This window comes from Pararge aegeria, chromosome 4 (assembly GCF_905163445.1).
Source record: "Pararge aegeria chromosome 4, ilParAegt1.1, whole genome shotgun sequence".
Lineage (NCBI taxonomy): Eukaryota > Metazoa > Arthropoda > Insecta > Lepidoptera > Nymphalidae > Pararge > Pararge aegeria.
This window is the reverse complement of record NC_053183.1, coordinates 7,426,206-7,714,563: the sequence shown is the minus strand read 5'-3', so window position 1 is coordinate 7,714,563 and position 288,358 is coordinate 7,426,206. Positions and strand designations below refer to the sequence as shown.

At 35.4% G+C, this 288,358-nt stretch overlaps 8 protein-coding genes across 9 annotated transcripts in view; 4 read left to right on the top strand and 4 right to left on the bottom strand.

Moving 5' to 3' along the window:
* The window catches only part of LOC120623262 (cytochrome P450 6k1-like), a 6,245-nt gene extending 4,482 nt beyond the window's left edge, over window positions 1–1,763 (top strand). The window contains exons 7-8 of the mRNA XM_039889182.1: window positions 1–36; window positions 755–1,763. The exon at window positions 1–36 is cut by the window's left edge and continues 213 nt beyond it. Coding sequence (XP_039745116.1) covers window positions 1–36; window positions 755–912 — 194 coding nt within the window. The 3' untranslated portion in view covers window positions 913–1,763. The remainder of the gene's footprint in view (window positions 37–754) is intronic.
* An 18,621-nt stretch (window positions 1,764–20,384) lies between these two features.
* Window positions 20,385–117,640, bottom strand: LOC120637847 (nose resistant to fluoxetine protein 6-like). The gene is made up of 13 exons (XM_039909882.1): window positions 117,483–117,640; window positions 82,370–82,697; window positions 43,537–43,718; window positions 32,406–32,605; window positions 30,871–30,997; window positions 30,306–30,378; window positions 29,052–29,160; window positions 28,739–28,894; window positions 28,146–28,655; window positions 25,608–25,777; window positions 23,797–23,973; window positions 23,117–23,313; window positions 20,385–20,971 (listed from the first exon to the last, which is right to left on the bottom strand). Exons 2-13 carry the CDS (start codon window positions 82,602–82,604, stop codon window positions 20,837–20,839), a joined length of 2,271 nt encoding a protein of 756 aa, XP_039765816.1. The 5' UTR covers window positions 82,605–82,697; window positions 117,483–117,640; the 3' UTR covers window positions 20,385–20,836.
* Window positions 117,641–138,348: 20,708 nt separating this feature from the next.
* LOC120637659 (formin-binding protein 1-like) lies at window positions 138,349–229,785 on the bottom strand. Of its 2 annotated transcripts, XM_039909582.1 has the most exons (15): window positions 229,604–229,785; window positions 161,672–161,787; window positions 158,920–158,970; window positions 157,024–157,168; window positions 156,165–156,316; window positions 154,511–154,667; window positions 152,509–152,646; window positions 151,739–151,942; window positions 148,045–148,071; window positions 146,019–146,117; window positions 144,227–144,320; window positions 143,259–143,412; window positions 141,877–142,187; window positions 140,789–140,961; window positions 138,349–139,403 (listed from the first exon to the last, which is right to left on the bottom strand). In XM_039909582.1, exons 1-14 carry the CDS (start codon window positions 229,625–229,627, stop codon window positions 140,792–140,794), a joined length of 1,842 nt encoding a protein of 613 aa, XP_039765516.1. In that variant the 5' UTR covers window positions 229,628–229,785; the 3' UTR covers window positions 138,349–139,403; window positions 140,789–140,791. The 2 variants fall into 2 exon arrangements, with proteins under 2 accessions (XP_039765516.1, XP_039765517.1); XM_039909583.1 differs by lacking the exon at window positions 148,045–148,071.
* A 195-nt stretch (window positions 229,786–229,980) lies between these two features.
* Window positions 229,981–233,708, bottom strand: LOC120623312 (dynein regulatory complex subunit 5). Its single transcript, XM_039889271.1, has 11 exons — window positions 233,543–233,708; window positions 233,208–233,458; window positions 232,447–232,624; window positions 232,186–232,363; window positions 231,893–232,080; window positions 231,393–231,540; window positions 231,146–231,323; window positions 230,858–231,071; window positions 230,607–230,740; window positions 230,401–230,490; window positions 229,981–230,100 (listed from the first exon to the last, which is right to left on the bottom strand). The coding sequence occupies exons 1-11, from the start codon at window positions 233,706–233,708 to the stop codon at window positions 229,981–229,983; spliced, it is 1,845 nt and encodes a 614-aa protein (XP_039745205.1).
* A 395-nt stretch (window positions 233,709–234,103) lies between these two features.
* LOC120623276 (myotubularin-related protein 2) lies at window positions 234,104–249,343 on the top strand. The gene is made up of 13 exons (XM_039889218.1): window positions 234,104–234,365; window positions 234,762–234,950; window positions 235,755–235,829; window positions 236,824–237,009; window positions 237,544–237,759; window positions 238,720–238,856; window positions 239,775–239,900; window positions 240,797–240,878; window positions 242,024–242,194; window positions 243,717–243,924; window positions 245,104–245,321; window positions 247,419–247,594; window positions 249,119–249,343. The coding sequence occupies exons 1-12, from the start codon at window positions 234,240–234,242 to the stop codon at window positions 247,563–247,565; spliced, it is 1,881 nt and encodes a 626-aa protein (XP_039745152.1). The 5' UTR covers window positions 234,104–234,239; the 3' UTR covers window positions 247,566–247,594; window positions 249,119–249,343.
* Window positions 249,344–251,592: 2,249 nt separating this feature from the next.
* Window positions 251,593–266,767, top strand: LOC120637893 (sarcosine dehydrogenase, mitochondrial). The gene is made up of 16 exons (XM_039909950.1): window positions 251,593–251,992; window positions 252,919–253,029; window positions 254,304–254,446; window positions 255,330–255,542; window positions 256,103–256,226; window positions 256,398–256,606; window positions 257,012–257,195; window positions 257,367–257,457; window positions 258,856–259,108; window positions 260,443–260,562; window positions 261,589–261,731; window positions 263,368–263,473; window positions 264,413–264,561; window positions 265,329–265,603; window positions 265,823–265,989; window positions 266,406–266,767. Exons 1-16 carry the CDS (start codon window positions 251,863–251,865, stop codon window positions 266,730–266,732), a joined length of 2,745 nt encoding a protein of 914 aa, XP_039765884.1. The 5' UTR covers window positions 251,593–251,862; the 3' UTR covers window positions 266,733–266,767.
* A 1,288-nt stretch (window positions 266,768–268,055) lies between these two features.
* LOC120637862 (peptidyl-prolyl cis-trans isomerase-like 3) lies at window positions 268,056–271,154 on the top strand. The gene is made up of 4 exons (XM_039909903.1): window positions 268,056–268,274; window positions 269,450–269,548; window positions 270,297–270,415; window positions 271,002–271,154. Exons 1-4 carry the CDS (start codon window positions 268,134–268,136, stop codon window positions 271,126–271,128), a joined length of 486 nt encoding a protein of 161 aa, XP_039765837.1. The 5' UTR covers window positions 268,056–268,133; the 3' UTR covers window positions 271,129–271,154.
* Window positions 271,147–273,994, bottom strand: LOC120637861 (endothelial zinc finger protein induced by tumor necrosis factor alpha-like). Its single transcript, XM_039909902.1, has 2 exons — window positions 273,412–273,994; window positions 271,147–273,327 (listed from the first exon to the last, which is right to left on the bottom strand). Exons 1-2 carry the CDS (start codon window positions 273,559–273,561, stop codon window positions 271,750–271,752), a joined length of 1,728 nt encoding a protein of 575 aa, XP_039765836.1. The 5' UTR covers window positions 273,562–273,994; the 3' UTR covers window positions 271,147–271,749.
* Between the last annotated feature and the right edge of the window lie 14,364 nt (window positions 273,995–288,358).

Below are 288,358 nucleotides of genomic sequence, written 5' to 3'. Positions count from 1 at the left end.
TTCTTCCCTTTGGCGAAGGACCTAGATTTTGTATAGGTAATATTTTCACCTCAAATTCGAAATTTAAATTAAAATTATTTCAAGTAAGCCTATTTTATAAGCACTATTAACGATAAATTAAATAAATTAAGACTCTACCAACGGTTCGGTAGGCAAATTCTATACTTGCTCTTTTCTAATATCAACAATTGAATAATGATTTTTCATCTTGTCAGAGATGAAAGCTTTTTGTTTCCTAAGATTCTTTTTTAAGGCATCGACTATCAATCCTACAACGAGTCAGTAACGCTATGAAAATTAAGCTTTATTTCCTATGAGAAGCACAGGAATCTGTATGGTGTAATTTATAATTTCTTCAATCTTTATACTCCACACCAAACAGATCTTCGGCAATGTACTCACCACGCACGTTTCGCTCAGACACCGGAACATCCTCAGAAGAAGTTTACTTTACAATAAACAAACCTCCTCCTCCTTCTAGTATATCATGAAATTCCGCAAAGTAGCGTTTTCAAGGCTGCTTGGAAGCAGGCCGCTCCGATCTCATTTCTTACAAGATAGAAAAAATGAAAATATTGTTAAACTGTAAAATGATGTTTAAAAATGCAAACTGCTCCTTGCCGCGTCTTCTCGGTAGCATCATCTGTCTTTCGACCCGGTGGTAGAGTCACTACAAACCTGACGTCACAAAAGTGCTTATAAACTCGGTCTACTGGAAATAAAGAAATTTTATAACGCAAATTATTGTTTTCAGGTAAACGATACGGCATGATGCAAATGCGAGCAGCACTCGCTCAAGTGATACTGAACTATAAAGTAGAGCCAGCAGTGCCATATGCAGTGAGATCTGATCCATTCGCTGTTATATTGGCTCCTAAAAATAAATTAAGTGTAAAATTTATTAAACGTTAGAGAAAAGTGTTTGGGTAATGCAATGATTAATTATCAGGAAGTGCCAAATTCGATATCAAAACGTTGCAAACTAAATGCGTGGCTGCTCTTTACACACTTTCATTTTAAATTTTTGCAGTTTTAGTTGCCAAAATAAATTTATAAATAACCAAAATTATAGAGTTACGAAGTATTTCTGTCGAGAAAATTTACTAGAACATCAGATATCTACAACTATTTCATCAGAATTACGGCCATCACATCGCTTTGAACTTCATAAATTTAACAATAGTTGATGAGGTTTGAACCTATATTTGGAATAGGTACTCACTTTAGAAGTTATAGTTTCCTGAAAAACACTGTCATAAAACAGACATTTAATTTTATTTATTTAGATAAAGATTAATGCAAGGCCACCACAGCGAGGCATAGTCTCTAAGATGCTGGCAGCATAAGATATTTACACAGAATTAAGAGCATACAGAAACCGTGTACTAGTTGTGTACACGATTGAAGCTTCAAAAACCACACCACTTGAGTATGGTTTCTCGAACCAACGGCTCGTCGCTTCACACCATTTAGCAGTTGAAAGTTATTTTACCCCTAATTTTATTTCAAAACGTTTCATCATAAAAGGGGAAAAATTTTACATTCCGCGGGTGTAAAGTGAAACGTGTGCGACGCGTTTTCACTATTTTTGAACACTCATTGCATACAAAAATGGCTGAATGAGGATTCTGTATTTTCTTAATTCAATGGATATTTACGAACTGAAAAAACTGTGAAAGAAAACTAACAAATGGGTGTCGGAATAAATGTACAACCTTACCTAGATAAAATAGTATGGCATATAAATAAATATGTCTGAAACACTGATAGTTTTATTTTACTGACCTCCATGTACCTGAATTAGTAACATATTAAATCAATGTTCGATACAAAAAAAATACCTTTAAATAGCCGAATTGTACTATCAAAGTAGCAAACAGATTCTACAGAATTGGATCTTTAGGTCCAGACTAGGTTCACTGTGCCGCAGGTCAAACATTACAGTTCTAATGACATGTCTGGGATATTTAAAGTAGACGAAATCAAAGTGACATCACACCCCTACATTTTTTCCTTAGGGGCAATGTAAAGTCCAAACTCCAAAGTAAATAAGGATAAGCCGCGTACGATTAATCAACTGGAAGCCAACTTTACCTACTCGCGTTATGCGCCAAATACCAGGCGAAATATTCGGACGCGTTATTGAAAATTGGAACTGCAGAATAAACCATGTTATCCGAAATTACGGAAAACATTTGAAAGAAACAAATGTCAAGAATGGGTCTTTTGTATGAAAATAAAGATAGCCCAATAAATTTGATGCTTTTTATTTGTTTTTAATTTTGTAAGAAGTACCTCGAAAATGTTCACATATTCTGGTCCAAATGGCAGCACAGCACTACTTGTAGTGGCATGCATACAGGGTATGCACAGGGTATGCAGACGATATAAAATGAAGAAAATCTCCAGTACGAGTTATAAAAAACTTAAGGGTAAGCATTGTAAGAGTTATAAAAAGCCTACCCTCAAGTATTTATAACTCATACTGGAGATTTTTTTCATTTGATATCATCTGCATACCCTGGGCATACCCTCTATGCACACCACTGACTACTTGGTGGTGATTTTACGCTACCGGTGATGCAAGACTGTAGTGTCAAAACGGACAAATGAGTACCGAAACGATGTCGATAATTACATTCGCAAAACTTAAAACTAAAGCTTCCAAATGCCCACAGGAAATTTAACCTAGACTAAGCGTAAATAATCTACCAAATGGTGAAAATATATCATTGAACATCTCGTGAAATGCGTGTATTCGTCTCGACCTTGAGGTTGCGGCAAAGACACGCGTCCATTGTCCACATTGTTGATCTAGAACAAGAAGGACGGACCTAAACAGTTCTTCCACTTTTCTATACTGAGTGTTCTCGCTATGCAACTAATAAAGCGAGGACATAATAGGAGCAAGACAGCAAGAGGTATACAGGATCGTAACCTATAATCACAACCAATCTGCCAAGAGTGGACTTAAGATTAAATGTTATTTAGTATGTAGGTATTTGTGGTGGTGTTCTGATCTCAAGCTTGTAGCTATCTTCTGGTGAACTCTATGACACTGAAACCAATATTTGTATTTAATTTTTTATAGTATATTATTATATATTTGTATTTAATTGAATATCATGGAAACATAACTATATTAATCCTATTTTCTCATTGAATAAATCAAAATTAATTCCACTAGATTTTATTTATTTAGGTCGGTTGCGTAAACTCAATCATTTGTTATTGAATAAACATTCAAAATAATGACATTTGCATGAACAACGCGTGAACGTAAAAAAATAATTGAATATTTATTCTCGTTATCGGAAACCATACTACCGATACTTTTTCTCCATTTATATTCATAAAAGATATTTTAAAAAAGCTTCATAACGAAATCCCAGCGAGAGTAAAGCAAAAAGTACTTAGCGGTAAGGATGATTTACGGGATTTAAAATAATAGTTTATCTGTAAATGTGTAATGTTTACTACCAAATATATAAAATTAATGACTAAAGGTTAGTACAGATCTATAATAGCACGTGTCTTTCTGTAATCTGTACTTGTGTTTGTATTTGTCCAACAATATTCCTTGGTTTTGATTAGGCCTCACCGTGGAGATCTTAGAGATAATCTACAAAAGGTCCGCCATATTAAATTGGCGCCAACGTGATCCCCGTTTTCTTACGTCATTCGAACGTGGTATCACTTAACGACTCCTAGAGTGGAAATAACTCTTAAGATTAATAATCTTGTAATAATATAAGTGGGTTTATATTAGAAGTAAGATGGTCAGTGCTTTACGATTCCCGGACGACCATCGCAATCCGCAGAAGCGGATATATGCTTTATGTTTACTAGATATACTGTAATAGTGTAGTTTCGTGGTTATATAATGCAACCTCGTTCGGCTCTTAATCTCCGTTTATATATATGGCTTGGGTTGTATTAATGCAACAACATTGCAAAATAGCTCCGCAAATGGATCAATTACGTTAGGGATTAGTACACTACGTTTATAATTAGACCGAATTATCCTAAGTTTTTAACGAAACTGAACGAAATTAATTATTATTATTATACACTATAGCTAGGTGATCTATCATCTAGGTGATCTATCATCTCTTGGTGAATATATTAACTTTCCATAAAAAACTAAGCCGGTCCTGCCCTTGCTGCGCTAAGATCTTTTAAACTACGCAACGGATTTTAATGCAGTTATCAACAATAGAATGATGATGATCCAGGAGAAGGTTTGCATGTAGTATACATGCACATTATAGAAGAGAAAAGCCAAGAAATTTAAATATTTGTCATTACAAATATTTTAATTTCTTGGCTTTTTAATGTAATGGCTTTAATTATATTATTATTATTATCTAATTCTTTTTAATGGCTTTTTTAATGTCGTAAAAAATCCATTTTTGTGCGCTTACATTGCAACCGCTCGCTAAACCTCACGCGATCAATCTAAGAGACACGAGTAATTAATTGTATATCTTTTAAGATATACAAAGAGATCAATAAAAAAAGTCCGCGACGGTATATGTTTCTCTCCAAACGATAACCCACAGTATCCATTTTTATCTTTTACTTTTTACAAAAATATTTTATAAATGGGCTTTTTACCAAGCTTAAATCAAGTTCAATCAAAGTTAAATCAAGTTTGGGCGTGAAGGAAGAACAAAATTTTCGCACGTAGAATATGAGTAACTAAGGTATGAGACGCAAGCGTGCCCCGCAGAGCCCGCGCGGCGGCATCAGCCTGGACACGGAGCGCTGGGCGTCAATCCTTATTTAATAAAATACATCAGATGCGTTGTTTTTTACAGCATATTATTAAACTGAATATCTCAGAGACAGAACAGACATTTCAATTGCGGCGACAGAGCGACTGGCTGGCACAACATTTAAACTCCAGTACAATTACATACATACTTACATATATTGCATCCGTGCGATTCCGAGGCAGGTCGCTAGTATTTTTATATAACAACAAACTCGCCGTATCTGCCGCAGACATGTTTAGGGGTAATTTCGAGGTTCATCGAACATTACAAATCTGATCATATATTACGATTAGGAGCCGCTAACAGAAAATAGACTGTTTTAACAAAGCCATCGGCAGAAGTGGGATTATTTTTCTGAGCCGACGAATTATACAGTTGGGACTTTTATTTCAAGCTGAGCTCTATTGCTTTATGTCATCCTCCGTGAAAGTTTTTTTTATTATTGTGAAACGATAGTACAATGTTTATTATATAGGTGCAATTACCAAAGATTGATGGATTTTAAAAGTTGAAGCGAGTTGCAAATGGAAAATTAAAAGCGTCGCCAGTCCTCGGCGATAGCTAATCTTTTTGAATTTGAAAAGTTATAAGATCACTTCGTATAAGAAGGAAACTAATTTCCAAACGAATGCCACAGACTGCTAAATATCCGACATACATTTTTAATACTGGATTAAAAATAACGCAAAATTTCCTTAATAAAAAATAAAATGCAAAAAAAAATTAAGCCGATAGACCTACTACCTGCTTAATTTTTTTTTGCAAAACTTAGGTTAGTTTATAGTTAAGTTTAATGACATTGAAGTTTTATGTCTATGTTTGTGTCTATTGTGTTGTTTGTTTTATGTGTTTCATTTTAATTGATGTTTTAATTGTATACTACATGTAGACTAGAAGAGGGATTTAGAGTTGCAGCGCTACGCCATTTTTATGCAGGATGGTGGCCGATAATATTATTTTAGTACATTTATTATGAAATTACATGAACACGCGTAATAAACAGGATTATGTCAACTCGATAAGTTCACAACAATTTATTAGCAGGCAGAACAAAGGCCGTACACATTAAGTTGATGGTGCGAAATTGCGGATTAATTGGTACGTGTCAAGTGGTAGAGTGGATACCTCAAACAATATATTCCGTGAATTAAGGCAGGAGAGAGCGACGATGAATTTTCATAATTATATTAAAGCGATCCAACGAAAATGTACCACAATTAATTACAGTGACGGAGTATTATGAATAATCCTCACGTATGTAATATATTATATATTTAATATCCAAAACATAAACTCTATAGCGGTTTTAAAGTAATTACTTACTAGAGCCGTAATTTCGTTTGCGTAGAATTCCTGAAATCCCATTTGATTAAGAAATTTTCCCGCGGTGCCCATGCAGTCAAGAGAAAACAAACGGGCAATGCCTTAAATACCAAAATCGACATCACTTAAAAATTAAGGGCTTTTATACAAGCTTCCATTCGTTCGGTGAGGGGTAGGTACTCTTTAAAAAAAAGGATGAAACAAATATTTTTTAATTTTTAACGTAAAGCCTAATTTCCTCTTTTCATAAATATTACCATTTTAAGGTCACAATCAAAAAAAAATCCCTTAGCCATTTAGGATCTAGGTTAAAATATACCCACCTACTTTCTATGTAAGCACTTGTACCTACTGAATTCGGTTCAACATCGCGAATATCTAAAATGCCTATCATTATCCACTGATTCCATTAGTGTTCGAAGCCAAAAACTAATCGGGGAATCTGATATTCCATTCTTCAGTAACAAGCACTTTCCAGAAATATTCTCTTTGTTTTTACTGTTATTAAATCACAATTTTTGATTTAGTGGAAATCTGGATGACGTCGTCGGCGAAGTGGTGAGCAATGCGGTCTTATAAAAGGGAGGTTCCGAGATGGTTTCCCGGGCAATATGGGAGTTGTGAAATTTGAAATTTGCCAAGTTGGTCTCGTGGGATGCTTCACTAGTTACTACCGAGATATCGGTCGCCAAGTCATTAAGGTACTTATAGAAATCGGTTGGCCCGTTACTACCTTAGACTACGTCATCACTAGCCATTAGGGGCCAAAGTCTGTTGTATCTATTGTGGTCGATCAAGTACATAAAGTCCTAATGAAAAAAAGATGTAACTAATATATATATTAAATAATATATCATATATATATTTAATAATATATATATATATATTAAAATAAGGTGCACTGTTTGCAACACTTTTAATATGAATAAATTTATTTTCTTTATGAAGGCGACTTTAGCAAGCAAGCCCAAGCTAAAATGTGTGTATGTTAAAAGTGCTTAGCTTGTAAGGAAATGTTTGTTAGCAGGTAAAGTATATTGTATATTTTTATTTTTAAATATTCTTATTTTGCTTCTTAGCAAGTACGTAAAAGCTACAAGGTCTATTTTAGGTACCACATTTTATTTACTGTCAAATTGCTTAAGGTTGTATTAATTATTTTTGAAATTGATCGACCACTTCCACACAATCGTAATAGCAGATTTGGGTTCCAGATGAGATTGCAGTCAATAACAAAAAAACATCGCTTTGGAAAAACCTTAAAAGAAAAGAAATATTAGTTATTACTCTTAGCTATTTTATTTCTAGCTTCGTAGCGGTTTTATGTTCAAGTCCTCGGAGTGCTATAACCATTTTACACGGTAACATGCACGCGGCGTAATGGAATTACTTCAGTATGTATACAAAGTACAGGGATATGGCACAGGAATGAACTTGTTAACTGAATGAAATTTAAAAATAGCTTATTACCGTAAGTTACGCCCGTTTTCACTGACGACGAACAAGGCAATGCCTTAATAAGTAACTCCTAATCTAAGGAGATTCCTAGGCAAATCTACCTAAGAGTTGCTGAAAGGTTTTTTTTCTATAGACATCACTTAAATCATTAGGCATTCGATTCATAGTTTTATTTTTCAGATTGTTTGTAGGTGATACCTATTGATATTGAGGTTACCTAATGATTTAAACCGCGTAACGCGGGCTTCTTAGCGTTCCTTAAAATTAGGCTCTGCTAGAAAGAGTTTGAGCCTTGGGCTCGAAGAAGCAATGGGATCGTCAGCATAAGGGCGCCGTGAGGCCGAACCTAGGCTCAGGTGACGATTAGAGTGAAGGGGTTTAGTTAAAACGGGCATTAGTATCTTTAGTAGTGGTAATGCTTTTTGTGAGAGATACCGTCCGGAAAAGAAGAACCTACCCTATGCTCCTTTGGCCATTGTTGTGTTTCGATCTGAAAAGCCAGTTTAATCACAGGCACATGAGCTTAGCACCTTCGTTTTAGGTTGGCGGATACAGGGTGGCTATTTTGCTTGTAGCCTTGCGAAATGCCTAACGATGGTTTTCCACTTACAATCACGTGGGCTTGCTCCGTCAATTATTACTAAAAAACGTGCTTAAATACTTTGAAGGCAAGGCCAAAAAAAAAACGCGTATCACGCGTCTGAGCAGGCGTGCCATGTACAACTAACTAATCATAAGACTCTTTGTTAAAATACCAACATTTTATTTTTGAGATCTGCTGAATTAATGTATGTTAGCCGCGTCGCGCAATGCTCGCCCGTCGACACTACCCGTGTGCCGTGGTATTTCCATACATTTGTTATAGTCACTAGGCGCCTCGCCGGGCGTAGTAGCGCACGGCGTGAATGTCTCAATACTCATAATTCAAGCAGCAACTTTTGACAGTAACGTACTGGCCACAATATAATAATAATAATCTTTATTTATAGATATTACATTAATTACCTAATAAGAAAAATATATAAAATACAAATTAAAATAATTAAAAATTGTATTAGTTAAAAAATGATTTATAAGCTATCTTAGTACGTTATTTGACATACGTTCCTTTACAGGGCACTGAGAATACACATGCAGGCCAACCCAGTGCTGCATAAATGGATTTTCTTGCTATTCTGAAAGCGTATTCAGAATTTTTCTTTTTCTCATAATACCATAGAAATCATCGGTTCAAGCTTCAGCAATCATCGGAGACGCGATACTTACCGAAACGAGGCAACCCCATCAACACTCTGAACCCATCATTGCACTGGACGCACAACTCATTTTAGGCGCTTTACAGATAAGTCACCCACCGGCTACACGTATGAAAAGCACAATATACATGGTCCTTTACACTTCATGTTATAAAAACGCCTTTGTCAATATTTGCGTGATGCTTTTTAGATTATGGGCATCTATAAGTAACACGCAAAAACAGCGGAGAAATAAGTGTACTAATAAAATTGTATTAATTATAATTCCACCTTTTTCCTGCTTCAAAATAAAGCTAAGTTTTGATGCCTAACTTATATAGATTAGTGACGAGGCGATATTATTCATCAGATTCCAATTATTTTATTACATAAAGGACTATCTGTTAGAAACTTTTGCGACAGTGTTCTTGTTCAAACTAAACTTTAGACATATCCAATTAAAACTTAACCTAACCCTTCAGAATGCCCCTTTAACTTCTAAGCTAATCTTATAGAAATAAATTAACAGTTAGTTTTAAAAACTATAGTTTATCAATTGACCAATAAACTATTCCAAAACATAGATACGTTAGTCAAATGTAAAATTTATCGAATTTAAAATGATAATCGGTTATTGACCGATAATCAAATTTTATCACGGATTACCGTATCCGAAACTGGCCTTAAAGGAAATAACTAATTGCTTACTCAAATACTAGGAGAGTGTATTTATTGTGGCGATTACCAATCGTGAAAACGACTACTTGAAAATACCAGTTACTAGTTATTTGACGGCCTATTGGCGCAGTTTGCAGCGACCCTGCTTTCTGAGTCAAAGGCCGTGGGTTCGATTCCCGCCACTGGAAAATGTTTGTGTGATGAGCATGAATGTTTTTCAGTTTCTGGGTATTTATATGTATATTGCTATTTATTTATGTATATTATTTATAAAAATATTCATCAGTCATCTTAATACCCATAACACAAGCTACGCTTACTTTGGGGCTAGGTGGCGATGTGTGTGTTGTCGTTATTCATTACGAAAGTAGACGGTAGAGGTTCAAATGTTCTGACCTATCCTCACCTAACAATAAATATGAATAGTGTAGGCCAAAAATAGAAATTGACTTTTTTGAATCTATTTATTTATTACATTGGCTGATTGTATTGCTCACTTAATATATAATTCGCCAACCCTGTATTTCCATTCACCGGCTTTAATATTTATGTTGCTCAGTATGTTTTGAATTATTATCAATATTTCAGATAAATCGTTTCACACTTTAAGCATATCACGTTTTATAAATTTTTATACAATAAGTGTGACTCCTTTTTACTGTTCCGTTAACAGTATTACAGTACAGTACAGTACAGTATCTCGGTGGCGGTTATTCACCCACCGCGTTGGGCGTCAACCAACGCTGTGCTTAATGGTGCGGAAACGCAATTCCAGCACCTTCGGACTCTGGAATCCATCAGTACTTGGAGTTTTAGTAATAAGTGTTATTAAAGTTTTGAGAAATGTGTTCTCGATCAAAAACTTTTACTTGGAAACTTCTGGAAATATTTCAGGTGTTAGGTACGTTAACTTCGATAAAAATTTCTTTAAATAAAATCTCTGTGAAGAAAAAGAAACCGGCAAAATAGTGGGACTAAGAGCAGACCCAAAGAATTGGATAAAATTTTTTGAACAAGAGTGTGGTACTGTACACAGAGGAAAGGAAAGCTGGCAGCGAAACACTCGAAATTTTGCGAATTCCAAGACCGCCATACCCTATCGAAAGTGAGGCATGGGTCCATGCCTGATTACTTATGGGACAATTTAAAATATTAACAAGAATATTTTTTATACAAGTATCCAATTTTTCCATTAAAAAATTAAATTTCCAGAGAGGTGAGCATCTAAGAAAATACGTAAATTTTGGAACAAATAAACAAAAGCGAATAATGGTTAGAGCCATATGTGGATTAATTTCGAATAGACGATCGGAAGTGTTGCTAAATTTGGAAATTAAATCGTCAATAAACTGTGGGACTGACGTTTCCAGTATAGGTGCCCCTAGGAGACGAAGTGATTTATCATTTAAAACTTTGATGCCGGGAGCCAAGTTATTAAATTGTTCTAAAATGTACAGAAAAAAAATTAAAAAAAAAATTTTATAGCAAAATTCGACCAAATCATCCTTTCTAAATTCTTAATAAATGCGATATTTTCGCATTTCGGATCGCTCGTACCAGGATGTCCTGCAGGATTTGTGTAACTGACCTTTCGTTAAAACTAAAGAACAACGTATCGTCTAAAGAACAAGAATAATAAACAATGGTAATGTCTTTCCGACTCCGTAAACTCACATTTTGCTAGTTCTCCAATTTACGAAAGGAAAGTTTATAAGTGTCAATTTTGAAACCTACTACCTACTGAATACCTACTTGTCAAAACATACTTGTCCGTGTGGACAAGTTGAATCGAGGACAAGACGATGTCTTGTGCGTCCGTAGGTAAGTGTTTCCACCTGAATGCGATGAAGGGAAGACTCAAACGAACCCGTAATCCTTTAGAGATGTCTCTTAAAAAGTTCAGTTTGTATTAAACGTAAGCTTATAGAAAAGTCCTATTATAGTCTAAAGGGCTACGTAATAGATAAAAAAGCTTGGGTGTGAATTATAGCTCTAACCAGGATGCTCTTCTAATAATTTTAAATGAGATTGTGAGATGGTGATAACAAAAAAAAAACCCGGCTAAGTTTATTGCGGGCTTCTTCTTAGACCAGGACGCGATGGATCCCTCGTAGCTTTAGTTTTAAGTTTACGAATGTGGTTATCGCCACCGTGCCACCTATGGGCCTACTTGAATAAAGATATTTTTGACTTTGACTTTGACTTTTGACTTTATCAGAGTGTTACGCCTGAATTGTTACCTCTAGAAACATTAGCAATTGAAGAACAAAATGTTTTTCCTGTCATCCTGTGTAACTTCGACTTATTGCGTTCTGTTACTCGTTGTTGTGAGATTAAATAATGTTGCAAAGTAGCCTAGACCCATTTACAGGATGCAAAGTATGTGTGTTTTAAATTTCGTTAAGATCGTTTTAGTAGTGGTGCTCACTACAGCAAATATAAGAATGTACGAATTATGTTTTGCTACTACTACCAACGTGCTTAATTTCATGAGCATAACGGATCACAAACTTCTTCTACTTTACCAGCAAAATTGTGGCGTGTAAAAATATATTATTCGCTGTATATTTAGCACGTAAAATACGAGCCTGCCTGCGATAGGCTGTACTCGCGTCGAGTGAAGCTAAAAATAGACTGGATATTGTGTCGAAATCTACTCGAACGTGTACCTGAGGTAAGAGGGAACGAGCGTCTGATATTACCAAATAGAATAGATTCGGGACGGATACATGATTGCTACGTAGCAATAAGACCGCCAGATTGTTTACGCTGTGTTAGGCTTGTTTTTCTGTTTCTTGTGACTCTCAGTCGAGGTAACAATACAATACAAAGTATAGAGTAAAGTTAGTACTTAGTGGTAGAGCTTATTGAAACGGAGCAGAGGCAAAGTTTCTACTACTGCTATGCTTATTTCTGTTGTGTTTCGGTCTGGAGGGCGTTGCCGATGTAATTACAAACATATGAGCTTTAACACCAGCACCTCAGGTTGATAAGCACATGGCTTTCCACTTAACATCAGCCCATCTGAATGGTCCGTCAACTATTAGGTATTTTAAAAGAAAATTATTAAAAGTTACTTAAGTTTTCTAAATTAGTGTACCTGAAAATTTTTACCTGAAATTGGATAATCGAGCCGTTCTTTGTACTTGCACGAATGATCACTCTCCCAACCGAAGAAGTCAAAGGGAGTAATCTTAAAGCAACGGCCACACCGACGCCGCGCCCCACCAACGAGCTTAGTGGCGTTGAAGCTCTACGATCGCTCGCTCTGAGTTCGACCAATCACAATTTACGACACTCTTGCTTGTAAACGCGCTTCTTGTGATTTCTTGTTTGCTGTTCGGTTAAACGTCGGTTCGATCTAGCTTTAAGACCGTCGTACTCGAGACTGCTGCAGCAGTATTCATAGTATTAGAAAGGTCGTTCATACAATGAAAATCTGCAAAATCTGCAGGTAACAATCGTTATTTTCCACACAAAAAAGATCAATCGACCGACAGAATAATCAGAATGAACAATTGGCAAATCAACATCACACAGCTGATTGTATGGTTAACATCTCCCGAGGATGAGCATGTTGAAGGGAATTTTGTATAGTAATTATAAAGTCATGCATCATTTTGGTTTTCACGGATTATAGCAAATTAAGCTTAATGTTGATTGTATATTATGAAATTCAGCTTTGTAACGCCTTCTATCAAATAACTCGTGTGCCCTATTATTAATAGCATCCCAATGCATAAAAAATGTAATCATACCTAACCGTAGCTGTAAAATACTACCGCGCTATATTAATTTTGGCTTTTTTTTCTCCATCACAGAAAGTTCTATGGGCCTCATAAGAAGGCTCAGAATCACTCAGCGCGCGATGGAGAGAGATATGCTAGTGTCTCTACGTGAACAAATCATAAATAAGGAGATCCGTAGAAAAACTAAAGTTAACATCGCGAATTTGAAGTAGCAATGGGCGATGGTTGTAGAACGGATGGACTTTAAGGTCTTATGGTGCTTAAATGGCTATCCCGCACCGGTAAAAGTATCATAGGTCGGCCCCCAACGAGGTGGACGACGACATCAGGCGGGTTGCTGGAAGCCCGCCTGATCCCACCCTTATGACCAGCAGTGGACGTCAATCGGTTGAATTAAAGATGATATAAATTATTGTAGATGTGAAATCATCTAAGAGTGTTATAGACCCTTGGCGATGTTACTTCAAATATAACGTTTAATATCACAAAATAGCTTCTTTCCTCGAGGGCATTCCACACATTTGTTCCACGGGAACAATTTGACTCCACTAAATGAGTCAAATAGAACATAACGAAGAAGTATGGTACTGGAAAGCAGTTTTCTTTTACGACGATTCTCAAAATTTAATTTTAGTTTCAGCAATGCTGCTTTAAATTCGCTAAGGTCGCTCGAATACGAATCACCTTGTTAAAGTTAACGCCTCGTAACAGCTCCTAAATGGGGTAGTGATCAAATAAACTGAGAAATCTAATAGAATATTATAATGAGAGTTTATTTTAGTGTTCATTCCAAACTAGCAAATCTGAAATTACTTAAGTACCTATCCGGTTTCATACGGATATAAATCTCTAAAACAGTTATCATTGTTTTTGTTTAAAATAATACAAATTTGTCTAGTGGTTAGTAGCTTCGACTAAGATTTGCGAGATCCTGATTTCGATTCCGGGTTGGGGTTTGGCTCCTCTTCGTAATCCTAGATGTTTGTGTAAAGTTACCTATTCAATCACGGGCTTTAATGAAAGTTGCCAGTCAGGTAGATACAACGCCGTATACAGTCAATAATAACATTGTTAAAATTTCATTTCACCCTTTTTTACTGTACAGCTTACGAAGTATGTACAATGATATGAACTTTTTGTCTAGATTATTTATTATCTTAGTAAAATAATACTTGTGTAATATGTAGGTATCAATAACTTATTATATATATGATCGAGTAGAAAGGTAAACTAAATAAATGATTATATTTACGGCATAATTATATTTAAATTGGACCAAAGCTCGTGCACAGCTTAGGTCCATTAACTGTCTACCCCAGTTTTATCATTAATTAGGCAGATTTATTACCGCCCGCTGTTAACTGGAATAATTGAATTGAATATGATTTATGAAAAACTCATTTTCTCGGAATTCAAAATACTTACTAATAAATATTATAAGAGAAATTATTTTGAAACCCTATTTAAGTAACTTAACCCTTCCCGTGCAGGGCAACTGAAGCTTAAAAAGTTGTATATTGGCCATACTGTCAGCAAACGGACGTCCTTCCACCATTGGACGTGTAGGCAATTTGTAGAGATTCCCATATAACTTGGGATTGTGTCGCTTGTGCAGAGTATCGACGCTGTATTTTCAGCTGTCTAAAATAAACTTTCATTTCCGGGGGACAAGAGAGGAAGAAATTATTTATTAATTCACATAAAGGGTCCAGATTCACTATGATATCGGAGTCGTAGACACACTGTCCAGTACAGGTACACAGATATAGCTTGTATTCTGGACACAGCACAGTATGTGGGTACTTATCTAGAGAAATATATATCCTTAAGTGCCCTCGGAAAAATAATATGAAATAATATATAATACCTACCATAGACAAGTAGTTTAAAAAAATTTAAATTTGCTTAAAATACTGACATAGAGTTTGGTGACAAAACTTGAGAGCGGTAGGTAGAGCGGCTTAGCCATGCATTACTAACAAAGGTTAGTTTTTAAGCTCGCGGGAACGACTCCTGGCTTCTTCTCCGCAATAAAAAGTATTTCATTGTTATATCTGTACCAAACATCAAGATCAATGTAGCAGTTCACATGTAAAATATTCTTACTAATATTCTATTGCCAAAAAGATCGCGCAGAACGAACGCAAATAATAAACGGCCATACATACAGTTTCAAGACGATCGTATTATTCGCCGTTGCCGTGACTGAACTCAGGAGGTAGGAGCTGTAAACGGTAAAAAGAGTAAAAAGTGTGTATAAATGCGAAAGTGTGTCATTTTGTTTGTTTATTACCTAGGTTCGGCTCAAAAACTGCACCGATCTTGATGAATTTTGCACAGGTTTATTTATTCCCGTCCACTGGAAGTCAAATAATTAAATAAAACATGTTTTAGAAGCTATCATTTTCAATAGAATTTGAAATAGTGGTAATAATCGAGGTAAAATCTTTGAAAATAATGAAACTATAAGCACCTTAACACTATTTTTCTGATTGCTTTTGCAAAGTTACTTTTTACCTCCCTTCCAAAATACAGCAACATTATTTTAGTAGATAGGTAGTACGTGATGAGGCAAACACGAATATAAATCTGCTATCGCGTAAAAAATATCTGAAATTCAGAAAACACATTATTAACGCAGTATGAAACCACGTTGAGAAGGTACTCCTCACAAAGGACCCGAAAGCCTACTTTATCTTTGTGGGCATGGGTTTGCATAATGCATTCCTAACGAGATACATGAATTTGCATAATGAGCGTCGCCATGTTTTGTAAATAGTTCCCATCTGATAGAGGTTTATGCATGTTTCATTTTGTTGATTTAAAGCTCCCTGAATTAATGATCAAAGAGAGTTACATTATTCAAGTTGTAAATATTAATAAATTCTAAATGAAATAAAAGTAAATTAATCAAATTGTTTATGATTTTTTTAAAGTTATAAATAGATAAATAAATAAATATACTAGGACAATACACACATCGCCATCTAGCCCCAAAGTAAGCGTAGCTTGTGTTATGGGTACTAAGATAGCTGATGAATATTTTTATGAATATAATACACATAAATACTTATAATATAAAGATAAACACCCGGACACTGAAAAACATTCATTTTCATCACACAAGCATTTTTCCAGTTGTGGGAATCGAACCCACGGCCTTGGACTCAGAAAGCAGGGTCGCTGCCCACTGCGCCAATTGGATGTCAAATTAACTTAAAGGTGATATTTTTTCACATGCGAAAATATTATAGAAATGTAGCGGGCAGCGTATACAGTATTTTTAAAACTGGGTGGGCCACTGGGTGTTAGTGTTTATATAACCGCTAAAATATGGTCATTTCTATAACTAGTAAAGTTATTTCGAAGAGGCCGAAATGGAAGAACTAAAGACATGGTTTGGTTATATTTTACGGGAAAATTTTATTCGTATAACTAACTAGCAGTTTTTTTTAATTAGCAATACATAATAATATTATTGTATTCTTTGGTTCTTGTAAGTCCTTCTTGAGGTACTGCCAAATCAAGATTATTATAGATATATTGCCTTTACTTTTTTATCTCACGAACTCCGGCGGGCAGATGCTTATAAATTTTTATAGAAATTTTATAAGTGCCGTGAAGTTTCATGAAATCAGCAGTTCCAATTTATTACCGCCTCTGCGAGCGCTTTATTATACAAAAGAAAACGTAATTTTGGTGACGCGAAAATGGATTTTTCTTGAATCTTGAATCACACCGCGTCATTATCATGTTAGACGGACTTCTAAAAGTTGAAAACTTTTCTCATAAAGCGGCATACAAATATTGAAATTAAATTATTCTTATCTTTTCAATATTTCATAAAGTTTTTTTATTCTCACAGAATTACGCTAAAATATTTTTTGAGGCGAATTAACTGCTAAAGCTTTTATAGGTAGACAATAAAAAGAAAAATAATTAACGACTAGAAATTCAAATGAATTTATTTTCAAGTATAATATTTACAATGTAGGTACAGTTACCTAGTGAGGTATGTACATTCGAATAGTATGCTTACTTATTTAAAAAAAAATTAAGAGTTAAACATTAGTCATGGATGTGTTACGGACTAAGTGATTCACGATGTCCTTAATAACATTTTTTTTGTAACGCTCTTAACCTTTTAGTCCAATTTATTAAACTACGTGGTTGTTTGAGTATTATGTATACCACACAGAATCACCTTGTTTTATATTGAACAAATGAGCAAAAACAATATTTAATTAAATGTTTTGAAGAAATGTGATTAAGTACAAATTTGCAATTTAAACTAATCACTTTGTCCGTAAAAAATATATTATAAGTTTACAAATTAATGAAATTTCGGCCACCTTGTCCGCTTTGTTTAGGTTAGGTTTTTTTCGATTATAAAAAAGTAACCTTCCATTACTGCAAGGAAATTTATTAACAGGTTTGCACTACTATTAATAGGTATTGCCAATGTAGTTTAAAACAATAATAGCCATTTTCATGAGATAGTTAAAGTACTTTATTTAATTTAGATTACATTTACTATTACAATAGTAATATGAGTAATATAAAATATCAAAATGGAGTCGATGGCCGCTCGCCTGAGCTGTTCAAAGCGTTCGTAACACATAATATTTGATAGTACTTATGTTCTATTAATTTAAAATTCACAGAATATTTACATACAGTAAAAAACCAAGTTTGCTTAATTGTATAACATTCAAACTAAATAATGCTACAATCATGCTACAGATTCAAAAGATTTGCAATCTTATCACTGATGGGTAACTTTTGTTATTTGGTATTCTTTATGAATGGTGATAATCTAGTCTTGTAGTTTACAAAACAGTTAATATTGGTGCATTTTAGGAAGATTTATTTATTACTAAAACTGTAATTTTTGTTATTATTGTCTTTAGTGAACTTACAAACTTTACGCTTATTGCGTATATATTCCATACAAATAAACACAGTTTATACAGTCACATATATTAATGAATAAATAATAAGCAATTTATTTATATAATTGGATTCTAATGTACAAAAGCTATTACCGTTTAAGTAAGTTTTTGTATTAAGCAAAAACGTTATCAAAATTGAACCCAATAGGTCAAACACAGGTTTTTCCATATTGTGTATCTACATTGACAGTTACAGTGTAGTTACATTGTATGGGAAAAAGTAAAATTGAAGCTTTCATTTCAGAACTTTACAATATGTGGGTACTTTTTTAGCTTGCCTCGATGAGCCCTTTTGTTATAGTTATACCGCAATGTATACCTACGCTGTGGTTCTCTCGATAACGATATTGGTAGCTAAAGCATCGTAAAGCAAATATTTTAGTTATTGTTTGTAGAAGAAGGGGCCTTAAAGTAAATACCTATTAAATTACTGCTTCGTTTGACATGAATGGCCATTATTGAAAATTTATTGTTTTAGTTTTACCTTATCTCTTTGTTTAAAATACAATTACTGGTATTTTTAATAATCATTTTCAATAAAAAAATTTATGACACCGAAAAACAGTTTGTGACGTAAATTTTTGACACATCTTCATATTGATAGGGCGTTACGATTTAAATGGCATAGAGATCAAAGGTCCTAATCAAATTGCCAACAATATGTCATATTACTGTGACATAACAGGCAAAGTAGGACTTTTTACAGATATTCGAATTGACCAGACCCCTAGTGATTTGCTGAATACTTCGTTTTTACCTTTATAGATACTTATATGCATAATAATTTTAATAGTTATAAGAATTAAAAATAAACTTTTTTTACTCTGCATCTTCTTTACTTTGTCATAAAGCCAGTTTTGGTAACTTCTTACATAACGTACTAATGTTATTATATATTTACATGTAAATATTTATATGTATTTCACTTATAACTACATATGATAACAGTTTAACAACTAAAATGTATCTAAAACAGGAGCTCGCCTTACCCGCTGTATTTAAATTATTACTAAAACTAAATAAAGCTCTTTTGAAGAGGCAACATTGTATAAAGGAAATGCTTCCCGCATTCTTCCCCTAAACATACCACATTTAGCTATCGCTAAATAAAGAGTATATACAGTGACTTTTTATGGATCTTAAGTTTATCTAGATAATATTCTAAATCTGTGTCAACAATAATGAGAAAAAATGGTATGCAGTTTTAAAACAACTAGTTGAATAAAATATCTCAAATTTGCATATGTGAACGACGGAAACAACAATGCTGTATACCGCTGACGTGCCGTGTGGATCACACTCGTTTTAAGGTATTTTATATGCACCGATCAATATTTTTTTCGTTAAGTAATGATCTTTTTTTTTCATGCTACATTATATATTAAACCGTTTGTTTTCTATTTGATTTTTGCAATAAAGACTTTATTTAACTATGTAACTCATTTAAATTTTTCACATCAAAAATATACATTCGGACAGATTCAGAGATGTACAGTTTGTTTGTACAGACCTCTAAACTAAAATAAATTGTCAGATATCACCTACATTTTTTTTCGTTTGAAGAGATTTAGTTTAAATTTAGGTTAATTGGGTTAGCGCCAATGATCATGTTAACTGACTCACTTTTAATATTATAAACTTAGAGATTTTTAGAAGGGTATTCGCCTTAATAAGAAATCTTAAGAAATAATAGATGGCGTGTAAACCAGGGCCCTGAATGTGGATGACACTAGAGTTGCAAATAAACTTAAATGTAATAAAGTTTTGACATATCTTCATAATATGATAAAAATGAAACGACGCATATAATAGTCTGAGTAGTAATGTTAAGACGAAACAATGATTAGGTTAGAACAAAAAACACATAAGTCACCTTTTTACAGACAGTTCGAATCTTTGTAAAGTTTATGGTAGTTACCACGTCGTACATAAATAGTAGATTTTAATGTCATAGACAATATTAGTCCCTGGTTTTAATTTTACCTGGTGATAATCAGTAACTAGAATACTAATAAAATATTATTACTATATTTTCTTAAGTGTTTAATAATGTAAACAATCTTTTCGTTACTTTTAGGTTTAAATTGTTAGGACAATAATAGAATACACGTACATAAAGATAATCTATTTATATTTTGTTTCTTTTTATTTCTTTTATCATGCTTTTTTACATTTACAAAAAATACTTGAAAAGATTTTTTACATCAGAAGACAAATAAAAAATACTGGATTGTACCTACGTATATTTATAAATAGAAATTAAGTCACATGCAGTCATCTTTGAAACTCTTAGGCGACTACTACAAGCACAAAAATCCACACCACGATTTCTCGTGTTTTACACGAGTAGTATCGTAATGTACCCATAATAAAATTTGTAAGCCCCAAGTCGGAAAGTCATTTTCAAGTACCGATATACCGATCACTGTTACGATATAGTAAAATGTAAGTAACATTACCGGCCTTATTTTAAAGCTTAGATTCACTTCTTCTAACAAAGGTCTCCATAGGCTGTTACATGACAATCAGACCTACTAGGGAAAATGTGACTCTCACAAAAGTGTTATTGGGCCTATTTTGTTTTGAGGTTTTCAGATTTTCGATAGTGGTGTTCTTTTACTAGATAACATTACGTTGCGGGATATATTTATCCCGCAACGGCTCTACTTAGTAGATTTTTGACCCTTATTGCCCCCGCTGAAGATCTTGATGAGCCTCACAGCCGGCGCCTCAAATGCCAGCGAGATAGCGAACGATGCCAGGAATGCCATCACTGCATACCCCGCGTATATCACGAGCTGAAATCATACGATAACAAAATTTAGCAAGTACACACATTTAATATAAATAATAAGTAAATAAATATACTACGACAATACCGTATTCATAACAATATATCTAAATACCGATTTCAAAAAGCCACAACATTTTTTAATTCAAAATTCTAAAATTGAAAAAAAATTCAGTGGTGATGCATTCTCAGATGGCGAACTAGTGGCCGTTATAAGCCAATACCCCTAATCGTTTTAAACGGTTGTAGGGTGGTAACTAGCCACTGTCTAAGAACCTTCCGGAAATTATTAAGTCCCAAATTCCGCCCGCTTGGGATGAAACCTGGGGCCTCCTCTTACACTACGTATCAAAATCGTCATTATAAACTTATGTTTAAATATAAATAAATAGATAATATATTACAACAATGCTTATAAGGGTACTTAGATAACTGATGAATATTTATGAATAATATACAATATACATAAATATATGGATAAACACCCAGACACTAAAAAATAATCATGTTCATCGCACAAGCATTTTACTATCGTGGGAATCGAACCCACAGCCTTGAACTCAGAAAGCAGGGTCACTGCACAGTGCACACTACGCCAATCTGCGGTCAAAAAATATCTCACGAAAACGGATGGTCTAAAAATTTACAGATATATTTTCAATCAATCAATCCTGACCGTATTCGGCCACAGATACTGTTTCGGATTCCGGTTGAGAGCGTCGCTGGTGAGTTTAGATGAATCGCATAACCTGATATCGTGCTAAACGTGCGGTTGCATTCATATGTATTTCATCTACAATAATAGTAAATATACCAGAGTACTTTTACATATATAGAGTCTTATTAAATAACGTAGCATAGCATCGGAATTGGTATATACAACGTGTAATGGAATTACGAAGTACTTTTGAAGGGTGCATAACTATATTTCATAAGGAATCTCCCGGTTAAAATATTAGATTCAACCATATTTATTTTCCATACAAACTAATTAAAATCATTCTAAGTGTTAACTTATGACAACCCTATTAAATATAAAAGACCGATACACGCATAGTACTTACGCTACGCGACGCGCGCCAAATAAAGTAATAGAAATTTCACTTCTGCATGTGACAAGTAAAAACTGTGGCAATCAATGTTTTACTCAAAAACTATTAGCGTTCCGCTTTCACAAATAAGTTGAAAATAATGAAAAACCTCTAATACCTCTGAATAATTATTTCGGTTTTCATTTAAACGTTGTATAGTACCTACGTAGTGAAAGAATAATAAAAAGAACTTTTCTCAGTCAAATAACTATTCCTAAATAACAATCCTGAATAGAATTAATTATCTCTCTACCTAAATATTTTCTAAAAAAGATACGTGTTTGAATTTAAATAACTTCGAGCTAAGAAATGAAAATTCTTTTATGAAAGTAGCACTTTGTATTTTCGATCCTCGCGTTTAGCGCCTGAAAATGGTTTTTTCCGAGCTCGAAGGGTTTTATAACTGGCAATCGAGAGCCTTTACGAGACTGAGAATTAAAAGTTTAGGTCCAATTAATTTTATGTTTTAAACAGTTTTATCGAGCATTTACTTGCATATTTAAAAAAGATGTTAGCATTTGAAACCAATTGACCAATTAGCCTTGCCAGACAGATGTTAAACCACGAAACTTTTAATCCAAAGTTACGGATTAATCAAAAACAAGATATTTAGCTATCGAAAACCTAATTTTCGTAAGTATCGTATAAAATGTAAGTTCGGCTTCAAGCCAACTATGCGTCACGACGCTACAAGCCAGTTCATATCAGATGTTTGACATCAAAATTACATAGATATTGAATAAAACATGAGCGTTATTGCACCTACTTATAAACTACGAGATATTGTATTTCGACCAGACCTAGAAAAATGAACTTATCTCAGAATTTAGAGAAAACTTATTTTAACGGTTGCGTTCGTACAGCTTTCGCATTAACAAGTTATTATTTCAGAACCTTTTGGACAAAATCCACTAAGCAGTTACTTTGTATGAGCGTTGACTGGGTTGATTGACCGCTCTTGTTCGATCTCCCAATTTGTGGAGGGGCGTAGGTGGGGCGCGCAAACGTTCATGAGTGTATAACAATACATAAAGTCAGTTTTAGAAAATCAATTTACTTACAACCATAGAGTTTTGCAGGTGCAGAGGTCCATCAAGAAGGAACGACGTGTACATCATAATGGTCGGGTGCACGAGGTACGCGCAATAGGTGAGCCGACTGAGAGGCAGCAGGCCGCGGTACGAGAGGGCCGAATTTATGAGGCCTCCGTAGCCGCAGCAACACGCTATTGCTATCCACGCCAACGCTACGGCCCATGCTAGAATACGAAACAAAAGCTTAAAATATGTATAGTGAATTCAAACTAATCAAGGCTAAAGCACAGTCCGAAAGCGTTCCCGCGATTTGGTGAGTGGAAAACCGTGGGGTTTTAGTTGGTAGAAGTCCGACATAATCACTGCTGCTTTTGATATACAGGAGGAGTACTGCCTCCGTTCAGGAACTCTAAAGGCGCACTTATGCTAATGTGTATGAATATATTACCATAATAATACACCGTAGGCCATCTGTTGAAGGACATAAATTAACAGTAAACCCTCTTTCAATACCCTTTTCAGAAAAATTGGCAAATCTTATAGCAACAGGCTATTTTAACAGACAAATGATGAGTGAGTACGAGTAGCAATAGTCGATGATATTGAAGATGCATATAATAAGTGAAGGAAGGAAGATATTAAAAGCATGAGGTCCAGTTTTATGCTAGGAAAACAATTATTTACTACGCAGGGAAATCTAAAATTACCTGTATGCCCAATGCTGACATAAAAGGCTGTGGGCCAAACTTCAAAGTAACCGTCTACCATGCCGAAGATGAGACTGGTAATAATGACAAGTGATGCAGGCCACCCAATTGCTACAACCCAGTAAGGGATACGGATCTGACATCTGGTTTTATACAAGTACCACCCCACCATCATTCCTGAAAAATAAAGTATAAAACATTTGATTATTCAAATAAATTTGATAGTTTTACTTAACTAGAAAGAAACAATGACTTAGACATTTTTCATGACAGTTACATTGAATTTAGACGAAAAGTTATAGATATTTGTTTTACTTATTAACCTGACTTACATTTTAGTTAAGTTTAAGTTTAATTTTATTTATTATTTTTAAGACATCAATATTAATTATTTTAATCCGATTTAATTCATTTTTGTTTTGTTTCCTAATAATTGATTAAGTTAAATTATTCATTGTAACTTAGGTTTAAATATTTATACTTTTAAAGGTTTATATTAACTGACTTATAATTAATTGTAAATAATTTATAGGAATGACTTTTTAAATTTTAATGCATGCTGTGATTAAATAGTTAAACATTTACTATGTGACTCATTCCAAAAAAAGAGCAAGTTTTAATGTATCTACTCCTGGTTGTCCATTATAAATAAACAAATAAAGAAACAACTGTCATTCCAGTAATATCAAAATACTAATATTTGAGGGACAATATATTACAATTCTCGAAAAAAAATCGAGGCAGTTAAGTACCCCTAGAATTTAGGAACATGATATGTTTTCACACTGTAGCGATTTCCGCGATATCAAACTAGATGGCGCCACAAGAAGTTACGTCGCGCTATCGAAGTTTTCACACTTGAGCGCACATCTATAACCAGCTTGGTGGAAGATCTTCCTATTGCTACATTCAAGCGCATCAGCGTACATACAAAAATGGTGAAAATCAAATCTGTTTCAAGAAAAATGTTTTTCTTTGTTATTTATTGATTTCTCTCCCTGTTTCGCTGAAAAATTACACTTTTATTATGATTATTTTAAATACTGACGTAATTAAGGTTATCTTTTCGTTTCAGAGCGACCCAAGTAAACACACGAACGAAGTAGTGTCTACTTTTAAAGTTAGAGTTTCTAGTCGACTTTGTTTACTTTCGTATCTCGTTTCGTTCTTGGCAGAGCATCGTTGTCACTTCAGTACTTCAGCATTGTGACACACATAACTATCCTTTCCATTAAAGAATAGAAATAGAATAGCGAGATCTCTACTCGTAATATGTACACGCTTATTCTTTCGTTCAATTTCAATCTGAATTTGGAGAACATAACATCGCAAAATTATTATTGTTATATATTGTCATATCCAGTCTTGTATTTCTTATGATGCGGTTTGTATTAGGATAGCGGAAGAAAATGGTGAAAGTTTTCCCGAAGAAAAATAAAAAGGCTAGGAAGTGTTAAGATATAAAAATCAAACAAAAATTTTTACAAAAGAGCTAGCAGCCATTTTTTTTCTCATTGCGTACGAATTATTTGTGCTTTGATATAGATAGCGTGGATGTATAGATGTATGGAAGTTTGTTACTCTTTTACGCAAAAACTTGGAATCGAGATAGATTATACCAGATCAATACGTTATATATACGAAGAAAAAAAGTCCTGTACGATTTGTGATAAACTAAATTTTACGTCAATGCGCTGTAACTTTAGAAACTAAAGCTATATTGTAATATTGTGGTTATAGCTTCTAAACTGATTTTCACTAAATATGACAATATATATGATTTATTTCAATCTGCAAATATAAATACTTACCGACTAGATAAGGACCGATTCGTGACCATGGCTTGTCATAAAGGGGGTCGAACATTTCGAAGGGCTCTTGTATCCGAGCTTTGTATTGGTGCCACACCGACACGTAGATAGTGGTTGCCCATGAACTCACCATTACCAGAATTAGAGTCACCATTGCGAGCCTCATGTGTCTGAAAAATACCAAATTATCATCGAACGCCCCGATATTCATAGATAAATAAATAATCAATGTAATCCACAAACAGATTTATAATTTGAATTTTATATATACTACGACAACGCACACATCGCCATCTAGCCCTAAAGTAAGCGTAGCTTGTGGTAGATGACTGATGAATATTTTTATGTATAATATACATGCATACTTATAATATACATATAAACACCCAGACACTGAAAAACATTCATGCTCATCACACAAACATTTTCCAGTTGTGGGAATCGATCGGCCTTGGACTCAAAAAGCAGGGTCGCTGCAAACTGCGCCGATTGGCCGAATCCAAAAACAGATCAAATAGTATATATAAAAAAAAATAATCAAAGGGGAACATTGAGAAAGGAGCACAAATATATTTAATCTTCGATAGGTTTTCTATTAGACTAACATCGAAAATAATTCACTCATTGAGAACCCACGTTCCGTCCCGCATACTCGTTGGTAATGGCAAGTCAGGTCAAAGTCAAAGTTAAATAGATATTTACCGATTTTTCTATTAGTTAGATGATAATTCAGTGATAAGCCGCATCCCGCGTTTTTACTTATTAAAATAAAACAGTGGCCTTACTGTTGAATATTACCACAATAGATACTTACACAGAAATTAAAAGCAAAGGTTTAGTGAACTGCCAGCGAATCTAATGTTACAGTAAATTTATAAAGTGGGTATCCCACTTCTGACTGATGAAAGACTAAGACACCGGAAGGTATCTTTGCATCGTTCGAGTCCATGTAGGACGGCGGTGCATCGATAATGCAGTCGTATTTATATCAAAATACCCACCAACTCAATGTCATGAACATAAATATCTGGCAGATATGAATTTATAGTTATCAATAGTTTAATTATTTACCCACTTTATTAATTTACTGTAACATTAAATTGAAAGCCGTAAAGTAAAAGATTTAATAAAAAATGAATTTATCTGATTATTTTTCCGACCCAAATATCGACCAATAGAATTGCACCATTCGACGTCACGTGGTACAACATACATGGTATTATACTGATAATTTTTTGAAAATTTTCTCTGGTTGCTATATATATTTTGCTATATTTATTCATTATGAAATTCTTATTTGTTAACTGTATATTTCGTCTCATGGTGCAATTCTATTGGCCGACATTTGGGACGGAAAAATAATCCCCCGAATACCACACGAGCTTCCAAATTATCTGGCATTTCTCTCAACAAAACATTCTTGCATTTCTCTAACAAATAAAGTCGTCAAGTTTTTCAGGAAAACTGACCTGACCTTTTTTAACCTGAAAAACTTGAATCCTTCATTTGTTTGCAACGAACCTATCGGGAAATACCCGATAATTTTGAAGCTCTTGTGGTATTATAAGTGAGTATTCAACTACCTGAAAATTGTATTCTCGTGCTAATTGGTAAGCCACATCTATTTATAAAATTGTAAGCAAAGTGCGTTACAACTTAATTTAATTCTTCACGAAGTGGATCCTGACAGCCAAATGGTTCCCGACCGCTGGTGTAATTGCCTTTGGGGTTGCCAAAACGAAAAGCAAATTATTTTGCTTAATGCTTAAGGCTTTAAGGCCTTAGTAAAAAAACTGTATGAAATCAAAAGTGCTTGTGCCTATTTACCCAGAACTTTAACTAGCCCCAAAAATAATGGTAATGTTGCTCGCTAGCCTAGAGTATGAAAATATGTTGGGTTCGATTCCCGAGTCAGTCTAAAAATAGTTTTCAGTATCAGCCCTTAGAACACGTTAACTCGTACTCGTAACTCGAAGTTATAATAGCTAAAGCCATTAACCTACGTTTGGCATCGGAGGGGGGCAATGGCAAATTCGATAATTGCACTTCTATATAGTCTGGTAGAGAGGAGACCTATACCTCGTATTAATACGCCGAGGATTTTCGTTATCATTTGACAGTATATTAATCCATATTTAAGATGCGAAAGTGTGTTTGTTTGTCCTTACTTTACGCCCTAAACAAGGAACCAATCGACATGATTCTGGGCATAGAGTTAGTTAAAAGAACGGAGGGTGACATAGGCAACTTTTTATCCCATGAAAACAAACGGTTCCCTCGTTGTGTGTAAACAATCTTAGTAAACGCGGACGAAGAACGCGGAACATAGCATTAGCATTAATAACTTCGCAGAGCATGCAAGGAACAAATCCTACAAACAGCCGCCCTGAGGTGAAAATTTTTAGCCTCACGTTTTCAGCAGAAGGAATAAGCATGGCAAGAGCCCAGGACAATTCTATCACAACTTTCACAAAAATCTCTACTATTATTATCATATACTATCAATCATGTAAAAAATACATTCATCTGGATACTCACTTTACTGATATCAATAGTAATATTATACCGACGACGTAGAATTGCGTGTCATTCGCCATATACCACGACCATACCATACACATGTCTTTTTGCGGGAACAGATTGTTTATGTACAGCACGTTTCGCCACCAGTATTTGGCACACGTGATGTGGTCGAAAATCGCCGGTTCAAATACCGTGTGATCGTAAGTGTAACGCAAGACCAGCTCGTTTAGGCCGATAACAAAGGCATAAGCCGGGGTCAGTCTCACAACACGATAGGAAAACATGACGAAGAAAGACCTTGTCATTCGTACGATTTCCTGCTTCGAGTAACCCTTCGTTGTCGGCTTATCGAGCATATCCTCGTAAAAAGACTCCTGGCTTATGACAGACACCGATAATGCAGAATTCGTGTACCCGTTTACATTTTTATTCATTTCTTTGTCGACTCGTTCCGGCATTTTAGCATTTTTTCTCTTAGCCTTTTTTTCTTCGCTCCTCAAGAATAGTACAGTTACGAGCAATCCACTGAAATATGTAACCTCGGATGAGTAATTTTTCATAATGTTTGAGAAATATATTGCATTGTCGTAAACAGTGAAAAGGTTTACCTGATGAAAAAGAAGGTGTCGACGCAGTAGGAGGCGTTGCCAACGGATTGGTAGAGGAAATTGCGTTCCGTCACAACCCTCATCGTTTTGTTGTCCGCGATGAAGAAAATGGTCAAGTACGTATGTACCATTATCACCCATAATACAGACATGAACCTAAAACATTGGCACGTATTACTTTCTTGGAGGCATGAAACTGTGGGGAGTTGTTATTATCAATAAACACATTTTACACACAAAGTTCTGAGGTGGAAGCTCGGAATCTCGAGACTCGCTCTGCAATATTTTATTGTAAGCTAAAATGTTTAAGTACCTCATGCCATGTAGACAGGTTAGTGCACCGTCGCTAGGTCGTTGGGTACCAAGAATCGCTCGACCGTTCGATAGTATAGAGAACGATAATAAGATTTCTGACCACATCCCTGTAATGAAGATAATTATGGAATAAGTTAATATTACAGATTAATGATTGATCTTCGCTATGCTTTTACTAGATACCGCCCTGGTGCTTGTAAAATGCGGCATTAAATAGTTCGTCGAAGTCGGCGTATTCGAATCAATAATTATTCGTAATATGTAACTACGCAACATTCAGTGCAGGTGCTTGGCATAAAATGGTAAAATTCCCCTCCAATACGAGTTATATTGAAAAAAATATGGGTATGCAGTGCTTTTGCGCATGTATGAAGTACACGCCACTGGCAACATTCATATCAGTATAGCTAATGTTAAAGGAACTACCACTTAGGTTAACTAGGAATACCCTTGTTTAAAGCAGCACTGTGTCCTGAAGATTAGAATTCTCAAACATAACGCCAAAAATATGAGAATGACACTGCTGTTAGCGATAATAAATATTCCCTGTAAAAATATTTCTGAAAGCATTGTTGAAAATAACCAATATTGACGGTATCAAGTTGTCGCATTCAAGCTCAAGGAGCTATTGTACTTAGACAGAGCGGTATCTAGTTGGACCAGAGTCCAATGTAAACATCCTTAGTATTTATTCCATGTCACCACTAAAAATATACTGCGATACGCTACGGAAATTGCGAAATAAACTCGACCGCTTTTACGGAATTGAATGTATAGTTAAATCTTAATATATATAAATCTCCTGTCACGATGTTTGTCCGCGATGGACTCCTAAACTACTTAACCGATTTTAAATTAAATTGGCACACCGTGAGCAGTCTGGTCCAACTTAAGAGATAGGATAGCTTAGGTCTTTAATTATAAAATTCAAAATTCATTTATTTCAAGTAGGCCTAATATAAGCACTTTATAGTCGCAATTTTATTTTATTGCAAAATATTTGTCTATGATTAATTGACAGTCACAACTCACATGTTATATATAAATACTACTATACTCATTTAAGGCTTAGCGATACTGAATACTTTAAAAACAAAATCAAACGCAGACGAAGTCGCGGGCAACAGCTAGTTTTATAGTAAGAATCAGAGATCGTGAGAATATTAAACCAATGAATCGGTACTATTCATTCAGAACACCTCTTTTGGGGTTTTTTTTTAATAATTTTATTAAAAAATTATCCTACTCTTACCACAAGGTTCCCGTCGAATATCACGATCTCTAAGGTCTTCCTCTGAACTTTCAGTGGACTGCTGAGTATTGGGCTGTAATGTTTAATACAAATCAAATTAAAATTCCATTCGAAAATCAAAATAAATAAATTAGGCTTATTATAACAAAGTACTTTGAAACGTCACTGTAGAGTATACTACTCTGCATCCTCAAATTCAGCATTTGCCTTTTCTACGCAATTTAACAAAGGGATATAGAGATAAGTCGCCTTGACGTGTTATCCACACACAGGGAAAAACTTTAGTTTCAACTGATACTGAATTTTTTTTACCTGAAAAAGTCAATCTTTATATTTCCGGCCCCATCTAGGATCCGTAAAAACATGGTTAACTTTAGACGAATGAAGCAGTCAAAAATATTTTTATAAGCGTTTATTAAAACAGTCGCGTCGCGTCGCGTTTTTTCTTATTGCAACGATCTACGGAAGTCTACGCCACGGCTACGAGAACCTTTCCGCCAAGACTTCTTTAATATGCAATACAAATAAAAGCAGAGATACGGGTATGTTAAAATATTATACCAACAGTTGGCTTGTGGTTGTTGTTGGCCACTTCGAGATCTTTTTGCTCCTTGTATTGATAGCGACGTTCCAAGTATCCTTCGTAAATAGAGGCTGCCAGCATCCATATCGAAACTATTAACATTGCAGTTCTGAAAATAAACGCAATATTACTTGAAGTTTAACTAAAGTGCCGGCGTCGAAGAACAAACGTCCTCCGATATTAAAAGTAGTTTTGGGTAAGTACCATATGTATTTCACGTCGTATTTTTATAGGACGTCTAATCGGTAGATAAATACCGTATAATTTGAAAATTTCGGGTCCCTTTTCGCATCATTTTGCACGATATTACAAATCACTCACGTACGGGTCGTAATATTAGATTCCGTCGTGTTACGAGTCACGACTAAAGAAAACGAAATATGTGGAATTCTAGAGATAAAGCTCATGCATAAAGCTAATTTAAACTGTCACGTCCTAACGCCAACATTAAATTAAAAAAGCAACGCCAACGTTAAATTAAGAAAGCAACGCTCATTTTAAATTAGATTACGATGAATTATATAATTGAAGGTTACATAGATAAAACAACCGCGTAATTGTTTTGCAGCGCCCATAAAGCTTATAAACAAATCATAATAGGTTATATTTTCTTCTAAGCTTAAAAAAATATGTTCTGCTGGTAGGTATACAACTGGTAAGGCCTTGGTACGATGGAGGCCGGCAAATACTGCACACTTCTACATGTATGTCTTATGCGTTTCTAATCAAACAGTTATCTTGTCACCGTTGCTCTCTTTACTTAATTTATTGTTGGATTTCATAACAAAAGTAATTAATATTTTAATTAAACAGTTCCATTTTAACGAACTAGTTGATAGGTACTAACTTATTCTGAGAATCAATAGATTATAGAGATATAGGTTTACAAACTGCCACTGCTCTGGCAGGTTAACAAGGTTTTAAATTCCATCTATGGTTGTTCCCATACTTACCGATGCGGAATCAGCTTAAGCCGGTCCAAGAAAGCTTTATGGAGACATAAACCTTTTCCGGACCGGCTCAATTCGTTTCCACGTCGAATAATATAGACCCTTACGCTACATTATCACTTACCAGCAATATGAGGAGCAATCGCAGTCAAATTGTTATGAATTAAAAAAAATATAGCAGATATTTTTGTCATGGGCGCTTAATGAGCTCGACAGGGGTGGAGCCCAACGTCTCCAATTGTTATTCAAGTGTCGGTAACTTACAAAGTCGCGTGCTTTGTTAAATGGTGCCAGCAGCGTCTCACCTAATCCATCTTTAACACAAATTTTTACCAATTTGGTATGTTATGAGCCGTAGTGGTGCTTAGGTTGATTTTGGATCGCACTATTATATTAAGACAAATCCGGACCACGATTGCAATCAACTTTGAACTTTTCGACGCGCTGTTAGAAAGTTGAAATTTGCCTAAAGCTTCTCATCAAGTGTATTAACGAAGTGAATCTTCTGTTCTACGAAGTACTATAAAGATGTATATATGGTAAAAGTGAGTCAAACACTTTACTTACCCAAGTATATGTAGCTTTGGATCGCTGAGTAAACTGTATGAGCCTGGAACAGGTCGGACGTAGAGGGTGTTAAATGTGGCGTCGATCCCGGCGATAGCAGCTCGGTTTGATACAATTAATTCGGCTGCGTCCAGGATTGCTTTGACCGCATCCTTGTTGCATGCGGCTGGCACGCATTGGCCAACCAACATCAACCGAGCCTGGCAAAAAAAGACTTTATTAGGCAAAACAAGTACTTAAGTACAGTATACAAATAAATAAATTAAAGTGACAGATTGTGAACTAAAAATAACTGCACTTATTTTTACCTCCTCAAGCTGTAGGTTGTAAGTTTACGTCGATGAGTATGTTGATTTTTAACTAAAATATTATATATATACATATTACAATGACGGTGATAGACTAGTGGTTAGAGCTTCAGCTACCCTTTCGCGGTGGCCGAGTTCGATCGATCCCCGTTACTCCTAACTTTTCAGAGTTATGTGCATTTTTAATTTAAGGAAACAATATCACTTGCTTTACGATAAATGAAAACATCGTGAAGGAATGCAAGCCTGACCAGTATAACTTAGCAGGGGGGCAGACTACGGTATAAACTCTCCTCATTCTCTTCATACGTAAACCACGGGGAACGAGTTGTCTTAGATAAACATAATATGGGGTATACCCAGTAAACTTACAGTTCCGCGAGAAAACATTAAGGAATTTAGTATTGTACTTTAACAATCACATATTTCCAGAACGTAATTACACACTCAACTAGGGTGGAAAAATAATAATTACTCTGGCGATTAAGAGCCAAAATGGCTGTCGGTAAACTCGTAAATAAGGTTATTAAGACAACGAATAGCACGTCTTTCGTAAGTTACAAGTCATAACCACTAGGTACTGTAAGGGCAGTGTCGTAAAAAGTTAATCTAGTTACAAATAATTATTTCGCTTTTTTTAGGTAAAACATGTACAACAGGAATTCCACTTTTTACTTGAACCAGATTTTTTATGAAATCTTAATTGCTAGTTCTGAATGTTTGCTGAATTGAAAAAGTGAAGATGAAATATTTTTAATTACATACCCGGAATTAGCATTAACCCGGAAATATAAAGAGACCCTACGGTATAATAAAAAAAACGAAACAATCGCGGACGAAGTTGCGGGCAACAGCAAGACAATGCAAATAAATAAAATCCATCTGTTAGTATGGCATAGTATGTAATATTCCTTAGCAAAATGTTACAAAACCCTCCGTCTATATTGCTCCGAAGAAAATGTCAATTTATTGCACCAGAGTGGAACGAAGCGATTTTTCGATAAACTGAAATCAAAAAGCAATAAGAATTGTGTTTACAAACAGGGTACATTGCTTGCATTTCGCTTCCTAAGTGACATTCACATTGGAAACTTGTATGTTATTTCAGTTTTCTGCAAAGTAACATGTGGCAAACGGCACGGTAATGCACATTCAAGGAAAAAGAATTTCATATTTAATATGAAAATTCCGCGACCCGAGTTAGATGCTCCAAAGTCACAATGGAATTCGTTTTGTTAAATATATACTGCAAAACCATGCAAAACGGTTACTGTTTGTATAAAGGTAGCTAGCATAATACCAACTTATTATACGATTTAAGATTAGATAATAATTAAATCGAAATAAATTCACAAAGTACATATCCCTATCCCTATCCCTATCCCTAATATATATCCCTATCTGTTGAAGATTCACGATACCTAAATTGATTAAGTAAATTAACAAATACTTTTGCGAGACCTTGTATCAAACAGTTGATTATTATAATAAGGAAGTTATGTTTTAATAGTTGATAAGGTAGATATATTGGTTATTTGTATGAAAAATATAAGTTAGTTGCGAGACCTAATCTCCGATAAGTCTATTTAGAGTATATTTTATTAGTAATAAATATAGACGATTTATAGCTGTAAAATTAAACATAAGATTTATTTAAATTAAGCGGTCGATGCTTCCCCGTCACCAACCATACTGAAGCTGACCAAATTGTAAACAACCGCTTCACTCTTTATGTATCACTATCTCTGTCTACTAATATTGCTATCTCTTTTACCTGTATTTGCATCCTTGTCTCATACTCTAATAAAGATACCGATATGCGCGCGCTTCTGTGAGCATAAAACCCCGCCTCACGCGGTCAAATCACGCACTTCACTCGCTGACTCTGAAGCGAACGCATCTCCGGTAAAACGACTACACCTTGTTGTTTTATTTCACTACTGTGGATTGGACTCGTCTACGATCCTCCACAGTGCATGGTCCTTCGAGCCGGATCCAAGAAACCGGCAAACTAAGAAAAGGAGACGAGCTCAAGTCAGTGAACATTTCTGCGAAGCAAGACTGAAAGGAATCAACCTATCGCTGCGGAACGGGTTCCGCGGGCTTGGAAGATCGTTCAAGTCAGGCTGCAGACCGAAGTCAACGTACAAGAAGTCTGTCTAGCAACGGAAAAGGCATCAACCCTTCGCTGCGGGTGCATTGAGGCGAAGCTCTGCATAGCTGCCGAAGACCGCGAAGCCTGTGGGGAAGATCGTTTCTCGCGCTACAGACACAAGAAGTCCCACCTACAACGCATTGGCAAAAAGGAATCCACCATCGCTGCGGGTGCATTGAAGCGAAGCTCTGGAGTAGCTGCTGAAGACCGCGAGGCTGTTGGGAAGATCGTTTTGCCGCGCTGCAGAGAAGACCTACAAGAAGTCTTACCTTCAACATACGAAGAGGAATCCACCATCGCTGCGGGTGCATTGAGGCGAAGCTCTGCATAGCTGCCGAAGACCGCGAGGCCTGTTGGGAAGATCGCTTCGCAACGTAGAAGAGAAGACTCAAAGCGGTTTACCGCGCCTCATCTGTTCACCACCTAACGGTGTCAAACGGTGAACAGTGAGTTAACGCCTAACGGCGGGAGCAGTATACCAGACGGTACTGCCAGCTTGCCTTAACGGGCAGTAAGTCTGTAACAGTCTGATCGCGCCGGTACGGTTCGCGTGGGATAGCGCCCTCCTGGAAGGCACGCACGACGGTATCGGGCGTTCCCCCCGGTACCCGAGCGCGCGATTCTCACGCGTTACCCTCTGTCGGGCGATTCCTCACCACCCTACCTTTATTTCCATCCCTGTCAGAGTGTGTTCTTCCTTTGGGACCCTCTGCCAGGACTGATAGGGCGTTAGGGCTGTTAGGGTCAAGAAGACTGAAGACCTGCGCCAAGATGAGTACCATCGAAACGCGAAGCAAGAAGTCACAACCGAAGGAAAAGGAAGTCGGAAGCGACGAATCGGGAGATTCGTCACGAACAGGCGAAACGTCAGGTACAGAGCGAACCACCTGTACAGAACAAACAACTAGCACCAATCAAACTACGACCACAACAGACTCAAGCAGCACAGCGAAAAACACACCACAAGACGTGCATAGAAAAGCGACGGGATCACGGACATCGCAGAGCAAACGTGCAGAACTAGAAGCCCGTTTAGAACTCCAGCACAGAGAAAAAGAACAGGCGGACGCCGCAGCTGCACTCGCTCGTACTAAATTGGAGCTATTGCAACTAGCACAGAACTCCGACCAAGAACCGGACGCTGAAAACGACCTAGTCAACGATTCGATAGACAAAACTCCGCCGCCACAAGATACCGAATTTAACCGCAGTATGAACATCCTATCAAACCTAGTAGCAAAGGCAGTTCAACAAACCAACAGTAGTCACGAACACAGAACGGATACCGCACCAAAGAAACCACCAATATATATTAACGATCTTTACCTATTTGACGGAGATCCCATCAACTGGATACCATTCATCAGCCACTACAAGGACACGGCATCATTTTTTAGTGACATCGAAAACACCGCTCGCATCAGGAAGTCCCTCAAAGGACTTGCAAGACAAACAGTAAAATCTCTTCTATACACCAGCACGAACCCAGAAATAATATTAACAGAATTAGAAAGAAGATTCGGACAACCTTCATATATAATAAAAAGCGAAATCGCAGAACTCGACAAATTGCCCAAAATGACTGAAGACATTAAGGGCATAGGCACATTTGCTAGCGCAGTATTTAACAGCGTAAATACAATAAAACAATTAGACCGAAAGGAATATCTTTACTCTACCGATATATCGGATAGAATCGTGGGAAAAATGAGCACCATAGTAAGATTTCGATGGCAAGAATACAAATGCCACCGGACAAAGGAACCCATACTCAGTGTGCTGTCTGAGTTTTTAAATATGATATCGGATCAATTTGATGAGCCCGGTTTACGTCTCAAACAGAAGGTTAAAATAGAAAATAACAAATCACGACCAATAAGAAGAGCCAGAGTTAATACGGCAAATCACGAATCAACCTACGAAAGTGACGAAGATTCAAACTACGACAGCGAGTTCGAAGAAGAAATGAGAATCGTCCTTACCGCCTCGGCAATAGAAGAAGAAAGATGTCCCCTATGCGAACAATCACACGATATTATCAAATGCGACAAATTCACAAAGGAACCCACCAAAGAACGTTGGGAAATAGTCAAAAGACTAAAGATGTGTTTCAAATGTCTCAAAACGAATCACAGACACTTTCAATGCAAAACTCAACCTTGTGGCAAGGATGGTTGCATCAGAAAGCATCATGAGCTACTGCATCAAGAAAGATTAAAACCAGACTCTAATAAGATAGTTTCAGTAAATCACATAGGCACTTCAAAAGCCTACTTAAAAATAGTACCTGTAGAGCTGTGCGGACCAAATGGCACTGAGACCGTCATGGCCTTACTAGATGAGGGGTCAACAGTCACTCTGCTGGTAGACAAAGTCGCCCACCACATAGGAGCCTCCGGACCTGCAAAGAGCCTAGTTATCGAAGGCATAAGCGGTCATCAAATGAAAACGGAAGAATCAAGACATATTAAAATTCGTATCAATGGTTTATTCTCAAGGACATATGAAGATCTTCAGGCACATACAATCGGACAACTCAACCTTATAGCACAATCCGTAAAGAAAGAAGACATAGAAGATTGCCCCCATCTTAAAGATATAGAAGATCAGCTGATATACGATGGAACGCCACCATCACTGTTAATAGGCCAAGACAACTGGCACTTAATAGTTACAAGAGACTTGAAGACTGGTAGCGCATCAAAGCCCGTGGCATCCCTAACCAGCCTAGGATGGATACTTCACGGCTTGAAGACTGAAACCTCAAAACCCGTCCTCTTCATAAATCACATTCATGAAAAAGAAACTGAAGACATAGATAAACTAATTAAAAACCATTTCAGTCTCGACTCGTTGGGAATAACAGAAAGAAAACCACTAAAAGATCCCGAACAACGAGCCATGGCAATTTTAGAAAAAACAACTCATAGATTGCCCGAAGGAAGATTCGAATGCGGATTACTATGGAAATCCGACGATGAAACTATGCCACAAAATAGAAACAGTGCCTTACGCCGCCTACAAGGCATAGAAAGAAAACTAAATAAAAATGAAGACTTCAAATTAAAATATACTCACCAAATACAAAATCTAATATCCAATGGATATGCCGAACTAGCCACCACAAAACCCACCTCGCCAAAAACCTGGTACCTGCCACATTTCGCAGTAATACATCCACAAAAGGAAAAATTAAGAGTCGTGTTCGACGCCGCCGAACGCACAAATGGCAAAAGTCTAAACGATGCCTTACTATCCGGTCCTGATTTACTACAATCCCTCTTCGGCGTGCTGATAAGGTTCCGCCAAGGCCCGGTAGCCGTCGCAGCCGACATCAAGGAAATGTTTCTCAGAATCGTAATACGAGAAGAAGACAGAGACAGCTTACGATTCCTCTGGAAAGAGAACGAAACAGACGCAGAACCTAAAGAATACAGAATGAAGTCGCTAATATTCGGAGCAACGTCATCACCCTGTTCAGCTATATACGTTAAGAATCGAAATGCTCAAGACTTCCAAGAAAAATATCCCGAGGCTGTGAATGCCATTCAACGTTGTCATTATATGGACGACTATTTACAAAGCTTCCCAACAGTCGAAGAAGCAAAAAGAACAAGTAAAGAAGTGGACCTCATACACAAAAGTGGAGGTTTCGAACTAAGAGGATGGACATCGAATTATCCATCCACTATTAACACAATGGAAATCAACCATCCCGACCACATTAATTTGGGAGACCACGATAAATATGGGAAGACATTGGGCATGATATGGCAAACCAACAACGACGCATTACGATTTACTGTCAGCCTTCGCAACACGCCCGATGACGTCACTAAAGAAACGAGACCACCAACTAAACGCGAAGTCGCAAGCGCTGTCATGTCAGTATTCGACCCGCTAGGTTTAGCCACTCCAGTTTTAATACAAGGAAAAACACTTATACAGCAACTATGGCGCACCGGAATAAATTGGGACGACCACATACCCGACACGCTTAGAGACCATTGGTCAAAATGGCTCAACAACCTAGCATGTCTAAAGGATCTCAACGTTCCACGATGTACAGATTCCTGTAACGAGGGGGAACTACATACCTTCGTAGACGCCAGTGAAACCATCTATGCCGCTGCAACATACTGGAAAACTACTATGAACAACCAGGTCAGCATAAAACTAATAGCAGCAAAAGCCAAGGTGGCCCCACTCAAACCTACCTCTATACCACGATTAGAATTACAAGCCGCAGTGCTTGGCTGCCGTCTAGCAAACAGCATTCACCAAGAAATGGGCACCAATATTAAGAAGAAGTATTACTGGTCAGACTCTCGAACGGTATTAACATGGATCAAATCCGACCCACGCACGTTCAAAACCTTCGTCGCACACAGACTAGCTGAAATAGAAGAACTCTCAAAAACATCAGAATGGAGATACGTACCCACTAAACAAAACGTAGCTGACGACGCAACTAGATCGGCACCCCGAAATTTCGACAGCAACCATCGATGGTTCAACGGTCCAGAATTCCTAAAACTTGACTGCAACGAATGGCCTCAAGATCACAGTGATCGCTCACTACAAGTTACGGGCGAAGAAAAAACACAGACAGTAGCCACGGCGCGTCTCGTTCAACCACCTATACCAGACGTCAGTCGTTTCTCATCATGGACACGTTACCTACGAGCCTCAGCACGCTTCATACAAAGCGTCGAAGTTTTTAAAACATTACTAAATAAACCCGACAAAGTCACCGCCACTAAACGAATCGTCAAGGATAAAGCCTGGAAACCGTATAAAAAACAGATGACTCAACAAACACCCACGAATCAAGAACCAACTATAAAAACCGTGAACAAACTAATACCATTATCAAGAAAATACATCAAGCAAGCTGAAACAATGTTGATACAACGAATTCAAAATGACAGTTTTAAGAATGAAATTCAAAACCTTAAAGATCACAAGAAGTTCGCCAAAGGATCCCGCCTAAGAAGACTCACCGCCGTTATAGAAGATGATATAATGCATCTCGAAACTCGCCTATCCGCTGCCAACAACATAGCGATTTCCTACAAAAAACCCATAATACTCGATGGAAAACACCCGATTACACGACTAATCGTGAACCATTACCATCAAGAATACAATCACGGTAATCACAACACGATTATGAACGAGATTCGACAGAAATACTATGTGATATCCCTTCGAAACACCGTCAAAAGTATAGCAAGAGAATGCCAATGGTGTAGAATACACAAAGCCGTTCCTATCACAACACCTTTGGGAGACTTACCGGTGGAACGCCTGCAACACAAACAATACCCGTTCACCTGCACTGCTGTAGATTATTTCGGACCAATAACCATAAAAATTGGCAGAAAAACAGATAAACGCTGGGTGGCTTTATATACATGCCTCACAACGCGAGCAGTTCATCTGGAGATTGCTACATCCTTGTCAGCAGATAACATGATACTCACACTGCGAAGAATGATAGCACGTCGAGGGACACCTAAAACGATGTTTAGCGACAATGGAACAAATTTCATCGGAGCAAATAAAGAAATCAAGACAGCGTTTGAAAAAATGATAGATAAATCCAAAGAAAAAGGAATTCAATGGAAATTCATACCTCCAGGAGCTCCACACATGGGAGGAGCATGGGAGAGACTAGTGCGATCAGTTAAAATCGCACTAACCGCAACCCTTAATACACGACATCCTCAAGAAGAAATATTACATACATTACTTCTAGAAGCAGAACACCTCATAAATTCAAGACCTATAACAGAGGTATCCCTAGATCCAGATGACCAAGAAGGTTTAACTCCAAACCACTTTCTGATTGGAAGATCAAGCGGGCACCTTCGCATGGGAGATTTCACGGACGACGAACTCATCGGCCCCCCAACATGGAAAACATTACAACGCCTCACCGATCACTTCTGGAAACGCTGGCTCAATGAATATCTACCCACGATAACACCGCGATACAACAACAATCAAAATGGATTCATTAACCCAACCATCGGCGACATTGTAATAATAATCGATAATTCTCTTCCCCGAGGCACCTGGCCAAGAGGTGAAATCATCAAAACCTACCCCGGACCAGACGGAAAAACACGTATAGTAGACGTGCGCACTACCGCCGGAATACTAAAGCGACCGGTTTCCCGCCTAGTGAAAATCGCGCAATCTTCTTCCTCAACATGAAGTGCTCCAGATGTCATCTTCGCACGGAGGGGAGACTGTTGAAGATTCACGATACCTAAATTGATTAAGTAAATTAACAAATACTTTTGCGAGACCTTGTATCAAACAGTTGATTATTATAATAAGGAAGTTATGTTTTAATAGTTGATAAGGTAGATATATTGATTATTTGTATGAAAAATATAAGTTAGTTGCGAGACCTAATCTCCGATAAGTCTATTTAGAGTATATTTTATTAGTAATAAATATAGACGATTTATAGCTGTAAAATTAAACATAAGATTTATTTAAATTAAGCGGTCGATGCTTCCCCGTCACCAACCATACTGAAGCTGACCAATTTGTAAACAACCGCTTCACTCTTTATGTATCACTATCTCTGTCTACTAATATTGCTATCTCTTTTACCTGTATTTGCATCCTTGTCTCATACTCTAATAAAGATACCGATATGCGCGCGCTTCTGTGAGCATAAAACCCCGCCTCACGCGGTCAAATCACGCACTTCACTCGCTGACTCTGAAGCGAACGCATCTCCGGTAAAACGACTACACCTTGTTGTTTTATTTCACTACTGTGGATTGGACTCGTCTACGATCCTCCACAGTGCTTATAATATGAGGTTAAACTGTGGTTGGAGATAGAGGACAGAACTCCTCAGCGGACAGCACCGAACCCCTCATTCAAGGCTTAGCGATACTGTGTACTTTAAATTTTTTTAGAACTACAACTAAGTTTAATGCCACATCAAAAAACAAAATCAAACGCAGACAAAGTCGCGGGCAACAGCTAGTAAAGTATAAATCGCTTATACATTATCATATTCACGGCTGCACACGTCTGCAAAATTTAAAAGCAGCACTCTGCATATTAACTGGGCCTTACACATAAACGTAGCATTACGTCGGAATAGCTATGAAGTGTTTTGTAACAATTCAACTGAAAGCACCTTTCAAATGACACAGTATGACTATAACCTGCATAAAAATTCCAAAGCTATGCCTCATATATCTTATAGTTGACAAATTTAGCCCATCGTGTTCGTTTAGTATTTTTAGTCCCGTATCGGGGATAAGAATAGGTAGAGTGTGGAAATATCCACGCAAGATCTGGCAGTGAACGTTCATCGGTTGAATGATGATTATAAGTGGTATTGCATCAACCGTCTTTCGTGCGCATTTTGCTTATCGGCCACGAAAGTCTGCCTTTATATAAAAGTTCCATAGCACATACTTGGCGTTATAATTTTTACTAGCTGTTGCCCTGAAATATGTTCGCGTTTGTTACGGTTTTAAAACGTTTTACGGAATTTATTTTCCCGGACTTATAGGTATCGTAGATTTTTCGGTCCGAGGATACAAAAATTTCGTTAAGATTGGTAAGCTGTTGACCTTTGTTATGTATCCAAAGTTGTTTTTTCTCTTTAAATCTCATGGGAAACGTTTTTAACCGGGATAAAAGTATCTTTTTTTTTAATCACGGGGAAACTGTTGGGATTCCGGAATATACAAGTATTAATTTGTCAATCTCCAAAATACGAGCATATAAAGTATAATTATATGCAAAATCTTAGTAAGATCAGATCAGCTAATGAGCCTAGTATGAAAAACACTTTTGCATTGATAATATTATAATGGATACTTTAACAAAGGCCTATAAAGTCAAGCTTTAATTTGCCAAGAAACGAGTAGCTGTTTTTGAAAAGAGGAGCACAACTTTTATTCCGTGTTTTGTGTAAAGCAGAATTGGCAATGACAAGAAGGAATTTATTCGTTTTTTGTTTTGCATCGAGCAGAAGCTTTTACATAAAGAACTTTCAATGGCAGTGTCATCTTATAGCGGGAACTTTTAATACAAAAGTTTCGTAACATGACCAACTCTGTCAAGAGGGTTATTCTACACGTTGACTTTCACAAAAAATGCTTAAGCTATAGCTTTAAAGCTTCAATATATTATTTGGATAAGTGTCTACTATTTTTGAACTACGCGAACTTTTTCCAACGTTATTTATCAATGTATTTTGTATTTGTTTCACGAATTGGATTTGTCATAACATCTTACCTGCTGCCAATATGCTTACCTAAGATATATGTTTATATTTTGATATATACGACAGCTCGCATCTTGATATGGGTTTTGGCAGACTTGCTTGGCATAGAAGTAAAAAACTAGTACCTATGTTTCATATATTCAAAGTAATTTAAACTAATATGTGGCTTTATTTTAAATTTTGGCATAGTGCAACCATATCAAAATACGAAACGATATTTCAGCATTTCCGTAAATGAAATAACCAAGACCAGCCGGTAAATTGTGTCATGACCAGCCGTCCATGACATATCCTGCGTGTCCTAGCTCAATTTTAATGTAACTTTAATAGTATGGACTAATTCACGAGGAAACGTTTTCATGCTGTCTAAACGATTTTAAAATTGGTCAATAATACCTGTGGTATGTGGTCTCTATCGACGGTCAAGTTTATCTTGGCTACGTGGAAGGTAGTGGGGAAGGGGGGCGTTTGCGCGTAGTACTGCTTGAGTTGTAGATCGTGGCACGCATTGATCGACCCCATCCAGTATTCGTTGCCAAACAGAATGTTTGGACTGTATTGACCCGATGCGTCGTAAACTGAAAGAAACAATATAAAGTTCAGAAATGATAAAAACCCCCATCTATCAAATATCTGTGATGTGAGCCCTGACTATATTTAATTTAGAAAGTTAAGATAATGAATGACAATTCTTTTTGCCGCGTTCATAACCGAAATATGTTGTTTCTATGACTATTTCACTTCGAAGTTAGATTGTTACTATATGAAGAGGTGTCTAATTGACGTTGTTTAAGCTTTATAGCAAAGTCGTCAATTCTGAATGAGAAATTAACTAAGAATGTATGAACTAAGAATATTTGACGACTTTTGAGATAATTTTTGTGAAAGCTTACGTCACGAATTACGAAATACAAAATTATGTACCAACATTTTATTTTATTTGGAACAGCTACAATGACACTTAAGTTATGGCATTGGTCAAAGATAATATTAAAACAGGTACGCTCAGATGTTCGGGTGCTCGGGAGAATATAAATCCTGAGTGAAGCGGTGGGGTTTAGGGGCGTCCAGAACAAAGGCAGCCCTTGCGTGGAATAGGTAGGTACTCTACTTGACACACCTCGCAAGACAATAAAGTCCAATGCATTGAATTGGACTTAAAAACATGACAATAATGTCCAATACAATGCAATACATTGAGCTGCATTTACTACAACCGCTTACTACTGCCATAATGCAATACATTGTCCGCATTTACTACTACGGCCCGCCTTTAACATACAATTGTTCCATGAAAACGAATGTGTGTGGGTGTGTGTTTGTGTGCGTGGGCATTTTCGTGTATGCATGATAATTTCAGTCATAAATTTGAATGTCATTGAGAATAAACCCAGATGTATTTGTGATGTTATAAAATCAAACGTAAAAGCGAAAAGCAGTCAACGATAAAAACAAATAAACTATAAAGTAAATTCACGTAAAATTTGGGCAACATGTTAATTTGTGACCCACATCAAACTTTGTGTTTGAAATTGCAAATGAAATATTCAAACACACACTATCGGATCGGTATTCGCAAACAGTGTCTGAAAGCTACGCAAAATTTTCAACATGTTCAGCAACTTTTCCATCACTGCTTCCATTCGGTAAATGTCGATCAACTAAAAACGCTTCAGCAAAATCAAGTATGGTCCGAGTTGTAAATAACTAAACTAAAATTTGTAACTAATAATTATTGTCAGGCCTATTTCACTACGCATTTTACACTCATGCAAGGGACCTCCCACGGAAAATTTGATCTGATCGGTCCATCGAATGGTTGACCTACCGTGCGCTCTAGTGCCTTCTACCCTGCACTACAAGGCATTTTATATAGTTCTTGTCTTTCCGGGACACATGACCGAAGAACTTCAATATGCGGCTGTGCACTAATATTTAATATAACGCGGTTTAATATGAAGGTATGCACGAAGCATGCTTGCGAGCAATTTCCAAATTATCGCCCTGCCCTTAAAGTATCTTTCACCATAAAACAGTATTCACCAAACCTTAAGGAAATCTTCAATACTCTTAGGGTTTACTACGCAGTGTTTTGTAAAATTCTGACATTTAAAAGGCGCAGTCAGTTGAAAAACTGCTTAGCTATATTTTGAAGTTATGCCACATTTATACAGCCCGGACCTATTTATCTATTCTGCGCTTGAAATAAGAACTAAAAAGAGACAGGTTCTTGCCTAATTGGGCCTTAGAGCTCTTTAAATAAGCATGCTTTTTATTTTTCACGTCTCCTAGTAAAATTTTTAGTCTACGAGACTTTTTTTATGTTATACCTACCCGAACCATTTCGTTTAAGTGCGAACACTGCTGAAGGTTATAAAATTGCGATTAAGGCTGCGTATTATCATAAAATACAACGGTCCATAAAGTACGACTACGGGCAGTACATTGTAAAGCGTTACGTTGGTTATTGTTTAAAATTTGCATGTGATGATTTAACGATTACATTTTTGCGGTGAGATACTCGTAAATCTGTTCTTAACAGGTGTTAACGTGTATAAAATATTATCTTTATGGGATTTAAATTTCTCTTTACAGTAATACCCAAGACTCTAGTTTTGGGTATTAATCTAAATAGACAGGGGTAATGTCTGTTTAAAGTAGTGTTTTTTCCTAGAACATCGGAAACGTTACCTATGTTACTGAGACTTGCGATTATCATCAAAACTTTCTCTCTAATCTACGATAATCTATGTTTATTACTTTTGCTTTGAAAGTGCGAGAACTGCACAGTTTTCATATTATTCGAGGCGGGAGTACAAATAACAAATCCAGCGGGTCGGCTTCAGTAATAAGTTAAGAATTGGTTGTCTTCATACAGACCGTCGCAAATTTTACAGCTGCAGTGGTATACATGGTCCACCATGGTAACCGGTAAGCGTCATGGCGATAACCATATTCGCTAACTTAAAACTAAAGCTACGGGGGTTTCAAACGCATCCTGGTCTAAGAAGAAGCCTACAACAAACTTAGCCGGGTGTTTTTTTTTTACTATCGCCATCTCACGTTGTGATTTAAAATGAATAAAAGAGCAACCTGGTTAGAGCAATAATTCACACTTTTTCTATAAGCTTACGTATAATTTTAACTTTTTAAGAGACATATCAAAGACATCAATGGGTAGTTTATTGTAGAATCGTATGCAATTTCCTCTAATGTTTAAATTATTGCAGTCATATGTTTCCTTAATTTTAGATTTATTTTATGAACGTACATTAAATTTTGGAATATTCACTGTCATTATTTAAAAAAAAAAAAATATCTCTCAATGACTCCCTTGGTACCCATTTTGTAGATCGAACGAACAGCCCTCTTCTGCAGCACGAAAATAGCTAATACCAGTAGCAATACCCAACAGTAAAAATTCATATGACATAATGCTATGAAAGTAACTAAAATAGACCAGCCTAGCAGTTTGTTTGTCGGTCATATGGCGTATCTTCTTTACCGTACCGTTTTTAATTATTATCAGGGCAAATTAATTTTTTCCCACTTTGTAGTTAGCTAGTTTAGTTTCGTTCTCGCAAACAATCGCTTGCTGATTGATTAAGTATGTACTTTAATTGTCTCATTGGCGTATAATAGGACGTGGGATAGGAGCATAGTAGTTTTGTTTTTTAAAAAGGGTGACAAAACACTCCTCAAGAACTACCGTCCTATCTCGCTCCTAAGCCACATCTATAAGTTGTTTGCAGGGGTTATCACGAACCAACCGTTAGTCACGGAGGCTTAAAGATTTCCAGCCGCCGGAGCAGGCAGGGTTTCGGAGTGGATACAGTACTCTAGACCACATACACACGTTTAGGCACATTAAGTATGTACATACTTTACTTGTCTCATTAGCGGTTTATTTAAAAAAAAAATCTTGTTCCAGGCCTTAGGTATTGGGATAATAAAATTATTGGTAAGTCCATAAATGCCTGGCCAAGTGACATGCAATTATTATAGGTATTTTATTACCAACTATATACCTTAATATATTTCTAAATATAAAAAAATAATCTTTCATAAAAGCTATATTCACAATGTCAAAAACTATATTCAGTTACACAGGAAGTCTATTTGGAAATTAACGAAATATTCGAAACTCTATTGAAAAATTGGCGCGTCCGCGCCAGTTATTTGTTGTTTACCGGTGCCTATAAAACTAGCTCGTGCGGGAATTTTGCGAATTCAAAAAGTTATATTTATTATTCTAAAACTAGGGATTAAATTGAATGTCCCAACGTCCCAAAATTTAAAAAATACTTTTTCAACCCCGAAACAATATTTTTAAGGTGCCCTTGTTACTTGCCGTTGAATTAATATTATTATATTAGTGATATTTTAATACAAAATATCACTACCTAATATGCGAACTAAAAGTTTTTAGTTCTTGTTTGAAGAGGTAAAGAACTATGCGTTTTCGTAAATCGTTACGATATTAATAATATTATTACAATCCTTACATATTGTTTATGAGAGGTTTGTTTAATAGGAAAAAAGTGTTTGGACCCGCCACACTACAACACTTTAATTCTAGTTGATAATTACTAAAATCGACGGCCACAGTTGCTGGTAACAAAAAATCCTCTGTTTTATCCAGTTAACTACTCGTTAAGTTAAATATCACTAAAATATATAAACAATCATTAAAATAGCGGTTGAACTCAGGGTAGGCTTGCACTCAGCTGTAGGTCGTAGGCTGACGATGAAGATAATAATAATAATAATAATGAGTTTATTTCAATTAACAGTTACACAGTAAATTAAAAATATTACAAAATAAGGCAAACATATTAATGGTATCATGAAACCCAAATTCGATAATACTGCTATAGTGCAAGACTGAGTCGCAGTTATTATCGCCCATCTCTGGAGCGAGAACCATACACTTAAATTAAATCTAGTGAGATGAATAAAAATAGAAAACTAAAAACCTTTTGAATTAAATTCAATTGAAAGCATTGATAAACTCATTTTTTTTTCTTTTTCTACATTTACATAAGTACATCCATAAGTTTTTTTTAAATATAATTAATGGGTGGTAATATAAAAATGGTGAGTGTGGGTGTGGGTGAGGGTGTGGGTGAGGGTGAGGGTGTGATTGTATGTATTATTGAATAAGGTTTTCAGACTCATCATAAGTTAGGTTAAGAAGCCAATTCGTTAATTCAATTTTACATTTTCGTGATGTTAATGAGTAAAGATGTTGATAAACTAAGACACATTGCCCTCCATTATCAACTCAATCAACATATTCAGTAATTGCTGGTCGCTGGTCACAGGATTCATGATACTCCAGTCTTTCCTTTAATTATTACGGTTTATCTTTCGTATTATGTGGTAGTGTTATAATTAATAACATACCCATCTGAATGATTTATTACACAAACACCTATTCATGAGCGAGTCTGAGATCAAACATCGTAATCACTTATTTAGGTTACATAATAAAATGTACCTAAATAGGTAAAGAAGAAAGTATACTTCATTGTACACTAAAATACATATTTACATTTTATTAGCAAAAAAACGTCATATCGAATATTATAGTTTTTAAATTTGTCTCTTTATCGCTAAAAGCAATCTCTGTTGGCGTCCAAATGGAGATATGTATGATGGAAGACCTACAGGTTATGGGTATATCGACAAAATATTTTTTTTTTTACTTACATTAGGGATCGCAGCAGTGTGCAGAACACAAAAGAGTTTACTCTAATATAAATCTATAAGACTCAGAGTTACATAAGAATATGTGAATAAAACTGATCAACTATTCTTGGCCGATTAGTGACACGAGCTCTCTAAACTAGGTCCTATTAATAATCTTTCGTCAAAAGATATCGACTTAAATATAGTCGTTAGAGTCCAGTACACCGACGTAACAGCTTAAAGGTTACGTTCAAGTTAGGTCGGCATCAGCTGACGCTTTTTATTTAAGACGCATTCTATTCCTATCCCATAGGTGCCTCCGTGAATGTACTGTACCCTGTGCATGCCCTCTATGCACGCCACTGATGACTATACCATAATAATTATTGTTACCAAGGCAAGTTAACTTCGCCTTTATGACATTTAGCTTCGCCTGTATGACTGCTATGTGGTGACGGCAGATCAGAATACAGTCACCACCCCTCTTCTTCCCGCGGATGTCGTACGAGGCGACTAAGGGATTACGGAGAGCGGGCAGCAGCGTCCTCTGTGCTTCTACTACCATCTACTGTGGTCACCAACCCGCCTGCACAGCGTGGTGGTTACGGGCAAACCCTTCAGTTAGCAGAGGCCTTTAGTCCAGCAGTGGACTGTGATAGGCGGTGGGAACACACAGGAAAAGCAACATTAAGGAGTATACAGTAAAGAATGTAGACATGCAAAGGCGGCCTTATTGCTGCAAGCAATCTCTTACAGGCAACCTTTGTAGAAAGGACTTAAAGCAAGAGAACGGGATACTGCCAAGAGTGTTTTAATATTTACATAAATACCAAAAATGTATAATTGTTGATTATCGGGTTCTGTTTCAAAGTCAAACCTTTATCCTCTATTGACGGCCGATTGGCACAGTTTGCAGCGACTCTGCTTGAATGTTTTTCAGTGTCTGGGTGTTTATATGTATGCTATTTATTTATTTATGTACTTATATATTTCATAAAATTATTCATCAGTCATCTTTGTACCCATAACGCAAGCTACGCTTACTTTGGGGATAGGTGGCAATGTGTGTATTGTCGTAGTATATTTATTTTATTTATCCAGTTAGTTTCTTTTAACTGGATCAACTTGTTTTACTAGCTCTACCAACGTATATGGCTAGTCGCACCTATATACTTAGACACCATCTACCTCTGAAAGATATTTATAAAATAAATTGTAATCAAAATTTATTTACTTACCTAATACCCACTTATACAATACGGAACGTTTCAATGGGTTTCGAACATTTTTAAATGGAAGCTGGTAGTATGTTCATAGTCAGACATGTTATAAGTATATTTTTATAAATTGCCATTGTGCGTATATCTTTACCTTCAAATATATCGGTAACTCACTCAGTTTGGGGAACTATGTTACTTGATATTGTTTGCCTGTGTACTTTTCGAAAAATACTCAAAATGGCGGCGGGTCACTACAGATCGGTTAAATCCATTTTTTTATTTAGTACCATATTAATCAAGGGTAAAATTAAAAATTACTACTCCTTTAAACAGAAGCTTCATTATTAATTACACCCATATAGAATGTCGTGTCTTCGCGTTTAATAAAATTTGCCTCGTCTTTAATATTTCACAGAGATTCATGACGGTGAAACGACGATGTTATGAGCGGAGCGTCGGGTACACTGATTACCGTAATATCTGCAATATTACCTACCACGCCATATTCATTAAGGCTTATACAAATAAATCTAGTTATAGTATCATAAAATGTGTTTTTAAAGATCGTGCTGTAGATTTTTTTTTTCTTAAAGTTTTTGTTATGTACACTACTTAAACGCAGTTGGTAAGTTGGATGCTTTTTGTGATAAAGCTCCTCCGGGGAAGTATTATCACAATGCTTATTATTGCCCCCAAGCAGTATGGCTGTGTCTCGTTCTGAATAATGTTGTGTAAAAGATGATAACCAGTTGACATTTGGCTATCTATTTATTTTTATCTATCTATATATATATAAAAGAGAAAGTGTGTGGTTATGTTCCGTATAGGCTCCGAAACGGTAAGACGAAGAGGTATTTCAATGAAACTTTCAGGGAATTTCCGGATTGACCTGGCGAGTAATCCTGTAAAGTTTGGTGACAATCGGAGCACTCCTATTTTTGAACTGTCAAACTGTCAAATACAGCTTTTATTTATTTTTTTATTTATATTTTTTTTACTATGATGATATTCTATTGTTGGGTGTACATGGGTGTAGATAATGATCTTCACCCGCTCGAGAAGAGAATGGAAGAGAATGAATGCGGAGAGAAATAAATGATTAAATATATTATGAGACTTAAATTAAAAAATTAATGTAAGTTTATTGATTAAATAAAATAAAGCAAAATCTAGCCCACCGTAGCGGGCTGAGTACGCTAGTAATATAATTTTGTGTTATGCATGCTAAGTTAGCCTATAAGTGGGGTGTACAGCATTATACAACAATTGTTAAATGTGTCCATATAAGTATTAAGATAGGTTGTATTCACGTTGGCTTCCTAATAAATAAATATAAAAATAAGACAATTTTCCATGTAATTATTTCTTGCTCTTCCAAAACCCTGATCAGTGCTAAATCAATGGTAAAGTGATCACTCAGTTTGTGAAGAGTTTGTCAACGTGGCTGTGGTACTCATTAATTGATCACTTTTCTTACCAACAATAACATCATTTACAGCCCAAGTGGAAGCGGCGGAGTTATAGGAGTGAGTGATATTGAGTCATTCGATCAAAAACAGTTTGGCAGCTAAGTAACTATATTAGATAACTGCGCTTTCTGAAACTGGGGGGTAAGTTTCGAAAAGCTGCTAAGTTAGGAAAGACTACTCAAATTAAATAACGCTAACGGGGTCTTATTTCGTCAACCTACATTTTATCCTTTTTGTAATTTAATAGCGCATTATTATTTCGCCAAGTTTCAAAGTTTATTCAACAGTTTCGTGATAAATGTTGGTACACAATTTACAGTATCAAATACAAACTTCGACGCTATACTACGGAGTTTTTCTGAAAAAGATCCCGTATTAGGATAAGTTCTATTGGAACCAGTCTTTGAAAATGTTTCTTTAGTTTAGTATTGATTTTTGTATAGGTACAATAAAGATTTTCTTTTATTTATGGAGACTTTGTTTATTTTGTATATTATATCTTTTTGAGGGTTCTTTGATTTTTATATATTTATTTGATTAATATATTTCTTTTATGCATTTATAGAACAAAAGATTTATAGAGAAAGATTATTATAGAGTATTTGTATGTTTTATGTTTGTATGGATGGAACATATATTATATCAAATCTTTTATGGGTTGTTTAATACGTAGTATTTTATATATATTTATTTATATTAATAGCGGGCAAACGAGCAAGTGGGTCACCTGATGATAAGTGATCAGCGCCGCCCATAAATATCTGCAGCACCAGAGGCGCCACCGATGCGTTGCCGGCTTTTAAGGAATTTGTTTATATGTTTATTTTATGTTTTTTTAGTTAAATCATAATATTTTACTGATAAATATATGTTGTACCACCTACACATTACCTATAGCATTTTCTCGCATGCCTTTGGTTGCCTCGAAGAGATCGCTATATAGCGATAAGGCCGCCAAATTGTACCTTTTACCTTATTGTGCTATTGTATCTATATCTCTGTGAATTTTCTCTGTGATGTACAATAAAAATGTATTCATTCAATTATTTTATATTGTTACCCGTGTTAAATAAACTGAGCACGTAAAAGAAATTTGATGTTTTTCCAAAAGTAGCCTATGTTATTATGCGGCCTTTCACTTTGCTTGGCGGCTAGAAATAAGCATGGCGGTACCTACTGCCCTGGACGAGCTTTGCCACAAAAAGCAATACAACTACCAACTTACCGATTTAAATTTAAGTCAAATCAACAACATCGTCCGTTTATGAGAAACAAAGCTACATTAGTATAGCTCATAGTTTTTCCTGAAAGAGATCGCATCTTAGCGGTAAGATCTTTTGTAAGCAGTCTTTGTCAGTGTTTCTTTGTTTAAGATCTTATTCTTCCATGCAATAAGGATAACTTAGTTTTCTTTATGAAGCCTTACGGCCTGTTTTTACAATAAATTAAACATCCATTGGTTACCACAGTACATAAAGTCTATCTATGAATATTATTGCGCTCAGCTCAGTCCTCAGTTGGACTAAAGGTCAGGAAACTTTGCATATAATCACCACGCTGGGCACACCAGTTAGTGATCACAGTAGCAGTAGCAGTAGCACAGTGAAAAGAACACACACAAAAAAGTGGCCTCGCAGTGTATTCTGACCAGCCGTCATAAATAAATAAAAAAATAAATATAGTAATAAATATACTACTACGACAATTCACACATCGCCATCTAGCCCCAAAGTAAGCGTAGCTTGTGTTATGGGTACTAAGATAGCTGATGAATATTTTTATGAATATAAAATATTCATCAGCTAGCTTAGTACCCATAACAGAAGTATGGGTACTAAGATATAGAATATTTTTTTTAAAATATACTACACTAAAATACTTGTTAAATACAGATAAACACCCAGACACTGAAAAACTTTCATGTTCATCACACAAACATTTTTTTCCAGTTGTGGAAAGCGAACCCACGGCCTTTGACGCAGAAAGCAGGGTCGCTGCCAAATGCGCCAACCGGCTGTCCAAACATGGCAAATAGGTTAATAAATTATAACTTTTGATGATAATTGCTGCGTTGTCAACGAACTCAGGCAGACGTTGGGTTAGACATTGGTACCAAATTACAAGTAACAAATAAAAGCTTTATCTAACGACTAACATTTAATTACAAAATAATATTAAATAACTTTATTTTAAATTATTTCAGTTTAAAATAATAACGTTAAGAGTGTCCTATATGGCAGCGAAAATTGGAAGCACTCTGTCAAACTGGTCAATAAGTTGCAAGTATTCATATACACAAGTGCCTGCGCAACTTTTTTGGTATCTTTTGGACTGAAACAATTTCCAATACAGATCTCTGGGCCCTTGCAATGAAAACCCTATCCTTGACCACATACAGCGTAGAAAATGGAACTGGATAGGTGACTTTTAGGCCGAACATCCAGTGTCTAGAAGAATTTTAATGTCAGCCTGTAGGAGGCAAACGAAGACGTGGAAGGCCAAAGGCAACATATAAGCGGTCTCTGGAAGCGGGAATGAAGGCTTCAAACTTATCTTGGAACACGATTAAGTCTGCAGCTCGGGATAGGTCGGGATGGATGAAAGTAGTCAAATATCGTGTCTCAGCAATAAGAGCTATTGACTTTTTAAATGCTACTTTATCTAAACACTGGTTTGGGTAACATAAGATTACTTTGGTTTTTTTAGCGGGCTAACCTGATAGGGAGTACGACAGTTTTAGTAAACCCATACTCTTAATCGGTTTCCACGCGACATCGTTTAGCGGCACGTCTTTGTCAGCCGTGGCCAGTTTCTAGTACCCTGGTAACTAGCCACGGCCGAAGCTTCCCACCAAACAAAACCAGAGAAAATCCAGAATTTATAATATCCTAAACTGCCCCTTCCCGTAATCGAACCTGGCACTTCCAACTTAAAAACACAGGGATCACCGCTGCATCAGGGAGGTAGTTAAAATAACAGTATTTTTTTAGAGTCAAGTATGTTTTTAATCGGCTATCTAACTGTGGCACAACAGAAACATCTATATACAATCATGTACCCACAACGGAGAATTTAATAAAGGTTCTCTTAGTAAAAACCTTTGTGTGGACAGAGGAATAACAGTGCGTAAACAGGGATGCCAAAACAAAAATTCTTTGAACCAATAATGTGAGGTATTTAAAAGCTTTTGTGATATGTGAGTATACTTCTTTGTCTCAAATACTTAGGTCCCTTTGAGAACTGCGAGCGCTTTAGTCTGTGTAGTGTATGTAAGCGGAAGGTTCCAGGTTCGATCTCCGGCAGGATAATTTGAGAATATATTAATTTCTGAAAGATAACGCTTCGGCCGCAGCCAGTTACCACGCTACCGATAAAGACGTGCCGTCAAGCATTCATCCGTATGTACTCATATTCATTTAATTATACCATTTTATCCACCTCACTGAATTCAAATATCTGCCTCTATTCAAACATTTGCTTCAATATTAGATACTTATTAGATATTAGATAACTCTTAGAGTTTTAGCCTGTAAAAAAATTTTGTAAAAATATATACAGCCTACATAATATAAGGCCAGTCTAGTGAACAGGATCTTGCACTACTATAGTTCGGTGCTGAATAAATTGAATCACATTTTCGGCTAAATAAAGTGAAAAGAAATCTTTCACCTCATTTTTCAAGTCGAGCACTAACACGATATTTAAGAGCCTATAAGAGCCTTTGTACACGGCGCGGCGTAACACAGATGACGCGCGGTAACGTATTTCCAGCGTGTCTCGCAGGTACAGCTGACGTCACGGAACTTAGACAAGATTTAGTGTCGGTGTGAACGCCCCGAGGGTTCAACGCATATTCTTACGGACAACGGACTTCTCACGAGATCTTTAATAAATAATAGCTTTTTACGAGCGTTAGTATCCCTACAAATGAAAAAATCTGCCTTTTGGTCGCGCTATAAAAGCGTATAACTGCTAAAAGCGTCGTATGTGTGTAGATAGTACGCCATGTCCATAGGCCGAGAAGAAAAGAGAAATGACAATAAACTATTATTATTCCTTACTGTAGAAAAGTTCTACTAGAAAAAAATCACAGGCAATGATTAAAATCAACCATAAATAAATGTCGAAAATCCCATGGTTATTGAGTATACCTACCGTCGTACCGCTGACGTAAATCCGTGCGGTTCTAGTCGTCACACCTGTTTAGTCCCCCCTTAAAAGGAAAACATCCACATTTATCATTTATATGATACAACCGAGTAACGTAGCACATATTTTACACACCCTTGTCAATGTCCGACCGGTAAGTGATGTTGGTAAAATCGTAGCTTTTATGAAAACTTCGTGTATTTGTGTATTTGTCGACAATATTTATGTACTGCAACGCCTGTCCATTCATTCATAGATCATCCCTTATCAGTCATCATGTACACACGTAAAATATAGTGAAATACAAAGAATTCATGTACAATTTATGGATTCTGATGATTTTTGTAGATGTTACCGCCACAGCTCAGCGAGACGTGAAGTAGGAGTAGCAATGGGCGAAGCACACATAGCTCGGAGGACCGATGGACGTTGGGGTCTAAAGGTGATGGAATATCGACCGGTAAATGCAGCGTTCGTCGGCCCCCAACGAGGTGGACAGCCGACATCAAGCGAGTCGCCGAGAGCCGCTGGAAACAAGCAGCCCAGGACTGTGGTTTTTTGAACTTCCTACTAAAGGCCCAGCAGTGGACAACAATCAGTTGAAGTGATGATGATGATTTTCAATACACTTAAAAAAAGGGAATCAATTCGGTTTATTTTTATATTTATATGTATTTCAAATAGCTATTGGCTGAAAATTTCTGCTTTTTATTTGCAGTTTTTATTTTTAATCCCAACCATTTGTTTTCCCGAGATAAATCCCTATGTCCGCCTCCAGTAAGATGCGCGCTACGAGATAATTATGTCTACCCATTTTATAGTGTTATCTCATATAAATAGGGCTAAAACACGGTCGGCGATAGAACGGCCATAAGTCGGGCACGCAAGCTGCACCAGAAAGGTCGTAGTTTTGTAATAGCCAAATACCTACAATTTATTATGTGGCCACTGCACAACCACGCTACGTTGTATTCAGTCATGGCCGGTCGACGTCCTACTTCGCGGTCAACACTTTTTATCTATTATTTTATAATGCAAAACTTGGGCATACTTTTAAAAATAAAAGCTCGAATGGTATGTTTTATGTGAATTAGAAACGAGGAAGCAAAGCGCGTGGTACATATCATGGGATAGAAAGTCATTTAATAGACCAATCAGATTGCCCAAATGATGGTTAGTAGAAAACCTCATATAAATAGAGCAATGCGGGCAGGGCATGCAAGAAATGCATCGAACATAGTGAAAATCAACTTAAGGGATAGGTTTTAAGTGACTGTAATTACACCGACAAGAGCGGAAAAAAAAGCTCTACTCCTACCAAAAATAACTGTTTACGGATCCTAACAAGTTCCTCGAAGTTGGGTGGTACTTATTTTTTAGCTTTTTTCCTTTTAACTGCAAGGAACAAACTGTAAGAAATGATTTTCTTTTATATAAAATAATAATATAATTATTTCTACGATTAAATTGTAATAAAGTATTTCGCTTCACTTTATTATTTATATAATCTGTGGTAACATTATGAGAATAATGTGAGAGTTGCTATAAATTATGTATTTTAGAAATTGACATGTGCATTCAGCAAATGAGAAAACATCGATGCTTAGAAATAGAGGTAATAAACAACCATATTTTCTAGTATAAATAATTACCACGCAATGAAATACGAATGGTTTATAATAATCGGGAGCGTCCTTGGTAAACCTAAGTTCTTAGAGTTCCATTCAATTAATCCTTATAGTTTTGCCATATCCGTCTGTACGACTGCGTGTATGCCTGTCCGTCCGGGGCTTGGCTCAAATGCTTTTAGTTTTACAAAATCAAGCTGACAAATAGGAGAAATAAAATGATGAAATCAGATGATGATATTATCAGGAATATAACACGTTTTTTACACGGAAAGTTGGGATGGTTTTTTTCTTGTCGAAAGATATAAATTTTACCTGCCATCCATATATATGGTTGATTTTTGATATATTAGTAGGTGTATATTATTATAAAGAAAACTAAGTAGGCTTTACAAGTTATCAACTTATAAAGTGTAGGTACTTGGTGTCTAAATAATAGACTACTTTTTTTTTTCAATTTTTTTCCTGTGATGTTTATAACAAAATACGTGGTGGTAAATGGTGTCAACCATAAATGTAAACACAGCTGATGAGCTTTCATGGCAACAGAAAAGATTTAGATCTTAGATAATATCGAAACAATATTTCATGTGTAAATAATGTTATGTTACACGTTTTTACAATAATTATATACACTTGTCTTATGGTTGTCTTACGTTTTTCCGAATCATCTGTTATTGTAATCGTTTCCATCGTGTATATTAGTTGTAACGTTAATATTATTATATAATTCCTCCTTAATTCACTGATAATAGCATATATATATAGCGAAAATTATATTAACTACACGAATATTATATGTTTACTGAGTAAATTGACAAAGGGATCCAAACTAGCGATATAATCAAATCACTATTAAACAATTCCATTACTCTGCTAGATTGATCATTAAATTCACAAACAGACTGAGTTGTTGCGTTAAATTGGATTAAGCCAGATGTATAATTATTATTTTATTACATAATAATCTGTATTCTATTTAACCTCAGGCAAGTTATGTCCCACTGGTGGTACAAGGCTCCTCTCGATCGGGAGTGGAATATAAGATATTTTACGGTGTTTCTCCGAAACTGGTTGGAGAGCCTTAACGATAAATAAGTTAGTTACATTAACCGAGATCAATGATGGTTGAACAGCACCAAATTCCAAACTCCAGACTAGTACTGGAAATTTGAGAAAAAGACAATATCTGATAGTTTTTAGGCCTGACCATGGAAACTCGCGACCCTTGTTGTTGTGTGTTAAAATTTTTACCTGATTAGACTATAGAGGCAGTATATTATAAGATAACAATTTTAAATACTTTATGTCTGTACAGACAGGTACTGTAAGGCTGTTGAGCTGGGATATTCTTTGGTACATATGAACCAATTTTAAAAAGGGCGAATTTACAAGGAGTAAAGATGCTGGCAAATTCTAGAAATTAATTTCTTACATATTGTGATAGATATGGGCATTCAAATCTAGAAAGTGTAATTTAGTATATGTGATAATAGCAGTACAATACGTACTCATTAATGCGTAATCTGATGGCTTTACACATTAATATGTATTTAGATAAACTATAAAAAATATTACGCAATGTTCGTAGAGAGTATTACAGAAATTCGTGAAATTATTTGCTCTGTTTATTTAATTACCATAATGACGGACTAATCGTTAAGTAATTGAGATTTAGATCTTGGTCGCTATCGCCTGAAATAAATTATCAATCATTATTTTTAGACAATAGATTGAATTTATTGATTACTTAGAAGTTCTATTCTCTAGTAATACTTAGTAAGTCCTTAGTAATTCAATATGCTTAATAAATTTTAGTTTAGATCGGGCGTATAGATGTATAAGTAAACATATATATATTTTTTTATGAGTATATAGACAAGTGCTTGACTGCAATCAAACTGTTGGTAAGTGATGATGCAGCCTAAGATGAAGCGCGCTTGCCTAGAAGATGCCTATTCACTCTTGATTTGAAGGAAGACGGAAGATGTGAGGGCATTCCAGGCCTTTGCGGTGCGGATCAGAAAGGAAGAAGCAAAACGCTTCGTACGTTTTGATGGTATTTCAACCACGTAACGGTGATCATTTCGGTACCTCGCAGTTCGATGGTAGAAAGGAGATGGTTTAACTAAATCGAATAGCTCCTGAGCACACTCTCCGAAATTTTTCTTGTAGAATACAGCTAGACAGGCAACCTTGCGCCGGTGTTCAAGGCTTTGAAGTCTACTGACTACCAGGACGTTGCCAATGAGTCTCCTAGCACGACGATCCACCGAATCCAAAGCATCGAGCTGGTACTACATCACATAAAATAGGTGTTAATATGTTTTTAAATTAAAAGATTATCAATAATTATTATTACCATTTTACTTTCTCCGATAAAAAGTATTTCGCAATCTAACTTCTTTGGCGAAGCATTAATGAAGCCATTCAGAGATTAATCGGAGATTGAATTTGGATATTCGCGGATATTTTAATAGAATATTTTATTTTCACTTTCGTGCCCAGATTATTTTTGTAATTTATTTAATAGCTTAGTTATTCAGCATTTTACACAGTATTATTTCAAGAAATAAAGATATAATATACATAGCAAGTTATGGAACGTAGGTAGGTATATAGATGATAAATGTCATAATCAAGAGCCTTATAACCATCTCTGGGCTTCTTTATGTTAAATAGGTCGGCACATAATCTCACAGTTCTGGCCAGTAATCAAAACCATGACCTCGAGATACGCGGTGTAGTTAGAGATACCTAATCGATATAATGCATTAGCATATGATTTAATAGGTATTAAGTATTTCACTTTGTAGGAAGTCGTGACATACTTTACATTCCAATTAAAAAGACTTATTCCGGTATTCCAATTAATTAATTAAACACGTTACGTAAATATTTAACATTAATTTGTTTAAAGTGAGTGAAAATTTTTATTAGAAAAAATACGTTGCGGAAAATCTTGTCAAACGAGCATGGGCGTGCGTATGTGCGAGTGAAGAAATGAATCGCTCACTTTCACGGATTACTTATGAAATTCGCGATTTACATTATGTGGTTGCTTTGCGCAAGAACCGGCTTGCACAGACGCGGACGCCCGTGTTACGTCACTTTAGGGCTGCCTACGTCAAATATTGAAAGCATGATGCGACAGTGAAACTAAGACGGGCTGATGCTAGTTGTCATAACAAATCTTATATCTTTAAACGAGCAAGATTGTAATCTCGGAATCAGCTCCAACGATTTTCATAAAGTTTAGTATGCAGGGGGTTTCGGGGGCGATAAATCGATCTAGCTAGGATTCATCTATATTGGAATCTCGGAATCATTTATATTGGACAAACGACTATTTTTAATTCGACTCTATCGCGGACGAAGTCGCGCGGGTCCGCTAGTAATAATTTAAAGGAACACTGTCCCACCCTATAAAATATCCTTTGAAACTCACTGTATGCATCTAAAGTGCCATATGTGGACCCATTAGAATAAAGAGACTTTAATTTTAGTATATTTTCTAACAGGTTGCTTATAGGTCGTATTCATTTGACAGCACCGATTTTACTCCCATCGCAAGTTTTGTTATGGCAATTACCGGTTTCACAACTTTCAGATACGTTACAAAATCTGGTAAATGATTTAGTGCCAATGAAAACATTGCATTTGATACCTATCAACTGTTTTAAATTTTCCATAAATTGTGTCATACTTATTATTAAAATATCCTTATAATAAAAAACGAGTTATAGAAATCTAAACGGTTGACAACCCTAGGTCACACTCCACTGCGAGTACATTGCCCAACGAGTACTTTAACCACCTGCTAAGGTACATCTCTATCAAACCTTTATTTTATTTAATCATCTTGCGCAACTGGGTTATCTCAACGAAAGTTTATTACGCTCTAAATTATATTCGCGTCACCGATTTTAGAGCTCGTTACGCTATGTTATCCGTGACGATAAGACTTATGGTTATTTCATTCATTATTTTGTCGACCTAGTAAGTATGTTACTTATAAGTCACACATCACACTGGACCTCATACTGGACCGACGTAGGTCAAATTTGGAACAGAGACAGCTTCCAACCTGAATTAGCACATTAGTTAAATTTCATGCCAGAAAATTTAAATGTAACCGGAGGAATAACTGCAATCTAAGCAAACGAAATCGCGGCAATAAACTAGGTTTTTTTTTACGAAAACAAAGAATAAAATAGGTTTTTATTTACGAAAACAAAGAATAAAAATAGTCAGTCACGCGATGACAATCAGAGATCGGTGAATGCTAATATTTTGTAAAATTAAAGGTAATTTCTCCGATTCATTGCGGTTATCGGCAATACATTCCGAGCCTCGTTTTATATTGATCGTAATGTGAAATGAGATACGTATCGTTTTTGCGGAGATTTACGGGATCTACGTACCTACCTAGCCATTTTATAACCTGCTTGATAATAATATACACTAGGGATTTTTACTAGGTGCTTTTATAAGGCAGTTTGCAAAAAAATATCCTATTTTTTATCACATACTTTGAAAATAAATTTAAGTTTTAGTTTATCTAAGCTATAGTGCAATAACTGCAAGTAATTTGCAGTTTTACGTTCAGCTGTTTTGTGCATGGTAACAATAACTGCTGACTCTAAGATATCTTTATAAAAAAGAAGGTATAAGAAAAGATTTCATTAGATAAAACAAATATGGAATCAATTTAGTCGCGTCGTTCAGTAGCTAAGCGGAAAACGAAAATATCTACGAAACATCGCATAGCCTGAGGCTTTCTAAATATTTTATCTCAAGCTAGGAAAAAAGCTGGTATCTTTAATATTTGAACTGTGCGAAGGTCAAAAGTCACAACGGCATACGAGCATAACCAACGAACGGCCTTTTGAGAGGCCTATGACAATAAAAATGGCGCTTTGATAAGCTCCGCACCGTCCAAAGTTCACAATATGACGTCTCATCAAAAAGTCAGCTATGTTTTATAGGGGTCTCGGTACTTTTATGTTTCCTATGAATATTCTATAACAAACATGTAGGTATGTTTACTACCGCATAGTGGCAGGCAGGCTCTGAATCGGTTTTAATTTATCAGTAAATTTTGGTCTGTGTTACGTTATTGTTCTTTTTTTCAGCGGCTAATTGAACGACCAATTTCTAAGGAACCGAAACGATAAAGCTTTTAACCTCATTTAAACGAATTGAAAGGGAATCACTAGAACTTGATTTAGAATGGCGTGGTTGAAAATCAAGTAACTTGCTTTAGTTTTTGAACAAAATAACAGTACGGTCAATGCTCTAGCGATGATTTTAATATTAACTATCAGTCCGTTTTGTAGTTACCGTACTTAATTTTCTATTTGTAAATTATGTAGTATTAGTATGTAAAGTATATGTATTGTATATCAATTATTCACATGCTTCATTAACCAAAGGTTGTCTGGAGGAGATCGCTTCAAGCGATAAGGCCGCCTTTGCGCATATATATTTATTTACCTTTTGTCTTGTTCTATTTGTTTTAATTTCTGTATGTGCAATAAAGACTTTCTATCTATCTATCTAATTTTCGCAATGCATTTAGTACTATCGTTTTTGAGATTATCTTAGCAGTCCGGACTGCGAAAAAATTAACGGTATCAAATGCATTCGATTTGTGATTTGGAGCAGCTGTGGTTAGGTTACCATAGTTCCAAACCACAAATCGATTCGAAGTACCACTTTTAAAAAAAACCTGCACAATGAAATAAGGCTGTATTTAATAATATTAAGTATCTACCTGTGTTGAAAAATAAAATGTACAAAGTTATAAAGAACAACAATCTTCAAAGTGATAGTGTTTCGTTTTTTTTTTCAAATAAAAAGTATTACATTTTGCAGCAGCAAAATTATGCTGTAAAATGAAATAATAAAAGCTCCGTGTTTGAGGCGCGCTTGCGATGCGCAGGCACGGAACCTCACTCTGTCTGCCCAGGATTGTGGTCTCCACTCACTGCACAGGAACGACTGAGACCTGAGAAGCCGTTCTCAAGTCTTTTATGAATTAGGTGGTACTTTATGATGAAGCGTAAGGTAGTAGCGGGCTAATTAATATCTATACCTAATACTAACGGGTCACAGATGAGCATGGTAGTCCGTATTCCACCACGCTGGCAGTGGCGTGCACTTCATACATGCGCAAAAGCTCTGCCTACCCTAAAAAATTTGTGTCTTATAAATGCGAAGGATTTTTCAATCTTCCTTCTTTATGCATACCCTGGTAAAAACTCTGTGCACGCCACTGCACACTGGCCGAGTGCGGATTGCTAGACTTCACACACAGCTTTACTTGGCTTTGAGAGCATTATGGAGAACTCTCAGACTCCCTCACGATTTTTTATTTCAGCGTTAAATCAAGTGATATTTAATTACTTAAAACGCACATAACTTCGAAAATAAGGTGCGTACCAGGGAACGAACTCGATCTCGCCAAAAAGAAGGTTAAAATTCTAACCACTAGGCTATATACTCTCTCCATCTTAGCTGACTAAGATAACGAGAACTATGAGTTACTGACATAAATTAAAAAACATTGTTCAAGTGCAACGTGTTCAAAATAAAATTATTGCGTCTATACAGTGGCTGATAACTTTAACGAAGCATGATCTCGTCCCATCAACGTCAATTTCCCTACTTAAATCTGGGTCGGCGATTGCATATTATTTCATTCACAACTAAAACAGGTTTTTAATCAGTAGGGGTGATGTAATATAACTACGAGTATCAGCGAGGCTCCCCTCGAAAGCGTTTTAGAAAACGTTGTTATATTGTCAAAAACGCTAAATATGTTAAATGGTGGACATTTGATATAAAGGAAATATTCAGGTTTTTTGCATTTTTTCATTGACGGCATGTCGGTTATATTCAGATATGTGATAGTAATCTAGAGTTGGTAGAATTATTTAAAACAAGTGTTAGGTTTTGTTTTGCGTTATAATATTAAAAGCAATCCAGCTTTGTTTATTTTATAATTTAAAATGAAAAGTGGGTAGCTGAATAACAAAAGTGAAAAAGTCAGTTCGAGTCAGCGCGGGCATCAAGAACGGGGTGTGTCGTGGTTACGAAAAAGAAAAGGAATTAAAAGATTGAATGGTGGATGCAATAAAACAACGGAGTTTTATTGATCCAGAGGTTTTCTTTACACAAGTAAGATACCAGGTTCGATAGGTTGACCTAACAATTATTCATTGTAAAGTCAACATCTACTGAGGATGCTCCGGTTTCGGAGCGAAACGTGCGTAGAGCGTACATTGCCGAGGATCTGTTTGGTGTGGAGTATACGGATTGAAGAAATTATAAATTACACCATATAGATTCTCCTGCTGTTCGTGGAGTATAGCAAATTAAGCTTAATTTTCATAATAGGTTGGCCCACTTGAGATTGGTTGTCATTAAGACACTGTTAAAGCAATAATAGTCTTAATTCCTATGCAAACCGAACAAAACGTTTTTCATCATCATCATCATATCAACCCATTACCGGCCCACTACAGGGCACGACTCTCCTCCCACAATGAGAAGGGGTTAAAACTGTAGTCCACCACGCTGGCCCAGTGCGGATTGGTGGACTTCATACACCTTTGAGAACATGGAGAACTCTCAGGTATGCAGGTTTCCTCACGATGTTCTCCTTCACCGTTGAAGCAAGTATTATTTTAATTGCTTAAAACGCACATAACTAGGAAAAAAGAACTCGCCTCCCCAAAAGTGAAGTCGAAGTCCTACCCAATGCGCAATCCCCGCTTAAATGTTTTAAATAAAAAAAAATGTTTGGTACTTTGTAACAAACTCGTGTGCAATAAAAAGTATCTATCTATTTATCAAAGGCATCTAGTGAGTCTGCCTCACTAACTTACACACCTCACTAAATTGAGCGCAGTGGGTCAGTACAAACGAAGTGAACACACAATAGATTTTAGAGACCATTTAGTAGTTACTCCGTACTGAGTAGGTAGAAGGAACTGTATTGTAGTTCTACTAACGAAAACTACTGGAACCATAATAGTCTGTGTATGACAGCACCTTTAGGCAGAAACTATGAAAACTTTAAAGTTGTAATTATGATCCATTATACGATCTTATTATTGCTCTTAAAGATTCAATAACATTTTATTAGATTAATAAGCTTTGGAATGCCTTGCCATTAGAGAGGCAAAATCTATCCAAATCTTTAAAAAACTTGTGAAAGATCACTTTATGTCTCAATCAACTGATGACCCGGGATAGTTCACTGCTCTTCACTTTTATTCATTTTTTATTATTTTTATTGAGGATAATTATTTATTTTATGTATTTTGTTTCATATTTAATCTTTTATATTATCTTTAAGTAAATATTATTTTTATATATTTTATATATAATTGTTGTTACTTATTTATTTATTTGTCTTTAGTTACAAATATTGTTTTTTTTATATATTATATGTATATATTTTAGAAATGAAATATGTATTTTATGGGTATATGTATGTATGCACCACCTTACTATTTTCTGTAACTGTTTTTTACCTTCGCCATTGGTTGCCTGGAAGAAATCGCTATGTAGCGATAAGGCCGCCAAATTGTATACGTCGTTCTGTTATAGGTAAAAGTATATTCATTCATTCATTTCAAGATTCAAAAACAAGATTCCATGTTATTGCCTGGTTATTCAACATATTTAGCTTTAGCTTTAGCATTCTAGCTTCCGATGAAAACAGACATGACCATTAGGAAACCATAAAGGTTAACAGTAGGTACTCGTATCTAATTGCTGAATCCAGTTCATATCAGATTGTTCATTGCTTAATCCATAAATCAGGTCTCAATGTTCGTGGAATTGCTTTTAACCAAAGCCTTATATACTAATATGATAGGATGGATTAAAACACGTGTTCACATTAAAAATATTTTTCAAAATCATTGGACTGTAGAAACTGTCTGAAGACTGAAAGATTCATTAAATCACCTAAGGTTTAATTAACGACTAATCCCATTTTAGCATAGTTTATAATGTTATTTAAAAGTATCAATCATGATTTGGTAAACACCGTTGCGCAAACATTTCTCATCAAAATTCTCTTTCCAAATATTTTAAATCCTTCATATTGCAGTTCTGACACGTTTTAGAACAGCTATTTGATATAACAAATTTTGTGTTTTCCGTATAAGGTGCCTCCGTGTTGTGGTTTTACATTGCGGAATAGCTTCGATCAGTTAATAAATTAAATGAGAACGAAACCTCTAAACCCCTAATGCATAAGAGATATTTTAATTGCAACTTGATTTTCTAGTGATTAGCGCGTACGGTCGATAAAAAACTCATCAGCTTTATTATTACTTTTTAGACATAGATTATTAGGTTATTCAAAGCAGAAGGTAGGCACTACTCATATTCAGCGCTGTACATAACAAATACTATGAAATAAGTAAATATGTGCGTGTTGATTGCATTTAACGCACTAATTGATTTCAAATGTGTGCAAGAAACACCTATTAATGATTCCATTGTACTAACGCGTAACAATAGTTTACTAATAAATTAACCAAATTGATTACACGTTTGTTCAGTGATCAATATGAGATGTGTGATAAGTCATGATCATCATCATCATCATCATCATCATCTTCATCATCATCACCATCACTGCGCTGCGCACAGGCCTCCTCTCTCTTAAGAGAGAGGTAATCAGAGCAGTGACCCATCATACAACCCAATGCGGGTCTGCGGGCGTTAACGGTTTTTATCAGGTGTTAGTAATAACATCCGAGACCGACAGCTTCACCGTCAATTTATTTTCTCGGGGTTAACAGAAAAATACAATTTTCAAAAAATTACATATAGTTCTTACGTCTTGGTAAATTAACTTCGTAATGATCACGAGACAACTTTGACAAGAATGTATACACGAAGAAGAATGATCAGAAGACGCAGTATTGTTATAGCACTACTTGGAAAAATAAATCAAGTTGCAGAACTTAACTAACTTTACTACTTAGTTAATCAAAATCTTCGTGAAAAACCACGATGATGGCAGGTGCTTATGTGCAGCTCTGATGTTTTTAGCTCAAAATAAGCTAATACCAATGTGACATACTTAAGACTATAAATTATGTATGCATATTAACGTTTGCCTCACTCAAGCAATCTTAAATTGCAACACGAAATGCGATTATAAACTTTATATCTGTAATGTCTACTAAATTGCTAAAATTTGTTATAAAGTTAAGTATTCGATTTGCAATAAAAGATCAAAATGCTTAGGCTGAGTAATTTGCCCATACCCTAAACTCCGTAAATACTCAGTCAAATTATCTTATGACCGACAAGAATGTTTGATTTATATGTCAAGAAATTACTTGTGCTAGACCTTAGTTAGGAAATTGGCTTTGTCCAGCTTCTTTCTTCAGTCTTTGCGGGATGTTAACCCTGTGTTAATTATTAGTAAAAGCCTACCAACTCGCATTGGAGCAACGTGGTAACAGGCCTACACCAAACAATAGGATTCTAGGCTACAGTTGCTGCTAATGACTTATATACCACGTTTTAGTGCTCGGCGCTTGCGTTTGAAACTTGGAACCATGGTAAGCGGTGGTAATGTGTTCTTATCATCCTGTCAATGATTATCCAAGAACTAGAGCTTATTTAGTCAATTTTGCCAGTCAAGTTTGCCTAGAAGCGACTATCTGGATAGCGTATTTTCGAGAAGAATTTTCTCACGTACTGTAAAATATTTTCATCGTATTAACTATTTAGTTTTTAATATAAGGCCTGAAATAGATAAAAAAGTTAAGCGTATCTATTTACAAACATTTCAACATTTTGCATTCTGAAATGTTTATCAGTCATTGCAAGCATAAATTATATTAAACCTTTAAAAAAAAATCACAGCAACTGCGTCATAAGTCTAGTGGCATGTTGGCTGCGACGATGACGATGATATTGGATGGAAGCAGGCGTTACTTTGCGGAATTCCATGATGTATTATGAAAATTAAGCTTAATTTGCTATAGGTACTCCGCGAAAAGCAGGAGAATCTGTATGGTGTTATTTATAGTTTCTTCAATCTATATACTCCACACCAAACAGATCTGATGACGATGACGGTCTTCTTGGCTCGATTTGGGAACCCAGGTCGGACCAAAAAGTTGGTTATGGCCATTTTTAGCAAGAAATTCTCATTACAAGCCCGGAGTTATATTGTCGTCGTACACCCTTTGTGAAAACGTTCTGGAAAAACGTTAGCCTCATTCTTATCACTAACATACACGATAACAATAATTGTAAAAGTTCACCAGCCATATGCTCTTAATCGATCCTATGTGATATGAACTCTTGTCTCATAATAAGTGGAATTTAATGTAGCGAACATAATATTATGTTCAATAATTTCGGCTGACCAATAATTAATTTATGGCAATAGGTATTTTTATGCACGTAAATATTTGGAATCATTGGTATAAAATATGGTATTTAGAATAAAACAAACATCTAAAATGTAATAAAGTATGTTAATAAGAATGGAGATTGATATAAAAAGGGTAACAGTTGTAAAAAGTACATTAACGATGCATAATTTTCTGAAATTTTCTTACAATGAATATTTAATAAGCCAACTCAAGAACAAAGACATTATAAGAATAAAAACGGGCAGTTCCCAGTTAAATGCCAGACGAGTCTTAATAACTCTACTGGTGCTTTCAATTAATATACTTAATTTTTAAAATTCTACGACGTTGACATTATTGGGTGTCAACTGTGATATTATTATTTGAGTCGAAGTCCTATTTATGATGCCTCGTTATTAATAATATTGACTGTAATAATGCATCTAACTTTATTGAGTTCAGATGTTGTTAAGGAATTAAGGATATGTAATTGATTTAAGGCTTTTAAACTGCTCCTTCTCTTTGACCTGATTATTTTCTCCTCCTTTCCACTTTTTGTCCTACTACACTTTATATCTAAGTAAATAACGTAGTTAAGTTACAGTTTTATTGCAAAAATATTTATTAATAAAGGATATATATCAATGTTGGTAAATTTCAATAAAATTTGTTAAGCCGTTTTTGTGTGATGTATAAAATGCATTTTACATTATCATTTAATTTTTGAAAAAAATTGTGCTTATGTATCCAGTAAAAAAGTATCTATTTTATTAACTTCACAAAACTATGCTTAATCCTTATAAGTATGTCTATGTAAGTACCTTATTTCTAGAATAAATAGAAGAACTTACATATCAGTACATATTCTATATTTTCTAACAGATAAGTAAAGACGTTTGTTTTGTTAAACTTTTATTTTTTTATGTACTTTTTGTGGTGTGCAATAAAAGTATATGCATTCATTCATTCATTTAAGATCTAACTAAATCTATGTGTTGCCTGACGGCTTCTCCTAGGTGGTCTGGCGTGTTATCAGATAAAGATCAGATCAGAGTAGAGTAACTTGTGCTCCGGAGCGTAGCCTACACTAGCAAGATATACTCTGCACTACTAGTGGGCTCAGATCGAAATCCTCCTCTGCTCTGGCCTCCCCCATAGTTGCCACCACCGCTGTGTAAGTTTAGACAGACCCACGCAATAAAAAGGTGTGGCAAAATCTAAAAGGACGATATCAGCATAGGGGTCCATATTTTTGAACTTGCGAAATAAATCGAAGCCTTTATTTGCAGGCTGGTTATAAAAATACTTTCTGTGGCTTTCCCTTATTTTCACATAAAAAAAAACAAAGCAAAAAAATAGATTAGACGAGTCGGCTTATTTTTCTTGAAACAGGAGACGGGGTTGACATTTAAATAAATTACAGTGAAGTATCGCAGCCGGTCGTTGTCACCCGGGCAGGGCTATATTTTACAATTTTCAGAGTTAATAGCTTGCCTTCTTGTATTTTTAAAATAAACTGACTAAGCGCAGCTGTATTTTAAAAGAATATTTGAGAACATTATAAAACTTTATTTAAAAAAATTTACTTACTTTCTTAATGTCTGTCTGTCTGTCTGTCCGGGCATCACGTGAAAACTACTGAACGGATTTAAATAAAATTTGGTGCAGTGGTAGCTGATATCCCGGGTCAACATATAGGATACTTTTTATCCCGATAAACAATAAGTTTCCTCCGGGATATGGGATGATATTTTTTATCAATTTTACTTCATATCTCCGTTAAATTTGCACCGATTTTAATCATTCTGTTTTCATTTGACAGTGTGTACTACCAAGCATGTATTTTCTAATTTTAATAAAGATCTGATTAATATTATCGGAGATAAAGGACATAATTCTTCACAGATAACAGCAAGTCGCAAGGCATATGGGACAACGATCGAATGTATGCGTGCCATCCTACTAAAAATAAATAACAGTGATTATAAATGCGAAAGTATGTGAGAATAGATGTATGGATGGATGGATGTATGTATGGATGGATGTTTGATACGCTTTAACGCCACAACAAATGAACCGATTTGGCTAAAATTTGGCAGAGATACCTACAATATAGTCTGGCATAGTTCCTAGGCTTCTTTTTATCCCGGAAAAGCGAACAGCTTCTACAGGATGGCTTCGCAATTTTTTCCCCATTTGTCTTTTAATATCCGCGCAACGGAGTTTTAGACGACGTGATGTGGTTTTTTGGATAGGCATAATTGACGTGTTTTTTTTTAAGTCGACTTATTCGCGGACGAAGTCGCAGGGGTCTGTTGGTAATAATAAAATTAAATATAAATTAGGGTACAGAACCGCCACGCTGCTCTAGGGCGTGTTGGTGGGATTTAATCACTATTTATTACCTTATGTTAGTGTTGATAATAATAGTGCCGACACGGCTTTATGCTTTTTATTGACTTACTTGTTTACTTGTTTTATTGTAGCCTTGGTAGGTACAAAGTCTGAGTAAACTGTGTTGAAAAATTTACATTAGCTTCAATGTTTAGAGTTCTCATACAGAGCTTTTCGGATTTCAGGCAGAACTTTTCCAAACTATACAGAGTAAGGATAGCGTCAAATATTTTCTCAGTAAACACCTAGAACTTTTCGTATTGTTCTATTGCATACACAGAGTTAGTTTGAATGTTACTTTGCTACTATGTTTTAAAAGTGCATGGGGTATAATATATAGTAATAAAATAGTAAGCATCAGTTTTTTTAAAAATTGTCTTAGATGTGTGTGTATAATAAATAATAATAAATATACTACGACAATACACACATCGTCATCTAGCCCCAAAGTAAGCGTAGCTTGTGTTATGGGTACTAAGATAGCTGTTGAATATTTTTATGAATATAATACACATAAATACTTATAATATACAGATAAACACCCAGACACTGGAAAACATCATGTCTGAAAATCATCAATAACAATCATGTTCATCACACAAACATCTTCCAGTAATAATACAACCACGCCCTTCAGGCCGGAACACAGTATTGCAACAAGCTACTTTGCAAAAATAAGTATAGCGGTATCACTTCGCCGGACGAACTCAGTCACGAAAAGCTGTACTCATAATATCAACCAATTAACGGCCCACTACAGATCACGGAATTCATACTACAATGAGAAGGGGTTAAGGCTGTAGTTCCCTATGCTGAACCAGTGTGGATCGGTGGTGGAAAAGCTCTATTACAACTAGACAAAAGACCGAACAAACAATAGGCCCCAGAGGCTTATATATTATCGTTACTGTTCTCCCTAATGGAGGACACATCTGTTCGCGATGAATACGTAAATTGCCTTATCGGATCCAATAATTTAATTTCAGTAGACTGAAACAGAGTAAAGGATGAAATTGAAAGACTGTGCCAAATTCATTAATATTTAATGGCATATTTTATCTATCTATAGATAGATATTTTATATATATATAAAAGTGTGTTGGTATGTTCCGTATAGGCTCCGAAACGGTTGGACCGATTTCAACTGTGTGTGATGTTTTATTTCGTCGTTGCAGCAAGTGATATTTTGATTGCATAAAACGCACATTACTTAGAAAAGTTAGTGGTGCGTGCTGGTATTCGAACTCGGACCCCCGAAAATGAAACCGAAGTCCTAACCACTAGGCCATCACTGCCTGACTATATCTTACTTGTAACTATTTATAAGAAAAGTTCAAGGTAAAAAATAGTTACTCATTTAAGTTAATAGACTAGATTGTAATAACCCGAATTAGAACAGCGTGGTGAACGCCAAACGTTTCCTGCCTCTGTTTCCTATAAAAGACGACGTTTTTGCAGTTAAAAATCTTAAATAATTGTACGTAAAAATTACTTCCACTTGCTTAAACTTTAAAGTTCAAGAAGCGTTACTAAAATTCCTACTTTTTATCTGGAACGTAAAATATTCTATTCAGGACTTTAACTATGAAAAGGCGGGCCGGATCGCGAATTCGCCCGGGCGAATGAAAAAGACTAAAGACTTACTTTTGCATCGCTTATGTGCCTTCGCTTACTTGAGTGAATATAATGAAAGTGTAACAGTAACAAGAGCGGTATTTAATTAATTATTAAATACCGCTCTTGTTACTGTTGCTAACATTTCTATCCTCCATCGGAAATCAATAGCGAGAAGGTGATGTTAAGTGAGCATCCCAACCTATGAAGTTCACAGTACTTGTGGAACTGTCATTGTATTTCTGTACAGGTTTAGAACTTCATTTTGTTGATAATAGAAAATACAGTGAGTTGAGTTCTTTTACACCTTACTTTTGTAAAAAAGTACCATTAGGATCAGCTTTCAATTCTTTTCAAGCATCTCTTTATATTAACCTTTCCCTCCGATCACAATATGTCGAAAATTTACCCGTCACTTGCAAAATTATGTACTATGTCAAACTATATTTATTCACATGTGATTCACTTGTAACCCCCGACGCAAAAAACGACAGGTTGTTCGCGCGTGTTTGTGTGTGCGTGTGTGTGTGTACTGGCAGTGTGTCAGTGGCATCGTAGCTTTGCTTGGCACGGACTTTATTTTTTTGTTTGAAAGGTGTATTAGCCGGAAGTGTTCCTAGCTATGTTCGATGCAAATCGGTCCAAAATGCCCGACAAAATAGTGGATGGCAATTTCGTTGATAACTCTAGTGTCAGGAATGTTAATTTTTTTTAATTAACTTTATATTTAACTTTATTTTTACTTATCAACCATCGATACGCGCTACTCGTTGTATTTTTCAACATAATACTATATTCAGTCTTCTTCTCCGCTTCGCAATGGATTTCGTATGTTGCTTAAAAACTCATAAATTATGAGAATTACATGTCTCTGTAAATTATCAAATGAATTCTGAAAACATGACGCCAGTCTCTCATCTTAGGCGAGGCAAGGAACAGAGATACCTATACTTTCCTATTCTGTTATCCTTTCGAAGTAACGTGAAAGTTCATTTGAGGTTAGGTAATTAATATTCAATAATAGTCTTCTATAAGAAATCAAGATCTTTTTGAACATAAAACTCAATAACTATGCTATGGCCTAAACGAAAATAAAATGCAATATTTCTAATTTTTTAATAATAAATGTTGGATATTATCACTAACATCAACTTGATCACAAGTTGATTGCATTATTAACTCGTTTTAAATTCATTTGTTTACTTAACACAAAAACGACGAGGGTTCCAAGCATGAGACATTTGTGAATAGTTTGCTCGTTTAAGAACTTATTAACTTTTTTAATTGTAAGAAAATAAATATAGACATACATAAAGGTTTAATGTTTATGTATTATATCAGCTTAGATAGAGAGTTTGTAACATTGACGTAGTTGGAAGATTTAGAGAGTCTTCAAAAATGTAAAGTATGTACTTATCTACTGCCAGTGGAGATTTCGTTTCGAACTTTTAATTATAAACTTTGTTTACGGCAGACCTACTGCCTCTTTATTAACTACGTCCCTGAATTATTTTGCTCGCGACGCCATGTTTTTGTTTTGGGACATCGGAAACTCAAGGTTACATCCATAAATAGTTAAGAAAAACCTAATGATATCTCATTACTTTACATTTGTTAAATATTGTATATTAAAAATAATATATTAAAATACAATCCTGTCCTAAATAGAATCGATAGAATTAAGTAGTGCTCTCCTTTTTTATTGACACTTGTTGACACTCTACTTTTAATTATTACTTAGAAAGATGTCAACTAGATATTTCTTACATGGTTACATGGCATACAATATACACACGATAATAAATGCAATAAACCATAGCATATAGATGATGGATACATACGCATTTATAAATATAAAAAAAATGTTTTAGTTACAAAGAAAAGCTTCATATGGAAAAAAGGAAAGTTCAAATGCCTTATAATAAATAAATCTCTGATGTTTGGTGAACAAACTATGTCAATTCAACGTGGGAATTATAAAAGGCATGTAATGATAAATGGTATTTACAATAGGCGTGCGTACTTAAATCTCTTTTCAATGGAGCTGATAAGTTACTAAAAGCATTTTTATATTATTAAGCTGGTCTATGTTCGATACACTTTTGTTTGTGATTTATTAATAATTAAATTAAGTAAGATACCCATATTTTTTTCTGGATATTTTTGGAATGAGATATTATGTTATACATTGCCGCATATTTTCTAATATCACATACGTAAACGTTTAAACGTTTACTTAAATTATGATATGAATATTAAATAATCTATTACAAACCCTATCGGTTCCGAAATTTATTGAATTTTTATTTTTATTCCCATGTGGGAATTATAATTTAAAAAACTAGCATCTTAAGTAATTTTTTTTACCTAGTTTTCTATAAAATCCACGTATTTCATAATGAACATTTCCAGTAGTTTATTAAATTACCTACGCAGTATTATTACAAAAAGCTCTGTTTATTTATTAGTATCTACTTAGGAAGGTTATTATTTAATGCCCTTTCATTAAAAAATAGGTAAGAGCATTACTAAATGTGCGACGCAAAGTATATAGAAGTATAAGGTAGAACATTTTCACTGAAGGATTTTACGAAAATAAAATGTTTCAATCGGAAAATTTTATACCGTCTCACAAAACGGAATTCTTTAAATTCATGCAGTGAATATACACGGATGTGTAAGAATTTGAATAGGTACTAAATTTTTCAAATAGAATTTGTCGCAAAACCATTCGAATTAAATTTGGAACCATTCCATATAGGATCGAAACGAACGAACGGTAGGTTCGTTCGTTTCGATCCTATACCATATTTTCAGTTTCGATGTTACGTACCTAATGTTTTACCCGATACTTTTCCCCATTTTTAGTTTCACAAGTTTTAACAATTTAGATCGCTTAAAGCATGCTTTTCTTGATCTAAAGTACTGATAATAATGAATGAAAAATTATTATAAAGTGAAAATAGCCCTCAATATTGTTAATTAAAAGGAAATTGAAGCAATTTTTCTTTAGACATTGAATGGACTATAAAATCATTTAAGATCCTTATATACACATTTCAAGACCTATTTACACATTTCGTGATCTAACAAATGTCATGAATCTCTGAAACTTTTACATGTACTTTAAACTTTGTCAAGTCTGAAGTAATGACACTTTTTACTGAAATTAGCTTCTCATATTTCCATCTGTTGCCTGTTAGGCGGTAATAACACTCGCGCATTAACAATAACACAAAGTTGTGACATTGACAAATTGGTTTATAATCCACAGCAATGAGGATACAAACACTAATCCAAAGTATAAATTCTCAGCGTTCAGCGCACACCGATCAATCTCCTCGCGGTTTCTCTATTTACGTGACATTGGCAAGTGATCTGTGCCCAGTCTGCACAAATAAAAGCAAAAAAAATATACTAATTAAATGTGAATTCTTATATCACATAAAAATGCAGTTTTAAACTTGCCCATTTATTGTGTTATTCAAATGTTTATAAATTTGACAAGATCTTCACCTTAATAACTTTCATGTTCTGCAGTGTAAAATTTAAAGCTGATGGTGGTAAAATCAGTACAAGCTTTAAAAATAGCAAGACATCAACAAATTAAAAACGTCCACGAAGAGACGTTACTTTAGCTGACTATACCTTTATTTATTCATTGCGTAGGTAAACGAGTTTAAGCAAACTAAAGTGACCAAAGTTTATTCATACTTATGTTAAAAGAGCGAAGACAAAGCATGTATGTATATATTTACAAATTAAACATTCTTTGACTAAAGTAATCCAAGTAGGTTTACAAATTAGGTAATACAAAAAAAAAAAACAAATAAGTTTTTTGTAAGCACATATTTAGTTAAATGAATTAAACATCCTTTGACTCTGACCTATAATGAACGCAGCACACAATTAAGCAATTGTTTAAGTGGTGCAACCCCAAAACGTGGCCTAACAATTTATTTCAACTTCAAAATATTTTAATGATTATATATTATGAATCTAAAGAGTTTGTTTGATTGAAGGCTAATCTCAGTAACTTCTAGGTCGAACTAGAAACATCTTTTTTTGTTAGATAGTTCATTTATCGAGGAAGGTCCAATTAGAGCGAAGGATCAATGAAAAATGTTGCAAAATATTCAATAGAAAAACAATCTTTTTAAGAGTTACCGATTCGTGCAATACGTAAACGGTTAAGTTACAAAAAATAATGTATTACGGAGTTGTTCCTCTTCAAAAGTAAAAAAAAAAATCTCATACGCGGACGAAGGCGCGGGGGACCGCTAGTATTTAATCTTCATATAAGTACGTACCTTACTTCTTATATTTAAACTGCATATATTAACGGCTTTATTAATCTCTTATGCTTCACCGCGACTTCGTCAACGTAAATATTGGTCGCATACAAACTTTCATTCTAAAACCCACAGCGTCATACCACCCAACAGTTTTTCTACTCGTAAGTGACGTAGAGTAACGGTAAATAGTCTGAAATCTTTCTGAATAATTGTAGGAACTATCAAATGAAAACATCTTTATGAACGCCTATAGCAGTGGCTAGCTACTAATTTAGCGTTCCGGTACGATACCACATAGACAGCTACCTCTAACAGGTTAGCCTAAGACTGCATTATTCATTTACCATTAGCTTAGTCTAGGGCTAACTTCTAGTTCTAAGCAATAGTAGAGCTTTTTCTGACAGAGCTTGTCGGGACTACCAGCATTAATATTTCTGCCACTATCAACTGTTTTACTGTCTGAAGGGTCAATGGTTGCCGGTATAATTACAGACACATGACCTTCACACCAACTCCTTGGATGATGGACAACGGCGGCACTTTGTAAGTAGTGCTTGTTTCTCGCATGCCATGCGTAGTGTTGCTCAATTATAGGCGAGGTTTTTTACTTACCATCATCATACACCATATCTTGGTCTGTCACTTCATTATCGTGGCCATCATTATCGACCCATTACCGCCTTCTGGACATGGGTTTCTTCTCATAATGTGAAGGGAGGCCACCACGCTGGCCTAGTGCGGTTCGGTAGACTTCATACGCCTTTGAAAACTCTAAGTCGTCACGGAGGTTTTGTCACGCTGATTGTCCTCACCGTTAAAGCAAGTGATATAAAATCGTTTAAAATAAAAATGCACTAAAAATTAGAGGTGTGTACTGGGGATCGAACACGCCCTCCACCTCCCCAAATGGAGCCCTATTACAGGACTAGGGCACTAGCTTCTTCAGCTATCACCGTGACATGAAAAAAACCGCTTTAGTGTGGTCCTAGCCTAAGTGGTTGGCGACACTCCTTCTGCGGGCGACTTTTTTCTTAACCGCGCACGTGACTCGTTCACAGTTACATAATAAGTCATGGAAAGGCATTTACTACGCGCTTTTGAATTCAGGTCAACAATCTTTACACTTTGTCTTACCTACTTAAGATTTGTCTTTTTTTATTTACACGGAGTAACAGTGTTTGTTTGTAAGTATGTACCACTGACCTTAAAAACTAACGGGTCTATGCAGATTTTAAATTATTTCAAAATGTTTGGAATGTATCCCTGGGAAAACCGTAAAAAGTAAGATTTTACGCTTGCCTTGGGTCTTTTCAGCGTAGGTACGTATATTTCTTTTAAACGATCTTTTGCACAAATATAGAGTAAAAATTATACTTTAAAAAAAATTTATGCCTGGAAATTCATATTGGAGCAGCGGCGTATTTGACCTAAGCGATAAAATCATATCTTAAAAAATTCAGTGGCGAACAATTAGGCAGATATTCATTTACAATTTGAATTAAACATTTCTGCATATAATTCTGAGTATAACTTAAGAATCAATAATAATTTTATGGAAAGTATGAATTTCGCAAGTAGGATAGTCAATATTTTTTATGCAAGTTTTGTAAATAAATACAGATGCAGTTTAGAATTCAAACTTCGTTAAAAAACACGAAACAATCATTAAATAAATACTTCGTTAATTAGTTTGTGATTATCATTAGCGTAACAAACAACAATCAAAGTGTTAGGCTGTAGGCATTAAGTAGAAGCGGATATACACATCCTAGGCATAAAATAAAACGCCGGTGCACAGCCTTCTACCGGCGGTACTTAAGCCAGACTTGTTCGCGCCGATTACATAATTAGACATGGAGAGGCATTTACTATGCGCAATTACAAAGTAAACGGGGTCAATGACCTTTTAAACCTATTTCATTGCGTAATTATTCTTCATAAAGTTTTAATTTACACTGAACCTTCGTTGGGGACTAAGGAATTTTTTAACGATTGTTTAAACTTCAGCGTTGCATAAACAACCTTATTCACGTAGTATATAAGCTACAGATTACAAAAACTTTAAATAACGCACAGTAATGTTGTTTATTATTCTAATAAAAAGGTCTTGAATACAGCGTTGATGCTTTTCAGTTCACGCTTTATACAAATACTGCTAACATTGGCAATGTTGGTGGAGAGATATTTAATATTAAAATACGAGAAAAATATAAAAAGTTTGGTTGTAATTTTACTTTCTGGAAACTGCTATTAAAAAGCAGTTTCCCGCAACGTGTTCTGTGTGAAATTTCGTTTTCTCGCGATAACATTACGCATAGTGTATTATCTAAGCTTGACATGTCCATAGTTTACAACATATATGTAACACGCCATACAATAAACTCAAGAGGAAGACCAATAGAAGAGCTTAATAAAAAATCCAAACTTTTATTGAACGGAATACGAAAAGGTCGTGCGAAAACTTTGGTAAGTATTCTACAAATTCCAACTTACAGCACTGTTTTTTTAATTACGTCAAACTTTTCAGAAGATCCATGAAAGAAAACCAAAGCTTTTGAACTCAACTCATATCATATTTCCATGCATTTTATTCAGTCACTAGACGCTAATGGCCAGCACATGATTAAAATATACCTATTCACTCGACCATTGGAGCTGGCAACGTTCCCAGAATGCTGGTGGAAGTACCGATCACCTGTGGAGTCAGATAAGCTTCCAACCCTCGACCAACTCGGTTTTAGTTACAAAACGAAGTAGGTACAAAACTATGCTCTATATAACCAGAGAAGAGATTTGTATTTAAGTTATCGTTTGGTGACTGTCTGTGCCTGAGTGGGTTGCATGTTTGATTACGGATCGCAAGGTTTGATTTCCGAGTCGGACATACATTTATATTTGTTGAGTTTTTCTGTCAAGAAATTCTCAGTAGTTAACAGTACAACGCATAAAGTTGGTGTTGTTCACCTCCATTCCTCGGAAGGAGTTAAACCGTCGGTCCTTGTAACCCTCACTAAATATTTCATCATCATCTTCATAAGCCTATTAACGTTCCACTGCATCCAAAATGATTCGCTCATACACCAGAGCATTCTCAGAAGATGTTGACTATACAATGTTTTTTTAATTATTAAGGCAACAATTATTCATAGTGAAACGTCTCCTGAGGATGCTTCGACGTCGACGTGAAATGTGCGTAGAGAGTAAATTGCCATATCTTTGGTGTGGAGTAGAGATTAAAGAAATTATACATTACACCATACAGAATCTTTTGCTTTTCGCGGAGTATAGCAATTTAAGCAAAGTTTCATAACATATCATGGGATGGTGCAAAGAAACGCCTGCTTCCAATATTTTAAGTTCAAATGTTTCGGCTTCAATAGAAATAACGACAGTCTATAGATATACAAAGATGCGGTCTAGTTACTCGCATAGGCACATTAGAATATTATGTTATCGCCGGAACACTCTTAGGCGACTCGACCCGAAATATGATATTATTAAGACATACCTGTTACATCGCTAATCCTAAATGTAACTGTATATGACTTAACCAGCTGTTAAGCCTTAGCTTAAGCTTAAGCACGCGACTTCGTCTGCGTTTGGTTTTGTTTTTTAAGCATATTTTAAGTAGAGTAAAAATATCGGCTGTAGTTTTAAATTGTTTGTTCAATTAAGTCCTTACATTTTATAAACTCGCGATAACTTCTACATTAAACATCTGTTTGGAATTTGATAAAAAGTTTTGACTATTGATAAAACTATTTATTTAAATAAGAATTAATACTGAGATATTAATGTAACCCAGTTTTGTTCCTAACTGAGATCTAACAGAACACAAAAGTTGCTATTGCGACTTAGCTGTCACTCACAGAAAAATAAGGTTCTGCAAATGTTTTAGAAAATCACGTGAAAACCCTTACATTTCCCGGTAGAAAACCTAGATATCCTATAGTCGTCGTTAGTACCCAGGACCTGGTGATCCGTAGTTGCACAGGCTAACCACTAGACCAAAGAGGCAGTTTTTTTGTAATTGTTTTACCTATTCATATTAGTCGATTAAACTAATTTGCAATTCATTTATAATAGGTACTTACTTGTAAGTTATGTGAGGTTATCTAGGCTGTCTAAATACGACTTGGTAAACACGCAATTAAATGTTTAGGTATACCAACTAGAAATCCTTAACCTAAATATTTACAAATATATAAAATCATTTGTGATTGATTTAAGATAGTAAGAGTTGGCTATCTAGAGGCATCTAGAGGTCGTTTCTATTACATCTAGTGAGATCGTTGACCGTGCGAGGTCTCTGCATTTAAGGGAGAACGTAATAGGACGAAAGGAAAGGTCCCTCATGGAGCACAAAATCTTCATTTGTTTAACTTACATTCGATAACCGCTACCATTCCTCTATTGGAATAGTAAGAACTGTGTTGTCTCCAAAATGTGTTCAAAGCTGATATTTATATAGGTACAAATTAATGCAACCCCTCTAATTGGCTGAAATTTGCGACCAATCACGGAGCCTGTTTTATCTTATATCTTTAAACGAGCAATTCTTGTATATATATAATTGGAATCTCGGAATCGGCTCCAACGATTTTCATGGAATTATATTTTTATTGGTATACAGAGGGTTTCGGGGGCGATAAAACGATCTAGCTTACATACACATTAATTTTTAGAAAATGTAATTTTATTCGTGTTTTCCGGTAATAACCGATTTGGTGCAGACGAAGTTGCACGGGTCAGCTAGTTTGTAATTAAGACTCAAATCTAGTAGGAAGCTTTCCTTTTCATAGAATTATGCATACTCTTTTTGTGCTTTATTGTTTATACTGACAAAAAATATTATTAAACGAAACTATTTTAAACTTACATGAAAACAAAAGATATTAAACAGAGAATAAGTCCCGCAACTAAGTAAGTACATCATAAGATCGGCAACCCGTGTAAAGTATTAAACGATGTATGGGTCATTGGTCTTTATCTTTATTATTTAGATCGTACTACTAATATATCTACTAATAAAAGCGAAAGTGTGTTTGTTTTTTTTGGCACATATATATCTTGTATCCTAGAGATGGGCGTATGTTTTTTTTACGCCGGAGAAGATATACAGTCTATTTTTTAACCCACAATTTAATAAATAGTAAACCATTTATGCAAAATAACTATGGTAATGGACGTCACTTTGAGGTGACATTTTTTTCTGTTAACCATAGAAATCTTAATAACAAGGCACTGCTATTAATATTACTATGGGAATAAACATTTAGTTCTCAGCATCTTAACAAGGTAACGAGGTGTTAATTCCTGAATCAATAGTTACAGATTCATTGTTCTTAGTACAGAATTAATACTTACTTTTTGAAGCCCACAGCGAACCCTCGTTCAGAGCAGTAATGTACTGCCTCAAATCAGACTCGCACTCCCGAGGCACTGTATGGTTTCCATCCAGTATCTCCATCCAATCGTGGTGGTCCAACAGACCTTTCATCCACGCCATCCGGGAACTTGTCACATCGGTGCTGTTCACTTTCCCACATACAACATACACCAGCACAAATAATGTCACTACAAACATGTTTGTTTTAAACATCGTGCACGTTTCTCAATTATTAATGCATTGCCAATTTGTTCCAATAAGCTATAATCCGTGAAGGCTGTTACGATTTCACACACATCGCAATATCTGAAACAAAAATGGAAACACCTTTTAAGTATGAGCTTGTTGAAGTTGTTTATTACAGTAATTAAAAATATATTGACTGTGAACTATTGAGTAATACAATTAAGAGCTGATTTTTCAATTGTAGAATAAAAAAAGGTTAAAGAGGTTTTTTATAATTTAATATGTTATGCAGTATGCTTATGATTATTAGGTAAGAATCGTAGGATTTCTTATTTTATTAAAAATTATACAGTAAGACTTAATTAACATAATATAATCTAAACTTATTATTTTACAAGTTATGCCCGTTTGGAATGGTGCCAAGAATGCTGGCTGCGTTTCCGCGTTAAACAGACAGGCTAATCCTTTGCGCAAAAAAGAGCCAAACCTTCTAAATTTTTAGAGGAGACCCGTGCACAGGGCACGGGTCGGTAATTGGTTAATATGGTGATAATTGTTGACTTTGATATAAGGGCCGGTATAAAGGTATGTCATAATATAAATTATAACAAAAGAAGCTTGTCAAAAAATAATCTTTATTTAATTATTTAGGTTACTACTCATTTTGGGCAACATCGTCCGCATGAAACTTCAGTATTCCCGTGATTTTCAAATATTTTCCCGTAATTTGAATATCTCTTTTATACATGTTCATTAAATGGTAACAAGCTATATATGTGAATTGAATTTCAACTGCAGGTTTTCCAGTGTCCAGCATGTTACGATTTTCCTAGCCTAACAAATAAAAGCTATTCTAAAGTTAAACCTCGCTATCTTTGGTTTCGTTATTATGAGCACTTTTGCCGAAATATCAAAAAATACGACTAGGCATGTAAACTAATATCTCAGTTCTTTTTTTTTTAACAAAAGCTTTCAAATAAGACGAAATATTTGTCACGTTCCTTAAGAAAAAAATAACTGTACAGTGTACATATTCAGCATGCAAATACGAGTTTTCACTTGAAGACCGACTTTTAAATGAGCTTTTTGGCATTCTTATGCGGTGAATTTTCCTGTACTTGTTCTAGACGTTGTGAAGGCTTATGACTACAAAAATGCTACTGAGCGTTATAGCTAACTACCCCTTCACACAGACAGATACGCACCATAAAATATAATTATTTACATACAAACTTAGATCGCCATCAAACAAAAGTTTCGTATACCTATATTTTGCAAGAAGAGATATCATCATCAGTTTATTAACGCCATACTTTTGGACACCGCCATCGTCTCTCATAGTAGAAACGCGACAGTTTCAACGACTTAATAAAATAGACCAACCAAGCTGCGGGTTGATAGGTTGTCACGATCACACTTCTTTGTTATAACTGACATCGGTTTCGCGTTCACTCCAAGGCACGTTCTATCAATTTCCTAAATCTAAGTTTTTATCCAAATTAAACTATGCCACACTGTTAAACTTAATAAATCGATTGCATTGGTTAAGCGACTTGGAGCAAACGTCAGTGTATCTAGGCTACCGACATTGGACTTGGAAGTCTACAGAGGTTTGCTTTTCGCCTCCTCAAGTAATTTGAGCCTACGGTCATCATCACTAACTCCTCATAATAATCGTTGCTCAAATAAATACCGAGGTCGTGGTCGAAGCACGCCAGCCCAAGCCAAGCAGCTTAAGCTCAAGATCATAGATCTTCTCTCCTCTGACAGTAGAAGTCTATGTGCTCAATAGTGGGACATAAAAATTTACGTCTTGGAGATGCATTCCAAGAGTACTAGACTCTACATCCTTAACTCCTTTAACAAAGGAGGCCTTTGCACAGCAGTGAGACAGGCTGTTTTATTATGTATTGTTGTTAATTAATTGTCTGGTGGGAGGCTACGGCTGTGGCTAATTACCACCTTACCGACAAAGACGTGCCGCTAAGAGAAAGAAATCGATCAGGGGTTTGTTTTAAATATAACTGCTATACTCCCTTACAGGTTAGCCCGTTACCATCTCATCATCTCTTCCCACCAGGTGGCTTACTAGTAGTGCAATAAAAAAAAAATGGTATTCATACAGTGGACTGGTGCTTCGTGAATAGACAACATTACATACTTGCATTTACAGTAATAAAAGTGTGAGTCAATGCCACACGAAAAATCTAATAACGAGTTTTACGTCAGTCTACGATCAGCTTAAAATATTTTCGCACTAATTATTATGTAACTAATTTTAATACATATGTAATATCTACTAAGTGTATACATTGCCAAATAGACAGACTACAGCGCTTGTGTGATTTCTCTCAGAATTAGATTTATTGACAACAGTCGTTATACGATATTATGTTAAGCACACTTTTATACGTTATGTAAACGGTTCAAACAAATGCTTTTCTCTGAAAACCGGTCTGTTTAATTTTGCACTTGGCTCTAATTTAGATGAGGATGATGAACTAATCAATCTTATTTCCCCTTTATCTTTTTACCACAGAGCGGTGAGCAGTGACGTCATTATGCGGTTGGTAGTACCTAAATAGACTCGAACGTAACTTTTTATATCCACATTTCTGAGACGATTTATCTAATTAAGTTTAAGGCTAAAACTTCTATTAAAGGACCTAATTAAGACTTGTCCACGTACATATGTTTAATATACTATCATCCATTATGCAGTGAATCGTTATTAAGTATGGTTTGTACCTTAAATGGCTGCTTTGATTACATTTTGTATACTTGCATCTAAAATGATACTGGGGCTACAACAAAAATGACATAAAAAAAGGTTGAAAAGGTTCGTAAAAAGGTTATAAACACTAACGTTTATAAACAATACACTGTAATGTCACAGCAAAATGTACGTAATGTATGTGGTTCAAGGTATTTAAGTTTTACTTTATTCTGATATTATAGAGAATAAATAATAGAAATCGCGAACACCAACCTTCGTTGAAAATAACTTGAAGCTATCTGGTGTTAGTGCTTAGTGCTAACGATAGCTACATCTTATGGCATTGGAATGTGACCTTAATGTTATGTTATATAAAGAACCATGTCAATATTTTTCTGTCAGTAGCACAATGTGTCAAAATAACACTTCATGTTTGATGCCATAATATAACCTCAAATTTCAACGCCATCATTATAATCCAGTCGGGTCGGTGTTGCTTTGATATGGTATGTTAAGATGTAAAGGTCTATAGGTGAGGTGCCTCCGATGTTCGGAAGGAAGGCTATAATGATGAACAAACATAGTTGATTTAACGAAACATAGGCTGCATAGATCAATTTATAAAAACAACTCTGGGAATTTGAGGAAGAAGATCGACCGCGATGGAGACACTCCGTAAACAAAAAAGTATCTGACTTTGAAGTTAAAAGGCGCGCATAGCAAGATGCTAGGCGTAATGAGATAAAGGCCAGATTGTCCCCGGCCTTATATTAAAATATAATTGGTGCGGTCGGATACGGATATATATACAGAAATAAATTGTAGAATTCATAATCAAGTTACAATTGACGACATTTCTTTACACTACGCATGTTTTTTGTTCTAATGAGGAAATTTTAACGCTCATAAAAAGCTCGAGTAGAATGAAAGCGCTTTAACGTAGTGGAAAAATAGTCTGAGCATTGATATGCAACAAAGCGCTTATTTAGCCATTAAACACAGATAAAATCTACCTACAATTCTAAGATTCCGGACTTTCCACTAATTTTTATAAAAGCTAATACGTTTTATGAATCCTTAATGTAGTGCATTTCATTGTACCGACAGAATAACTGAAAATAAAAGATTTATTTCGCGATCGATTTACTTATTTAATGACAAAGGTACCGATAGCTTTACCAGGATTAAAAGTACGTATCCTTTCACCGATCCATCTGTCCAACGTGGTGAATATGGGTAAACCCTCCCGTAGAGAATACTTTAGTTCAGCAGACATATTTTGAAAGGATATTCAACATAGAATAAGAACGCCAGTTATAGAAATGGCAAATAGACAGGGATAACAAACAACTTAAACGTAATCACGTATAGACAAAATATAGCCCTGAAAACTCTCGCCGCCTCCAATAACAGCACCCTAAGGTGGATCATCGGACACAACGGGAATCCAGGTAATGTAGCAGCAGATACGCATAGCCACAACGCTGAAGATGTTAGGGCCAGAACCAATCACACCCTTCGTTAGTATAAAACATGGTTAGACGCACTAACTCTAAAGGAGCATTCCCAACCATGGGCTAATGCAACTGACTGTCGACAGAGGGAAACATTTCCAAACTTAGAGTAACACCTATCAAACAAACTACTGCGCCTTGATAAAGGCAAATTCAGGTAGGTGGTGGGACTAACAACAGGGTGGTTAAACAGACATCTTTCCATCATAGATTGCACTGGTTACTGGATGGCGTGGCAGAACAACGCGAGGTCTATCTTGGATCCCCAGCCACTTACCCGGAAGTCATTGGCAAGCTGGGCGGCCTACTAGACTTCTGGAACTAGTTGAGTTGGCTGGAGTAGCGAGCGACAAAAACGGGGAAGTTCGAGATTCAACAAGCGAAGCGCAAATGTGTGGAAAACGGTTCAGTGGAAGAAGAAGTAGAACTAAAATATATATACTAATACGTAACATACGTACTCTATACGTATGTTACGTATTAGTATATATATGCAATATTATCTATATGTTTCCAACGTATTAAAATTATTGTTACGGGCGAAACCGAAAGCAAAAGTCCTAGAGACCGATTATCAACGAGAGCGGCTGACCCGTCGAAAGAGTCCACTTCGTGCAGATACTCTACCATTGCCAAAATAGCCGCCAACAGAAGCCAACGGAGATAACTCCTACAGTTTAAGCAGAGATCTCACCATGAACACGATTTTCAGTAATGAAGGAACGACCGTAGTATCTATTGTTCCATGGCAGTACTTACTTAAAAACCTTGTTTGACTTAATAAATCTAATAAACTTGAAGTAGCTATCTCTTTGTTAAATATAATATCAGTAAGTATTATCTTTATAGTACGAGTATAAGCAAAAAATACTCAAACATTATATTCCCTTTGTACGTTATAGCCTCTTTCTTTTTATAACAGTGAATATAAGAGATATACTCGTATTTGTAAGATGAACTTGATAACATGTTTCTTTTGTAAACGAAGATTGTGCACAATTCCTTATGAAAATAATAAGAAAGTGAACAAAAGAAAATAATTATAAAGCCAGTGCCATTTTGACCTCTGTTGATTATTAGATACTGACAAAGGCAATTTTGCCGGCTTTGGGGAGGCGTAAACTAAGGACGGTTCTTCAATACCCGCGACTCCCAGTAATCCGCCAAGAATTTCTTTTTTCCAATTTCATACATTATTAAGTAGCCTAAAGTAATGCGAAATTCTGATATATAAATGAGATCAGTTAAGTCTTCATGCGTTGTTATGTGAAGTAGCCTAAAACACTTCGCAAATTTCTCTTCCTGACTAAACCGAAAACGTTCGGAATCTCTTCTGAAATTAAAAGTCGCTCAGCTATCCAAAGTAGTCCAGCTAGAGAGTAATAATGTACTATTTGACTGTTGAGAGGCCTCAGCCGTGCATAGTTACCACCCTAACGACAAAGCCATGACACAAAGCAACTCCACCGGAACGCTATTCTGGTACGATGCCGCGGACAAACTGACCAGGGATATAGAATAGAATAGAATAGAAAAACTTTATTGCAATACAACACACTAGGAAAAGCACAAAGAAAACCGTTATGTTACTTAGTGCTAGGATGCAAAGGCGGCCTTATCACTAAAAGGTCTAAATTTGTCTAATATAACTGTAATACCCCTATATGGTAGCTCCGGTACCATCTTAGACTGAAGCAACACTAACTATGAGGTGAGTTAACAGCTAAGGGCTAACTTGTAGTGGAATAAAAAATCGCTGATAACTGCTAGAAATTAGTAAATACTTAAGCCCTTTTGTAGATACGAATTTCGCTTTTGCCATCCTCCTGCGCCTCGGAAAGCACCTTATGCCGAGAGTTCGGTCATTATCACTAATAGATGGTAATAATCGTTACCAAAGTAGGAGTACGTTATTTAAATCTAGCCTACCCACATTGATGCTGGAACGGTAACCTTGCTTGTAACGGTAGCATTTGTTAAGAGTAGGTACCTACCGACGTAGGTATCCCAACGAGTCACGAAGATGAAGTAAGAATGGGCAGCGCACTTAGGCTGGATGACAATTCTGCATCGTAAAACGTAGCTTTGATCGACCCCCAACGAGGTAGGAAAAGACAGACGATATCAAACGAGTCAATGGGAACCGCTGGGAACAAGGGCCTTAAGTCCTAGAACTCTGGAACTTTCTACAAAATACGTATGCCCAGCTGTGGACTTCAACCTGTTCATATGATAACCATGATGACATAAGTTAAGAGGCACAAGATATTATTCATACCCACAAAATTCTCCTGAAACTTAACCTATTTTAAATATTATAATTTAATATATTAGAAATATCTCTTTCATTAAAAACAGCGAAAGTATTAAGATGGGTAGTTTATTATTGCTCCTTCTTAGATCTTTAGAGTGCTGTAAAAACATAAAAACTCCGTCTAACTATGTCGTAATAAGAAACTTACTCGGCTAGAGCTTGGAAGTTTCCATTAATTTTAATCCTCGAACCGTGGCCTCAAAACTGTTTTTACACAATAATTACGCTAAAACTAGATCAACAATATTTCTTTGTTGGAATTTCACAATATCTTTTGAATACTTAGATAGTTACTATTAGTACTTATTATTAGTAGTGCAGTTTTGCCTAAAAATGCTACTTTGAACACCCAAAATTTCATAATTCCTTAGTTACATTGTTTAATCAATTTTGTAAGATAAGAATTAACCAATCAACCGAAACTAGAAGCTAACCACTCGGTTACTGTTTCGGTTTTGCCTGAATGTGATGCTTCATTTGCGTATAAGTAATCGTCATCATTATCAACCTATCAATGGCCCCCAGCACGGCTACAATGGTCGGGATCTAATATTATATGGTTCGGGGAAAGGATTCAAATTTAGCTTCACCCATTAGCAGCAATACTAACTCACCGTGGAAATAATATCCAATTAATAAACGTGTAATAATAACCGGGGATAAACTCCTATATATATGCCTGCCGCAGCAACAGGTGTTGTGCTTTGGCAGGTTGACACGTTATTTTATCCCTTGTCAGGGGATATAATTTTTGTCTCATGCCAATGCTAGCTATGCTGCTCCCGGTTCCCACATCCTGGCTCTCATATTGGGGAGAGATAGAGATGAGCAGGAGACCTGGCCTGACCCTACGTTCTTGAGGCTCAGGCGTCCATCGACTTTGCGACACTTCAGGTTTCTAACGGGAAATTAACTCAGCTTAACGGGTGTTTAAATAAAGTTTATATTGAGTTTTTATGAAGCTTTAAAATCGCCCAACGAGTTTATATTTAAGATTTCGAGATTGTTCGTTAAACTCAAAACGTGTCAAACATTTTAAATAGTGTCAATATTTTAAGCACATAAAGCGGAGAGGATCATCTAATTTTTAAGCCTACAGACCGAGAATGTCTGTTGTATTTTCTCTCGCCTTTCCTCCAAGCCGGGATTAATTGTGAAGGGATGTGTAACATTCAAAGAGTGACAACCGTCGCGTTTACCTACATCATGTAATTAGTGACTGTAATCCATCCGCCCGTAAGGTACAAACATTTGTTAATGAGTAAAGGCATTTGTTTGAAACAAAATTTGGAAAAGCGGTAGGTTCTAAGAGAAAAAATAATAACGTACACACGCAATTAAACTACTCTGATAAAAACTAAACGGACAGCTTAGAATTTTGAAAAACCTTAAGTTCTCTAATTATGTACTCCTTTAACATATTTAAGCATAATTTAAGCGTTCAATTTTGTTGTCACGTCGAAATTTCAAAAACTCTTGAAATAAATATAAAACTATGTACCTATTCAAATTGAGTCTGAGTTAAAAACAACAGAGAAACGAACTACGTTTCTACGTTTTGTAGACCTCGGCAGAGATTGTGGTCAACACAGTTACATGATGTAAAATGTTTGCTTCGAAACTAAATGAAGGAACGAGTAAAAAATGTATTGTTCTTCGAAAAAACAATACTCCTAAATAAGCTCAAATTAAATTCAAAATCTGCTCGTGAGATAAATATTCGATCTAACAATTTTTTATTTCGCACTTTTCTTTTGATGTAGTTAAGTACCTACTCTAGAATAAGTAATACTTTTCTCTTCAAAGAAAGCAGCCTCACGAGGCGTTTGGTATTCACACGTTTCTAATATACATACATTAGCACGTCAGAAGATTTGTCACGTAAAATGAACAAAATATAAAATATTTATATCAATTTTTATTTAAACATTTATTCAACTATGTATAGAAAGCTTGTATATGGGGCTTTAACTGGTTTGAATATTTTTCAATATAGCTCATAATAATCCGCTAGAACATTTCGTTACCGCTAGTAAAAACCTCACTAAAAATATAAGCATATCGCATCAGACGCACACAGACATATATATAATATATATATATGGCGATAGCCTAGCAGGTAAGGCTTGGGCTTTTGACGTGACAACGTCTTATAATTCGATGGAGCCGGCTGCACGCACGAAAAAACATGACGTATGCGGCGTTGCCTCGCTCTGAGGCGTTCCATTAAAGGCTTGAAGTGCAAGCGAGAGCACGGAACGAGCGACAAAGAGGCACAGTCGGCCTCCGCGTTCTACATCTGTCTCTCTCCTACTTGAGTGAGCGATGCGTCCGAGTGGACAGCTTCTATACAATAATACATTTACATGTTTTCCATTTGACCCTTGTCCTGTAGTGCGCCTTTTAAAAGATTAGATTTTAAGATATAAACACCATCTTGTGGAATTCAAACAGGTTTAGAAACTATTTATTCACCTAAAACAAATTCTCTTTCAGGGATTAATTCAGCAAGCTATAGTTAAGCTTAGTTAATTGGGGAATCACGAATCACAACCTACTCGTATCTAACACCAACAATCAGTGGATAAATTGTGTGGAAATGCGGTAGTTCGTGAAAACGTGCTAACTGGCTTTATTTTGTTTAACCTTAATTTAATATTCAGGGTGAGCTTTTGAGAAGGGCATTGCATGGTAACTTTACCTTTACCTGTATACAGTGTAAATTAAATCTAAACATGTATAATTTATAGACTTCTCTTTTTTTTACTACTTCACATTGTACACCCAAAGGGCAATAAAACGTAGCTTACTTTGAGATAAATGGAAGGGAATGTGAAGGGGCGTATTGCTTATACCTACTACAAGGTTAAAGTCAGTAGTTGGTATAAGCAAGGTATAACAAATGGTCACATAATTACATAATTTTATTCTTTTATATATACAATTTATTCTTTAATTTATTCTTTTATATATACAAAACAGATACAGATTACTGAACTTATAATATTGCAGTTCGTTGAAACAGATAATATTTTCATCCAGTTTCGTTCATTCATTAAATTCCAATTGCAAAATGTCAACGTTGATTAGCTTTCATTTGAGCATCGGCTTTGGTAAAGTGTATTTTGCAGTATATATCAAAATACAATTAGACGCTTTTGGAGAGAAAATGCAATGCAATAATGCGTTGAAAATAGAGTAAAAAATGTACAGTAAGCGGCAATCTCATACATATTTTGTAATATTTATTGAGTTACTTAAAAATTGCAGTTATTTATGTATCATCCTATCTTAAAAATAGCGGTCTAACAGGTACAGGTACCCCGGTACCTACTAAAAAAATAATGTGGATTCATAATGATTTTTTCTTACATAAATTTCGGGCAAACGAGCAAGCGGGCCACCTGATGTTAAGTAACTACCGTCGTCCATGAACATATTATATTGTAACACCAGAGGAGCCACCGAGTTACCGGCTTTCAAGAAATTTGTTTATCAGCTCCTTGAACAATCTCAAATAGTATCTTTGGAAGAACGCCGTAGATGATTGTTACTCATAGTTCCACGATTCGATTTAATTTGGCACGGTTTCTTTATATAGCTTCGAGTAAGCCCTCAACTCACATCTTTTGACAGTGAAATGGTGGCGGGGAAAACTGTTGATATGAAAATTAAAGTCATGCTCTTAATCATATTGTACGCGGCATCGTACCATAATGCAAAATAGTTTGGCTTGATTTTGGAATGCAAGATAGATTAAACCCTGGATTAACACATATTATCCCGGGATTCGTGAAAAAACCAAAAAACCGCGTACGAAGTCGTGGGCAACGGCTGGTTCAAAATAATCACACTTCTTATTTGTCTGTACATTTTGCCGGAGACTATTTCGGATTTCCGTCCCTATCTGCAAATCTTTCACGTACCCAACAAACGAGAAGCGGGAACTTTGATTAGCTTTTATCGTGAGCGTCGGCGTTCGTTAGTATGACAATGGGTGTCTTAATCGAACGCCAATTAAACTCTATTAGTGTGATTCAGCAACGGCTTGCTGGAGAGAATACGAAATCAGGTGTAAACAGTGAAAGCTTATAGTGCAATAATGAATGTGCTCAAACTATAAGCGCAGTACAATAGGCAGCTACATTTATCACACGAAACTAAGTTAGTCTTGCGATTCTATTTTTTATTCCACTACAAGTTAGCCCTTGGCTGCTATATCACCTGATGGTAAGTGATGATACAGTCTAAGATGGTAGCGAACTAACCTGTTAGAGAGTACCCATGAACGTTTTCTACGAGACATCGCACCGGAACACTTAATCGATGAGCGGCACGTCTTTGTTCGTAGCGTGGTTTTATTTGATATGGAGCGGTGAAGTGGCACATAGCGGTGATAGCCTAGGGAGAGGGAATAGCCTAGTGGTTAAGGCTACAGCTTTCCTTGCAGGGGACCGAGTTCATTCCTCAGACTAACTTTTCAGAGTTATGTGCGGTTTTAACCCCCGGGGCAAACACGACGAGGTGTTTTAAGTTTGACGCGTCTATGTGTGTTCGTATTTGTGTTTGTGGCATCGTATTGTCATTATTGGTTATACCTTATTTCACACAGCAATCAACGAATCTACGTGATATTTTACCTACATATATAGCCCGAGAGCGACATTCTATTTTCCCAGAAAACAAATCCCTGCACAAAAAAGTTGAAAGCAAAAGCTGGTGATTCAAAATCGAATAAAACAAAGAAAAGAACGCGCATCTGCTTTATTATGTACATCTATGCATTTCTCACTGTTATCTAGAAATGTTTTACAAAACCGACGAGAACTTTGATTAGCTTTTGTTGTGAACATCGGCATTGGTTAGCATGACAATGGAGGTCTTAATTGAACGTCAGTTCAACGTTATTGGGGAGTTTAGCAGCGCAATATTGCGTTACAGCTGGCTTAAGTTGACAGAAACGTTTTAAAACGTTAGGAATTTAATATATGAAATAAGTAACACTAACTAAAATACGGCGCGTAGTTACCAAATATTTACTCACACAAAAAAAAGAAACGACATTGTAAAATTAATTGCAAAATAGTAAACAGAAAAGCTAAATCTTATCATCTTTGCCCTTACGTCTTTTCAACTCTTTTTTTTTTCTTGTAGCCGCAGTCCGAAGCACATGTCCTCGAAGTCAGTATAATTTTCATGCATCCAGAGATTACAAATATTACAATTAAGCCAATCTTCGACGAGTTACATCTTATGATAATTTTCAAAATAGCCTCTACAGTCATCTTCTTTTTTGCCAACACCCGCATAACGATAAAATTTGTACATGCACCACGTATCGAATTAAGATAGAATGGTCTCAAATTGTTTTTAAAAGAATAACGAGTAGTACATGAGCCTCTTAAATTGTCCTTCTGCAATTTGCTCGTACCGATCTAATGGTCGAAAGAGTATTATAGTAACTGCTTAAAACAATTCAAGATTTAAAATTTCTAAATGGTTTCAAGAAATAAGCTGGTACAATAACAAGGGTCGTGTAGGACTTGAATACAATATTTTAATTTATTAAACCAGTTCAAAAGTAGTAAAAACTTTGCAGCTATAAACTATAGTAGCACGCTTGAAATACAAGTTACACTATGCATTATTTCATATCAGCTCATCATCATCATCATCAACGCATTATCGGCACGGAACGGACTCTCAGAATGAGAAGGAATTATGCCGTAGTCAATGCCGCTGGCCATGTATGGATTGGTAGACCGCACATGCCGTTGAGAACATTACGTAGACCTCTCAGGCATGCAGGTTTCTTCACAACGTTATCAAACAAGCAAGAGATAATTAAATTGCTTTTATTAAAATATCACAAAAATCTGAAAAGTCAGTGGTGAATGCCGGGGCTCGAACTCGGTCTCCACGAAAGGAAAGCCACAGCCGCAGATAGCTAAGCCAAAACCGGTTTGTTTATTTTATAACACACGATCTTAACAACTTACAAGGCGATTTAAAGAAGGCGTTTGACAGAGTGTCTCGTAAATACATATGGCAAACTATTCGAATCCAATGCATTGAAGAGCACTGCCCCTTGCTAAGATATTATGTATTACCCAATTATTAGATCAGTGAGAGTCTGCTTGACATAAGTTATGTTCCTTAAGATAAGTTCAACCAAGGGACAACTCTCACTCCATTCCCGTTTAATTTGGTCATACAAAGATATCGAGCAATCTAGTGTTTGATGTATGCTGATAAAATTGCTTTTGTTTGTGTTCTTTATTCACATCGTTTTAACATGGTAATAGGTGGTTTATCATATTTTACGACTATGAATACCGCGACCAAAACCTCAAATCTGTATAAACAACGTAACTATTTTAAATAACAATGCTATTTATTTGGTCGGTAATGATATTTTGTTGAATACCGCGGTTTGTTGCAGTCACTAGGCATAACATTAAAATGTTAGTCGTACAGCTGTAACGACACGACACCGTGAAGATGATAACACCGCAGACGTGAAAGAAATATGAATACAATTTTATAAAACTTAAGCTTGTCACTTTACGATACGATAACGACACAGTCTGTGTAACAAAATTTATTGCATTTCAAAGCAAGTGGCGTACGCACGTACATTTGTGTGCGTAACGAAGTTTTCACTTACTCCTGAAAATTCGCGGTGCGGGGAAGCCTAGTGGGTAACGCTGCGGCTTTCCTTTCGTGAAGTCCGAGTTCGAGCCCCGGCACGCACCACTGACTTTTCGTAGCTAAGTGCGTTATTAATTTCAGCAATTTAAATATCACTTGCTTTAAACTATATCGCTGTTTTTTTTTTTGCAGCGTGGTAGCCTACGGCCTTAACCCTTCTCACTCTGATAGGAGACCCGTGCCCTGTATTGGGCTGGTAATAATATAATAAATAAATAAATAAATATACTACGACAATACACACATCGCCATCTAGCCCCAAAGTAAGCATAGCTTGTGTTATGGGTACTAAGATAGCTGTTGAATATTTTTATCAATATAATACATAAATACTTATAATATACATATAAACACCCAGACACTGAAAAACATTCATGCCCATCACATAAACATTCCAGTTGTGTGAATCGAACCCACGGCCTTGGACTTACAAAGCATGGTCGCTGCAAACTGCGCTAATCAGCCGTCAATGATGATGATGATGACTGAAAAATCGAATGGTATCTTCCTTAAACTTAACTTAAACAACTATCTAAATAGAAATATATCAAGCGTGCCCCAGGTAGCGTTTAAATAAAAGTACCGGTCGAATGTCAAGACTTACACAGAAAAACGCTAATGCAATCTTCATCCACAACTATGAAGGTACCCTTTATAAATACAGAAATCTGAAAGAAGTATAAAAATGATAACTTTCTGCGCGATACACAGAAATTAAGTATCGAGATTGGAAAGGATTAATTAATGAGAACACTTTGCCTGTACCTACCTAAAGACGTAAACAAAAATACGTAAACTTATTTAATACAATAGAGCAAGTAAGGCAAAAGCACAGAATTTAAATTAGGAGTATTTATTGATCCACTTTATTGCACAACCAACAAAAACAGTTTACAAAAGGTGGGCTTAATGCTAAAGCATTTTCTACCGGCCAACCTTAGGATGTGTGAGAAAAACGAGTGAGGGTGTGGCCAATAAACATACATAATAACTAAAAATAAGGAAAAGAGCAACTACTGAGTTTCTTGCCGGCTCTTCTCGGTAGAATCTGCTTTCGGAACCGGTGGTAGAGTCACACAAACATACATACTTGACGTTTCAAAAGTGCTTATAAAGTAGGCCTACTTGAAATAAATGAATTTGAATTTGAATTTAATTTTGAATTTGACATAATAACTAAAAGTACAAGTTTATTTGGTGGGCCTACATTTAGCGATAATAATTCTTACTCATTACTTAATTCGCTCACTGGTGCATTCCAAACCAATTTATGTAAATTTTAACATCTTGTCGTGGTCGTATCGTCATCGTGTAAACAGTCGATGTGACATAATTATAAATTCATTTACAGTAGGAGCGACAGACGGTTGCCGCCGCCCGCAAGTACCACAACACCTCTAGCATTTGCATTAATGTCACATCAGGGATGCTTTTGTCGGGAAAATTTGATAGGCATATGTGGAGTTTAAATATCTAAATACACTAGTGCAATATGCGGAGATTTGCGGTAGCTTTTAATGTATTAAATATGCCATATATTAACTTAATCCATAGGGATGGTTTTAATTATCAATATCGAAATATGAGCTAAATACGAATGATGGAAGATGGCTTAGTAGTAGTAGAGCAAATAAGACACATATTTTTGTGACAAAGCTCATCCTGCGAAAGACTACCGCCATTTATCTGCCGCTAAGCAGCATTGATGTGTTCAGGTCTGATTGTAATTACAGCCTTACAGGCATATGAGGCTTGTCACCTCAGTACACCCCTAGTTGATGGACACAGGGGATGTGTTCCTTGCATGCCCTATTGTAAAAACATACAAACGGAAAGAATTGACCAAGACCATGATGGGACATCTTTTTCTGGCGCAGTCTAGAGTCTAGAGCTTTAGTTTTTTTTAAGTGGGAGGCACCGGGTCCGACCTCAGCCATGGGCAATTTAGATTGGTCTGGCGAGGTTACTTAGGTTGCGGGAACCGTTCAGGATAGTTATGGATCAAAGTTTAGTATCAAAAACCTAACCTATTTTATACATATCGGTTGACAATTTTTTGCATAGAGAAAGCATGCACCTGGCGATGAATATAGATTAAGTATTATCTTTTTAGACAAAGAAAACAAAAAAGTGCTAGCGTTATTTTTAAGAAACAACTAGAAGTAAAGGCTGGTAAGAAAACAGTTATTGATCTATTAATATCACATAAGAGAAAAAACCACTTTGGACCCTTTACGAAACTAGGTCAACCAAAATGCCAAACGGAAAGTAATAAAACAAAAACATCTAAAGAAACGGACTACAAGTTAGATATAGCTTTCGTTACCTTCTTGAACATCGATGACGGGCTTTTGCCTCGTATCCCCTTTTTTATGACGAAACTTTATAACATTTCCAATACACTTATTTGCTTTCACAATTCGACATTGAAAGGCATATTTGCTGTAACTAAATAATACTTATAAAACTTTTTCTATTATATAATATATTTCATAATAATCCTAAACCTATTCTGGTTCTACTGCTGGGGATAGCCCGTCTCTCACATAGAATCCCGCCACCTGATCTAACCCACCACGCAGCTCCAATCATGGCTTTTGCCTCGTATCCCCTTTTTTTATGACGAAACTTTATGACATTTCCAATACACTTATTTGCTTTCACAATTCACCAGACAATTCAACATTTAAAGGCATATTTGCTGTAACTAAATAATACTTATCAAACTTTTTCTATTATATAATACATTTCATAATAATCCTACACCTATTCTGGTTCTGCTGCTGGGGATAGCCCACCTCTCACATAGAATCCCGCCACCTGATCTAATCCACCACGCAGCTCCATCACAGTGGTGATGAGAGATTATTAGTGCTAGTCACAATAGCCAGTCTATTGTGACTAGTGTGTGATTAGACCGTTATTAGTAAAAAGTTGTTTGAGCTCTGAAGCATGAAATTCGGGGATAAAAATAAAAATATTTATACAAAATTGGGTCTAAAATTCTGTGTAAGTATTAATAAAATTATATATATATCTTCTTAGAGTACTGGAGACAAACGGAAAATCAGAAATTCCAACAAAAGTTAAGGTGATCAGCTAGTCACTTACATCTTTTATGAGATACGACGTTTAAATAACCTCATATATTCTGAAGAACCTTTAAGGTTTATGAAATAACTATTTTTATGGAAGATATCAATTTGCATGGAAAATATTTTTCGGCACCTCCATAACGAATATTAATAGCAGTTAATTACAGCATTTACACGATATCAACATAATATCTTTCTCTTTACGATCCAGTCATCCTTGGAAATTACTAAATGAATAAATTATTATGAAACGGAAAGCTGGACCGGGTTGGCGCAACGAAAGTAGGGTTCTCACAAAAGGACAAACTTTTACGAAGAAAAATATAAAAAATAAACAAAAATATTAAACCTCCGACTTTCAATATAGTGTAGGTGCATTAATGTACTAGTAAAGCCCTTACATTTGTTATATTAAAAATAAAATTTAATCCGCAATGAATAATTGTTAACATTACACCAGATAACAGATTTTCCTGCTTTTCGTGGAACAAAATAAGCATAATTGTATAGCAAATTAAGGTTAATTTTCATAACGTATAAGAATAGTTAAATATTACAATTTATTCGTCGTGGAATAACAAACTACACCATTCAAATAGTTTCAGGAACGATGAATGGCGGATTACGACGGCGTTGATTTAAATTTTTATTCGAGTAATAGATTTTTACCGAATTTAATATATTTACAACAAGAATATAAAGGAGTATTTAAGTTTATTGATATAAACAAATCAAATAATCGAAAGAAATAACAAATTATCAGATATAAATGAAATATATTTTTTTTATTATTACATTACGAGTTTTGGACTACTAGGCTTGTTTTATTTTCTGTTTTTATGTGAATAATCTTTCATCATATCAACCAGACAGAGAGCATCAATCCTACAGTAAGATTGGGCTAGGCCGTAGTCCACCACGCTAGGTCAGTGCGGATTGGTGGATTCCACAAACCATTGAGAAGATTATGGAAAACTCTAAAGCATGCAGGTCTCCTTTTCCTTTATTATAAGCACTCGGATTTGATTTTGTTAATTTACATTTCTTAATGTAACTTTATCCAAATAATTCTTTAAACCATATAAAAAGGTATCAACCCTAATCGAAATAAAACTCGTAACACCAGTGCATATAAATGGTAAAGTTATTCTCATTTGAATTTTTTTACTCATTTTTCCTATACCTACCTACTGCTTTTATTCGGAATGTCATTACATCATATGGAACTGGGCTAAAAGTCTCGATCTGTTTCTTGGATTTTTTAAAGTACGCGCAAATGAAAACAATTCGAGAAAGCCGGATATCGACAGGTCTGTTTTGAAAGAGTGCAAAAATTACAATATAGAAATGTCATTTTTCAAGACTGTCGGAATTAGTAACATATTAATCAATGGACGGAATCCTTTATTGCTTTAAGACAAAAATTTACTGACACGACATTGACTTAACTATCGTAGTAATTTTTGTTGTTGTACCTACCTACTTTTAACTTTTATAAGGTCCACGTATCCTATATCCATGTTTGTATTCAGAACACGTAGAAATACAAACGGCCTTTCTTTTGAATATCTATAAAAAGATCGCACATCGCCGCATAAGTTGCTAGCGTCAAAACGCAACTTATTTTAAACCAAAATCATAAAATAAAATAAAATAAATAAATAAATATACTACGCGAATACACACATCGCTATCTTAGCCCTTAAGTAAGACAGATAAATATTTTTATGAATAATGTACATAAATAATTATAGTATAAATAGAAACACCCAGGCACTGGAAAACATTCATGTCCATCAGACAAACATTTTCCAGTTGTGGCAATCGAACCCACGGCCTTGGACTCAGAAAGCAGGTTCGCTGCCCACTGCGCCAGTCGGCCGTCAAATGTTAAGAAAACATCCGTTAAACTCTAGGATAGGTCTGGAAAATCTCGTACATTAAAAGCAAACCCTTAATCAAATAATTTTTACAGCAATACTCTTATAACTGTATTTTAAAGTATTTATATTTCATCACAACTACTTATGTATTATTACTCAATGACAACCATCTATACATAAATATTTTTAAACTTTTTTTTATTTATTTGCAATAGTGTCAGAACGCCCACTTGCCAACAAGCAACGTTGAAGTGCATTTTTGCATTTAAATATAAAAGTAAATAAATAACACTTATAGATTTTGATTTTTTTGTAGGTACTTTTACATGGTTAAATAGAATCTTGAAGTTTTTCACCAAGGTAGGTAGGTAAAACTTGAACTACATTATTAAGGTATCGTTAATTTTTATATCTTCAAATAATAACGTAGGCGGTTAGCTGGCCACTTGCGGTTTCTGATGCAATGTGAGACAAATTTATCAAACATTTTACATAATTTTAATGACTTTGGACGTTTGCATATTCTAAAAGCATTTAAATTACAGTGACGTCAAACAGAAACCATTATAACTCAAATCTCTTTGTAATAAATGAATTTTTCATGAACGTCTCGGAATAATACACAAACTTTTGACTGCACGGTCTACAGTATTGTATTGTACAAGCTGATACTCGCGATTTCTCCGAAAATTAATTTCTGATTTCCCGTTGAAGAATATTGAAAAAAATTACAAGTTAAAAGTTTCAAGTATGCCTTCCATCCACGAAATATTATTTTACTCTTTAAGGCAAGATTTTCTGAAAGAACGGAACTGCTGAGTGTTCTGTATATACTTAAAAATTAATGAAAGGATCAACATACATGTTTTTAAACCCCACACACACTTCGGAATGCATTTGCAAGAAATCCCACCTCTACAATAAGGATTACCGAGGTACAAAATATGTTCAGCATATTTTGTGCCATAAATAATAGACCAAAACAAAACAAGGCAGTTCGTTTAAGTTTATTTATAACTAGACTTGCTAGTAATTATTACCAATAAAACAATTTGAACTGGAACTATTGGCCAAATGCAATAAGTCAAATAGATTTACTTTGTAGATTTGTTCTTATTTGGACGGTATTACATTCCAGATAGCTATAATTTATTTGATAGAATCTGGCATTACTTTGCGGAATTCCACGATATAAATATTATGAAAACTAGGATTAATTTGCTTTACTCCGCGAAAAGCAGGAGAATCTTTCATCCTTATACTCCACACCAAACAGAACTTAACAATTATCATTGTAAAGCAAACATCACCTGAGGATGCTCCGGTTCCAGAGCGAAACGTGCGTAAAGGGTATATTGCCGAAGATCTGTTTTGTGTGGAGTATAAGGATTGAAGAAATTATAAATTAAACCATAAAGATTCTCCTGCTTTTCGCGGAGTATGGCAAATTAAGCTTTATTTTCATACTAGCTATAATTTAAAAACATTATTTTATATCAGCTGTTGACAGCGACTTCGTCTATATTTGTTTCGGTAATTTGAACAGCACAAGAACCCTGACTATGTCCGTCTCCAGGTTGATATATTTTATATACTTTATTTTTTACAAGCTATTGCCCTCGTTCTTCGTTCGCGTTTGTTACAGTTTTTTATAGCTCCCGTGGGAATCGATTGTTTTTCAAGATAAAAAACGTAGCCTTTATTACTCTCTCCGTTCTTTCCAACAACTCACGCTAAAACCAATTGATTCGTTGATTAGTTATAGCATAAAACAAGGACAATTTTGACAGACGGTTGGCGCAGTGGGCAGCGACCCTGTTTTCTGACGAGGCCAAGTCCAAGGCTAGACTGGATTTTTTTTTTGTATGATGAGCATAAATGTTTTTCAGGGTCTGGGTGTTTATCTGTATATTATAAGTATGTATGTGTATTGTATTCATAAAAATATTCATCAGCTATCTTAGTACCCATAACAAAAGCTACGCTTACTTTGGGGCTAGATGGGGATGTGTCATATTATGTATGGTCATATTATATTTATTTATTTAATTAAACAAACAAACACACTTTTACATTTATAATGTTAGTAAGGATAGCGATGTATGCCGTTTGTTGTTCCATATTGTATAGCTATAAAATATCGATACATCCAACCAGTCCACCCGTACAGAAATACAAACGAATGAGGGTAATAAAAGTAGGTACGTCGTACCTAATCTAAATTTTATGAAAAAAGTTACATACAGCCGCGTTAGGCTTGTTTTTATTATAATGCAAATAAAACGAATAAAAAGTTAGATCCTAAAGTACAAAAGTACAAAAAACTATTGGTATAGTTAGGTACATATATCCACTGCTGGATTAGGTATCTATACTACTATATATCTATAATATCTCACTATAAGTAAGCGGTGATAGCACAGTGATTAGGACCTCGACTCACTTTCGGGGACCCAGTTCAAAACCAGACTCACATCTAACTTTTCAAAGATAATATGTGCGTTTATATACCTACTAAGTAGGTACTAACTACAAAAATTCGCGCAGGTATATATTAGTACGTAGCCGACCGTTAAAAAAAATCATTATTCCATCTCCGGAATGAGATGAGATGAGATGATGAGAAGAGATAGATTATCTATATACTAAATTTGCGTTAAGATTGCTTCAGTGGTTAAGCCAGCAAGCATAGGTAACGTATAAAAAATAATTGTTATTTTGAATCCCATTCTTATTTTATTATTAATCCATTCTCATTCCATTTTTCATTATTATTTTCTTTATTTTCCCCGACAAAAAACAGTAATGCCTGTGCCAAAAATCATTAAGATCGGCACAACGATTGAGCCAAATATAAGGTAAAAGATAAACCAAACCGACACACTTTCTCATGTTTTGTCACAATAAGATGAGTTTAGGCCGTAATATTATGGAGAACTCTCACAGGCATTCAGGTTTCCTCACGATGTTTTCCTTCGCCTTTGAAGCAAGTGATATTTAAATAACTTAAAAAGCACATATAACTTAGAAAAGTTAGAGGTGCGTTGTGCGGGATACGAACTCGGCCCCCCGAAAGTGAAGTCGAGCTCCTACCGAATGCTCTATCGCCGCTAATATGCTAATTATGTGACTTCCGTGAAAAATATATGATGCGGTAAAAATGAACATCTAATCAGCGTTAGGGACGATCACCCCAAGAGCTTTTGTACCTACTGAAAAATTTGCGAGAGTTTTGTTCCTTTGGGAAATAAGAGGAGTTATGTTAAATGAAGCGAGAGACAACGGCTCCCCAGGCATTCCCGGTGTATTGTTAACTAATAGCTGAATGTACATGTTGAGAGTACACGTGTTTTGACATACTTTTATATTCAAATTCAGAATTCATCAATTTTAAGTAGGCCTGCTTTAAGAAGTTTTCAGGCACACTGGTTCAGAAATAAGATAATAAGAGAGAGAAAAAAACTTACCAATTACTGTATTTCCAACATTATTTTAAAATTCAATAAGATTTTTCTATAAGAAACCGGTTATTTTTCTGTTCTTTTATTTAACTTTTGATTTAAAAAAACATTACATTTGTAGTAACCTAACATAATATTTCAACCACTCTTGTTTAACCGGGTACCCAAACCGTCTACTCATATTATGACACAGAAAGGATAATATTATCACTGATTAATTATTTTCTAAAGCTATCATCATGAGGAACTTTATTACCAAGCGAGGAACTATGTACCCGCTTATGCATTTACCATTTTTATTCGTAGCTGATATTATCCACCCATTGGGCCAGCGTGGTGGACTGTGAACAAAAAGCCTTCTCATTATTGAAGGAGACCCGTGGCTTGTAGTGGGCTGGTTATGGATTAATATGATGATCTAGTCTCTATATCTAGTCTCTATATCTAGTTAGTCGATTATTTAAATCATCTTAATAATAAATTATTTAAAAGAGATATATCTAGTGATTCTATTGCGAATAAATACAAACGTTTAGTCTCTAAAGTAGAAATGAGGAAGATTAAACAAAAAGTGCTGAATGTGCAGAAATGTACGATCAATCGACAACAGGCTCCTTTAGTGTTGCCACTGAACAATTAATAAATTCCCATACTTTTCTTTTCTTCGAAAAGCCTAAAATGTTATCTTTTATCATAACTTCTTAACACCTAAGGCAGATAAGAATACAGTTTTCCCCACCCCTCACACTCCCACATCATCCTCTGTGCTTCTACCACTATCTAGTTAGATCACTAACCCGTTTTGCTCTGGGCGGTGATTGTGGGCTTTTCTTCTTTCAATTAACCTGTCTTTAATCTATATCAATCCACTGGTGGACTAAAGACTTAACCTGTCTTTAGTCCACCAGTGGATTGATATAGATTATCGATAATACACATAAAATAATTGTCATCTAAACTAAATTACACAGTTAACAGGAGGGAGTAAAATTTTATTTACAAGATTTGAACCAAACCTACCTGTTACAAGGAAAGATAAATGAAACTGTCGAATTTGTAAAAAAAATCGTAGCAATATGCAATGGATGGCCCTAAGTTAACGCTTGGTAAGAGAGCATCCAACTTGCCCCCTCAGCAAAATCCCACAGTGCTCTCCCCTGAACCTGAGAGCACATCAAGAAAACCCAAACATTGAAGTAATTTTTACTCAATATTGAGAAAGTTTTTTAAAACTGGCATCACTGGTAATGATGGTATTCACTGTGACTTGGAACAGAGGACTGAGGGTAAGAACATACAATTGCCAGTTAATAGCGTCCATCATTCACTGTAAAACTGTTCACCCCGCCCCGATTTCTTACATGCGGAAGATATACGTACAGTGGAATTTAATGTAATCGGAAGTTGGAAAGCTTTGCTCTATGTTTATACATTGTAATAGCCGGAGTTAGTTAAATGGGAAAGAAAATTAAAGTTCTACAGATCGACCTTTTTTAAAATGTAAATAATATTTTTATTTATATTACACAAGATGACCTACACTGCTATCCTAAGAAGGATATACCCTTTACAGGGAATGGACCAAATCTACCTATATCCTTATTTCTTATTATTTATTAATAGTGATGCAATCTTAGATGATAACGGTCTAACCTGTCGGGGTATAGCAGTCAGTGGTGTGCATAGAGGGTATGCACAGGGTATGCAGATAATATAAAATGAAGAAAATCCCCAGTACGAGCTATAAATACTTAAGGGTAGGGTTTTTATTACTCTTACAATGACTATCCTTAAGTACTTTATCTCTCTCTGTATACCCTGTGCGTACCCTCTAAGCACGCCACTGATAGCAGTTATATTAAACTTATACCCCTTATCGGTTCTTACGCGACATCGTACACGAACGCTAAATCACTTAGCGGTACATCTTTGTCGGTAAGGTGGTAACGGCCGAAGTCTCCCACCAGACCAGATGAGGGAAAATTTAACAATATTAATTCCGCAATGGGGCGTATCTAACCCAGGACCTCCCACTAAAACCACAGCGCTCAGCGCTGTGCCAGGGAGGTCGTCGACCTCCTACTCCTCACAGTTCCTCCAACAGTTTCATCTACTCTCCAAACCTGTGCCCCAGTTAGGCTAGCACAGGCAGGAAACAAAAATTATATCCCCTGATTATCTCCTCTAACTAGGGATATAATGACTACTGAAACACAGTTTATACTAGTTCAGTAGTCAATGAACAATTGGATTGTTTTATAATTACACATAGGTATTTGGGATGTAAATGTACCTACGTAATAACTATAACCTATAAATATTAACATCTAAATAATTTGTGAAGTTTTTAAAATTTTGTATTTTATAGTTGCTATGTGTGCAATATGTAATTAAATAAATAAATTAATATATTATCCACATAATAAACATTATTATTATCCACATAATAAACATTATTATATCCTAAAAATCTAAAAAGTAGTATCTTGTTTATGCTAGCCATGCTGCTAGAAAATTGGCCTCATTTTCACATTTATGATATCGCTTGTGTAAATATAACTCACCTCTAGTGACACCGATGATGTAACAAGCCGTGACACTCTGTTAACAAACGGTGAAAGTTCAACTAAAAGTCCGGTATGCGTATTTTCGAAGAATACCAATCTAGGGCTTTGTAGCCAAAGGTTAATCGCATCGGTTTGCAGTGGAAGGTAGGTACCTATATTGTATTTATTTACGAGCAGTCCCTCGCCACTTCATCCGCGTATAAGTCAATCTTAAAAGATAAACTGTGGCCGACTTCTTTTATAACTTTTGAAGGCAACTTGATAAAATCATGCATGACAAAGTTGTTTTGACGGCCGACTGGCGCAGTGGGTAGCGACCCTGCTTTCTGAGTCCAAGTCCGTGGGTTCGATTCCCACTACTGGTAAATGTTTGTGTGATGAGCATGAATGTTTTTCAGTGTCTGGGTGTTTATATGTATATTCTAAGTATTTATGTATATTATTCATAAAAATATTCATCAGTCATCTTAGTACCCATAAAACAAGCTACGCTTACTTTGGGGCTAGATGGCGATGTGTGTATTGTCCTAGTATATTATTTATTTATTTATCGAAACTTTAACCGTTTATGCAGAGCACGCGGCGAAAGCTCTCGAAAGGATTTTAAAACATTCTTCATTGATGCCATGCACTTATTGGTCTGAGCGTGATGATATATAGCCTACAGCCTTCCTCGACAAATGGGCAATCAAAAACTAAAAGAATTTTTCAAATCGGACCAGAAGTTCCTGAGATCATCGCGTGCAAGTAAACAAACAAACAAACAAACTCTTTTATGTATTAAACTTTTATACTATTTAAACCGTTGGTGTGAAGAAGTGCTGGGAGGTGCCCTACGTGATGGCCCAGCGGTGACATTACCGTGTGCTGCGCGCGGTACTGGACAGTACTTGGACTTGACTACATTACTTTATTTTTCCAATTTTTTTTTATTTTTTATATATAAACATAGCCTAAGTTGCTCCTTATTATATCAGCTACCTGCCAATAAAAGTCCCGTCAAAATCGGTCCAGCCATTTCAGAGATTAGCCGGAGCAAACAACCAGACAGACAGACATAAATTTAAAAAAATATAGTTATGGTGTATGTACCGTACGTATTCATATACCTACATAAATATTATCGAAATTAAGCTTAAATTGCTATACTCCGCGAAAAGCAGGAGAATCTGTGTGGTGCAATTTATAATTTCTTCAAAACTAATTCATAAATTAATACTAATTTATTGTACAACGCAGATAAAAAATATATCAGAAAACAAGAATCCATAGGCAAGTTAGATATAGGATAGAATTTGACGGCCTTATCGCTACATAGCGATCTCTTTCACGTAACCAAAGGCGTAAAAGAACATACTCGTAGTTGTATGTTTAATTTTTGTACGTGCTTGGTTATCGGATCGAAATGATGTTTAAAGGGTACCTAGTGTCATCATAATATTCATATTTTGCGGCCACACACACACGGCCTCCTTTCTCATGCCAAAGGAGTTCAGAACTTAGACCTTTCGTACTTGTTAAATACAGGTTGGCGAGCTTTAATAATTGTTGTCAAAAAGCATTGATAATAAACTGGATCGATGTTCTACAAGAGAGACGGCACCGGTAATTTCCTAACTCTTGGCTGGAGTCGTACTGAGATGAATTTAATGCCTTACAATTTTTGGCCTGAACTGGGCATCGCACTCTGTACCTCGTGGGCCGAAATTTAACATGCAAACCTTTTAAATCACCAGAATACCGAGGAGGTTGCACAAGAACAATGAAACAAGTATATGCAATAATACGAATTGCAGAAGTTCTGAAAAAAGAAATTATAGATTTTTTGGAGGTGGCCATCTTGGATTAAATTTTCATCAGAATTTAAGGTTACACACCTAATAAATAATTTATCTGTCAACAGGAAGGGGTAATATATAATCAACAAAATTTTGCCCAAACAAATAACAAACAGGGCAAGAAGCTACGTAAAACCGTTTTAAAAAGTTAAGTAAGAGGCTCAAAACTATTTTGTAATATACGGAAACCAATGTATACTTATTAAGAATAATAAATATTAATAAAAAAAACTGTTTATAGTGCGATTAGAGTGCCAGTGCATAATCGTTTCTAGGGTTTCGTAACTTAAAATGAAAAAAAGAAAGCCTTGTAGGATCACTTCGTCGTACGTCTTGCTGTCTTTTATGACTCTTTCTCCGCAGCGCGTTGAGAAAAACACTAACTTCTACGTCAACGCAATAAAAAAATAAACGGCTGTTTCTGCTGCATATATTTCCACTCGCAAGAGAATCTACAAGCATCCACGAAAGCAATGTCTACCATAAAAAAAATATATCGCTCGTTTTAAGAGAGGACTTCTTCATTTTATGTCATTTGCCATCATTAGGCCTACCTCGGTTAAATTCCAGCTAACCTAGAATTTTGCAAGAATCATACCATTTGCCCAGAAACTTTTTTACTCGTGCTTTATAGCACAAGTAAGAAAAACCATATACCGCTCATTTCTATCAACACAGATATATAGCAAAAAACAACAAATAAATAATCATTTGACGGCCGATTGGCGCAGTTTGCAGCGACCCTGCTTTCTGAGTCAAAGGCCGTGGGTTCGATTCCCACTACTGGAAAGTGTTTGTGTGATGAGCATGAATGTTTTTCAGTGTCTGGGTATATGTTTATTGCAAATATTCATCAGTCATCTTAGTACCCATAACACAAGCTACGCTTACTTTGGGGCTAGGTGACGATGTGTGTATTGTCGTAGTATATTTATTTATTTATTTAATTATATGTACGGAACCATGATTGCGCGACTCTCACTTGCACTTGGCCGTTTTTTATTCTAAGCTATACGCTTTTTTGGGTCCTTTAGAAATATAGGTTAAAATGTCATCTTGTGAAATCATGAAACGTAACGCCGATTACACGCGCTATAATTAAACAATAAATAATCATTATGTGCTTTAGACGAGGCAATTATTTCGAAATCAGAAAAAAGATAGTCGCTTCAATTTGATTTATTTGTTATTTGGTAGTAGATACTCACAAGACAGTTATTCGTGATGCGTGATGTAAGCTCATAGTAAAATCATGTTATAACTTAAATGATTTCATATAAAAAAGCTTACGAATGGTACAAGGTATTCGTTTATAAAAATTTGTAATATGTGTAAATAAATAGACAATTTTATTTTTACCACCGTTATTTTATCACTATATGAACAACATAAGTGCCTCCTAGATACATTCTATTTAAATAAAGGCTAACTTTGACTTTGTATTGGAACCGATCAGAACCATACATTTTTTATGAAAACCGTAAACTATCTCAGGGTCAACTAAACCGTTATATGTTCCTAATTCTAAGGTTGCCAGGCAGAGATCGCTTCTAACCGATAAGGCCGCCTTCTGTATGCTACTTCCATCTTGTATTTTTATTCCTTTTATTTCCCTAACTTAATAACAATTTTTACACTAAAAATAAAGAGTCTAATAAAAATAAATAAAACTATCGTGACGGAGTGATGTGAAGTGGCCAAGCGTATATATATAAAATGGCTGCATTGAACCTCTTGGTTCAAGGCCAAAAACGAACTTTCTTTATTAAAATAGGCCTCAATTATGTAAATTTACTTCAGGTGCTGAGTACCGCTAAATTAGGTAAAAACAAATTAAATTATTAATAAATAATATGAGAAGTTCTACACAGCGATAAAAAGATGAGTTATTCTTGAAAATATTTCTGGTTCACTCGATTCGGTGAAATTTTCAACATAAAATAAAAAAGTCTAAGTCAAATATTTATTTTTTCAAGTATGCACAAAAAAAATACTTATATACTTAGATAGTACTTAAAACTAAAGCTAATTATAATATTTTGGTTACAAATTTAAATTTTTTTCGTTGCTAATTGGTATTTCTTCAAGTAAAAGCTCGAAAAAAATTGCAAGTTATGCGGTCTTGTCAAGCTATACATAGTTATAAATAACACTCATATAGTATGATATTTTGTATTTGTTTTCTTCGCCATTGGTTGCCTGGAAGAAATCGCTATGAAGCGATAAGGCCGCTAAATTGTATACGTTATTTTGTTATACTTTTCTTTTTGGTGTGCAATAAAAGTATATTCATTCATTCATTCATATTTTTAATTTAGTTGTGTACAATAGAGAGTTTCTCCACCTATCTATCTATAATATGAATACGACCTAGTCCTGTCAAAATATGTTAGGACTACATCTCTAGAATTATCTCTATGGGCAAGCGTTCGCTTTCTGATGTATTTCCAGTTTGTTGTCATACCCGAAGTGTACAAACATATCGCCTGAAATGGAGCGGCAAGTTAATAGGAGCCAGTTCTTTTTGCCTCACTTACGCAATGTAGACGATGCAATATCTTTACCTCGATTCCGGTGTTGATTAATTCGGTTATGATATTATTGCTCGTTTTTAGAGTTCCATGCATTATAAAGGAGAAATTAAACCCTATCTATAAGGATTTCATTTCTCTCTCTCGCGTGTCTGTTTGCTTGTCCATCTGTCGGAGCCTATTTTCGCCGAATTTAATTTACAGAAGGTATATAGATAGTAAAAAGTGAAAGTTTAAATTGGAAACTAATTTTAGTGTCAAGTTTAAAAGCTATCAAGAGAATTATCATCATCATCTACCCTGTACCCTGTCTACCAACCTCCACTTGTCCAGCGTGGTGGACTACGGCCTAAACCCTTCTCCAGTGCCCTGTGTACAATCCACCCACTGTGTACAGCCCACTATAGGGCACTGTTCTCCTCTCAGAATGAGAAGAGTTTAGGCCGTAGTCCACCACGCTGGACAAAAGCTGTTTGGTAGACTTCACACGCTCTCGAGAACATTATGGAAAACTCTCCTCCGTTTCCTCACGAATACTGAACATAACTTTTTTAATAAATTACGGAATATCACACGGAAGGCCTCGCAAGAAAATTGTAGCGAAGTGTTTAATTTCCCCGAGGAACTGGAATAATGATTTATGTACGGAATCCACGCAAAGCAGACTCACACTTGACAGGTTTTTTTTAAATGGAACAGTGAATAAGATTGAGAGCAATCTAAATAAAACGCAAGAATGGGTTGCCAAAATAATCTAACCAACAAAATATTTAGATACATTTTGAATAGCGATTCTCATAAATTTATTGTTTGTTTTTGATAAATTACATTTATATGGGTACATTTTATACATAAACCAATCAGATAGTAAAATAGTATAAACGAATAAAACAGTTACTATTTTAAAGAACAAAAACAGGGGGATCAGGCAGTAAAACGATTTAAATAAGTGCCGTTAAAGTTTGTTAGTATAACTAACTATAGCACACTACTAAAGAAGAAAAAACAAACAACTTTTGTTATTCATTTATGAGGGGTTTTACAAGCTTTTATTTACTTTCTCAGGTTTAAGTGAACCACATCCTGGTTCCCTAAAAACAATTTTACATGCAATTTTTGATGTTCTGCATAATGCATGTAGCAAAGGTGAACGTTGTGATGTAAGTAGGACAATTTAGGAATTTATAATTTCGGATTTTTTTCAGATCTCGCCTGGTACGCTAAATTGCTACCGCTAAGAGGTTATGGTAACTACCATTGTTATATGGTTTAAAATATCCCTAACAGGTTAGCCAGCTACGATTTTAGACTGTGTCATCACTTGAGATTGCAGTCAAGGGCTTGTAATGTTATGAAATAAAATGCATCTGAAAATAGGATGAAATATTATTATGTCCAGAAGCCGATTTGATCTGTTATAAAACCACTCGAGTTTGGAGTCATTAGTTTCATCTTGGCAAGGTCTAGAGTCTGATGATTAAAGAAAAATCTATTTATTTTACCTATATATCATATCGACAAAATTTATTAATTTTTTAACATCAGGAGTTTGGCTTTAACTTTTAGTTCTTCTGTTAATAGTTGGAAAATATGTTGGGTTTGGTACTTCTTATACCATACTTTTTAAGCAACGTGCTACTTTACCGAAGATCGTGCAACCGACGGATGACCGATGAAGTTTGGCTATGCTAGTCACATCCGTGCTCACAAAAGACGATAAAGCCAAGGTTTCCCGACGTTTTCATTACCTACACCCACATTAGAGCAACGTGGGAGGTCTAAGCTCTATTTTGAAGTAGAACATTAATTAGACATGATAAATAGATAATAGGATTTAGAAAAAAACCCTGTGTTACCCTTCTTCTTACAAAAATAAGTATACTGTTAAATTGTTACATGTCAATTGCGATTGTTAAGTCACTCTATTTTATTTGAAATATAAAAGATTTTTAATTTGATATGGTTGATCATTGTATACGTTACCTTTGAACATTATTATATCTAGGTACCTATCTAGATATAGAGTTAAATAGGTAAGTAGATCTTGTTTATAACTTTTAAAGTCATAACCCATGTGACACCAATGCGAACTTCTTGATATGATGCAATCTAGTTAAGGCACATTCGATTTGAAGCAATACAGAAGTGTTTCGTCATAAAAGTACTGTTAAAATTAATTACGCACATAATCAGAATTGTTTAGTTTTATTATGCTCTTATTATTCTGATGCACTCAATTCGCTGTTATATAAACACTATGGAAAAATTATGATAGATACTTCTAACGACTAGGTGCTTACAGCAATATTATTTTAATATTGTTGACACTCTTGTTTCGCTAAGGCGACGTTTTTCTGCTCATCGTGTTAATCCCAAGATTGTTTGGAGCGCTTCTATACAATAAGCAGTCTTTTGTATTATGTTATTTTGTTTTCTGTTCTTCTTTTCGTTCCTTATTTGTAGCGGTGTAAATTAATCGTTTTAATAAATAAAGTCATCACTAGAGATGTTGCTTATCAGTAAAAATTCAAATTCTCTATTCATGTCATATTACAGACACTTATGAAGCGTCATACACATGTGTATGCGTAATTGTGAGGTGATTGTGATAACTACTTTCGCCAACTTAAACTAAACGAGGGTTCCACACGCGCCCTGGTCTAAGAAGAGCCCACAACAAACTTAACCTTATAATTTATTTTTTGGTATCACCATCACACGGTTAATTAATATTGAGCTATGCTATATATTTTAAGTTAGAGCAATTCTTTTATCGTTTCGACAGAGCTTTTTTATCCTTCTAGTAATCCTAATAGGATTATTTTAAGGCTTATTTTTTATAAAAACTTTGAACATATTAAAAGACATTTTAAAGATTCCATTTAGTAATTTGTTACACAATAATAAACAATTTCCTTTGTATGAATTACCAATTTTATGTAGCAAACTGCACAACAAGTTTATTTCTACTTCTAATATTAATATTTTTACAGAAGGTAATATAGTAGGTCAAAATCGATTTGCAAGAGTTGACCTAAACTCACAATGTACATAAACTAAACAAAGCCTTAGCATTAAATGACATACAAACATGCCGTCAAAACCTTGTTCTAATGAAATACAATGTGGCTCGCTAAATACAATACGTATCGCTATTATATTTATAAGGTTGTTTGCCTTTCGAATGTAAAAGCGGTGTTTAAATGTAGGTTTTCGCAACACGATGATCATTTTAAGTGACGGCGCTATATTGCTGTAAGCTGTAAATAAGCATTACGCAGCAAATGGCCCGAGCGCGACATTTGATTACGAAATGTTTGCAGACACGCTAGCCCCGCTTTCTTTAAAGAAAGAGATGGCCTTGAATTAACCGAATATCAATGAAGCAGGATTACTACCACTCTACAATACAAAATTGCAAAATTGCTACCACGATTACAAAATAAAATGGCATTTTTTCACATTAACCTACTTGTAAGTTGTAACCACTTAATTTTTATGCGTTGTCAACGTATTCATCGAGATTCATCGGTGATAAATGTTTTTTTAAATAATTAATATCATATCAACCGACAGACGTCTACTGCTGGACATAGGTCTCTTGTAGGGAGTTCCAAATTTCACGGGACCCCAACGTCCATCCTTTCTCCGAACTATGTACCCGGCCTATTGCCACTTAAGCTATAATAAATATGCAACGACAATACACATCGCCATGTAGCCCCAAAGCAAGTGTAGCTTGTGTTATGGGTACTAAGATATGTGATGAATACACATAAATACTTATAAAATATACAGATAAATGTTTGTGAAAACATTTTCAAGTTGTGGGAATCAAACCCAACACTTCTTTTGGGCTCGGAAAGAAGGGCCGCTACCCACTGCGCCAATAAGCCATCAAAAAGGCCTTTTAAAGGAAATGTTGTAAATTTGAAAACAGACCTGTTCCATGTTGTGCTGCTTTTAATATTAACGAAAGATAGCTGCATCAGAATTCACACTTAAAAACCCTTTCATACTAAAATCCCTTTTTAATTAATAATAACAACGGTTAATCTCTTAAGAAAGCTTATAGTGGATTAATCTAGTGGGAGAAAGTGGGGCTCCTCGGAGTATTAAATTATGATCTAACTTATGAGTCTAAATCGAATTACAGCTCGATTAGTTTTGTTGTTAAAGTCACATTTTGCTATGAACTTAGTTTAAATGAACACCTCTCAGAGTACTGAAGGACGTTGGACGACTTATGGAATAAGAGAACTTTCACAATTTAGGTAACCCACATCGCATCACCCGTCTGCCTTTTCATCTCGTTTGCTAAGCTCCTTTATGAAAAGCTTATTACAACCTTTCTCAATAATTTACCTTTCTTACGAAAATAAAACAAGCAAACAATAAAACAAACTCTACCAACTTGAAATTTGGGTTCCTTTACGGACGTAGATATTAATTACAGCGTTAAATTATTAAAATCTTTATAAATTATTTTGAAAAATCCCCCCTCAAGGGTGGTAAAATAGGTGGTGACAGTTTGTGCTGTTTTTTTAATGTTTAGTGTTAGTCTATAAACATGAAATTTAAAAAGTACGTTACATTTAAAGCAAAGACATAAGATGAGAAAATATTTTTTGAAAAACTACCCCAAAAGGGGTAAATTGTAAGTTTGTAAGAAAGTCCTATTTTTCGAGGTCAGAGACAAGGATATATGCTAATCATTAAGGCTAGTAATTATAAATAAAAAACACTTATATTAACGTTTTTTTAGATATTACTTTTTAGGGATATGGTTTTCATTAATATTATGAATAAATGGGCTAATAAGTCAGAGATACACGTACAACAGAATGCAACGCTGATGAAGTTGCGGGCATTCGCTTAAGTCTGTCTCAAGTGCACACTACTAATATTCTTTTTTATTTGCTTTTATAAATCAGATGTAGATAATATAAACTTGAGAGTATGTATTTCTAATTTATTGTGACCTGATTTGATTACGTATAAATCATGAAACTGTATTTTGTGGTTCCGCTGAAGATAGGCGTAGGCGGTCTCGGGTTTTCTTCTAATTGAAGGGCAAATCAAAATTTTAACGCAGACGAAGTCGCGGGCAACAGCTATTATTAATACAGGTATAGATTAGCATAGACTCGATACGGTAATATACTGGAAAAGAAAAGCGGGACATTGCTTTTTTTCTTGCACAACGCTGTCTCAATGCGTCTTAGCGGTTAGGAAGTGTTGTATTCGAAAAACAAATGTAAACCAAATTCTAGACCACGCTAGAGTTGAAGCAACATCATCATATCAACCCATTGCCGGCCCACTACAGAGCACGGGTCACCTGCCACAATGAGAAGATGTTAAAGGCCGTAGTCCATCAGCGGCCTTTAACAGTGCGGATTGGTGGACTTCACACTCCTTTGAGAACATTATGAATTCTCAGGTAAACAGGTTTCCTCACGATGTTTTACTTCACCGTGGAACCAAGTGATATTTAAATTGCTTAAAAAATACTCTTTTAGGAAGTTTAAGCATGATGCATGAAATAACTTTTGGAGATAGAATTTTATTTTAAGATTAATACTAACAGTTTGTAGCCATATTTTCTGCGGAAAATCCTAATATTTTGCAGTCAAGTTGAGAAATGTTTCAACACATGTAGAGTTTACTCGTACATTTTTCACTTTAATAATAAGACCAGCTATTTGCTAGATTGATACGGAAAGCTGAGTAAATAGGAAGCTATCCTTTATTGCTTTATTTTTTTAAATATTTCTTACTTCCAGCTACTTTTTTAAACAAGACAGCTTTATTAAAAATAAGTAGGTTAATCAGCAAAAAGTACTTATAGCCATAGGAAGAGTAGTGTGCGCAGACTAATATTTTAAAATATTATGTTTTATTTAACGGTTTTCGAAAGTAATTATTATTCACAAAAAATAAATTAAAGAACCTATTAAACCTATACGTAAAAGAAAATATATCAACAACTTAAAATACTTATATTTATTTCAAACTTTAGTTTTCGGTAATAAGTTTTCTGTATGGAAGAACGGAAACCTACCTCATGCCCGTTCTAGCACGCACTTGTACATTTATTTAAATGTCTAAAATCTATATCTAATTTAATCATTGTTAATGTTAAACAAAGTTATTTAAATAGAGAATATACCAATATTTTATGCATTTACTTAATACGCTTTAACAAAAATAGCATGCTAATACTTGGCCGTTTATTAATTAACACTTAATTAATTACATAAAACTTCACCTACCTTAAAATGATCGTCCAATTACGTAAAATAGGTATCGATTAACACGCGAACAAACACTTCCTTGTAAACTGGGCAAGTTAGAAAATGCTTCGCGAAAATCAACGAATCGGATGAGCGATCACTGGGCACTGAATGCGCAAGCGCCGGCATGTACTGCAACCACCACCACACTTCACCCAGTCTATACCGGTATGAAAGTGTGGCCACAGCGGCCACAACAAATTAATTCCATACACTCTGCTAACATTGCCACCCATTATGACGACTTTGAGAACAAGATATCGTACGTGTCCGGTCTGAAATAAAACAATTGATGGCCGTTTAATATTGAAACAAAACGATTTTGCTATTTCAGCCGAGACTTTTCAGTGGGGCCGTTTCATTTGCTTGAATAAAAATTTGTTAGCTCAAAAATAACTGTTTTTCTTAAGTGGCAACAATACATGGAGCACTAAATTAGAAATAATAAAAACAAATGTGGGTCATGGGTCAAATGATCGAGCAAAATAATAGGAGCAAATATGTTATGTGATATTTGTATGCATTTTACACCGAGTGACTTGTAGTGCCAAAACAGCACACGCTCAGAATCTCAGCAGATTATAAAACTAATGAATAACACTTACTAAAGACTCCACACTTTTTTTTAATAAGTGTAGTTCAATATTTGTGTAATGTTTATTTTTTCACAATCACTTTTGTGGATCTTCCAAGTACAGGTGACATTGGCGAAATACAACGATTTGGCACACCTGAAAGCCAAAAAAAGCAAAAGAAGAAGAAGAAAACGACTGAATCAGAATATATATTGGACATGACAGCCATAAATGATAGTCATGTCCTTTGGATTGGCATATACAGACCTACTTTCTTAGAAAGCTGCCATTTTTCTAATACTTTTACAGATTATTAGTTTTAATTTTTATTTTACACCTGGCCAGGACTAGAACACTCCCTTAAACTAATTTTAATTATCTTCTTAAAAATAGTCTGGTCTCACCACCCTGGGCAAGATGGGTGATCGCAGCATGTGGCAGTAGTAACGCAGAGAACACTGCTGCCCGGTATCCGTTATATTCCCTAGTCACCTCGTATGTGATATGTCCATAGTTAAATAGAATCGAGAGATGTCTAATCTTCCAAACGAGGTCCACTGTTGTACAGACGACTAAAAGTAAGAATGCTAAGGATTTTTGCGACCTAATGCCAAAGGGAATGTATGGTTCCCCATACAAGAAACGTGTTTTGTGGTGTTTAATAATTTTAACGTTACATTACTGTTTCATAATTATGCACCTTACTTAGAAACCCTTCTGGGTCAAGCTACGCTTATTGTTTTTAACTATTGAAATGCAGGAAATCGAATTGCTTTTATACACATTTTAAAATGATTTCACGAACACTGAACATAGGTAACTGAAGGAACATATAACTGTTATCTTGTAGACTTATAATGTTTTCACGCTTCTCAGTAATGATAGCCAAGTGGAAGGAATTTTAATGAAATTAAAGCATTTAAAGTCAACAGACCAAGCAGATGGTGTACAGAATGTTAAGTGTAAAACCTTATAAACGGAGCAGGGCATGCAAAGAAAACGTCCTTCAAACGTGCCGTGTCCATATACCTGTCGCGTAGGTTAAGCCTCCGGTGTCCGTGATTACACCGGCAACCACGCCCTTCAGACCGGAACGCAACAATGCTGCTTGCCGGCAAAAATATGCATGACGGTTGTACTTTACCGGCTGTCTTAAAAAGCTCTACTACTGCTTTAAGAAATAAATAAATCTTTAATCATTAATTAAATAATAAAATAATATAATTTTTGTAGGTACTTATAATGTTAGCATTGATTTATTATGACTTGGGTATCATAAATACATTTTCATGTTATGGTTTTTTTTTTGCACTCCTATTAGGCAGAATACGTTTAGCTATTATTTAACTTTTATATCTTTGTATGAATGTACCACTTTCTAACAAAACAGGAATTTGAATTTGAATTTAAAATAATGTTAGATTCACATTTTACTCGCTGTTAGTTAACTTTTACTAAAAGTAGGTGTCTACTGAATTATTTATTTAAGCCTTAACCAAAGAACAGTATTCGTTTCGTTTATTCTAGATCTAAAAATGTTTGTAATGCTATTTGTAACCCATGGTTCGGTAGAAGGTGGAATTGCCTTCTTAAATTAATAGAAAGTGGTACGGAAATAGAAGATGTCCTCACAGGCTCTCACGGTAAAATGACTTCAAACGTAATACGTTACGGCATATTGAGATATATCCCATTCGCTGTTACCGGTTTTGAGAAAAAGACCGACTTGTTTGACGTATGTTGTAGAAAGTAACATGGAAATGTGAAAGACATCCCACGGTAACAAAAAGCCAACGTTGTGACGTTTTATATGATAATTTTACTGTTACCAAATGATCATATACAGGTGTTTTCACACTTGATTTCATTTGCTTTTGACAACGTCCCTCGCGCATCGGTGAACGGTGTGGATTTAAGTGGTTGATGCTGGAGTTCCCGGGTTTGAGATTCTGCGTATTTATAATTTAAGAATTTTCTCTGGTCTGGTCTTGTGGGAGGCTTCGATCATTGCTAGTAACCACCCAACCGTGCTATATAAAAAGACGTGCTATTGGGCTAACTACCCGTCACTACACAAGCCTCACTACAGTCTGAGGGGGGGTTCAAGCTGTCCTGATCCCCTCCTCGTTAGGGCGGAAGCCCCAAAAATCGGTTGTGGTGGTTGGTAGACGTCCGGGATGTATACAACTGGTTCTCCGGGCGTCTAACAAAGGCAACAAGAGAGAAAAAGTCCAATTTTGAGAAAGAGGTGAACCGCCGAATCCAACTCGAATGGGCAGCGTTGGGAAAACTTCGTGACATCTTTTCGTCCAAAATCACTCAGTGCCTGAAGACCAAAGTCTTTGAATAGTGCGTGTTGCCAGTGATGTTACAGGATCTGTAACGTGGTCGCTAACTATGGGCCTCATAAGAAGGCACAGAGTCACTCAGCGGAAAAAACTAAGATGGTAGTATCTCTACGATCTCCTCAACGAAATGAGGGGTTTAAGAGAATCGATGGACATTGGTCTCCCAAAGTGTTGAAATGGCATCCCCGCACCGGTAAACGCAGCGTCGGTCGACCCCCAACCAGGTGGACGGACGACATCAAGCAATTCGCAAGGAGCCGCTGGAAACAAGCAGCCCAGAATCGTGGCGTTTCGAACGCCCTACAAAAGATCTATGTCCATCAGTGGAAGTCAATCGGTTCGCTTTTGTCTTCGCTTTAAAGATGTTAGAGAGTTTATCTAAATAGCTATGTTCATTGATAATTAATAGGTTCGCGCTGGACCACTGAGTACCTAGCACACATGATATCGAATGCCATGCTATAAATGCCACTATGAAATTATTAGATATAGTAGTAATCTTATCCTATATTGGTATCGCGTTTATTGGTCCAGGAATTCTCAGTAACCGGCCGGAATTAGAAGATTATGCTACCATCATTTGTGGGATTGAATACATCCTTTAAAATGTGATTGCTAAGGTAAGTTTCTTTGTTTTTAATATGTTAAAACAGATTTTTTACAGCGAGGTTACTACATATTATTATACCTACTAAGTTTTTAAGATAACTAAGACCTTTAACTAGGTTAATATAATTATTAGTCAACAGTAAGTTGATATTATCTACAAGTAAGTATGTATATCAAGCCCATAAATCAGTCGGTTGAACCCATGTTCAAGTCTCAAGGTCATCTTAAAGAAGCCATACAAATTCCTTTATTTTTTTAATGACAAAATTGAGGTTAAACCGCAATCTCTAAAAATGGATATAAAGCCCGCTGCGATTGCCCTTCTCTATGCCTAAAGCCGACTCAACAAGATAGGTAAATAAATGCACTTTTATTGTACACCAAACAAAAGAATTGTTACTGAGATAAACACAATTAGGTGGAGGTGTTTAGTTTAGTTTAGTTTTGAGGTTTTTTATCAGTTTGTTTGTCTGGGTCTAGGAATGCTTAAAAGTAAGACCCATTTGAATGAATAATCGTTTGTGTTAGGTAGGTACAACACGTAAAGATGAGTGGAAAGTTCGGTGTTGATAAAAAACACGAACAGATTTAAAACCCATTTTATTATTCAAATAAGCTATTGTCGCATCTTCATTCTTGATTGATTTGGTTATCGAAATCGGGCTAAAAATATCACCAGGCTGCAAAGTATCTTCAGGAACAGTTCAGGTGCTTTTCCGGGATAATAATTATCTTTTCCATGATTTTTTTAATTATTTTTTAATGTTTTTTTTATTTGAATTTTTCCCTTATTCAACTCAGCTATTTTACTTATTGCAATATAATATACCAGTACCTAGGTTCGGTAAATAAAAACGTATTTATTTATTACTTAACATTAATAAAAAAAATACAAATGTTTTAATTTCTGTACTATCTAGTAATTATTATTACTTATAACTTAAAGTCTGATTTGAATTATAATTTATTGGTGTTTGTACTTAAGTAGGTATTCCATAAAATAACTTGTAACTAATATTATGAATAAAAAAATACTTAGAGTATGTTATGTTAGGCATATACTGTGGCTTGGGTTAGTTCTGATGGAAAAAGGTTTAATAAAGCTAAGGTTTTTATTTATACATACTTAGGTACTCACTAAAGCGAGACTTTATTGAGGGGTGCGAGCAAGAGACGCGTACAAGAAAAACATCACAAATAGGATCGAATCACTTTAGAAAAGCTTGAAAGTAAAATAATACATCGTTTTACTACTAGCTTTGAAGAAAACCTTTAATTTATAATAATACATCGTTTTACTACTCGCTTTATAAACCGACCAAGCAGATGCCCCACCTGATTGTAAGCAGAATAACAATCGCCCATAAACAGGGTAACACGTCCCAAAAAGAACTCACAAATGCTGCTCGAATGAAGAATTAATAAACGGGGCGGTAGTAGGTACCATTCCGGACGAGTTCTTACACAAAAGGTTTCTAACAAAGTGCACTCTTTATGCAATAAAGGCACGATATACCTTTTCACATGAAGACACAGTTATTCTATTGTATTGACTTTAGCTTCTATCGGAAAAATAAAATAAATAAAAATTGACCTCACGTGAAACCATACAAATATTTTTAGGATGACTTATTGTGCGCAGCCTACAAAGAGTTAGTACTACGCCATAACAACTTGTAGCTTAACATGTGTATAACTAGATGGCGCCACTCGTTCTTTACATCGCGCTATCGGTGTGTTCAACCGCTAAGGTATAACGCGGAGCAAGTCCACCGTTCGTTATCCGTCAATTATTACTATTATATTTTTTAATGGGCCTTGTAGTGATACAAATCCATCTATACTTTCCGAGTAATTACTTTATATTCACTCCCGCTGTGTGTATATTTTATACTTTACATCGGTTTTAATGCCGTTCTCAGTAATAGAGATTTAAGTGATTCAAGGGGAAGGTTGGCAGCGGGCTAGGCCGAGCGCTACATTCGTAACAATTGCAGCGTCCTCCAAAGATACCTTGTAGTATAGACTTGTCATAATACGTATTATTAATCCCTCTTAAACTGCCCCACAGTATTATCAATAATGAATTATTAACTTAAAGGCATACCCACTAGGATATCATCGCTTCTATTGAATATATATATAAAAAGTACTATTTCTATTTGGTTTAATTTTCCTTATTTACCGAAAATAGTTGCCTAACTATGCTTTTCCATGTTTAATATAATTAGGTTATTATTAGTAGTGGTTGTATAAATAAAAATTCCAAGACAATTATATCCCCGGGGAAAGGGTAAAACTGTATCTTCTCCCACAGCTTTATCAACACTCAGAGCACTGGCGCACAAGTAGAAATAATATATTAGACGGCCGATTGGCGCAGTGGGCAGCGACCCTGCTTTCTGAGTCCAAGGCCGTGGGTTCGATTCCCACAACTGGAAAATGTTTGTGTGATGAACATGATTGTTTTTCAGTGTCTGGGTATTTATCTGTATATTATAAGTATTTATATGTATTATATTCATAAAGATATTCAACAGCTATCTTAGTACCCAAGCTACGCTTACTTTGGGGCTAGATGGTGATGTGTATATTGTCGTAGTATATTTATTTATTATTTATTTATTATTTAATATCCAAATAATATATGTGTATTAATAAACGAGGGCTATGTTATCCTATTCCATGTTCCTGTGCTTTAGCAGGAGGACACGTTCATTATATTCCTTGTTAGGGGGTATAATCGGGGGATATCATTTTTATCTCCCGCCCTGTAGGTGGGACATGCTGGTAGGTGCAAGGTTCCAATTATAAAAGTAATTCTGGGGTTTATTTTACCTAAGCTTTGTACTTATGTCATATGTATATGTACTTTGTGCTAAATAAATTATTTATATTATAGAAGCAAATCCCGTGTGGTTTAAATTTCGGTGTTGACACTCGTTTAATTAGAATTCAGGGAAAGTAAAATACGTATTATGGATACGTAGTACAGGCTGTCGAACAAAAGGTCTTCATGACTTTCCACTTAGCCTGTTTACGTTCTCTGCTAGGCACAAATCCTGTGTCATAGGAGAGAGGGTTTTTGAGCAAAGACACACCGCTAAACTGATGCGATTATTATCACAATTTAGTGATAGTAACCGGGGTTAAAGTCCGGATTCAATTACAGAAGGTATGCAACGTTGCAATTTACATTTTTGTTACATTATTGGATGCTTTCTAGGAGTCGTTCAGTTCATCATTAAATAGATATTTTTAATATATTTTTTCAATGTTTTTGTAACCTGCACTTATAATAAATTAGTAATTCAAGAACATTTTGAACAATCGAAAAACTCAGTACACAAATAACTTACACAAGTTTTTTTTTATCCTGAGAGAAAATATTAATGAAAATATGATAGAAAATATATATAGTTTCTTTCGTGATTATTTCGCTGTAAAGTTACGCACTCACACTTACATGAATTGTATATGCATTCGTTAAGGTTCTTTATTTTAGTTGGTAAGAGGCAAGTGATTAATTCAATCACAAATACGATAACATACCTTGGTGTAAGACATCTCTGCTGCTTACGAGCCTGTGGTCTCGGTGAGAGAATATTCTAGGAACTTACTGATAACGCCACATCTTAACTCAACGAATGCTTAAAGTCGTAGTTCTAGCTCTCTTGAACACTACGTTAGTCCGGACTGCAATCTCACATTGTCATAAGCGATGACGCAGTCTAATATGGCACTGGGCTAGCCTGTTAGGGGTATGGCAGATGACTCCTGTCTGTCTGTCAGTGTGTCAATGCGTTCTTGAAAGAAAAAATAATATAAATAATATATGAGTAACTACCTATTATTTTATGACTTTAGAGGAAGTCGAATAATATTGAAAAATAAATAATTATATTACATTTCTCGGATACTGACTCTTATATCTACCATTTTCACCTAGCAATAACATATTGCTTTTATACATTTTAACGATTATTTAACATTTGTACCAATCTATACAACGGCCTTGGAACCTTCGTATATAAATATACGGGACGGCATAATGTGTCTGAAGTCTTAGATTGCAGACAAACTTTGATAAATAATTTTACTGAATACTTGCTTGAACTTTGCTAACTAAGGTATTTATTTTACCTACAGTTTGAGGACTTTAACTTTAGTGTTGGCTGTAATTTCAGAATCTTGTACAGTGTGATGAAACGCTTGGCAGTTGCTTTATCTATATAACAAAAAAAAAAGACTTTTTCAGGTGGTAACAACGAGTAATTACCTAGGTATATTAAAATATTACATACTTATAAGCAAAACAATGACGAATAATTTGATTTGGTATTTTTTTGTTTTAAATATTTTACCTAACCTGATATTTTGAAAAAAAAATGTAAAATGTCTGATTCGGTTTCAAGAGGAATATAGAGAAGATAAACTCAGCTAAAACCTCTCTAAACAGTTCATATCCTATCTTAACCCGTCATAATTTTTACGATAATATCAAAGAATTCCATCATCAGAGTTGAGAAGTGTGACCTGTAAATATATGTCTACCCAATTTAGCCATTCATGCCAGCTCGAAATCTTGAATTTTTCTACTTCCCGACTCAGTTATATAGCCAGCAACCAGTCTAGGTCTACTTTTCAAAAATCTTACAATTTTGTACGGAGATGATAAGTCGCCGTCGCCGCATGAGAGGTCGCCACCGTTTAGCAAATGTCAGAACAGTTACAAAATAAACACTGGTAGATCACCCTTGCATTATACTGCAGGTGATGTATTATTGGTGCTAACTCGTTTATATACAAATAAGTTTGGCGTAGTAGTAAGTAAATATACAACTTCATTTTCAAACAATAAACAATGGAAATTACATGATTACGCACATTTACATAACACATAGTTCACCTTTGCAGATGATTTCTAAAAAACTTCACCTACAGGTAGGTACATAGTGTATTTCGTTTTATGTAACTACTAACTCTACGCGCAAAACATTTGATCAAAGGATATGTAACCTACATGAGAATGTTGAAATTTAGAAAATTTGCAATAATTTTTTACCGGAACGCACGGAATTAATAATGTAGGTATATAGATACATAACTATTAGTCAATTTGTTAATTCGTTGTACATAATATTGAGAGATCGATCTACTATACAGTCTCTTTCGAGTCATAATATGCAAAACAAGCATTTAAAATATTCTTTTGCGGAAATCCTCACGGATAGCTTACGAGAAGTCAAAGACATAATATCCGAATTCAACAGACCAAAAGGAGATTTAGTTTACAAATTTAATGCAGCACTTCTTGTTTGAGTGCCACTAAACGTGCTTTTTATGTGACTCGAGTTACAAATTTTCGGTAAATCCGGTTATCGTCAAATTTCAGAAGCGAGGATCAGGCCATCTTGCAGTTAGTATTAAGAGCACTCAGTTTTCGTCTTTGGAAACTTTACTTCGGTAGGTACCTATCGCCATTGGACAGCTATACAGTTAAAAGATATGAGTCCCTTTTGAAAAGCTTGTTTTAGTTTATATGGCAGAAATTAATAAAATGATTTTAACATAATGATGGAAGTGTTCAGGACTTCGGGCTTACGGTGGAACAAAGTAAGAACTCTGGTATCGACCTCTAACTAAAACTTAACGTAACTTTTCGCTTCGTGCTTTTCATTCATCATCATCATCACATCAACCAATAGACGTCCACTGCTGGACATAGGTCTTTTGTAGGGAGTTCCAAGTTCCACGATTCTGAGCCGCTTGGATCCATCGGCTACCTGCGACGCGCTTAATGTCGTCTGTCCACCTCGTTGGGGGTCGACCAACGCTGCGCTTACCAAGTCGGGGTTGCCATTCCAGCACCTTGGGACCCCAACGTCCATCCTTTCTCCGAACTATGTGCCCGGCCAATTGCCACACACTTTCATTATGTGCGTTTAAACATATCAATAATGTTCTCAATTCTCAATACTGTCTACCATTCTGCAGTTGGCCAGTGAACTACGGCCTTAACCCTTGTCATTATAAGATTAGACCCGTGTTCTTGATGGGCCGATAATGGCTTGATAATGTTAATGATGATAGGCGATTTGTTGTAATTATATGATTCTAGTTATAACAAAAGCTGTGATTTGATGGAACTTTATAGTCTACTAGTGTTGCCCGTTTTCTTCCGGCCTTTATTACGGTTTTTTTTTTACATAACCTAAGCGATCGTTTATTTTCCTGAGATAAAAAGTAGCCTATGTCACCTCCCTTTTTAATAATTTTGCCAAAAATCAAATTCATTAATTGCTTAGATAGGCTGTAAAGGAAGGACTAACAAACAAAATCTTTCACATTAATATATAAGTATTAAGGGTACTCGTAGACTTGAAACTACATTCAAACATGGCCGCTAACTGGACCTGTTAGGAAAGCTCGGAGTGACACAGCGAGCGATGAAGATACGTAAATTTGAAGTATCTCCAGTCATCCAATTAGAAATGAGTGAATGTGATCCGAATCCGAATGAATAATCCGATAAGAAGATTTACGGCATGGGTCAAGGAGTTGCAAAACTATGACAGTGGGTGAGGCGCATTGTTCGGAGAACCGATGGACGTTGGATTCCCAAGGTGAAGGACTGGAGACCACGCTTTGGTAAACGCACAAAAGACTGGAGTTTTGAAATCCCTATAAAATACCTTCGTGGATGGACGAAGGGAGTGATTGTATATCGGTAGATATAAAAGCGGGCAAACCTGCAGCTAACTGATTATAGCCGCTCATGAACAGCACCAAAGTATTAACTAATGTGTTGCCGGCCTTTGAAGAACTTAGTTATCCGCCTCTTGAATAACTCCAAATTATTGTTTTACGGAATACAGTAGAATGTTTCACAATTTCCAAGTGCAAGGCAGAAATTATTTTACGCATGATAGATGTTCTATTAGACAAATAATTATATGATTTATTATTCGTACCATAATTTTAATTATAGAAATTATTATAAAGGACATTTATTGGTTTTTAATTGTTAAACTTTCAATATTTTTACTTTCAATTTTTTTTGTACAACATTGCATGCTGTAAGGCGATATTTGGCTGTGCTTTTCAGCAGTGGCGTGCATACAGGGTATGCACAAAGCGGGCAGATGACATAAAATTAAAAAATCTCCAGCACAAGTTATAAAAAACTTAAGAATAGGCATTGTAGTTATAAAAAGCCTACCCTTTAGATTTTATAACTTCTACTACAAATTTTATTCACGTTATATAATCTGCATACCTTGTGCATACCTTCTATGCACGCCACTGCTTATCAGTGCTTTTCCTTTATTCATCTGTATACAAACCACCCTAATTCGCATCAAAAAATTTTGAATTTAAATTTTAAAATGATACAAATGATGTGGAATAAATATATTTCTACGGCGTGATGTTCGATAATCAAAATGATAATAATGATGATGATGTAAGCTCTTAACGTTGGATCGGGCGCCGCTCTATAAGCAATTGTTAACAATATAGGTACTGTAGCTAATAACGCAAAGTTATAAAACAACAATGTTCCTCGTGTGACAGAAAACCTTGTTCTCAATTATCTAGCACAGCAATCTCAGGCTGTGACCTGCAGGGGCAATATAAAGGCTTCAATGCCGAAGTTTCCATTACAATTTGTTACGTCTTGACATTGTTTATTGCATTTATGCATCAACCTACGTAAAACCCCTAAAGGCTTACTAGTGATTCTATTTTATCCAGGTTAACGTTAACTGAAAGTGAAACTTTAAAAATATAAATTTACCTCCAGGATGAATAAGTAGGTACCACTAATGCTCGTTAGCAGTATATTGGCCACTACCAAAGACTTCTTTCTTTTATCACGCGTGAATTGTTTATTATTTCCTGCTAAATGACGTCTTTACAATTTCAGAGTAGTAAGAAGGCTGGTGCACAAGACATCGTTCGCGTTTATGTCGGTGTGAATTAACCGTTTATTTGTTCGGGGATCTACGTCTTCCTTCAGGATATATGTAAAATTTGTTTAGAACTTTTATATTATTAGTTATAACACTAGCAAGTTTTACAGCCTCATTCGATAAACAGGCTACGTAATAAAAAATAATATATCGAAAAAGTATCTTAAAATAGTCATACAAAATCTTTTCAACAATTATCTTTTCAACAAATATAATATACCACGGGTATTATTTGATTTAGTTAGGAATCTTATACCTATTTACCTTACTAGGAAAGAATTGTCCTAAAAATTCAAACATTCGACTTTTCGCTATATCATTTTTTTTATCAAGTAAATTGTATTGTTGTTCATAACCGCTTAGTCAGCAGCAATAGATAGTTCGAGAATAACACATTTTTTCACCAAAAGATTATTAAAATTTGCACTATAAACTATAGTGCTTAACTTGAAATATTCAACGCCTTAACTCTGCGCTGCAGAAAAGGAAATAATATAGATCCAAGGCAGCGATGATTTGTATGAGCTATCCGAAGACATAGTATCTAACATTACTTTAAAGTTGTGCAAAGTGCAGAGCAGGTACGTGGAAAATAACTTTATTGCTTCCACTTCATCTCGTGTATCGTGGACAAACTTACTGCTCCTCAGTAATAACTGAGGAGCTAATTAGAACTATTGGAGAAACTTTGCAATATCAATTAACAAGTAAGTAAAAGCGCGAATGTGCAACTTTTACATCGCAGCCTAGGTTGTAACTTAAATAATACTAGCTGACCCGTGCAACTTCGTCTGCACCAAATCGGTTATTACTGGAAAACACAGATGACATTTTCTAAAAACGAATCCAAGCTAGATCGATTTATCGCCCTCGAAACCCCCTGTATACTAAAATTTATGAAAATCGTTGGAGCCGATTCCGAGATTCCAATTATATCTATATATACAAGAATTGCTCGTTTAAAGATATAAGATCTATACCTCATGTTATTTTATACTACGAAATTTGTATGTTTAGGCGTTATTTCAAAGAAGCTACCTGAAATTTAAAATTCAATTATTACAAGAAGACAGTCTAGGACTTGTGAAACGTTAAGTATGTCTGTTTGTAGGTTTGTAGAGCCTTGGCGCCGGTGACACGGAAGGCAGACTCTACCGAAAAAAAGCTGGCAAGAAACGTCAGCAGTTGCTCTTCTAGGTTACGCTGTTATTGGTTGAGGAGTTAAATCATTCATCTCTCCAAATATCTAAGACCATTGCCAAATGAAAATAGTAGGTACTGAGTAGGCCACTTACAATTTAAACAAAGCACCAAAATATATTTTAATGTAGATTGACATTACAAAAAGAAAACATCCAAAGTCAAACGAAGTCAACTTCCTTTGGAAGACGGTTGAAAAATAATGATCAATGAATAAGAATTATCAATAAATCACAATTTATGGTACATAAATAATAAATAAAAATAATAATAAATAAATAAGAATGGCAAGTGCGATTAAAATCTTAACAATGTTCTAGGGTTGGCTTGGCGAGCATACTTGCCAAATTTTCAGAGAAATATTTTATATGACTTATAACGTGCCAACGAACGAAGTGATAAATATGAATAGATGGGAAAAATCCGATTATTTAAAGTTTCTAGAGCATTCAAGTTTTTAGAGAATAGGACCAGGAACTGCTTCAATGGTCGGCGGGTTTTAATGATGCATATCACGCATAATGTATGACAGCTTAACATGCTCTCACACGGGAGAGGAAGTAACAACGCCATTATTTTACTTTGGGATAGTACTAGAATTACTTGGAATCACGAAATTTTACACAGAGATGACTAAAATGTCGTCAACCTTTCATAGGTTACTGTGAGATTTTAAAGCAAACCGAAATAAACATAAATTGCGTACAAATTAATTTAATGAAATGTTTATCTATAAATAAGTTGGCCGTAGTTTAGCAAAAAGTACTCTTATAAAACTAATAGAAAGAAATACAAACCAGTAAATAAATACAAATGCAAATGTAGTTTGGTTCCAACTTCCCAGTTATAAAGAGATATGTTTCCTTTTTTTATTTTTAAATCTTTTTTTGCAGAATGAAAGTCCTTGGTTTTGGTACCAGTACGGTAATGCGGGTTAAGTAAATCCTTCCTAATTTTTGGGAAGAATTTGTGACATACCATTATATGTAGGCAAAAGTACCCCAAAAGGATCTTCGTTTGTTCAACGTTCATGTTTAATGCGAAGTTTATTGTTCAAGTGTTGTTCCGCACTCCCACGGTATCGGCAAAGAAATTAATGGATAATTAATCGAACTTACTTACACACTAATTGTTGCGTATTGGAGTTACATAAGTGGTTTATACATCTTTAGCGCTAGAACTTCTTGCAATTTTTAAGACGGATGGCTGGAGCTTTATTTTGTGCCTAGGTACTACCTAGTATCTCATGCCAATAGGATTTTTTTTATTCAACAAACAAAACAGATTTTGGCATAACTGAAACGTAATTACAACGACCAATAAAATAACTAGTCAGTCTCGACTACTTACATGCGACTACAAATGCGGCTAAAAAATTTAACTTTTGCCTAAAATAAAATAAAATGAATTGAAATAAAATGAAAATTTATTTTATCACATAATAACAATAGCAGATAAGGCGGAGAACTTCTGTTAAGTTTAAAACCTGTTCCAGAAGATCTCGCTCTTCCCTTATAAAACACATATTAGGTACATATTGTGTATAAAAGAAATGCAGTGTAAGAGACTACGCAAGTTATAAAAATAATATAGGTATGGGGTTTGACCAATACGCTGCTCCATGTCGAGTTGACTACGAATTCTAATAACGGACGGGATCGATGGCTAATGTGCTGTCCGAGACACGGAGGAAATGTAAAGGCTACATTCGCAATTCCAGTCTCGTCCAGTCTCACTTTGGGAAAAATTATTTTGCAAATTTTTAAACAATAATCCACACAGACGTTCACACGCTCACGCTATACAGGTATATATAATTTATACATTTTTATGTGATATTAATTAATTACAACTAGTTTGAGTTGACCATTTTTAGGTTAGGTACTTTTATATATGAATACTAAGACATGTAAGTATACCGTTATACGTAGTATTTAGTTACTTTATTTTTTATTAATGATTTCTCGAGATTCGAGATTCTGAACCTGTGACTGCGGGTCCAAGAAATTTTCCAATAACGAAGTTCCTCTTTTTTATTTTCCATGGAAACGAGCTCCAGGCGAATCCAGCTCGCACTTCACCGCTTTCAATCACAAGTCTTTTGATATTATATATATCAGTGACTACTTAAGTAACATAAAGTGCTTAAAATAACTACAGAATTCTGCAAATTATGCAATGAGCACAACACTGCCAAAGCAGGAAAACCATTTATATTTGCGCAAGAACCGACCTCGGGTTGGAGTAAGTACAGTACAGTTCCCGCAAAACTCGTTTTATCTTGGGAGCTTGGACTCCACGGCTCGTACAACTGCTTTAAACAAGTGTTTAAGCTAATGAATTCCGTCAAACGTCATCCATTGAGGAGTTTATTTTGAATTTTAATTTACACGTATAAAATATCCTATCGATGTATGTGCACTGCTCGGTTTGATGGCAGTTGCGGTCTGTTACACAACTGTTGCGTGGCTCGACGCGGAAGGCAGCAGTCGGCCAATGGAGCACTGCGCAATACAAGCACGTCTCATACAAACTTACGCGATAACGAGGAATTATTTTTCATTAACCTCTGCCAATTTGCGGTTACTTGCGATTAAATTATGTAATTTTAAATATGCAAGTGTATTGTTTTGTGTATTGATATGTTAGGCACTTTGTTACGATATTACCCGATGATTGACAAATGACGAAACAATCTTTAGATGAAATAAGATAGGCTAGCCAGTAAGGGATTTATCAAATAATCATATCTTCCTCTCCCTTTTACAAAAAATGGACCCGCCGACAGATTATAAATAATAACCAAGACATACCCGACAGGTTACCGTGCTCTGTGTAGCAGGAAAATAGACACCGCCAATTTCCTAACTCCTCGTACTGTGATATATTTCACAGCAATATCCAACACCTAACCGATTCTTGGTCCGACCAGATACCTCGTGAACCACTAGACCATTACTAGACACAATGCTACTTTGTACAAGTCCCTGATATACAATAATTTGCTTTGCCTGAAATACTGCAATCTGTGAATTATGTACCTACCTAGGTACATAATTCACAGATTGCAGTATTTAAGCTAGACTTGACAAGTCACCTCAATTGGATTCTAATTTTCAACTTGCAATTTTTAGCGTTCGGCGTTTATTTCAGTTTCTCCGTTTTATAGGCTTAAAGACTAAATAAATCTAGCATTTCAAAAGGGACACTTGGAATACCCTTAAAGCTTAAACTTAACAAACTCAATTAAACCCTGCAATTTCGGGTCTTACCTATCTGTGAAAGTGGGACTTTCAAAATTGAATTCAAAATTGATTCAGCTAGTTAAAAGGCAAGGATTTTTTAAATACGGACAATGCATAATGAATAGATAACGAATGTATAGGTACTTAAGCGTTTGTCAAAATACTTTGGTGGAATAGAAAAGAAAAAAGTTAAAGTTAAAAATCACAACGAACTGGTCTCTCGAAAACTACTACTGAATTCGTGCCCTATATTTGCTTCACAAAGCTGTGATAGCCTGAATGTCCCCGGAATTAATGTACCTACCTATCACTGCTGGCAACAGACCTCCACTCGAATAGTAGAGAAATATTAAGAGGTTACACACTGTACACTGCTCCAATATAAGTTAGGACTTTTTAATGTTTTTTTTTGTGTTAGTTATAAATAATTTACAAAAGTGATAATTTCTCGACAGAAAACAATACCTAACTGTTTGATGCCGATGCGGGATCGAAGGCAGGGCCTTGTAATCCGTAGTCAAGTGGACTCTTTTGAGAACATTCTTCTTTCACCGTTAAATCAATAGGTATATATTTTAATTGATTAAATTGAAAAAAAACGCACAAAACTCCGGAAAGTTATAGGGGCCGAAGCCCTAACCACTGCTAGCTTTTAAGCTATCTCAGCTAAAATTTTTTTGTAGTGGAATGAGAGAATAAAACCTTTTTGCGCAGTTTCATTCATAAAGGATTCATATCGAACAATTAAGGAAGGCCTAATTGTGCAGTTCACATCAAAGGCTGTCTTGAGTAGTCTCATTATTTTTCCATGTAAGTGAACTTATTTGAAAGGCATGTGTTTCATCATTCTCTGAAAGTGGGGTAATAATCCAAGGCCCGGCGAGAAGTACTTGACCCTAATGATCAGGCAAACAAATCCTTTCGTTGCACTGTCACATAAGCTCAACGATGTCTTTAGCTAGTTGGAACATTTAGACATAGACAATGCGCTACAAAGATCTTGAATCTTTAAACAAGTTCTCTATAGGTTACTTGAAATTTCTCTAATCGTAAAATTTGTGTTGTGTGGGAATTACCGAACGGAATTCAGATGTGTTGTGGCCTCTAAGGGTACTTATATAACAGAACGTGCAGAAGCTTTTTCTGCTACTACAACCATCTACTGCGATCACGAACCCTTCTGCCCAAGATGGGTATCGAAGTCAAGGTCAAATATTTTTTTATTCAAATGGGCAAAAAGATGATACTTTTGATGCGTTCATCACATACAATATCATATGAACATAGGAGTGAAATGCTGGCGATAACTACTTACATTCATAAACTTAAAACTAAAACTACGAGGGTTCTAAACGCGCCGTGTCTAAGAAGAGTCCCACATAGCCGGGTGTTTATAGGCAACCCCTCATATCGGGAGAGATCTTCAGTCCTACAGTAACACTGTTAATAGGCTATTGCTGTTATACCTAGGCTATCGATGACTCGTAAAATAACCTAAGGTACCAAGTTAAGTAAAACTGTCTCACGTTTTCGAAGCTTTTATATTTATAGGGCGTTACTTTATCACATTTGTAAGAAAGCACTCACGATTGCATTAAAAAAATATTGCACCGGTGGACTTGTTTACCAACATGCCACATTTGCAAAATAAATAACTATAATTGACTACTATTACTAGCATATTCATAAAAGAAACTAAGTTACATCCGTGAAATTGCGTGGAATGATTTCCTTCACGCTAAAATTTATTATTTACGATCTTATGTCACATAGTTTCGCCGCCGGTTTAATCATTTAAAAGACCATTTTCCAAAAATAGCTCAACAAGGTATTTTCTTTTGCATGCCGCGTGTTGACAGCAGACCAAAATTCAGTTGTCACCACCCCTGTTCTTCCCGCGGGTCTCGTACTTGTCGACTAAGATTATATAACGAAATACGTGCAGCAGCGTCCTCTGTGCTATTAGTACCGTCTAGCGACAACAAACCTCCAACCTGCGTCTGCCTGGCGTGGTGATTATGAACAAACTCTCCAGCAGTGCACTATTTTAATGGGTGTATGAAGGTATACAGAATGAGGTGTTCGAATATAGTAGGTACTTAATATTATTATATCTATGCTTCGAATCCAAAGCTAAAACTGCTGGCAAAAAACTTGGCGTCCTCGACAAAGTTGAGCTCTACTTTACTCCGGAACAGCTTCTAACCCTGTACCAAGCTCAAGTTCGGTCGTGCATGGTACTACAGTCATTTATGGGATGGCTCTGCCAAATACCAGCTTGATGCTTTGGATTCGGTGGATCGTCGTGCTAGGAGACTCATTGGCAACGACCTTGTAGTCACTAGACTTCAAAGTCTTGAACACCGGCACAAGGTTGCCTGTTTAGCTGTATTCTACAAGATACATTTCGTTTTGCTTCTTCCTTTCTGATCCGCACCGCAAAGGCCTGGAATGCCCTTCCATCTTCCGTCTTCCCCGACTACCTAACCTAACTATAATCTGAGTACATTCAAATCAAGAGTGAATAGGCATCTTCAAGGCAAGCGCGCTCCATCTCAGGCTGCATCATTACTTACCATCAGGTGTAATTGCAGTCAAGCACTTTTCTATATAGTAAAAAAAAATAAAAAACTATGAAGTTCTCCAAACAAGATATGTTTTCTTGACCATATTTCTGACTTATATTTTTTGCAATGTGTAATAAAAATCTAAATTACCTTTAAAGCAAATTTGCAATCAGAATTTCTTAAAACCTCCGGATGAAATAAAAAAATACTATCTTTACTATTCTCTATCTTTATATATATATATTTCTTGTGTGCGTGTGTATGTCGCTGAACTCCTCGTAAACGGCTGGACCGATTTGAATGATTTTTTTGTTAGCGTTTGGGTGGCACCCTGAATGGTTTAGATTCACAAATCAGCTCTACAGATGGCGCTGGGATCCGCTAGTATATTATATTTTTGTGTGACAGGAGTCACACCTGTCATTTTTTTGTTAGGTACGCGTCGCGTAGCGTAGTTGCTATGCACATGTCGGTCCTTATTATCCTCTTATCTTCAATAGGGTTGTCATAAGTAACACCTAGTAAATAATATAGAGATTTTGAATTCATTTTGGACTTAGTTTGTATATTGAATTAGTACGAATGGAAAATTGGCTTCTTTTGATGTATAATCTATGGAAGTCAAAAAAAGATATCGACATTTTTCTACAACCCTAGTTTAGATCGTCTGTCGGTCGGTCAAAGTCCATCTACGCGACAGTTTTACAGGAACAAATATAAAACACAATGTATATTATGTCATCATATAGTTTTATTTTATATAAAAATCAAATGCACTCCATCCATACCTCATTTCACTATATATAAATACAATAGAGTTCTTGCATACAGCAAATATTCAGAAAATAGCATTGGCTAATCATATTTAGCTAGCATTTTAAACTACATAAGATTCATTTAACATAAGCATTTTTTTTTATAATACATTATGTGATACATTTATTTCATAACTCAGTTAATATTTAAAGTTAAATTGAATTTATTACTTTTTTTTCAAACAGTTTTTAAAGTTTACATATATTACACGTCATAAGAAGCCAGTCACACACACAGCTGTAACTTTTATTAATATATTTTTCTATCACAGCTAACGTCTGTGAAAGGCTTAAGGACTACCTGCACTTTCCTCACCTAAGGGGATTCAATCGGTTAGACTCGGAAAGTGTAGATAGTACATTATTAAATCTATTTTTGCTATAATTTCGAATACTCAATGGCTGAATCACATAAAAGCAGTAACAACTATTATAATAAGTACGAAAAACCTTAACACGTAAAGAGCTGGCACAACGAAGATCTAAATGTGTTAATATTATAATTAAATATAAAACTATAATAAAGTTACGCGACTGTACATGAAAATATGTACGCACATAACCGACAATATACACAATAAATAAGATCATGGAATGTTATTATTACCTCATTTATATTTCTGACCGCGGGACTTTCGGTATGGGTTAATGCACGCTGGGACGTAGTACGTCGAATGTAGATAAGGAGTCAACAACTAAACGTTACCAATCAAGGAAGTGTTACTATTAGAATGTAATACAGTATGATAAGAATGACTTTTTTTGCGAACATATCTTGGTTTTTAACGCGCGCATAAATCAACATATTTTGATTTAGGCTCAGGACGTACACTTAATGAGTCAGTTCAGACAAACAGAAGATTATGTCCGTTCTATCCAAACTGACCCCGCGTATATTGTTTTCCCCGAGGTTCATGTAAAACCAATTTCATCGAATTTAAAATGTACAAAAGTCAAGTACATATCACGTCAAGGAGGTACGTACTTATACGTACTTATTCATGCCAAACCAAATCGAGCCTATCAACATCTCACATCTGTGCTCGGCACAGATGGAACTATAATATAAATAATTTAAAATTTAAAAAGTTGTATCGATAGCATATGAATGGGATACGCGTCGTTATTGTCGCAGGGTGCATTAACCCTAAGGTACACAATTAAAAAAATAAATTTAATTTCAATAAGGATAAATTATAGCAAAAATACTTGTAAATATTTTGTGTGTTACTTTGGCAGAGGTCAGAAAAAAGAAAACTTGATCCGCAATCACAAACATTTATGTGAATTCTCATAAGTGCATTCAAGTCGTAATATCGTCACTTATTGGTGGAACCTACACAGTGCGTTCGGATTCTCCTAGAGTTTTCATACCAATTTATAGTAAAGTATTACCAGTGGCGTGCATCGAGGGTATGCACAGGGCATGCAGATTATATAAAATGAAGAAAATTTCCAGTACGAGTTATAAATACTTAAGAGTAGGATTTTTATAACTCTTACAATGCCTTAAGATTTTTTTTCATTTTATATCATCTGCATACCCTGTGCGTACCCTCTATGCACGCCACTGAGTATTACTAGTACAACTACTATTCGAGATTCAAAACAATATACACAGCTAGTCTTATTTTCGGTAAAAATGTATTTCAATTTAAAACGTAATACAGATAGATTTACGATTCTCTCTTTTCTCTGGAATCAACGCCCGTATGTCTCACACCACATTACTTATTAGTTTCACACGCGTTTTCACAAATCATCATTCCTTAACAACAACGCAGGATCCTGTGTTCCGCAATTGTTTAAGTTAATAAATAAAGTTCAAACATTTCATTAACTTAGTGGTATATACCACATTTCATTAACTCACTATCCTAACCCTCAGAAAAACATTTTTACACCTACAATTTAATTATTTTTATACTATTTCATAAATACTGATTACCTATTAATGGTTACCACGGTTTAAACAATTTGTAAATTAAGGCAAATAAATATATAAAAATAAAATCCCAAACTCTAATCTGTTCTCCTGTGATGTTGCGAAATTGCCGACCCTATGTTGCTGGTAGGGTTTCGTGAATAAAATATACTATTTAGTATTGCAGTACATACTATGACAGTATAGGTTCCATTATTATATATAAAACATTATATCATGTTACAATAATCTGTAAACTAGAACCTACACTGTTCTATCGTATGCATAGAATAACCAAGAATACTCTTACAAATGACGGTCGATGTCGTGCCATCTCTTTCACATTGGTGTCACGTCCGTATATTGTGGGAAAGAGATAGCACGATATCGACTGCCTTCTGTAAAGCTTATCTTCAATGGCAAAGGAAATAGAATATTGTGGGTTTTTAAGATTTCCTTACACTGACCTCTGCCGAAATAACAATGTATAGGCCACAAAGAACATTCAATATGCGCGTGCGCCGCAAATGATTGCACAAGTCCGTAGTGGCTTAGTCCTCGAGCACTAAACTGTTTCACACTCAACGCGTAAAGTAACCACCACAGTTAAACAGCAGTCGGAGCACACCTGAGTGGTCAAACATCTGAAACAATTATATCAGAATTATTTTCTGAATTTCGTCTGAGAGCCTAGCTTACGATTTCCCACCTATACAATGCATTTGTATGGAATCTAAAGAACGACATCTAGTGACAATACTAGGAAACAGTAACTGCATATTACTCTGGGTTGGTGCGTAGTTAAACTAAACCCATCGATCGGTTTAGCTAAAGGCAAAATTGCTTGAAGTCTTTGTCGGGTGGTAAATAAGCACGGCCAAAGACCACAGAAAATTCAGTAAATACAAATCCCAAATTGCCCCTTAACTGGATCATCAAATCGGAAACTTTACTATATTACAGCATAAAGGTAGTGTAACAGTCTCTATGCCTTATTTACTATGATTATGTACACTGTGATTACACTTAATTATCCCCATGCGTGATCTACATTACGAAATCAACATTCGCGTGTAGCATTCGTTACGTATTCATGTTTCGTTGATTCCTTGTATTGAACAATAAAGTATTTTAATTGCTACAATGTTTATACAAAAGTGTATCAAGGTTGGAAAACAACAAAATACATATGGAACAATGAACTCTAACGTGCCAACTTCCTCTTTTAATTGCAAGCATATATTTTAGTTGTAACTCTCAATGGAGTTTCAGGACACACGTCACCTATGTATACCTAATTATGATTGAAAAAAAAAAAAAAAAAAAAAACGCTAAGATGACGATGATGATGTTCTAAATTTTACAAGGAAATGTTTATTATTGTAGTTTGTGATTGTCAACTGATTGAATATCCATCGGTTTAAATCATGATTATTTAAATATATATAATCTATATATATAAAAGCGAAAGTGTGTCGGTATGTTCCGTATAGGCTCCGAAACGGCTGGACCGATTTCAATGAAACTTTCAGGGAATCTCCGGATGGACCTGGCGAGTAATCCTGTAAAGTTTGGTCACGATCGGAGCACTCCTATTTTTGAACTGTCAAACTGTCAAATACAGCTTTTATTTACTATGATGGTATTCTATTGTTGGGTGTACATGGGTGTAGATAATGATCTTCACCCGCTCGAGAAGAGAATAGAAGAGAATGAATACGGAGATTTAATATATTATGAGACTTAAATTAAAAATATAATGATTTAAGTTTATTGTTAAAATAAAATAAAACAAAATCTATCCCGGCGAAGCAGGCTGGGTACGCTAGTATTATACAAATATTTCTAACAGACTACTTTTTTCCCAAATATTCTTAAAAATTTAAAGTGTCAATATTTTTCTACAGGTTCATAACATCTGCATGTCATTGGTTACTAAACAACGTTTTGTTGGTAAACATTCCCATATTGAATCTGGCTTATGTAAAGGTCCCGGATGCACAGTTACGCAAGTAATATAACTTCTCACCGGCTAGTGGTGTGCGTCCGCGTAGAGCGTGGTCACGATGTAAGTGGTGGGCACGAAGCCCTCCTCGCTGGTGTTGCTGCGTCGGACGCGCGTCCAGCCGTCGCCTGCGTCCGTCTCCAGTACCAGAAGTTGTTCGCCGCATTCCATGCGCATTGTTGAGCCCGTGCCGTTCGCTGATAAAAAAAAAAAAATTAAACAATCATTAGCAGTTAGCACCAAGCCCGTTTCCACTAACGACGAACATTGGCATTGCCTAAGTAAGTAATGTCTAAAGTTTAGACGTTACTTACTTAGGCAATGCCAATGTCCAATGTTTAGACTCTAAACGGAGATTCCCAGGCACCTTTCACCAATCGATTTTCACTAGGCAACTCATAAAGCTTAAATTAAAGTCGTATTTTTTATTAGACGAAGCCAACTGACAGTAGCTAATGTCACTTTGTAAAATAAGGAGCTATATATTCTTGCTATAAGGTGTGGTATTTTTTGTCTGTGTTATAATATTTTTCATTCTGTAATGAAAATAGGGTTATTTATAAAAATCAGGATGTCGAGTTACGTGCCAGTTTACGATTTTCCTAAAAATGTCGCACCGCCGAATCCGTGTCGTAACATTAGATAGCGCCTAACGTCTTTAGCTATCTTCTAAGAGTTAGAGAAACCTTTCGTTCTGTAAGAGTCACCTAAGTCATTAGGAATCCGACTCAAGCGTTTCCGATAAGGTTAAGGCCGCAGTCCACCACGCTGGCCAATTGCGAATAGATAATCTCCGTTAAGGCAAGTTAAATTTTAAATGCTTATTCATTACTTTTCATTCATTACTTATACTTTGAAAAGTTAGAGGTGCTGGGGACTTATCTCGGTCCGCACGAAAGGGTGGCCGAAACCCTAACCACTACGATTAGCTTCGCTACGATAGCTTCTGATGTTCCTTCATAACTCATACAAATTATAAGAAAATAATCTTTCAATGACAATTGCTACTTCAGATTACTTTGAATAGATGTCGTTTCTTAGGTTGTAAAAATTTTTTCGTATGGATTTATAATATTAGAAAGAAGAAAGCTTTACTGATGTTTCGAAATTACCTTCAAAAGCGTAAAGCGCCTTGCAGTATCCCAGCGGCTGTAGATCCGCTTCATAATAGTAATCTCCGTAAAAGTCATGGTCAGGGTCGTGGTCGTGGTCGTTCTCGTCGTGGTCACCATTTGTGTGGTCTGTATGTGCCGCGGCCAGCTCTCCTCCTAAGCCGGACTCCGGGGAGCCCCCGGCGGCCCGGCCACCGGTACAGGAGCCGCCACCGACGCCCGGGCCGGTCCCGGTGCCTATGCACCCGGTTCCGGTACTGACAGACGATTCCGACGCCGACCGTGAGAGAGATTCGCTGTTTGATCCAATACTGCGGAAATATCATAATGTATATTATAATGTACCTGTATTTTATATGACTTTTGAGATGATTTTATGTATATATTGTACATTACATATTACAGTGGCGTGGAGATCATAGATGTATAAAAGCACTACCCTATTTTTTCCAGCCGACAATAGGCTACTAATCTTTACAGCAAGATTTTCCAATTTATTGACTAAAACCTTGATATGACGTTATAAATACTAAACATTATATGTCTGTAGGAATTACTGATTATTTTATTCAGACAACGTAAATATTGCAAAAAAAATAAAAGTAGAAATTGAAAATTGCTCGTAACGGCACCGTAGCATTTAAGGTCGCGTTTTAGTTTGCAGCGGAAATCGAATCTAGTCATGTCACGCTCCCTCGGCTTAGTGTTCTTTACGATTGGCGAATTGGCACCAATGTTAAAAATGAAAAAAGTGTTATTTTCATTTTTTTTTCAATAGTTATAATTTACGGATGAAGCAGATTGACCAACGAATGGTAAACTGATAATCATCAGCAGTGGCGTGCATAGAGGTTATGCACAGGGTATGCAGATGATATAAAATTAAGAAAATCTCTAGTAAGAGATATAAAAAACTTAAGGATAGGCATTGCAAGAGTTATAAAAAAAGCCTACCCTTAAGTAATATTCAAATTCAAAAATGTCTTATTCATGTGGACCTTATTACAGGCACTTATGAAGCGTTCATACATTTAACATGTTACACTAACGTTAGTGATGGTGATAACTACATTCGTTTACTTAAAACTAAAGCTAGGAGGGTTCCAAACGCGCCCTGGTCTAAGAAGAGCCCACAACAAATTTTTGACTGTTGTAGGTCGGTACTCAAATATGCTACATGGATTGCATTCTGGTTGTACTTTTTCTTTTTTTTTTTTTTGTATGCAACTTCTACATTGTGCAGAGTTTACAACCGGGTACCTACTACAAAATCTTAACTATTAAGACCTTAGATAAAAAAAAATATTTATCAAATACGTTAAGCTTTATTTTTATTTTATTTTTTTTCGGTTTATTTTTTTATTATTTTATTATTTTTTTACCTAGTAGCTTGTGTAGGCGCGGCGCCATTAGTCCGTGCGGTGGGATGTATCGGCGGCGCGCACACCTGATTGTTCGCCTCCGTCAGTAGATCCTCGTATTTACGCAACTGTGTGCGCAGCTTCTTCAACTTATCGCAACACTCGTTAAGTTGACCTGCAACAACATGGCGCGTTATTATACCTCTGATCAACGCTAGGGTCAACCAGTGAGATTATAAGAAAGACGACGTGATAAAATGGATTTGAATAACTGACGAGACTGTTCAGTGAAATGCCAATCCTGGCTTGCCATTTCAGGGAGCAGTAACGAAATTTACAGAAATATATTTAATACTAGCTGTTGCCCGCGACTTCGTCTGCGTTTGATTTTGTTTTTAAAGTATTCAGTATCGCTAAGCTTTAAATGAGTATAGTAGTATATATATATAACATGTGACTGCCAATTAATTATAGACAAATAATTTGAAATAAAATAAAATTGCGACTATAATTAAAGATCTAAGCTATCCTATCTCTTAAGTTGGACCAGACTGCTCACGGTGTACCAATTTAATTTTAAATCGGTTGAGTAGTTTAGGAGTCCATCGCGGACAAACATCGTGACAGGAGATTTATATATATTAAGATTATATAATAGTACATTTTGATGAAAGTGCGGAAGTATTTATTACATTTGTTATGTGAGAATGACAGTTTCGCGGGTGCGTAAATAGTTTTTGTTTTTTTTTTAGTGAATTTGTATAAAAGTTCGTATTATGAAATTTGAATATCATATAACAATTCAAGTATTTAGTGTTTTGAATATAATTAAACGACATAATCAGTAAGTAAAATAAAAATTACAAAAGCACTAGTGCGAAATTCCAGCTTTTCGCACGATGTACCGGTATAAAAGTACCGCATTTTGAGCAACTGCATTTTAATATTACTTTTTAGTGAATGTATTAGAGAAGTGGACACAAGCAAACCTTCTACAGTCATCGGATCGCCTAAGGTGGGATTTGTCTCGTAGACACCTTTCATTTTCATAAGACCTTCCATGGCAGCTTGCTCCTGGCCAACCTGTGAACAATTACTTACAATCAAACGTTGTCGTAGTATATTTATTTATTATTTATTTATCTCTACTCAATATTATACATGCGAAAGTGCGGTTCTTAGTTATACGTTGTGCTGGAGGGGACCTGTATCCTGTAACCTGCTTTTTTCTTCTTCTTTCTTCTTCTTTGTCATAACACTCTTGCCGTGGTCATCACGGTGGGACATTGTTTGTGGTAGTTGTTACTCGTCTCACAATCATTAGCCACTTCTCCCTATTTGCAGATAGTCTGGGACACACATGCAAGAGACCTCCCACTGAAGATTTGATCTGATCGGTTCATCGCATTGGTGACCTACCGCGCGCTCTAGTGCCTTCTACCTTGCCCTGCTACCTTATTTTTTTTTTTTTTAAATATATAGACAAGTGCTTGACTGCAATCACACCTGATGGTAAATGATGATGCAGCCTAAGATGAAGCGCGCTTGCCTAGAAGATGCCTATTCACTCTTGATTTGAAGGTACCCAGATTATAGGTATCAGGGAAGACGGAAGATGGGAGGGCATTCCAGGCCTTTGCGGTGCGGATCAGAAAGGAAGAAGCAAAACGCTTCGTACGTGTTGATGGTATTTCAACCACGTAACGGTGCAGATTCTTTCAGTGCCTCGCAGTTCGATGGTAGAAAGGAGATGGTTTGACCAAATCGAATAGCTCCTGAGCACACTCTCCGAAATGTATCTTGTAGAAAACAGCCAGACAAGCAACCTTGCGCCGGTGTTCAAGGCTTTGAAGTCTACTGACTACAAGGTCGTTGCCAATGAGCCTCCTAGCACGACGATCCACCGAATCCAAAGCATCGAGCTGGTACTTGGCAGAGCCATCCCATAAATGGCTGCAGTACTCCATGCACGACCGAACTTGAGCTTGGTACAGGGTTAGAAGCTGTTCTGGCGGAAGTAGCGCTTAACTTTGTTGAGGATGCCAAGTTTTTTGCCAGCAGTTTTAGCTTTGGACTCGATGCATTGTCCAAAGCCTAGATTGGACGAAATGCTGATACCTAGGAGCTCAATATTATAAAATTCTGTTTCATCGTATTTTGAATCAATAGATATAGTTTTTGACGGCCGATTGGGGCAGTTTGCAGCGACCCTGCTTTCTGAGTCCAAGGCCGTGGGTTCGATTCCCACTACCGGAAAATGTTTGTGTGATGAGCATGAATGTTTTTAGTGTCTGGGTGTGTATATGTATATTCTAAGTATTTATGTATATTATTCATATAAATATTCATCAGTCATCTTAGTACCCATAACACAAGCTACGCTTACTTTGGGGCTAAATGGCGATGTGTGTACTGTCTTAGTATATTTATTTATTATTTATTTATTTAGTTTTGACATGCTATAGTCAAAGTGCTTACACGCACAATATTAAGAAGAGATACAGCAGTATGAAGCGTTCAATCTCATGGTAGATGCCGACATCTTCCAGACAGAGGGATGGACTCTAACTGTCCTTCTTTGTCAGGGTCCTTGCATTTACTGCAGAATCGCTGTCTATTTTAACAGGAATATTAATGTTAGATTAACAGATGGCCCACCGGATGGTACGTCTAGACGGCTTCATCGGACTCCTGTATGCATCTACAGGAGTACTTACTATGTGATATTAATGTGAAAACCTTTGATGTATGATTAACGAGTACAGTAAAATGAATAGATACCTGTTTTGTCAGCTCGTGTACTTTTGCTTGAAGTTTCTTTTTCTTCTGGTTCGGTGGCAAATCTGAATAATCCTCCTTCCCATCCATCGACATGTTATTCTGCAATACAAAATTAATATTAGGACAAAATTAATTAGTTACGTTTATACTATCACTCTTAAATTTGTCCAAGTAAGTCGATCGTAATGTGTAATGTTCATTTACATACAGGGTTTATATTTATCTCTGTAAGTTTAGCATCACTAAGTCACTGTATTAAACAAGTTCCTCTAGTTTTCTACAATATAAAAAGTCTGCAACTGACACACGCAGTCTCAATGCAAAACACGTCCTTCCCAAACTGCTACAATAGTGAAAATGGTATTATCTTGTTAATACATAATTTGTAATCCATCGAAAAACAGCAAAACTTTCAAGCTCAGAACGTTGCTTATTACTAGCAATCGTCAATATATGGTAAAGTAGTAAACAAAGAAACAAAAAAAATATATATTTTTAGCATTTTGGTCTGGGCACACTTGATCTACGACAAACCACGAATTCAAATCATTTCATTGAACTCATTGGCGCAGGGAACGATTTAGACAAATTACAATATAAGAATTACATAATTTCGCTTATTGTTGATATAATACGTAAGTTGAATGTTTATTACACTTAAAAAACATTTCCTTACTAATATAATTTTTTCGATATGGGACTATCAACAACAGTTTCACAGCTTTTGTAAAGTCTATTTAGAAAACAAAATAACACCTTTTATAACACAGATTATAATACAGGTAAAAAAAGAGGTATTAAGGTATCTGTCTAGAGAATTAATAGTATTTAGTACGTGTTTAATAATTAATACTGTCAATAATTATAAAATCCCATTACCTCCTATATACCGAGCAAAACTTAGTTTATTTACAAGGTGCACAACAAGAGTGAAAAAGGGCAAACACGTCATTAAACAATTCAAAAACGAACTGAATTGTGCTCTTTTGTCATAATTACCTTTACCCAGGTTTTGGTTAAAATTGCTTTAGACTTAAGCAAAGCTAGAAAAAGTGACAATTATTAATTATTATATTACTTGACACACATTAACTCGACAATATAATCAATCTAACACACTAGTGCAAAATAACGCACACTGTTTTATCATTCAAAACATATCATTAGACTCATAATTATTATTCATCATCATCATCATCAACATCATCACCCGCAGCCTATTAACGTCCCACTATTAACGACCCACCACGCTGCTATAATTATAATACATGTAATACCCTTTTCATGCGATTTGGTAACTGTGTGCAAATATAAGCAATGGCAAGCTTGTTACCGAATAACGACGGTTCCTAAGAATACGCAAATAAACAATTTAATAGGAAATAAGGTTGCCAGTTCATATCATCGTCATCAAAGACAGCGTCCATATAATGTGCATAACATAAAATATTAATGATGCAGTCTAAAATGGTAGCGGGCTAACCTGAACCCAAATCCCTAATCGGGTTTTACTGTCTTTGTCGGTGCTAATTAGTTACGACCGAATCCTCCCAACGGACCAAATATTATATTACGTAATTTTTTAACAGGAATTTGACAAAATACAAACGTTGTGGTGTCTATAGTGTCTCACAACATTCAGTTATGCCAGAACTGTTAATATAAATGTTTAATGGCACGACACATAATAGAAACATTTTGTTTACTGCGAGTTACCTCTTAACTGCAATCTCACCTTATGGTCAAGTTATGATGCAGTTTAAGATGGTAGCGGACTTAGCTTTCACCGCTTATATCCAAATTTCGGGCTGGTACTCATTAGCCCGACCCAGGATCGAACCCATGACCACGTGATCTCCGGTTGAACATGCTAACCAATAGATCAACGAGGCAGTTACCAGTAACTACTTAACTTATTCTATTCTATACTACAACCTTAAAAATGTAGGCAATCAAAGTGCAACAAAAAATACGAGACAAACGTGACTGGTGCTCAATTCCCAGACTAACTAACACACAGACTAACCTTAAACGAGTTGCACGCCTCAATAATCTTCTGCCAAAGCATAAGTCAGCGAGCGCGAAACGAGGAAGCAAACAATAAAACATTAAACCAAGAATAAATAAAAAATAAGAAACAATTAAACCATTACACAGATAAGAAAACGTTGAAAAAATCAATGACTAAGAAATATTAAATTTTAAAAATAAATATTTTAATTTTTCGTTGGACAGAAGTGGGATACTTTAAGGAATTTCATGATATACAACATTAAGCTTTGAACATTAAGCTAAATTTGCTATAACCCCCGAAAACCAGGCAAACCAGGCGAATCTGCATGGTGCTAACAATTATAAATTGTATAGTCAACTTATTCTGAGTATGCTCCGATGCCGGAGCGAAGCGTGATTCGAAAGGGCATTTCGGAAGATTTGTGCAGTGTGATCTGTTACAATTGAAGAAATTATGAATTGCACCTTGCAGATTTTGCCAAGTTCTCGCGGATTAAAGAAAATTATGCTTAATATTAATACGATTGTTAGGGATACTAATTAATGACCTTGAAATAAAAATAGTCAAAAGGCAAACAGCGTATTTCTCAGGTTATATGACATTAAAAAAAAACTTTAAAGATATACAAATATATATAATGATAAAAAATGTGTTTACTTTGTAGTCATTATCTATATATGTGCAATTTATGGATCCGAATCTTCCAGCTTAGTATAGATAGGATGAGTGAAAGGGTGTAGTATAAAAAGGAAAAAAAACATTTATTAGCTTTCAAAAAGATGTAACAGCTCCATTTATTCCCTTATCGAATAACATTCAGCCCAGTATTTTTAAGGTGAGCCTAGCCAGGCCAGTGGCTACTTCAGGCAAATGGAATCGCCAGAAATTACACTTCTTATTGTTTTTAATCGCAAACTAGGTTATATAACGCTTTATCCTGACGTGTTTAATAAACAGCGTCCCTTTTTTAATGGATTCAGTTTGAAAAAGACAGCAATTCTTTTAGACCAGCCAATTTAGTTTTGTTTAGAGATAAGTAAGTATACAACAGAATAGGTAGCACTTTCTACCAATATATTTCAATCTAAACAATATAAATGAACGAATAATAGTTTTATAATTTGGCCAAAATTTTAAATTAATACTGAAATGTTTGAATTGTAAATTACCCCAAAAAATACAATTTTTTTTTTGTATTTTAGATTAAGTTGTAGTTAATGCAAGTAGATAGTAATAAAGCTTAGTTTAGGTTAAAGATTGTTATTGTAGCGAAATGATATACGATAACTTTTGTATGTAAGATGCGCCCGCGCAGGATCATCTTATATCATAATGATTAATATAAAATTAATAATGTTATATTAATCATTATGATATAAGATACATTAATAATGTTATATTAATCATTATGAACTTAATTATTAATCAACCTTAGAAGGGTGAAAAAGTACCCTGGGTAAAGAAATTCCAGGATTAAAACCAGGAAAGGATAAAACCAAACAAAGAATGAAATCAGTATGATGAATTGTTACAAAGTGTTTTATAATTATTTCATGAGGAAATACTTTTGGATGAAGTATCATGCATAAACTTACGCGGGTCAACTTACATTTTCCACGTTATGCGGCCGCCGCCAATAATTTGAATGGATGTTATGTGAACCCGAGTTAGGTAGGGATCGAGGGATAACAGATAAAAAAAAAATTAGTACCTCCATAAAAAAAAATAGTTTTACAGCCACAGACATCATATCTAATGACACGTAATTGTGATGATATTTTTTGTATGTTGCACGCCATGCCTTTTATAGTCTACTAGCTATTGCCCGCGGTCTTCGTCTTTGTTTAATACGTTTTTTTACAAATCCCGTAGGAACCGTTTGTTTTCCTGGGATAATAGCTTATGTTATGCCAAAAATTGTGTCGATTGATTGCGTAGTTAGGGCGTCAAGTAAAGTCAAAGAAACACTTTCGTAATTATAATCAGTAGTAGGGTATGGAATAATCTATAATAATATTCTTCTTTAATCTTTCTTAAAATGTTGCCTTATTATTTATATTTTACGTAGTTCATCCATCACTTATGTTCCATTATGGACTTTGTATTAAAGATCTTATTTAGTTTGAGTACTAAGCGTATTGAGGAACATGACGCCGACCAAATTATATGACACTTTAATTTAAACGTTAAATAAGTTTATAGAAAAATATTGATCTTAAACAAAAGTGCCGAATTGAAGAAAGCACAATTTAAAATCAGTTAAACAATCACGCCGACATACTTATGCATTTTACCGATTCGACTCGACGATTCGATCGATGATTTATTTTAACATTGCGTACATACATTGTGCTGATTTTTAAACACAATCTGACTTTTTTTAGAAAATAACGTGTCTGCCAGAAATGCATGTAGATGTAAAACTACCATAATACATAAATAAACATCAAACATAATAAAAAAAATAAACATAACTTTTCATAAACCATAATATTATATTCACCATATTTCCAATAAATAAAAGCAAACTAAGTTAAATATAATTTAAAAGCATGTAAGCCCATTTTTTTTTTTGCACAGCACCATCAGCCTGGTTTAACATTATATGCTAAAAATGAAACAAATTTTACATTCTTAAAACCTATATACATATAATAATTACTAAAAAGGCTATAGGCTAAAATATTTAATTAATGTGATAATTCAAGATGTCTACTTAATAAAAATAAGAGCGAATAGATTTATATTAATAAAGATAAATAAAAGATTTAAAACTAAATACATAATATGGCCTTTGCACGTAATTAATTTTGCTCGGAGTAGAAACTTGTGTTGAGATACTCTTTACTTATAAACATATAAAAAAGTAATAAATTACATTACAACTTACATTACTTACATGCTTAGTTAGCGTTAATGGAGTTCAAGTACCGAAACATTGTATGCCAGGGTAAAATGCACATAATGGCACTTGGTTTAAAGTAGTATATACCATCCTAGCAATTAGTATTACACAAAGTATCCTGACTAATAGAGTTATGGCCGAACTTGAGCCGTAAAACTAGATGGATTAAGTATATTTTACTCTGATGCTACAGTCTTATGATATATTGCCAGGTCGGCAATCTCGCTTTAAAACCTATTAGTTTCATCGCGTTCGCAACTCGTTTAAGTTGCGTCCGAAACTCAAAATAAGAGCTAGTACACACGGGGCGTTGCGTTTGGCGTTTGTAGCCTGAGCGTTTATCAGAGCGTTCAGATTTATGCTGCGCAGAGGCGAGTTTACTTGATATAGTGTAGTTCAATTTCATTTAACTGTTGTTACGTAAACATGTTTTCTGTCTAATACGATATATCTAATTTCTGTGTAAAGTAAAAATAAAATATACAAACAAGATTTTTATTTCATTAAGAATATTTATAAAAGATATTTAAAAAAAAAAAAAGTTAAATAAGTACAGGCTTTTAAGAAATCGACTATCCAAGACCTAGCTAAACAGCGGCGCATGTATCTCAAAGCACCAACACAACGAGTGTACCCAATAAAATCTTAAAGCGCTACGCCAAAAGCGAGCGTTTAAGTGTATACACTGCAAGTTATTGCAACGCGCGATTTTTTAACGCGCCTTATGTGTACTAAGCTCTAAGCTGTCATAATCAAAATATTCGTAAATTTTATTTATATGACCAAGTTTAAAAGTGTCACCTTATTAGAGCTGAATATGGAGAGGAGGCCGCCTCGCTTCTTGATCCGGTTACCGGAAACGGTGCCCCGCGCCGCCGTGAGGTGGTTGTGTGTTGCGTGCGTGGTCGCAGAGTCGGTTGCGTCCGCACCGGTCGCTGCCTCGAAACGGAAATCTTCCGGTGGTACGAAACCCGACTTATACCTTTCTATTACTAGCTGTGTATCCTGGAACACGTTTAAGTTATTCTTAATTAGTCACCTTTTTATATTTCTACTAGTTTATTTTTTATTCCATTATAAGTCAGCCCATAATGATCTCACCGGAGTGCTTAGAGTGGGATAGGGAGACTATTAATATTCGATTGCGTGAAAGTTAACTCAGATTTGTATGAAATCTAAAGTTTTGAATGCTCTTCCGGCGTCGGTGTTTCCTGATTCCTACAAGTTGAAGTTGCTTTCAAGGCAAGAGTGAATAGACATTTTCTAGGCAAGCGCGCCCCATCATAGACCGCATCATTGCTTTTACATCAGGCATTATAGTTGTTAAGCGCAAGTCTATCAAGTATATATCTATAAAAATGAAATCGAAAGAGCGCAATCTAGTTACGATACTGCAAAACAATATTGGCACTAGATCGTTTTTCACACATTAACTGACAGTAATGGCGCTGTTTCGATTCCAGCGGCTTACGAAATTTTATAATTTAACATTAGGGTTACAGTACACTATTTGCATTCTGCAGATGTACGATTCTCTTTTTAAAAACACACCGTTTATTATATTGACTTACCTCTTTTTCGTTAATACTTTTGGCTGCGTGCTCCATTCCGTCGAGGCACTGAATTATAATCGGAAACACCTTTCTTTCGACATCCACTGAACTCAACATGAAATTCTTGATATTCTTTATCCTTTTCTCATCTAAGTCCTGAAACAATTAATTTGAAACTTAAATATTTAACTAACTACATTTTTGTTAAAAGCACAACGATTCTACGTTAGTTCGCGATCCCATTCTAGCAAAGTTCAATTTATTTAGTCGTATGGCATTTTCTACGAACAAGCGGTTTATTTTATTCATATTATCTACAAATTAATAAGTTACAAGTCAATGTCCAGATTCTCCAACCATGTGACGGTCCGAGCAGGAAGATAAAAAAGTTCGTTGGGCAATCCCTGGTATGAAACGATGGGGCAGCGCTGGATTATGTGCTCCATCATCTGATCTTCTTCGCCACGGGCCCATGTAGCAGATGGTTTCCAACCCAACTTGTGCAAAAGATAGTTAGTTGCAGCGTCCATGCCCTTCCTTTTTAGCCGGTTCAGACGACACCACAGGTTACGAGGCAGATTGAAACCCTTGGGTTTCATTGTGGGATCGTTGCCGGTCCCAGGGTAGCTTTCCATTCTTCTCTCCAGCTATTCTCTAGGTTAAATTGCCTTATTTCATGAGCCTCGGAACAAACGGGACGACGAGATTTAAGTCGATTTGGTGGTGGGTTTTTTAAAGACTTGTTGACATGAAGCTGGGGATTTGAGCAGATCTTTTCGACTTCCCTTCGCAAAGCATGTTTTCTTCGTAAGCAAAGTTCAATAAAGAGCCATAAAACTAAACCGTACAAGCTTCGTCTCTTATGTACATCAACATCATCAGGTATATTAATAAAATGAACGTTTTGCAACTGTTATTTTCTTTACTTGTTACCTATGCCCGGCGCATAGATGACACATAGATAGCTTGCATTTCTGAGACATAAGAACATACTTTTTATTCCGGAATAATTAAGCATATCGATTGCCGATTGGCGCAGTGGGCAGCGACCCTGATTTGTGAGTCCAAAACTGTGGGTTCCCACAAGTGGAAAATACTTGTGTGAGGCACATGAATGTTTTTCAGAGTCTGGGTGTTTATCTGTATATACTAAGTATTTATCTTTATTTTTCATAAAAATGGTCATCAGTCATCACGGTACCCATAACACAAGCTACGCTTACTTTGGGGCTAGACGGCGATCTGAGTATTGTAAATATATATATATATATATATATAAATAACCAATTATCAGTAGTGACTGGTTCGGTCAAGAGAATTCCAAAATGTTATAGTAATTTTCCAAGAAGGGCATTTGAAACGTCAGGTATGTCTGTTAGTGACTCTACCACCGGTTCGGAAGGCAGTGGTTACGTGGGTGAGAAGTCAGAAATTAAGTAAATACACAAGGGTTAAATGTAGACGAAGCGGGAACCTCTAGTTTGTAATTATTTTGGTGTAACAAGTTTTCTTTATTAGCATGACTACGGAATCCAACCCTACGAACGTACTGGCATGCACTTGACCACATTTTCAATGTAATATGGAAACCCCACGTGACCCCGTTGGCTCCGCGCCAGTTTAGGCCCGCAGGCGCTTGCACTCAGCGACTTCACATTTCACAGAATTGTGTCAAAGTTTAAATTACTTCCTATTATTAAACATCATTGTGTAAGCATAGGGCTCGAGCCAAATGGGCCGTCGAATGGAAATCCTCGATTTCGTTATACTTTTGTTAAGCCGTAAATTAGGGCTTTGGATAACTTGCACACTTATTTGAAGAAAAAGCGATTATATCCTAGTGGGTTAAGACCCCGACCCCTTCAGTTTCCGATTCCGTTTTAAATCCCCGGTAAATGAAATTTTAATTTTTGCTTTTGCTTTGTAGCTTATGAGTCTATTTGCAAGACCCCATCCAATTTCAAATACTAACATACGAAAAAAACACATTGTTTAAGAAAAGCATGTATTAGAGAAATACCTGAAGTTGTTTGAAAACGTGTGGTAGCCGTTGCTCGTAATGCTGTCTTTGCGCTTCATTTGTTTTCCGGAGCTGGTCCATATATTCCTGTTTCGCCTCCTCGCACGCTTGACTTCTGAGTTTCATATTCATTTTCTGTTTTTCTACCTCCGCTCGACTGGAAATTTGAATAACAGCATTAAAGTTTAATAACTAAAGCCTAATTAACAAATACCATAGGTAATGGCCTGTATTATGAAAAAATAATCATACGTCTATACAATAAAACGCCAGCAAACTCGATTTAGTAGAACGGTTATGTATCAAATTACGTATAAAAGTAGCTTTTAATGTAATGGTTGTCACCGTGTGATTTAATTAAAACGGTGTACAGTTATTTCTCTAAAAGTATATTTATTGATTCCAGGAAAATGTTTGGAGGAGCAAGTTTTTCATTATAATGAATACCGTTATATCAAATCGGCGTTATACCCCGTTTCCAAAAAGTATTTATTATAAATGTACCGATGGGCGTCCACTGCTAGTCTTTTGTAAGATTTTGTATGGATCCGGTGTAGGACTCAATTGCAACTGGTTCGATGTGATCGGTCGCCCAGTGGAAAGTCTGTCTACCAAAGCAAAGTTCGCTCGCCAAGAAGCCCTTCTAGTATATAGGGGTGTTATAACACTCATTGCCAATTTAGCTTCGCAATTCTTTGAGCTATTTCATTGAGCTCTGAGCCCCATGTTGTCGATCAATGAAATTAGTCCGGTCTCGCTCTTTCCCGCACTAACTAAAGTTCGTAACAATATTTGATATTGCTAATAGACGTAAACCACTCCCGTACGACCCGCAGTTTTAAATTTCCTTATCTTCTTAACTTTGCGGATATTAGCTTTGGAATGGTGAAAGAATTATTAAAATTGCAGTAGTTTTAAAGTTTAACGTTTCCCTTGTGTGTATTTATCGGTTACTCTATAAACAAAACAAACAACCAAAAATTGTCTCTTCATTACATTGCTATAGATTAACAAAAAGTCAAATATTAAGTATGAAGGCGTATGCTTTTTTTATAAGCAATTTTTTTGTGAAGTAATTTCGAGAACAATTTATAGTAAATAATTTTATTTAAGAAAAAAAACGTGCACTGCTCTTCGGGAACATGCTTCAAACTTCTTTAAAGCAAAACAGGTGTTTGTAATCTTAACAACTAAGTTCTTGTGATCTTAAGATTGCATTTGCACCAAAGTTTCACTAAGCTACACTAGCTTAAAAGGTCCTACTTTTAAGTCTTATAAGTCTATATAAATAAACCTGTTGCTCTTATTTTACATTGTTTAATCGTTTTCAGTAATTATCTCTATTTACAGTATTAAATTACATAACTAATTATAAACTCAAACATAAAGCTATTCCGACTATAAATTAATCTTCCGCACACTTCTTCTTTTAATTCTTTCAATTATGAAAAAGGCAAATGTATATCATCTTACAGCCTTTTCTGTAGACTTCAGTACATTCGCGCCATTTTTATAACATTCTTCTTTAAACAAGGACCCATCATTGTGAATTCCCACTCCAACTTATATCGATCACATAATATATGCATAATTTTTATTTTTAATTATGCTCACTTAAGGAAAGTATTCATACACACAAAGTTATTATTTTTACCTTAGGTTAAAGTCAGCTTCTGCCTTCTGATACACGTCTAGCGCCCGCTCGGACTCCCTCGCCGCACGCTCGTACGACCTCCGCGCTCTCTCCAGCGAACCGACGGCTGTTCCGAGCAACGCCATTTGTTTCGAACCTTCGTTTAAATGTTGCTGAAAACAATCAAAAACGTTAATTGTACTTATTGTTTTTATTGGACAGACGATATCAATGGACAGACCATATCAAACGACTCGCTGGATCACATAGCCCAGGAACGTAGCCTTGTGAGCTCCCTTCAAAAGACTTACTCGGTTGACGATGATGATGATTATGACTAGTGGTACCCCGCGACTTCTTCCGCGTGTAAATTGTGATAAATTACTCACACAAACTCTCTTCCTCTATTCTTCAAAATTACCTTGGCCCTGACCTATCGCGTCGATTAGCCCGCCTTAGCTATAACTATGATCGTTTGGCTCGAAGAGTCGCAGCTTTTTATAAATACCCTTTCTCGAGAGTCGGACTATCAAATGCTGCTTATAAATAAAAGTACTGCTTACCCTGAACTTTTTATACAAGTCGCTCAAGAGGAGGATTTATGCCAGCTTTCTGCTTTACGCCGACCCTGGTTGTAAACGCTTTGCAACCAGCGTAAAACCACTGCAAAGTAGGCGTGAATGAAAAAAGAACAAACAAACTTACCCATTTATTAAACTTATCGTTAGGATTAGCTACGTTTCGTTACGGATCCTTACAATAAATTGCAAGATAGTGAAAAGTAATGTCACCTATAATATTACTTTTAATATTTTTTTAGGTTTTTGTCTTCTAGGATAGGCGAGCTGTATCAAGAATATGAATGTTAGTTTCGGCTTACCTTCCTCTCCTCGCGTAATTCCTTGGCGAGTAGATGCAACTCCCGAACTACATTGGACTGTAAGTTTTCCGCTACAACTTCGCGCTGACCCGCGAAGTCGCCTAACTCTTGAAGAAGTTGTCTGAACGCTTTACAGGCTGTGTATCTGGAAGGATATAAATGTTTTCAAATTTTTAAACTAGACGAAAATACTACATCTTTGTACGAAGTACTCGTGTTCTGATTATGAAGAATTTCCTGTATATAATAGACAGGACTCTCAACAGTCTAGAGATCAATCAATCAGAAGGTGAAAAAATCGATTATTTGCGCAAAACCTAGATCGAATGAAAAGCAGCGGTTAAAGGGAAACTCAAAAAGATTTCTTATTCCTTTCTTATTTTCTTTTTTCTTCAATCAAAATCTATTTTACTGAGTAATTAATACCTATTAATTATAATGAGATACATAAAGTTTGTTTATTCGAAATTTTTAAGTTAATTTATTTTTGTGTATCTCTCTTTTATAAAACGAAAGTCTCAACAATTAAATCAGATGATCAGATTGACTGCCTTATTTCTCATTAACCCACTTTTTTTTCGCAAAAAAATATTGTTTCCCTACAACATAAATACACACTGATATCTGGAATATAATGATCTGAAGTAGATTTAAGATAAAAATTTCAAGTAGAATAAGGCTTTGTGAAGCTTAGTTGTAACTTTACTCAGTAAGCGATCCTTATTTGAATACGGAACACTCATCTATTTAATTTATCTATGTAAATAGTTTTAAATTTAATTGTTGAGACTTTCGTTTTATAAAAGAGAGATACACAAAAATAAATTAACTTAAAAATTTCGAATAAACAAACTTTATGGTTGGTTTGTCAAATATGGAGAGAATAATGTATAATAAATATCGCATAAGCTTTATATAACACATTCAAATCTGTACAAATCAAAGGTCAGTAGGTGCTTGTTTGATACGCAATTTGTAAAGAAGTTAAAGGTCATAATGTCAATGATACTATAAAATCGAGTGTGCGAAACATCGAAAGCGGCAAATGAATGACAACATACTAATATGATAAGACACAATAAAAACAACAGCCACAAACAGACTTAAAAAACAAAACAAAAAATCTTCGCTTGCTTTTACGGTGAAGATAATCCATAATGTTCTCAAGACGGCCGATTGGCGCAGTTTGCAGCGACACTGATTTCTGAGTCCAAGGCCAGAGGCCAAGGGTTCGATTCCCACTACCGGAAAATTTATGTGTGATGAGCATGAATGTTTTTCAGTGTCTGAGTGTTTATATGTATGTTCTAAGTATTTATGTACCTACATTATTCATAAAAATATTCATCAGTCATCTTAGAACCCAAAACACAAGCTATGCTTACTTTGGGGCTAGATGGGAATGTGTGTATTGTCGTAGTATATTTATTCATTTATTATTATTAAAGACATGCGAATGCGAAGTCGTTCAAAATACATTTTTGAAAAAAGTGGTCCCTTTTCAATTATTAATTTTGTCCTTAGGTACTATTATAGCTAATAGTCTATTTCATAGGTAATGAGTAATTACTTTTACCTCTCCTAGGCCTGCTTACGTGTAATTAGATTCAAATAGAAAACTTTATTTTTTATTGCTCTAACTGTGTACATAGATTCCTTAAAAGTTTACAAAAAATTTAATATCATCAATTTGTAAAATATTAAAGGCATGAATTTTTTTTACATGAGCTCACTTACAGGTATGTAAATAATAAATAAATAGGAACATGTCAAATAAAAAGATCGTGTGGACATCATGTGTGATTGAGAGCATAAACAACCTAATAAGTTTGCAATAAATGGCAATGAAAATATATCAGTCGGGAAGGCCAAAGAAATAATATAAAGTGGACTCACTGGTATTCATCTTCCTCTTTTCTTTTAGGTTGATAATTTTTTACGAGTCTCCTGAAATAAACAGTATTATAAGGATTATTAATTATCAATGAAGAAAAACATAGTCACTAAATTGTCCCCCTATCGTCGTAGGAGAAAAAAAACACATTTTTATTACATTAGCTGCTGCTGTTAGTTGCGCATTTGTCGGCATTTGTTTCTTTTTATTTTCTTTATAAATCACGCAGGAAACATTTATTTGTCTGGCTAAACTCTTTTGGCCCGACTCCAGGATACAGGACCTATCTCTATGCAAATATTTTCAAGATCTCTATCATAGGTAACAAGGGATTTATTTTAAATCCCGCAGGAACGTTCCCGGGTCCTTTTAAGAATCCAAGGCATTTATGTGCTAAACTTTGGCAGACTCGTTTCAGTTACGTACATAAGTAATAAATAAACTGACAGACACACTTACGCATTTATAATATTAGAATGAGTGTTCTGAAAATTCTATGACAAACATGGTGAAAACGAAATGTAATTAGACAACAAGGAACGAAGTCCGAGGGTTTGTATTATTGCTGATACGAGCATATTATAGCATACGCGTAACTGTAGAAGGCTCGGGAAGAAATATCCAATCCGGTGGTCAGTCCAAGCCATAGAAGACGGCAACTTAAACTAAACTAAAACGACTAAACTTCTACAACTACTACTAAGAAGTAAGTACCACAGAATTATAAACCTTGATAGTTGTGATTACGATCCTTAGTCATAAAAGGCCGGACGAAGAGAGATAGAGAAAGAGAGAGCGAGAGTTTCAAAGGTAAAAGAATGGTAAAAAAACACATCTTTTAAAAAGAAAGATATTTCTATTTAGTAAGGACTTCTTTATTAATCTTTATTTGAGAATAATAAAATGAATAGCTTTGAGAGAAAGGAGATGGCTGTTATTAACTTTTTAGTAATAAACTTCGACGCGGATGATAATGTAAAACTTATAATCGAAATACATTCTAATGGAATAGAATATTTAATTAATTTGCAGTCATACACATATCATAGAATTCAGAGCATCAAGTTTGTAATAATTGCTATTTCCTATAGATGAATGCTGATGTTATTCTCTTTTTAACACAATCAATTTAGTTTGAGACCAGATATTTAAACCGGTCAGTAACGATCGTTTACTTAGCTCTCTATTATAATTCAATTTTCTGTTTTCCATAGACTTTCTTGTAAAGTTGGCCGGTGCCTTTAATTCTGTGTCTTTCAGATTCGCATCAGTTCATTGGAAGATAATTGAGAAACGACCTTCTTATATTTACTTTACCATATTTAGAACTTTGTAAACGATTCAAAGCTAAATACTAATAGCCGGCAATGTGGTCGTAGTTTATTTATTTATTAATTTATGAATTTCACTTCAATTAGCTTCACATCCTGCAGAAGAACAAATACAACTTTTCATCCTGAATTCACCCCGGAGGATTTAAAAAATAACATTCGTTATAATATGCTTGCACGGCTGCATTTAAGCAAAGAGATAGTAAGTACCCTTTAGGTACCTACCCAAGAAATTTAACGTTTTTCAGGGGATTTTTTAAAAACCGAAACAGTCGCGGACTAAGCCGTAGCCATCATTTCTGAAATAAGCGTACCAATTATTAAACTAGAAAAAATAGGCTGGGACAGAATCCATTTGCCATAGCGAAATAAAAGACGTCTGTTCTTCTATTATGAAGCATGAGACCCTTATATCAACTATACTGGGTCGCAATTTTGTCAGTAACAAAAATGTTGATGAATAAGGAAGCTAGCTTTCAAAGGCCATATAAGTAATCCGATTAAATCAACTTGATTAGGTAAACGTATGCCCAGCTCGAAAACTTTTTTTAGCGTTTGGCTGTAGCGACTATTTTCGATGGTTAGCGAGGAACTAAATAAAATAGTTCTCAATCACACTCTCCAAAATGTATCTTCTAGAATACCGATAGACAAGTGACCTTGAGACGATGCTTCAAACGTTGGAAGTTTTTTTTTACACGTTATGTTCGCAAAACAGACAAGAATAAATAGCTTGTGCTATATTATTCTTTTTTTTAGATTAATAAATGATTATACATATCTAATATATCAGCAAAACTTGTATTATAATTTACTTATTATAGAATTCTTAGAAGATATCAGCTAATATGCATTCGGTAAACAATCTGAAATGGTGTGGTGAAAGTGAACATTCTACATATTATCATAAGAAACTGGCCAGACAGGTTTCGATGGCATCCTATTCAATTTATTTATATAAATCCTTTTAATTTTACATAAGCTTATCTGAATATATTATATTTTATTATTTAATGTTATGTAACAATTTACCTACCATGATGTGTATATTTTATTATATAAAGTAAAACTCGGTGCAAAACAAACAAAATTAAGGAAAAAAGTAGAATCATTATATTTGATCATGTTTTGATGTCCACCAATCCGCACTGGGACAGCGTGCTGGACTTCCTCCTTAACCACTTCTTATTGAGGAAAGAGACCCATGCCCTGTAGAGGGCCGGTAATGGGTTGATATAATGATGATGTTTTGATAATCTAAAGTTTATCTGTCTCGCAGAATTTTGCGCCCACCTTTCAAGTTAACAAACTAAGGTCACCCAAATGTTTTATAGCTCAATTTGAAAATAGCAACTGTGTCGGTTTCGATTAAAGGATGAGTATATACAGACAAGATAGAAAAAGTCAATATGTTATGAATTACCTGAGTTTTCCTGCATATTCTAATTCTATCGCACATCTGTCCTTTACGTAGTTTCCATATTTGTCTAAAAATTCAATTCCTTTGTGTGTGTGGGCGGCTAAGTTATCATATTGATCCTGCGAACAAAAGAAAAGTTTCGTTAATACATTGCTAATTAAATTCATGATTGAAAAGATATTGTATACTTTGGATTATTAAATGGGTAGTATAAAGTAAAAGCTAGTGCGCTCCCATCGATGCTAATTCAGTTGTAAACCTTAATAATATCTCCACCTTAATAATCTCTAAACTTAAATAAAATAGTACTTCTAGTAGTACTTCTACTGCTTAAAGCAAATTTATTCGACAATGTAAGGTTTAATGCCAAATCTTAACGTACCTAATTAGCATTGGCTTGCATAGAGGGTATGCACAAGGTCAATGGCGTGCACTTCATACATGCACAAAAGTACTGAATCCCCAAAAAATTTTGTATTACTCATAAAGGGAAAGGATTTTTCCATTTTATGCCATTTTCCTTATTTATGCATACCCTGGTCAAAACCCTGTGCACGCCACTGCACAGGGTATGCACAGGGTATGCAGATTACATAAAATGATAAAAATCTCCAGAGCGACTTATATAAAACTTAAGGGTAGGCATTGTAGGAGTTATAAAAACCGACCATTTAGTTTTTATAACTTGTACTGGATTAATATAACTCATTTTATATCATCTGCATACCTTGTGCATACCCTCTATGCACGCCACTGTTAATTTGATTTATAATTCTGCAAGAATTATATCAATAATATTAAAATAAATAATGCTTACAGTTAATAGTTTAAAAAAATAAGGTAACACCTTCTATTTGTATTATTTATTCCCCTTTGACATGCATAATTTATAGGAAGAGATATTCCGCTCACAATATTCCCTGCAGAATAGGTTAGTAGTTTAGCAGCAATAAACAAAATTTATTTATTTGCAATCTGAAGTTCATGATCCAGGCATATAAGAAACCTTATCTCCTTCGGCCTTACCACAATGTACTTTTGTCTCTGTTTTTCTTTTTGTTATGTTGCAATAAAGTTTTTCTTCCTATCTATCTATAGGTTTTGACATTGCAGTGTCTATGTATATTATAGTTACCGAATATTATATATAATATAGCTAGAACTTAAGTACGCAGTAACCTTCAATTGCACTGCCCTATTCCTAAGGTCGTACAGAATATCTGTTTGAAATCGCTAATCTAATAAAAACGGATTTTCTTAAACTTTATTGTAGCAAGTTTGCTTATTATGTAACCAAGTACATAGTATATATTTCCTAATCTAGCTGGAATTCGAACCTGAATCTACGTGCATTTATAACTAGGCTATAGCGGCAAAAGCTTGGAGGATGCGGATTGTGATATCAGGTCATCAGGAACTGACGCAAAACTCATATCTCGTTTGCTGAACACACCACAATAAACGATTGTTGTAAAAAGCTGATGAGTAATTTTATAATGTTAATATTATTTAAAAAATATTTGATATGTGAATAATATAGTATGGTGTAGATGTTTCCCTTTTTGTAGTACCCGTGCCCGCGGTTTCACTCTCACTTAATTTCTATCTCATCGTATAAAACAAAGTCACTTTCCGCGTCTGTCAGTTAATTCACAAATTTTAGCATAAAAGAATGCGCAGTGACAACCACAACATCAGATTTGAATACATTTAAGATCATAAATGTGGTCACAGATAACTATGGCAGTAGCAAATATAAATCAATGATTAGTGATGTACTTTACAAAGAGGTACCCCCCTACCACATTGCACTGTTAGTTTGATACGAATGTGTATCTTAGTGTAGAGAATATAGTAATAACTGTAACTGTACAAAGTAAGCGGTGACAGTCCAGTGGGTAGGATTTCTACTTCACTTGCGTGGAGCCGAGTTCGACCTTAGCGCACGCATCTCCAATTTTTTCAAGCTATGTGTGTTTAAAACACACATAGCTTAGAAAAGTAAGGGATAACAATATCTTTGTGGTGTGAATTAAGTCAGGAAACCTGCATGCCTGCAGGGCTAGCATGGGCGGGGGACACTTCTCCACGGGGAAAGGATATAACGTTTATCCCCTCACGCATTTATATCCACCCCCCGAGCATGGGCACACGGGTGGACAATATATCCACGGTGGATATAATAGGGGAAAGACGAACCCCCGGTAAATGTCACAAATTAATTATTCTAATCTGTGCTCATGGTTTTGACAAATAAATTTTTCGTTTTCTGTTTTGTTTTAGTTGTCTAAGTTTTTTATTGTTTTTTTTATCTATAAATGTTCCTCGTCTGCGGCTGTTTGTTTATATTATTTATTCTGGATTTTTCAAAGTGGTATAAAACCTACCTTTCGAGAAAATAAAATGAGTGCTAAAAAGTAAGTCTTCTATTATAAAATGTTTGAAAAAGTGACTACCTATTGATTTAGAAGCGTACCTAATGAATGAATGTTTTACAGTGAAAGTAAACAGAGACGTTAATCATCAAGATCCAATCCTGTTTACATATCAAATTATTGATCTTGTACTATTTTATTTAAAGTTGTGCTTGCCTTTTTCTATGGCCCATTAGTTGACAAATTTGTGTTTATTCAGATCAAGAAGTAATAAAATACAATTGCAAATGTTGGTAGATTTCATGCCAACCCACAACCACCTTGCCACCGGGGAATTCACAGGAACTCTTAGGAGCCAAAAGGGCAGACTCCCAGTGGCAAATCTTAGTCATTACTGAAGGAGCATGGGCCAGACGGGACGGTCAATCAGTGGAAACAGTTAAGTCAATTTTGCGGTAAAGTAAGTAAGTGCAAAAAATTTAAATTATTTATTAGTGTTGTTGGCATCAAACAAGTCTTGCATAATTTTTCTTTTATTTGCAGACGTGGCAGGACATTAAAAAAGCTGCAACAGCACGGGGACGCAGCACCACAGTCAACATATACATAGTATACATGTTGCTGTAAAGTCAACCAAGTGAAGAATTTATTTATTTTCCAGAGTAGGTATAGATGGAAGAATGCAGGATGCTCATTTATCACACAAAAATAAATTAAAAAGGATGAAAAGGTTAATTTAGAAATTTTAATAATGAAAATATGTATTTATAAATCTTTCTCTTTTTTGTCGAGCAACTGTTAACAATCTTGTTTGATCCATATTTGATGTCTGATGTCGTTCTTCGCTCGTATTTACAAAATTTACTGTCATTTGCTCCATTAGAGTTCTGAAATATACAAATTATATTATGCTCAATACTGTTGACCCAAATTAGTAGGGCAAATTGTATGTGAAAATGCAGGATCAATGATTTATAAGGAACCATTATTATAAGATATAATTTTATAATATTACCAAATATTAATGTGCCCAATAATAATAAGTTATGGGAACTTAAATATTATTTAAAGTATATATTTACAATACACGCCTATAATGATGCATAATATTATAAAGTGTTATGCAGGCATATATAAGTGGAGATGCTTTTTCGGGGCTGTAATGAAGCACCCAGTCAATCCCCAAGCTGCGAAATGTGTCTTTGAGGTACCTATTGGCCCTTTCCACACAGTTTCTTACTTGGCAGTTCCAGTTTGTGTACTTCTCTGCAGAACTATTTGGTGCAGCTTCTAAATCCGGAGTCATCATCCAAGGCTCTAGAGCATAGCCTGAGTCCCCAATAAAATTCTACTTTGTTATTTAAACATGTAAATTAATTCCTACTTGTTTTGCTGTTTCAGATTTTCTCCAAGATTTTAATAAAATGTTGAATAGAAATATATGCACAATCCTACATTGTAATTTGGACGTGATGATTAACCCATGCCCATGTTAAATAATTTATCAGACATTTTTTTTTGTATTTTCTTATATTTCATTACTAAATACAGTATCTACTGCCAAGTTTTTGTACTAATTCCTCAAATAAACAATTTTATTATAATGAGACATTGTTTTTTGTATATTCATATAAATAATTTAACAGACTAGTCGTATACAACATATGCAGCAGAATCCTAGGCATGTAATTTCTAGGTAATTATGAGGAGTATAATATAATGATATAGGTAGGTGTGTAACTTTTTTTGATTTGCATTGTTTCCCTTTTATACTAGTAAATGGCAACAATAAGTAAAGTTTTGAAAGTTTGCACATTTTATTTAAAACATACATAAGATGTAGTACTGTCCGATTCTACTTTCATACAGCTGTATCTTTTCATATTTTACTTTAGAGTTAATAAATATGAATTGGACATGGACACACACCACAATCTGTAAAACATATTTTAAAATTATTAACTTACTTGATTGTTTAAGTTTTTGATAAACTCTAGATCTAAATAATTTGTCTTTACCAGTTGAACATCTATCGTGGATCTCCAGAGTCTGTTCCCGGGAATAATATCTACTTTGGCATTAGTCTAAAATGAAATGGAAAATAATTAAAGTACCTAGCATTGAATATCTTTGCTATGTACTTATACTGAAGTACTAAGTACTGACTAATAATTTTATTATTAAAGTAAGTATATCTATATTTGATGAGGGGATGTCTGCCATTGCCAGACGGGTGATCAGTCCTATGTAAGGACCATTCCACCCTATTCCCCATGTTTGAGACACAGGTTTTACTGGTGTCCCGGCAGGGTCCCCCCTGAAACCTACCAGTCTCTATGGTGAACCTAACAATATCCCCTAAGGTGAGGTTTGCTAGGTCTTCTTCACTTATTCTATCCTTACCTTGTAGTTCCCATCTTACCAACACGTACAAGGGGCACTCGGCTATAAAGTGAAAACTAGTTATCACATCACTGCACTTTGAACAGGATGGGATTTATATTTACTAATGAGAATTATTAGGAAGTAAGTACCTATATATACTCACATACTGACAATAGCTCCAGTAATTTGGGTCAGTTATTTGCTGACTGTTGTTTGAGCAACAGCCATGGTCTTGACCTGTCCCCGCTGATAACTACCGTCCGCTAATAGCCTTAAAGATGTGAGAACCTAGACAAAAAGTGATTAGCCATGCTTTTTTTTAAACCTACGTTCATATATAGATGATGTCTTTGCACAAGGTGATTTTAGGTACTTAATAACAACTTACTTTTATGTGCACTGGTAGTCCATCGACAGCATTTAGTGGTTAGTGCCTCTTTAAGGTCCTCGCACGAGTACAGCACACAATTTTTACCCATCCGAAACAAGTGTTGGAACTCTGCATCGGGAAATTCGAACGGATTACTGGCGTCACGTATAGATCGCCGGTGTAATTTTCGTTCAGATTTCTCCATTTCACTTGAATAATAAGAGCCCCAGAAAGCACGAGACATGTTTTTTTCGACTTTAATTCGTTAACAGAATTTTAAACCCACGTCTAAGGACGGGGATAAAATTGTCTCTTTCAAATGTCAAAAAAGGATAGTCTTTCCCCTTTCATTTCTTCCCATGCTATGGGCGGGGGATATATATCCACGAGAAATGTCAAACGGGGATAAATTTATCCTCTCCCCTGTTGCCGTGCTCTGGCAAGGGGAAAAGATAATTATATCCCTTGATAGAGGATATAATCGGGGGATATAATTTATATCTCCTGCCCGTGCTAGCCCTGCTGTGACTTCTCCATAACGCGCTACTGGACCAGCTCGGCGTAGCGGACTACGGCCTTAACCCCTTCTCATTGTGAGAGGCGCGTGCCCTGGAGTGGGCCAATAATGGGTGGATATGATGATGAATATGATTATGATGATGAAGCAAGGTTTTGAAAAAATACGCAGTGACAGCCGTAATATCACCTGTATATACATATCCAAATGGGGTCACAGATAACAATAAAAAGTATCACTCTACCCCATACGTTATCAAACTAATGCCAGTGTAAATAGATAGCGTGCAAAAACGCACGCACAACGCCTCTGTCTACGCAACGCCCTTGACTCGTGCAGAGGTTTGTTGAGGACAACGACATCGTAAATGCAATTCACCGCTGTTCCTTCATATTAGGCTTAGTATCACCTGTTCAACACAGGTGGTATAACCGTAATAATAAAAATGAAACTGAAAAAGTTTAGATTCACAACTTTTACCAAGATCAATACTTTTAGAGAAAAAACTCTTCAAAGATAGTCGCGGATGATCGCGTAGAAACTTACCTTAGTAGGTTTCTACGCGATCATCCGCAAGCGTGCGGCCTCAATAATGAGTAGGCTCGCGCGTACCACCAACACCCTCCTCAGTCCTCATCCTCAGTACACTGGCATTCGGGCTGGACAGCTCTCTCTGAAGGTGCTGGGATGGTGTGCACACGTGCTCCGGGGGGGCTTAAGTACATTTAAATGCATTCATTGTGCAGAATAAGGCTTTTTCTAAGTGTAAAGTACTACCACAGTTTTAATTTATTTGAATGACTAACATGATATGGACAACAACCGAACCAAAGAACTATTTTTATTATTATAAGAACCTACATACCCATATCATCAGCTGTCTATACATTTAAGAAAAACCAGCGTAATAGTTAAATATGGCAACAGTAAATATTAATCGATGATTAGTGATGTAGTACTATTTATGGATACTTCTAAAAATTAACCCTGACTTCGATCCCACCTGATGATGAGTGATGATGCAGTCTAAAATGGTAGAGGTATGGCAGTTATACTAAGCCCTCTAATGGGTTTCATTGCAACATCGTAACGGGACACTGATTTGCTTGGAGGCTAATTTTTGTCGGTAGGGTAACAAAAAGCCACTGCCGAGGCCTGATTCAGGATCAGAGAAAATTTTGAAAACATAATATATACCCGAATTGCCCACGCTGGAGATCGGACGCGAGTCCTTCCACTTATAAACCCCAGCGCTCAGCATAAGGTCTATGACAACATTGCTCCGACTATAACTGTATAACATTTCACGTTGGACGATCAACGTTTGCGAAGTGTGCAATTTCGTACGAGAGTACGTAACATGGTACGATCAGGTGCACTGCGAGTGCGATCACATGACCACATGTCACTGTTTGTTTGTAACGGTTGTATATCTTCAGTGCGTTGTTGTTTGACAACAGTTCGCAGTATCTTACTTGTCAAGGGTGAAATCCGCTTAGAGTAATATTGAACTTCCATAAACCGTATCAAACATCCGGTGATAACCTAGTGGGTAAGGCTTAGCTTTCGGGGGACCAAGTTCTATCTCCGGCACGCCCCTCTAACTTTTGAAATATCACTTGCTTTTGCGGTGAAAGCAAAATCGTCGTGAGGAAACCTGCATGTCTGAGAGTTTTTTATAATATTTGAATATTGGAATAAGAGTGTTGTGAAGTCTACCGCACTTAGCCAGCGTTGTGGACTATAACGGCCTTAATCTATCTCTTTCTAAAAGGAGACCCTTGCCCTGTTGTGGGCCGATACTGGTCTTACTTTGTCTGGCGATCACGCGTCCTCTTGATTTATTATAAGTTTTAATTCCATTTTTAACACGCTTTTATTAGCTTCACCTGTATGTATGTTTGTATGTAACCGACCACTTTGAGCTCGATTTTGTCCTATTTTGAACGATCAGATTTGATTCAAACTTTGTAGACATATCGAGGACCGATGACAATACACTAATCTGAGAAGATTATTCCAATTTTCAATATAAATTGATTTTTTAGTTTTTTCGAACTATTAATTACAATTACTACAGCGCCATCTAGACCCAAATGTAAAAAACCCTAGACCCAAATGTAAGAAACCTATGGCGTTTCCAACAGATGGCGTTCGCGTACCTAACAAATTCCACAGAAAACATTAAGCTACTAGATTAGATTTAAATTAAGAATAGTGTTAAAAATTTCAATAAATATAAATTAATAATAGTGTGAATAAAAAAAAAAATTATTTAAAAAAAAAAAGCGTGGGGTGCATGGTGTCAATAGTTATAAATATTTTATTTACATAATACATACATATTATTTATTCATTAATTTCTTCCGTATTTTATTGATGCCTACTGTATAATAATTCAACAATTTAAGCATCATGTTGTAATGAGTTTTTGTCTATTAACATAATAGGATAAACAGTGGTCCCCACCGGAATTGTCAAATAAAGTGTCTCACTAAATTGCACTATACATAAATCTTACTTAATTCTTACTTATAATTCTTACTTTGAACCACTTTCTCTTGCAAGATTAACGTAGAGTGATTGATATGATCACGGACACATTATTATAGGTGTGAATTCTGTTGATTTCTGCATGAATCCTATACTAAGTTAAATTCCAACTTTTTTTAAATGTTCTCTATCGAAATAGATGACAGTACCTTTGAAGTTATCCATTTGCTTTACGGTAGAACTTGACAATAACTGATATTACTTTTTCAGTGGTCCCATACTTAAATGACAAAGAATTTTTAATATTTGGAATCAGTTTCTGGAATGCCCTTCTTCCGGCTCCCGTTTTCTCTACTCTCTAGTTATTTCAACTCAAGAGTGAATCAGGCATACTCAAGACAAACGTTTTCGATCGCAGGCTTTATCAAAATTCACCATTCACCGTGCGTGTTTGCTGTCAAGTGCTAGTCTTTATGTATTTGTATTAAAAAAAAATCAGAAAGGAAATCGGTCCCCGTTGCATCTGCACGGATATATTATATGACACTGGACATCGGATACGTATGAATCATCGTTAACGTTTTGCCGTCGTTCGTCATTATGTTAAACTTTTGTGTGCTAAAATTATCTTGCGAGAGCTCGTGAATAAGCTAAATGCTTCTGGAATAATTTGGAGAAAATGTCAGGGGAGCATCAAACGGTAAAATTCACTACGCACTGAAGTAAAGTTAAATAGACGTAGATATCTATTATTTAAAAATCACGTATTATTAGTATTTTGAAGATCATGAAATCTATGCACACAGTAATAGAGCACGACCGTATCGGTTTCCGTAACTAGACACGTAATTTTAAATTTTTAAGACATGTAGAGCTTCGTGAATTTTTGAGCTTCACTCATCACTGCGATACGCCTATCACTTTGCAATACGGCTTCGGTAACTAGACCAAGTACCCACTCTCAGCGTGAGATTAGCACGCCCGCAATCGAAGAGGTTTAAGATATTGAAGTACTATAAGTAAAACTACAACAGGTGGTTATAGACTTCATGTAAGTGGTTTTAAGGTCCTATTTTCTGTAATAAACATTTTTATATTCTGCTATAGGTAAACCCAAGCTTTAAAACAAAGAAAATTACGTCGATTTTACTCTGGCATTGCAATGTTTTAGACGAAAAAGAACATACGATCTCGCGCGTGCAAATTTCATACCAAGGGTGGTAGGTATCTGGGTATTTCGAAACTTATCCAGCTGGAAATTTAATCCGGGACTTGATAATATAGGTGATATTGCCGATCTCAACACATCTGCTCTAGAGAGCTTATAAAAAAAATAACGCTTTCTAAATTTATTTGATTTTCGAAATCCAAGCAGGAAATCCCTTATCAGTGCCAGTTCACTGATTTCACTGATCCAACTTGTTCGGTTCATGAAAATATTTCCCTCGTAATTCCATTGGGACAGAGGGGTTAGTGCAGAACTTGTTATAATAATATTACTGTTTCCAGCGCTTTGCGTGCGCCGTGACGGTCGATACTAAAACATGGCTGACATCGGGCAATATCCGACTATTGTTAATCTATTACCGACTCCTTTATATACGTCCTGCATACACTGCACTGTCGTTTTTCATTACGCCTAAGGCCTCGTTTATCCCAAGCTAAGTGTCTTTAAGAACCTAATACAGAATCTTCTCGGGATGCAGATTCAACTAGACTACATCCATTTAACACCTATCGAGTTTCGCCCCGTCGTTAGATACTATTTCTCAAACATGAGAGAGTTCTATGACTGCGTAAACAAAAGTTGAAGAACATTGTCTTACTATTTGCTTGGGTTCATGATTCCCCGTGATATTGACTGAACTTTTTACCATCACGAATTATGGTTTAAACAGTGATTATCAATTATCATCAATGTAAAATAAAGACGGTCTTACCTAAAAAGGGTATGAAATGTTGTTAACATCTTTAACCTAATCAATAACGATACATGGCATCGTACCAAAACCATAGATCGCTTAGTGGTGAGTATTGACCAATAGAATGAAAGCCTACCTAATCAGACTTGAGCAAATAATTTGGTAGTTAAAAAATCCCAACTTACTTAAAGGGGGTAATTAGACTACAAAACTCAACGCACAGCACTACACCTGGTAAACCGTCAAAACACACGTAACCTTCGAAACGAGCAAAGATCTCATCAAATCAATGACCTACTACAATAAAAAAAATATCTTAACAATATCAATTAAATGTCACATATATGGCTATTATAAGTGGAGATAACTAAGGGCAAACAAAAAGAAGGTCTAACTAGATCTCAGAACGAAACTTGGTTCCAGTTATCACATTCATTTTCTTTATAAGAATGTTTTTTATAGCAAATTAGTCGTGAGAACCAACTATTATAACAATATTGGTATTATGGAGCTGGTTTGGTGATAAAGGCAGTATTAGGACTGTTTGATTGTCCAGATAATTACTTGAAACAATTGCTGGACTTAACAATTCAGTTCTAATAGTCTTTCGCAACGAGAGAGATTGCCCATATTCACCACGGTTCACCATGGTATGGTTGGTGATGACAGTAGATAGTACAGAGGACGCTGGTGCCCGTTCTTCTTTACATTCCCTTAGTCGGCTCGTACGACACCCTCGGAAAGAGGAAAAGAAGTGCCAACTGTAATCTGATCTGCATTCATGAAGTCGTATTGCAACCTACCTCGACGTTTGCTCCTGTTTTAGTATACACGTACTTGTTATATTACAAAGGACAAACGAGGGCATGATGTTAACTTATTAAGATTCCTTTATGCGCTCAGCCTTAGCGATGTCAGTGAGATTTCTAGAAGGAAATAGTTTTAGCAATGATTCATTGTTGCAATTGTTATCAATATCCTCTCGCTCTGCACGACGTTGATGCAATTCTCGGACTGCAAGTACTGGAGCGAGACAGTTTTCACCGGCTTCTAATGAACGTTTGGTCGATGATCACTCTGCACGCATAACTTTTATTGGGTTACCCAATTATGATGTTTCTTTTTTTTGAATTTTAAACGGTGTGCGAAATTTCTAGAAGGAAAATACTTCCAACGATAATTCATGGATGGAGTTTTTGATTATCTTCTTCAAATAAGAGATTGTTCTCTTATTAGAAGTTGGTCTTTTTTTCTCCGATGCCTCGTTGCGTTGGTTGATTTGACAACAATTCAATCCGTAAACATAAATGTATCTTCCGTCAATGTTCACACATAACTTTTTATTGAGTAATCCAATTTTGTCGTTTCCCGTTTCGTTTGTCATATTCGTAGGTCATTTAATTAACAGTCAATTGTTGCATTTGCCGTGTTTAATTAATGCTGTAAATGGGCTTTACAACAAGTAACTAGGTCAAATCATCAAACTGGAATCCAAATGGAATGGCTTGATTTGCAGTCAGAAATAGAGGTATCACTTTTCTATAAGCCGTTGTTTATAATTTATCGTAAAAAAATTAAATTATTCCTATAAATTATACAATCTTGCATAATTATTATCTAAAGTATTATGTTAATTTTCATAAAAGAATAACCACGTCTTTAATCAGTGATAATAATTAAGAATCAAACTTAGTGCTATCTTAAACAAAAGGCACACTAATAATCACATAAGCTTATTAACCGGCTTATGATTATGTTTTAAGTTAAAAATCCACTACAAACAAATGTATGAAGCTACGCGTCAAAGTAGCTGTAGCTGTGTTTCCTTCTATTTGAATAAAGTTTTGACTATAACATTTATTTGTGTTTAATTGCACATAAATATTCCGTTTTCGTTAAGTTCGTTGTCCCTGCCACTAAGGCAACATCAACTCTGTGAGAGTGCCCTGACTAGACGTGGGAGAACTGGCTTGGTGACAACTGACAACCGCATGCGTTTCCACGCCGCTAAAAGTGCACTGCATATGACTAAAAGTGCATTAACTTGGCAGAATATTAATGCAGGATCTATTCCTAGAGTCATTAAGTTACCCGCCTCCCTCCCTTGGAAGCGCGTCAACGAGTACAGGGACTTCATTAAGCGAAACATGACGTTTGCGCTGTGAACGTCTGGGGGATGTAATGGAATTAAATTATTTTTTGTTATTTTTCGCGGCTATAATTTTGATGATCGTAGCCTCTAGTTTATGTTTTTATGTAAACAAATATGACATTCAGTAATGTAATCTGCGAAATTTTGACATTATGTACATTCGTAGATCGTTCAATCATTATTTCCATACTAATATAATTATAATATTGTAAATCGAAATGTGTGCCAGTTCATTTATTTGTTTGTTACCTACGTTCGGCACAAATGTGGCAATTATCTTGATGAAATTGATTGTATATTTTTACGTTTCAACCCGAGAAACCTCACAATCCCCTCGGGATCAATAAAAGAAACAATGCGATTGTTTCTTTTATTGATCCCGTCGTGTTTTAAGATGAATGAAATAAATTCTCTTTAGCGTCATTTGGGACCACACTACACTAAGGCGACAGGTAGAAACTGGTTTGTAGTACTCGGAATCGTGCACCTATGCCTAAAAGCGCTGCCTGTAGGTAAGATAACCTCTGCCTGACTAATCCCTAGGAGGGTTAAGACTTAAGAACGTTTAAGTATTAAACAAAAAAAATTAAGAAGAATGTGTATTAGTAAACAGGATTCGAAAAGAATCTCCAAGTACCACAGAAACATCAAAAACGGGAAACGTATATTATACAAACATATCGACTCCGAACATCATTCAAACAAACAAAACTAAAAGTACCTTTCTACTGTTGAGTTAGGTGTACTTTAATACAACGAGATAGAGTGCACTTTGGTGTGAGCCTGTGATGTTAGTACGCTGCTAAGCATGGGTACGAAATGTTTAGGTGACCGGCGCTTAAATCGGAATGCCACGATGGAATGTCCGCACCATCATCAGTATGCCAAACACATCTAAAGCGGTTACCGACACGTGTACCGCACGCAGTTACCTTGGCAAATTATTATTGGAACTTACTAATGTTACCATTATTAAATCAACGGCCCATATTTGGTGGGTTGCCCCTTCCATTTTGATGAGAAAGACTTTCTAGACGGCCGTATGACTTCACCATACATTATATAAACATTGTGAAGGTCTTAAAGCTGCCTGGATTGTTGGTAATGCCGAAATATTTATTTATTACTACTAGCTCTTGCCCGCGTTCTCCATCCGGGGTTTATAGGTTTTTTTTTAAATCTCATGAGCACCGTCTGTTTCCAAAAGTAGACTTTGTTACTCTCCGTCCTTTCTCTAACTCTATGCCAAAAATCATATTGATTAACTAATTAACTGCTTAGTTCGGGCCTGAAGGAACGACCAACAAAAAAATACACTTTCGCATTTGTGTGTTTACACCGAAGAGGCTCTGAAAGTACTGGACCGATTTTAACAATATCTGTACCAATAAAAAAAAATTATCAGGACGTAGCAAAGGCAATTTATTGAAAAATAAAATAAGAGACCCATAAGACAGGTTATTAAATTTTGCCCATACAATTCATGATTTGGCTTACCCTGGGAAAACTAATGATGATAGATACATGAAGTCCTACATAGTTATAGTACCTAGGAGGAAATTTATCTAGCTATCATAGATATGGTGTGAAATACATTTTACATGATTTTTACTATTATACCTGCATGAATTTGCATGTTTTTAAGAGGGATTTGGCTATATGCTAACCATAACTGTTACTAAAACAAATTCGCAAAGAAATAACTATAAAAATAAAAAAAAATAAGCTAAAATAGCAACATAGCAGCTTTAAGTGGTGGCCAATATAAAAATGGTGACCATTACGATGCGACCTTCAATTCACGCGGCGTATACCGCTTGTTTAATATAATAGGAATGAAACAGTTATTGGCAAAAGCAGATGTTATATAGCTCATTAGGATTTTGTTTCCGCTAGCTGTAAGCGCTCCTTTTAATTAAGCGCACAATGACATTACTAGCGCATTCATTGTGCGCTTAATTTGCGTGTTATATAAATAAACCAGGATAACATAACATGTGTACATAATTACTCAAACCGTATTAATACCGCGAATCCATCACATCAATATTATAAATTAAGTGAATGCCTGTGACTGTTTAATAGTCATGACAATCATAAACGACAGCCAACCGGGTTTCTGACCAGGGTATGCATAAAGAAGGTAGATGGCATAAAATTAAAAAAATCCTTCCCCTTTATGAGTTATAGAAAAATTTAAGGGTAGGTAGTGCTTTTGTGCATGCATGAAATGCACGCCACTGTTAGCACTCCATCTTTTTTTATCGCTGGAGAGCTGAATCCAGTTCTTCCCTGCTACCTTTGCGATATCATAGGTAGGTGTAGCATAGGTTTAAGACAGCGGTTCTTGCACCAGAGATTCTTAGCACCCATCGCAATGCTGGTTGTATGGCTGTAGTTGCCTTGCCTCACAGATCTGCTGGAGACTTATTTCCGTTCTCACTAAAGACGAACAATGCAATACCTATATAAAGTAACACCTAATCTAGGCATACATCTACCTTTGTCCATCAGTTATCACCGAAGAGTTGGTGAAATGTTTTTTTTTCTATAGACTTCGCAATCACTGGCCGACGGCCGATTGGCGCAGTGGGCAGCGACCCTGCTTTCTGAGTCCAAGGCCGTGGGTTCGATTCCCACAACTGGAAAAAGTTTGTGTGAAGAATATCTGGTGGACTCAACCAAGCGTGGCGTCTTAATTGCCAATTATTTTCATTCAGCAAGATTCACAGACATGACACTAATTCCCGTTTTCACTAAACCTAGGAATCGCCTAAATTGAATTCCCAATAAATAATAATTATAATAAATAAATATACTACGACAATACACACATCGCCAACCAGCCCCAAAGTATGCGTAGCTTGTTATGGGTACTAAGATAGCTGATGAATATTTTTATTTATATAATACACTAAAAACCCTATTTTCATATCTTACAAAGTTTAATTGTTTAAGTATCTCTAATTACAACATGGCACGTTATAAACTCAAACCTCAATCTATCTGAACTTATATCCCAATATTAAGTAACTACAAAGGGATAACTTCTCCAATCTCCCCTTGACACTTCTGTCTGTACTCCTCTGTACCACTATTCTTCCCGCCATTTTATATGACCTTCCTATTTGTTCTGGGTTCCATTTCGAATTTCTACTCCAACTTATACCGACCACAGATTATGCATAATTTTTACCAGTCTGAACGAAGATACCTCTTTATCTTTAACCAAATGTATAAAGCCAAATTTGCTAACACTTATAATAAAAAGATAAACACTCAGACACTGAAAAATCATTCATGTTTATCACACAAACATTTTTCCAGTTGTGGGAATCGAACCAACGGCCTTGAACGCAGAAATCAGGGTCGCTGCCCACTGCGCCAACGTAGACATACGTATCAAAAACGTATCAAAAACGTAGACACAAAATATAATTACGTGACATTTTTTTTATTTAAAGAGCTACATTGCCTACAACTATGTAAAACATTCAGTGTGGGATATTGTTATGAATTAAAATTACCTCCTACACACTTCCTATATCTACAAATCCACATTGACATTGAACTATACAAAAGATAAAACAGGTGTAGGTATACGCTATGATTATTATTTATATAAATTATAATTTATTATAAAATCGTGTATAATAAAGCTGATACCATAAGTTATTTAATGTAATTTTTCAAAGTAGAAATAAACAAAAGGAAATCGCTTAACCATTTAAGTTTCTTTTGTAGGTATAATATCTAACAATGGATGAATTTGATGGAAGATCTTTCAGTTAATAAGAATAGAGGCTTGGCCTTGAATTCTCATATTATTTTATCTCTTTATGATATCCTAACTGTTGTCGCATACTACTAGTTAGTATGCGACAACAGTTAGGATATCATAAGTTATAAGATTAACTTATTTATATATTTATGAAATATACACATATTTTATAAATGTATATTATATAGATATGTATATATTAAAGAACGAACTACCTAGGAAAGGTTTATAATATGTACATAGTTTAAAGTACCTACTAATTACGTAGACATCTTCACATATAGATACAATTTACCGCTTTCATGCTGATATGTTTTTTTTTTATGTCTCGATGTTTGCTTTGTTTATTATTACATTATATAATGTTATTTATTGTGTACATATAGACGAGCTGAGAAATTGCTTAAGTTTATGCTTTGATAAGTATGTTTTTCGCTGAACGATTGAAGCGTGTCGATAAAAATAACAAGCGCATAGTGCCTTTTGTCGTGGTGTCAAGACAACGATTTCGTTTCGTGATTATTAACGGTGACCTTGTTATGAGTGTTGGTATCTAAGCGTCTCAGTTGAATGCCAATGTCGCAGCCTTATGTAGTTGTTTTTATATAATTATTACATTACATGTAAGAAATCGGATAGATATTTACTTTTTCATCGTTTATTGTAAGTATATGTTTCCATTTCAGTGATATATTTACATTCGTTACTCAACTAAACTTCTAAACTATAAGAACTAAGTACGAGGATATATATTAAATAACATGCAGAATTCGATAATAAATATAATAATTCCCTGAATTGAATCGAAAATTCAAATGAAAACCATATTTTCTCCTTACTCTTTTTTTGATAAATGCCATGTAGACCCAGAGTAAGCGTAGCTAGAGTTATGGGTACTAAGATAACTGATAAATATTTTAATGGATAATGTACATAAATACTTATAATTTAAAGCCAGACCCAGGAATCGAACCCATACCCTTGGACTCAGAAAGCAGTGTCGCTGCCCACTACCCAAATCGGCTGTTAAACTTACCTTTACCCATTACGGTTCACAGTTTTGTAAGAACTAAAGTGTACAGCATTTTTACCAAGATTATTAGGAACCTATTTTATTATGTATACAGCTAATAACGATATAATACTAACAAATGCCAGACATAAATAACAATATTAATACATGTTAACTACGGGAAGCAACAGTTCAATAACTCTAAGCAATTTTTACGCAACATGTTAAAACAACTAGTACATATTTTTTTAACCCATTTTGATTACGAATTTAACTTACGTGTATGTTTTAACAAACAAATGAATAACATGGGTTTATTTTTTTACAGATGAGTCAGGAGTTATATGACCTACACCTTATAACTATTATTCATAAATTGATAAAATCAATAAATGACAGAATAAATCCTAATAATAAATCAAGTAAGTACTGCTGGCAAAGGTACCTACTTACCAAAGAACTAAAATGAGGGATTTAAAAGCTTCGAGTCGTGATAGCTAAGTGGTTAAAAATTCGACTCCTCTTTCGGGGGACTGAGTTCGAGCCATCGCTTACATTTCAAGACTTATGTGGGTTTTTAATTTAAGAAATTAAAAGTTACTTGTTTTAGCGAAGAAAGACAACATCGTGAAGAAACCTGCATAGTTGAGAGCTCTCCATAATGTTCTTGATCTTGCACATGGCCTGCGTGCTGGACTAATACCTACACCATACATTATGCCCTGTTATGGGCCGGTAAAGGGGTGATTATGATGAAAACACAAATACGACGACAACGCGTCCGACGCAGTGGGAGGCAAGTTTTCCCTTCAACACTAAACCAGTGGCATTCCGCAAAACGAATGCGAACACGTATACGCGAACGTTTCTCACAGTCTATTGATTATGAGACAAAAAAAAATGAGTAATTAAAGTAAGCGCCTTTGTTTACACTGACGGTAACCTTTCGCACGGTGTTCACGCGTTATTGTTACTTCCGTTTCATCGAGACTCGGAACATCGTCATCAGAATCACAGAGGAACAGGGTCGTCGGGCAATCGATTTGATCGAATATGAGTCACACGAGAGGAACGCCCTGGCCTTTACTAATTAGCAGTTCGTTACTCACTCATTCTTTATCAGATAACAATACTATGAGTTTCCGTGATAAGATTACATGTCCGAAGCGTCTAACAAAAAGTATTTAAAATGACCTAACGCAATTCAAACTACCTTGATGGTCTAGTATGTTGTCTACGGATCACGACGTATTCCGATCCTGGGTCATGTAAATCATCGTTTATATATTGTCTTCTCTATCTGTTACCTGTTTGTCTGTTTACAATCCCCATGCTTTAGAAAGCACTATTATGTTAAGCCATTAGTTCTGGTTATTATAACTAACATGTGATAATAATCTTCAAAACAGCATTGGAGCAGTGGGGTGGGTCTTTACTCTATATGTATACTCTATCCTATAATAGGGATTTGCAATGCTATGTAGCTTAGGATCGACCATTACATACCTTTAATTTTCATACTTTAAGATCGAGGGAAACGTCTTCACTCGAGCTTGTTTTTTTTGTCAATACAATGGTTTAAAAAAAAAAAAAAAAAAATAGGCAAAATCCAAAGGAGGCAAAGAAAATCTTTTTTGTGAGGGAATTGCAGCTTCGGTTTCTTCTCGGCAGTATTCTTTAGGTGATACGAAGTTCACCGGGTCGTCTAGTTTTTAATTAATGTGGTTTAACTTTTTTGAAATTAAACTCGCTGATTTAGCTGCTGAAAGTTTGCTTTTAATGCGAAGACCGATCCACACAAAATCTGATGGTTCGATAAATCAGTTTAGCATATGTTATGATAACTACTATAATAATCCGAACTAGCTTGGAATGAGGTCACCAGTCATAGACGAAGACGTACAATTCAATCACACAAGGATAGATAGCCACTCAATCAGTACGTAATGTAATTAGTGTCGAATGTAGGCAACACCAAATTATGTAACTGTAGCTACTATCTACCCAATTGTAAAAAAGAGGCAAACTATTTTGACGTCTTAGAACTCTTTGTAAATGCCGACATGGTCTAGATTTCGAACTCGGGTCAAGAATTGTTTGGTATTGTTCTGAGTTAAGAAATTAGCGTTGCCCAGACCCGTGCCTCAGACAACTTTCAGCGATGGTCCCGGGTATTATCACTAACTTGTGATAATAATCGTTAGGAGCCTCCATCCAGCGTTAGAGCAGCGTGTTGAGCCAAAGCTCTAGTCTAGTCTCTCTTTCTCATGAGAGACGAGGTCTGTGCCCAGCAATGGGACGTGATTAAGCTGACGATAATATAATCGATAGCTGGACTATGACGATCCAAATTTTGTCTTTACCTTTTTTCGGTATTTTGGATTTCACCTCTTGCTATCATAATTATTTATCACTTACACACATCTATAGCACACGATAATAAATTGTATATACAGCTCAGACTCAACACGAAAGAAACGTGCTGGGTCTAAGCTGTATTATATACTTCTCCACTATAACAAAAACTGATTAAAACAACTGAGAAGAAACTCTTGGTCTTAATCAGGCTGATAATCCTGACATCATTAATTAAAAAACAAATAAACAACGGTTTGGACAGTTTAAGGCTCTACCGAAGTACTTAAACAAGTGCGAAATTCCTGGCGGAAATAAAATATCGGTAGATTCCATTTATAGTTATGTGGCAGTGGTCCGATATCATCGAACGATATTTATTTTTTAGACGGAGACTCCTTCACACAGATTCCCAAGTTTTTCGTAGCTGAGTTCAAGAAATATGCCGCAATAACCAATTGCGATACGCTGCGCAAGATGCTATATCAATGTAGTGGACGCAACTGTTTGTGAGAGCCTGTATGCAAATAGGCAATATGTAAACAATACGATCATAATCTGCACTGTTTGAATGGATAGCCGGCAATCTATTTACTTCCTAGATTTGTAACCGAAGTATTACCACGTAACCGTTACTTTCGATTTCGGTCGTTTCCCTTTTATTTTGAAGTCCGTTTCTTGGTGTATTATCAGTATTCAAAACATTCGATACAAGAAGCTCGTAACAGACATACATACGACGAAGTTAAGTTATGTAATTCGTGTTTGATCAGGGTAAACAATCTGAAAATTAGCACAACGGAATACATACTTTCTATAACTATATTATTTTTTAATTAATTATTTCCCATGTCGTTAATTTAAGGAAGTCCGTTACGAGATAAAATGCTTTGACAAAGATACCTAGCCTACCCGCATAATTTATGTAATTGATTACGACATACATAGGTACATAATATGACATAAGTTTAATTGCTTAACCACATGTGTTCATGAATAAATAGACTTAGGTACTCGGGTACCCACAGTGAAATTACAGCCAAGAAATGTTTTTGGCGTATATTAGTATAATAACATCATTTTTTTTTAATTATAAATAAATAAATAAATAAATAAATACACTACGACGATACACATATCGCCACCTAGCCCCAAAGTAAGCGTAGCTTGTGTTATGGGTACTAAGATGACTGATGAATATTTTAATGAATAATATACATAAATAAATAGCAATATTCATATAAACACCCAGACACTGAAAAACATTCATGCTCATCACACAAACATTTTCCAGTTGTGGGAATCGAACCCGAGGCCTTGGACTCAGAAAGCAGGGTCGCTGCAAACTGCGCCAATCGGCCGTCAATTAGTTATAACCAACTACTTAATTATAAATGAGGTGACTTCGTGCTATAAAATTATAGGTGGACAATTTAATGACGTAACAGTAATTATTAGTATTTAACTCTTGTATGTCTTCTTTTTATTTGTACACAACTATGAAGTTAGTGAAATAAAAGAAGAATAGAAATACAGAAGATGAAAGTAGAATACAAAAGACGGCCTTATCGCTTAGAAGATCTCTGTCAGGCAAAGTTAGGAGTATAGTTCAGTTCAGAGTTAAGTATAGAGATAAGTTCAGAGTAAAAGAGACCTAATTCAACTTTTTCGAAAGCTTACTCTTACTAAACGCACAACTTGGCACGACTGGTTTTTCATACCTGTCACAAACCACTACGAACACCAAATTCTTACTAAAACAGTCATTATACCGCTTATTTAGAGTGGACTAATGTTTATTTTATCAAGATAGGACTACTTAAAGAGTACATTATGTGTTGTAATAGGAAAAATCATTTTGTCCGTAATGTGGTTACGCTACATTCCATCATATCGAGTCCTAGATAATAAAGACAAGAATGCGCATTAATATCGATCTATATAAATAAAGCAGCGAAATATCAGTTACTCACTGCCTATCCACTGTAGGCACTGTTGTTGTAGGTACTCGAAAAACTTTTAGTTGAGAGCCAAAAAAAAAATTTTAAAAGTATGCTACCACTGATTTTATAGACTAAAAGAGGTTCCCACTACTACGATCGCGTAAAAGTCCAAAAATAAATAAGTAAATATATTTAAAAACTTTTATCGTGCGACTCACCCGCATTGCATGTTATTATAATATTACCATCCACGTAATTAAATTGGACTTGCGAATGCAAAAAAGTTTTATCGTATCTGACTAGAACTATCCAGAGATAAGCATTTCCGAACAAACAAACAAAAAGAAAATCTCTATTGATTGTGCATTGTATACAAAAGATTATTAACTTTATACGATACCAAAAAACGCTACACCGTTAGCGGTTATCTTTAATTTCATTAGTATACCAAACTTAGTGATTAAACAAATTCTATTATAGTACTTAACTTATCTTGTTATTGATTAATAGTGATACCGTTGGTTTGCGTTTAACCAGTATCACAATAATTGATGGTAAGAGATAAAGCTACTACTGAAACTTCTATTACAAGCGGATCTATAAAGTTACAAGTGCATGGCGGAGTTATATCTAAACTGCAATTTAATCACTGCGATCATTTGTAGAGATACCTACAAAATCCTACAGTGCCTGAAGATTAAAACCTAGTCACCAACGATGGTGTCAGACAACGATGGGCCTGATAAGCATAGTCACTCGGAGGGTAGCAGCGGCTCAAAATAACTCTACATGATCCAATAAAACAAGAGAAATAGAAATAGATTGCAGGGCCGGTGACGTTGGAGTCCTAATTAGTTAAGGTGTGCTGTGAAACGAATCCCACTAATATCTGTTTGGAAATCCCTAAAAAGATTAATGCCTATTGTCGGTCAGTGGACGGTTAATATTAATTTTGATGATGCTTAACTGCCTCTTTCATCCTAGTCAGCATGTTCAACTACTGATTGTTTCTCGGACCGTGTCAAGGACTGCTAAGCATTTAAATGTCATGTCAAAATCTTTCAGTACCAGCCTGAAGGTCACATTAAATCGGCGCGTCGGCTCTGGTAAATATACTGATAATATACTGAAATTAGGACTCTTCCCAATGAGAGAGGAGGCCTGTGCCAAGCAGTGCGATGAGAATTGGCTCATGATAATGTGATATTAACCCGAATCGACGGCTTAACGTGATCTCAAAAGCACGGGGTTGACACCGCCAATTTGTTTACAGAGAAACACAATACCTTACAAATGGAAGCCCGACCCGCAAAAACCCTAGGCCAACGAGGCAGTTTTATACATGCTCTTAAAAATTCCAATAGTGGTAATTCTTAGAAAAAGTACATTAGGTACAGAGGAATTTTGCATTGTAATGCTAGCTGTCCGCATTGGTATTATACTCCGCTCAACAATGACATTGAGACAAACATCACTTTTATACGAAAACAATAAGAAGCACTTTACAAAAGTATTAGACAACGTCGGTCGTTACTCACATATTTCTAACTGTTAAAGATTAAATGGATCTTTATATTAGTTGTAGGTGCTTTTAGATAAATGGATTCAGAGACGAAAGGTTTTTCGTAAATATAAAGTATCTAAAGCATTTTTGACTCTACGCTATTCCTTATTTACCTTAATATATTGAAAGTGTACAATACCTTACATATTAAGTGCAGTTATTGTCAGTACATATGTCAATTTTAAGTTGAATGACATTTATTTTGCAAAAAACTTCTCACGAGGATAAGATTTGCATGAATGGGAAAGTATGTAGTGGTTGTTTATTTGTTTGTTTGTGTCCAATATTCGGCTCAAAAACTGCATCGCACCTTTCTTGATTAAATTTGGCACTGACACAGCTGTCAACCTCGAGGACATGGTATGTATAAATCACGGAAACAATCTACAAGTTACAAATAGATTTTAAACTGTTTTTTTATATTTTCGTCATCGCCTGCTTGACATAACGTCGGTCCATATAAGAAAAATATATCTCTTTGCTTACATTACATCAAAATCCTTAACGGCACGTATAGGTAGTATTACAACAAAGTCGCTCCCCCTCTCCTTATACGCTTAGACTTTTAAACTTCGCAACGGATTTTAGTGTTAGATGCAGTTTTCAGCAATAGATAGGATGATAGGGGTATAGGGGAAGAGGAAGGTTTATATGTAGTAAACATGCATATTTTAGCATAGAATAGAAAAGAAATTCAAAATATCTCTTATGTCATGTCGTCACAAACATATTTTTATACGCTTGCATTACCAACGAGATAAGATTATCACGGAATTTGTATTATTAATTACTCCAAACTGCCGCACATTAGGTGGTGCAATGTACAAAAAATTGCACCCGTGCGAAGCTGGGGCGGGTCGCTAGTAAGGTATAAAATAAAAGAATAATTTTGCTCTCCCTGCCTGTCAGGAATGAGATAATAAACAAAAGCTTGCCATTTTGTCGTGCTGGTCGTATCCACACTGTCACGTTCAAGGATGAAAGTACACGTACGAGTTGTTTATGTTGCCCCAGACTGCTCTAGCCAGAGGCATGAGTCACGAGCTGTGACGTCACGGGGTGTCGCCGCCGGGGTGGAGGGTGAACACCCCTGCTACCCGCCCTATGACTCACCGGTCCGACAGCCGAATAAACGACGATATTGATACTGATATTGGTTTTACATTAGGCCATTTGTTTCGATATTAAATGGTGTGTTTGGAGTTTGGACATGCTACAAGTCATCGATTTCGTCAACATAAAAAGTAAATATTGATTCTAAATATTATAAGTAAGATGGAAGTTAGAATTAGAAAGCTGCGAGAAGATAATTGGGAGTCACTACCCCTCCTCTTCCCGCGAGTGTCGTACAAGGGGGCCTGCTACTATCTGACCATCTACTGCGATTTCCAACCCGTCTGCCCTGAGTGGTGATTATGGGCAAACCCTCCCAATAGGAGAGGCTAGGAATGGACTATTATGGATTGTTATAGGCTATTGGAAATAATTTAATTCAATAGACAAATAATTGCAGACCGTCATTATTTCAATTCCTTGACAGTCTCATAGGGACCTACTGTTTAATAAGTAAAAGTATTGGAAAGCAACTGAGAAAGTGACATTACGATACGACTTTTAATGATCTGTAATGTTATACACTATGCCGATATATCGAATGCGTAATTATGTTTTATTAGGTGAGACGGAGGTGTCATGAATACATACTATGTATAATTAACCGAAAGCGTCCATGTGATCGATGCCCTTGCTAATAATTTAAGTCTGGCTAAATTAACTATACATTTAAAGGATTTTCAAAATTACAAATGATCTGAAATCTAGACAAATAATAAAGCTAAAGTTTTTTATTTCAACGCGCTAATCTCTGATTTAAAAAATAGTTTCCAACAAAAAGTTTGTAAAACCAAGATCGGTGAAAAGCCAGCTATAGACAGTAGTTTTATATATGAATGGTTTGAAAGTGTTTTTTTTTATTTACAAAACTATAGTAGTTGTTTTATTGCTGGAGGCTGTTGGTATATTCTAGAAAAAATAAACTACCTTAAACCCTTTGAAATAAGTAACTCACTATAACGCCAAATTCCGAACACAGGGCTGTTTGTAAGAAATTCTTGATAGACAACCAAATATACTTAACAAAGTTTCATCCCACCTGGGAGTCGAACCCAGGGTCTTCGGTCTCGTGACCCGTAGCGGGCATGATAGCCAATTCTCAAAAGAAAAATATATATATGCAGAAAAATAAATATGTAAATTCGGTATCCATCTTTTATAATAGTTCTAAATCGCTTAAATATTATTTTAAGTTAAATAAGGGCAGACATACCCAATTGCTACAATATTTCGAAACCTCCCGTTTTATAATATCGCATGGGCTCTGGACATTAAAAATTCTACACTGGTAGTTGTGAAAGTAGTCTAAAACGAGATCACCATACGAAAACTATGCCATTCCGTGATTACATAAGAATATCGATTGCTTGCACAATTTAATTAACAGTTTGGTGATTAACTCACTACCGACCTGTCTTTATTGCCGGTATGAATGGCAAGAGGCACCTATGAATGGGAACCATTCTTTCTCATTGTAGAGCATGTATGTTCATTGCTCGTTTGACAAGGCACCTCTCAATATATCTGAGGGCTCTGAAACCCTTGTTTGTATACATAAAAAGTATCACTATTAATCGTAATAATTTCAAATAACGTATATTTTAATTTCTTTTATTGAATTAATGTTAAAATAATTAAAATTCCCCATAAGAATTGTCATTAGTGTAAATAGAATTAACACGTGTCCGTGTGCGTATGATAACAACAATGAACATTTTGCGTTAACATAGTAATCTGTGAATCCTCTCTCTTTTCATCTCATATGTTTATACCTGATGTTATGGTTGTCACTGCGTATTATTATGACAAAATGGTACTTTGTTAGTTACATTTCAAGTGGTTGAACAAGTTTATCATTTCAATTTCAATTTCAATTGTGCCCCCGCTTGCTACGTTTTATGATTTTTTTCACATACAACAGCACAGGTAGGAATGGCAAGAATCATTTTACTGAAATTGCAGTGTGTAATTTAAGTAGGCAACGCATGTTCGTTGACATAGTCTACGAGTAAAGTTTATAGCCATACGATATTCAGTTTTACACGAGAATCGAAATAAGTAACAAAAGTTAGACTACCTTGATTTGAGTGATAACAGTTGTTTCTATTTCTGTTTACTTATTTAAACATATTCACATTATCCAACGGGCGTCTTGCACAGAGTTCTTCCGTTCCCACAGTTGACCAGGCAGATTCATAAAATATGACGTGACACATCACATTTTATTAATCTGATTGGTTCAACCTACACTGTGCGATCGGACGCACTGATCGGAGAACTTGAAAGTAATGTTTGTAAACACAGGGGTGAGTTACGTTACGCTCACTCAACTTGTTCATTGTGAAGTCATTACTCTTGAGGATGCTCCGGTGTCGTAGCAAAACGTGGGTACAGTGTACATTGCTGAAGTCTGTTTGGTGTGGAGTATAGGGATTGAAGAAATTATAAATTACACCGTACATATTCTCCGGCTTGCCGCGTAGTAAATAAAGCTTAATATAAATTATAACATACCATGCAATTCTGCAAAGAAACGTCTGCCTCTATCCAATACGTTTCATTGATTTACAAATTTAGTATGGATTTGTCAAATTCTGACATAATATTTTTTTTTAAACTTAGATTATAAGCCTTAAGCTGGCACCAAGCAATTATTTATTTCGACAAGATTTTAAAATTGGGCTGTGCCTAAAACTTTGTTTACTTGATCAGTTACACGAGGGGCGAATGTATATATTTCAAAAACCTGTTAGTGTAATTTTTCTTTTGTTTTACCACGTATGCGCGATACAGTTATCAGTGTTATACCTAAAGCCTACATAGTGTGAATCAGACCCTATAATAATGATACAACAAGATATATATATACGAAATGATTCATATCCTGTAAATCTTACGTTTTATCAAAGCCATTGAATCCATCCATCAAGTCTGAGCACTTCGTAAGTCAATATTTCAGCTACGCTTAGTGGTCGAGGTAGAAAACCCTTAAATGAAGCAAAAAAAAAGGAATAAATAACTAACCTCATTAAGCATTAAGTGCTATAATAGTTAGGGAATGTCTGTAAGTGCCTTAAGGCAGCTCTCTTACAAAAGTACTTTAAAGAGTTTGTAATTGATGTGAGTTTTCTGTGCGGACTTGTGAAATAACTGCCCTGCAAAACATTACATACAAAGCATACATAAATGATCATATGGTTTTGCTACTTCTTAAAAAGTAATTGCATTTAATTTTCATTTTCGGATTACGTGAACCATCAATCAGATCGACTATCACTCACAAGGCCATTCGCGTGGTCATAAGCCTCTAACTTTTTCCATGCTTAATAAAAAGCGAAATTTTTCCCACTTTAAATTTACCCACATTAAGAATTTAGAAAAAAGATTATATGATCTCACATGCCCTTACGACATATTGACAATTCGAAAGCATAAAAGTGAAAGCACGTAAAGCAGGTACACATACCTACCTCATGAGCATATTTCTTCGAGCGTTGAAAATTACAAAAATTACAGTATCAACAGCGCTATCACCGATCTTTAAAGCAGTTATCGTTCAATTTACTATTATTATATGACTATGTTGCTCCCACGCAAGCTAAGGGGAGTTTTCTTGAACACAAAGGTAGCTTTGTACCGATCAATTAGCAATAATATTTACAGTTTAACAACTTTGATAAAGATAAGAGTAAATAGTCATTATTTTTTTTTTAATTTAAACGGCCGTTTGGGTCCCAAGGTGCTGGTATACCTGTCCGCAGTGCACAGGAATTTGGACCAGGGTAAGCATAAAGAAGTAAAATGGCATAAAATGGCAAAATCCTGCTCCGTTGCCAGTTATATGAAAATTTTAGGATTTGCAGTGCTTTTGTGCATGTATGAAGTGCACGCCACTGCCTGCCCGCACTAGAAAACGGATTGTTGCTTAGTTATTCCCCCACTAAACGGACATTTATGGCATCAAGAGTGTCGCACTGTTATAGGTCGCAACCGATAGGTTGTTTTTTTTTTTTTCAATTTCTATTAGCTCTTTACTTCACTACAGTGACTATGGATCTCTTGTAGGGCTACAATTACAACCTTATTTTAAGCCTACGTGTCGTTGGTTGTACGTGAAAATACCTATTGGACATAGGACGTCCATCGGTTAAAATTATGTTGTGATGTGATAATGATGTTGGTATGGACGGTCCACCAACGTAGTGTATTTTCCACGCCCTGAGACGTCCTACGTATCATTTCTATTTACTATGGTATGGAAAGTAATGTTTAACAAATAAATAAATATGTAATTATATTTATGCCGCCTGCGAAATCTTGTGAAAGCGACATTGTGCTCAGGCGGGCAAGTGACAAAAACCGGTGGAATTCGCTAATGAGTTACCGCCAGGAATTGCTTGCGGTGCATACACTTCTCATACGGGAAGCAAGTCATTTGCAGCGAGGTATTTTAAATAGGTATGAAACTCTGAGGAAAACTTATTGCAAAAACTTATGCTATTACATTTTCTAACTTTTGCTTGCCACGCAGCAGGCTACGGCAATCCCGGCTCTTAACTACAATACATATATGTACTATCGAAAAGAAATATTTTTATCTCGGTCTTATTTAAAGTGGTTACTCATTTAGTTTTGTAAGCGGAAAACTTCTAAAGGGACAACACAAAATTGCACAAACAGTTCCTACTAATCTTTGAGTAAACGATAGAATTTGTACTTTCGCGGCCGTACAAAAGTAAGAACAGTTGTTGATCATTTCCGCCACCAGATTCCTTTTTTCGTAGTCACCAAAATACACTACTCCTACAACTATGACAGATCTAACGACAACAACCCATTAAATGTGTTATCTGTCAACTTCGCATGTCAGTAGCCTTAGTTTATTGCTAGTTCACAATGGAATCATTTTAAAGTTGGTAAAATCTGTATCGTCAAATTTAAATTGACCAAATGTCACTCATTTTAGATTCGCAAATCCTATACTGATTTTTGTTTTACAAACGCTCTGTCAAAAGCCCGAGCTAAAGAATTGTAGGTAAATTTGAGCTTAAAACTAATAAGATTAAGATCCATTTTACTCCGATGAGCAAGCACTTCCATACTCGAAAACGACTCCTCGATTGCGAGCGAGCAAATCTTGTACCAAGGCTATTGTTGTCTATTGCCCGTAATAAAAGTAACACACATATTATTTCCTTAACGATTACAATACATCGAGGGATGAGTGTTAAATAGTTTAAAAAATAAGGTACTAAAAAAACAGTACTCCTAGCTTATCTGTTCAGTTATAATAAACAGATAGTTAATTGCTGAGCACTATTAATTACTTCGTATTGCTGATGAATTGCATCTACACAAGTGCACGTCTAAGAGTTTTAAACACACGGTTTTCTCTTTCACCTCAGGCAATAAATCTGCAGTAAAACGCTTTTCACTTGCAATTAATAAATATTTTTCACCATTTGTTCGTGTAAAAATTAATAGATTGTCAAACTTTCATAGTTATAAAATTGTACAACTAAGTGCATATTTATCAGCACGGGCTATATATTTTTACATAACACATATAAATTCATAGCTAAATAAATCTATATATATAAAAATGTTATGTTGGTTTGTGTACGCTTCAAAGACTCGAAAAGTTCTGCACCGATCGAGTTGAAATTTTAGCATGATATATAATACGCATCAAGGATTGTTTTTATGTATTTTTCTCAACCATTCAATCACAATATGCCACAGCGAAGCGTGGCAGGGTACAACTAGTCAATAATAGATGTACTACGACAATACATACATCGCCATCTAGCCCCAAAGTAAGCGTAGCTTGTGTTATGGGTAATAAGATGACAGATGAATATTTTTATGAATAGTATACATAAATACTTAGAATATACATATAAAAACCCAGACACTGAAAAACATTCATGCTCATCACACAAACATTTTCCAGTAGCCCACTACTCGAACGGACGGACGGCCTTAGGCTCAGAAAGCAGGGTCGCTGCAAACTGCGCCACTCGAACGTCAAATATATAAGTATTGTAGCTTATTTAAACCATATTATGGGCTTATTTATGGTTTTGCCGCACTTCAACTGACAGCACTCTTAAATGCCAGCGCGTTAAAAGCACTGCATTACTATTCAACGTTTTGCAACGTTAAGTAATAAGGCCCTATGAGTATCTTAATGTGACAATGAAAATAATTGTTAAATATAGTAATAAAACACAATAAACATTTACTTAATCCGATATTACAAGATTGAAAGCTTTTACAAGGACAGGTGACGGAGCGGTGCGACGGAGTGGGGGTGCAAGTATAACTGCGCGAAAAGGATGTTATTATATGCTATAATTTCAAGTGTAACTAAACAACTTGTAATAACTTACTTCTATTTTTGTAATTTTTAACTTCGGACCAACATTTTCATAACTTTCATCAAAGCTACGAAGCTGATTATTTTATGCATAAAAGCTCAACTCATGAGATTTTAGTTCATTTTGCTTTTTTTAGAAATTTTTTAAGATGGTCGTGTCGGAATTCCTCAAAAGATCGAAAAACAGGCCATAACTCCAAAACTATAACAAAATCGCGGAACATACATGGGGGTGATTCGGGTACCCCACAACATATCGGACCCAAATTAAGCCACCCTGTATAAGATCGTACCTCTTTTTATTTACAAGCAGAAATATTTACCCCGTAACTACGGGTGGGTGTTTATTTATATTGAAGTCATCACCATCATCATCATTACCGGCCCACTTGTTTAGACCGTAGTCCACCGCGCCTGCCAAGTGTGGATTGGTAGAGTTCACAGTCCCTTGAGAAGAACTCCCGAGCATGTAGATGTTTTCTTTCACCGCTTTTAATGCTATAAACACATTTCATCATCATCATCATTAACATTTCAACCTATTCAAAAAAAAAAAAAAAAACATTTATTTGAAGTAGGCCTACTTTATAAGCACTTTTGAAACGTCAAGTATGTATGTTTTTAGTGACTCTACCACCGGTTTGGAAAGCAGATTCTACCGAGGAGAGCCAGCAAGAAACTCAGTAGTTGCTCTTTTCCAACATCAACATTTACAATCATTTTTCTATCTTGCGGGAGATGAGAGCGAGGCTGGCTGCTTCCAATCTACCTTGTCATTGAGGAATTCATCAAATGTATAGTAACCTCGCTGTACTAGTTGCGTTTTTACACATTTTTTAAATGTATGCATTGGTAGGTCAAGTATTTTCTGAGGAATCATGTTGTAAAAGCGTATACTCAACCCCACAAAGTAGTTCTGCACCTTTCGCAGACGATATGCAGATATTACCGGCCCACTACAGGGCACGGGTCTCCTCCCACAATGGGAAGGGGTTAAGGCCGTAGTCCACGACTGTGGCACAGTGCGGATTAGTGGAAACACACTTATATAGCATAATACTCCTATAAAACACACACCGTATAATAAATGTCTTTTGATAACTCTTATGTGACCACTGGGTATCATAACTATACCAAGATCTGTTATATTTGTATCACTGCTCATATTTTATAGTGGCTCCTTCATTACAACAGGTACCATTCTCTGCTCTTGTTGCATCTCCCTTTTAAAGCCGGGACCCTATTACGTGGGAAGAAACGCGAGGCGCGGGCGTATTGTGTTGAACCTGGACACAATATAAAAAAACTTTTTGTCATTCCACTGCTCATTGTGCACACAAAGGGCTTGTATCCTGTCATCAATTTTGTTCATACTTTTTAAAATAACAGACATATGTAGGTACCTAATATAGAAATGGCAAGTGCATTTAGATTTTTTTTTTTTATGCAAGATACGAATCATACGACAACAATTCATGCGTGGTAGACGGCCGCGATTTAAAGATATGGTATTTCACTCTTGTCTTGAATTTATAAGAATATACATAGTTTACTTAGTTACAAAATAAATTAAAAAACTGACGAAATAGAACAAATCAAGCATTGACTCCTCTTCTAGTTTCGATCCAAGCCATTCAATTATAAATAGACAGTTATCGGAACTAATGTAACGATAAGAAAAAATTCATTGATCAGGTATTTTACTTATCTTGTTGAAGATACCTAACTAAGGATGTTATTCAATTAGGAGGCAAATCCCACATAAAAACTATTGTGGAGGCTTACTACGAGTAATTAATACAATCGCGTAAAGCATATTTTACCATACAGGTTAAGTAGCACTTCGCAACCATCTAAGGCCGCATCATTTCTTACCACCTGGTGAGATTGAAGTAAAGAGCTAACTTGTAGTGGAATAGAAATAAAAAAGTTCGGGTAGTCAGTCGTCTGACTACTGACGTCTTGTAAAGTTTGAACACTGTATGTGTATGTGAGCCCTCGGGCTCAACGTCTGGTAGAGCTTTTTGTGTTCCTTGTTTGTTTCAACCGACGCGGATGGTGACGCTTTAGGAACAACTCTGGTTAAAATCTACATACAGTTTGCAATGGTACTGGTGCCAATTATATTAAGCACAAATCATTGTGTAAAGGATAGCATCACTTAGAGACCAGTCAATTTAGACTAGTTTAGTGTTAATAAATTACAGCATTATCTATGCATAAAAACTAGTTTAAATTGGTACTTTGTTTTATGGCCGAAAACAGGAATATTATTTTCTGGATGTAGATATTAGATATGTTGAGAACATTTTCTTGGAAGCAACCATGGGGTTTATGCCCATCGCTTTATTTGAAAATTACAGTTTTATAGACATACTTCGTCGTCACTCAAATTAAGATAAGTATACTGAACTGTGAACTATTAATACTGCAAGCGATGGCAGTTAGGTGGCTGAAATTGTTTTTTTATTCAATATTGTCTTTTACTAAAAACTTGGCCGGATTAACTGTGTTTACAACAATAAATACAAAGGTCTAACAGGAGCAGGTTATTGGATACTATATTTTTAAGTTAAAGGCCACTAAGTGATGCTAATAACGTTTGTATTCGTAATGGATTTTTAACTAAAAAAACACAAATACTTTTAACTCTTTTATTGCTACAAATAAGTGTGTTATATCTTATCTCAAAATAAAAACAAACCATTTTAAAACTGATAGCTGTGTAAATAGAAATATTGTATAATTGTTTGAACAGACATCAGTCTTACTGCATATATATAAGATAAGCACGCACCTATCACTGATTCAATGTTTAACATCAATATAAATAAAATTATTGTACATGTTGTTCTTTGGGGCGACCTTTTTATCTTTTGCGTTGAAGATAAGAAGGTAAACATTTGTAATTTGAGATATTTTATTCCACAACAAAGTAACGTTGAACGAAATCGGAGACTGGGTGGATGATGGACTTTGAAGGTACGAAAACCTGAGAGGTTGTGTAAAGCTACGATCATTTTCACAAAATCCTGCTAAAAGTAATCTTCACTGCTATTAATTTAAAATGTGAATGTCACTTTGTTTACTTGATCATCCGGAAAATTGCACATTTAGGTAAAACTTGTATTAATGCTTTTTGTATGTGATGGAAAAACGAAACAAGTACTAAACCGATTTTGACTATACTTATAATTATACTATTTAGCATTACAAAATAATTCATTTTACTATCAAGACTATTTTACCTAGATGCCATTTACATCATGTTTTAAGATGCATCGTTTCGGACATAAGACAAAATTTGAATAAGTACCTATTAAACCTGTTTCCTGCGATTGAACAATTTGCACTAGATGTTTGGTAATTTTTATGGCTAAGAGTACACGGTTCTTTAACAATAATATTATTACATTACGTTACCACCAATACATAACGCGTGAGAAACCGCGGGGAGCAGCTAGTTACAAATTAAAATAAGTACCTACCCTTATTAGATTCTAAATTGATGAGTTTTTCCCTAAGTTCTTAAATTTTTATATTGCTTGTAGTGGAATAACCAGTGAATTTCACCCCAAACCAATCGAATAGGGTCTCTGATTGGATTACTTAGCACGAAACTCCCCTAACTATAGATCTTCAAAGGGGAATAGGTGGTTTTATAGAAAATTGACTTTTCTACACGCTCTCAGTTAAGGTGAGTCATCACATATTCTAAAAGCTAAGAAGTTTGTATGCAGTAAACCGTACTTAATTGTCAAATAAGTCAAAGTTCGTTTTTCTAGTCAAGAGTCGGTTTATTGGCTGCCGACAAACAAATTTAAAGGCACAACTAATTTGTGAGAGCTGCGAGAAATATCAATTAATAAATGACGTTGTTTTTAAAGGTGTTCGTAATACCAATTAACTCGTTTTTAAATGCCTTGGCTGTCGGTTTGTGTATTGCGACTTATATTTGGCTTTAAATTTTCTGTCAGATAACAAGTGGATCTTGCAAGTGATCATATGTCATGGAGAATAGAAAAATAGCAATTCCGAAACTACAGTGAGATTCACCTTAACACTCACGCATAAATGAGGAACTGGAGGATAAGTGTAGGGTAGTTATTGGAACTTGGATGGTAGTTAGTAAAGTAGAAATAAACGAGAATTCGCTCGCAGGTTTGCCCCATGCGTTTGTACTTATCGGGGATTCTAAGAATTATATTACAATAGGTGAACAGAATGTGGCTCAGCGCGAGCCCCGTGCCATTGTTGAGACACGCGCGTTTCCGCTTTCTCGTGGAAAAATGCAAGCGCGCCGTTGGAAAGTAAACGCATACACCGATTTCGAGAACGACACACAATATTTGCCTATTTCATTAATGTGATTCAGAGAGCTGTAAAGACCAATATCACTTATACTTATATGGCGCTGTAGACCAATTACACCACAGTATCGTGTGTGTGATGAAGCGGTGATAGCCTTGTAGTAAGCACTTCGGTTTCACTCTCCTAGAATCTAGTTAAATTCCCAGGACACACCTCTAACTTTTCCAAGCTATGCGCGTTGGAAGCAAACAAATATCACTTGCTTTAACGGTTAAGGAAAAAATGGGAGGAAACCGCCATGTCTAAGAGTTCTCTACAATTTTCACAAAGGCGTGTGCTATTCTACCAATTCGCACGTGGTGGACTACGGTCTGAACCCGTCTCATTCTGAAAAGCAACCCACGCCCGTGGGGCCGATACTGGGTTGATGAGATTCTGATGATCGTATCTTCTTCTTGCCATGTAAAATCAGCACAGTATTCTACACCTCTCTCGTTTTAGCGGTCAACTCCTTTTACATCCCTAATAAGTACCTACTTTTTGTCCTTATAAATGCATTTTTAAAAATTATAAAATAATCATAACCTTCTGATAATACCAGGGATATTATGACAGTTTCAATATTCGAAATTCACTTTCCATTTGTAATAATTATTGAGCTTTCTACGTAATAAGTGAAATTCAGAATGGTCTAATATAGTGTTGCCCAAATTCAGTCTTGGTCTTGCAGTCTTGGTCTTATTCTTGCGTTTTTGCAAGACCAAGACCAAGAACAAGACCGCGTATTTTTAGCAAGACCAAGACCAAGACTGACCGTGCAAGACTTGAGCAAGAACAAGACATAGCCTGCAAGACTCTTGCGTCTTGCAGCTAGGACTTAGCGCTATTTCACGGAGTAGTTAGGTGTAACAGTTCGGTGTATAGGTAGGTAGGTACGCTTAGGAATTCTATGAGACGCAAAAAACTATATCAAAGAATATGAAAAACTGGACCTATGCGCATTACGACTAATACCATAAACATAGCGAATAAAAAAATATCTATTAAAATCAAACTGAGTGCATGCATAGTTATGTTTTAACCATCGGCACTTTGATAATGCGGCATCAAAGGTTTTGTACTTACTTCTCAAAGAAATTTGCCGCTTTTCGGAAGTACATGGTTATGATACACGCGCCGGCGGCTTCTTTTGAAATCTAAAACAATCGTTGCCGCCGCGCCGAAATCATAACATTTGACACTATTCATGCAAAATAATTTCGAATTTTAAGAGTACCTACAGGTGTTCCAAAGAATAAATAAGTTTCAGATTGGTGATTTTAGATTGGTGGAGGACGCATGAGACAGAGTATCCGATTTTATCGAAAATGGCCCGTGATTTTCTCTCAATACCTGCAACTTCAGTACCTGCTGAGAGGTTATTTTCTAAAGCATCATTAGTAATTAGAAAACATAGAAATAGGTTAAGTGATGAGTCAGCCAGATGGTTACTTTGTATTAATTCTTGGTCAAAAGAATTGATATAAAGTATCATAACCTAATGATAAAGCTGTTGATTTGTGTTGTATTTTATTTTTTATTCAAATAAATGATAAATCGTAAAACTCTTTTATTAAATTTCTTATAAGTTGAGGGTTCAATCTCTTTCTAGACAGATAAGTATTGTTCTTTAAAATACAGTCAAGTTATTGTAATTAATTTGTTTTTTTACATGTTTTAGCAAATGTAAGCTTATAAATCATAAATGTTTATTAAGAAACAGTTACTTCCATGGAAAACGACATATAGGTCAGTTGATTTTTCGAATTTCTTATCAAATCTTCAGTTATTTATTAATCTGCTTGATCTTTACTATGGCTATGTTAATTCAAGCTCACAATGTTCCAATTCTAATACGTTTTTCTAAGATTTAAAGTAAACTTTAATAAATAGTAATAGACTAATAGGTAATTGCAAGACTTGCAAGACTCTTGCTGCAAGACCAAGACCAAGACCAAGACTGGGAGCGCAAGACCAAGACCAAGACCAAGACCAGGTGTATTGGCGCAAGACCAAGACCAAGACTGGCTAAGTCTCGTCTTGTTCTTGCATTTGGGCAACACTAGTCTAATATAGGATAATTTAGAGCAAATATCAATTTTTAAAGAATCAAAGTGCACCGGTAAAAAGTAAACAGATTCCCAGAACCACACATCATATTTTGCCTATTTAGTTAATGTGAATCACTGTTATGGGCAGTCAGTAATACGAGTATTAGATAGTCATTTATTTGATACTCTTGGTAGCATTGTGGCTACCGCGTGCTGATTTTTGTATGATTGACTCTGCCACGTCATAACTTATTTCTACATTGTAGTGGAAAACATCGCCTATATGTATACAGAGCAACACTTCGCAAGACATGCGAGGAACACGTCGCGCAACGTGTCGCCCAGTATCCATAAACCTGAGGCGTAGCTGTTAAACCTCATGTGCCTCTATTTACACCGGCAACCACGCCCTTCAGTATGGAACAAAGGATTGCAACAACATAGTACTTCCCCGGGTGAGCTCTGTCACATAAAGCTATGTCTGCTACTACACTTCTCGATCGGTACAAATTAGGTAATTTTTAAAACATGAATATGAAGTTAAAGCAATTTTTCTTGGCTCGCAATGTTGTGTTAATCATACTTATTGGCATTACAAAATCAGGAAATACCATATAACAGCCTTTTGCTATCTGACAGTATTAAAGTTGCATTGAAATCATAAAAACTAAATAGGAAAACTTACAATAGCTTATTTTTATTGATTTAATATAAGCTAGTAAAAAAAATACAGCGAAGTTCTATGTTAGTAGCGTTTTTATATTTCTGATAGAAAACACACAGAAAATGCAGTACAAAACTTGGACATATTATCGGGTCTTTAACGCCATAATAGCTCCAAACACAATCCACTCCAGACAAATATAAAGTTATTGAATATGATTTAACGGTAATAATCACTAAAATAAGATAATATTAGTAAATACCCAACTTCGGGCATATTAGCAGCGTTGTAGGTTTAATTTCAATATGCTATGGCGAGGCTTTGCCCAGCAGTCGGACTTCAACAAGCTGAAGGTAAGAAGGATTCGATTTATCTAGATATAAGTTATAGTACTTGTAGTATTATATTTTCTTAATAGAGATGGCATTGTTTACACTACAGTCATGATAATAGAAACCGAAATCGAATATTGACACGTAAAAACAGGTTTGTCATCAAAATAGTAGCAACGTAAAGTAGGTACATTGCTACCTGCCCGCAATCGCAGTCGAATGCGAATCACGATCACAATTCAATCACGATCTCAAGGCAACACGTTTTGAATGGCTGCCGGCTATTATTCGCGTTAAAGCGATCGTTTGAAAGTTAGGAACACTTATGTTATAAGAATTCACAATTTTATACGTTGTTATACAACAGTGATAGGCGTCTGCTGTGTCCGATTTGGTAAGTTTTGCGACTACGTAACGTAACGCAGCGATGAAGACGTGATAAGCAGATAATGGTGCTTATAATGTATACAAATCTCTGTATTAAACAAAACTAAGAAACTAAAAACAATGCTATCTTTATTCTTTAAATAACATATCGAAAAGGATGGCAACTACTTTAATACTGGTCAGCTTAGATTACAGATTTGTAAACAGAATTTGCTACCTACTAAGATGTTCTTTTATTTCACTTTAACCGTAATAAAAGAACATTTTATTGAATTTCACGTATCGAGAAAGATATGCTGAACGTCAATAGCGTTTTAGGAAATCGAAGTGAGAAGAAAAGCCAACCAAAAAAAAAATAATACATATTTTTCAAAAATAATGTTTGGAAAGGTTATTGAAACTTTATAAATATAATACTTTTAATAATACTTTGTCGAGTCTAAAAAAATATTAAGTAAATCTTGTCGAGCCTAAAAAAATATTAAAACTCTAACAAGTTAATTATTTTACGTTTTATAATAATAAAAATGCTAAGGCCTTAACTTAAAAGTCGATTATGAAATCATTGATAATTGTCTAATCCAATATTAAATAAGTACTCCGACGCAGCCGCAACCAGTTATTCCACTCTGTGACTTGATCATGTCGATGAGTGATGCGAGTGTACTGAGCTTATTTCAAATAGATACCTATGTAATATTAGGTATTAAAGATTGTTAGTTTAGTACATGAAACTATAGTGACGGATTTTCCTCATCGCAGGGTTCCCTCTCGCATGCGCGTAATCCTGATCGCCAGTTACTTACTACTAATTTAACTATATAGTTGGTTAAATACTTAGTTAAAATTGTGTGTCTTAAATTACAATCATGATACACGATCGTGAGCATGTTCATCTATTACTATAGGCTATAAATAAATGATACTCACAGCTCTAAATTATAATAAAGTTGGTATTATCACAAACATTGAAAATGTGGTAAGTACCCACAAATCACTCATGTTAAGAAATTAAAATAGTTTTCCTGTTTCCCGTGGGAATTTAAATACATAGGAATTTCGTTATAATTCAAATTCATACATTCAGTAAAAGTATATTAATATTATATTAATAGTAGTATATTTTTCTTATTCGCCCAAATTAATTCGTTTATTTACGCTATACATTCGAGATTGGGTCACCTAAATCCGCCGTTCTCAGCTCGGATAAAATAGATTGTGACAATCAAGAATACACTCAGGCGAATAATCGTAAAGGTTCCGCTATTCTTTTTTGGGATGTGGAGGCTTACGCATTATGGGAAATAAAAACTAATTTTTATGCAACGGTAGAAATTGATAATAATATGTTACCATGTGAATCGATTAGAACGTTCTAAATATTTTAATCAGACTTTAATCGAATTATTTATTAACTTATTAGTATTACTTTAATATTAAAAACAGCATAATATACTCGACGAAGCATGGTTGTCTAAGTTCTTTAATTTTTGGGTTTACCTTCTTAAAATTATAAGGTTATACTACCTAATATATAAAGCTGAAGAGTTTGTTTGTTAACTTGAACGCGATGATCTCAGGAATATATAATAATAATATGGCTAATTGAAAAAGCCGATTGAAGTTTAATTAGCCATAAAATATGAATCCTTGATATTATTAAGTAAAAGTCCAAAATTAAAATGATGTTAACTTTGGTTGAAAGTTTTATAACTGAGCTTAAAGAAAACATTGTAAGATTGGTACTACTTTGAACAAATTGTAGTTTTGATGCTAATGCTGGCATAACATTCAAAAGATGCACTAATAATCGAATAATCATTTCGAAAAACCCGACTTCTAAAGGGCAAACGTCCAATGAGTCGTTATTATGCTATAGGAATTGAAAAAAATATGCGGTATGTATATAAACAATTACTATTTTTCTTGTATTGGCTTGTTAAGTAGCTTTCAATAAACCATTTTTTATTATTTCACGACAAGTCACCCCTTGACTGCAATCAGACTTGATCCGCCGGAACACTAAATTGCTTGGCGGCGCGTCAACTAGCCACGGCCGAAGTCTCCAATAAAACAGATTAGAGAAAATACAGAAATTATTAATTCCCAAATCGCCCTCGCTGGGGATCGAATCCGTGACCTCCAAATGAAAAAAACCGGTGATTACTGCACTTTCGCATTTATAAAATTAGTAAGAATCTTGTGGAATCGATTTTTTAAAGCGTTTTTCATTGTTATTATACGAGAAATAATATACTAGTTAAATCAAGTGTTACGAATGAACATTTGGCAGCGTTCAAAGCGTCAGACAGGCGCCGTAACGATTACAAGAGGCCTCTGTTCTGTACCTACTTCTCGACGTGAACAGTGCAACTCCATTTACCATTCGGTCGATCAACCACAGCATCCAATCAAATGCGTCATACTGTTTTTATATTCAAGAACTAAAAATTTCCTAAAGCACATAAAAATTACTACAAAGCGGTAAATACTTTTGAACTTCGTTAAGGTACTGCAAATGCATATTATTTTATTAAAGATTTTAAATTAAGATTTTCTTGGCTAACCAACATTTCTTAAATATAGTTCAACAGGTATATATCACGACAATATTTTTGTATTTGTCGATATTACGACCCAGTTGCATGGATCGTGGTCACGCGGGACTCACTATAAACTTAGCAAAAAGTGGACAATTAAATAATGCCAATATTGTTTAGTGTTTCATAATGCTCGTTGTACGGAGCCTTAAGTATTCGTATCCAAATCGTACTGTGCCTGCTCTTTTTGGATTAAGGGTCTTCCATTTGGGAAAGTTCCATTGTACTTAAAGCCAAAATACCTATACCAAATTCATAACACATATACACTTGTTCATAAATCAGTTTTAGCTACTGCCATAATGTTTTTCTGTCTTCTAAGGTTTTCCTATTCAGTATCTAGTTTAGCTGAATAGTATTCAACTTAAAAGACTCGGTGGTTATTTTCACTTCACTTTTAAATAAAGTAAAATTTATTATTTTAATTTATTTAGTTCGGAGAACCGATGGACGTTGGGGTTCCAAAGTCCAAAGGAATGGTGACATCCCAACGGTTAACGCAGCGGTGTTAGACCCCCGACGAAGTGGGCGGATGACATCAAGGTAGTCGATGGACCCAAGCGGCCACAAGACTGTGGCATTTGGAACTCCCAACAAAATAAACTGGACGTCCATTGGTTGACATGATGATTATGACAATGAATAATATGAACATGGGAACAGTGGCGGGCAATTTGAAAAATTCGCCTTATCGTTATAGGAACAATAGAAAAGAGCAGTAGTAGACAGATGCACATAATTTCACAGTTGACTGGAAACGGAACCGGTCAGTGGGGTCGACCGCAGCAGGTGTAGCGAGAATTTCTCATAATGACGCTCACTGTAAAGCCTACCTCCCATGTTCTTTAATAATACCTTAAAGCCGAACGCTAGGTATTTTTTTCTTTAAATAACCTAGTTAACCTAAGTTATACATAATATTATGTCCTTTTAGGAATAACTTTCAAATAAATACCATTATAATTATACTGGTGGTAAGGTGGTAGTCTGATGGGAGGCTTCGGCCGTGGCTAGTTACCACCCTACCGACAGACATGCAGCCAAGCAATTTGGCGTTCCGGTACGATTTTCTGTAGAAGCCGATTAGGGGTATGGCTTTCTAATACAACTGCCTAATAGCAGATGATATTACAGACAATATTGTGGTATAAAAAAAACAGGCTTTTATTGTCCAATTCCTGCCTACGGCCTCCTACCTTAGACTATCTACGCTCGCGCTGCTTAAATGTGTAAAATAGCTTTAATATTAATTTCCAACTTTCAAAAAGCGTTTTATTTTTTGGACCTACCATATAAATCAAAAACACTTGGTACCTATGAATCGCTCACTAACTTCCTACTAGAAATATCTTATGCTATTTTTATTGCATTCTTAAAAAAAGAATGCTAAACAAATAAAATTATTAAGTGATTCATAATTGTCTTCAAAATAATACTAGTAAGAACGTGGGTTACGTTTCGCTTATTTTTTCATTTGCAAAATCCACTTTCAAACTTTTAGAGCGGATAAAAATTATATAATTTATTCATTCATAGTGATAATTTTTGCATACATAATATAATAATCATAATTATTCATTCATAATAAATTCACACTTTCTTATGTCGGCCATAATCGGTCAGTGGCAAACAGTATTACGTCTGAAGTAGTAAAAACTACTGGCATTCCAAGTGGCAGCTCAGAATAGAACGATCGGCAATAAAAAGCGTATAAAGTCTAAGAATCTATAACATATAACCGCACATCTGAATTTAGTATCACAGCAACATCTGTTAGATATTGAATCTGCTTGCATAACCTACCCATTATAATCTTCAAGTATCTCACATTGTTGACTAAGAAAGTAGATCTCCGCAATAATATGCTCTATTTATTTTCTATGTTGAATATTTATGTATGAATACTTTTGAGTGTCTGGGTGTATATTATAAGTATTTATAATCTTATTTATAAAAAAATATGAGTCATCTTAGCACGGAAAACACAAGCTACGCTTACTTTTGGGCTAAATGGCGATGTAGGTGTATTTTTGTTTATTTACTTATGTTGGTATATATATATCGTACTAGCGGACCCCAGCGCCAGATTCACAAATCAGCGTCGGGCTGATTTGTGAATCTAAACCATCCAGGGTGACACCCAAACGCTTACCAAAACATTAATTCAAATCGGTCCAGTCGTTTAGGAGTTCAGTGACATACACACGCACACAAGAAATATATATATATATATATATATATATATATATGTATGTATAGTTATGTCAAATCAAAGGTGTCTGTAGTCATACAAATGTCTGATAATGCTTCGAACTAAGAAAAAATGGCCATTTAAAAAAGCATAAGTTCATGAAAGTTTAAATAAAAAGTATGTACTTTGTTACCGAGGTCGAACATAAACACAATCCAAACATCTGACGTGTAAATCTAAAGATAGCCTCTTAACCCCACTGCACAACTCATCGGGGATACTTTAAATTCGATATCATATAAAAAAAACGGAAGAGAGGCCGGTGAAATTGATGAGCATGAGTGCATTAAACCCAACCGGACCGGCTCGGTACCTGAGACTAAATGCGTACCCGCGCCGGTTCCCAAAACTCGGGGGCTACTTAGACTTACGCGAGAGTAAACAATCCCGTTCAGAATCAACAGAAAGTTTATTTACAGACCAGTTGTATTTTTTATACGCCACAGAGAACCAATTTACATTGTACGAATCAGCGAGACAATAGCCAAAAGATGGGAGTACGATAAAAGTTTGGAAAAAGAATTTCTTTATTAACGCGTTTTGCGTTGCTAATTTCTTGGGCAAGTATTTTGTGGTTGCTTTTGCTTTTTCATAAAATTTGCCTATCAAAGGGAATGAAACAATTTTGTTAGCATAACATATAACGGCACCGTCTGAAATTTATGAATTGTGTAATGAAAGAAAATTAAGGGCTGGTATTTTAATTTTCAGATAACTATTTGAAAATTTTTGGCACGCGCCTTCAAAGCTTGCCTAAACGTCATATTTAAGTTTTTATGTGTTCAGGTAAATTTAAACTGCTACGTATGTCTTTATGTATTTAATTTACTGTTCATTAATGTTACTTGTATTACTGAATAAGTAATCCAGATTATCCATTTACACTTGGTTTTAAGTTAACGTACGTGCAAAAGTATCCTTGTCAAATCATCACTTCATGATAAATCAGCCATATAGGTGACAAAGTTACAAAATTCCCAATATCATTCATTTATTCCTATAACATACACCGTTTATACTTAATATAATAACTGGAAACGTGATAAAGATTTAAAATGAAACAAAGAACAGTTTGGAGGGCTGGTTTGTGTTGAGTTCCCGGTAATTTAATTTTCGTCATGTTTTACACCTCAAGTCACGGTGTTTTGCATTGACAAGGTTTCGGATTCAATTGGGAGTTTAGTCACGATTCGATCATACGTGACGCTATGGACGTCTAGAGGGTATGACGTATGAACATTGTTATAAGGTATCGGTATAACGTTCAAATATGCATTGTTAGTTTCATTATTGATTTATTAACACACAAATGTATGATATGTAACCAATAGTTAATAGCTCGGCTTCCTGCATATCATGTAGTATTTTAAGCAATTGAGGTTGCATTTGTATAAGGTTTCAAGTTTTATCTGAGTGACGATAAAAACACTCTGAACTGAAATCGGCTCTCACTTGATGCTCGTGATACTAACATAATTACTGAACAAAAACCGAAATTATCGCAGCATAAAATATATTTAGCTCAGTAAAAAACAAAAATATCAACATATCAATAAATATATAAATAAATAAATAAATAAATAAATAAATACAAGAACGAACATTTTAAAAGGTTGTGCAAATTAAATGCAATAGGAAAATAATGACTAAGCACAGTAATCAAGAAAACATCGATGCTTTTTTTGTTTATTGTTCTTCCGTTCTCCTCAATTTAATTCAGTTTCTGCCAGAAGTTAAAGTCCCAACATTTAATAAATTCTTGCGACACAATCAAAAGCAGAACATAGTCATCCTAAAACATAGATAAAATTCCCTCACATCCAATCAATCTCCGGGCATACATTTAAAAAAAATCAACAAATATCAAACATTTAGGAATCTAATCTCTGCATATCAGATCAACTGATCGATATCTGGAACATAGTGATCCAGAAGCATCGATGCAGTTGCTCAACATTCATTCAACCGTTTTTAATGTGTAACGTGCATCTATCAAACGTTGCTGAGCCATTCATCCCGACTGTGAATCACAAAACGAAGCATTCACTTGTGTAGTTAACAGGTGACGCATTCAATGCTAGTAATTTGTATGAGGGGGAAAAGTTCTTCTTTATTTGCACGTTTATTCTGAGGGGGAGTGAAGTGCCAAAAATGGCGGAGGTAGACGCCGAGCGGCGGATAAGGTATTTTTAATCGTACCTAAGTCCATACACGCGAATGAGAAAGTAGGTGACAAAAGGTTAGTGAAGCCTTTTCAAATTCCTTCCAAACCAAAGCCTTGACTCGGTAATTTCGATAAACAGCAGTGTGTGTAAAAATAATTTTTAATTTGATTCGCAACATCGCTCGGTGAGGCAGGAATTCTCTAAAAAACGAGAACGCAATCAAAAATTTTTTTTAAACAACCACCAATTAATGTTACCGTTATGTTTTTATTACTTGAAGGCGAAACGTTGCTGTCAGTTTTTGACCAACTTTGGAAAATGTATTTTTTTATAATTCACGCTTTCAGAGTGATCCCTATCTAATACAGACTATTCTTACTGTATATTACAGCTGAAAATTTGTTTTTTTTGTTATTTTATTTGGACGCGCTTATCTTTGGAACTACCAGTCTAATTTACAATTGGTATCTGTTTGCATTTAATAGCCCAATTCCTAAAAAAGGCTATTGGCTATTTCACATAACGTTAACCGCAACGTCAATTTGTCTTTGTTTTCATTAACACCTCAATTCCTGAAGAAGGCTGCAGGCAATTTAACAACACGTTAGCCGTAACGTGAAGTTTTGTATTCTTTTAATCATAATATTATGATTATCTTTACAACTGCACGAACATGGAATGGTCGCTTTCGCATTATTCCGTGATTAAATAGTCGCATATCAATTCATCGAATAAACAAATACACGCAAATTAAAGCGAACAAAAATTAAAACTGTTCTTATTAGGAACATCGCTAAATGCATAAATCGTAGAAATTTAAATTCTATGTCTAATTTGGTGGTAAATTGTTTTATAATTTCAGAGTAATTTTTAATCAAGGCTAAGGCCTCAGGGGTTTTCTTTTACTCAGAAGATTATCTTCTAAAAAAAAATTTGGAAAACTTATCCCAAGATAAAACAACATTTCGTCATAACCCCATAAAATCGGATTTACCCCGAGCATCCAATAAAAGCGCTAGACGGCATCCTAGTAGATTCGCCACGTAGGAACATCATTTTAAAAGGTAACATAGTTAATACAGAAAGTATATTTCTTCATTAACAATGCCATACTCGTTCGCGCTTAAATATTTACATGCGCAATCAACCCGGGTTTAATAGGTTGAATTACAGATAAAAGTTCTGTAGTTAAAACGTTGGTAAGTAGTTAATCCTATCGTCACATCGTCAAAAATTTTAAAAAGTCCAACGAATACAAGCGTGACTAGAATGTGGGTAATCTCGCTTAAATATCAAGGCCGAGAACATAAAAATGACTATAATAAACTCAACGAAAGCGGCCAACTACGAGCCGCGAAGAAGGCACGCCGAGTGGAGCGCGACACATCACCCACTTGCCGTCCGCGGACCTCCACAGCGTCGTTCCGACCGTGCAAACTCACGACACTTTCGCTGCTAACCAATAAATACTACAAGCAGAGGGCCACTTACTTCAAAGCAAATTATTGCACTCGAGCAAAATGTATGTACGGCACTAAAGTAAGAGATGGATCAATAGAGTTACAATGGATAAACAAGTGCATTTATCTACGAGGTATTTAACCAATTATAATGCCAGAGGTTAATAATAATAATGGAATAGGTTTTTCTAGGAATCCTACTACAGATAGATTAACTTAATAATTAATGAATATATTGTCTGAGTCTATTCCAGGATTTAGAAAATATATACTGTAGCATAGTAGTACGACAGTATACCTTACGAGTATAAGATCGATCAATACTTTTACAGTTGATAAAATAAAAGTTTATCTACATGCCAAAAATAATCCCAGAAATTCCTAACAAAACAAAAATGGACTTGAATGAATGTCTGTTGTTGCCTGATTTCCCAATCCGACTATAAATTGATTAACAGAATTAATGAAAATATATCTCTTTTTCGTTTCTGTATTTAAAAGGATATGTTTGATTACATTATCATAAACTGCTACGAGGCAAATAAATATTATGTGTACATGTTACTAATGGACAATAGTTTTTAAATATTATCGGCCCAATTTGACAGGTAAACGGAGATAACAAATGAACCTTTGTAGATTCGCATTACAAAGGATATCAATTTGCTGTAAGCAAACATCTAGCCTATGGTTTCAATCCAAATCAGACATTGTAGACTAATATTTTGCTCAAACAAAAGAACTTAATTAAATTATTATTTTACATCAAACTTCTTTTCAAAGATAATTTCTTTGAAACTTAAAGACACGGCCTTCAGCAAATGTCACTTTAAGCGTTTAATACTACTAGATTTATGTTCAACAAAGTACATAAGTAAGATAATCTTTATAGCAGTTACTTGTGTGAATACAAATTATATCAACCGTCGAAACAGTAGGTACAGAAACTAAGTACCTAACTGTCACTAACAAGACCTTGAAGCTGTAGGGAGTATTTTACGGCCGCTTCTTTTATTTTAACAGGACCACCTACAAGATCACGTTTATTGTGTTTTTTATACAGAAAACAATTCTAAGGTTACAAATAAAACATCATTGTACCTATAGGTATTATATAGTAGATGTGCCATGCGGCTTCGCCCGCGGCATTTTGGGAGGCAGCGTACTGCTACATAGCCTACACCTATAGTCATATACGAGATATTGAGATTTTTCCACAAACATTTTTTTATCTAACGTATTTTTTTTTAATGAAAACTATACTATATTATTTCTAATACCTTCAAGAGTATGTATAAAAAGTTTCATGAAGATCGGTTTAGTAGTTTACGTGTGAAAGCGTAAAAAACAAACTTACATTCACATTTATAATATTAGTAGGGATGTTATTGTAGTTGTAAATTAATATTATAGAACAAATTGTATTTAAAAAAAATTGGTTGCCTGTAAAGTCGGTATACGGGCGAAAGTTTTACGTGACAACGACTTTGAGTGGTAAAATAATTTTAATGTGAATATTCATTCGTATAGTAGGAAGAAGGATAAATAATAGTAACAATTTAAAACATTTATTTATACAAAGAATTATATTTAAAACATTAATTTATACAAAGAATCTCGCACTGAATTTCATATTAACAAAATTTTATTTTTACCTTTACACATACATACGTATTTATATACAAATATACATACAATAACTTGCAATACATTTGCGTACAATGAAACAGCGTTTACTACAAAGGGACGCTTGCCTTTCACTTTTTATGTCTGTCTCTCTCGCTCTTAGGCGGGCTAACCATGCCCGAGTGGAAGGGACGCGTGCCTCTCACTCGCTCTCATTGTGAGCGCATAACGTGAGCGGAGCGTAACGCAGTTTCTTGAAGTGTCACCCGGCAAACCAATTTATAAGACGTTGTCACGTCAAAAAATGACAACTTTTTAAATCAAGAAACTTAAAAGTTGTCGCGTAAGGGTTACCTAGTAGAAAAGCCTGTTGAGTCTCACTCAGAGAAATGATATTTACATGCTATCATAATAACATCACAAGTCGTCCTAAAATAGCCTCTCGTGAGACCGATATTAACTTTTAATATACTATACCTAATAATATATTTGATTGGAAGATTAAAGAAGTTTTTTATTGAATTGAAACTTAAAAACGGACTGACGGGATAACATAATATTATTTGGCTTTCTACAAATAAATATTAGGCGTAACTGATAACGAAGATAACAGTGATAACGTAGTTAAGCTCTTATTTATTATGTTTGGTTTATCTAGTTTGCACCGAACGTTCTCACGATCAAATCGTTCGATCCGGTAAGATAAAAATAATCATATAACATTATTGCCATGTGATGTTTGCAAACTGTATTTCACCAAAAATCGCATCAAGGCATTTGATTCTCTATTGGAAAGGGTGATTTATGCTAGACGGAGTCGATAATATCCAAAACTTTTTAAACATTTTGTAGCACCAAGTTTCATTTAAGGCCGTTTATGGCAGAGCCTATTACGCAGCACTGACGCCATACGGTGTAGCTTAAACTGCTTCAAGTATCGTGAGGACCGCTCAATTTTTCGCCAATGTTTTTGAGTCCCAAAATGCACTACGTGAGCGTTAAAGTTCAATTTACACTAAGAATTTAAAATGTGTAAATTCAAGATTCTTGCGAAGGAATACTTTATCTAACCAACTTCAACTTTCGATTATTTTGTATATAAACCATATAATCTGAGGATTTCTTAGGTCGATTAACATAATAAAAAATAAAAGCTTTTTACGTTTTTGCTTTGATTCAGTAGTTACTTCAGAAATAGTATTATAGACTGACTGTGCAATCAGTTTCACCTACGTCTAATTCCTCGTCGTCGTTTTCAAGTAATGTCTGCATTATTAATAAAAACAAACATTATGAATACGTACTATATAACTGTTTGTAATTACAAAACACACCAGCCCTCTGGGATGTAAAGAAAGGGGAGACGAGGTCTTATTGCGAAGGGTATTCGCGAACAATCATCCGAAAACCAATGTTGACACCAGACTAAAAAACACTTCTTAGAGACGTAATATATATCTAGCATACGTTACCTATAAATAAGTACCTAAACTCGAACTCGATTACTAAAATATTAAAACGGCATTCTATGTTGATTAAGAATATGCGAACGACCTTCGCATTTCAGTCGGCTTAAACGTTAGTACCAACATACCTATGTACAGCTGACCCAATACATATCTTAATTCTCGAAATGCTTATGAATTTAGATAGGAATATATTATTTTTTAAATATAAAACAAATACAGCTGTCTCGGATAGTCCCGTGTACACAAAACCATGACGTGTTCAAATTATAAAAATATTCAAATAGGACACAAAATTGTAGAACACAATTATATTAAAAATATTAAAAACCTTATAATATTAATTCCGTACATGTTGTATCGATGTTCACGCATGAATTTTTAGTGGACAAACTCGTCTTAATATGTTTTTTATTTTATATAGGTACCTTTTTATATTTCCGGGAAATAAGCAGCTTGGTAGCTGGACGAGATTCATCTTTTTTGAACTAACATAGGCCTTCATCATCAAGACAACTTTTGTACTACACATGCTTATTAAAGTACTAGCTGCTGCTCGGGCCTTAATCCGCTTACAATTTTAATGCCTACGTAAAATTATCCCATTTAACTTTTATACAATGTTCACCCTTGAGGATGATTTAAAAAAAAAATTTCGAGGTATTTTAAACCATGCATATATTATTTTAACTTTTAAAAGAAAATAGGACTGTCATGAAATCATCTCACACCCGCCCCACTCATTAATGGGTAAATTTCAGAAAGAAACAAAGAAAAAAACATTTTCAGGGTTTGGTATTTAGATCCACTTAACTAATTGGCATTGATATTTGCAAACATTCCACAATCATTCGACTAACGCATCGGTAGTCAACAGAACAATTAATAACTAGGATGTTAGCAAACGTTTTAAAAACCAACTACAACCGGAAAATTTTGCTAATGAGATCATTAACTCACTAAATGTGCGATGCAACAAAGTCTGCGGTCACATTAAATTAAGAACTAGTTATGTCCTATATATTTTGTTAGCTTTGCCATGCGGTTGAGCCCATCAGACCGAATCTGTATCCCAGTTGACACAAAATTTGTGTTTGCGTGTAAACAAACAAACAATCCAACAAACTTTTGAGCTTTCGTATATACGTATAGATTCCGTTACATTCGTTTTAAAAAGGATTCTTAGGCAATTTCCAAAAAAAAAAAAATTTCATTGATTCCAGTTTCATCTTATGATAAGGAACGACGTGGCCTATGATAGGAACAAGCTAATTTGGGATGCCTATAGCAAATTAATTAAACCCTTCATATATCGGTTACCTTAAGCAGCATCGCACCGGAACTATAAAAATGAAACTAAACTACATACAGAAAGTAGGAAACGAACCCGCAACGTCTCATATAAAGCCACAGAATACATCGCTGCGCACTTAAACGATTCTTTAGACTATTTCCTAACCATAAGGAACGCTCTTTTAAACAAGTGAACAACCTCGAACTTGAACGTAAACCCCAAAATGTAAACAAGCGGGAACGTTCAGATTTATAAAATTTCCTACGAAATTCCCGCTTCCGTGTAGCCGACACGTGCTTAATGTAGCCGGCTATACAATATAAACAGTTCAATGCAATAGAAACATGAAGCAGAGCCGATAACTAAATTTAATTTTAACCTATCGAAAACATCTCTTAAGGCACAATTACAACCGAAGGAAACAAAACATCTTCGAAGATCATATCGATGTAATTCGACAGATTTAAGCGGGGTGGATCGTAAAGCATTATTAACGATACACTTCCTCACAAACATCCACGATTTGTTTATACTTGACCCAAATCGAAAAGATGAAGTATGAACGTCCGCCGTTTAAGCTAAACTGGGTTGAAACTTGACGACGTGGGCCAATGAACATGCCATATGCGCGTAACGTTTTAATAAATTTGGATTTATTATCGTTTTTCATGGTGGTGATTACCTAATTTATGTTAACCATATATCATCATCATCCGTCAAAACGAATCCAATGTTGGACATATCATATGCAAGTTTAAAGCAGTGCCAACCGTTCCGCTTCCCGTTTCCGGCCTTTTTTTCAGTCATTTGATGCCTTGCCACTTTCCGGAAGTCGTCGCTACTCCTAATTGAGGGACGCCCTACACTCAGTTTCACGGGTCAGATATGATCACAGCTCGGCACTCGAGCAAATATCGACAACTGTTGAAAATGCCTATCAGAAAAATCCGGAAAGCGGACTAAAATACACTAGACTAGAAGTAGCACCTTAAGAACTTGTGCTGAAAATATATATATATAAGTGACCTGTACATTTTGTGTTTAATAATTAATTTAAGCTGAACCTTTTACCTACAATAAATAAATATTTATATTATCGACACTTACTGTGAATCATGGTGAACAACAAATTACGATTTAATTACAGAATTCCTTCCGGAAAAACGAAAATAACATTCATAAGCATTTTAACTGCCACTTCTCGTGTGTATAATACGGTCCGTAGCAACTTCATTCGCCTATAAGTCGTACTTTAAAAGATAGACATGTGCTGTCGCGGACTTATTTTTACAACTTTTAAAGGGAAACAACCATGTCATACATGATTTTATCGAAACTTTAACCGTTTACGTGCCGCTACAAGCGTTACAGCGGAAGCTCAAAAGGAAAAAATACGAGATTTTGAAATATTTTTTATTGATGCTCCTAGAGTTTGTTTACTTGCATCGTTCAAGTAAACAAACTCTACAAACTTCAGCTTTATATGTTAGTACCTATATAATATTTGTTCACAATACTTTTTATTAATTATTAATACTTACAAAAAAAAACCTCTACTAAATTCAAGAGATTTCCCTACTGAATGAAGATATGAAGATTCACTCAAATCAACCTTGAAACACGGGAGAAATCAGTGTACAAAAACAGGCCTCGAATAATGTATCCTTTTTATTTTAGATCTAATAAAAAGAAACAATCAAGAAATAAGGTTCGCCTACGCTTTTACCGCAAGAAAACTATCCTACAGTGGCGGGTAACTGGATACTGTTCCGAGATGCAGTTGCGAGATGGTAAGATAAACCCAGGTATGCATGTGGACCGATAAATGTGATTAACCTATCCCGCCGGTTCACGTGTCATTTAAGACTTCCTGTTATGAACCAAGAGCAAGAAATTCGCTAATAACACAGGGCACATAGTTTTACAAATTATATTAACTAGGGGCATCGTCTCAATCATTCATTTGTTTATTTATTTATTTACATACCCAGAGAGACATTAGTTTCCCAATCCATCTCCCCGAGCTACATTTATAACATATAAAATTTAAAAAAAAACATTATTAAATATAACATACACATAAGTATAAAAATAACAACTATCAACATCCTTCACCTAATAATGAGACATTCATAGAAGTGCATTAAGAGCTTAAACCCATCAACCTACTCCAAGACGGGTTAGCGATCTTTATCGATTATTATTGTAACATGCAATGACTTGTATGTATTATAAGTCATTACCCTTAGGGTAACATGTTAGTTATTATAACTTCAAATTCTGTAGCTCCGGACTTGTACTAAGAATTTTTGCCGACTCGAGAATCGAAACCAGGACATCTTTAATCCGTAGTAAAACACGACAGCCACTCGGCATAGGTACATATCTAAACGCAACAAACGTTTAGTCATTTTGCTATTTAACTTGTGACACTACGCTTCTATAATTTATGTGTATTAATAACTGGTTTGGTATGGGATTTCACCATAGCAAATATATATGTAAAAGGAAACAGAAACTTTCGTAAACAACATAATTGCTAAGTACCTACAGTGAATAGGCATACCTAACTTTCGATGTATGTGACAAAAGTTTTAACATACAACTACTTATGATGGCAGATCAGTAGTAAGGAATGTGTGTAAATAAAAAAACAATGATACATACAAACCAATGATTTCATAATTTATCACTGCTGGAAAAGGGTGAACTAAAGCTTTAAAAATTTTACCTGCTGGTCGGCACAAACATACCGCAATATTGTAAATTTCAATTTAGAGGAATTTAAAACTCTTTTTACTTACCATAAAAGAGAGATTTTTCCATAGAATTAAGAGTGTTTCCCGAACTGGCGGTTAAACACTTCCATTTCATTTAGCAGCAAACAGTAATTATTTTACCTCTAAACTTCTCATAAAATGGACACACTGCACTTCATGCAATTATGTATCCATTCTGTATGTTCTTTCTTCTATGCTTTTGCCAAACAACTGTGGGTTTTCGATCTTCCCTTCTTTTTGAACAATGAGTAAGTCCGGAACGAAAATGAAGCTACACTATATTTATATTATATGCTCTTCTGGTCTTAATAGCCTCAAAACATGCAGAAAAATAAAAAAAGAGTCCAAATAAACGTAAAAATGAAAGGCTTTCAGGAGAAAAGCTTTCTACTAAGTCACCAGAATTGGTTACATAAAAAAAATTCCTAACTTAGAAGAGATAGGGGTAGAAAAATAACACCCTTAGGGCAAGTAAAGTATGCAGATACTGAAATAGGTTTTCAGCACGCAAGCGGAAGGCTTTCAGAATAAAAGCTCGCTCTCAAGTATTTGTGATTATTTACGGGTTTTTCGCAATCCAATTTTTAACTGAGTATTTTCAATTAGAATTTTAAAAAAAGCAGGGCTTCAGAGTATGATGTCTGATTACTATATACGCAAAAGTTCATTAAAAGAGAGTATAAATTGTTACACTTACAATTTAACATGATTATATTATTTATTTAATGATGTTAGAAAAGAGCAATCTGCTGAGTTTCCTGCCGGCTCTTCTCAATGGAATCTGCCTTCCGAACCGGTGGTAGAGTCACTACAAACAGACTGATTTGACGTTTCAAAAGTGCTTATTAATTAGGACTACTTGAAATAAATGAATTTTGAATTTAGTTTAAGTAACCAAAATGTAAAATAAGAAATATTGAAAATAGTCAAAATGCTTAGTCAATTGTATTTAAATACGTACAGTTTAACCACCTTACTAATAAACGTTATTATTAAAATGGTGGAGGCCTTTACCCAAGAAGGGCTTCTCATCCCATCCAAGAAAAAAATTCTGTATATATGCTACGCGTAATGCTAGGAGATGTAATAAACCTACGTTTACACGGGTTAACTTAGTATTAAAAGGGTAAAGCATCTTTTAGCATTACCCGTTACATACGAGTATATACAACGTGTAAATGATAACATAAGTGTTGCGAAATAAAAAGGCAATTAAATATTGTTATTAATAAACGTTGTAAAGCGCATTGTTGACGTTGTATGCAAACATTCGAAAGGAGAGTCCTCTTCTTTCGAATGTCAAATTACTGATGACTGATAGAGAGAGAACATTGTTTACCAGCTATAATACAACGAATATTAAGTAAGGCACTAATACTTAAAGGCTCTTATTACGCAGCAGCACTCAGAGTACGTTGTTCACGTTTCAAAGTATTCTAAATTTTGCCGTCCATGTTGTTGAGTTCATTTGTTTGCCGATTCACTTTTAAACCGACATTGACCTTCGATGTCTCAAGAGGCGCGAAAGTTATTTTGTGAAATGAATTTGTAAACAGCGTGCGAATTGCACAATTTTTAACCAGCGCAGCAATTAGTAGGATAATTTCTGCGGATTCCATTTTTTATGCTCGTTAAAGCAAGAAATCAGTAAATTAAATCATATTTTAATGGACAAGTAAGTAATTCCATTAAGATTCTTTTGTATTGGTTTCTTTTAGTATCATTTTTATATTTTACTAGCGTACTCAGCCCGCTTCGCCGGGCTAGATTTTGCTTTATTTTATTTAAACAATAAACTTACATCATTAAATTTTTAATTTAAGTCTCATAATATATTAAATGTCCACATCCTATGAAACCGTCGGGGCGTAAAGTTAAAAAGTTAAAACAAAGATGTAAGAATCCTGCGCTTGTATCCTTTTAACTCCGAATCGCTGGAATATTGCTGAAAGCTTTTAAACGTAAAGGCAAGTTTTTATTCTCTTGTTCTACCCGCTAACGAGGCATTTTACATTTTTAATTCCCCCCGAGTTGTGGGAACATTAAAAACCGGGCACTTGAAGCTGTAAGTACATTGTACGCTTGCTGCCCACCCGCTTTTCCCTCTTTGCACCTAATGCCGGCTGCACACACTACCTTAGTTATTCTAGTTTCTGTACTCGAATTTATTTCACTCCGCACACCGAAGCCGTAGCGATCACATAATGTGCGCTCAGCTTAAACGCCATTATACACTTAAGCATGGCGTCATAATCTGCACTGTTTCTGCAATCTGTCAATGTTTGTTATTTGAAAATGAAAAAGCTAAGAAATTTGCATTTTATGTTTCACTAGCTGACCCACGCAACTTCGTCTGTACCTAATCGGTTATAAGAGGTTTTAATATCTTAAAAAAACCTAGAAACGAATTGCAGCGCTACCTACCACGTCCAGTTTTATTTCCAAACTATGTTATTCGCGGCCGGGCGGCCGTCGCAACTTCTAAGCGATAGGTTCTATTTTAATAATTAATTTGAAAAGGAATTTGCAGGTATATAGTCAAAATAATATTAATTAAACTAATTATTTGGATAAGGATTAATTTCATTATAGGAATGTCAACATCATACGATTATATCTGTGTTGTGAAAGAAATATTATAAAAAAAGCAGTTATTGTGACTTAACCATAACAGTTAGACATATAGCCTCGTGGATTCTTTTGTAGATAATAACGATTACTTTAAACATGTAGTACATTATTTTTATGTATCATCAATCATTTTCGCGGCGTACGCCAGTAAAACTCTAAGTCAGTATGACATCTTTAGAAAACATCGTTATCTTTCAGCCAATTTACAGAAAACCATAGTAAAATATACACTAAAACCAACCATCCATACATACATCCATCCATCCTCACAATCTTTCGTATTTATAATATCAGTAGGATGGTATGCCTTGCGACTTGCTAATCTGTGAAGAGTTATGTCCTTTATCTCCGACAATATTTATCAGATCATCATTAAAATTAGACAATACATGCTTGTTGTTATACACACACAGTTATACACATTCAAATAAAAAAATAATTAAAAAGTCGGTACAAATTTAACGGAGCTATGAAGTAAATTGATAAAAAATTTCAGCCCGTTTCCCGGAGAAAACTTATTGTTTAACGGGATAAAAAGTATCCTTGTTATAAGTTTACCCGGAATACCAGCGACCACTATACCAAATTTTATTTAAATCCGTTTAGTAGTTTTTACGTGATGCCCGGACAGACAGACGGATAAAAATTAAATAAAAATCTGTTTTGGACTCAGTATCGATTATAAAGCATCCCCCGATCAAAACTTTCTAAATATATTAAATGTACAGAACTTTTCCAGTTACAGTTTTATTATAAGTATAGATATTAAAAAAACAACAACAGTCTTAAAAAGATTTAACTAGAAAGGATTATTACCGAAGTTCAACTTGCAAATTTATGTATTTTTATAAATAAAATTTAAGATATATTGAAAGGACAATTTGTATGATTAGAATGACGCGAAGTTAATGTAGAGAGCAAGAGATGGCTCAGCAATCTCCACATAAATATATCAAACGAGCTCATTACATTTGGTTACACTTTCTCTAGTAACCAACGTACTATGTTCCTACCTATATACATTTTATAATATTTACCTTGTTACGTGCGTGCTGTTTTCTTTATGGCATAATTGATTTTATTGCCACTTTCGATCTGATCGAGCTGATATTGAATGTGTGGTTTGGATGACAATAGAGCTGAACGGGTGTTGTTGAGTGATGAGTACCGAATAACCCTTATATTTTATTATAACAAAATCAATTGTGTTTGTGCTATTTGTTTCACTATCATAAACGCTGTTTTAAAACAAATGACGTGACTCTGACCGCTTAATTTTGTTTTCAAAAATAAATAATAAATACTAATTGAAATCACTAAATGCAAAAAAAAAATTTAGATGTAGATGGATAAAATTTGTGTTATGACAGAGTTACACTGCTTTTCACTACAATTGCGTGAAAATGGAAGTGGCAGTGAAGTGTGAGAGACTTGCTTTTGAATGATTATTTAAATTGTTTTACATAAAATTAGCCTTGTGTTATACAGCTAAACTGCCTTATGATAAACTGAACTTTTCATGAAAATTGTCTACGGCATGATTAAAATCCCATACTTTAATTTTTATGGTAGCATCATCATTTCAGCATATTATCGTGGTTTACGTATAAGCGCTTTTATTTCAATACAAAACCGTTAAGTCCGCTTACGTCGAGCATAAACAGGAACTTATAGAACATGAGAAGTTAATATATATTACTATAGATTTTTTAGTGGATCTTAAACTTACCACTTACCATTTAAATAGAGTTCCAAAGCGTAAAATCTTTACGCTTCGGAAATACTCGTACAATTTATATATGACGCTATGTGTAGGCGATAAATGAACTGGTCTACTTGGCAGTAACGATACAAAGCCCTTGTATGGATGAACAGTGTTGGCCGATGACACGTAACTAATTGGGGAATTCCATAAAGGATATGACATAATATTATAAAATATAAACTATTAGGTACACATTATACTTCTTCTTATTGAAATTTTATTCGGGATCTTTTACAGTAAAAATGTCTACCCCATCGTGCTTAACGAATACGAAAAATTACCTAAAATAATTATTTTCTCTTCAGTAGTTCTCTGCTTAAGATAAATAACGATCAAATCAAAAGCTAATTAAATCGTGACAGGCAGCGAATAGTGGTGAGCTAGTATACTTTACCATATCATAAAATAGTTATAGTAACACAGACACATTACCCTAGTAAAGGATTAAAGAGAGTCTTTTACAAGGTCCTAGACTCCTAGGTGACGTAAGCTTTTTCCACAAGAACGGATCTATTTTATATATTACGTAAGTCGTACTTGCCACTAGATATTTTGTATTTGAACCTCAGTTTGTTCGATGATATATAGGTTAATCGTGAAACTTTAATAAACAAATAAAAGTTGACCGTTTTTGTAGACGACTTTATATATAAAATACAAGTAGGTCGACTATTTTTATAGCGTCATTTACTTTTGTTATCAATAGCTGATCCAAGTCCACGGCTGGACTAAAAGTCTCAATAGGAGAAACTTTCATAAATAAAGAAAAAGATGATGATGCCACAATAGGACGCTGCCGTGATAAAAAAAAAATAACAACCCACCTAACTATATTATTAAACCAATATCTCCTTACGATGTTAATCATTTAAACGATTAACAGACATACCTATTAGGTTTTAAAAAAACATCAAAGTTCGTAATCGTTTTCGAAACATTCTAAAAAACAAGCGTAGGAGTTTTCGCAATGTGATTTTATAGTATAAAAAATGTAAAGCTGTTTCAACTGCGTGTAGGTTTCGCAAATCAAGGATCAAAAAGTAAAAATTATATTCTGCGTTGTTAATTTTTTTTTTACAAATACCGAAAATAATAATTTCTAGTGTAAAAAGGAATACTAAATTCGATACTCTGTAGATCAGATTTCACAGATCCTGGTAACGAATACAGACCTGTGTGGGATGGCGTAGGACGGTGGCGTATCGCAGGCCCGAAGTTACATAAAACAAGCGTTTAGGGATACTCGAAAATAGCCCAACGAGGCGGTTTAGTAACGTTTAAGTGTTTCAAAATATGAAATATGATTTGCAGCCTTATAGTTATGATTTAAAGATTTATTATTGATTGTACCTGTTAGTACTGGACGCCATTTTATTTTGTACGGCTCTGCGTATTCTGGTCAAACCGGTTGCGCGCTGAAGTCCGCGAATGGACCTGCTGGCTCTCGCCAAATGAGGCGTGCGCCTGCATTGCAAATAATCGCAACCAATGTTGGACGGATGCCAATGTGCAAGAAAGAACGACTCCGCTGGAGAAAAGAACTCAATATTCTGTATTGAGAAATGTTCTGACGTAGGACCGGTTCTTTCGAAATAATGACTAACGAATAAACTTAAATGTAAGCACAAAAATGATTGGAATTTCATTTACGTTGTTTGGTGTGTATAAAATATATTTAAAGTTAGCATCAATAAGAAAACTGCCAAACCGTTATTATTGATAGGTAGGTTGGAAAGAGTGTTTTTTTAATCTGAGGTTACAGAATATTACAGTCCCACAGCTGGACATAAACCTTATCCCTCATAAAAGAGAGAGTTTTAGAGCATAGACATGCCACACTGCTCCAATGCGGGCTCTTGGTGGGCTAAATCTATTATGTTATGGAATTTTAGCTTCTGAGCTTCTCATAGCTTCTGACGAAGTTCCCTTTTCACCGATATCCAGATTAGACCAGCAGTTACTCCTACGCCAACGTTTATTATAGAGAGCATTCGTAATTTTTGATTCTAGAGCCAAAAATAATTGACAATGAAATTCTCCTATCAGAAGCCATACAATATTTGGCTTATACCTACATATGTACCTTCATACCTACTAGGTATGAAGGAAGCCTTGAATGGCCGAATACGCGACGGTATAAAGGCAAAAAAAATCTAAAATAACAAAATAAAAAGACTTTTGTAGTACCTAGATACGACTTGAGTTTTTATTTGTAGTAGTAAAGAAGCTTCGTTATAATGTAAGTCTATGTAGTAGTAGAGAAGCTACGTTATAATGTAAAAGTCTAATCTAACAAAAGTTTTATGTCGCAATTCTTTTTGGATGTCTAGCAGTAAATAATATCGGTTGATTTGTAGCATACCGCTAAGGGTGCGGCAACTATATCAACCGTAGCTGTATCGGGGCAAAGGTCACACCTAGGGTAATCCAATCTGAGATTATAACCTAATTAGTGAAACGCACTAAGCCGCGCCCGTTTTTTCCAAAGCAGTGTTTACTCTTCATAATTTAACGGCACTACTTGTATGAAAAACGTAAACAAAATGGTCATGTCAGAGTTAAGTATAGAAACGATTTGTGGTTTTTAAGAAGGGACGAATAACTGCAACATGGAGCCTCTAGCAATATTAAAAATGTTTTTTTAATGTCACATTAATTGCTATTTTCACTGTTATTTTATATCGTTTGAATGATTCAACCCCCTTTGCCTATGGTCTATGTATAGTTTAAAATGATGTTTAAATATATGAGTTTATAAAAAGGTGAGTATTGTATTTATTAAACATCGATAAAAGTTTTTATTGAGCGTCAAAATATGTAATTTTCAAGTTAAATTGTATATCTACGGCTACTTCAGTTTTGTTTGTTCTATAGACTTCATTACGGGGAGTGATCCACAGTTGTTCTTGAGGTTTGTTTGGCATTAACAACACCATATTATATGTTCCCTGAGTATTAATGTTTATGTACATCTTAGTACCCATAACACACGCTACGCTTACTTAGGGGCTAGATGGCGATGTGTGTATTGTCATAGTATATTTATTATTTATTTAGCTCTCTAGTAAAAAATTTCATCCCCACCATCTGTAAGCTCGGTATTCTCAGTAAGCTGTAATATTATAACATTTGCAAATTATGGATTGAAATCTCCTATAATATACTTGAGTACTTCCTAGCAGCGGTGATAGTTCAGTGGATTGGACTTTTGGGGAGCCAAGTTCGAATCCCAGTCGGCACCTATAACTTTTCTAAGTTATATGCCTTTTAAAAAATTAAAATATCACTTGCTTCAATAGTGAAAGAAACATCGTGAAAACCTGCATAGCCTAAGTGTTCTCAATAATGTTCTCAAAGGCGTGCGGAGTCCACCATTCACACAGGGCCAGCATGGTAGACTACGGCCTAGACCCTTGTCATTGTGGGAGGATGTCCGTGCCCTGTGGTGGGCCGGTAACGGGTTGATATAATGATGATACATTTAAGTTACCTGAAAACTATGATTTCGGATTGTACCTAGCTTGCCCTAGAAGTGTGGACGAAAGTGAGCTATAATAACAAGGTAAATAAATTCCATTTTACCTTAACATTACCGAGTATCGAAATCGACCCTTGACAAGGAACGTACAAATCTTATACCAAGTGTAAAGGTGACAAGCTTGCTCGATTCTCATACAAAATATATACCTCGTTCTACTTAAGACCTAATATTGTTGTTTATGCTTACATTTCGATTCCATACTTTCAAGGGGTGGTGCTAGTCCTGCGGGCACTTCACATAAATATGTTTCAACAAAGGGCTTGACTTTAATCTATGTACGCCCCGCAGAAGCACTTGATAATAGGCGCACAAAAACAAAGGCTTCAAATATTTTGGCGATGATATCATCGCGTCGCGAGAATCCCATAACATCGTTGCTTCAACTATATTTCTATAGCAGATTTGTCGGCTAGATTAAATATTTTTACGTGGGTATTGGGTAGACATATAATTAAAGATAATCAATGCCGATTTTCCGTTCCTTTTCATAAAGTATATATAATATAATGCTTATAAAACTCCTTCGACAACCTGCCTAATAAATTTCCGTAGATATTATGGGCTTAGAAATTCCCGTGTCAAGTAGCCTATATAACTCCTTGAAAATTCTTTTTCCTGTGTAATAAAAAAATATCCGCAAAATCTGTTCTGCCATTTCAGACACTAACAAACATAATCCAAATATAGATTTCTTAAGGCTATGCTATCGTTTACATAATCAATCAAGAGACAGTTATTTAGAAAGTCTCCATTTTATTGTTTGCATTATATACAGTAGGAACACTGTAGGAAAATATTTATGTATGAATGAAATAACAGATGAAGGTATTAAAAAAGTAACTAACTCATTTGCTAGTTTGTAACTAGTAAATAAGTTAGAACGAGTGTAGTTTTACAAGGACCCAAATAAAAAAAAGTATATATCTAGTAAAGAAACCTATCTTTATCCAGCCTTAAGTTAAATTAAGATATATGCAGGCTTTGGAGAACACGCCTGTAATTTACACTAACACTTGTTTATGATCGTTATCTTTGCTTCTAATATAGTGTATTAGATGTCGGAGTTTATGAAACTTTATATCCTTCTTGTGACCGTTCTGCCCAACAGTGGGATAGTAATAGACTAATAAAAACGTTATTATGAAGCATTACAGTCGTAAACCTACATTGTAACGTTTTGTAAAACATGGTTCGTAAAGCTTGCGTAGTAAAACCACGCAAAGCAAACGAAACGCAAAAAAAGTTTATAAACTAAAATGGCAATAGGAAAAGTATAGTAGTGAGAGAAACATACTGGTACTCCGTCCATCCACTCGGATTTACATTCACAGAAGGTACGAAAAAAAGTAGTCAAACAATACAATGGAAATAATAAATAAGTAGATAAGTGATCGTGACTGTTCAATGTAAGCACTTATTAAGTTTTTTTTTTTTAATTCGCTTAATCATCGCGTACGGTGTACGTATAAGCCATCGTAGTGTAAACCGAGAAAGTTATCAAGATAACGGTATCTTAACTGCTCGAACAGGTGTAAAGAAATATAATTAGAGGCATATGTTCCACTGATTGTTGCGAGATGAATAATAATAAGCAGGTAATTTATGGTTCTTTCGATAAATTAAACATTTGTAGTAAATTAAAAAAAGAAACATAATTTTTAAATTATCGAGTTGGTAACTTTAATCGTAGTAATCATTTCAACCAAAACCAACCAGAGCCTCTAGTACTAGTGTAAAATTTTGTAAGAAGATCTGTAACATATTTATCAAAATAATGGTTCTTAAAGGAATTTATTGTTTGTAACAAGAACGTCTCTCAGGCGAAAGTCAAATAAGTTATTTATGTAAGGCCCACAGATGATACTTCACATAAAATAATGTGTACATGGTAGTGAGATTATAGCAATAACTAAATTCAGTAATTCTTAAAACTAAAGATACGAGGATTCCAAACGCATCCTGGTGTCCTGGGTCTAAGATGAGGCCCACAAGAAACTTATTAAAATCACCTTGCTTGTGCATCTCTAAAACAAATTTTGCGACTTGCAAATCTTTTTGTCCAGCCAAGGAAAAATAGTAAGAAGCATTTGGCGTCTCGGGGCTGTGAGTTGCGACCACAGATCACGGTGCCTATCCAACTATGGCGGGTATCCAGGTCGCGGTTACAAAACGTCTAGCAAACTAGTTCACGGACGTCGCAAGATAATTCAATTGTGCGACACCTGCTCTAAATAATATTTGGTGTACCAATTCAAGCATAAACACGTCATTACTGTCATAAAAACAAACAATTACATTTACGTGATTTCGATTATTACATTACTAGGAATTACCGCGGTTTCGCCCGAATGTAGGTTCTGCTCGCAATTTACTGCATCCCTATCGCCTTTAGTAAAAGCCTAGAAGCTTGAAAATTTTATGACAGAATATCGCTTTAGTTCGATCCCACAGGAACTCATCCGCATTTTAGCATAAAAAGTAACCCAAGTCACTCACAGGCTCATAAACTATCACATGATGTTCACACAAGATGATGAAAACATCATCATGTTCATCACATCAGTTCTAAACACCCCTGTCCGCCGAATCACCTCGGATGTTCAGGGCACGTTCAGGAAACTCCGTGACAGCTTGTCGTCAAGTACCTCAGGGCCTGTATATACGCTGTAGGGGGCCATTTTAGAATGTGTAAAATATTTAGCAATTTTTTTTTAATAACTTACTTTTGCGGGTTTGATAAACGTTTTTGTCACTGCCAGGCGATTGTAGTTTATGATACGTTCAGTCAGTCAGGAAATAATTATGCGAATGCGTTCTATATATGCATAGATATTAGTTACCGCAATAATTTTCATACTAACTAGGTACATATAATTGTACGTTGTTTATAATATAACGGCATGTAGGTAACAGATAGGCTCATTTCACAACTAGTAAGTAGAGTGAGGAATGCGGACCGGCCGTAGCATTCGGCCTTGCATCTTGGCAACTGACCACTCACACTCTAGATTAAATATGAACGCAACATTGCGATTGCTAAAAGTAATAAGAGTGTATATAAACATCACAAGTGCTGTGGGTTCACTGACCTGATATATGTACAGCAAAACTCCAAAGTCGTGCTTTTAATTGGGACAAATGTAAATAGAATTTAAGATAAATTAGTAGAGCAACTATCTATGTTTGCACAGCTGAACATTGTTGGAATTTTTGGGAACTAAAAAAATAGAACACAATTTAAACCTACCGGTTCTTTAAATTAATAGGTTTTAATTTTTAATTTATTAAAAATTGACTTTCGTATACATAGCATACGAAATTCAATTTTTATTTTTACCATATTCTAAATAGGTATTTTGTTGAGTGGGTTTTTTGACATTATATAGTTCTTTTCTTTAAATTACAAATAAATAAATAATAATCTGATTAGAGTGAATAAATTATGAAAGTTAATAAACATCTAAATGTAACTACATGAAATTAGCCTCCAATGAGAAGAACACAAACAATTAATAGCAATAAGAACTACGAGTATGTTTTTGTAACCTTACTTTAGTATTGGATTATTACAATGTTTTCTACGTATTCCTACCTTTTTAATTCTCTGAACTTACTTATTATTGTAGAAACATCGCGTCTTCGACGCCGTTCGTAACAGCGATCAGATACTTCTTGGTAAAATCAACTTTACAACAAACAACAAAAGAAAAAAAAGAAATATTCTTTTTCCTCTTTAATTATTGTATTATAATAATAATATTGTACCTAGTTTTCTGTAAGATTTTGGTCAAAATAATTGGGACTAGTTAAGTACTTTAATTCAATATCAATGACTTCACTCAATTATTCAGGATGGGGAAGCTAGTTTTTTTTGTCAGACAGATACATAATGACAAAATTAATGTTGTTTATGTTGTGTGTAAGTGTGTTTTTGAGTGACATAGATTCACACACACAATCTTGTGCCTCACGATGTTGTTTCGCTAATTGTTATGAGCAATTTTGCAACTTAAATTAATGATCATCAACATAGCCATCTCAAAATTGATTTCTATGAAGATACTAACTTTTTAAATAGATAAAAAACAAAACATTGATTACATTTAACTACATTTTTTTTAATGTTTATATGTATGAATTAATATAACATCATTGGCAGGTTTAAAAGTAATAGGTATTCCTTGATATTCCCTTATTAGAAAAGATATTCAAATAGAATACCTGAACCTACAGCGGCCAAACATTGCTAAAGGCTTGTTTATTTCATTCATGTCTAATACTATATATTTGATAATATAAAGATCTATAGTAACTAACAACCAAGATCATAATAGATAGTACTTAAATAAAAAAGTATGTTAAATTGTTTTTAATGTTCTGTGAAGTTACAGATTATGAGGTCAAAAACATCAATTTGATAATAGGTATAATATTAATATGGCGTCATACGAGTCTGTCTTATTTATTAGTTGATTGAAATATTATGAATACATACAGTAAATAGTTTTGTTATGGTTTACCTAGGATCCTAAATTAATCAATTATTACATGTCTCATGAAAACTAACTTATAAATGAGTTTGGCATAGTTCATCATAATACCATAACTCAGATTTATTCATTGCATCTTGTAGTAAACTGATGTACTATAATTACATCCTAACTTTGCACCAGCGTTCTTCATCGCAAAACCCAAATGAACTGATTGTTTCCCTAGGATTAAAAAATGTGATTAAAGAATAGACCTAGTTTAGTACCACAAAACTGGCACTATTAAGATAATTAGTGCTTTTGCAAAAAATCAAATAGTCAATAAAATAGGTTTACTGTACCTTTACTATAATTTATTTTTCTTTTCTTCTATTGTAACTAGTAACCTAGTAAACATAGCATAATTGAAATTTAGAAACCCATTGGAAACCTTTGTTTCTGAGATAAGAAATATTCTCATAGATGAAAGCTATCTATATGGCAAATTTTGTAAAGATTGATTAAGCTGTTAACCTCCGCTTTGGAAATAAATAAACCGATACATTGCATGCAAGTGATTAAGGTTATTAAGAGAAGCGGTGATCGCTCAGAGATATGGACTTTGGCTTCAGTATCTGGGAGCTGAGTTTGAATTCTAGCACACACCACTAAATTTTCTAATTTATGTGTTTTTTAAACAATGAACAGTGAAGAAGAACATTCTGAGGAAACCTGCATGCCTGAGAGTGCTCCATAATATTCTTGAAGGTGTGTGTGGGGTCTACCAATCAGCACGGGGCCAGTGTGGTAGACAACTGCCTAAACCTTTTTCACTGCAGGATGAGACCTGTGCCCAGTAGTGGACCAGTAATGGGTTGATATGCCACAGAAATGGAGTATAATGATAAAAATACCATAAGTTACATCAAATAGATATGCAAAATGTTTGCCAAGTCTATAATTTCAAATGGTTAAATAGAACACTGGAGTGGAATTTTCACAAGTGTACTGTGTACAGAACCTCTGCCTTTAATCTATAAGGGGGAGAGAAACTTTGAATCTAGTAACACATCATAGCATTTAGAAAACATATTATGAAGAGTAAAAATCAATTGTTTACAAAGGCCAGGCACTTTAAATCTTGTATTATTTTTTTCACAACTCCTTAATGCAAAGGGACATACAGCAGCAGCAGACACATTTTCATATTCATATATAAATTAAAGTGCAACAGATATAGGTATGACTAGCTGTTATCATTTTCCTCAAAGCTACATGACCAATTTGTTTTTTTACATTCAGTAGGTGGCCCTGGTGGGAAGTAGGAAAGTTCATATTTTTTTTAAATTTAAGAGTTTTTAAGTATTTAGGTCTCATTCTTATATTATGATTGCTACCATGACTCATTCAAGTTAAGAAATATCTATGAAAACACATACTCACATGAGTATACTGCATGCTAACATTGAGAAAAGTATACGAAATATTCTCAAGAATTTTTTCATTACCTTGTATATCTTGTTTAATTTAACAACAATGTCCTACATACAAAGCTGTGTAGTTCTTAAATTATACTAATTAACTTTCAATATATCTGAAACTACTAAATATGAAGAAAACGTTATGAAATACTTAAAAAAGGGAGATCTAAGTGTAGAACGCTAAATTTTCTAACGCTACCTACCGTTGTGTCAATTACTGAAAATTACAAAACTTATACAAATTCTAACATCGAGACTTACCCAAAGCTCAGTACCCCAATTCATTGTCACTACTGTTTATCACTCACTATGCACAATATACATTGAAAACTCACTAGCACTGTTTATAACTATGGAATAACGAGATTATTTCCACAAATCTATTATTTTTATCACTATTCATGTGCGGACACCTCCATTTCAAACACTAAACATGGCTGACTGACCACACCACAGACTACAAAGTACTTATTGTGACGGATAAACATAGACAAAGAGAATTGGCAGAAAAAAAAAAAAGGTTGCCAGTACAAAGATTTTCCCAATATTACACGAAAAATATTTAAAATTAATTAAACACAATTTAACTTTTTTCAGTTTTATTAAGATATATATGGACAATCCTTTTTGTAAAGAGATTATACTTTCGTATTTTCATTAGATACGTATATTTTGATATGGCGTTCGGTATTGTCAACACGTGGTTGAATAAGTGATCCATCAGACCTGCGGCGCACCAAAGTTGCACGAAGCACCTCCTAGAAAAACATTCTAATTATTTTATAATTCAGTAACTTACAATTCAACACCAGTATTGACAATTTAAGAATAGGTTACAATTCTTTATTATCATCCTAAATCTTAGATCAGATCAGATCAGGTCACAACTTTTAATCTCTCTTAATCTATAGTGGAAGATAAAAAAAATTAATTTATCAACACAACAATGTCGAAAAAGTTGTAATAAATCGTCTTAACTGGTTCTAGAATAATGAATTATTTAAGTACTTGATCTTCTTCAACACAAGAATGTCTTACAAATCATAAAAATATTTCACCTGTACTGGTTCTAAAATAACGTGATGGCTTGATCTTCTTGAAGTTGAAGGACCAGTGATTGAGGAAGTTCGTGAAGACGGCATGGGACTCTATAAATGAGATATATTTAGGTAAAAATTATAATATGAATAACTGAACGACACCAAAAAGTAAATCTTAAAGAAATATGAAGTCTTTCTTGTGCATTTCTTAATTTTCAACTTACTTTTAGAGCAGGTACAAATCCAAAATCAACAGGGAGAGGTTGAGTTTGAACGCTAAAATATCCTTCCTCTGAAGCAACCGATACGATTGAAGGTCTGGCTGATAACTGTTGAGCTAGTAGTAAGGGATCCGCATCTATAAAAATATCTACTTTTTCAATATACTACAGTTAAAGTGATTGGTAATATTAGAATATTGAATTAATTTAATTAAGAACCTATTTATAAATGTTATACGCTTATAAACTCTTACCTAAATTCATTCCTTTGACGATTCTTCGTGCTTGAACTACTCTACCAGCACTTCGTCTGAATCGTATACCTTTTTCAGCCTCTCTTCTCAGCCTTTGAGCGGCTGCAGCAGACTCAGCAATTGCCATAGCCATTGATCCCATACCAGACCGTTTCAAATTAATGTCAACCAAATAGCTTAGACAAATCGCGTTTGACAGAATGTGGTCACTAGGCTAAAAAAAAATTTTACCGATTGTTAACACATGAACTTAAAATAAAGTAATAAAAATATAACAAGTCTATTTACCGATCCAATATTATTGACACTAATATCTAGAGATCTTAGTGGAGTTTTTACTAAACCTATAGCTCTTGCCAGAAGATCACCACAAGTTGGTGGATTTTCAGCATTTATAGTCGACCAAACCCCAGCTGGAGGTTTTTTTAACGGTCCCGACTTAATTCCACATGCAGATATGTTCAACCTTAAATAAACACAGTTTTAACAAAGATCATGGTAATTTAATATTGTATATTATTTGAATTCTACGTACGATGTTAAATTACATCCTCTGGCTATAGCCACTGCAAGATGGCCAATTCCTTCGGAGCCTAGTCTGTTATTCAGTCTTAAATCTAAGGTGCGTAACCCACAGCTTGTGTGATTCAGTACTGAAGATATATTTTCTAAGCCGACTGGACCTGAATTTAATGTGAGAACATTAACAGTAATCAAGTAGGAAAATATTTAATAACATAACAAATATACACTAGCGATTGCCCATGACTATTTTGCGTATAAATCCAAATTTCCCGTTAGATTGATAAATTTGCAGCTGAGCAACAGGGTCTGTCGCGGTCAACATGCGTTTACAATTGAATTTTACATGTTGAAATCTCTTTCTCCTTCTCTCTACGTTATAAACTGACCTCAATTAAAAATAGATTTCAATACATTTTTCCCCTCTTTCATATCAATCAATTAAAAGTATTTCCTAGTTCACAGACGAATAATACATACAATGAATGCAGTGTTATGCAAAAAAATAATTACCGAATAAGTTATCAGCTAAAATAAGACTGCGAAGTTTATCTCGTTTTGATATAAATTTAGCAATAGTTAATGCACCATCATCACCAATTTTACAGTGGCTGAAGTCCAAAGTTTCAATATTAAAGTTATCGGTTAATCCCCGAAGAATATATTTTACTCTTTGACAGTTCATATCACTTCTAGTTATCCTAAAAGTATTTAAATTATGGATTATAATAGTTTTAGTTTAAATTATTATATAAAGTTCAGTTCAATTCATTCCGGTAAAATTTTAAAACATCATAGGACCAAACCTCAGTGATTTTAATAGTGCACAGTTCTCCAAACCACGCGCTAAATTTTTTGCGTCATTATTAGTGAATTGAAATTGATCTCTGCGATATTCCACACCAACAAATCGCTGTTGAAAAACGATGTGTAATTCAGTTAAATTTGTCAAACTTCCCAATGCTGCATATAATGATATGTGATCTGAAAAATTAAATAATTGCTAGTTTTTTTTTTTTTTGTTACTTTAAACGTATTCTAAACTTATCAATCGAAAACATTATTACCTCTTGACATAGTTTCGCTGCTTTTGTTCATCTGAAGCTTATTTGCTTGTCGTTGCCCCGATATAATTCCAATCATTTCTGGTGAAGTATTTCTTTGATCAGGAAGATCAGCAGGCACCAAACTAGTTATCGATAATGATTGTATGTAGGGCCCACAAAGTTTTACCATGTTTTTGACCTAGGTAAATAGAAAATATATTTTGGTTCAGTCAAACTAATCTATGGTTTAAGTCAATAATAAAAAATAAATCTCTTTTCAATGTTACATTTCATTGTTAAATGTATATAAACACAATACAAATTATAATCGTAAAGCCTGACCACAAAAAAACCTGTTCTGGGGACGCCCCTTTTGCATGGAAATAAGTTTGACAGCTGAGTAAGTTTATGAAGAAAATAATAGTTCCATTTTATATCTGAAATGGTGTTTATTTTCCAGATCGGGCTTGTCAAAGAAAAATCAATGCAAAGAAAAAGAAAAATTAACACATGCCAGAAGTGAAACTACTGAAAAGTAGCCTACGAAAGATTGTTATGGATATTAATGTACCTATGTTTTAATATTTTATACCAAGATAAAATTAAATGTTAGTGTTAAATAATTTATACATATTATCTATTCTTAAACAACCGCAAAATGTGTTTTGCTGACACTAATCTTAGCCTAAGAAATTTTAAGAAATTTTACTTCATAAGCAGTGAAGAAGACACAGGAAAGCAGTAGAACATTTTGTAAATTGTCAATGAGTTATTCACTACACCTTTTCAGGATCGTACTGACGTGGATTCATATTTTCCAGAATTTCTGCGTAATGTTGTTCCATAAAAATTTTAATCCATGGTTTATGATTACTATCAGCAGGATAATGGGACCATTTTGTGTAATAACATCTTTTCCAAAATATATCGCTTTTAATATTATCAACTAAAATTTGTAGTGGAACACTCGTGCTCAAAATTTGTAAAAAAAAATCTCGGTCTTTTGCTATGAAGTCTTCCAATGCTGGTACTCCTATAATTTTTTAGACAACAAATTAAATATTTTATTATTGTTTTTTTAACAAAAAAGTACAAAAGCGTGATTCTACTTACTAACCTATCCAATTATCACTCAATTTTTCAATGCAAATGTTCACAAGGGTTTTGGGATGATTCAAATTCCATTCAAAATTTTCGGATTTCAATTTTCTTTCCCATTCGAGGTCTTCATTACTTTTATAAGCTAGATAGGTATTACTGCTAATAGATGTTGGGAGTTTCATCATTTCAAATATAAATTCTTGGGAAAGTCCAATATTTCCACGCTTACTTAATCTTTTGCGGTACAACTCAGCGGTTGTTTGATCGTTAATATATAAAACATCGTTTCTATGGGAAAAAAACCATTTTAGTAGTCGTGACCAATGAAAACAAACTATTGATATTTTTATTAGACTGTTAGGTTAGGTACTGAAGATATTGAAATATCTTCATACCTTCTTCTAGTTAGTTAGTTTCAATATCTTCAGTCATAATTAATTAATTATAGTATATTATAATAAATCTATGAATAATATAACAGCACAAAATAAAATAACAAGAAAGGGAACATGTGTTTTACTATGGCAATTTATGAGATTAATGTCAACGCCCACGGAATTGTCACGATGACAGATGACTGACATTGGAAATAATGGCGATGGTTTTTGGTCATAAAATTTAATTTTGTTTTGAAAAATCCAATGCAAATGAGTGCTTAGTTAGAGAATTTAAATAAACGCCATTTAAGTTGCTTATCAGCATCGCAGTCAAATATGGATAAACACAACAGTTCTGAGTTGTTAAACTCTGATTATTCGGTATCTAAAAATGCTAGTTCCGATTCATTGGATTCAGACTCCAAATCGAGTTCATTGAATTCCAAACACGGACAAGATTCCGTAAGTTTCCAAAAACGCTTAATTTATGCCCATTGGGTTTTATAACTGTAGCGATGCCATTTCCTGAAGGTTTAAAATATACTGTGATTAGTTTGCCCCTGTGTATTTGTATTTAGTAGACGGAAAAGCACTTTGTTGTGTGTTCGAATTAGATTTAAACATCACCATGAGCAAACACCGAAAAATTCATATTTGTTTGTTTGTGAATCGTATGCTCAGTTATAAAGAGCGTAATGAGTTTACTAAGGTATTAAGTATGATCAAATTACCTCATTTACATGTATGTGTAATTAAAAATTGACCAGCGCTAACTTGTAGACTTGTGTCTCAGACACCTCTTGTTGCTTCGTCTTTTCCATAGGAAGAATTCATTATTTTTAATTGTACCCTTTACAGGCCCATGGATTGGGTGACATTCAGTTGTTAGATGGAGAGAAAGTTATGAGTGTCTCCAGAGATGTCACATATTTGTGTCCATACAATGGTCCGTCCCATGGAGTTCTTAAAGTAACTAATTACCAACTGCATTTTAGACCTACCGATGCAACCTCACTTCAAACTACATTAAGTGTCTCACTTGGAGTTGTGAGTATTATTGTTTTTTCTATTATGTTTACGCTCTAATTTAAGTACCTTAGTAATTTGGGGGACCTTTTCTTGCTCCTAAGCCTGTTTCCGTACTTGGCCGTAAACGTCTGGTGAATGTGGGGCCACTAATACAGCCACAGTTCTTGTATTGTAAAACAGTTTATAAAATAGGTACCCTCATAATAATTAATAAAAGGTGTACTTTGCTTTTTAACTAAAAGGATTGATTTTATTTTAAAACTTTATTGTACTACTTAGCATAATAATTTGTGCAAATAAAATATTAACTGCGCTTCTTTCACAAGTTATCCAATCCACCTGTATGTTTAAAATGATTACGAAATATCCATCCTAAAACTCCAACTAACAGTGTTACAGTTAGTATATACACTGTAGTTAATGCTTTTCAACTAGAGCTGTGCAATGTATGTAAGCAGTGAGCGACGTCAAAGGAAGGCAACAAAACTACATGGTTTTTTCCACTAGTGCTATGTTTTTTAAATAGCCCCCATCCTTAGCATCTCTTTTTACAAAACATAGCCAAGCTAATCTATGAAAATATTAGAGCTTTATTTATAGATATAGCTATGCAGTTAAGCACATCTCTTTTAGTAAACCAGCTTACGGAATTGTGCACAATATGTGCTGTCTCAAGTAACACAGCCTATGATTTTATAACATTGACAAAAATAGTCTTCTTTGAACTACTTGTTGAATAGTTACATTACATACATGTATACATATTAAACTGTACAAAGGAATAATTCCATTGCAAACTTCCACTGTATGTTTTCCTTACAGGTGTCCCGTATAGAAAAAGTTGGCGGAGCATCATCTAAGGGTGAAAACTCGTATGGTATTGAAGTATTCTGTAAGGTAAATTATGTACCTAACTCTGTTTATACTAAAGACCTTAATTATTGAAATGTTTAACTAACTCTTTTTTTGGCTTTGGAATCCAGTTGAAAAGTCATATGCAATTAGGGTTAACATCAGGATTTGTACTGAAGTTTCAGGATTCTTTGAGTCTTCTCAGCATCTCATAGAATCACAGGATTTTAAGAATGTGCCATAAAATACAGCTTAAATTTTGAAGATCTCTTTTAAATTGAAAATAATCTTCCTTTGGATTTATTTTGGTTTTTGTCATTGCAATGTGCAAAGCATGAGCAAAATCTCTGGTGCATAAAAACGCCACGGATTTCGTTCACACAAAATAATATTTTATTACAATTTATTTTATTATTATTAAATTATTTATTATATTTGAGAGAAAATTCTCAAACTGAAAAGTTGCAGGATTTTTTCATAGAACTAAGGCATTTTCTCTTACTAGACTAACACAGAAACAAAAATAAAAGATTGTTGAAAAACTATATAAACCAAGTTATTATTAGTTACATTAATTTCTTGTCATAACAATTGTTAACCCAGCTTTGAGACTTTGATATTTGATTGATTAAAGATTTTTATTAATTTATTTCTTTTTTTCAAGTGTTTATAACTTTTGTAATTTTTTATGTGCTTTTGGCACATTTTTCTAGGCGTCATTCCAGATCCATTAAGCTATCGCACATAATTTCTAAGAGCAGTATCTTTATTTTGTACCATTTTCTTCTTGTCGACTGGACTACTAAGCTTTAAAGCCGCCTTTTATATTCTACTTCCATCTCTGTATTTCTAGTGATGGTTCATAGTTGTGTACAGATTAAGAGTTCAAATAAATTGTAATTAACAATTATTGTGGGGCAAAATCGGTACGATGGTGGGAATGGAAATCCCAAATCCCTATGAAATAACTATAACCCAATAGTAATCATCGAATGGCTTCGATAAAGATAATGATAGTGAATAAAAAGTTCCTTTTCAGGATATGCGTAATTTGCGTTTTGCACACAGACAAGAGAATCACTCCAGGCGTGGAATATTCGAGAAGTTACAGCAGTTAGCCTTCCCATTGTCACATAGACTGCCGTTGTTCGCATTTAGCTATTCGGAGAGCTTTCCAGAAGATGGCTGGAATGTATATGAGCCTTTTGTTGAACTGAGAAGAATGGTAAGACACATAAAATAAGTGTTTCTTGGTGTAAAATAGTATAATTTCTTTGTTTCATACAAGCTATACTCCGAAGTTTAGGTTCCCTAGGAAAATCGCGAAGAACGCAACAGCTATGGAACTATCAAGTTTCATCGCAATCGGTTCATTTAATGCCACGGTACGAATTTATCAAACTTTCGTCTAGCATTAAAAACCAGCTATTGTGATTTAATTATGATGGTTAAATTTTCTTAATGAGTACTTTTAATCATAAAATACATTAATTCTATGTATCATCGCTAGTATTATCAGCGCAAGCCAATTGATACATTTTATAGCTAAGTTAAACTTCTTTGGGTTTACTTTATGGCAATTTTATGCAGCATATCTTATTTTGTTTTTTTTAAATTATGGCCTATATTAATTCCTGATAACTCAGCTTTCTCTTAGTAAAGAAATGGTCTAAATCGATTCAGTAGTTCCGAAGCCTATTCGGTACTTTAAAATTTTAGTAATGACGAAAATCTACTTATAAATAATAAAACATTTTAGGGTGTCAACAACGATATGTGGCGCATAACACGTATAAACGACAAGTATGAAATATGCGACAGCTACCCAGCAGTTTGGGCTGTACCGGCCGCGGCGAACGATGACTTGCTGCGATCCGTAGCCGCGTATCGCTCCCGTGGACGCATACCAGTACTCGCGTGGATACATCCAAGCTCGCAGGCCACAATAACTAGATGCAGCCAGCCTTTAGTGGGAGTGAGTTTTTTTTTGTTTTATACCAAAATTTGCGTTCCATTCATGCCTGAGTTATAATATAGGTTGAGACCTGGATCTTGCTAAAATCCGATAAACAGGAACCATTGCGGCAGCGCTGTCAGTTGGTTTGGTTGGTGTAAACGATCCGTGGAAGGGTGAGTCCTTCCTTTCGGGAGGACCAGCAGGGCTAGCACGGCCAGGAGACAAAACATATATCCCCCGATTATATCCACTGAAAAGGGAAATAATTAACGTGTCCACCAGTCAAGCCACGCGAACATGGAATAGGACTAGTTTTCACCTGTTTATTATTATTACACATATATTATTTGGATATTATTTCTACTTGTGCGCCAGTGCTCTGAGAGTTGATAAAGCTGTGGGAGAAAATAAATTTTCATCCTTTCCCCGGGGGTATAATTGTCTCCTGCCCATGCTAGCCGCGCTGCAGAATGAGGCAACCTCCACTGTCTAACGTCACTTGTATTTTTTTTTGTATGCAAAAAATACGCCTGTTTCAAGCCTGTGAGATAAGTAATCGAACCCCGGCACACTACAAATTGGGCGTTAGTGTTTTTAATTTAACCTGTTAAACGTCACTTGATGTAACTGTGAAGAAATGTCATGTAAAGAAAAAGCCAGCGTGCCAAGATAGTTCTCCAAAATGTTCTCAAATGAAGTCTGTCAATCCGCACTTGGCTAACTTGGACTGCGGCCTAAACCCGTCTTATTTTATGACGTAATTGGTTAATAGATGACGATCTATCCACGTCTGAAGCTTCTAGCTCGTGCATGGCAGAAGATTTTCACAAGTGACCGAAGTGGTTACTCCATGCTATTTCTGACCTGAAGTTTGGGTAAACCATAGATTTTTGCTGTTGTTTTGGCTTCTCTAGTATTAATGATACTTTAAAAACAGCTTAACGATCTATGAAGTTAAAAATTTACCTAATTTTATAGGTGAGTGGGAAACGTAGCAGAGAGGACGAGAGGTATATACAATTGATCATGGATGCCAATGCGCAAGCGCACAAATTATTTATCATGGACGCACGACCAAGCGCAAACGCTATAGCGAACAAAGCTAAGGGAGGCGGGTATGTTTATCATTTTGAATATGATTGTGGTCTATACATATAACTGCCTCTTTGATCTAGTGTTTAACATATTTGACTGTAGTTATTATACCCCCTCCGTGCCTCGGAAAGCGCCTCGTTCTTTTTCCGGTCGTGTCGAAGCTGCTGTCTCATCAGACTTTGAGAGTGCATCTGTGTAGTTGGACAATCTCTCTGCAGGATTGACCACCGAAAAGGGTCACGGAATCTGTTCTTGATCTATATAACATTGCAAGTTGTTGCATAGAAGCAGGAGGAGTTGATTTAACAAATTATTCATTGTAAAGTCAACATCTGAGGATTTTCCGGTTTCGGAGCGAAAAGTGCGTAAGGGGTACATTGCCGAAGATATCATTGGTGTGGAGTATAAAGAAATTATAAATTACACCATACAGATTCTCCTGCTTTTCGCAGAGTATAGCAAATTAGGCTTCATTTTCATAATATTTTAAGTTGTTTCCCGCGTTATTTCTCCGCGATAAAAAAGACGAAGTCTATTGGCTGCTTAGTTAGGGCATAATGGGAGGGTAGACAAACAAACAGACACACTTTTGCATTTATAATATTAGTAAGGAAGTAAGGTAATTTGGAAATGCTGTTTAAAAATGAATATTCTACGATAATACACGCCATTTAGTCCCAAAGTAAGCGTAGCTTGTGCTATGGGTACTGAGATGACTGATGAATATTTTTTATGAATAATATACGTATCATATATAGTATACGTATATATAAACCATTGTATAAATAACCAGACACTGAAGAACATTCACGTTTATCACAATCACATTTTCCAGTTGTGGGAATGGAACCCCAAGTCAGTGGACTCAGACAGCGGGCCAATCGGCTGACAAAAAAAATTAATATATTTCTCTGAAATTCAAATTCTCATATTTCTAGATACGAGTCTGAGGATGCCTATCAGAACGCGGAGCTTGTTTTCCTAGACATTCACAACATTCACGTGATGAGGGAAAGTTTGCGGAAACTAAAGGAGCTATGCTTCCCGCAAATTGATCAAACTAGGTGAGACATAATTGCTGCTAATGGAAGATATTGTCTAAACTTTTCCAGTGGAGGAAGATTACTGAAGACTTTGGTTATCACTAGTACCCGTATTTCACTAAACATAGGCGTCGCCTTAATCGAATTCCTAAAGATTTAGGTGATGCTTATAGAAAACAAAACGTTTCACCAACTACTGAGCGATTGATGTACGTATTGCCTAGTTTGTTGTTAGTGAAAACTGGCATTAGTATGTATCAAAATAAAAAATAACAATAATAAAACAATAATAAATAAATATAAAAAATAAATAGGCGAGTCGCTGGGCATCGCTGGAGACAAGCGGCCCAGGACCGTGGATTGTGGAACTCTCAATTGGAATTTTTTATGATCATCAAATATAAACAATAACGTAATATTTGTGAATTTTATTTATATTATTTAAAACATACATTATTGTGATGTCCACAACAATTCATATATTTTTATATATCTAAAAAGTAACGAAATGTAAAAATTGTAAGATAATAGATGTTTGTAAGAAACATTCAGCACTCTAGTATTTTATTACAAGAAATAAGTGTCTATTATATTACGAACACCTTGCTCAAGGTAGTTGACCTAGTTGACCTAACCCATCAATGTCTTATTGCTGGGCACAGGCCTCCTCCTCCTTATACGCGGGAAACATCTTTACTAATATAATAAAGAGGAAAGATTTGTTGTTTGTTCGTACCGAATAGGCTCCAAAAGTGCTGGACCGAATTTAATTATGCTATTGTAATCATAATATCGAAACCCTTCTCATTGTGGGAGGAGGCCCAAGCCCTGTAGTGGGCCGGTAATGTGCTGATAATGTTGATATGATGATAATAATTATGAAAATAATTTTAAATATTTCGATATTTTATTTGAAGGTGGTTCAGTGGAATAGAGGCTAGTTGCTGGTTGAAACACATTAAATGCATCCTAGCGGGCGCTGTACGCATCGTAGACAAGGTAAAAAAAAATTTTTATGTCGTCACTTTACTTTCCTTCGAGACTTTGATTTTATCATAGGAATCGATTGTTGTACAAAGTAATTTTTTAATAATTTCCGTACTGCAAAATTTATTTTTATTACCATATCTTGTTTATAAATTCTTGTCTTTTATACACCCGATGGATCTTTTAAGGTTAATTCTTATGTTAAACTATTTTTATAACTGAAAACTGCCATGCAAAAGGTGTCTCAAGAAAAAATAATGCCACATTTTTTTTGTAAGACCCAAAATGGCTCTAAAACAACCTTAATGGAGGTTGTGGATATCTTTCATTTAACTAACGCCTATTTCCAATAACGTCGTACTAGTCAACGCCTAAGTAAGTAACGCCTAAATATCAAAGAAGTTCGTAGGCATAAATAATTGCAAATTCACCAATTGGTTTTCAGTAGGCAACTCATTAAACCCAACTTGTCTATAGTTCTTGCCACAAGGTGTGTTTTGTTGTGTTGGTATTATCAGATTTTTTATTATACTTATGGATTTAAGGTTATAAAAAAAACGAATTTATATTTTTTCATCTCTGAAGTGTCAGTTTACGAGTCCTCAAAACTTTACGATCCGCCTAATCGGTGTCTAGACGGTGCCTAACGTCGTTAGACAGCACAAAAGAGTTCGCGAAACTCTTTCTTCTTACTCTAGGAATCACTTAAATAACTTGCCATCAAATTAAGGCGATTCCTAGGTTGATTGAAAACGGGCATTCGTGATAGTAGTCGACCTGGGAAGTACTAATCCGTGATTGTTTATGTCGTCAAGCAGCATTGTTGTGTTCCGCAGGGTGATTACGTATCTCACGACAGGCTTGCGACATGCGTAAATCTTGCAATCACAGCTGTCAAACGTCACTTTTCCATACAAAAAATAAACAAAAGTGACGTTTGTCAGCAGTGATTGCAAGATTTACGCCTCTCACAGGCCTGTCGCGAGATACGTAATCACCCTGCGGGTCTGAAGGTCGTGGTTTCCGGTTTGCATCTCAGGTTGATGTCCACAAAGTGGCTCTGTTTATATGCGATGCTTTTACACTAAACATCAGGTGGGCCATTTACTTTGTCCGCCGTCAATTATTATTATAAAAAGTTTCTATTTAAATTTTAGGTGGAGAACCACAAAACATCAGTGTTGGTTCACTGTTCCGATGGGTGGGACAGGACGGCACAGTTAACGGCGTTGGCCATGCTAATGTTGGATCCATATTATCGCACACTCAGAGGCTTCCAGGTTCTTATTGAAAAAGAGTGGCTTTCGTTTGGGCACAAATTTCAACTGGTAAGCGATATTTTTTATTATAAAAATAGCTATCGCCTGTGGTTTTACCCTCGTTAACGTACATCAATCCATACTAACATGATAAAAAAGAAAGAATTACTTTTTTGGATTTTGTAATGGATAAAATTTATTAACTACTTCAAAGATTTAAAAAATTCAATGGAAAATTACATTCCTAGCGAGTAGGTAATATTGGCTATATTTTATTTAGTAATAATAAGATTTCAGCCAAATCAGGACTGCAATAAAAATTTCACCATTAACATAATCTTATGTAGATATAGCATGTTACGGCATGTTTTATTTTAATGCATTATTTAATTTAGGAGATATACATTTAAATTAGTTCGTATTCAATCTGTGGCACTCGATCGCGTGGTTTGCACTACATAGGTGCCACTGACTTTACGTCTCTGAGTTCGTTCGTTCGTTACGTTGGTTTAAATGGATATAATATGTAAAACGAAATGTTTTAAGTAGTAGAGCTTTGCTTATTTCTCTTCGGCGGCACTTGGCGTAGTGGGCAGCGACCCTGCTTTTTGAGTCAAAGCCGTGGGTTCGATTCCCACTACTGGAAAATATTTGAGTGAACATGAATGTTTTTCAGTGTCTCAGTGTTTATTTGTATATTATAAGTATTTTTTTCTATATTATTCATAAAAATATTCATCAGTAGTCTTAGTACCCATAGAAAAAGCTACGCTTAATTTTGGGCTAGATCGCGATGTGTGTATTGTCGAAGTATATTTATTTATTTCTCCCATTAAACAACATTGTTGCAATATGTGTTCCGGTCTAATTACAGGCATTAGGTGTAATTACAGGTACATGAGACCTAACATCTACGTCTCGGTTTGATGGACACAAACGGCGGCCCTATTGTATGTTTCCCTCGCATACCCTGTGAAGTGTTGCTCTGTTCATAGGCACGCCAATTCTTACTATTAAAAAAAAGTGTGTTTCAGCTCCGACGCACGACTAGTTTACTTCTTAAGTACGATTGTCGAAACATACACAAAAAGTGTTTATTTAGCTGAATGAAAATTAATACCATATGAAAGGGTAAATTAAAAATCCTGTGCAATTTATTCACACACGGCGGAAGTGTAACTTCTTAAAAGTAGCCTACGGGAGATTAAGGTGGATGTAGAGTATCAGAACTATTAGGATAAATGTAATGTTTACTATTTAGTTTCCATGGTAACAAGAACAGGAAAAAAAAATGTATAATGTTATCTATCTCACTCTGTCCCATACATTTATGTGTTTGTTTCTTTACCTAGATAATATTCGGTTTCCTTGGTAACTTAAACAGGAAAAATAAGTTAATTAAACGAAAGCGACTTTGCATGTTTGCGCATGCAACGTCGCAAAGCGAAAACGTAACGAGGTCATTTATCAGTAGATTTTACTCCTCACATTTTTCTCATACCGGGCGCCTTATAAATGAAAATCGATTCTTAAGGAGTAAACTCCAAAAAAAAAACACTTCTATTGCACTTATATTAAAAATCTTTTTTAGCGAATCGGTCACGGAGACGAGCGTCACTCCGACGCTGATAGATCACCCGTGTTCGTACAGTGGGTGGACTGCGTTTGGCAACTGCAGCAACAGTTTCCCACCGCGTTTGAGTTCACTGAGAGACTCCTTATCACCATCGTCGATCATCTCTACTCGTGTCGCTTCGGGACTTTCCTGTTCAATACTGAAAGAGAGAGAGTGAAAGAAGGTAAGAGAATATAAGTAGAGGTAAAAAGTATATATTAGTAAGAGTAACGCAATAAAGATTTAAAAACACCACGCGAAATCTATAGTGCTATTAAGTGTTACACACAGTACACTCTGTGTATCTAAATAATATATGTATCTATAGTGTAAATTAAGTATTTTATTCAATTTCTAATTGAAAATTTGCTACACCAATTGTGAACGTGTCGTGAACGAATTAAATACGCGAGATTTATGAAGGCGCTAGACAAGCGGGTAAAGTCGCGGGCGACAGCAAGGAGACTGTTGCCCCAAATCGCCTAAATCGAATGCCTAATGACTTAGGCGATGTCTATAGAAAACAACTTTTGAGGTGATAATTATTGGAAACTGTTGATGTATGTCTAGGAATCTCTAGGAATCCCTTAGATTAATATATATATTGGGAAAACCACTAGCCAAATTTTTTAACAGTTTCATCATGCCCGTAACTCAAAACGTACAAGGCAGTACCTAAATAAGTAACGCCTAATCTAAGGCATTAAAAACACTATCAATCACTAAGTATATATATAAACATCTTTATATATATAATAGTGGCGCCCTGTATGGTTTAGATGCACAAATCAGCCCGAAAGATGGCGCTACAGTCGGTATCTTGGTTATTTATCTATACTGCAACTAAAAGTGAAGGTCTGAAGTGCGTAGTTGCCGGTGTAATTAAAGGCACATGAGGCTTAACACCTACGCCTAAGGTTGGACCCAGGGTGATAATTCACAGGATGTGTTTCTTGCATGCCCTGCGAAGTGTTTCTCTTTTGATATGGCATTGAGACTTACAATTGTCTTACAATCAGTCGGCCTATCTGGTCCGTCAATTTTTCCTAAAATAAAACAAAATCTGGCCCACTAGTTAATCTTATTTGATCCATTTTGACGGCCGATTGGCGCTGTGGGAAGCAACCCTGCTATCTGAGTCCAAGGCCGTGGGTTGGATTCCCACGACTGGAAAATGATTGTGTGATAAACATGACTGTTTTTCAGTGTCTGGGTGTTTATATGTATATTATAAGTATTTATGTATATTATACATAAAAATATTCATCAGTCATCTTAGTACCCATAACACAAGCTACGCTTACTTTGGGGCTAGATGGCGTTGTGTTTATTGTCGTAATATATATTTTTTTTTTTTTTACAGAAGTAAAGGCAAAGACAGTGTCGCTGTGGTCTTACATTAACAGTAGACAGAACCTGTACCTCAATCCACTGTACTGGGGTCCTTCGTCGTTCAGCACGAATTCCCCACCGTCGCCATACTCCAGACCTCAGATGGTATTGGTGCCTGTCGCGTCCTTGAGGATCATCAAACTGTGGAAAGCTTTGTACTGCAGGTGGAATCCAACGATGCGACAACAAGTGAGAACATGTTTTCAATTATTGACATTTATAGACTTCCGGATTTATAATAATAATAGGAAAAAGAAATAAAAGCTGAAAAGGAAAAAGTATCTGTATATATCAGTGGACCTTGCTCACGAGATTACCGCCATGTGGAATGTTGAGTCAACCGTTATTTTTCCGATCATCGTTTCAGTCAATGATCTTCTCGCGAAAAGCTTGGACCAACATCTTTAGAAGCTTTTGCTTGGTTATTGGATAAAGAGTCGGATACAGAAGGCAGATACCTTGAAACGGCACGTATTGTGAGGAGGTTCCTCACTCTGGAGCCCTGACCGCCGGTTGCTTGGGCATTCAAAAGCCCCGCAAGCGGAGGGTGGATGTTTTTTCTAATACATTTTTAATAGTGTTTTTTATTTTTTCAAGCATTGTTAAGAACTTGAAAAAAAATTAAAATCAATAATTGATAGAAAAAAAAAATAATATCGTTTATTTCTATCATCAAAATTGCACATAATGAGTTGACGAACTGCTAGATTTTATCTTTGTTAAGGATAACCAGCTCTCTCCGCCGGAAATATACATAAACAGATTAAAATTAAGACATTACTTTTATACAAAAAAAGGAAATAAATGTACTTATGTGCAAAACTCGTTAAGTTAAATACTAAATCTGCCCTTCGTTTCTGTGTGTAAGCAGTTTCACGAACCTGCAATTTTTATTTGTTTTTAATATCGTAGGTGTTGATTTTAACGCCAGTCTCTTTGGCAGTTGCGGCTTGAGTATTTTGCCAATCAAGCCATGGTTATCGTACCAGACTAAGACGACATATGATTCGGAATCGATTGACAAAACACTTTGGCTGCGACAGCCGAAGAGATACGGGTACAAATCCGGCCGGTTTCGAAATTTTTATTAGCATTTCATACTAGTTAGTCGAAGAGTGGGTAAAGCAATGTCTTACGTTACGGGCGTCAGGATAAATCTCAAGTAAACGAGGGATTTTAGGGTAATGTTGTATAACGAAAGCAGCTTTAGTAGCCTAATTTGAAAATTATGCTTTTCACACTTCGCTAGGCAATAAAAACAAATTTAGATTTTTATTTTAGTCTATTAATATACTCTATGGTTCGTGCTTCACAGGCTCTAGTGAATGACAGGGACGCTATCATACGTTAGAGCGAGAAAGCAATATTAGAATTAACAGATTTCATTCTGATACCGCCGAGTTCCTTATTCAAATCATAAAAGCCAGGACTCCAGTACAACATAACTCTCCCGCTAAGCCTATAGGTTTTATTGACGTACTTGACCTTTAAATACTAGGCTTTAAATAAGGCATTGACAAGCGAGTGGTGTAAAAAATGGTGCAGCAATAACCTGCAATATAATAACAAAATTATAAATGTCTGTTTGTAGCTACCGTATAAACTATTGGATTATCTTAAAGAAATTTGTCGGTAGCTTTCTTTAGTGGAGAAGGGGTATTTTCATTTTTATAAATTTAAAATGCATATAAAAATTTTCGGAACCGACAGGATTTGAACTCTCGAGCAATCGCAGCCTGAGCGCTTTCTCCAATTAAGCTCTCCTGCCGTCGGGCGTCGATGCCGAAATTAGTATATGCCTTTCACATCAGTCTTATAGCGACTGTAGCGTCATCTAGTAAAAAACGTTGCAGTTTCGATTTACTTTTTCAAAAGTCGATATTACAATGAGACACGTTTGAAACAAGAGATGACACATTGCTTTTTTATAATTTTTATAATTTGTATTAGTATTAGTATTTTTACCTTCACTTGGAGGAATTATGAATTTATATATTTATAATTCTTCCAAGTATAAGTGTAGTATTTAAAGGGTATTTTCATGCTCACGGGCGATCAGGAATTCTACGCTGACGAAGTTGCGGGCATTCGCTTAAGTCACCCTCAAGTGCACACTACTACTATTCTTTATTTAAGAGTTTTAACAATATTTTTATTTACTTGCTTTTATAAATCAGATAATAATATAAACTAGAGAGTACGTTTTTCTATATTACTGTGACCTGATCACGTAGCCTAAAAAATGTAGGTATATATTTGATTCTTTACCTATTCTTATATCTACAGGATCCAATATACCAACGTACTCGAGAACTGGTGGCTCTACGGGCTCAACTCGAGGCGGCGGCGGCCGCGGCCGCCGGAGATCACGCGGCGCGGCAACATCGCCTTGGTCTGACACCACCGCGCGTTGCCAGCCCGCATCACGTGTGAATAGTATCATCGCGTTACGAACAAAGCTGGTGAGTACATTACCAACATACTGGCCAGAATCCAGATAAGTCGGCTTTTCAAGGTTTTTGCTAGAAGTAAAATTTCTAAAATTTCAAAATTTAATTTATTTCAAGTAGGCCTCTATTTTTCTATCCATCCTTAGGCCTTAATTTCTATATATCTTATGTATATTATGAAAATTAAGCTTAGTTTGCTATAGTCCGCGAAAAGCAGGAGAATCGGTATGGTGTAATTTATAATTTCTTCTCCACACCAAACATATCTCATATTTTCGGCAATGTACCCTCTATGCACGTTTCGCACATCTTGTGAGAAATGAAAACGTAGCCGGATGCTTCCAAGCAACCTTGTCATTAAGAAATTCATCAGTTGTATAGTAACCTCGGTGTACTAAATGTTTTTTTAACATATTCCTTAAACTTATGCATTGGTAAGTCCAACATGACCTTAGAAATCATACTATAAAAGCGTTTACTCAATTCCACAAATGACTTTTGTACCAATTTTATAAATTTAAAATGCATATAAAAGTTTTCGGAACCGACAGGATTTGAACCTGCGACTCTCGGCCAATTTTCTCTTGTTTCAAACATGTCTCTTTGTAACATGGACCTTTGAAAAAGTAGATCGAAACTGCAACGTTTCCTACTAGATGACGCTACAGTCGCTATCTGACGCTAAAGACTCGCTAAAGTCGCTAAAGACTTCTGTACCTTTCGCAGACGAAGTTACATACTTTCTATCGTAAGAAAGTTTTATGTAGATATAGTAGAACGAGTACATAACCCGTTTATGTTTATATGCGACGTCTCGCACCTCTGCAGTCCCGTCGTGACAATGATCTATATAACTGGGTCGAAATATCGACATATATCAAAATATTATCGTAATTCGTATGTACACGTTTTACTGTTATAAAGTCTTTAGTTTTATTATATTTTACCCTCTTCCATGAAGATTAACAGCAAAGGACCAATGTGTTGTAAGCTAATGAGGAAATTTTTTGTCTGTCTCTTTAACTACCCCACTAGTCGGTTGGTACAGTGGTGTGCACAGTGTTTTTGAACATAAAGCAGGAAGATGGCATAAAATGGAAAAATTAACCTCTTACACCAGAACCGGTAGATTTACGAAATTACGTTTATTTTAATCTGTGATTATATATTAAACATAAGTTTACCGATTCTATGGCATATCTTTTTAATATTTAAAGGCACTATCATTCAACACTAACGTAAATCCTTCAACATTTGTTTAATTTTAATTTTAAATTGCAAAAACGCTACTATAAACGCTTTTATTGCTTATCAAGACATTGACTAAATCAGATTTATACACACCACTAACTGAATCAAAAAATCTCTTTTTTTATAATTTTATGACATCGGTTTGATTTCAATATGACATTTCCCGTTTTCTGTTATAAATTTATTACTTTTTAATAATATAATATTATAAATAAACGCTACAATTGCTTTGCCTCCTTTGCAAAGAGAGCTCGGTAGTCGTAACTAAAATAAAAATAATTGCAGGTAAATGCCATCGCTACAAGATGGTGGCATACAGAAGGTGCAACGCGGTTGAAACCCTCCGTGTTCTGGTCCATAAGTGTTTTATTTAAGTTAAAATTAAACAAAAAAATATGTTTTATCGCATTTTATTAATTTTATTTCTAGTATTTTCCATTTATACGGGACACAACTAATGTAAATATGTTATTACTATAATATTCCAAATATTTACTCGTGGATTATAGATACCCTTTAAATATATTATTATATAATGTAAAGTATTTTATGTTAATATAAACATTATTAAAATTGTATTACGTTAAAAATAAGTTTTATTACAAACTCTAGTGGCTATCATAACAACTACAACTTTTTTTTTTTAAATAACTAAGTTAAAGTGTCAAACTTTCCCATTAAAACGAAATGTATAAACTCTAGCTGTAAATAATCAATTATGAAAATACCTTATAAATTAAGTTATGAACAAAAAATATTTTTTATTTTATTTAAAACCTCTTAGGGTTCCTTGCCTCTAAACGGAAATCCCGTATCCATATTCATCCTTTCGTCACATCGGTTTTTCTCTGAATCGAAGCTATAGTATAATAGAAACATAAATTATAAGATAATCATCATCACAGTCACACACATTATCGACTACCAGGGTCTTCTATCAGAATGAGAAAAGTTTATAGCGTAGTCTAGCACGCCGGCCTAGTAAATTTTGGAAAACTCCCAGGCATGCAGATTTCCCGACGATGATTTCCTTCGTCATAAAAAAAAAGTAATTTAAAAAAAAAATACGCTATGAATTAATAATAATCATTATTGTCATCATCTTTGTTGACATGTCTTTTTAGGAGTTCTCTTTTTCAAAACTATTAGGCTAGCGTATTAGCTCGACGAATCCAACTCGTATGGGAAGAGTTGAGAGCTCTGCGGCATTTCGCAAGCGTTTTTCGTCAGACAGTGGCACTGTAGCAAGTGAACATTGACGTCGGTCGATCCATCAAAATTCAAAAATATTTATTTCAAGAAGGCTCAGTTTACAAGCACTTTTGAAAGGCAGATTACGCTGGCAAGAAACTCAGCAGATTGTTCTTTTTCAACACCATTTTACAGTATATACAATGAAAAAAATATATAATATAATAAATTTTCTATCTTGTGAGAGATGAGAGCGGAGCCTGCTTCCAAGCAGCCTTGTCGTTAAGAAATTCATCAATCGTATAGTAACCACGATTTATTATAGATATGTATTTAACACATTTTTTTAACTTATGCTTTGATTGGCAGGTCCAAAATTACCTTGGGAATCAGATTATAAAAGCATATACTCAATCCCACAAATGACTTCTGCACCTTTCGCAAACGATATGCAGAAGTCACTAACTTATGTTTTATATTATCCACTTTTCGTTTCTAACGAGTAATGTTTTGTCTTACACATAGGGGGTATACTGTTATACTATATTGTGAGGCTACCGTAAGTATACCTATTTCTTTACATTTTTACGGAGGGATTCACATGATTTAAGTTTATATATTGACCGTACAGCTCTTTTCTGCAATATGAATATAGTTTCAATATCAGCATTTTTGCCCCATAATAAGATCCCGTCACTCCGCGACGTACTCTGCGGTGAACTACGAAAAAGTATTTCTCATTCTCAGAAAAACCCCGTGCCGTGTACTGGGCCAGTTATGGGCAGCATAATGCTTTATTACATAGCCTACTATCGAAAAGTCTAGTAGGCTTAGCGGGTAAGTAATGTTGTACTGGAGTACCTAGGGGCTTTTATGATTTGAATAAAATCCGTTCATTCTCATATTGCTATCGTAGCTTTAACGTAAGTCCCTGTCACTCACCAGGGCTTGTGTAGCGCGACCATATAGTATAGATTGTAAAAAAAACCCTCCAAAACTTAATTTTATTGCCTCGCGAGATGTAAAAAGTACAGTATTCAACTCAGGGTTAAAACTTTTAGCCTTCGTTTAAGGACCCCCTGACACCCTCGCTTCACTCAGCTTTCTAGATTTTACTTTAAATTACTTCGTTTACTTGGGATTTATCTCCTGTAACGTTTCCTAAATATAGTTCAACGGGTACATACCACGATAATGTTTTTGGATTTGTCGATATTTCGACCCAGTTTGATGGATCGACGGGGCTGCGTAGGTACGAGATGTCAAGTTGGATATATTTAAGAAATGTTGATTAACCACGAAAAATCTTAGTTTAAAATCTTTAATCTACTAGTTGATCATTGAAAGTCTACAAGGTAGTAAAATCGACCTAATCTCGTTTTTAAGGTAAAAAATTTAGTTTAACTGTTTTTTTACAAACCGTCTGCCAATAACGTCGTCTGTGGAAGTGTACAAAAATTTAAAGTTTAAGTTAATGTAAAGATAGGCCAGTTTACTCTGACTACCTACAAATGTTATATTATTTGCGAGTAGGTACAGCTGTGTAGCCTTAATGCGTTTAATAGCGATGCAGATGGGACCTGCGTTAATGCTTGACTTATCTTCTTTCACTAAACACAAATTTTAGATGTTCACTCCGAAATTAGATTTTGTTATCTTATTTAACTTATTTTGTATGATAGTTTAAACGTAATTGAACTTTGACAGTAACCTGATAATTCGCAGGAGATATTGTTATCAGTGTTTATGTCATGATCTTCTACAAAACAAACAGTTAATTGACCCTCTACCGCGGGAGGCAAGACATCATTTGTTGTAATATTTAATAAGATTTAATTATGTTTAAAGTAATAAGAGACAAATGTATTAGAAGTAAAGCAGCAAAGTATTTGAATAGTTTAAGAAACAGCAAAAGATGCTATGCAACGAGTAATGAAGTTGTGACCTCAGCTGATATTGTTATTATTGGTAAGTACATAGTTCATAGTAACAACCTAATTTTAAATGATTACTGATTTATATATATATATCAAAGTATAAACCTATTTCTTACTTTTGTTGAGCTTTCTTGTTTAAGTTATTATAATAATTTAAGAACAATACGGTCTTTCTTATGCGTGTTCTGGTAAAGTTAGGTTACTGATTAAATTTTGAGGTCTTTATTCATGAGCTTGTTTATATGACGCGAAGCGACAGTGACCGGTGGTACGTATTTATTTATTATTATATTGACGTATTGGCTTTTTTTTCTTTGAAGGAGGGTCCTGCTGACATTCATCACGTAATCAAGACAAGCAAAGCTAATCTTGTCAAATTCTAAAATATACTTTAGTCTTGCCTAGGTGTGAAGTGTTTTTCATGTCTGGGGCAGCGCTTATGCCACGTCATAATCTTCTCCGGACTAGCCCAGGTAAAGCAATTGCTATGGGCATTGAATCTCCAGAGGCACCGGAAAATATCACAATTGAAGTTCAGATGACGGCCAAACCATACCGAAATAATTAATTCTAATTTTTTTAATTTGAATGACAGTCTGATACACGTGCGAAGAAAGCAGAATTATCTGTAAATACTTTTTAAAGTCCACTAATCCGCACTGGGCCAGCATGGTGGACCCTTCTCATTGTGGGAGGAGTCCCGTGCGAGGTAATGGGTTGATATGATGACATTCCATAGTATATCTTGGCATTTAATCGTGTAATGTTATCTAACGTAAAATATGCAAAACCGAAACAAGTTTGGCTTCATGTTTTAAGAAGACATTTTGTGCCAACCTATCAAATTAAGATTTGGTACAATAGATATATTTATTGTTCAAAGAATTATTGGTATAACAATACTTAATTAAATAATGCGTAGCTTTTACTAAAGCGATCAGTTAAAACCATTTATAGGAGGCGGTATCGCTGGTTGCAACACCTTATATCAACTGACAAAAAGAGGTGTGAACGCAGTGCTTCTAGAAGGGAACAGATTGACGAGTGGTACAACATGGCACACAGCTGGTAAGTTTTTTTTTACTATTGCACAACGAGAATGTGGCTAGCAAAAGGCGGTCTTAATACCAAAGCATTTTGTACCAACCAACCTTGGACGTGCGAGAAACATGAGTGTGGGTGTGAAAAAAAACTTACGATTTATAAGCTACTAGCTTTGCCCGCGACTTCGCTGCGTGGAGTTCAGAATTGGGTCCACAAAAAGATTTATGAAAAATTTTAAAATTATAAAAAATGGAATAAAATATACACCCGTGTTGCAGAAAAGTGGCATTGGCTACTTCCTATCCCGGAAAAACATATATTTCCTACGGGAAAACACGTTTAGAGCGTGATAATCGAATTACACGCGGACGAAGTCGCGGGCGGTAAGCTAATAAACTACTTAAGGAATCGGGATAAAAGGTAGCCTATGCTCTTTTCCATATCAAAGGCTACATGCACGCCAAACATCCACAGTTGGTCTGTTAAATCCGTTTGAAGACTAAAGACAAAGTAGACCTAAATAATTGCTATACACACCGCAAAGATCTGGTACGTCCTTCCGGCTTCCGTTTTCCAGTGAACAGATATCTCCTAGGCAAGCGCGCTCACCAATAATAGCTTCGTCTGGTGGAGGCTTCGGCCGCGGCTAGTAATCACCCTACCGACAAATGCGGGCCGGTTCGATTTCGCGCACAAACTTAGTATTAATACTTAACATTAAACGGGTTTAATATAACTGCCATTCTCCCTAATAGGTTAGCCCACTACCATCTTAGACTGCATCATCACTTACCACCAGTTGAGATTGCAGTCACAGGCTAACTTGTAATGGTATAAATCGCTTTCTATCAGGTGTGTTTTTAGAAAAAAAATCTAACAAAACCGGATTATGAGCGAGGTCCAAGCTAGGCTGTCAATCTATTTGATAATTTCCTCTAATCAGTGGCGTGCACTTCATACATGCGTAAAAGCACTTAAAGCACAAAAGCTTATATATAACTCCTATAGGAGGAGAATTTTGGCTGTTTTATGCAATTTTCCTGCTGTATGCATAACCTGGTAAAAAACCACGCCACTGCCTCTAATGCTAAGATGGCGTTCGCTAGCGCATCCCATCCGTGACTTCAATCTTAGCACGCATGTCTATATACAAAAACGTTTCCACCGGTATTAGTAAAGCTTTAAAAACAAGAGCTCCTTATTGGTGGTTATACACATTCTTAGCTCCACAGCTAGCTCGTTTCTGGTGGAAAAGTAGCCTTATGCTTAAATTGATTCACGATTTATTTCAATTTTAGGCTTAGTATGGTCACTAAGATCCAGCGATCTTGAAGTGAGATTATTAGAAGACTCCAAAAAAGTCTACAGTGCTTTAGAAGAAGAGTCCGGGGACTATGCGGGATGGATCAATAATGGTGGCATGTTTATATCCCGGAGTAAGGTATGTATGCTCGTACATATATTTTCTGCTTTTTTTTACGTTATCAAAATGCGAAGTGAAAAATGCTTAGTTAAAAAATTATGTGATTGTGTATCATTCCTGAAGTATAGAAAGTTGTATACGTATAATTATGCCAAGATTGTTGTTTGTTGATACTTTCAAACATGTATATATATGGATTACATTACATATGAATGATAACAAATTATAGATGATTTGCATAATAAGTAGTTTATTAGTAAAGGCCGTATTATAAAGTTTGCCGCAAAACATTATCGCATTCATAAAACGATCATACGTACACAGATCAATGACGCAGACCTTACAACATTGACGCTCATAATGTTTATATCATGTGTTATTTTCACACATTTCCCCTCTCGTTCAAAATGCTAAATCAAAGTGAATTAATCAGGTTTCCAAAATAAATTTTGATAAAACTCCCAACGGTTAGGTATTGAGATATCTTCCTAAATCTCCAATCTGAACTCACATGGTTTTCTTTATAATCGGACTAGAATAAACACCATGATCTTGGAGACATGCGAACTTGTCTTAAGTCTGACCCCAATGAATTAGATCCATCGTCGTCCTAAGCAGAGGTCCGGCCTAACAGGAGCTTCCCTTAGGAGGTCGTTTATCGAGCCCTTGAGCTCCACGTCTTTCAAATATTACGAGCTTGGCCCTTGGTGCCGCTGCATCCGCAAACCAAGAAAGCTCACTCAAAAACCTGTCCATACGCACTATAAGTACGTACTTGTGGCACCAAAATTTTCTTTTAAATTGTTACATAAACAATGTATTCCGAAATTTGACTGTTTGCAAACTACGATTCAACTTTGTCTCGTAAAAAATAGTATAAATAATGAACATTTTGTTTTAGATACGCACAGAAGAGTATTTACGTTTACACACTCTAGGAAAGGCGATGGGAGTGCCAAGTGAAGTCCTAGATCCAAATGAAGCCCAGAAGCTATTCCCATTGTTGGATCCATCAGCATTTAAAATGGCTCTTTACTCTCCCACGGATGGTACCATAGACCCAGCTATGGCGTGTAATGCTCTTGTTAAAGTGGCAACTAAGAATGGTGGAAAGGTATTATTTTTTAATTTAAGATTGGCGACATCTCGCCTGAAGAAAAAGTTTGATTAATGTCTATATTGGAGCGCGTTTGTCTGGAAGATGTCTCTCCACTCTTCTTTGGAAGATGAGTACCTTCCAAAGAAGAGTGGACAAGAGTGCAAGAAATAAAGAACCCAACATTCCACACCTTAGCGGTTCACATAAGAAACGTGGATAAAAAATGTTCAGTGCGAGTTTATTTAACATCGAATACGAAAAGTTGACACCGTTCACAGTGTCATCTTTTTTTGACAATGGTCAATTAGGATCATAATTTTAGAATCAGTCAGTTCTCAGTCCCTGATATTACAATCCAAGTCATATACCGAGATTATATTGATATTATTATATTATTTTAAGATTACGAAACGCTCAAACTTAAAATTATTCCAAGACGACTCTTATGGAAATCCATTTAATGTGGTTTAAATAAGAGTGGTTTATTTTGCGATGATACACGAATAATTTTATCAAATGTTGTTAAGTGATCTGGAATCTAATTTTAAAACCATTTTTTTTATTATTACTTACAGATATATGAAGACTGCCCTGTTATTGATATACATTATGCACACAATATATTTGGAAATAAAGAGGTGACCGGTGTTCATACAGACAAAGGATTCATTAGGACCAAATGTGTAGTAAACTGTGGAGGTAATCATTATAATGTTAAACTTAGCTAGAATACATTTTGCGTAAAACTTAAAATGTTGTCTACTTTTACGTAATTTAAACGCTCATTGAGAGAGCTCATTGATTTTACACAAACTTTGACTCAAAATTAAAACATTGTCGGTTGTAATAACGTTTATACCTTTTTTTTAGGTGTTTGGGGTCCACGTATAGCGAGATACGCAGGTGTACCCTCATTGCCCATAGTTCCATTCAAACACGCGTACGTTGTTTCCGACGCCATTCCAGAAATTCGCGGCTGTCCAAATGTCAGAGATCACGATGTCAATTTGTATTTCAAGATTCAGGGTGAAAGTTGCAATATTGGCGGTTACGAGAACAATCCCATAATGTTGGACCAGGTACGGCAAACAACAAGTTGGTATCACATTGAAGCATGTGCAGACTGTTGCGCATTTTACAGAGTTGATAACGCCAACTGTATCGAAACGCTGCAGTAGCGCTAGAAATTTTAAAACTGCCAAATGCCGAAGAATGCACCTTTTGTTCCACATTGCAGTGCGCACACTCTTACATGTTTAGGCTAAAGTTGGATCTCCGAGATTTGCGTGCATGCAACATGTACAAATGTCATGATTGCAATCTCACCTAAGTTATAATGCAGTCTAAGATAAAAGGCTAGCAGGCTAACCTGTTAGAGTGTATTTGATATTTCTAGTATGTTTGTTAAATTAAAGTTTGTACTTTGACCTTGAATGCTGAACTAAGAGAAATGAGAAGATTCGTAACCAATACATTTTCTGCAGGTTTCAGACAGTCAGCACTTCCACCTATACGATTTAGATTGGGACGTATTCGGTGTTCACATGAACAGTGCAACGTCTCTATGCCCAAAACTTGGAAACATTGGTGTTAAAAGTACTGTATGCGGACCGGAGTCCTTCACTCCAGACCACAAGCCGTTATTAGGCGAAGACCCAAATGTATTTGGTGAGTTCAAACCAATATACCCAACTATTACGATGAAGAATCTAATCGAATACTACCAATTAAAATCCGAACGAAATTTTCGAAAGATTCAGATAGTTTTAGATTCACACGGTTTTTCTCTGATATAATTTTTTTTTAAATTTTAATAACATTTATTGAATATCTTTCTAGGATTATACCATAACTGTGGCTACAATTCCGCCGGGATGATGTTTTCTGCTGGCTGCGGTATACAACTGGCTGAATGGATAATCAGTGGAAGGTAAATAATATATTTATATACGTATTTTTGCGTTTCGGATGTATCGTTAAAATACATTTCATACAATATATTAATGGGTCTGCTGCTCATTACTGATAAAAAAAATTTTTTTTCATAAAAATCGTAACAATAAAAAAGACAAAGTTCACTTTACATAATACAACGTGTAAATGAAAACCGAAATAATACTTCACAGGCTTTAGTCTGTCTCTGAGACATCTGTCTTTTGATTGTCTTTGAGATTTATCTGTGAAAGCGAAACGCTAATAGTTTTTAAGTAAACCACTGCCATAGTTTTTACTGAAAGAAATCAGATACAGCTCTAACTACACATGCAAAATAAAATCAAGTGACTCCCTTTACTTTATTATAGGTATAGTACCTACGGTACGCGACGCGTACCTTATAAAGTAACCCTAACCCTATTGAACCCTATTGTAGCAAGTAAATACTTAGAAAGTTTTGAATTAGTTTGTATGGTAAAATAATTATGCTTCTTCTGATTTCATATAGTTAACTGAATGATTCCTCGATGAAATATACTTATGCACCCCTCAACAGTATTTCCTAAATCGGTTACACGTTGTATAATATAGAAGTGATTAGTTGTTTTAATTCAAATCATCGTAATGAGATATTAAAAAAACATAGTAATCATTGAACATTAGTTAACTTACTGAAGCGCGTTACTAAGCGCAAATATGAGCAATATTTGAGGTCGGCTCCGTGACTTTTATGTACTTAAAACCAAATTTAGAATGGCAAAAAATTATATCTTTAAAAATTTATATTACCTCTTTGGGACCCATAAATGTCTGAAAATGTTGTTTTTTTTAGAATCTTTCATTAAAACTTTGATTAAAAATGAACTTATTACTTTGCCAATAAAATACCAGATACAAATACGCTGAGTAGCTTTCAGGCAGTGGCGTGCACTTCATACATGCACAGAAGCACTGCATACCCTAAAATTGAAATATAGCCGTATAAGAGGAGGGTTTTTTCGATATTATGCAATTTTCCTGCTTTATGCATACCCTGGCAAGAAAACCAGTGCACGCCACTGCTTTCAGGAAAATGTTTACATAAAAGAATTTTATCTTAAAAAATTTATATTACCTCTTTGGGACTCATAACGCTAAAAAATGTCTGAAAATGTTGTTTTTTTTTTTCAGTATCTTTCATTAAACCTTTAATTAAAAATGACCTTATTGCTTTGCAAATGGAGAGAGCTAGCTGTTAGCTATGCATACTTGCGTCACTTTCAGACTAAAGTTGGTCGTATTGTGTACCGAAAAGTCATCTGCAGGCATTGATTTTATAGCAAATCTGTAATCAAAAGCAGTAACTTTACACTTTTTTTTATAATTTTCCCTGAACATTATATTTTGTCCTCAGACCACACTACAATATGTTCACATTTGACGTGTGTCGGTTCACACCGGGCCAGCTTTCCCGACCTCATTGGGTGCGTGAAAGCAGCCATGAGTCTTACGTGAAGAACTACAGTGTGGTGTTTCCCAATGACGAGCCACTCGCTGGCCGAGACGCGAGTCACGATGCCTTACACCAGGAGTTAATAGATGACGGTGCTGTAATGCAGGCTAGGGCTGGTTGGGAGAGGCCTGGTTTTTTCATGCTGGGAGAGAAGGTGAGAACCAAAAATAACTCAACATCATCATCTCAACTGCTGGTATTATGTTGGGATTTCCTAATTACACGGTCTTGTGCTTACATCCAGCTAGTAGTTTCAAGTCTTCTGTCTATGCATAGGGGGCCAATCAACGCTGCGCCATTCCTGCTACTTTAAATTAGACCTCAGGAGCGCAGGAGAAATGCAAGAGTACTGGACACAAAATGCTGCAGTAACTTTTTGCGTGTTGCAATTATTTAAAAAAATAGTGGTGTTTCTACCAAAGCTGCCTTTCGGTGTTTAGTTGCCATTCCATCATTTGAAACAGAGCAGAGACGTGTAGATTGAAATGGAAGAGTACTACTTACCGCTGCAGTTTACATATTATTTAAATAACGTTTACTAACATTTTGCATGCTAAAACGCTTTCATGGTGCAAAAATAAAGTTGCAATTATTAAAAAAATTGTGGTGTTTCTACAAAAGCTGCCTCTCGGTGTTGAGTTGCCATTCTAACATTTGAAACAGAGCAGAGACGTGTAGAGTGAAATGGAAGAGTACTACTTACCGCTGCAGTTTACATATTATTTAAATAACGCTTACTAACATTTTGTATGCTAAAACGCTTTCATGGTGCAAAAATAAAGTTGCAATTATTAAAAAAATAGTGGCGTTTCTACCAAAGCTGCCTCGAAGTGTTGAGATGCCATTCCATAATTTGAATCAGAGCAGATACGTGTAGAGTAAAATGGAAGAGTACTACTTACCGCTGCAGTTTAAATATTATTTAAATAACGTTTACTAACATTTTGCATGCTAAAACGCTTTCATGGTGCATAAATAAATATATTCTTGCCAGTTTAATCATCGACCCGAATTCACTAGCATACTGTCCAATGATTGTTGCAAGCATGAAGTTTGCTAAAATGCTTAATAAAACATATTAGGTAATGAATGCTACACTGATGTTGGTGGATCAAAGCCATACTTTTTATAGTGCTAGTTGACGAATCAGATGGCCCATCTGATAATAATTGTGCACGTGTAGCAATCTATTAGGGGGTACGGGTTTAATATAACTGCCACACTCTCTACCAGGTTAGCCCGCTATCATCTTCGACTGACTCATATCTTACCACCAGGTGAGATTGCAGACAAGGGCCAACTTGTAGTGGAAAAAAAAGTGGAAACCATCACCTATCAACAAGGCAACACAAAGCAGGGCAATTCCTGCAATATGCCGATCTGTGTCGATCAACCTGAGGCGTAGATGTGCCTGTTGACTCGGACCTTTATTTGTGTGGTTATCTTGCTATCTTGTTATCTTGTTTATTTATACAGTTTATTTCTTAGATTCGAGTCCCGCAGTATGATTGGGGCGGCGTTAACGACTACCCTCGCAATCTGGATCTGCGTTACGAAGAAGTACTTAAAGGAGATTATACGTTTGGATTTTCGAAACACCATGACTTAGTAAGTGGTTATTATCTTTAATTTTTGTACCCTTTGATAGAATAAAAATTTTGAAGGTTTGTATTGTGTGTCTGCTACCGTTTTCCTGATAAATCGTATTTGGTATTTACTTATCGTTTAAATGTTCCATTCATGTTCATGTATTTTTCAAGCAAATTTTCATTCAACGAAAATACCTTGTATTACTCATAAAGGGGAAGGATTTTCAATTTTATTCCATTTTCCTTCTTTATGCATACCCTGGTCAAAAACCCTGTGCACGCCACTGCCTACGTTCTATTGATTTATAATTCAAATAAATCAAAATTCGAAAAAAATGTTTCACGAACTCTTATGTGATGTCTTAAGGCGTTAGGCGCCCTCTAAAGTTGCGACACTTGAAAGGTGAAAAAAATATATACGAAAGATGAAAACTATGATAATACAAACACAAAATACCACACTTTTCGGCAAGAACCATAGACACGTTTGGTTATATGAGTTGCTTAGTGAAGATCGATTGAGGAATCTTCTTTGGTTAATGTTATTACTATACAACGTGTAAATGAAAACCGAAATAATACTTCACAGGCTTTAGTCTAGAGGTACATTATGTAATGTCTCTGAGACTTATCTGTTAAACCGAAAACCATAGTTTTTGAGTAAACCACTGCCATAGTTTTTACAGAAAGGAATCAGATAAAGCCCAAACATCATATGCAATAATTAAATCATGTGACTCCTTTATAAGTTAAGCGTCTATGCACGTGCCGGTCTTTTATCTTCGATATTCGTGTCATAAGCAAACACTTAGAATGTTTTGAATTCGTTTGGTATGGAAAAATAAATATGCTTCTATTGATTTAATATTTTTATAGGGTGATTTCTTATGAAATATTCAGTATATTTCATCATCACAAATCATCAATCCATCCCTCAATAATAATGTAGATATTACGTAATTCTGTTACACGTTGTATAGCTACGGTACTTAATAAGATAATAATAAGGTAGTTGTTTAACTTTTATAATTCTTTTATTATTTAGATTGGTGCAGAGGCATTAGCCTGTAGAAACGCTGCAGCGATGTTCAACATGTCGTATTACGGCAAACTCTACCTCACTGGGCCAGATGCAAGACGAACTGCTGAATTGGCTTTCACTGCGGATTTATCGAAGGAAGAGAACAGGTCTGTCATAAAGTCGCCCTGTTATCTTCGTTTTTTTAAAATCATACAGGCACAATATTAGTTATCACAACCGATAGTAAGTAATGATGAAGACGATGGGGTTCGGCACGCTTCTCTAGTAACGTCACTCTGGCCTATGAACGTAAATATTACGTTACTATAGTCGTAAAAATATAATAGGCCCGTTTTGACATTTGTCATCGCGACGTAACTAGTTATGGAACCATAAGACTCTGTACTCGATACTCACGATAAATCAATTCAAGTTTGTATCAGTACTGGATTGATATTATTATGTATTGTAAAGTGTTCGTTCGTTCAAAGTATTCCTTTAACTTCACAACCAATACGCGTAACTGGCTGTTGATTATACGTCCACTTTTCAACATGTTGAAACAGAGTTAGTACTATATAAAAACAAACACAAAAATCGAGTCAAATCACTATGTTTAAATTAATGTCCAAAATAGAAGAGCCATAGTTAACGTAAAAGAAAACAATATATATCAAACTTAAACGAGCGCACAGTCAACTTTACAAGATGAGGAACGAAAAACTGCGCAGTGCGCGCGGGGACGCTTCAGTCATGTGCCGCTTGGTCAGATACATCAACTCAGACTCATTATTTAGAACCCATTTTGAGAACCAAGCTCATTCGTTGCAGTAAAAATACAATATATAATTTCGATATTCAGTAAAAAAATGGTTACAGCTCTAGTATAAAAAAAAAAGACTGAGAACGTAACTGTTTTCGGAACGTTTCGCAACAATTATAAATTGCATGCTACTATGAAGTAAGCGCAAAAAGAATACTCGCGATATATTCTTTCGTATTATTTAACGTCCCAAAAAAATTTACGTATTTTTTAAAACACTGTATGTAATTGATTTTTATTTTTTTGTTTCTTTCAGTTTCGTTCCAAGTTACATTCTATGGTCTTGCACAAATGTCAAAACGGGCCTATTACATTTTTACGACTATAGTATAATTGGCAAGAAATACCGATGCGGAAAAGATCATAATTAAAATAGTCGTCCAGTAGACGGCCATCGTCCTATACGGCTTGACTGGTCTTTAGTATGGGACTTCTGCATTTAACTGCTTTACTTTTTGTTTAATTTCATTGTGTCCACATACTTTGGGATGTAGCTTAGAACAAAACTTGTTATTACTTATATTTAGATCTACTTTTAGTTATTACCCGTTTTGTGTATCTAATAAACAATAAACAGTAAACAACAAACTGCCGTACAAGTCTCTTTGCGACTTGCTTGATGTTTGTCAACCCTATGGAGAGCCTGTCAACACCGACCTGTCAATTGCAAGATCGCCACTTGAGTGGCGACCCCGCACTAGAAAGCTAACGCTCTTTCGTTCCTAGTACCCTTGCCCGTACCCATTGCTACTTTAACTTCGCAATTCGTTCAGCTATGTCAGAAGCTGCGGTTCTTCTACGGATGTCGTTACTGATTTTATCACGTAAACAAAAAATAAAAACACTCACAATCTAGTTAGGTCGGTCTAATTTCTAGAATTTTTTACTCTTGTATAATTGGAAATCTTTCTTAAACTTGCCTTTAGTTTAAGAGTTGTGCCTTATTTAGAATTTCAGAATAATTAAAATCATATTTTTAGGATTATGTACACTCTTCTCCTGAACGAAAAGGGTGGTGTCGAAGCGGATTTAACTGTCAGCATTCTTGATGGTGGTCAAGGGCAACTGCATGAACCTATTTTTAAAGTAAGTTATATAATAATTATGTAATGTAACTTTACATGGTATGGCTTGGTATGGTCATGTCATGAGACGAACCGAAAACCATATGAACAAAAATGGCGTAAATTTTAGGTCTGGACTCAGACTCCGTAGAAGACCGAACAAATCTGGATGTCAGTAATATTAAACAAAATCAAAACCACTGAAATTGTCATTTCGACGACCCGGAACAGAATTACTTGGCGAAATTTAGTTAGGTGACCTGACCTAAATTAATATGAGTGATGATGATGAATATAGTAATTCGTTCTCGACAGTTCAGAATTTCTGTTCCTTACTTGCCTTGCTAAAGGGCAATTTTAAATATTTGTGAAAAATATTATGAAATTGGATAAGTAGTTATGCTATATATAAATATAAAGAACCTTAAGAAATTCACCTCTTTATTAAGTTTGTAGTTTACCATTTGGAGTTGTGAAGACTAAAGTTAATTAAATTCAACTTAAGCAAAGTCGGCAAAGTCTTAAAAACGTTAAACGTTGTCACCGTGAAATGTCACCTGATGGAAAGTGCAGATGTTTTTAGGATACCCAGGTTGTAAAAGTTAGGAAGCATATAACTCGGCAGGGCGTTTCAAATTCCAGCCATGCGTATAAGAAAGGACAACGCAAATCGCTTTGTGCGAGTTTTTCGGATATTGACAACATACGGATGTAAACCGTAAAATAATTGTGAAAAGGAACGAGATAGAACCGTTCCTGAGCACTCTCCCTCAAAGAATATCCTATAAACATCGACAACTGACTACTTTGCGACTATGATCGAGAATTTGTAGTTTAACCAAAAGTGGTGAACCTGTAAGTTTTTATAGAAAGATTAAAGACTTTTTAAGATCTTCATAAGAAATAAACAGTGAAACTTTGGCAAAAACAAGTAAAAACAAACTATAATGTTTTTCATCAGGGTCGTGGATACTACTTGGTCACGTCCGGCTTTAGTGCGAACCACACCGCGTCGATACTTCGGCGTGTCATACACAAGTACAAACTCCGTGCTACCATCACTGACGTCACTAAGCAACTCTGTATTCTTGCAATACAAGGGCCGGATAGGTATGTACAGTTAATCCATTGACATCTATTATGGCCACTCAGTAAGCATCTCTTCCGCTGACCCTTTTGATTGTCCCCATGGGCGCCATCTTGGCGCTATAATACGAGCGACTAAAGAACAAAAATGAGAGTAATTAAACACACTAAAATTTGTTTTAGAGACACCCGTATCTTGTTTTACATAGCTTCATCTTCCATTTGGAGCTTAAAATGGGATCAAAATGGATCTGTTACTATCTATACACTTTTAATAAATAGTTACAGCCTATCCAAATTCAAGTCCAAGTAATATTTAATATAATTTAGTAATATTTAATTTTTCGAATTTATGTACGTTGCAATATACATAAATCCGAAAAATTACAGGTTCGTGCGGGAGACGAACTATGATAATACAAACACAAATTACCACACCTTGTAACCAGAACCATAGACAAGTTAGGTTATATGAGTGATGAAAACTGATTGGTGGAAGATCGTCTGAGAACCGCAGGGTATTTCTCACATGCTATTTGGTCGGTCCACACAACTCGTTGCGACGCTCCATATAGAAAAGATCCGCTGTATGCCGCACTGAACAAACCTTCGCCGAAACGCACGGCCGTCGTCTGCGCGATGTCTTCCTTGGGCTGCATTGTACGCTGCGACGTTGTGGCAACGTTGCGCAATGCCCTCGATTGTATAAACATGTGTAAGAGAATCGCAATGCGCTGTGTGGATCTACCGATATTTGTATAGAAACGTAAATTTTATCTTGATTTTTGCAGCCAACGTATTCTCCAACGGTACACGGACGCTGGTTTGTCCAACGACGCGTTCCCACTGTATACACACCGCAGCATAGGCGTCACTAAAGTACCTTACTCCCCTGACAATAAGACCTATACTTGCCGAGCATTGCGCGTGTCTTGGGCGGGGGAGTTAGGCTGGGAGCTGCATATACCTTCCTCGCACGCTATACAGGTGTACAAGGCGTTAAGTCAGGCAAAAGGGCTTAGGAACGCCGGATGGAGAGCTTTGACTTCGCTTAGTGCTGAGAAAGGTACATGAAAATAAATCATTTTTGGATACACAAACAAGCACGTCAACACGACAATAATAAAGTTGATGATCTGTATTTATGTGCTAGAAAGTAGCTTTGGAGGTCTATTACATAAATAAGGTGTTTCAAACATAGCCATATTGTAAAATCAATAATTATTCTTTAACAGGGTGAATGTGCCTTGCTTTTCAAAATTCACAAAATTGGTATAATTTTCAGGTTTTCACTTATGGAATGTTGACTTGAGAACAGATGATAATCCAATAGAGTCAAATCTGGGTTTCGCTTGTCGTAAAGATGGCGGATATATCGGCAATGAGACTGTCACCAAAGCTAGAAAGAGTGGAGTTGTCAAAAAGTACGCTTTCTTCACTCTTAATGATAAGGCAAGTTACTTTTTAACCTTGCAACCTGATGGATCGTTATTTCCGTGTGCTATTCCGTTTGAATAACTTTTATGTTTTCCCGGGATGTAGTATATTCCACCTGTGTTTCAATAAAGACTTGTTAGATTGAGCGACCCCCCTCGTCCCTATATTGACCTAAATACCAAACATACTATAAAAAGTTTAACCTATTTTTTTGCTATAATTTAACGCGGGAATGGAATTCATTGGTTTATAGATATTTATTTCGAGTAGTTTCGAGTTTTATATATTAAAAAAAAAAACAAAAAGGAATCCTCCTGTAACGACGCTCTATTATGATGTCAAAAACAAAAACCTCTTAAAATGACAATCTACTTAGATTGTGGCTGTTAAAATTTATGATTGAAATGAATTAAGGAGTATTTGTATTACAGGTACCGTTGTTTGGTCAGGAAGCTATATTCAGAAATGGTGTTCCCGTCGGATATGTACGAAGAGGGGATTATGCATTTTTCCTTGATAAATCCGTAGGCATTGGCTATGTGTCCGACAACGGGTCGGTAGTTACAAATAACTATCTACAAAATGGCGAATACGAGATCGAAATTATGGGCAAGCGGTATAAAGCAAACCTGCATTTAAGATCGCCATTCGATCCAACAGGCCAAAGGTTGTTAGGAAATTATGGAGCTCTAGGAATGGATGAGAATACTCACGAACCTCACGCTGGACAAAATGAAAGGGCGGGAGGTAGCGAATAGAATAGTATAGTGATCTCAATAAAGAATTAGTCTATAAGAAATGCTGTTTGTTTTATTTTCAAGTACAGTTGTCCAACAAAAATTGGAAAAGGGTACCTGTTTTCTGTCCTTGAGATATACTCATTTGACCCGGTTCTGACTCTTTAGACCTAGCTTGGAACTATTTCCATCAGAGCTTAATGAACTCACTAACTAACTGTTTGTCTTTTTGCCTGAATTTTAAAAGTCGGCCTGAAGACTCCTTTAGTAATTTTACGTACGATAAATGAAGTCATATAAAAGGTGCAGTTGGGGGCTCCATCATATATGCGTCCAGACTTAAGATGTTCGCCATTATGAAGAGCTCTGAGAAACTAATTTTTATTATGGGTTGCAAAAACATCCTGTCACGGTATCATCATTACAAGTCAGCATATTTATTGATTAATTGCAGGCAAATATATTTTTTCATTTGTTCAACAACTGTTATTTATTTTATGTTCTGTACGTGATTGGGAGGTAGGAGGTATCTGTGCTACTATACTGCGACTCATGCAAGTTTGGCGAGGGTCACACTATCGGCAGCGTGCGACTTTGGCTGACGCTCCTGAGCACGAGAAAGCGGAGCTTTATGATCTTCACTACTTTTAAGAAGTTGAGACATTTTGCAAAGATTCGAACAGTCCCCTATTCAGTGCAAAGTACTTTTAGACCATCGAGTTTGATAATTGCACCTGACGCTCTCTATCTGCTGCTAACCTAGTATGTTATTTTGTCTGGTGGTAAGGTGGCTAGTTAACAGCCTACAAATAAAGGCGCGCCGCCAAGCGATTTAACGTTCCGGTACCATGCCGCGTGGAAACAAATTAGGGGTATGGGTTTAATAGAACTACCATGGGGGTAAAAAAGGTTAGCCCGCTACTGTCTTCGATTGCATCATCCAACCACAAACAAGTGAGATTGCAGTCAAGGGCTACCTTGTAGTGGAATAATAAAAAAATAAGCTCGGTTAACGCTCATCTGCGGTCTATTAATAAAATTGTATTTTTTTGATTTTAGTTTGTTTTTCTATAGGCTGATATTGGCATAGTTTATTCTAAAACAATCCGATAACGATCGTTATCAAAATATTCTTTTATTTGCTATTTGGCCTATTCATCATGCCAGTTTCTAGTAGGTATCAGATAAATATTCACTGAGTTCTTAGCGTCTATAAAAAAATATGTCTATGGAAAATAAATCTGTCACGAATTCTAACAAATCCCTCACTTCTGAACTGTAGGTGCTCATTTCTGAACTAATAAATCCTGTCAAAATGACGATGGCATTGCCAAATGCCAATTGTCATGAAGTTCGAATTTGTCAAACGACCACAACAAAGTAGACTTATCTTGTATTATATGAGTTATCAATAAATTAATAATGTCTGTTACTTTACATACTGATGTCGGCGATATTAAAATCGAGCTCTTTTGTGAACAATGTCCAAAAGCATGTGAAAATTTTCTAGCATTATGTGCTAGTGATTACTACAATGGATGTCTGTTTCATCGAAATATAAAGGTTTAAATATGTTGTAGCTTTAATTTTCCATCATTTTCATCATAAGTCTATGAAAGTTTCATTGCTAAAATCAAATATGAAGAATCGGAACGACAGCTTAATCTGCTACCCCAGGGAAGGTTTGGACACTGCTGGTTTCCTAACACTTTGCTGAACAGAAAAATAAATTAATGGCTTAGCCCCGAGAATCAAACCCAGGACTTTGTGATCTGTTGTTTAGGTGTTTAACTTACAATTTTTTCTCTAACCTTACTTTATCACTATAATTCATGTAATTTTCACAAATTGTAGTTTTTTATAATATGTATATGCATATATGTGTTTGTTGTATGTATCATCAAAAGTCTACAAAAATCTACTGCTGGACTAAAGGCATCCCAATGGTTTGCGTATAATCAACAAGCTATATAGAATATAATATATAGTAAAGAGTGTGTGTTGTACTTATATACTAATGACTAACATGAGAGCCATGTGTACATACCTTTCCGGTCAACCAAGCCTGCGCTTGGTTTGTTTGTTGAGGTCTGTAAAAAAATCAGCATATTAATCAAATTAAAATTTACTATAATAATAATAACTGTTTTATGGGCAGACCTAGGCCAGAGACATTTTAAATGATCAGTTTAGAGATATTTGAAGGTGTTTCTAATTATATTTATTAACCAGGTGTTGCACACACTCATTGTCAGTGTTTCTTACAGTTTATTAGGATTCCCTTGGGACCAGTTTGTTTCCCTTGGATAAAAAGTAGCATATGTTACTCTCTGTACTTTCAACTATCTCTAAGCTAAAAATCAAGTTGATTGCTTGGTTAGAAGGAAGGACAATCAAACAAACATAATTTTTGCATTGTGGAATTTCAGTCCTGGTAAAATGTCTAAGCCTGTTTTATTTGTACTTGTACATTTTTGTAAATTATTATTAATTCATTCATCTAGATTGAAGAGATTATAACAGTAACAGAAATAATAGTGGCAGTGTTAATAATATGGCAACATTTGCAATAATGTATATAATTTGGATGAAGCACAAGTTTCTTTTTCCATAGCATATAGATGTTATTAATTTATGCAAGATGTTGGGCTATTGCCACAACAGTATTTGTTTGCAAAATGTTGAGTGTCACACTAATACTTCCCCAGGATAATTAATAGAAATATGATTGGTTCCAGGGTTTTATTGTACAGACAGGTGATCCTAGTGGAACTGGAAAAGGTGGTACGTCAATTTGGGGGAAAAAGTTTGATGATGAATTTAAGGAAGAATTAAAGGTAAGTTATATATATATACATGTAGAAGGAATTAATATAAAATTAATTTACCTAAGAGCTAAAGTTATCTATTTTATGTTTAGTTTACTATCTATTCTATTCTATTAGTTACGTGTCATTGCACCACATGTTATGTGTTATTATTATATCTCACCTTGCTGGTCTTGGTGTTGGATTTTTTTGGTGTCCATTTCCTACATTAATATTTATTGGTTTTATACATATAGAAATGTTTATGACTTAATTTAAATTTATTGCTTGTGCTGGTGTAATCCTTTAGTATTATTTTTTCATTTTATAAAACAAGAAAATAAAGAATTTTTTCTATACCTATCAGAATAAAATTTACGATTGCTTGAATCTTTAATTATAGTACAGGTAGGTAAATTATGTGGTATTACTATTATTAGAAATAACCTTATTACTAGGAATTAAAGTTAATAATTGCGCGTGACGACGAAAGGTTTAGGTATAACAAGTTTTCGGAAAGTTGCTCATAAATTAATTCATGCCACTATATATATTATGTTATATACTTACCAGTTATATTGTTAACTTTCTGGTTGTTTTACATGCGTCGTTACTGCAGACACGTGACTTCAAAGAGATCGTTATGGCGACATTTTTGTTTAAAATAGGAATATCGACGAAATAAACATATTTGTTAATAGCGTTACGGTTAATTCTAGATGATAAGAAAATATTTTTTTATTGTGCTAATTAAAATAATTTATTTATTAATTTTCAGCATAATGCTAGAGGTATGGTTAGTATGGCAAACAATGGACCAAATACAAATGGAAGCCAGTTCTTTTTTGCATATGGGGAACAACCACATTTGGATCTGAAGTATACATTATTTGGAAGGTGATTTTTAGTAAACTAATCTTTGTTACTGTTTTTCAGTAGTAGGTAAGCACAATAGTTAGATAACCATCAAAGTTCGAATATTAAGCATAAGCTTTGTTTTACCTATTGTCAATTTATTTTTTTCTAAAGCATTGCAAGGGCATCAAACTTGTAATAATATGTAACGAGAATATTCTAAACCGCCTTGATAAGTTTCCGAGATATAAGCTATCCAAGTTTTGTGATTGGTTTAAATAAACTAATTCAATTCAATTCTTGTTTATGGCTTGTGTCTGTGCCAACTGGGCACAAGGTACTTCGCCATAAATTAAATAAACTAAAATAAGACATAGAAATTGACTCTGGCACATTGTTTTACGGTAATCAAAGTCAGGTTAATATAAAAAAATGATAAAGCATAGTAGTCAATCCGCAGGATAAAAATACTTTTTTTCCCAAATATAAGGTACAAAGGTGGTCCTCTTACTTCAGCTAGCAAGAATGAGATCATACAAAACTTAGCCTCTGCCTGACTGCAGCATAATTTGAATTTAACTTGTCCCAATACAGTTTAGTTACTAATCAATTCTAATTTATATTTCAGAATAATAGATGGTTTAGAAGCACTGGATGACTTAGAGAAGATGGCTGTCAATCCCAAAACATATCAACCACTGTCAGAGGCCAGAATCACATCTGTTACTATACATGCAAATCCATTAGCTGGTTAAAATAAATAAGATGAAAAATAACAATATTTGGTTTTCTTTATTTAGATTCAAACTTTTAAATCACGGATGTTTAATTACTAATTATTGCTCATAAACAACTTCATCAGACATTACAATATTATGTATGAATATAATTTATAAAAAATAAATGGTAACAATTAATTGCTACAAATAAATAACATACACCATTCTTGATAACCATTCATGCAGCAGATAAGGTCAATTATAATTATTGTTTAACCAATACTGCTTTGTCCAGACACGCTTTAAAACATCAAGATTTCTGATAGATATTCTATTTTTGGTATGAACTACTATATAACTAGTAGTAACTTATATTAATCTCTTGTTAACATAATTGTAATGATACTGTTTCATACAGTGATATTAATTTTATAATTAATAATAACTATACTAAAAACTATTTTTATAGTGCTTTAAATTCTATAAGTACATGATGAGAGAAGTGCATATTACATTATTTAACAAGATTACAATAATTTAGAATACTGATTAAAGTATGAGAAGCAATTAAAATGTAAGTTCATAGAGTTCCAACCATAAAATATGTACATTAAATATTTATTTTTATGACATTTGTTCAATGTCAAGTCTTAAATCTCAGGTATCATCATAAAAATTATCATCCATAGCAAACTCTGGCTCATTTTCTTTTTTAATTTCAGTGTCAGGGATTTTATCATCAAAATTATCAGTGAAGTGGGATTTAATGTGCGCCACTAGGTCAGCTTTCTTTTCAAAAGTGGCACCACATTCTATACAAGGCATGTTTACAACCAAACATTCATGCATCTGTTCATGTTTGTCTAATTTATCCTTTTTGACAAACTTTTTATCACACTGACTGCAACTAAATGGCTTCATACCAGAGTGTATTGTAACATGTCGATCGAGTTCCCTTTTCCTAGAGAACTTCTTGAAACAGATTTTACATTGGAATACTCTTGAACCAATATGTGCTATAGAGACATGAGTTTTGTAAGCATCTAATGAAGCAAATCTTTTAGGGCATTGATGACATTTAATATTCTTAGGTCTGTTCTTAATGGGAGTTGTAACTTTTTGTTTGGATGGAGAATTTTGTGTTCGTTTACCAGAAGTGGATGGATTCTTTTGCATTTGGCTTATGAAGCTTCCCTCACCAGCAATGTGATCTGGTACTCTGGGCAGATCATAATCATTATTAATGTTTGTGCTGCCTGAGTTATGTTGTGTAGGTGAAGTCATTAGGTTATTAAATGGATTTACACTAACTACCATGTCATGTGTTTCTTGGTCATTTTCATATTCTTTATGTTCAGTACCATGCCCATGTTTAACTTCATGTTTAATAAGCTTGTCTCTACGACCAAATGTAAGTGGACATTTTCGACAAGAATATGGTTTCATTCCAGAATGAACTAATACATGACGCTGTAAATCTCCTTTTGCTACAAAGCTACGAGGGCAAAGAGGACACACATGGGGCTTATGCCCTGCATGAATTCTCAGATGTTTACTCAAATTAGTATTACGAGAGAAACTTTTCAAACAATATTGGCATTGGAAAGGTCTTACACCTGTGTGCACAATTGAATGTTTACGTAAATCTGACCTCCTACCAAAGCATTTATCACACTCTGGACAATGGTACGGTTTGTCACTTCCGTGCACATGCTTAGTGTGGGCAACATACTGGCTTCGTTCAGCAAATACCAAACTGCATTCAACACATTTGTAGGGTAGGTTAGGATCATGGAAACCATGCTCATGTTCTTTACATTTTTCCTGCGAAACAAAAGCTTGGTCACAGTACTTGCACATAAAAACGTTTTTGTAAAATGATTCAGAGTTTGTTTCACCATCAGGTGTATTATTTCTTTCAACTGTTTCAACTTCAGTTTGATCCACATTTTCAGACTCTTCAGAAGAGTCATAATCAAGGCTGGGATCCACAACCATAACAACGCTATCTTCCACAATATAGTCTTCTGGTTTAGGTTTTTGTTCTTGAATGTTACTATAATTAAAAGCACTGAGCTCAGATGAATTTGAATTTTCCAACTCATTGACACTGTTTGTTATCTGCCTTAATCGAGCTTCACTTTGAATGCACTGTGATCTGAATTTCGAACATTTATTCAGTTTAAACAAACATTTATAGCATATTCTGGCAGGGAGACCATCATTGGGATCTACCTGTAACATAAACAAACAGGTTGATTTTAAACCATGATAACTTTACATTATAGATATAAACGTAATCTACTTAAGGGAACTGACCTGTAGTTCAAAGCATTCAGCGATTTTCGAGGTTAGAGACATATTAGCCTCATCATCAGAAGTATTGAAAATAGAGGTAGTGAGGCTACTTTTGTTAAGGCAAAGTCGACAGAGCGCGTGGAAATTGGCGATAATAAACGAATCATCCATCTTGAGAACAACACATCCAAATATTTTTCCTCTTCGAGTTTATTCTTCAGCAAATGACATTCGCTTATTCCTCGTCGTTCTCTTGTTTTAATACTTGAACACTGCGAACGCCATGTCAAAATATATGAATAAAGCCTTGGGAGGCTACGGTTCTTCGTCGACTACGCAATCGTTCGATCCAACTGGGGCGCTGTACAGCTCTGCAGGGCTTTAGGTGCACCCGCATATCCCGCCGTCACTGCCTTTTGTAACATTTACAATTCGCTCAACGGCAAAAATACGTACATGAATCGCACAAATGAATTATCTCACATAGCATTTTGTTAACATTCTTATTAAGCAGTAGCCGCTTTGTCAAGTTTCAGAATTTAAAATTATAAAATCAAAATAATACCGCGCACCTACTTTCGCACATTTTTTTAATAACTGTCAGTGTTGCCACTTGCTAGATATATTGGACAAGTACGAGAATGGTGCCAGGTTTATTTCAGAGATATCCCTTCTTATGTAGAAATTGGAGTAGTTAAAAGTCTCGTGAGTGGAACGTTACTAATAAAATATTGAAACAGTTGACGACTTTGAGTATTTGTAGGCTCACTGGTTGACAAACCGATTTTACGAGCTTGAAGTTTATCATTGAAGTTTATATCTTGAAGTTTTGTCGCGGGACATAATGTTTAAAAATACAATTTATATCAACCAAATATTTAATTTCTGAAAAAATAAGATATATTTTGGATATAGTAGGTAGTTTTCAAAGTAAGTCAGCATGCCTATGCCTATGTACCTAATTACATACTAGCAAATAATTAAAAAAAGGTAGAAGTGCGTGCCAAAGCCTTACCCACAGGATAAGAATCCATTTAAAAAAAAAATGACGGACCTCGTAAAAATTGGTTGCCTGTAAAGTCGGTATACGGGCGAAAGTTTTACGTGACAACGACTTTGAGTGGTAAAATAATTTTAATGTGAATATTCATTCGTATAGTAGGAAGAAGGATGAAATAATAGTAACAATTTAAAACATTTACTCGCTCTCATTATGAGCGCATAACGTGAGCGGAGCGTAACGCAGTTTCTTGAAGTGTCACCCGGCAAACTAATTTATAAGACGTTGTCACGTCAAAATTGTCGACGGATACCGTTTGCGAAATATTAAGTGCTAATTTTCTTCAGATTATAGCGTGTTTTCATTATACATTTATGTAGTACCTAGTTCCTTTAAAAACCTATATATTTTTTAAATAGTAGACTAACTGTTGCCCGCGTTTATTCTTCAACATCCGCGTTTGTTTTTGTTTTTAAAGCATCCCGTAGGGATAGTTTCTTTTGTGTGGCAATCAATTAACTTCTACAGATATTTTTTAGTTCTTATTTTTAAATCTGGTGTTATTTTTAAAAATAACAATTTTGATTAGGTATATTCCTTTACATTTTTAAACTCGCGATAAGTTCAAATATCCAGTTGGAATTTATTAGAAAGTATCGGACTGATACACAGAATTAGGATATTATGTTCTTAACTTAATGGACTGCTATATAAACACCCTTAATGATGAAACTATTTATTGTAATAAGTATCAATTCTGTGATATTAATTTAAACCATTTTTTTCACTACTGCCGATTTAATAAAATTTTAGAACCCAAATGTTGCGATTGCGACTTAACTATTGATATATTCTCTCCCGTTTTTACTACGTAATAATAAGTACTCTTATCATATAGTACCTACATACTTTTTATGCATCATCAATAGCGTTCTCAGCGCACGCAGTAATTAATTTTATAGGCAAAATTTTGCTACTTTGAGTAACATTATTACAATGTTCTTAAGGATCTCCAATTTTTTCGCAAATAAATTATAGCCTATGTTACTTCTTGATACTTATATATTTAATCTTTCTTTTGGCGAAGAAATGGTTAAAATCGGTCTAGTACTATCGTAGCCTATTGGGTACAAACAAACAAATCCTTCCGCTATATAATATTAGTATCTACAGTTATTAATTGACGGATTAACAGTTGAATAATGGCAAGTTGTTTTTTTAATAACGATAGGCCAGCTCTTGAGGACTATCATTCCTGGAGTTCTAGGTTGCAGCACGCTTGCCTCGAAAATGCCTATTCACTCTTGCCTTGAAGGTAGTCAAGTTATACGTGGCAGGAAACACAGTTGCCGGGAGGGCGATCCACATCGAACGTCAGCGATGAACAATAAAAATTACCAATTTTGATGTTCGTACTACTAGAGAGATAATATAACAACAAAAATTACGATTTTTGCTGTTATATTATCTCTGATATTGTCGTAAAATAAATAATTCAAAAATGTATGTTTTGTTTTTACTTGCTTATTTATATTTTTATTCTATAGTTAAAAATAATATCTAATTAAAGTACTGGAGACAATAAATAAAAACCAAATTAAAAAAAAAAACTATGGGGTGTTTCCCCCTGGGATTGAAGTTCATAAAGTTTATTACCTATCTTGTTCAAAATTAATAAATTGAAACATGTTCTAAAAAAATATATATAAAAGAAAAATTTCACAGATGGAAATTTAACCAAGCCAAAAGTGAAAAATTAGGGACTGAAACACATCTAACAGTTTTTACGTCAATCGTATATTTCAAGGACGAGAAGGACATAATAATTGAAGGATACTACGTGGAAAACCATCACCTATAAACGAAGCAACACTTCGCAGGGCAGTCACGAAACAAGTCGTACAAAGTGCCGCCCTGTGTCCATCAACATGAGGCGTAGTTGCAAAGCCCACATGTGCCTGTGGCATTACACCGGCAACCACACCCTTCAGCTCACAGCACTGCTTGGCTGCAGAAATAAGCATGGCTTACTTAACTTCCCCGGACGAGCTATGTCAGAAATAGCTGTCCTTACTACAACTCTACTACGCTTAAGCCAGTGATTGTTTCATTTTAGGCATATAAATCAACGACGGAAGATCGGCAACGCAAATTGTCAGATGTTTACAATCTCTTCTTATAATAATTATTAAGCGTCGCAATCTGCGACTAACTCAGAATCTACACAACTTTCAGTTTTCTCGTCGAAGTAGAGTCCGCCATCACAACTGAGGAGACGCGGCTGCTCTTCTTGGCACGCAATGAACTCCTTGCAGCTTCGACCATATCTGTACAGAAGACGTCATACATTTACTAATTATTTTACAGAAGCCAATTCAGATGCAGATTCGGATAGCGAAAGGTTAATAGAGCCGAGAATTTAATTACTAAATAAAGTCACTTATTAAAAGAACAGTAACAAAAAAAGCTATTTATAATTTTTTTATCTTTCTGTCTACCTAATCCGACGTTATGTCATGTTATTAATAAGGCCCTTTATGGACTTACGCAAAGATAAATTAATTGATAAGTTACCTGTATTTACGGATAAACCCATCTTCAGTATTCTGTGTTGCCGGGCAAACGAAGCTTTCTAATGCTGCAAACAATGAAGGAAATTATTTTTTATCACACTTGCTCTTAACGTTATTACATACATCACACGCGTGTTTTATTTAAAAATTTCCGTACTTGTGCTTTATTTATTTAATTATCATTAAGTTTAGTTTGTACCTCAATGCAAGTTCCATGTATGCAGATGGACAATTTTTAATTTAGTATCATTAAGTATCATTTCTTTATTACCCTATACCCTATATAGATTATTTTTTTAACCAACAAAGAGGTTTTATGCGGCTTAAAATAGAAGCATTTCCATAAATAAAACATGTTTAAAATATAACTAGTTATGATAAATTAACGTTTCATTCTACCAAATTATTCACTATTCATAACTAGTTATGTTTTAAATACGAACATATTCTCTTTATTATATTTTTTATAGAGCAGCGAAGGATGATGGCTGTATATTGGTTTTCCTTGGCGCGCAAAAAAAAATGCCATCGCGCCATTTTGCGTGAATAATATTTTGTTAATATTTTCGCTTTTTGGTCTATCGTTAATAATTTAAAGTGTGTTGTTTAAATTGGAAACCACCGGGAACAATAATTGAGACACTAATCGCGAGTAAATAATCTGATCCGATCAAAATTTAGAGAGCGGCCTGGGAAACTTTCATCAGTGGAAATAGCTGTATTTTAAAATGGTCAGCTATGTTCCGAGAACAACAGTTATTTTCTCAGAATAAGTTTATCCGGTTTTTTCCTCGCAAGTGTGAAAATCGTCGTATGAAACGGGATTGGTACATTATTTGTTACACTCTCGGCCATCTATCATTGTAAAGGATTAATATGGGATTTAGAAACATCTTTGTTGACTTTACTTTGAGTAGCGTAGTTTATTGTCCTATAAATAATCAGGCAAAGACCCAGGCCTCTCTTCCAATAGGGTCTTGGAATCCGCAAAATTTCTAGTGTTTCGCCGCCACTTTTCTTTCCTCTGTTACAGTTACAGTTTCACACCCTTTATCATAAAATATCAGATATCCCGTTCTTTGGGATCCATGGAGGTATCATACTTGGCAAAGGCAACAAGTAGTTGATTGCCATAGCACCCTCAACGTCATCAGCCGACGATCTCTTGCTACGTGCCAGCTGTATTAGAACCCATTGGTTTGCACGGGGTGATGGCAGGAGACCTGAGGGTATGACGCTCGTTCTGTGGAGGCTGGGATATTCGCTTGTCGAGGATGCCACGTGTATACTCTAGCTGCATCACACATCCAGGCAACCTCGTCAGTGGTGGGTGCGGCCGCTACCAATGCCGATCAGGCTAACAGGCGGAAATATGATCACCTTGATAGCAGTTTAATTTTTGTGCCCATTGAAGTAGAGACTTTAGGACCGTGGGACTGGATCTTGAGCTCTTTTTAAATAATTTTCAATAAGAGTTATCGCGTTATCTAAGCTGAGGAATCAGTTTGGCCATTCAAAGGGGCAATGCGGCCAGCATTTTGGGTACGTATAAATTATATATACTTGGTTTCATTGAGTAGTGTAGGTTTGATGTACTTTGTAAAATTTTCTTTCATGAAGTTAACCGCAGCATTTCACAAGAGCATTAAAGCTGAATAAAAAATATCACGACGACGGCGTCTTTGACGAAATCTCCGGCGGGGGGGATTTGAAAATATGCAATTTCTGAACTATCGCTGTGCTGGTCTGTTGAGTGGGCGCTTTCAGCCATGTCTAGTTACAATCGTTCCGATAAAGTGCCGCTAAATGATTAAGCGTTCCGGTACGATTTCACGTAGAAACCGATTAGGGGTGTATGATTTTATATGTGTAACTGCCATACCTACATTGCCTACCTAACAGGTCAGCCCGCTACCGTCGTAGACTGCATCATCATTTAGGAATACCAGTCAAGATCTAACTTATAGTGGAGTGTAAGTAGTAGGAAAGGACACAGGTCTTTTACAGGAATTTGCGACTCGTTTGATGGCATCTGTCAATCCAGGTAGTTATCTGTTTAAAAATTGAAATAAAGAATATCTTTACAAACCTCTAGGTTTGTTACATTGCGGTACGTTGATTGGCCAGTCACAAACATCTTTTTCGAAGTTAAACACGAGCCCCGCCGGACAATGCTCGAGTAATGCAACCCCGGCATGGCACACGATGTACATTCCACAATCGTCAGTACCCGCGGGGAAGAATCCGTCACGATGGGGGCACTCTGCTGTGGGGTTTGCTTTCTCTGAAAGTAAGAGAAATACATTGTTAACAACAAGATCTTGTTGATAGGGAGGATCGTTCTGTGAGTCTAGATGATGTTCGTTATGTACACCTAGAGCCATAGAGAATATTGCCAACTTGTTAAGTCACCCAGTCAATCTCCATAATGATGGACGATCTGAGATCCTCAGTCGTCGAGTAATAAGGGTTTAAAATGGCTTTGTTACCCCACACTACAAAGCTTGGCTTTTCTCTTCTACTATATGCATATATACAGTATACTACACATAAACCTTCCTCTTGAATTACCCTATCTCTTGCTGAAAACTGCATTGAAAGAGGTTGAACGATATATATATATAGATATATATATACATATTATATATATATATATATATATAAATATATACATACATATATATTTTATGCTTTGAATGAATGTATAATTATGAAATGATACGTACGAACAGCATCACCACTTTTGCATTTGACCTCTGATGGATAACCGCATGGGTAATCGGGCCAGTGCGCTTCTGAATTAAAGAGAAGACCATCAGGGCATGAATGTTGAACTGCTATATTATTCTGCAACAGTAAAACGGTATTATAACTCACTGAAATAAAGGACTATACATCATATTACAAATCCATAAAAAAGTAACATATACCTTGCATTCGACATAAGCATCACATTCTGAGGAAACTTCGTAAAATCCATTCGACTCTGGGCATGTATAGTCAAATAGCTGATTCGAGTTGATATTGATTTGATTGAATTGATTGAGCCTTTCAGTCGTTTGAGTAGGATAGCGGGGGGTGTACGGCTTAATTGTAGTACTGTATCGTGATGTTATCATTTGATTTCGTTGTGTTGTAGGTGGTTGTGGTCTTTTCTTTACTACTTCGCGTCGCTGTGTCTGGTGCGTTTCTACCGCAGGTCGCTGTGTGTAGCGTGTTTCTACTGCTAGTCTTTGTGGTCGCGCCGTTACTTCTTGAAGTTGTTGTGTTTGTTGTGTTTCTACCATAGAACTTTGTGGCTGGCGTGTTCCTGCTGCAAGTCTTTGTGGCCGGGTCGTTACTTCTTCAAGTATTTGTATTTGGTGTGGTTCTACCATAGGTAGTTTTGTCTGACTTGTTTCTACACCAGTTCTTTGTTTCTGGTGACTTTCTACAGTAGGTTGTTGTGTCCGGTGTGATGCTACCACAGGTCTTTGTGACCTGATTGTTTGTTCGACAGTTTGTTGTGGCCAGGACGAAACAACAGCTGGTCTTTGTGGCCTGTTCTCTGCTACTTCAAGTCGTTGTCTTTGGTGTGTTTCTACTGCAGGTCTTGGTTTGTGGCGTGTTTCTATTGCAGGTGGTTGTGTCTGGCGTGTTTCTACCACAGGTCGTTGTGGCCAGAGCGTTCCTTTCACAACTTTTTGTGGTCGGAGTGCTAACTCCGTAGGTTTCGGTTGTATATCATAAGTAACTTGTGGTGACTGGTCTGCAAAAAAAAAAAACTTTTATTACGTGAACTTAACATAAAGAACATGCAAAATAAACTTAAACATGGTAAGTAATAAAAGCAGTTTTTAACCGCGTCATCATCATCATCAACCCAATACAAGGTACGGGTGAGAAGGGTCACTCCTCTCAGAGTGAGAAGGCCTCTGGCTAAGTTCGGATTGGACTACATACGCCCTTGGGAACATTGTGGTTTACTCTCAGTCATACAGGTTTCCTCATTATATTTTCTTTCCCCGTAAAAGCGAGTGATTTTTTTATTACTTAAATTAAAAACGCACTACAGAACAGAAGGCCGGGGATCGAAATCGGTCCACCCGAGAGGGAAGCCGAAGCCTTACCCACTGGGCAATCATCGCTTACCTTTATCTATCTTCTCTCATATCATATATTTTATCCAAAGCGGCTTTGTTTTATGGTGCACAACAACAATTTTGGCTTAGTGAAATTGTTTTCAAAATTGGTACTTTGTGGAGGTACGGAGTTACTTCGCCAAAGGAAAACAAAAGTGTTAAATTTATGAGTACCCTCCTCCGCTTTTGGGAATTGAATGTTTTTATGTAACATTGATATAAGTATGGCGTTAATATAGTACTTACGAATTATCTGTCCATCGTTACATTGAGCCTTTGAAGGATAATCACACGGGTAATTTGGCCATTGCACTTTAGAATTGAAGTGAAGACCGACAGGGCAAAAATGTTGAACTGCTATATAACTCTGCAATATTATCACGCTTTAGTGTAACTAATAAGCTATTAATAATTTAAATGCATATGGTCAAATCTGACATACTTTTTTCTAGTTTGCTTCTTGCTATAAAAACCATAAAGCAGAACAAGAAGAAGGCGAAGAAGAAAAGTTTACGTGGCCGATCTTCCGTCACGTAATTTAAGCTGCAGCCTCAACTTACGTTAAGTAAAATGTATCGAACGCTGATAGTGAGAAAGTCACGTCGAATATCGACATTACAGTAAATCGACACTCGAAACGACTTTGTGATTGTACTCACAAAGTCCTACTCTGACGTTAATATAGGAAGTTAACAAACCTAGCTTTGAAGTAAAGTAAATCTGTCAAATTTATGAGGAGATGTAAAATTTTTAGGTTTTAGGATTTGACGTTAGTTTATGTGAACACACACAGTCAGGTTCGTGTTTTGAATATTTTATGATTGTTTCTTGGTTGCCTCATGTATTGTTCACATTTGACCAGTGACGCTGTTACTAATGTTTGTATGGTTTAAAGTTCAACGGAAGATCGGCTTCGTTACTGCAGTCAGACATGTTTCGGCGTTTCAATAATTTAATAAATAAAATTTACCTTGCATTCTATATATACGTCGCACTGTGAAGCAACAGAGTAATATGCATTCGACTCTTCGCAATAATAGTCATCTAGTTGATGTGAAGAACGTTCTGGCCAATAGCTAATGGGCATTTGAGTCGACACATGCGGTGTGTATGTCGTCACTGCGGTAGAAGTTCGTGGTGTTACAGCGATATGTGGTTTGTAGGTTATAGGCTGATTTGTAACACCTGATTGTTTGTTACACTGCACCTTTGAAGGCTGGTCGCAGGGATACTCTGTCCAATTGACCAAACTATTAAAGTGAAGACCAGCAGGACATGCGTAAGAAAGTGGTTGGTGATTCTGAAATAGAAGTTAAATGACGCCTTTAGAAAATATTGGGTAACTACCCCAAAATTATTAATTTTTTTTTTTTGTAATAATTGAGTTATTAAGCAGATGGTCCACCATGGATGGATGGATGATTCATCGCCTTTAAACAAAGAAACACTACACAGGGAATGCTAGGAACACGTCCTGCAACAAGCCGCCCTGTGCCCATCAACCAAAGGTCAGTCAGGTTCAGTCTCAGGTGCCTATATGTCAGTGGCATGCATAGAGGGTATGCACAGGGTATGCGGATGATACAAAATGAAGAAAATCTCCTGATAGGCTTTTTATAACTCTTACAATGCCTAAGTCCTTAAGTTTTTTACAACCCGTACTTTTTTTTCCAAACAGGCTCAAAAGTTTCTTTTGGGTGTAAAAAATATATGTGAAAGGACGAGCCCTTGATATTAAAATTGTCCTCATCGCATTTTTTAATTCCCATAAGAATAACATGGGAAAACTTTTTTTTGGTTCTTCTGATTTTTGTAATATTACTTATTTTGGAAAAGATGAACCCTTATGTTAATATAATATTAATATTAAGGGCTCATCTTTTGGAAAATATATATTAGTCAACATTTATCTTCTGATAAGTTTCGGAAGTCTAATAAAGAAGTCCAATTTATGTTTGCCAAAAAATTTGATCCTTATTTTGACACTGAAACCAACAGTTTGGGTGTAATTTATAAAATTCGATCAAGTTTTTGAAATCTTTTTGTTCTTGAATAACTTTTGAACGTGTGGACAAATCAATAAATGTTAGCAGACCTTTTTTTGTAGAGCGTTCAATTCTCTATAAAGATTGAAACAGCGGTTTATAAGTCAATCAGTAGTTTGAACGGTACAAAAATCAGAAGAAGAAGCCATTCAGACCGGAATACCTTCAGCATTGCAACAATGCTGCTGGGCGGCCGAAATAAGCTCTATCACAAAAACCTCTACAATTATTGCTCTCTGTAATATAATTTTGCATAGCAAGAAACACACTGCCATTAAACAACCACTTGTCACATAACGTGTGTTGTTTCAAGAGTGGCGTAGCTTCGTTCGCAACTTAGATAGTTTTCCTGGTATTACCTTGCATTCAATATATTCACTACATGAATCCACATGTTTGAAGTAGCCATGTGGCTGTGGACACTTGAAATCAGACACCTGACGTCCAGGATTCGGTGTAGTTACTACGGGAGCTACCGTAGTAGGGGGTACTGTAGTAGTTGTGAATTTTACTGTAAAAGAAAGATTTTTTTTAAACAATGATACTTGAAAAATTCGGAAACAAAACATAATCGGCAATAGATTTAGAACGCAAAAAATTGCTTCACCCGACGACAACATGCATCCCAGTTGTGGAAACTAACACCAAAAGGCTCGATTTTACCAAAAGGCATGATTTTAATTAAAATAACCGACAGCGCCAAAATGTAATGTACCTACTCAATAAAACGACGAACTATCGCAGAATGGTTTATTGGTAGAACAACGTATTGAAGTATGGGCTAATTATTAAACTACCTACATTATACTAACCACTGCCGATATTGGCAATTATGTTATACCATAACGTTATTACCCCCCATTGGGGGTTATTTATGGTGTAATATCGACGAAAACTTTAATTTTCTATTCCGAATTAATTACTCTTAAAGATATAACGTAATTTAACATTGAATCTCGAAAAACATACATAAATATGGTAATAGTGGTCCGTCGTATTAAGAAGATTTAACGTATTTAGATTATATGATATCTTCTGTTATAAAAGTTATACTTCAGTTTTTTTGAGTGGTGCGCTAACAAACTAAAAAATAAAAAAAAATATTGTTTTCGTTTCTATATAGTTATCCAAGTTGCTTCCGTTTAAGATCTATGAAATAATAATGAATTAGTATTTCAAGTAAACATATTTCAAGTTTGCTAAGGACCTATTTATTAATCGCACAGCAATACAAGGTTTTCTAATCCTTAGGGCGATAAGGCCGCCTTTTGTATCCTACACCCGAGTGTTCGAATTTTACTTTTATTTCCTTAATTAGTAGGGTAGGGTATCTTTAAATAAATAAATAAATAAGTAAATATTAATCGTCCAGAGAAATATTTCCTTCCAACCTCAAGAGTGAATAGACATCTGCTAGGTAAGCACTTCTCATCTTTAGATTACATTGACTTTTAATCAGATGAGATAACTAAACCATACCGGCCAAATGCGAGTCGGACTCGTGCACGAGTTCTGTAGCATTATCTATAAAAACAATGTCTGTTGTATAGGAGCCCTATAATATGTAGATTTAATTCTTTTAAAATTCTTTTAAAGTATTAGTTTTCATAGCGGAAATAGAAATAGACAATCTGTGAAACTTTCAACTGACTAACTATCACGGTTCATGATACAGCTAGGACAGACGTACCGACAGCGGAGTTTTAGTAATAGGGTTTTAGCAAAGATACCTTAACGTACCTTCGGGTTCTGGGTTACATTGCACTTTTGATGGATGCACACAAGGATACTCAATCCATTTCGCAAGAGGATTGAATCTAAGACCAGCAGGGCATGTGAACATAAGTGGTGCATAATTCTGTAATAATAATTAATATTTAATGTCATCAGTATTACCGGAAATCATGATTAATGTTTTACAAATCGATCTTTTGATCAACATTTACCTTGCATTCAACATATTTGCCACATTCATCGGTAATTTTGAAGTAGCCATGCTGTTCTGGGCAAATATGGTTAGGGCCAAGTGTCGTTACTGGTGGAGGTGCCGTGGTAGGAGGTGGTGATGGTGGCCGGGTTGGTGGCGGTCGCCTAGTTGTAGTAGATGGTGGTGGTGGTCTCCTAGTGGTGGTTGGTGGTGGTGTTGGTCGTCTAGTTGTGGGTGGTGGTGGTGGCGGTGGTCTTCTAGTGGTAGGTGGTGGTGGTGGTGGTCTTCTAGTGGTAGGTGGCGGTGGTGGTGGTCTTCTAGTAGGGGGTGGGGTTGGTCGCCTAGTAGGGGGTGGTGGAGGTGAACGCCTAGTGGTAGGTGGTGGCGGGGGTGGTGGAGGTGGACGCCTAGTGGTAGGTGGTGGCGGGGGTGGTGGTCTAGTAGTAGGTGGTGGCGGTGGCCTAGTAGGTGGTGGTGGTCGCCTAGTTGTAGGTCTTGGTGGTGGGCTCCTAGTAGTAGGTGGTGGAGGACGCCTAGTGGTTGTAGTAGTGGGTGGTGGCCTAGTGGTTGGTGGTGGTATTGGCGTAGGCGTGACCTCTGTAAAAAACAGAACAATTTGTTTCATACATAGAATTCCTTGAACTAGAATTGTGGTTGACCAATTTTTTTAATGACGATTTCGTGGGCCAATCTAAAGAATAGGCATTGGCGGCCCACGTCTAGTAGCACTGACAAGCCGCAGTAAAACTTAATTGTAGGTTATGTTTGTCGTCTCTTTCTAGTAACATCTTAATTTGTTGATTTCTCATATTTGCCACAAAATATAGCCAATATAAAAAGACATTGATAGCGGCGGGAGTTCTTAATATTTACTCTTAATGCTGGTCAACAAACGGTGCCTGATCAGCTATAACCACAACCACCCTTTATTTTGGCTTTATAACGATTTCAAAATGTAGTAGAAAATACTCGAATATTTTTGGTTAAAATGTATAGTTAAAGTGATTATTGTTCTTTTGTTTTACGGAAAAATACAACGAGTACTCACCATTGACGGGCTCTTTATTACATTGCACTTTTGAAGGATGCTCACAAGGATATTCAATCCATTTCGCAAGAGGATTGAATTTAAGACCAGGAGGGCACGTGAACAAAAGTGGTACATAGTTCTGTAACAATTTAAAGAGGTTGACTTCTTATCTAGAAATGAAACAATATAAGAAATAATGAAGGGAATATGAATATTTAAGCTTCCTATAAGATAAGGCCACATCGTAACACATTCGAAAAAACCGGATACCAGAGGAACTTCATAAAATGTTGACTGTTGAATCACACCGCTGTTTGACTGGATCAGTCAGATCAGGAAGTGCGCGTTGTGAAGTTAACATCTACTGAGGGTGTACCGGTATCGGAGCTAAATGTAGAGAGCGTGTTTTGGAATAATTCTGCTTGATCGAAATAAACATTACCTTGCACTCGACATATCCGCCACAGTCATTCGTTAATTGAAAGTAGCCATGTGGCTGGGAACACATGTAGCCAGGCTGCAGGTTGTTTGGACGTGGAGTAGATACTTCTTTAGGTGCGTGGGTGGTGACGGGTGACGCTGTAGTGGGTCGAGGTGTTTCTTTAACACATTTCACTTTTGAAGGATGAACACAGGGGTACTCTGTCCATTGTACATTGGGATTAAAGTGTAGACCAGCAGGGCATATTAACTTAAGTGGTACATAGTTCTGTAACAATTTAAGAAGGTGCTTCACATTTTTATTACATTTGTGAGACATTTATCTTATATCTTTAAACGAGCAATTCTTGTGCATATATACATAATTGGAATATATATATAATTGGAATCTCGGAATCGGATCCAAGGATTTTCATGAAATTTAGTATACAGGGGGTTTCAGGGGCGATAAATCGATCTAGCTAGGATTTATTTATATTGGAATCTCGGGCAAAAACTGCAAAAAATATCCTTTTTGAGGGATTCTGATGCGTGCGTTACGTGAACGGTAAACGTTACGCCAAACGACGGAAGTATGTAGTAAGTATATCGGAATTGTCGGAATTGTTGTTTCTTTAAAGTTCTATAATATAATATATTTATTTAATATTTATTTAAGTCGGCTCATTCGCGGACGAAGTCGCGCGGTTATGCTAGTTAATAGTTATGTGAGGTAATTTCGGCCATTTTTTGACTCACTTTGACTTTTAGCTGATATTGCTATACAAATTAATAAAGAGATTTTATTAAGAACTTATTTTTAAGCGGAAGTCTTTATTTTTCAACTCTTAAGATTGTTATAAATGTCGGCACAACATGACAACTGATCTGTAATGATATGCTTAACCTTTTTAACCCAGGCTATGAAATAAGTCACTGTTGAGCGAGAGTGGTGAAAGTATTATCTGTCGTGGATTTATTGCGAATATTTAGAAAAATCTCAATTTAACTCAGTTTTCACGCAATATTACACTGTTTCTAAAGAAAATAAAATACGTATTAGATATTTACCTTGCATTCCACATACTCGTCACATTGATCAACATGTTTGAAGTATCCATGAGGCTGTGGGCACGAAAAGTGACTTAGCTGAATCTCAACAGTCGCTGTTGGAGGTGCTGTGTTATACATATGCACAGATTGTGACGGGGCTCGGAGTTCTTCAAAAGAATCGTCGGATAATATATGTGTATGCCATGGATTCGATGAACGCTGGGGTCTGTGGTAGGGGCCACTTTCCATTAGTCTTTCTTTCACATACACGGGATGTTGTTGCGTGTCTAGTAGCAAAGTTTTTGCTGTTTTTATTTCCAAAGGGATATCCGTGGATGACTTCTCCAGATCACGGTCGGAATTCGCGGTATCTATTTGAACGTAGGATTTCTCTATTGGAATCGGGGTGACCGGTGGTGGTCGGTATAGTTCAGGGAGCACATAAACGGGCAGAGGCTTGGTATAATCTGATGTAGTAGGAATTTCTACCGGGGAATCCGTTGATACGTTTGGTGGTGACCAAGTACTCCACGCGGCATTAGAAAGTCTCCATGCAGGTCTCGGTGTGGTAGGTTCTGTGCTTCTTACTTTTGCTGGAGCATTTGAGGAAAGTGAACCATGATACCGAGTACTCGTGTACCTATGTGATTCAGTTTGTGATGGTATTGGTTCGTGTACAACTACATCCGAGGAAATGGACGGCGTTATAATAGGTGCTGGCCGTGATCTATGAAATGGCCCAATTTCAGCACTTGCTTCCGCTGCTAATAAAAGAAAATAAGTATTTTTTATTAACCAG

Excerpts from the sequence above, each read along its gene's own strand:
- LOC120637862 (XM_039909903.1), top strand. The coding sequence starts at position 268,134 with ATGTCTGTTACTTTACATACTGATGTCGGCGATATTAAAATCGAGCTC. Across the intron at positions 268,275-269,449 it reads TGTTTCATCGAAATATAAAG|GGTTTTATTGTACAGACAGG; the intron begins GTTTAAATATGT and ends GATTGGTTCCAG. Across the intron at positions 270,416-271,001 it reads AAGTATACATTATTTGGAAG|AATAATAGATGGTTTAGAAG; the intron begins GTGATTTTTAGT and ends TTTATATTTCAG.
- LOC120623276 (XM_039889218.1), top strand. The coding sequence starts at position 234,240 with ATGGATAAACACAACAGTTCTGAGTTGTTAAACTCTGATTATTCGGTA. Across the intron at positions 237,010-237,543 it reads TTGTTGAACTGAGAAGAATG|GGTGTCAACAACGATATGTG; the intron begins GTAAGACACATA and ends AAAACATTTTAG. Across the intron at positions 243,925-245,103 it reads AAGAGAGAGAGTGAAAGAAG|AAGTAAAGGCAAAGACAGTG; the intron begins GTAAGAGAATAT and ends TTTTTTTTACAG.
- LOC120637893 (XM_039909950.1), top strand. The coding sequence starts at position 251,863 with ATGTTTAAAGTAATAAGAGACAAATGTATTAGAAGTAAAGCAGCAAAG. Across the intron at positions 253,030-254,303 it reads TACAACATGGCACACAGCTG|GCTTAGTATGGTCACTAAGA; the intron begins GTAAGTTTTTTT and ends TTTCAATTTTAG. Across the intron at positions 264,562-265,328 it reads GCAATACAAGGGCCGGATAG|CCAACGTATTCTCCAACGGT; the intron begins GTATGTACAGTT and ends TGATTTTTGCAG.
- LOC120637861 (XM_039909902.1), bottom strand. The coding sequence starts at position 273,561 with ATGGATGATTCGTTTATTATCGCCAATTTCCACGCGCTCTGTCGACTT. Across the intron at positions 273,328-273,411 it reads CTGAATGCTTTGAACTACAG|GTAGATCCCAATGATGGTCT; the intron begins GTCAGTTCCCTT and ends TTTATGTTACAG.
- LOC120637847 (XM_039909882.1), bottom strand. The coding sequence starts at position 82,604 with ATGTTTAAAACAAACATGTTTGTAGTGACATTATTTGTGCTGGTGTAT. Across the intron at positions 32,606-43,536 it reads ATAGAGACCACATACCACAG|GCTCGGTTGATGTTGGTTGG; the intron begins GTATTATTGACC and ends TTTTTTTGCCAG. Across the intron at positions 28,656-28,738 it reads GACACCTTCTTTTTCATCAG|TGGATTGCTCGTAACTGTAC; the intron begins GTAAACCTTTTC and ends TACATATTTCAG.
- LOC120623312 (XM_039889271.1), bottom strand. The coding sequence starts at position 233,708 with ATGAAACTCCCAACATCTATTAGCAGTAATACCTATCTAGCTTATAAA. Across the intron at positions 232,081-232,185 it reads GCACTATTAAAATCACTGAG|GATAACTAGAAGTGATATGA; the intron begins GTTTGGTCCTAT and ends AAATACTTTTAG. Across the intron at positions 231,324-231,392 it reads AGAGGATGTAATTTAACATC|GTTGAACATATCTGCATGTG; the intron begins GTACGTAGAATT and ends TGTTTATTTAAG.
- LOC120637659 (XM_039909582.1), bottom strand. The coding sequence starts at position 229,627 with ATGAATTGGGGTACTGAGCTTTGG. Across the intron at positions 161,788-229,603 it reads ATTGGGGTACTGAGCTTTGG|GATCAATATGATAACTTAGC; the intron begins GTAAGTCTCGAT and ends TTTTGTTCGCAG. Across the intron at positions 154,668-156,164 it reads GAAGCTGACTTTAACCTAAG|TCGAGCGGAGGTAGAAAAAC; the intron begins GTAAAAATAATA and ends TCAAATTTCCAG.